Here is a 288,358-nt window from a genome sequence, read left to right as displayed (position 1 = left end):
AAAATACCACAAAAGGGGTCAAGCACCATTTTGAGGTTAGGTTCCTTCCACAATTCTACACTACAGTCATTATCGTTGTTCTATTCCAAGTCACTAAATCCAAGCCTGAACCTCACACTAAAATTATTATTTTCGAACGGTTCCCACCACTGTTGAAAAAAAAACTGAAAATTAATTATACCGGATAGAAGTATAAAACTGGCACAATAAGCGGCAAGCGAAACAACGTCTCATAGCAATGCTAACCTCAAACTGGAACAACTGTTTTTAAAGGTGCTTTGACAATTATACTCGTTATGCGGCGAAGAACTGCTAGCAGAGACGAGCAGTAAACATGTTACCTAACCTAACAGTAACTTGAAATTGTATTCATAAACATTGCCTGATGTTCTAGTCCTGACACGATCCTAATTTATACAATTGGAATTTAACAAAAAAATATTGAACAATCAACCAAACATAATTTATTCTACTTTGTAATAAAAAAAAATGTAAGAACTAAGCAAGTAGCCTAAGATTTGAGGATGTACTTTTTGAACCTACATTTAACGTCTACCTGTTTGTATGTCTCAGTGAGATTAACTTTGTAAAACTTGATGTTTAATATACAGACAGGATTTTTAACTGTATGTAACTAGAGTTTAGTGAACATGCGTGTCTAACTTTCTGTAGGTGTCACCAAACTTTGAAGCTGGTCTTCGAAGGGTATTTTTGTAGACAAATAATAGCAACGAAACTATCAGTATTATTGTCATCTTGCCATTTTATAAATTTTGGTGGGTTTTTAAAGGAAAAAATCATTCTCTTATCTTATTAGGTAGAAATTATAGTAAATTTGTCAATTGTACAAACTAAGGATTCGTTTATGAAATACTTTGCGTTAGGAATTTACAGTCCTTTAAAATGTCATCATAATGCGAGATTTTTTGAAAGCTTTATCATGGTCACAAACACCTTGGTAATTAAAACTGTGTTTTTGATTTCTGAATCCAGTACCCTAAAAAAAGTACAGTTGTTTGGCACCTAGGTCTTACCATAAGCACCACAATATTTATATTTTTTATGTCTAAATGAATACAACTGGATAACTTTGGTAAAACTATATTTAACGGTAATTGTAAATCTGAGATTATTTATAAAAAAACATTTTTATATTTTCTGTTAACGTTAGTACTTGGAGTTTAACAAGAATTTATCTAAAAATGTTAAATAATTTTATGTATGTTTAACTCGCCAACTACCTTTGATTTAGTTAGGTTACTGATTAGTGTACTTAGCGGTATGTGTTTTAAAGTCGAATTTGAATAGTTAATTTGTTACATGTATATATTTTCTTAGTTGTATTTTTTGTTCTATTTAACTAATTTACTGATTGTTATTCATATTTTTGTACTTATAACATTTACTCTATTTGTCATTTACAAAAATATCTACTTTAATTAACTCATGTGTCATATAGATTGCTAGTTAACTGAATTCCTCACAAGTGATTGGAATGCTTATTTAATAGTTTATGGTCCCGTTTTTAGATAAGTACCACTTTGTTTTAATGGTAGAGGGTGACAACTCAACTATTTTTTATCAATTTTAATTGTTTACCATTTATAATGTTAAACATTGTGAAAATATTTTAAGAATGTCTAAAAACACTTCATTATGTGATATTCCTGGAACCTGGTGATTCAGAACTAAGTTAAAAACTTTAAATCGTCCATCCAGGAAACTTTAAAGTACCGGTACTCATTTATCAATTGGTGAAAAAAAAACTTTTCATCAACTACTCATTGTTACCACTCTATACTAAGTTAACTGATATTTACACTAAGATTTTCATTGTCATTTATTCAGTCTTTCAACAGTACTATATTTCAATAGATTTTTTAAAATATTAAAATCATTACCCTGTTTTGATTTTGGCTGCGCTAAAACAAGTCAAGTAGGGTTTATATTATAAATTAGAATTTCAAAGCAACAAATATTCTTTTAGGTTATTTCGTTATTTGAATTATAGAGTGTTGGTTATCTGATCTTCCGCTGTCCGACCCTTCTTGTAGACAATCAAGTACCAAAATTCCGATGATATTTCAATGTGGAATGTACACCATAGTGGGTACATGAGAGACCCCTTCGTACTATCTTTAGTCCCAAGACTTTGGTCACCTTTACTTTCTGATTATTTATACACACAGTTCATCAACACCACACACCTGCTACTCCTTGCGTATTACCATAGACACAAAGAATTAAATATAGACCGACAGCAGTGCTGCGGTTAGCATAAGTTCTGGCGTCCACCGCTAGGAGTGCCGTGTAGTTACGTAGTGTGTGCGTCGTAACTACTCGGTGGTGGACGCCAGAACGTATGCTAACCGCAGCACTGCGTCTATATTTAATACAGTCACATTATTTTATCACTGTTTATTAAGACGATTATTTTTTGTTATCTATAATAGTGGTTTCATAAAAGGAAAGAAGTTTGTGGCTGCAATGAAATACTAACTTAAAGTAATGATTTTCAACATTTAAAATATATTTTTATTATTTTCTGTGCTATCCAACCTTTCTGCTTATCTGACCTTGCTATGGACAGTTTAGGTCAAATAATTTGATACCCTACTATATTATAGGTTAAATACTCAATACATTAAAAGAAAAGGTACTTAAGGGGGTTCTACCCGGCAGCCTGAATTTCAATTCAAGCTGGTGGATTATATGGATTTAAATATAGTTCAGGTTTGAACATGCCTCTATTGTAAAAGCTCTCAACATTCAAAAACTAATTTTTTTCCAATGATTGTGTGCTTTTTGTGCTATTGACACTTCAGAGCCTGCAATGGATGGGGAAAAATGAGTTTTTAGCTATTATTTCGAAGATAAAATCACATGTAAAAAAGACTTATTTACGTATTTTAAAAAATATTAGGTAAATTCCTAAAGAAACAACTACAAATTTCCAGTTCATCGAGTGCATAGTTTGGATTTTTGAATATTTTACAGTTTATTTCAACTCGATAAACACTTTAATAATGCCACGAGGGTCTTTTTTGTAGGACCATGTTTACGCGGTAACCAGCCGGCGGATGGAACCCTCTTAGTACTTTAAGTACAAATTAAATTTTTCTACCTACCCAAAAAACATTTAGGCCCTATAACAGAATAAAACCAAAAATTTACAGATATAAAACATAACAATCTTTTATATTTTTTATATAATTTTTAAGTCACCTTACTTACCAAAATCAAAGCGTAAAAGAGATGCTACTAAATGCCATCCTTTTTGTAGCTTTTAATTATCCAAAGTTGTTTCCCTATCATTTAGTAACAATCAAACAACAGTACAAACTCACAACAATACTCAAGATCTCTACTCAACGATTGTTTATTGTCAATGTATGTACTTACGGCTCTAAATTTGTAATTAGCCTGTACTCATGGATGTGATTGCGGCAATAAATATATATTTTTGTTACAAACTTGTTTTCCTCAAGCCTTTTACTTTGAACGATCACTTGTGGTTGTTATGCTGTTAACAATCACTAACAGACCAAAATGAAACAAGGTGTTTCAAGCCACAGATTACAAAATATTAGATAAATTTAACCTACATTTGGATTGTTACATTCACATTTTATTACAGTTTTTAATATTGAGGAATGGTTCTTATTATTAAAAATGAAATAAAATACATTTGAACAGTTGCCAAGCAGCCATGGGAAGCTGAGTGGGTTACTAGCTTGTCTAGACTGGTTTCACCCTGAGAAAAGACAGTCGCTTATTCATGATTTTAAACTGGGCCAATGTGACCTTGGCCATTTCCCCTTTACAAAAAATGCTAATAAACACAAAAAAAACTCAAAAATTTTTTGATTTTAAAACATCTTTAGTTTTCAGTATATTTGTTGTCATATCCTTGTATTTATCTTCACTATCCCATGACTTACATGTGACTCAGACTGCTACTAATTCAATTATGATTATTGAATTTGGAGTTTATACGGTTTCCTCAGTAGTTGACCGACTGGAGTGAAGAGAGAAACATTCACATTAAACGTAAGTATTTTGTTTATTTACTTACTTCATTATGCTGCAATTATAAATCAATAAATAGTTCTCAAAGTGAAAATATCTGTTGCAGCAAACCTGCAAACACAGCGGGTTTCAGCTGTGTGTTAATTTTTTTAGGATACGGTTAATGTTTCATAGAAAATGTAGTTTGAACTATTACCAGCATCTAAATAACATTGCCTAGTACTTTACTTTAATTATTATTTTAATTTTGTAATACATTTTTAAATCTAAAAAATATAAAATAATTTTTTTAAGAACTGCTCTTAGTGTTCTAAAACTTCTCAACACGTTGGGGCATCTGAAATAAATACAAACTTTTCTTTAACTTATGTCATAACAAACATAAACCATCAGGTTAAGTAAATACCCCCGCCGCATCAAACCTGCAGACTACGCGAATTTCCATTTACCTGACTGGATTTCTTCTAAAATATTCCCTTCAAACTGTCAGATTTATTTCCTATTTAATTAACATTAATTTTAGTGAGTACTTAGGTTTGCTGCTACAGGGAAGGTACTGAGATGTGTTTTTTTTTATTGAAATGTCGATAGCTTAGTATGAAATAAATTAAATTGTCAAATTTGATTAAAATATACTGTATATATAAACAAGCAAACAGCAACAGTTTATTTATTCTCCATAAGAATAACATGGGAATCTATAATATTAAAACGAAACAGTGTTTTTTTATTTCACGATTCTGAATCAACCACTCAACGGATTTTCATGATTTTTGTGTTGAAAGAAAGATAATTTTGAGAACTAGGGAATGTCGAAGCCATAATTTTAGTTTAGGGTCCCAGTTTTTTAGAAATTAGTTTTTAATTTTTAAAAAGTCTAGCAGCCGACGCTAAGATTCTAAACTAGCTTTTGGCATAAAATAGTTTGCTTAACATAAGAATAACATGGGAATTTTAAATTTAAAATTTTTTGAATTACCTCCGTAATTGTTAGGCATACAACAACACAATTTTTAGTTTTTAGGGTAAAAAAGGAGAAAACAAATTTTTACCCCATCAGCCCCCGTTCCCAAAGTCCGATCATGCTGGTTCGCAAAATCGTTCAAATAAACGTAGGTTTACACGTTTGTACCAAAGTTCATCAAAATCAGACCAATTTTGCTCGAGTTATCGTGCTAACGGACACATACATAAATATATATGTATATGAATTTGAACAGATGGTGTTTTTGGCCTCTGGGGACTTCAAAATAATAAAGAAAATTGATCCTGGGTCTAAGTCTTAGCAATAGACCCACGGTAATAGCTTATTTCTTTTATGGGAAATCCGCTAAAAGATAATTAGTTTCTCGGTATTAACAGTTTTTAAAACCAAAGTTTTAAGCTAAACTAAAACCAATCTTTTAAAACTGAGATTACAAAGTTTGAAACTGCGAAGATTTTAATTATATTGTCTTCCACAATAATAGGAACTGAAACAAAGTAACTTGTTCAGTAAGGTAATTATTAAGTTTGAGTGGTTCAAACCAAACGTCTTTCTCACAATTCAGATTCTCTTGTCAAAGATTGTTATCTTAGATTTTAAAGTAAATTTATTTTTCAAAATAATTAATTTTGGATAGCTTACTTGTTTTATTTGTTTATCATTGACATATTTAATTTTAATTTTAAATTGCAACATTTAGCTTCGATTTGAGTCCCCAAAAAGAGGTTTTTACTGTATTGTTGTATTGTATTATCCCATGTTTACGGAAAATTAAAAGAATACCTTAGAAATAATGTCTGTGGATAGGACTGGAACAACACTGTTTTCTAATTATTTTACAATTAATGTTGAACCTCTTTGTAAAAATAATCCAGATAGTACAATTCAGTACGAATCACTCATTTATATTTACATAAATTTTCACGCTCAATTGATCTATTTTTTACGTAATATATTTGTGTGTTTTTTCCTAAAGGAAAAGAACAATATTTTTGGTAAGAAAGGATAAAAATACAAGGAAGAAAAGATGTAGGGGTGGTGATTTATTTGAAATGTATTCAATTTGACAAGGACAGCGTAAGCTCAGAAACATCTGTCAGAATATTCTAAGGAATATCTTATGAAGTAGAACACTTCTGACATCCAATATTCCGAAGTGTTTTCCGAAAACCAACATTATTTGACAACAGAAATTCTTTTGACGTAAAATCTAAGGTATACATTTTTGAGTAGATACAATTCTCTTAAAATTTAGAACTTAAATTTGAAATAATTTAATAAAATGAAAATATATACAGTTTTTTTCTAAATACATTTAAATAGACTAAATAATTTTCAATTGCATTTTTTCATAGATTGCTGTACAAACATTTTGCAAGGATTTTAGTGGGGAGTATTTTTTTGATAAAGGGTAAGATCTCGGGCCTGGGGGAATTATTCTTTTGTTTGTAAGTTGACATACGGTTTATGATGGGTTTCAAACTACAGGGTAGTCACATTGTCTCATAACTACAGGGGATTTTCAGACGGAAGTCCCATGCTATAACTAGACTAGCCGTACCTTATAGATTAGGTCATTACGATCATACAACATTGACATAGTTTTGACATTTTAATCCAATTTAAATATTTAAATAGGGCTGTTGACATTTTAATCCAATTAAAAATTTTAAATAGGGTTGAAAATCCATTGGGGATATTAAATAAAACTTAAGTAAATAGGGTTTCTTGGTAATTAAATCTTGTTTTTATGCCTAGTTTTTTTCTTTGACTAAAACAATCAAGACATAATTCTTCTACACAGTGATCACCGACTTTCTATTTTCTTTTTTTCCCAATACAAGTTTCCAACAACCCCCAAAAAAACCCCCGTTCCTATAGTCCGATCATTCTGGTTCACGAAGTCGTTTGGATAAATGTAGGTTAACACATTTTTGCCAAATTTAATTAAAAACGGATCAAGTTATATGGATGGATATACTTATATGAATTTAAACGGATGGTGTTTTAGGCCTCTGGGGACATCAAAACGAAAAAGTAAATCGGTCTCGGGTCTAGGTTTTACCATGAGACCCACAGTAGATAGCTACCTATTTGGGAAATTTGCTAAAAATATTTTTTTTATTGATTAAACAAGCTAATTGCTGAAACGTCTTCATATTAGAACAGTGGTATTGGCAAATTGCAGTACAAGCCTTTTGCGTTGCAACAACAAAGGGCGCAATAAGGTGTTTTATGTCCAAATCAGACTTTTGTGGGAGTGGGATTTTAATGAGAATTCTCATTACTCTTTCTAAAAGGAAGCCAGAAATATAAGACAGCCTGCAGCCACAACTGTTTGGTGTTTACCTAGCATTTGTTTATATTGAGTTTAGTGAGAGTTTAATGTATTTTTGGATAACGGAACACTTGTGCGTTTCATTAGTATGACAAGTGTTTGTTTTTGGTGTAAAAACTGTACGTCACGTGTGTTATGTCGTATGCAATTGGCTTTCAATGCCTGTTTTAATTTGTTATTTACAATTATTGGATAGTTTATGATTTGTTGCTGTGAAGTTTTTAGAAATTGGTAAGTATAAAGGCAATATTTCAAAGTAAAATAAATTATTAATTTGTGTACAAGTAAGAAATTTTGTTTTGTAATTGATTGAAGTGTAAAATAAAATATTAAGTGTAAGCAAAATGTTCAGAGTTTTAGAGAGGCAGTTTTTCAAATAATCCATAAGTTACAGTGTATATTTTTATTTTAGATTTTTTTAATGGAGGCTGAAAGTGGCAAAGATTAATTTGAATCGTAAACAACAGAAAAAGTCTGGTAATGGTTCAAATGTACTAGCCAAAAGTTAAAAAAAAATAGCAATGCATATGTTTTATTTACTCACAAGTAACTTTTTATTGGAAAATATTGGAGTAACTTTTTATACACTGTAGGTAGAGTGAATATTAAAACATGAAGTCAAATTTAACACCAGCTTCTTTCACACCTGCCTCTAATACAGCAATTCTTAAGTCAAAATTTTGTATCTTATAATTTTATATGCACAAATAAACTAAATGGAATAAAAAATAACCAAGAGTTTTGCGAGTGCTAATATTTTAAAACTCAACTAACAAATATGTTGATTTGATTCATAAGTAAAAAAACTAACAAAATGTATCAAAATTGTTTACACACAGATTTCGACAATGTTAAAACCAAATCTCAATTTTACTTCATGAAATGTTCACTTTAGAGACAATCGCAGTGATAATGCCGTGACATTGGGAATGATAAAGTCCCCTATGGGTTTCTACTGTTTCTATGGAGACCCACCCTTCCCTCTCCCACCACTAGGTGTTATATGAGAGTTAGTAGTAAATCTCCAGCTCACATGAGTTTCAGCTCTGTACAATCTCTTGTTTACTTCACGTTAGACAGCTGTAAATATCACTTACTGTAATAGCATCACTTGGGAACTATGAAGCTAACTTTATTTGTCTGTAATCCAGAAGCATTTTTAAATTTAGGGATTATTACAAACGTTGGTCTATTTAACTAGTCTTTTTGTTAGTTGGGTTACTTTGTTTCCCAAGGTCCTGAGTTCAAATCCTGCTTATTGCTCGGTAACTGAAGTCTCAAGACCTCTAGACCAATTAATTTGGTCCTCTGTGTTATAATGATGGGTACTTTCTAACAAAAGTATTTGTAACCTAACTAACCAAAAGACTACTGTCTGCAAGCGCCCATAGTGTCCAAGGATGAGAAAGTGTGTGACATTTATACAAATCAGTAACACAATGTAGCTCAAAACAATAATGCTTGCCTAGCAATCAGAGGGTCGATAGTTCGATCCTGCTGAAAAGCCAGTAGCTTTTAGAAGGTGCAAACTGGACCCACTTCTCTTTTGTCATTGGGTCAATGAAGTTACACAGATCATCTCGCTCCGTTGCCATTTACTCATCCTGTATTTATATTTGATATTTACTATTTAGCTTGAAGCACACACTCAAAGTAATCGCTGTCTTAGTGGACTGGTTAAGATGACAGATTTACAACATATGAATTGAAAAACCTTAAGGATTGAAAGAAGTGCTTAAGTACTAGACAACTGTTACTCAGTAAATTTACAGTACATTAAAAATAAACAATTTTCAAATATCTACAAATCAGTTTTAGAAATTTAATTTAGTACTCTTTATATAAGATTTTTTTTTATTAAAAGAATTACATTAAATCTCTTAGTTTCAACTAGTTTTGTTGCTTTAAATACTTGATAATTTAAATTTTTATGACTTATCGAGAACATGACATATAATACGTCAATATTATTGTATGATGAACTTAATCATTAATTTACAATGCCAATATGTTGATTACGCACACCAATATTGCCAACATTGCAACATGTAGTTATTTGGCACCCTCACAGGACACTTCACAATATCAATATTTATGTTCCGTTACATTTGTCAACATCATGAGTAGGATGAACCAATAACACATTGACAAACTAACAGGGAGCAAGCAGTTATGTTTTTGAGTTGCAATTAGTAACTCTAGTAACAATTACTTAATTGAGTGCTTAGGTTACACCATTGACTTTTGATACTCCATGTAGACCCCTTCTATTGTAAAATCTAAATTCTGTTTTGGTGAGTTTTTTCTACAATTTAGGGTACCCATGTAGAATAAACATTTTTGTATGGTGATTTTTATGGTGCGAGCTTTAATTTTTGGTAACAATACCTGAGAGACAGCAAAACCCTATTTGACATCAGCACATTCATCAAGTGTTATTAGACAGTAAAAATCCACCAAAACAAAGAATCAAATTTTGAAAAAGGATTAAATTTAATTGCAGTATCCAAATTGAATGGTTCCAAAGTATCAAAAATATTTCAAATGCACCACAAGACTCCTTTTTACCTACCATATACAAGTTAAAGTTTCTAAATCAGTTTATTGTACTGTGTGAGGTCCTGAATTACACCAAAGTTTTTAGCAATAAAAGTCTGTGTTTTGGGTAAGTTTGAATAATTGTGGGCTCAAAGTTCTAAGAAAATGGCTAGAACAAATTACCAATTGCTTGTCAACAACCAGCAACTTGTCATTGGCTACAACTTGGCTGGTTTGTGAAGTAACTTATCTCATTATAAACTCCTTATCATCTTATCACCTGTCCCAGCCAAACCAAACCAAACCCACAGTTACACTCCTCGGTTGGCGACTGTTTTCTCTTTGTAAGTTTTGTGTTTCACGTTAATGATTAAGAATAGAGTGTAGTTTGCTAAACTTTCAATAAAACAGAAACAAAGATACATAGGTACGGTATTTAATAACAAGTATGAAGCTATGTAGTTGAAGGTTGGGACTACATTTAGAAAAATTAATCCGTTTGGTTTTCTTCTTGGTTTTTGGAAGTTTTGTGAAAAATATCATTGTCTTGTAGAATTATTGGCTATAGAAGTGCTTAAAAAACAAAAATTTAGCATATTGTTATACTATACTAAATTTTTTTATACTATACTTCAATAAATACCAATGGTGTAAATTACATCCCCACAAACCCCACAGTGCACCGATATCGCAGAAAAAGATTAAGTTGTTTCCGTGACCGCGATAGACGATAATGATGTCTTCAAGATCGCGGAAGATCTACAAGATTTTGCCACGATGACGATGTTTCCATGACAGCGGAAGACGACACAAAAAACGACCATGAGAGTGTGTCTTTTATTTTGCTGTTTTTGACAACAATTCTTTATGTTTCATGGTTTTTTTTTATTCTTTCTGTAAGTGGTTCAAATAATTGGTGATACCTATGATTGGAGTTCTAGTACTGATCGTTTATACTCTCTAACGTGTTTCCCTACGAAGCTGTGTTACACATATATTTTAGAGGGTCTCTTTGATTATGTTTTGTAAGCTACAGGATCTTTTTCCTAGCTCGTTGAAAGAGAACAGGGTTAGCTAGCAACTAAGATTTTCCAACAGAAGAAAAGAAGCATTATTTTAATCATACCGTAACTCAATTCATAACATTCTGTTCATTCTGTTTATATTGTTGAAAAATAATTGTAATTCTATGCAGATTTTCCTGACCAAATGAGTTAAACGAATATAACAGATTTGGTGATTTTTTATTAGGGGGAGGGTGTCATCTGTGTACTGCGGGGGTCGCTGTTAAATGTACTTACACTACACAAAAACACACTTTATCATCTTCCCTGTAGCAGCAAATCTATATGTATCCCATGCAAATTGAATGTCATTTTAAGGGATTTTTTTTCTTTGAAATAGTTTAGGGAAAGTCAAATCAAAAATGGAAATTCGCTTAGTCTACTACTATACAGGCTATTTGATACAGCAGGAGCATTGATCTCGGGTGTTTTCATCAGATCGTTATGGATCTTTTCAGAAATTTGTAAACCATGCTTCTCTCCTGGTTAAAAAACTTACATTAGGTTTGACTGTAGGAGATATGTACTAACTATATCCAAATTCAATGTTAACTGCATATACATAATCGTGACATACTTTTGTTTTTTTAAAGCACTTCTATTAATACATTACATAAACATTACTTGTGGTAAACATTTTAATTAAGATGCCAAAATCATTCAGAAGCTTAACAAATTTATCAACGGTTTTAAATGCTTTCAGTAATCTTTTAATAAATATTATTTCAGCCATTAGTGACAAATTATAGGTTTAACTTTCTTCAATCTAGGCTACATGAATTATTTGGGGAGCTCAATTCCAGAGTTGAGCCCGAAATAGTTGCGGTAACATAGTTTATCACCACAGTAAAGTGAGTTTACGGATTAACCCACATGGCTTTGTATTAGTTTGCCAAAGTTTGGCAGGAACATGCTGGTAATCACATGGCTCTATTCAGAACCCTAACTTGTTTAGAACTCAATAAATATTAAATTACTTTACTACATCCCTTTAAAGAATATACTTATATCAAATAGTATTTTTTATCAATCTTCTATCACATCCATTTCAAAAAGAAAGTTAGATATTATTTTCCTGAATTGTAGCTATGCATAAAGGTTTAAGATAATTGTTTTAATCCTCAGGACTTAAGCTGTCCTCAAAGTTTGTTTTAGGCAAAATAATAACTGTAGGAGCAAAAATTGTATTACTTAAATTAAACTTAATTAAATTTATCAGAATGCCAATAAATGTAAAAAGTGTAAACTCACGTTTCACTATTGTAAACCTGATTTAGCTAGTGGGAACAAAAGAAAATCTTGTATAGAAAAAAATATTTGTTTCACTTAATTTTGTAGTACAATAGTTGTTAGTAGTTGATATTTATAACTCCTATTAGCTCCTTGAACTCAAAATATTACAGTACTACATTATTTCTCTATTTCGGTAATAATTAAATGGTTGATTATTTTTTAAATGTAGGCCTACACTGTAAATTATTATCATTTAAACATTCTATACTTTTGGTGAAATAATTAAAGTTGCAAGGAAAAAATTAACTGGAGAGCAGAAAAGATCACTACGATTAAAGAAAATAAGATTTGAGAAAAGACCAACATATATGAGGGTGATGGAAAGAGAGATCATATGTAGTTTTATGTCCCAATAAAACTTGTGCTCTGAGAGCTTGGCTTATAAAAGGTCAAAGGCTACACGCAGAAGCCAATAATGTGGTAAGCTTTGAAAATAATTAAATTTCTGGAAGTCATCACCCCTTTAACCCAAAAGTTTTGTATGTTATAAATAGGCAAAAAAATTGGAAAAATGAAAGTTAAAGTCGAAATCAGCTAGTGAGTAATGTAAGATTCAGCAAACAAAAGCATAATTTTTATTTCAATTAGTAAATTCTTATTTGGTTAATAATTATTCAAAGGAATAACTATAAACTAGTTTATCCAACAGTTTGTGAACTAGGCTACACTAATGTTAGTTTATACTTCTTAAAGTGACAAAACGTAAAATAGACCCACCACCTTGAATATTTTTTAATTAATTCAACTTTATTATAACAATATAAATACATATTTTTGAGAGTTTATTGAAACTTAGATGCAGCAAAATAATATGCAGGAGGATCCAAAACAATTAAATTATCAAAAATGTCTAACTCAAAACATTGAAAGATCAAATCAAAATCAATGTGCCTCGTTTCTTGCCCCTCGAATAAACACAAAACCTCTCGAAAACCGCTACAACTAGTAATTAACTCAAGCAATATAGGTACAGGAAGAGTAACCCAATGAGAGCAAGAGAGATGGGATAGATTTCCCTGCGAGGATGAGAGAGACAGAAAATCTCACAATAATAGCCCTACTAGAGAGTATTGACTAAACTGGTGCGCACCTTTTTTGCGCAGGTTCGTGAGTTTGCGTAGACTGCCCAATGGATCCCAGTGTACTCTCAGCCATGGACAAAGACGCATTGAAGAAACAAATCGAGAACATGAAATACCAAGCAACCATGGAACGCTGGCCCTTATCGAAAAGTATCGCAGCGTAAGTACAACAATATGTTTTACAGCTGTTAAAACACAATTTTTTTGACCGATCAGCTGTTTTAGTGACATATGATTTATTTATATAAACTTGCCCTCTCGCTCGCTCGGAGAGAGGCATAGGCCCAAACCTATTCTGTCACAGTCGCTGTTTATTGATTTGTATTTCGGTTAATTAATTTCGTTTTTATTGTTAGTTTTGGAACATTTAATCCTTTTATTTTTCAACTTCCACTTAAGTTTTTATGCTGAAAATAGGCCGAACTTAAATGAGGTTTTAGGCTATGTTTATGTACAATGCAAATTATGATATATACAGTAACTTAAGCTTATTACAGAAACATCTTACCAATTAATTTAATCTCTTTTATTTCAATCTAATCTATCACAAATTTAAAAAATCAGTCCTTTAACAAAGTGAGTCTATTATAAAAAATTAGGTTCTTATTCTCTTGAAAAGAAAAAAAAGTTACAGTACTTAAAATAAGTAACCTAGGTTAACCTTAGTTTATTTTATTAATATTTAGGGTAATTGAATTGTTTTGTTTTGGCCTCAGGCCTAATAAAATTCACTACCGGTTGTGTAAAATTATCAGTTGATTTTCCTTAGCCTCTTAAATGTAGGCCTACCGGTAGTAGTTTTTTCATCGGAGATCTGTGTGTAGGTAATTTATTTTTGTAGGGGGATAGGCCTAGGCTACAGGCTAAATTAAGTTAATAACTTAGCCTATTATAATGAATACTAACTTACAGGATTGCTTCAGGTTCACAAAATCAACTGTTAAAATTAGAATGGCAAAAGCTGCTGTTCCAAAATAAGTAGGCCTATGTGAAAAAATCAGAGAGACTAAGTTAATCATTAGGCCCCCTAATCTTATTACTTACAGATCTGTTAACTGTCAGAATTCAGAACCGCTAATGGCTGCCCCTGCTAGATACTAGGCTACACAGTAGAGTCTCAGCGACCTTATCTTTGGTAACGACTTTCTGTCTTATCCGACCCTTCCTGCTGAGAACCTAGTACAGTACCAGAAAATCTTTTGTTATTTCTTTGTAGGCCTAGTATGACTTTAGAGGTGCATCTGTTTCTGTAGCAGGTACATAAAAAAACGTTTTGCCGCACCTATCTGTAACTTATTCTGAAGATCTTCAATTCCGGTAGGCCTACAGAGAGACACAGCTTTAGTTGTGTGCTCCAGTGACTCGAATAAACTTGGATGACTCCTACTTGCATATAGTTGCTCTTGGGCGGTTTTTCACATTGTATTCATACAGTGTTGCCAGGGCTAAACACATGAGCGCAAAACAAGTGGGAGGCCTAGGTGCGTTCGGAAGCAGTATCTTGCTGGTACCGGTAGCCCTGCTGTGACCTGTCAGATCTGTTGTAGGGGTTAGCGAAAGATTTTTGTCACTCTGAGGTGATGTTTTTATTAAGTCGTATTAGGGAGAGATGTCATTTAAGAGGTAGAGGAACTTTCCTGGTCGTGTTAGCAAATTTAGATTGGGATTGTTTGGTTATGCGTGTGTTATTGAGATTGTTTATTTGTTGTGTGTTGTCTCTGTCTACTTGAACTGCTAAGCCTCTTGAAGGCACCAATCTAGGTTGGTTTTATAGTGAATTTCCCATATAGAGAATAAGCTATTACTGTAAGTTTCGTGGTTAAGATCTGGACCCGGGACCGATTTACTTTTTTGTTTTGATGTCCCCAGAGGCCAAAAACGCTATCCGTTCAAATTCATACATGAATCCATAAGCGCGATTACTCAAGTAAAAATTATCCGATTTTGATGAAATTTGGTATAAACGTGTTTAAACTTTTATTTATTTAAACGAGTTTGTGAATCAGCATAATCGGACTATGGGAACAGAGGCTTATGGGGGGTTGTAGGCTATGGGGTAAAAATTGGTTTTACCCATTTTTCACCTAAAAACACAATATTTTGCAATTTATTTCTAAACCAATTTTTATAAAGCTTCAAAAAAGAAATAATTTAGTAACTTATAGGCCTAAGCGTTGTTATGCCTAAAATTTTCGGAAAAAATTCTAATAAAGTAAATTTAAAATTTCTATGTTAATTTGGTGAATAAATAAACTGTTGTAGTTTGCTTGATTATTGGCATATTTTAATGAAATTTGGCTAATTAGTTTATTTCATTCTAAGCTATAAATAATTCAATAAAAAACGCACCTAATTATCTTATCTGTAGCAGCAAAGCTAAGTAGGCAACTGTTAAAATTAATTACCTAACACCTCTGAGGGACCAACTTTAGAAATTACAGCTATATCCTCAGTGTTAGCGTCTTGGACTGCGGTGAGTGAGGGATGGGATCGACCCCTATCACATCCAAAGAACATATATGGGTTTGAACTGTTAGAACTAAAAGCATTTGATTACACTGTAAAATACCTCATGTAAAAAAAAATGCCACTGGCGTGGACAAAAAAAGACGTCTGCAACTACTGCAGACTGTCTAGACGATTGACCCCAGATATGACTCGTCGACAGGTTGTACGTGAACACCGGGATTTCAAATCAAAGAGGTCCATTCTGAAAACTTTGTGGCATAGAGGTTTTAAAACTTCGAGTTGTGGGGGTAAAGCTCAAATTAAATGTATGGCTTATCCAATGAAATGGGAGTTATAGAGGTAAAATTTAACCAGAAAACAGATTATGTTTTGTTTTCGTATCATAATTTCTTCAAGTTAAGGCAGGTTTTTATCAAGGGGGTTGGAAATAACTTAATTTGTGATATGGAGGATTTCGAGGTTCGTGATAGCGAGAGTCGACTGTAGGTAGAAATACCTCAATTCCCACGTTGAAGCTGTAGCAAGTTTTAGATCCAAAATTAAAGTTGAGTTGTACAACTGACAGTGTGCGCTGACATCAATTCTGATGTACGTCAAATATTATTTTAGTATGTTCTGCAAACTCTAGTATGTTTTACGTCACAACTATCATAAACTTGTGGAAAAATGTAATTTTGACAATAAGGTACCCCACCCTGTGAGAGAACCATCAACTATGTTTAATTTAAATAAATTATTGACTACAGCAGCTGGTCCGTATAGGTGGGATGTCTACTCGAGTATGTACCAATTAAACTCAAATGTTCCTTTTCAAAGGTTTCTCGTTCAATGAAACTTACTTGATAAAACCAGATATGACAAATATGTTTGGATTCCATTGAGTTATAGTCTGTTGGTGTAGTGAAGAGGAGGGGAGTAATTTAACAGATATGGTATCAACTGGTTTACTGGGACAAGACAAGGAAGTTTACTCTGTTTATTTATTGTATGAAGCTAGGAATAGATTTGTTGCTCTCATGTTTATAAACAACCGCTCCCAACAGGTTCTCATATTACACCTGACTTCAAAATATAAACAATGCTAGTTTAATAATACTGTACACAATTAACGAGTCTTCTTCACCCCTGTGAAAACAATAAAAACATGCCTTGGATGTCCCTCGCTCCGGATGGAATATGTAAAGATATTATTGTTAACACTTTTTCCCCTTACAGATTAATGTTGGTTCTAGGGCCCTCATACATGATATATCCACGACAAGACAATCATAGTAAAAGTACAAAAATAAAGTAACGTAAATTGAGTCACTTTTAAACACTGATAAAACTAATTATTTTTTTTCATTTTCAACTTTTTTTAGGAATAAGAACTCTAATATAACTATTTGACTACATTGATACCAAATTTCAAGAAAATCTGTTAAAAAGCGGCCTCCAAAACGGGGGACGAAATTAACATGTTTTGTCGGAGGCTACTGCGCTACTAGCCTTTTACAAAACTTGGCTCAGGTGGCAGATGAATCACCGACGTGTTGATTTAGTAGTCTTGTGTTTACGATGTTTTCAGAATGGCTCTTGGAATTAGTCATTCATTGAATGAAGCCATTGAATCGTCAGATAATATTAATATTTCTGATAATTTTTCCTTTTGAGATGAAGTGAATCATAAATATTACTGTTAAGTTATAATTGCTGATCAGTCAGCCAATACTTTTTATGTTTGTGTTTTTCCACACAGTTGTCATTTTTGTTAAGGAACCGTCCAAACGCTGGTCTTGCTACTGTTAAACATTGACTTTTTGTCATAAAACATCAATAATTGGTTACCCAATAATATATAGTATCTGACTGTTTTTAATTTGCCTTATTTATTAGCTAGTCAGCTTTTAGCTCATCAGTTCATTTGCTTATTGTAAGTTGTTAACTCAGAAATTTAGGTTATGTTTGCGTTGTGCAGCCGAAGCCGACCACATTTTGCCAAACTTCGCTGTCGAGTTGTTCTTTCAAATGAGAAGGGGATGTAATTTTTTCCCCTCAAATCACCTAAATTTGTGAACAGAGAATAAAATATTTCACACTTAGAAGTCATCTTCTATCACTCACTTTGTGACTTCAAAATCTGTGATATATTTGAATTTATTTACAATTTTCTATTGTAAATCCCATCAAAACACAAAATCTATTGTAATTAATATTATTCTTTACATTTTATACAAATAACATTACAATATTTTTCTTGAATTCACTAAAACATCATCAACTATAACTCTTAATTCACAGATTTGTTTATTTTATTATATAAAAACTGTTTTCCTCTAAGAAGGACTTATACATGACGTATTAGTATTTAAAACTTAAAGCGCTTACACCAAAACTGTCAGACTGGAATCAATTGGGTGAATAGATTACATGAAGTCATCCCGGGATGAGTCTCTTAATCCAATGATTTTCATTTACATTCCAATTGCAGGTTCATTTAGATCCCTTTTGATCCTTGTAACACATGTTATTATACAACGTTACTAATAAATAACCAAGTATAATTTGTTTTATGCTGAAGAACATATGTATACTTTTTATAATAGATACCACATTGTAAATGATGTTTTTTGGTATATTTTAATCAATCTTTACTTTTACACTTTTTTACTATGTGACGGCCATAATAATTTAAAAGTAAAATATTACTTACCGCCCTTACTAAGGAAGGAAACATTTTACTGGATTTGTCTGCCATTTAGGAAGGTCGAGCGTAAATTGAGTTACTAAATTGCCCTTGGTGAAATCTTGATTTCTTGTTCTTTTATTGAAACCTCTCTTCAGTATTTACAACTTACTACAAGGTAAAATACCCCCGCCGCAGCAAACCTGCAGACTGAGCGAATTTCCATTTGTCTGAGTGGATTTACACTATAATATCTCCTCAAAAATATCACATTTATTCCCTATTTAAATAGCGTTAGTTTATCAAGTACTTAGGTTTGCTGCAACAGGAGGGTCAAAGTGTGTTTTTTTACGCTAATAGTTTAGTAGGAAATAAATGCATTTTCCAAATTTAATTAAAATATGTTCATAAACAAGCAAACTACAACAGTTTACTTATTCTCCATAAGAATAACATGGGAATTTTATATTTACTTTTTTTTTAATTTTCTCCGTAACTATTAGGCGCATAACAACTCCTCAGATACTAAATTTACTTGTTTTTTGTACTCTACAAAATGGTTTGGAAATAAATTGCAAAATTTTATGTTTTTGGGGTAAAAAATGGGAAAACCCAATTTTTACCCCATAAATCATCGATCATGCTAGTTCTTGAACTCATTCTAATAAATGTAGGTTTACACTTTTTTACTAAATTTCATCAAAATCGGATCATTTTTACTCGAGTTATCGTGCTCAGACATACACACACACACACATATATATATGAATTCAAACGGATGGTGTTTATGGCCTCTAGGGACCTCAAAACAAAAAAGTAAATTGGTCCTGGGTCCAGGTCTTAACATGAGTACTATGGTAAGCTTATTCCCTATGAGAAATTCGCTAAAATGTTCACAACAATTTGGAATCTGAACAGTGATGGATGCAGATTTAATTAAGTTACCCTTTGTCCTGTCCTTGTGGTGAATCAATCAGAATTTCCACCTCACAATAGGACTCTCTTTTTTGTCAGGTTCGCAACTAATTGTTTTTGCTTTACAGTGTTTATTAATGAATATTTTGTGGATCAGTACTTGGTTTTATTCATCTACTAGAAGTAAAAAATGTGGCAATGTTTTAATCTGAATTTTATTTTAAAAATAATCTAATTATACAAACCACTCGTGGAGTTTTTACGGAGAATATGTGCTTGAATTTAAGTGTCATTCGGCAGGCAAATTTACCTTAATGTGGAAACAGCTGTGGGAAATGGGTTGAAATTGCAATTTCATGGAGATGTTCATAATGAACTAGCTTGACTGAAATTCTACAGACCACTCATTACTGCCAACTGTCTTTAGGCTAGAACCGAGTCACTTTGTGAATCATTCAAACGCAGGACATTTGGCCTGGTACTTGTAAGATGGGTGAAATAACTTGTTTATTTAATATGTAATGTAGCAACCGATATTTTTTACTGAATGGATTTAAAATAGATAGACGTGACAGTTAAATATAACAACTTTAACATTACAAACAACCATGGGAACAAGTTTTCAAGTGGACTTAACGAGATCGGAAATAAAATATTTTCTTACTATTTTTACTTTTTTTTGTTATTGTTACAAACAACAACAAAGGAGATTCTTAGGTACAACTATAACTAAGGAGTTGCTGGTATTTTTTAACACGTAGATGAATAAAACTAGTGATAAAACACAGTTTGTGAAGTTTTGAAAATAAATTGAAGTAAACTTGACTTTGTATAAAATATCACTATTAATTTATCCAAAAATAATCATAACTCTCATACTATGGAGCTCCTAGTTCATTATTACTTTCTATACAAGGGTTGATATTCTCCATGTCTCAATATGAGGTCGGGTTTCAATATATTGATTTGGATTTATCTCTGTGAAGGGAGATCTATTTCTACAATAAATTGTAAAAAATCTTTTGATAATGTACTTTTTCACGTCAGCACAAGGAGTAGGTACTAGTTTACTGCAGTGCTAAGAATGTAATGCAATTAATTAAGAAATATATTTTATTTAATCAGTATTTATTAAAAGCACATTGAGTTCAATGTTTCTGCGTCAATATTTAATTTTCTGATAGCTTACAAATTATATTCGGCCACATGTGTGTCTTTTTAAATAAAATTGATAAATACAAGCAGACTTTTTCTCGACAAGTTATTTGCTCTACTGTCATTGTGTTGGTATTGTTTTAAATATAAATAAACAAACTATGACACAATTTCCCTGTACAAGTAGTTTATACTGTCAGGTAACTTGCTCGACACAGTGAGAAATGGTGGAAAAGGGGTTTGTGGTAAAATTTAGTTATTAGCGAATTTCCCTATAGGGAAGTAGCTATTACCGTAGGTGGCACGGTAAGACCTAGACCCGGGACCGATTTACTTTTTCATTTTGATGTCCCCAGAGGCCAAAAACACCATTCGTTCAAATTTTTATATATGTATATATATATATATATATATATATATATATATATAGACTTATATATATATATATATACGTCCGTGAACGCGATAACTTGAGTAATTTTTGTCCGATTTTGATGAAATTTGGTTTGAAGGTGTAAAGCGGGATAAACTTGAATGAGTTCGCGAACCAGCACGATCGGACCATGGGAACGGGGCTTTACCGGGGGTTTTATGGGGTAAAAATTGTTTTTTCTCACTTTTGACCCTCAAAACACAAAATTTCCTGATTTCTCTTTAGACCTTTTTAAAGAGCTTAAAAAAACAAATAATTTAGTATATAAAAGTATTTTTGTTCGATTATTAGTAACGGAGAAAATTTAAAAGAATTGTAAATTTAAAATTCCCATGTTATTCTTATGGAGAATATTGTCAAATGTTGTGGTTTGCTTGTTTATGGATATATTTCGATCAAACTTGGCAAATTTATTTATTTTGTACTAAGCTATCAATATTTTACTCAAAAACACACTTTATTAGTTTCCTTGTAGCAGCAAACCTAGGTACTCGTTAAACCTAATGTTATTAAAATATATTTAACTGAAAATCAATTCAGACAAATGGAAATTCGCTTAGTCGGCAGGTTTGCTGCGGCGGGGGTATTTTTATATTAAGACCAATGCAACTGCCAGGCAAATACAACTCCCGGACAAAGTGGGTTTCACTTTTATCTATTTCATGGAAAAAGACAGTAAATTTGGCCCCACGACAAAGTAAATTTATTGAGCAAATGGAATAGCTTAAGTAATCTTAGACAGTGTGAAAATAGTTTTACCAACTATATGAAAAGAACGTAAGCTAAAAAATAAGGGTGGTGAATTAAAAATATAAAGAACAATATCGCAAGACTGAAACAGTTAGAAATAGCATGAAGGATCTCTAGGCTCTTTACTGTCTTATCTGACTCTCTCTCTCTCTCCCACCCCCCTCTGCCACCCCTATCAACCTCTCACCTCCCCATTTCCCTCCCTTGTACTCCCTAATAGTGATAAATCTTTCACAGATTTATCTTCCATTGAGAACGTTGTGGAAGACTTCTCTCAGGTACATTTATAGGGCTTATTTTGAGTGATTTTTTTACCTTATAGGCCTACATGGAGTTAATTCTTTTGGACCATTTTCATTTATCAAAAGACTTAGATTTATCAATGTTTTACTCTATGTGAAACATCAATTTGTGGACCTTTAAACTGGAAGATACAGCAATAACTTTTGAAACGTATTTTAACCTCTGCGTCAATGAGTCATTTCAAGAACTTCTGAACATGTAGTTTCAATAATTAATTAATTATTACTGTAACACAGACACAATTTGTTAGCTAAAGAGTATTTGTATATGTTATGAGCTTTGGAGAGTGGTCGCGATAGTAGTTAGGATCAAAACAATCCCTCAGATATGCTTTACAATTTGTAAAAATTAATATTGGTGTTGTGGAAACCATTAACTTATTTTGATAATTTATTAAGTAAATTGTGTTCAATGACATATCTTTGTGGTCCTAGGACTAGCTCAGAATAGTTTTTTACATTACTTCAATCCAGACCTAGGGGTTGCGGCATTTTCACTTAGATAAAATCCATTGGTGATTTGGCGGGATTTGAACCCGGGATCTCAGCAATCATAGTCCCACGCTCTACCACTAGACCAGCTCGCTCCCTGTTCTATGACTACTAATTTATAATGTCTTGCTAATCTAAATTTTTCAAATAACACACCACTTTTTGAAGTTGGTTGAAACATTTGTTAATCCATCTTGAGTACAATTCTCGATGATTTGACATTAACAGCAATAAGTTCACAATTAAAGTGTTAAATCAAATTATACACTTGTACTTGTACCATTCCCATGTAGTGAGGCTATGTATTCCACTGATGTATCAGCACCAATGCATCATCCGTGATTGAACTGAACAATCAGGGAGTGACGTACTCGTATGTCATTCTATGCAAATAGTTTCTCAGCATAAATTGATTTCTCTGGGTGCATAATATGACGGTTGTATCTATTTCAACTTCATTATTTTGGTAGGTTTTCAGTTGTTCAAATATGCAGGTGATGTCCGTGATGTTTAGTTAAAAAAAAACATAACTTAGGCAATACATTTATAACTTAACAATTAATTTATAGTGTAACTTGGTGTAGACAAATAAATTATAACCAAATCCTTTTGAGATTCTAGCATTTAATGATTAGATGAGTTTTTAAAAAATACGAAATTATTTTCATTGGCTATTTATTTAATGAAATAATTTGCTACGCTTTCAACTGCCCGTGAAAACTCTAGTGAATGATTGCTTAAGCTTGAGTTTCCACTTATATCCAACAGGGGAAATCGGCTATGGAGCTAAAGTGGAAAGAATAGTTTAAACATCTTGTCTGTATTCTCCTGCACGTCCTAATGATAAAATTTAATGTATAGGTATTATGTTTCAAAGAGAGTTGAAAAAGATAATTTTTTGCCCTTAAATTATTGCACATATAAAAAATTTTAAAACTTCTAATCCCCTTCTTTTTCCCCAAATGACCCGTTCAAGATTCTCACGTTGAATCTGGACACCCTGTACATATAATACATACATATTACATATTATAAAACGGTTACACTGTACCCAAAGCTGGGGTCAAGTAACTACCAGCCCTTGGTTAGGATTTTGATCTTAAAATTATCTGAATTGTACCTCAACATCTTTACTGTGAGCTAAATAAAATATATGGTATTACAGATTCCATCAACGGTCAAAGAACCATAGCAAAATATAACCAACCTATAGTTTGTAGCTAGATGGTAGCTTAATTGAAGATGAACTGGTCGGAACACTTTATTTTGTTTGTGTTGTCAAGACACAGGAAAGACTCTTTCTTTTTCATCCAGGGTAGATAACAAGCAGGCCCCAAACCCAAAGTTACTTAAAGATTATTTGTGACAGACTAGGCAAAATAAAATGCTTGATTTTGATGGTTTTATACAAAATGGTCATTCACTACACCCTGCATGTGTTATTGTAGGCCTTTGTAAAACATCACAGACAGGGTTAGCCTTTAAAAAAAATAATTAGTATAAATAGCAACTGCGAAGTCTCAAGCTAAAACGGCCATTCACTGATGTCCTCACCCTAGTTCTAGTCTCTCAAAAACATTTTCTGTTATAAAAATTTACAATACAGTAGTTGTGTAATTTTTTGTTATATGAAATTCTTGATCATTTAATCCCAACTTATAAAATGCACTACAGTAGAGAAGGTATTGATACATGTTGAAACCAGTGATAGTTTTGAGACAACTGTTAGGTCCAAATGTTACATTGACTATTTGATCACCCACCACTAATATTCTCAAAGCTAGCATTATTGATTGTTTCAGGATGCGAGAATATGTAGAAGAGAATGAGAAGAACGACCCGTTAATTCACGCGCCAGATAAGAAGAACAATCCTTGGGCAGAGAAGGGGAAGTGTGTGATCATGTAGAGTCTCGGAGAGGCTTAGACACCCGTGGGTGACCAAGATCACTAGACACCCGTGGGTGACTGGCTACTAGTCACCCATGGGTGTTGGACTTCCTCAGTTTGTTCCAGACTGGATTTTTACCACTTTGTTCTTCATGTGTTTTACTCCACGCTTGTGCGCCCAGTTTCGGGCAAGTTCGCCATTTGCGTCTCAGGATGCCAGCTCATTATCGGGAAGAGAATTGTTATTGCGAATAGTTACTTAAATTATTAAAATACCAAAAACGTTAGTGTAGTCCTACTTTTTAAATTCAAGACGGTAAACTAATCCTAGAATAAAACATAACCAATTTTAAGGTAAAAATATTGTTAATTAAAAAAATTAAAGTTCCGTCATATTTTCAAGATACTTTTCGTTAGATTTTAGTGTCTTTAATTTTAGTCCCTAAACCAAACTAGTCGTAGATTAAGCTAGGGGTAGGATAAGGTCAATTTTGTTTTACCAGCCGACCAAGCAAACTCTTTATTCTAAAACAATCTGCTTTTGTGACTTTATCGTCTCTTATAAATAGAGATATATTAAGAGTTAACAGTAGGTATTAATCGCTGCTCACCTTGATAATGCAGTTTCAAAATATTCTTTGAACTAGGAAAGTGTTTACAGTACAAAAGTTGTGAGCCTGGTACGTGTAAAACAAATAAGTTTTTTTTTGTCAATCTGTTCTTAATTTAAGTGTGACCCAGATATTTGTTCACGTGTTTAAGTGTTTTGTTTTAAACTAACTCGGTGTTTTAAACTTTAACTTTTATATTGATGTCTTAAATTGTTACTTTTAGTGGGATTCATGTGTTTATCACTGTCAGTTTGTGTTATAAAAAATCTAAATATGCAGCACTGCCACATAAAAAGATTCAAAGGTTGACAGAAAGTATATTTATGGTTCCAACCAATCTAATTTACTTGCAATACAATTTGGTATAATTATATAATTTAAATAGTGAGTAATTTTATAAAAAAAGTAGGATTTATAATATATTGTTAAAGTTTAAATTCTAAATTCTTAGTACAGGGCATAATGCAAGGTATCCTATGCTACCTAACTATATTTTGTACCGATTCATTTGTTCTGTTAGTACTTAAGATGGTGGTATTTTGTAGAATACACAAGTATGACACATGTAGAGGAGAAGTAATAATTGTCTTAAAAGAAATTAAATCATCAAATTAATGAACAAAAATTACAGATTGCACATTTTATTTTTTATTATTTAAAGGCTTTCCACTATTTTTAAACTAATTAATATATTTTGTGTGTTTTTGCATCTGCATGTGCTTTAAATATTTAACCTGTGAAACCTTGAATTTACCTTAAATTATTTTATTTATGTCATATTGCTTTACGAAACTGCATATCAGTGCAAGACTTAATTTTATATTGTATTTATTTCATTGCATTTTAATTATGTTACCTTATAAAGTTTTTATAATAATTATTAAATTACAACTAAAGGTGGGTGTTTTATTGAAATCCTCGCGTAATTAATTTATTAGAGATTTATAATTGATTGATTTTGAGCATTAAACAGTCATAGCTTTAGGAAGAAAGGGATATCACTTCATTGATACAATTTTCATAACTAAATTTAAAAAAAAAAATCTTTTAAATATTGTATGCCAACATAGAAATAGCTAATACATAATTTATTCTGACAAATAATAGTTGATACAAGTTTTTTTACCACTAATTATTTTGCTCTTAAAATATTATTCCAGTTTTTGGTAGATTTTTTGATTAACGATTTACTATACACCTCTCTGAAGTTAATACATTAAGTAGGGCATGTATACTCAAGACTACAGATTTAGCAAAAATATTGTTTATTTACCTGTATTTTGGCCCGCATTATTTGTCAACCTCAAGTTATATGGATAGACTCGGTGAAAAGAAAAAAAAACAGTAAAAAAATATTAGGTAAAGCTTTTTTTATACTTTGAATATTATTTAGATAATTCCTACACAAAAAATAGTTCAAAACTTCCATTTAGGCTGCGGCCACATGGGCGTTTTTTCACGCACAAACACAGCGTGAAAACACTCGAAAAATTAGAGTAGCATTGAAACAAATGGGCCCTCGCTACTGCGGGAAAACACACTGCGTGTGGCATACCTCATTACATTTAATGCTGCTTGTATTTCTCGTGTTTTTTCAAGCTGCGTTCTTGCGTGAAAAAACGCCCGTGTGGCCGCAGCCTAAGAGTGAATTTGAACTCAAAACTAATAGTCGTGATACTATAGTGATAGTGTGTATATATTTCTGTAAAATATAGACTATGAAATGCCTAGAGTGACACAATCATCTTAACAGCTCAATAACAAAGGTAATCCAGCATCAAAACACAACTACCGGTACGATATTATTATTTCAATAAAGGCGATTGTGTTAAAATCTCAATAGAATATTTTACTTTAAAAAGCTTGTTTTTAAAGAAATCCCTTATTCCATGACATGTTATATAACTGCTTATTACAAATTCTAGGCACGTTTTCAGACAGGAAATCACCAAACTTAAGGTGTCATAAGGGAAGTAAGCAATCTCACTATGAATGACAATAAGATTTGGCTGCACATCGTGTTTACAGGCTATTCCTCAATAGTTCAATCATATTTCCTCACCAGTTTCATTATAGTTTTATCTTTATTATTTACTAATAAAAGTGTTTGCTATATAAGAGTGGTTCTAAAAAAACCTGATATTTTACTTCATTATCTAAAGGAGTACCTAAACAATTTAATACAAGATGTGAATACAGGGTGTCTGATAAATTTAAAAGAGGCCGCCAACCTCTTTAAAAAACAGCCAAACTCTGGGAAATGGTTCTACGGGTAAAAATTAAGATAAAAACCAAGCATGTTTTTCCAAAATCACTTTGTTAATCAAATACCCGCCAATTTGTATTTTTACATTTAAACATTTTTATTCTTGAATTGCCCAACCCATCATTTCAAACTTTGTATGTATGTTAATATTGAATGTTATAAAAAAATTTGTAAAATTCAAAGTTTAAATTTGTGGCCAGCATTTTAATCTTTTATCTGACAAACGTAATAAGGTGTTGGGCTATTCTGAAATTAAGTGGAACTTTTCTTTCTTAAAAGAATATGTAGTCATATTCTTTTAAAATCAGTTGACTTTTATGAAAATATATATTTAATGTCCTTGCCGCACCAGTTTAATTCAGCCTTAGAGGGTTTTCCTTTGCCAATCATCATAAAGTTATGTCCATGTTTCCTACAAAATAGTAGCACTTTGGCTAACACCCTTGTTCATTGTTTGTGGGAATCTTCGTATTGTAGATGTTCTTCATTATATAGGTAGATATAACAATAGTACATTTTTTTTAATCTCCATTTCTTCTACTTGGTGGCCTTCTATGACTTTCCTATGTTTCCATGGTTTAAAAATCGGTTCTTTCAATGACTGTTCAAGAAATACAGTACTATGTCAATTCATTTTTTTTATCTGGTAAAATATATATAATCGTCCAGACTTTCTGGATTTTTTACATTGTAATATGTGTGAATGTAAATTAAAATAGTAAATATTTAATTTCAACAAAATCAGTAAAATGTACCCAATGCATTTCATTGAATTGAAAAATAAATAACAGCAATTAAATTACACAGCTGATCAGTAATCAAAATGTAAGCAATTATGTTCGTCATAAGGATAACATGGGAACTTTAAAAGCCACTTAAATCGATAAGAAATGGAGGAGGAGTTCAACCGACAAATTTCGTGTTGGTGTATTAATTACCGGGTATATGGAGATATATGAATTTGAACAAATGGTGTTTTTGGCCTCTGGGGACCGCAGAAAAAAAAAAAAAAAAAAAAAAAAAACGGTCTTTGGTCCAGGTCTTACCATGAGACCTATGGTAATGGCTTATTCCCTATATGGGAAATTTGCTAAAACCACCAAAGATATTGCATTACAAAGGATATTTTATAAAACTTCAAATGTCAATAACAATAAAAAAATTAAAAACGTTAGGAAAAAAATTATATATTGCGAGTCCCATGCCTCACTTTAAGTTTAAGTTTCCTAAAATGATACACTCGCTTAGCTTAGTCAAGAGGTGTTAGGTTAATGAGACATAAGACTGCTTAAGGGTGTTACTCAACATGTAATGAACAAAAATTTCAATTTAGAAAAACAACAAAAGTAACAAAGTGTTACTACAGCAAAAGAAAACTTAGAAAAGGCAAAAATCAACAATAATAAGATAAATTAATTTACAACGTTAAATTTACAAGAAAAGAAAATCAATTGAAAATTTAAAAGAATTAGTTACTGACAAATTACATGACTTGTATGTTTGACAAAACTTTAGTTATGTATTTTATTCTTTTTACATACTGTTAATTGTCCCAGAAGCACACGCACCGATACACGCACTCCCAAACTCCCGATCTTCTTTCTCCGGTGGCCCGTGGTGATCTCCTCGATTGTCCTCTCCAGGTCCTCCAGCTCCAAGACTCGTCACCCCTCCATCTTCTTCATTAGCCCTGCTCATTGGCTGATTACCGATAGGGTGTGTGGCTTATAGGTTAACGATGTTTCTTGGAAGTCAGCCCTACCGGTCATCGCCTAGCTCACATCAGCTGGGAAAGGAATTTGTAAATCGATGCTCATGCTACTGTTCAACTCTGTTCACAACAACTGGTCGACTAAGTGTAATGTGAACAGAGTGTCTGCATAGATGAGCACCGTGGGTACGGGGTTAATCCCCTTTCTTACAATATATAGTGCTTTTTCCTTGAAAACATGCGTTTTTAAATTTTCACTCTGGTACCAATATGTGACTACAATTGGAGATATCAGTTATATAAAGCTACTGTTATATAAAGGTGGTGATATTTCAATTGAAATGATAAAAACTGTCAGTCCTTATGCTATCAAATCAATTACCCATCTGATAAAGACTTGGACAATTTCTAAAGTCCTGGAAAATGAGTATCATCCGGCTGCCACCCAAACTTACTGCTTCAAGAAAAGTAGAAGACCTAAGGCCAATCTCAGTATTACCAGCTATTACTATGTCAAAGATATTGGACAAGATAGCTATTCGACAAATAGTGAGCTACATAAATTTGCAAAATATATTTCCCAAACTTCAGTCCCCCCTCTTCCCCCCCCTCATGAGGTCAGCTCAAAATGTATGGCCGGAATGTTTACCCCCGGCCAGATATAGAAATTAGTGAGAGTAATTGATTTTCTTCTTTTCAATTTCAATATTATAGCAAACATTTTATTATTAAGTAGCCTATCTTGATTTGTTTGTAACCTCAACTATTGAAACAGGTTTTGCGTGTTAACTTCGAGAATTGAGTTTCAATTTTTGGGGCAAGTGTTTGTTAATATTTATGTAAACAAACTGAGTAGCCCATATAAATGATAATTGTTTCGATTTGTTTAACAATTTATTATACTGAAAATTAAATGGCTACTTAAAAATAAAATGTTTTTTCAATTGAATAGTCAAAACTGAAATAAGAAAATTATTTGTTTTCACCAATTTTTATATCTGGGGGGTAAAATTCTGGAGGTAAAAATCTGGGCGTACATCTACATAGTTGCCTAACCACTAGTAAAATGGACAGGGGGTAAAATTCCGGACAATCTCAACTATTAGGTTAAAAATGCGCTCTAACACTTCCCCAAAACGACTTTTCGTTCTCAATCGGCCCTCTATCAAAGACCTGTGTTGCCTGTACAGCGAGACATTTTGAGGAGAAAACCAGCCGGAATGCTTTAGGTTTATCAACAACGAAGATAAACATGGTCTGAGTTACACACTGGAAATCTTTGAGTTGACTCTTTTAAACACATTGTACATATGACTGTTATTCGTTTTGAAATAACTCTTGTAATACTTTACAATTATTGCTCGAATTCGAGCAACATGTACACTAGTTCATATTTAAAAGGAATTAAAGGCATTTTGTCAGCTTTTTCAACTGCACAAGTTGATTCTATGATATTAAATAGCATTAAAAAGTTGTAAGGTTTACCAACAGGGTGCAGCACTATTAACTTTTTTGCATTTATGACAACAGCTGACTTGAACCAACTAGCAACAAAACGCTGTGATATACAATGAGACATTTTTTTATTGTTTAGATGCAGTGGTAAAACATTATGGCCATGGTAGATGTGCTATATTATAGCATACCGTAAAACGGGGTAACTTGAGACAATTTGCAGATGTTTTTTTTTACATTTTTTGTTGGCATACCTGATAAGTTATTGGGAGTTTCCTTAGTGTATAAACATGTCATGGAAGTTGATCCCTTAACTACTGCATATTAAAACATATTGTGATATTCAAGGTAAGATACTTTATTTATTTATTTATTTTGAGTTACAGATGTTCAAAAATTATAGGCTGTATAACTTACCTTGTAGCATCAAGTCTATTATTAGGAATTCAATGATTGTTATTACTTAACTAACCTCAAAAGCTGAGTTGTCAATAATAATCTTCTCACTAAGCTATTGCCAACCTAAAATTTAAAAAAAAATAAAATACCCTGTTCTGTCCTTGGTGGGGTAACTTGAGACAACTGATTTGACGAAGACTGGAAATGGCCGGAAAAAAGGATGAACTTGACTATCATTGGGAAGACATTGTTGGTGGTATTAACCCCCCTAAAATGCTCAATAAGAGGGGGTTTTTTTCTGTGCCAGAATTGAACGAAATTTACTAAGTTATGTCTGTCATTGGGGGAAAAAAATTGTTTCCTCTTTTTTAAATACATTTTTTTTAAGTTTGTTAGTTTATATGTGTATTCCTTTGCTTTCCTAAATATTTTATTATGTCTCAAGTTACCATTGCATTATCTAATTTGAGACAACTGTTGTTTTAACATCTGTGTCTCAAGTTACCCCATTTATATGGGTAACTTGAGACACTAATAAAAATAAATAAATAAATAAAATTTCTATATTTACACCAATTATTAAGTGTAGAAACCATAGTAACCAGGGTAACTAATGTTTTATTCTAGTTTTTGCAGATTTCCCTATAAAATTATGGTAGGGGTTTCTTTTAAGTTGAAAAATGTCTCAAGTTACCCCGTTTTACTCGGTACTGTATATTAAAAGAACCAAATTTTCATAAAATGTGTCCCTCCCATTGCAAACACAAAGCCAAGTATAACTGCAATAAGCATTTTATACCTTTACGCCAACCCCTTACGAAGGAGGGGTACTCTGCTAGTTAGGGAATAAAGCTGACATTTTACATAAATCCTTTTACTGAAAACCTTTATCAGGCAAATGAAAATTCGCTTAGACTGAAGGTTTTCTGAGGCGGGACAATTATTTTATAATATAAAGGTAATATTTCACCATAACTATACTTTCCACAAACACTTGCAGCTTAAATGCTATAGGAGGAATAAAAAACAAATAATCAGGAACCAACATTTTATTGAATGAAAAAGGTAGTACAGTACTATATTTCAAAACAACTTTACCCTACCTACAGCTTAAATCATTGAAGTTAAAGCCAAACTTTAGGGCTGGTCTTCTACTGGTGAGGTCTGCTTATGTTAAATCTAAACCCTTTTTGATAACAAATATACCATACTTTACTTTAGTAGCTAACTAACCCTCTTAGCAGCAAGGATGTGGGGGAGGAATTTTATAATGAAGACATACATATGAACGATTTATGCAATTTTAGAAAGCTATAATTAAATAGCCTAAATTAAGAAATATGTACAACATCCAACTTAATAGTTAAAAGGCTATTTAAATATTTCATCACACAATACATAAAGACAAATCCTATACTTTAATACTAGCTATGTCCCTACAGCCCAAATCTGGAAATCCGGAAACTGACTTTCGGTGGGCTTTTGATGAGTGGCAGACGTGCCAAATTAAGTGTATTGAAGCAGGAGGAAGGTATTTTGAGTATTAAGCAAGTATAATGATACCTTCCAACTCCAACCAGTCCCAACACTCATTGAATTTGACCCTGTAGATTATTTTATTTGATTTGTTTTGAAAAGTGTTGTTATTATTAATTTGAACTCTATAATATTACAGTAGAAAAAAAACACAAAGTAAAAATTAAAATTAATTGTTTTCAATTCATTGTTGTAGCCCCGGAACTGTAAAATATAAAATATTTGGTTTTACATTACCTTTATCAGTTCCAAAAGTAACTTTCGTCAATGAGTTGCACGTTACAATGGCAGCTCGCCGAAACTAAAGTTACTTTTGGAACTGATAAAGGTAATGTAAAACCAAATATTTTATATTTTTAATTTTTTTCATTATGTTTCATAAAATCATGGGTTAAAAGAAAGTGTATTGTATTCACTTTTGCAATTTAAAACTTCCATAATTCAACATTTTTAAATTTCACCATCTTCAGAACCCTTTGCTATTTGAACATTACAAGTTGTTTGTACCGTACCAGTTCTATACTAAATACAATAGATAATTAAATAATACAATTAATTACAACATACATTTATAAACATTAACATACTGTCACTATAACATAATCAAAAGTAATTATTGAGGAGAAAGGAAGGATACACAACTAACTCACCTGAATAAAGAGTCCCAGGAGATTAATAGAACACATAGAAAGTACACATTAAACACTGATAGTTTACTCCTTTCAGGGGCTTCTTTAGAGGTAGATGGAAGAAATCTACCTTTAATGTGTATCAACCTTAGTTTAATGTGATCTTTTTTGTTTTCTATTGACCTCCTGGGTGAGTCAGTTGTGTATCCTTCCTTTCTCTTCAATATTTATTTCAAAGCCAAGTTGCTTTTTTTATTTATGAAATTACCAAAAGTAAGTGACTATGAATGTGTTCTCTTCTTCCAAGTTTGTATCACAACTTGTTATAACCTTTGTGAAGGCGCGATTTACATCTGTACACCGAGGCAAAAGTACACCAGTTTTAAAAGAGGAGAATTGATTTAACCTCCAAACTTGGGTTGAAGAATTTGAAATTATTTCTACAAGTCCCTTCCCAACCACACGAAAATTATTGACTTCACAACCTGTAGTATCTTCCAAAATAGCTCCAGACGGACAGAAAACAGAGCACAACACAGTTTTATCATCTTTTGGCATTTTAAACAGAAAACATGAATCATTTATGATCTGAATTGTCCCTTTAGAGGGTAACTTATGTAATAGATGTCCAGATCTGTAGTTGTAAACTCTGACACCAGAAACCTCTTCTGGATTATTCACATCACAGTCTGAAAGAGCCAAAAAATTGTCAGTTATTGCACAGTAATGTAAGGAATCTAGTTCAAAACCAATTAAAAACTGGGAAAAAACTGAAAAAGTTTGCTCGAAGGGTAAGAAACATAGTTGATGTACATTATAAACTCGACATGTCACTGTCACTATTCCGGGAGGATCGGGCAACATTGTATTGGGAAGGAGTACTAGTATATCTTCACATGTTTCTGATCCAACAATACTCAACCCTACATCTGGCAATCTTGTAGGACAACATTCCTTTCTTAGTTTCACTCCAGTTTCCAAATCATATACGTAGAAAGAGTCATTTTCTTCACAAAACCAAAAACGGCCAATACACTTTCCTCCAGGAGTAAATATTATATCAAAGTTGAACATAGAATCAAAATAATTAAATACTTCTTGATTGCTGGACACAAGTTGAAATGAATAATCATAGTTTAATTCTACCTGCCATTTATAATTGATAGTGCCTTGGGCTACATCTACCTTAACAATTTTAATAAAATCTCCTTCAGAATAACCCTCTAAAATAATGATTCCATTATTTAAGGCCCTGGGTGTATAATGACATATTTTATCAAGCAGTAGTATATCCTTTCGAGTAGGAGGGTTGGTTTTCAAGTCCCACAGTTCTATTGATGTTTCATAAAACACCATTATCAAGTCATTAGTGACAAACAGCCCTGGGTAATGTTTATCTATGTCCATTTTGTGTTCCATAGTTTTACAGTTGCCAGTTCTCCAGTTCTTCCACAGATGTTGTTCCCGCAGGTAAGCTGTTCGCCACTGACTGAGAGGAGCTAGAGAGCAGTGTTGTTCAGGGAGAGAGAACTGCGGCTCTACGACACACGGCGTAGTCCTCAGATGCTCTTCTAACTCGGAATCACACAGTGCTTTCCAAACCTACAGATAATTTTAGTTAAATATTTGTGTAAACAAGATAAGCAATGCTAGTTAGCCCAAGTCAAGAACTTGAACTGATTTCCAAGGAAAGAAAATGTCATTTGAATCCAGTAAAATTTCTAACAATCCAATAGAGGTAACATAGGATAGCAGAGTTGAAATAGTTTTACCATAGATAAAACATACTCCCTTAGTAGATTTTTCATCCTTATGGAAGCCAATTCTATTGCTAGTTCTGTACGGTGTACTGTAGAGGTCGTGTATTTATTACAATTTGTTTCTTTTTATTTCAGTCATTTGTCTTGTCTTTCAGTGATTTAATGAAACCATTACCTTTCTGCCACTTTATGGTAATTAGTAATTATGCAATTTTTTTTAGTCACGTACCCCCTAGAGTTGTTTAATTTTCTGTCTACTTATGAATGTTTTATTAATAATACATAGCTTAAATTTTTCTTTGAAAACTGAAAAGTTGTTTTGCATGTGATCACATTCATTCATTATTTGCTGACATAGCGACATAGCCTAACAGTTTGAGAGCATAATGAAAACAATTTATACAGTATAAAAGTTGAATGATAATATTTTGCATGAACCATCACAAAGAGAAAGAATAATTTGGAGACTGTTTGAAGTTTTAGACGTAATTATTAAGAACTTAAATAAATCAAGACCTAGTATATCTAATATTGAATAATGCGCCAGATGTTCAATGGATTTTTAACTTACTCTAAAATATAACTCACTGAGACATAGAATAAAAAAATACATCCTTGCAATAACTGCTTAAGAGTCGGCCGTCTTGGTTTTCAGCCCATTTGGTTTTCAGCCCATATTGGCAATATTAATGGTAGAAGCATATTATAACATTGTTTATTAGGATAAAAGTTGTACAGTCGTACCTTTACGCTGAGGGGTATGGAAGACCTCCCCGGTTAGCGTTATTAAAATTAATGCCTGGCAATCATATATTATCAGTTCAATGACCCGGGTCAAGCATTTTTAAAAGACGGCTCTGTGTTCATTAAAAAATGCATTAATAAAGCCAACTGAAAATAAAGGTAAATACTTGTCTGTGCTGACAACAAATTTTATTTCTTGTAAAAGGTATATTTTTACAGTCATCACTAAAATTATTGTATTTTGCATTTTATATTTCTGGTCAGTCAGAAAATCGGTTCCAGAGTGAGTGGTTGATTGTGTTCAGAGGAGATTTTATAAAAAAAAAACATTGCATTGTCTGCAGTCCAAGGCTAGGAAACTTACAGATCGCAAGGATAGACTCCCAGTCCCAAATAATAAAAAAAAACGTTTCATCAAAGACTCGAATCAGTAGTCGGTCAGCCCCTTTGAATTGAACATATCAGTAGTACTTTATAAGTCTGCTGGCAAATAAGCCCCTTTTTGCACATTTAACACAACTGGCCGGCTGTAAATGATAAACTTGGGGAGTCTGGTGATATAAAAAATAAATTCAATAACTCAGTTTTCTTCAATTTCCCAGGACATTGTATATTTTTGGAGTTGATAGGTGTCATGTGTTACTGTTTTAATTTAACCATATTATAATAGTTGTTTTCTTGTTGCTATGTTTTTGTTTTTAAGTTCACCTTATTAAAGTTTTGTTCTAAAATAAAATGAATACTATTAATATAATTGATGAAGTAAATACATTTCATTGGCGCAGTACAAGCTTGAACCTACTAAGAAGCTTGTTTTAACTGTTTTGTAAGTATTATTCTTTGTTTGATTTTTATAATTTGAAGAATACCAAGACATGGACAACCAAAATCTACCATCTACATCAGAACTAAGTCAAAATATTGATGTCCTAACCCTAATACAATTGTTGAAAGGAATTCAAGGTACTACACAAGTTCATAATGAAATTAGTACAGTTAATTTAAACTTTGACAATTTTGATGCCAAAATAGAGACTATCACAGCTTACATTCAACGCCTTGAAAATTACATGGACTTAAAAGGCATTAACAGACCTGAGTTTACAGCGAAGAAAGTTCAAGTACTTATAAATTGCCTCGGAGCTAAATGATTTAACATCACCTAGCCTACCAAATTCTAAGACATACGATGAACTTGTACACCTACTAAAATGCCATCTAGACCCACAACCGAATGAAATAGCAGAACAACACAAGTTTGTACAGAGAACCCAAAAAGATGGTGAAAGCATTGCAGATTATGTTAAGGAACTCAAACATCTGACGAATCACTGCAACTTTGTGTGTTCTGAGTGTAAAAGACCTACCACGACTTCACATTCACGCTCACAATTCATACGGGGTCTGCAAAGTTGTGAAATAAGAGAAAGACTTCTACAACAATCCAAGGAATCAACTTTTGAGAAAGCAGTTGAAATAGCAATAAACATTGAATCATCAAAATTAGAGAGCTATATACTATACAAAAAAGCTTTTCTAATGGTACAGGTTTAGAAATTCACAAAATAAAACCCAACTCATCCTCTATAAGCTGTAGTAAAAATAGCTAATTTCCAATCTCTTAAAGGTCGTTGCTACAAGTGTGGAGATTCTGATCACAGGGCCAACAAATGCGTCTCATGTTTGGAGTCAAGACCGCCCCTAATATTTGGCAAGGATTCATGGACAAGTTACTTGGAAATCTAGATGGAGTCTCATGTTTCTTTGATAATATTATAATTCAAGGTTCTACTATTGAGGAAGCTTATACTAGAACTAAAGAGGTTTTGGAAATACTAAGAAGTAATGAAATGCATTTAAATGTAGAGAAATGCACATTTTTTTTAAAGCTCCGTGAACTACTTCTAGACCATACCATTGATTGCAATGCACAAAACACAAACAGCACAAAACAGAAGATAAGATTAAAGCAATCTTAAACTCCCCTAGACCTAAAAACGTTTCAGAACTTAGACAACTTCTCGGTCTTGTCAATTATTACAATAAATGTATACCTGATCTAGCAAGTTTAATTCATCCACTGAATAAACTTCTTCAGAAAGACAAAAAGTATGAATGGTCCAGAATTTGTGAAAATGCTTTCAGTGCAATTAAGAAAGACATTACGAGCAACAAAGTATTAGTACCTTATGACCCGAAAAAGAAACTTATTCTTGCTACAGATGCATCACCTTTTGGGTTGTCTGGAGTACTGTCTCATCAAATGGAAGATGGGACAGAGAGACCTATTGCTTTTATTTCTCGAACTGTAACTAAGTCTGAGCGCAACTACAGTCAGATTGTCAGGGAAGCTACAGCGATTCACTGGGCTCTACACAATTTTTCCAGTACTTTTACGGTAGACGCTTTACACTCATAACTGATAACAAACCTCTTACGACAATATTCAACCCAAATAGAAATTTACCGGCATTGACAACCATAAGGATGCTTCACTACGCTCAATTCTTATCTGGGTTTGACTACCATATTCAATACAAAAGTACCAAGGAAAATCAAAATGCAGATTACTTTTTGAGATGTCCAATCGAGAGTAATGAAGTTTTTGAAGACAGAACTGAACAATCCATTCTTCAACTTCAATTCGAACAAATGCCAGTAACTGCCGATGTAATAAGTAAGGAGACACGAAATGATCGAGAATTTAAATCTTTATACAATGCACTACAGTCAGGTAGGAGTATTCATTCACTTATGAGTATTCATATTTAAAAGGAATTAAAGCATTTTGTCAGCTGTTTCAACTACACAAGTTGGTTCTATGATATAAAATACTGTAGCATTAAAAAGTTATAAGGTTTACCAACAGGGTGCAGCGCTATTAACTTTTTTGCATTTATGACAACAGCTGATTTGCATTTATGACAAACCGCTGTGATATACAATGAGACATTTTTGTATTGTTTAGGTGCAGTGGTAAAACATTATGGCCATGGTAGATGTACTATATTATAGCATATCGTAAATTAAAAGAACAAAATTTTCATAAAACGAGTCCCTCCCATTGCAAACACAAAGCCAAGTATAGCTGCAATAAGCATTTTATACCTTTACGCCAACCCCGTACGAAGGACGGGTACTCTGCTAGTTAGGGAATAAAGCTGACATTTTACAGAAATCCTTTTACTGATAACCTTTATCAGGCAAATGAAAATTCGCTTAGACTGAAGGTTTTCTGAGGCGGGAAAATTATTTTATAATATAAAGGTAGGTAATATTTCACCATAACTTTACTTTCCACAAACACTTGCAGCTTAAATGTTATAGGAGCAATAAAAAACAAATAATCTGGAACCAACATTTTATTCAATGAAAAAGGTAGTACAGTACTATATTTCAAAACAACTTTACCCTACCTACAGCTTAAAATCATTGAAGTTAAAGCCAAACTTTAGGGCTGGTCTTCTACTGGTGAGGTCTGCTTATGTTAAATCTAAACCCTTTTTGATAACAAATATACCATACTTTACTTTAGTAGCTAACTAAGTTAACCCTTAGCAGCAAGGATGTGGGGGAGGAATTTTATAATGAAGACATACATATGAACGATTTATGCAATTTTAGAAAGCTATAATTAAATAGCCTAAATTAAGGAATATGTACAACATCCAACTTAATAGTTAAAAGGCTATTTAAATATTTCATCACACAATACATAAAGACAAATCCTATACTTTAATACTAGCTATGTCCCTACAGCCCAAATCTGGCTCCACTTGACTTTTTCTTATTTCCGTGAGTAAAAAGTATTTCCGTGAGTAAAAAAGGGCATCTGAAAGATCGACAGTTTGACTCTATCGAGGCGGTTCAAGCGGCGACGAGAGCGGCTTTCATCAGCATTCCGGAAACTGACTTTCAGTGGGCTTTTAGACGCACCGAATTAAGTGTATCGAAGCAGGAGGAAGGTATTTTGAGTATTAAGCAAGTGTAATGATACCTTCCAACCAGTCCCAACACTCATTGAATTTGACCCTGTAGATTATTTTATTTGATTTGTTTTGAAAAGTGTTGTTATTATTAATTTGAACTCTATAATATTACAACAGAAAAACACAAAGTAAAAATTATAATTAATTGTTTTCAATTCATTGTTGTAGCCCCGGAACTGTAATATATAAAATATTTGGTTTTACATTACCTTTATCAGTTCCAAAAGTAACTTTCGTCAATGAGTTACACGTTACAATGGCAGCTCGCCGAAACATGTAAAACGTTGACGAAAGTTACTTTTGGAACTGATAAAGGTAATGTAAAACCAAATACTTTAAATTTTTAATTGTTTTCATTATGTTTCATAAAATCATGGGTTAAAAGAAAGTGTATTGTATTCACTTTTGCAATTTAAAACTTCCATAATTCAACATTTTTAAATCCCACCATCTTCAGAACCCTTTGCTATTTGAACATTACAAGTTGTTTGTACCAGTTCTACACAAAATACAATAAATAATTAAATAATACAATTACAACATATATTTATAAACATTAACATACTGTCACTATAACATAATCAAAAGTAATAATTGAGAAGAAAGGATGGATATACAACTAGCTCACCTGAATAGAGAGTCCCAGGAGGTTAATAGAACGCATAGAAAGTACACATTAAACACTGAGAGTAACTCCTTTCAGGGGCTTCTTCAGAGTTGGATGGAAGAAATCTACCTTAGTTTAATGTGTTCTTTTTATGTATACTATTGACCTCCTGGGTGAGTTAAGTTAGTTAGTCAGTTAAGTTAGTTGTGTATCCTTCCTTTCTCCTCAATATTTATTCCAAAGCCAAGTTGCTTTTTTCATTTAAGAAATTACCAAAAGTTAGTGACTCTGAATGTGTTCTCTTCTTCCATGATTGTATCAAAACTTGTTATAACCTTTGTGAAGGCGCGATTTACATCTGTACACTCAGGCAAAAGTACACCAGTTTTAAAAGAGGAGAATTGATTTAACCTCCAAACTTGGGTTGAGGAATTTGAAAATATTTTTACAAGTCCCTTCCCAACCACACGAAAACCATTGACTTCACAACCTGTAGTATCTTCCAAAATATCTCCAGACGGACAGAAAACAGAGCACAACACAGTTTTATCATCTTTTGGCATTTTAAACAGAAAACACGAATCATTTATGATATGAATCGTCCCTTTAGAGGGTAACTTATGTAATAGATGTCCAGATCTGTAGTTGTAAACTCTGACACCAGAAACCTCTTCTGGATTATTTACATCACAGTCTGAAAGAGCCAAAAAGTTGTCAGTTATTGCACAGTAGTCGAAGGAATCTAGTTCATAATCAAAACCAATTAAAACCCGGGAAAAAACAGAAAAAGTTTGCTCGAAGGGTAAGAAACATAGTTGATGTACATTATAAACTCGACATGTCACTGACACTATTCCAGGAGGATCGGGTAACATTGTATTGGGAAGGAGTACTAGGATATCTTCACATGTTTTGGATCCTATAATACTCAACCCTACTTCTGGCAAGGTTGTAGAACAACATTCCTTTCTTAGTTCCACTCCAGTTTCCAAATCATATACGTAGAAAGAGTCATTTCCTTCACAAAACCAAAAATGGCCAATACACTTTCCTCCAGGAGTAATTATTATATCAAAGTAGAACATACGAGTAGAATCAAAATCATTAAATACTTCTTGATTGCTGGACACAAGTTGAAATGAATAATCAAAGTTTAATTCTACCTGCCATTTATAATTGATAGTGCCTTGGGCTACATCTACCTTAAGAATTTTGAGAAAGTCTCCTTCAGAATAACCCTTTAAAATAATGATTCCATTATTTAAGACCCTTTGTGTATAAAAACATCTTTCACCAAACAGTAGTGAATCCTTTTGAGTAGGAGGGTTGGTTTTCAAGTCCCATAGTTCTATTGATTCATAATAAAAAACCATTATCAAGTCATTAGTGACAAACAGCTCTGGGTCATATTTATTACTGTGCAGCATGTGTTCTACAGTTTTACAGTTGCCAGTTCTCCAGTTCTTCCACAGATGTTGTTCCCGCAGGTAAGCTATTCGCCACTGACTGAGAGGAGCTAGGGAGCAGTGTTGTTCAGGGGGAGAGAACTGCGGCTCTACGACACACGGCGTAGTCCTCAGATGCTCATCTAACTCAGAATCACACAGTCCTTTCCAAACCTACAGATAATTTTCGTTAAATATTTGTTTAAACAAGGTATGAGCAATACTAGTTAGCCCAAATCAAGAACTTGTACTGATTTCCAAGGAAAGAAAATGTCATTTGAATCCAGTAAAATTTCTAACAATCCAATAGAGGTAACATAGGATAGCAGAGTTGAAATAGTTTTACCATAGATAAAACATATTCCCTTAGTAGATTTTTCATCCTTATGGAAGCCAATTCTATTGCTAGTTCTGTACGGTGTACTGTAGAGGCCGTGTATTTATTACAATTTGTTTCTTGTTATTTCAGTCATTTAAAACCTCGTTTAACCAAATAATATGATCTAAGCATTAACAATAACTCATACACTAGTTATATAACCAAACAGTAAAGCTCAAATCAAGAAATCACCAGTAACTCTAAATTAATAGAAACAAAATTTTGTCAACACTAGCGCTCAGTGTCACCTTATACGAACTAGACACAAAAAAACAAGCTTCAAAATTTACAATGGGATGAGAAGTCTACTTGTGTTGGTTATTCTATGGTTTTACTCTGGCACAAGGAATATTTTGGGGTATTATTCCCCCAAATCACTGAGAAAGGTCATTCCTCATATTTGTGGATGCTATCAGTTGTCTTTCTGTCTTTCAGTGGATTTAATTCAGAGAATGAAACCATTACCTTTCTGTCACTTTATGGTAATTAGTAATTATGTTATTTTTTTTAGTCAGGTGCCCGCTAGAGTTGTTAAATTTTCTGTCTACTTTGAATTTGATTAATAATACATAGTTAAAATTTTCTTTGACAACTGACAAGTTGTTTTGCATGCGATCACATTCATTCGTTATTTGCTGACCTAACAGTTTGAGAGCATAATGAAAACAATTTATACAGGGTGAGTTTTAAATGAGTTCCCCTCCTACTTTTTTCTACATTTCTTAAGAAATCAACTCCGGATCACGTCATTATAGAGTAGTAAGTACTTAATTTTGAATGGGTATAAATTTTTGGCCGCCATCTTGGATCCGTCATATTGGATAGAAAGATGTAAGTACAAAAGATGTACAAAGATGTTTTCAAACCAGGATTGAACAGTCGGTCGTCAGTTTTCAAGCCGTGCACGCCCTCTAAATGTTTTCGTGTGTCCGTCCTGTGCTTATGTGTATTATTTATTCAACCCCTGACGCAATGCAAATGAAGACAATTCGTGTTAAATGTGACAAGACAAGTTTAGTGTACCACTACGCACCTGACGATGGAGTCATCTTCAAAACGGCCGTAGTGGAATATCACCCCTGATTGCGTTGACGGTAAGAACCATAGATATTATTATTATAATTTTTAATTGTTAATGTTATTATTATCATACGCAAAACACAGTTCTGCTGTGACGGTCAGATGCAAGGCGAAACAGTGTGGTTGTCTGAGCGCCGATTGACAAAAACAGGCATTCTCATTGAAGCACATTAATCATGCACTGTAAGCTTAATTACCAAGCAGAAAATATTATGTGATTCTAAAATCTATGTTATGTGTGAAATGCTCTTCAGATTTTTAGATACCGTACTTTGTTTAAGAGGTTAAAAAAAATCAAAGTTAAAGTCAACATATTTAGTAGATTGACAAAATAATAATAATTACAATTAAATACCCCCGCCGCAGCAAACCTGCAGACTAAGCGAATTTTAACTTGTCTGATTACTTTTAATAAATTATTTCCATAAATAAGACATATTTAAGTATTCCCTATTGAAATAACATTAGATTTAACGAGTGCTTAGGTTTGCTGCTATGGGGAAGGTAAAAGGTGTTTTTTGACCATACGTCAATAGTATAGGATGAAATAAATAAATTTGCCAAATTTTATCAATATATATCCATAAACAAGTAAACTACAACAATTTTCATTTTCTCCATAAGAATAACATGGGAATTTTAAATTAAACTATTTTTGAATTTTCTCCGTGACCGTTAGGCATACAACAGCGCTTCGATATACTAAATTATTTCTTTTTTTAAGCTCTACAAAACGGTTTAAAAATAAATTGTAAATTTTTTTGTTTTTAGGGTCAAAAATGGGAAAACCCCATTTTTACCCCATAAACCCTCGTTCCCATGGTTCGATTAAGCTGGATCGCGAACTCGTTCGAATAAACGTAGGTTTACACGTTTGTACCAAATTTCATCAAAATCTGATCATTTTTGCTCGAGTTATCGCGCTAACGGACATATATAGGCTACCTATATATATATATATATATATATATATATATATATATATATATATATATATATATATATATGAATTTGAACGGATGGTGTTTTTGGCCTCTAGGGACCTCAAAATGAAAAATTAAATCGGTCCCGGGTCTAGGTCTTACCATGAGTACTACGGTAATAGCTTATTCCCTATATGGGAAATTCGCTAAAAGTAAATAGCAAATTACATCTGTGGTTTCAGAAGCTTTAAAATGAGAAGTTTTTCAACTTTTTACCTCAATAAACAATGCCGTAATATTCCTCAACCATTAACATTGCCGTTATGGGCAAAAATTCCAAGACAACTGGTGGTCCTGCCGACTTTAAGTTCTAAAATTGTTAACAATTAACTACCTTAGTTGAACTAAGCCTCTTCTTAAAGGTCAAGATTAGTGTATTATTGTTTTTCCCCATGCCAATTTAAATTTTAAGTTACTGCATATAGATTTGTTTAACAGAGTACTTAAAGTCAGAGTACCTATGTCTCTTGGACATAAACTATGACATTTAAAGATACTGTACCAATAACTACCAATTTCTAGAATAATTATTTTAACTTCTTGTTAAATTCTTTTACTAAACTTTTGGTCAGCAAACCATCAGAATAACAGTTAATTATTGGGGTACAACTAGTGTTTAACTTGTTTTCGGTTTATTATAAACTTGTTTATTATTACAGTCCTTGCTATAAACTAGCTTAACATCTCCTAATAAACTAAGGATAATTACCTGATTGGTACCGAATACTTCTCGCCAGTGAAGAGATACTGCACAACAGGAAGATATATCACGAGGCGAGAGGTACTTGGCTACTTCTATAGCAATTTCTAGCAGAATATTCTCCATCTGTAAACATAGTAAGCCTAAGTAAGTTATTAAGTACTGTATATAACATTAAGTAAAGTATGATTTATAAAACAAGATACAGTAAACCAAAACTATGGGACAGGTAAAAAAATTGTTTTAAGAAGTACCAAACTAACAAGCACAACTTGAAGTTGTTGGTGTGGAAATTTTAGTTCTTGGGTGTATTGTTTTCTTTTTGGGAAAACAAGAAGCCACCACAATTTTGACGGAGATGACTCCTGCAACCACCCGGATGACACTTTTGGACATTGCTCGATAGGCAGATTGATGCTACCACATGCTGTATACCTCCTTATTGAGATCGTCTGCCTACACCTCCAGGAGTACAGACGGGATCGAAGGCATCAACAACCATCTGCGAGTGGACCTCAGACCCTCAATATAACTTAAACTTTAACTTACTTAATCTAACCTATCTTAAAAGGACTTAATACAATCACAAACACGTATGAAGTCCAACCTGTCTTCCTTACATACATGTCTTTTCTGTCATCAAATGGATTTTGAAAATTAAGAGTGAGGTTGGGTTAGGGTACGTTAGATTAGTTTAAATTGAGTGTGATTATACGCGATCCATCCAGCGCCGCACGGAGTTCACCAGAGATTGTCTCTTCAAGTTCATTAGATTAGTTTAGCTGAGCTTAATCTGTTTGTTTATGTTTAAAGTTCAATCATGCGTTACCGTACTGGATGGATTGGGCTCACATTCGCGATTAACCTATAGACATATTCTTATCTCAAAAATCCTTTTCGGCTCCGCCCTAGTGGCTCTGTAGTTTCCCTTGTTAACTTATGAGTAGGCCCTATCCATCTATCTTCTATAGGCCTATAACTTATATAGGCTATAAGTTATAATTAATTCGCTAGGCCTACATGAAACTTTGTGAACAATAAGGCTTTTTTGTTTAAAGATTTAACCCTACAATATTATTTACCAAAATGTCAGTCTAGCTAGGTGAGTAGATTTGCAAACTAATATTAAGTTACACTTTTGAAAAAGTCCCTTGGGCTTTAAAAGTTACAAGCGTCTAGGCATCCAGTGCAATTCGAGAATCGTGGACTTACTTAGTTTTAGGCCTAGGTTTGTTTTAAAGAAGAAACCTTATTAAGTTATTACCTTATTACCAATGCTGCGTTGTTGACCAGCATAGCTGGATTTACTGCGTCAATTTTTAAATTAAATAATTTATATTTAGGCTAAGTTACATAAAAAAATAAAACTTGTATCTTTCAAGGAAATAAATTTGAAAGTTTCAAAAAATAAAATAAAAACTTGGCGTGTGACTACGGAGGTGATGTGCACTCTACCATTTGTCTTCAAAATACTCTCTCATGGAGTATTAGTAGGCTCTTTGAAGAAGCCTATCTCGTACAACCCTGGCAAACGTTTTTTCCGGAAGACTGCTGATCTCTGGGGGGAGCTTGTTGAACAACCTTCATAATAGGCCTAACTTACACCATAAGTTATTATGTCTTACCTATATTTTGTAGGCTTACTTAGGTATTCATTGAATATGTGACGCATAGGCTACAATTGTATGAAAACAACTTGCTTGTCCATGCATGTAAAAAATGACAAATAACTTAATCGTCTCAAGTTATGTCTACAGTTGTGTTACAGCACATCCCAGTGTAACTTAGATATAGTAGGCCTGAGTAAATAATTAGCAAATAAAGAATGTTTCTTTGAAGCATCAGTTAGCCTACTGGTACAACATTTCTAGCATAAAAAGGGTTTCAAAGTGTGAGTAAGTTAACTTACCATGCTCTGAATGTGGGATTGATTGGAGCTAAGTTATCGTTCTAGCATTTAAGTTGTTCAAGAAGCAATGTTGACATATAAGATTTGAGAGAAAATCAATAGTACTGTAGGTAAATAATAGATTCTTCTTACCTTGCTTGGCCTAAATTACCAAGTCTCCAGCTCCAGCTAGGCCTACAAGCCTAGCCTAATCATAACAATACCCTAAAACTTATATTTCTTGCCCACATCAAGATCACGATCACACAAGAAACAGGAGTATTTTTCCTTCCACCATGCAAGATTTTTGTTTAGACTTGTTCTGTCCTCGTACTAATCTTACTTATCTCATTCTGTTTTAGGCTTAGGCTACTAAATGAAAGAAAAGAATGAGAGAAATGATTGAAATGAAACCGAAACCGAAACCATGAACGAAGAAACAATAAAAGATTTTTACTTTTACTTCTTATTCCTCCCTCCGGTTCTCCTGTTGGAGTCATGGAACACTGGAGTCCTGTCCTCCCACGGCCACCTTTAAAAGGCGGCCGTGGTCCTCCTGTTCCTGTTGCCTGTTGCAATATACCTGTTAGGTTATTAGTTGAGACTTAACTTCGGTATTTACTCAGGGGAGGTATAGATGAGGCTTACGATGACAGCTGTGGGCTTCTTATTAGCTGAGATAACGCCATTACCGTAACAAAACGGTCAGTAGCCATCGGCCTCGGTGGTCTAATGGTTAGCGTGCCGGGCTGATAGACTGTAGGTCCCGGGTTCGGATCCTGCTGGTAGCATAAACTTTTTGTCCTAGATTTTTTTTTATCAGCAAGTTTGGTTGGTTTGGTCCAGTTATTACAGTTTAATTTTATTATTAAGTCATTACAAAATTTTAATTGAGCAAATTCTAGTTTTATTTAATAAACAGAATTATTTTTCCGATTACTAAATTTTTGTTATATTATTTCTTTATCAGCAAGTTTGGTTAGTTCGGTTAGGTTATGATAGTTTAATTTTATAATTAAAAATAATAAAATTGAATTTGAGACATTTATAATTTTATTTTATGAACAGAACTATTTTTGCGATTAGTAAACCTTCATTGCCAAAGTGCTCTCTACTACAGCGCTGTTCACGGAGGAATTTTGAACTAAATGCCTCATTCGTACCTCCCCTAAGTCAGACCCCTTAACTTCAGTCCGTGATTTTTTTTTGAGGCGTTTGACTTTGACCGTTTCAGGGTTGCACAATTTTTATTTCAGCTGCAGTTATTTTAATAAGAACAAAATGAGAGCATCCTATTGGCTGAGGGAACACCATTAGCGCAGTGAAACACGACCTTCTCACCGCAGTATTTCACCTTCCTTTTTTTGAACTTTTGGAACAGTTACACGGAACTGTTTGGAATAGATTTGTTAAAACCGTTACATTACAAACAAAGAGTTCCATTCCATTTCCTTTTTAGGTGTTCATTTTGTTTTTCGTGGATCTCTGTTGCTATACCAGCTGATCATTATTTTAATATGATTGTTTATGTTTTGATTTTACAGTTTTGTTTTTTCTGTTTACATCTTAATAAAATGAGTTCATTAAGTTATTCAAATCTATTCTTTATTTAAAACACAACAAATGGCGACGAGTGATGAAAGAAATGATATCAGAAGACTGAAACATAAAAGAGGAGCACTAAAAGGCCAGATTACAAGAACTCTACACCTATTAAAAAGCAAGGGTTCATCAGTCAATGATGCTCCTGGCAGATTAAATGTAGCAGAGGAAGCTTGGCATAAATTCATCTCACTACACGAAGATATTTTACAAATAGAAGATGAAGATGATTTTGAACAAGAAGAAGATTACAGGGCTGATGTAGAAGAGGTATATTTAGAGATAAGAGCATTGTTACAGCCATTCTTTATACCGAACAAATCTACAGATGAACACACAACTTCTATATCAGTTGCACACGATAGCCATGTACCTAACATTAACTTTACACCTTACACAGAGAACGAGACATTTAAAAACTTTTTGATGAGACTTGAAAACTATTTTCAGTTAAAGAAAATTACAGATGAAAAGACCAAGACATGTTTGTTTGTCAGTACACTTTCTCCAGAGATGCACCAAACATTGTGTGATACATTAGCTCCTGAGTTACCAGGTGACAAAACCTTCAATGAACTCACAGAATCTTTGAAAAATTGTCTTGAGCCTTCACCTAGCATACTAGCTAACCAACATAAATTTGTTTGCAAGGTTCAAGAACCTGGAGAGAACATAGCCGTATATGCCAGAGAACTTAAACGTTTAGCAACGGACTGTGATTTTTATTGTTATAACTGTGAAAGTACGGTAAGTGATATGTTCTTAAAAATGCAGTTCATACGGGGGTTAAAAGACAATGAAATTAGAATTAGACTTCTTCAAGAAAAAGATGGTAAAATTTCTTACAACGAAGTGGTACAAACTGCGATTTCCATAGAACAATCTAAATCTGAAAGTTATGAGATTAACCGGAGAGATGGAAATACAATGCTAAAAGAAACTGCAAACATTAACCGCCTACAATCTGGATACAAAGACAAACAAAGTCAATTTAAGGGAAACAAACCCATAGTTTCATTTGAAGATTTAAGAGGCAAGTGTTACAGGTGTGGCAGTGAACAGCACAAGGCTAATTTATGCAGATTTAAGAACGAATTCTGTAGGAAATGTAATAAGATTGGACATATTTCAAGGGTTTGCTTATCTAGAAGTGGAACTGAATGATGTAAGAACTGGGAAAAACAAGGAATTGAAATCAAACTTAATTGATATTGAGGACAACCATTCATCGATCCACGAGGTTTATACAATGGGATCAACTTCATCTGGAAGTGATAAGTTTTTAATAGATGTGGACATTGAGGGAAAGAAGCTGAAGATGGAACTTGATACAGGAGCAGCGTTAAGCTCAATATCTTACAGCGATTTTCAATCACTACATGTAAATAAACGTCTTTTCAAAACCGCTGTTGAAATGAAAACATATACTGGTGAAATCATCAAGCCTCTTGGAGTTTGTTTTGTCGATTGTAAATACAGAGATTTTAATTTCTATGGAAAGTTGTATGTCCTGAGACAAAAGGTTGAGCCAATATTTGGAAGAGAGTGGCTGAGAGAAGTAAAAATGGATTGGGCAGATATCAAAGTGGTTGAAAGTGATTGTTCAGAAAAATTGGACAAACTATTGACAGAGTTTCAAGAAATTTTCACTCCCGGAATCGGAAAAATTACATCAGAACAAGGTCACATAGAGTTAAAAGAAGGAGCTAGACCTATTTTTATCAAACCTCGACAAGTTCCTTACGCATTGAAGAAATCAGTTGAAGAAGAACTAAATAGACTGGAGAGTAATGGAATAATATCAAAAGTTGAAAATTCAAAATGGGGAACTCCTATTGTTCCAGTAAGAAAGGCAAATGGAAACGTAAGAATTTGTGCTGACTACAAAGTGACGGCAAACAAACTTATATGTGACGACAAATACCCAATCCCGCGAATTGAAGATATTTTTTCTAACATGAATAAAGGTCGATATTTCTGCACATTAGACATAAGTAATGCTTATCTACACCTTCCGATGGACGAAGAATCTAGAGAAATACAGACCATAAGTACACATCTGGGACTTTATAGAGTAAATCGAATGATGTTTGGCATAAAAGTTGCACCAAGTATTTGGCAACGGTTTATGGATAAGGTTCTCCACGGTCTGGAAGGTACAGTTTGTTTTTTTGACGATATTTTGATACAGGGGAGCACTATTTCAGAGACATTAGATCGCCTACAGAAAGTTTTTGGAAGAATCAAACAGTTTAACTTGCGCTTGAATCGTGACAAATGTAAATTTTTCCAGAAGAGTGTCAAATATTTAGGACATGTCATAGACGAAAATGGCTTACACAAATCTGCTGATAATATCGAAGCTATAATTAAAGCCAAACGACCAAGTGATGTACACTAGCTAAGAGTATTTTTGGGTCTTGCCAACTATTACACACGTTTTGTACCAAACATGTCCAGCTTACTGGAACCACTGAATGGTTTGTTACGGCAAGGAAAACAATTTACGTGGACTCAAGAATGTGAAGATGCATTTCTGAAAGTAAAAGCAGAAAAAACAAGTGATCAAACTCTAGCTCACTATGACCCAAATGAAACGTTAATCCTAGCAACAGATGCAAGTCCTACAGGGCTAGGAGCTTGTTTATCACATAGATACAAGGATGGATCTGAGAGGCCCATTGCATTTGCATCAAGATCGCTTACGAAAACAGAACGCAAATACAGTCAGATAGATAAAGAAGCTGTGGGAATTTACTGGGGCTTAAAGAAATTCTTTGCATACTGTTATGGAAGGAAGTTTGTTTTAATAACTGATCACAAACCCCTTGTAGCCATCTTCAACCCGACAAAGACCTTACCATCTATGACTGCATCAAGGATTTTTAATTATGCTCATTTCTTATCGGGTTTTGACTATACGATTGAATACCGAAGTACGACACAACATGCTAATGTGGATTATTTATCAAGATTTCCTGTTACAGAAGTATCAAATGTATGTGACGACCATGAACGGTATCTGAATGGTATTGAATGGATGTTTTGAGGTTAACTTGACTCAACACTGAGTTTTACCAGTCCACATTTACAGTTACTTTTTTATAAAATTAAGGAAATTTAAGCAAAATAGTTTTTTGTGAATGAAAGAAGCAGTGTTTCCTTACAAAACTAACAAATAAGTATGTATTTTTATTGTACCCTTTAGTTAAAAAATTACAAATATTTTATTCATAACCTGCAAGAATTTATACTGTAAATACTGTAAATATTACCTGATTTTTTACAAAAACTATGTTGTATATATCAAGATTGTAAACACTGCACATCAATCAAAACCTAATTGAAGATCATAAATGAAGATTATATCAACTGGAATCAAAATTGGTCAATGTCACTAACTTGGCCTTGGCCAAGGACAAACTGCTACCTTACCGGTACTTATCTCTTATCAGTTTGTTGTGTTTACTAACTCAATCATTGCTATTTATCAGAATCCTAGTTTTGTGCTAAATATACATTGGTTATTTTTTACTACTGAATAAATTGCAGACAATTTCAATTAGTTTAGGCGTTGTCTGTGCATAACCCTTTTGCTGCCTACATTAAGCCAAGAATAAATATATAATTTATATAAATTAACTGAGGGAAGAAAACCAAAATACTTATTTTGGGAACAGAAGATCAAAATTACATTAAATGAAAAAACTGGAGGAAATTGTGTTTGAGTCTTGTGGCTCACAAGACTCTATGCAGGAGTATATAGCCGACATCTGTCTAGAATTGAACTTGATTAAAACTAACATCCCAGAACTACACATAGATAATCTTGTCTCTAAACTCGAATTGCTTATCAAACATTTTGACAATGTCCTTTTGGACAGTGAGGAAAATAAAAATAGACTAAATTCATCTCTACGAGAGTCTGCCATTCTGGAGACAAAATTAATTTTGGAGAAAAAACATAGAGAACAAGACTTAGACCGTTCTTTTCACCACCAAGAAATGGAAAGAGAAGAAAAGATTACTATGATGGAACAAATAAAAGAGACAAAGGAGAAGCTTAGGTCTAACATAGATAGACATAACCTAATTCTGGAGGAAAACAAAACTTTGGTTCAAAGTATGTCTAAGCTTAAAGCCCTTAATGACTCATTAGAAAAACAAATTAATGACAAAAACTCTAACCAAGCAAAGCTTGAATATAAGCTGCAGTCATTAACTAATGAGTTAGTAAGCATACAAAGCAAAAGCTGGAGTAAAGACAAATGGACCGACGATTCTGTCCTAAATGACTATTTCTCTGCTATGGAAAGTAACATGGTAAATAAGGAAATTTTATTTTTAGGCCCATCTGCTACTTCTCTAATCAAATTTGGTTCCTCAGAGACAGTATTGGAGAGTCTTAAATTAACCTCCTACCACACATGTAAATATGCATTTCTATGCGTCAGTAATAGCACTGACTGTGAAAACGATGACTCTGGCTCCCATTGGAGCTTGTTATTCTTAGACAAGACTAATAGTAAGGCTTATCATCTTGACTCTTTGAGCCCAGTAAATAATTACCCAGCTCAAAATGTGGCCAATAATCTAGGTATTAACAAAACTAGTTTCATGGAAATGCCTAGTTTACAACAGAAACATTCATTTGAATGCGGAATACATGTATTAGCAAATGCTAAATATGTAGCATATCACTACTGTGCAGGCACCGGATCGAGCATTCCCTTTGAAGATTGGTATGCAGGAACACCGGCTATCAAGAAAAACAGTGAATTAGTTTCCAATAAACAGCTTAAGACGGCACCTTGTATCAACGGTAAACAGACCACCTCTTCCAGTAAGAAAAGTGTAAATAATCAAAAGAAAGTCAGACAAGTCAAAGGAAAAAAGGCCTATAAGCTCACTAATTTGCCAATAACAACTAAAAATAGATTTGAAGTCCTAGATCAAATAACTCAAAAGGAGAACAGCAAAGAACCTTCAAACTTTACCAGCACATCCTCCATAGCCTACAAGAGCTTTACTAAGCCTCTAAGTAAGAACTCCCATGGAAACAGCTCAGTAAATGCTCCAAGAAAGCAGCCACTCAACAAACATAATATCATGATTGCAAGTGACAGTCATGGGAAAGATATAGCTTACTTCCTAGATCAAGCAAGTGGCAGCTGTTATAATATTACAAACCATTGCCAACCCGGTGCTCCATTAGAATTCATAACTAAACCTATCAGACAATCAGCAAAGGTAAAAGAATTAACGACCAATGACTTTGTTATCTTGATTGGAGGGACAAATAACATCACAAAGCAGTCTGCAGCAATTCCAACACAATTCTTGAGATTGTTGGAAGAGAAACTTAATGAAATACAAATGTCATTCAAACATACCAACCTCATCCTGTCTACACTGCCATACCGATACGATCTGAGTGCATCTAGCATAGAAAATCAATTAATCAAAGAGGCTAATTTTATTATCAGACAAATCACCTACAGCAATCAGTCACACATTAAACTTCTAGATCTTTGGACACTTGAAAGGCGTTACCATACAAGACATGGGTTACATTTAAACCGGAAAGGAAAAAAGGCCATCTCCAAGGTAGTAGTCAAAATTATCAGAAGCCACCATGGTGATTATGTGGAACCTACTCCTCTACAGTTGACTCCTACGTTGTAGCCAGGTAATACTCAAGTTAACATCTATCACACATTACCGATACCCACATCTTCAACACTGAGTGAAAACCAAACAGAGACCCCAAAGACCCAAGGAACAACTCAACCTCTCCAAGAGTTGAACATTCCTTCAACTTTATCAAGCCAAACGATGCTCTGTGACACCCCATATGAAATTGACTCTCCATCAGTAAATGACACTACACCCTTTTCAGGATTTAGCACCCCTAAAATAAGTAAAATAAATTCTTTGCAGAAAGTCATATCCCATCTCGAAAATAAAAATGAAAGCGAGATTAAAGTAGCAGAAGGATCAAACATGAATAATGGATCTTCAGGGACTATCAAATCCTGTAATAGTAGTTATGAGCCCTCTGAAAAATCTAGATATTTTTTACGGAAGAAGCCAGTAGCTCAAACAAAAAAGTAGCTAATAAATGCCTGAGTACATCAACATGTAGTGTTAACAACAGTTTTCTGACTCAGTGCAATAGTGGGTTGAACCCAGTTGAAGTAAATGTCCTCAAATTATTGTACATTAATCTTCAGGGACTGAGGGGCAAAGAAAATATATTGAGCTTTCAAGCCCAAGAGCACAAATATGATATATTATGTGTTAGTGAACATTGGCTACATGAAGAAGAGGTCAGATACAATTGTATACAAGAGGTTAAGTTACCTTGATTCTGTCCAAGTAATCCTTAAGTCGTCATTAGTGCGACCGGTTTCGATGTCTATGGCATCATTGTCAAGCTGAACGTAAAAATCGCTCCTAGGAGGTCGTCATGAGTCTTGAAACACACGTAACACGTAACATATAACACGTACACAAACAAAAAACGATAAAATGCATGGCCACACAACTAATTTACAACACAGCGGCGGGTACAGGGTGTAGGTCTAGACTGACGCCGTGTCTTCCTCTCCCCAACCTTCCCCCTCGAGTTATCAGCTGTTGATAATATTTCGTCGATGTTTAAAGCTGTCTCATAAATTATATTGGATTCAAATGAGGATTTATCATTTAGGATGTGTTGGGGGTGTTTTTTGCTGGCCTTGTAAATTTCGTATTCCTCAATAGTATCTAGTAACCTTCCTCTTCCTTTATGGGATCGTAGAACTTCTAGATTGGTGTTAAAATCTGTATATTCATGGTTGTTATTAATTAAATGTTCAGCAAATGCGGAGTTAGGTTGGTTAACAGATGGTTTCGGGAGATGTTCTTTAAAACGTGTTTTAAATGACCGTGAAGTCTGACCAATATAAAAGCTTGGACAACTGTCACAATTCAGTTTGTATACACCTGAATTTTCTGTTTGGTCGTCACGTTTTGTTTTCTTATCTTTTAATACTGATGAAAGTTTATTTGAAGTTTTAAATGAGACGATAACTTGGTTTTTAGACATTTCTCTGCTTAATGTATGGTTGAGATAGCTGCCAAATTCGGTGGAAACGTATTTCGGTCTGTCTAAGGTTGTTTTTATGCGGCTATTTTTGTTCTTATGTTTCAAGATTAGTTTGTCGATGATATTGCTCCTGTAACCGTTAGCTATTGCAATATATTTAATGGTATTGACCTCTTCGTTGTAGTTTTCTTCAGACATCGGGATTGATAGTAATCTATTAACAAAACTGTGATAAGCTGCCAATTTCTGGTTTTGTGGATGATGTGAACTGTTATGGATGGTCTGGTGTGTGGTTGTAGGTTTTCTATAGATTTTAAAAACGAGTTTGTTTTTATCAGAACATCTTGAGATACTAAGGTCTAGAAAATTCAGTGTTTTATTGCTTTCGGTTTCGAGAGTAAACTTTATGTTTTTATGTAAGCTGTTCATGTAAGTTAGTAGCATTCCCAACTGTCGCTTTGTGCCATTAAACAGGACAATAGTGTCGTCTACATAACGATGATAAAATACCATTTTTTCTCTCAGGCGGTTTTTATCAGACCATAAATGTTTATTCTCAAGGTCGTTTAAATATATCTCTGCTAATATGGATGATAGTGGAGAACCCATCGCTAACCCTTCTTTTTGTAAAAATATTTTGTCCTCAAACTGGAAATAATTCTGTTTCATAATAGTTTCGGTGAGTCTTATGAGGTTGGTTACTGCTTCTTTGCATAAAGATGAGTTTGTTAATAAGTTCTTTTCGAGTATTGAAAGGGATTCATTTACTGGTACATTTGTGTACAGATTAACTACATCGAATGATGCTAGAATGTAACTATCTTTTAGTGTGACATGATTTATCATATTTACAAGATCAATACTATTTTTTAGACTAGAACTTTTGTCAAACTTGACCTCGCGTCGTATTATGGAGTCCAATTTCTTTGCAACTTTGTATCCTGGGGATGGAATGAAATTTACAAGTGGCCTTATGGGTATGTCCGGCTTATGAATTTTTGGCAACCCTCTAAAAATAGGTGCCTGTGGGTTGGTTACTTTTAGACTTTTCATCTCAGTTTTTGTCAATAGCTTTGTGCTAGCATTAATTTGTTTATTAATTTCTTTAGAATATTTAGCTGTCGGGTCTTTGCTCATTTGGTTTATGTCGTTAGCCTCGAAAAATGCGTAAACTTTGTTTAAGTAGTCACGCTTGGGAAGAATAACTATCGAGTTTCCTTTATCAGCCTTGCAAATCACGGCATGGTTCTCCGCGACCTTATCTCTAATGCGTGTAGCTACTTTCCTCAGTGACCTATGTTTGACATGTTCAGCCCTGTCAAATTGACTACCTGCTACATTCCTGGCTTTTTTAACAATTGTGGCTCGAGCTAATGTAATGAAATTTGTGGAATGTAATCACAAATTTCACCCTGTAGTATTGAACCATACAAACATCGAATTTAATGATGACGAAATTGCTCTACTAAATAAAGGACTTAATTTTAATTTTTCTAATGGCAGAAAAAAGTCCCTGGTTTCTGAAATTTTACATTCTGAATCCGCTATGAAAATGTTAAAAGACGAAAATTCCAGAACATTAGCTCGAGCCACAATTGTTAAAAAAGCCAGGAATGTAGCAGGTAGTCAATTTGACAGGGCTGAACATGTCAAACATAGGTCACTGAGGAAAGTAGCTACACGCATTAGAGATAAGGTCGCGGAGAACCATGCCGTGATTTGCAAGGCTGATAAAGGAAACTCGATAGTTATTCTTCCCAAGCGTGACTACTTAAACAAAGTTTACGCATTTTTTGAGGCTAACGACATAAACCAAATGAGCAAAGACCCGACAGCTAAATATTCTAAAGAAATTAATAAACAAATTAATGCTAGCACAAAGCTATTGACAAAAACTGAGATGAAAAGTCTAAAAGTAACCAACCCACAGGCACCTATTTTTAGAGGGTTGCCAAAAATTCATAAGCCGGACATACCCATAAGGCCACTTGTAAATTTCATTCCATCCCCAGGATACAAAGTTGCAAAGAAATTGGACTCCATAATACGACGCGAGGTCAAGTTTGACAAAAGTTCTAGTCTAAAAAATAGTATTGATCTTGTAAATATGATAAATCATGTCACACTAAAAGATAGTTACATTCTAGCATCATTCGATGTAGTTAATCTGTACACAAATGTACCAGTAAATGAATCCCTTTCAATACTCGAAAAGAACTTATTAACAAACTCATCTTTATGCAAAGAAGCAGTAACCAACCTCATAAGACTCACCGAAACTATTATGAAACAGAATTATTTCCAGTTTGAGGACAAAATATTTTTACAAAAAGAAGGGTTAGCGATGGGTTCTCCACTATCATCCATATTAGCAGAGATATATTTAAACGACCTTGAGAATAAACATTTATGGTCTGATAAAAACCGCCTGAGAGAAAAAATGGTATTTTATCATCGTTATGTAGACGACACTATTGTCCTGTTTAATGGCACAAAGCGACAGTTGGGAATGCTACTAACTTACATGAACAGCTTACATAAAAACATAAAGTTTACTCTCGAAACCGAAAGCAATAAAACACTGAATTTTCTAGACCTTAGTATCTCAAGATGTTCTGATAAAAACAAACTCGTTTTTAAAATCTATAGAAAACCTACAACCACACACCAGACCATCCATAACAGTTCACATCATCCACAAAACCAGAAATTGGCAGCTTATCACAGTTTTGTTAATAGATTACTATCAATCCCGATGTCTGAAGAAAACTACAACGAAGAGGTCAATACCATTAAATATATTGCAATAGCTAACGGTTACAGGAGCAATATCATCGACAAACTAATCTTGAAACATAAGAACAAAAATAGCCGCATAAAAACAACCTTAGACAGACCGAAATACGTTTCCACCGAATTTGGCAGCTATCTCAACCATACATTAAGCAGAGAAATGTCTAAAAACCAAGTTATCGTCTCATTTAAAACTTCAAATAAACTTTCATCAGTATTAAAAGATAAGAAAACAAAACGTGACGACCAAACAGAAAATTCAGGTGTATACAAACTGAATTGTGACAGTTGTCCAAGCTTTTATATTGGTCAGACTTCACGGTCATTTAAAACACGTTTTAAAGAACATCTCCCGAAACCATCTGTTAACCAACCTAACTCCGCATTTGCTGAACATTTAATTAATAACAACCATGAATATACAGATTTTAACACCAATCTAGAAGTTCTACGATCCCATAAAGGAAGAGGAAGGTTACTAGATACTATTGAGGAATACGAAATTTACAAGGCCAGCAAAAAACACCCCCAACACATCCTAAATGATAAATCCTCATTTGAATCCAATATAATTTATGAGACAGCTTTAAACATCGACGAAATATTATCAACAGCTGATAACTCGAGGGGGAAGGTGGGGAGAGGAAGACACGGCGTCAGTCTAGACCTACACCCTGTACCCGCCGCTGTGTTGTAAATTAGTTGTGTGGCCATGCATTTTATCGTTTTTTGTTTGTGTACGTGTTATATGTTACGTGTTACGTGTGTTTCAAGACTCATGACGACCTCCTAGGAGCGATTTTTACGTTCAGCTTGACAATGATGCCATAGACATCGAAACCGGTCGCACTAATGACGACTTAAGGATTACTTGGACAGAATCAAGGTAACTTAACCTCTTGTATACAATTCATGAAGTAATCCGGAAGGCAATACACAAGATGAAGTCAGATACAAGTTGAAGGTTACACACCTCTATCAGTGTACTGCCGTAAACATCATATACGAGGTGGTGTTGGAATATTAGTTTCAAACAACAGGAATATTATACACAAAGTACTGGATATAGACTGGCTGTGCACTGAAATTAGCTTTGAATGTTCTGCCGTCATGATAGAAACCCCTAAAATAATAGTTGTAAGCATCTACCATTCTCCAGCAGGTGATGAAAACTTGTTCTTAAAGGACTTAGAACTATTGCTAATCCATCTTAGTCGCTTCAAGACCAACATTGTTATTGGGGGTGATGTTAACTCCAAGTTTGATGTAACAAAAGACAAATCCACTGTGAAAAGGCTGTTAAATACTCTGAGACAGTTTAACTGTAAATTTCTCAACAATATGCCCACACGTTTAAATTCTTGTTTGGATAATATATTTACAAACATCCCAGAAGAACTTTGCAAGACTCAAGTTGTTCCCCTTGATATTGCTGACCACAGCGGGTTGGAGTCCGTCATACAGCTTCAATCATTCTTCAACTGTGATCATCCTAAAAGCTTTATTTTCCGAAATCTGTCTCTACGATGTTTGGACAACTTCTTTGAACTTTTGTACAATATTGACTGGGTTAACCTGTTGTGTCAAAACAATTTATCTGCTGAAGACCGGTTCGACCTATTCTTTTCTAAAATAATTGGGATTTTTAATCAAGCTTGCCCACTTAAAACTTCAAAAAAAAAGAAGAAACCATCGAGCTCCACAAAAACCAAGGAATGGTATTCTCCAGAGTTAACTCGGTTGAAGGAGGAAGTCATGGCTTACCGTACAATTTACATGAACATTAAAACTCAAGCTTCTTTTGAGGCTTACAAACGCATTAGGAGCCAATACAAAATTCATGTAAATCAAGCTAAGCGGAACGCTAATGCTGCATATATTGAAAACTCAAGCAACAAATGCCAAGCCGCCTGGACATTAATTCGGAGGGTATCAGCACAGAAGAAACCGGAGTGTGATGCTTCAATCACTGCCGAAGATTTCAACAACTTCTTCATTCAATCTGTCAAGGAGGCGAGGAACAACATACAGGCATCGCCTGTGGCACCAGCAGTTTTTCTTCAACATGCGAGAAGGCCCAGCTCCGACTTCAAGTGGGAAATGGTGACCAGTGAAAGTGTGCTCAGAGTTGTTTCGGAAATGAAAGTTTCGAAAAGTAAAGATGTGTACGGGCTTTCAACAAGTGTTATAAAGCATGTAATACAAGCAATCTTGACCCCACTTGCTATTTGCATCAATTGTTGTCTTGCTGAGGGTAGCTTTCCAAATTCCCAAAAAATTTCTAGAGTTGTCCCAATTTTCAAGAAAGGTGATAAGTCTCAAATGAAAAATTACCGCCCAATATCTTTAGTCCCTGTCATAGGAAAAATTATGGAGGCGGTAGTGAAAACTCAGATATGTAAATTTTTAGATATCCATAGTTTATTGTCTGATTCCCAATTTGGTTTCCGTAAAGGGTTGTCTACTACTGATGCCCTAGAAGAAATGATCTCAGAGATCCTTTTGGCTTTTGAAGGCGGAAGTCTTGCCCAGATCACTGCCTGTGATCTGAGCAAGGCTTTCGATTGTGTTGATCACCAAATTCTTTTAAATAAGCTTAATCACTATGGCATCGGTGGTGTTCAACTCAAGTTCTTTGAATCATATCTGAGTGGGAGAAGTCAATATGTTGATGCAGGTGGTAATGTGTCAAATTGTTCTGAAGTGAACACCGGAGTGCCACAGGGTTCAGTGATTGGACCACTACTTTTTATTCTGGTAATTAATGATATAGCTAGCAATATAACCAACTCATCAACTATTATATTTGCTGATGATACTAGTTTTTTAAGTGTCCATTCAGATTATGACCATCTCAAATCAACAATTGAACAAACTCTAGATAAAGCTAAGATGTGGTTCAGCTCAAATAACCTCCTTTTAAACCTAGAAAAAACTCAAAATCTTCTTTGTACTCTAAGGGCCAACAACCAGGATCAGAAAACAAATATTAAAATTCTAGGAGTTGTAATTGATAGTACTTTATCTTGGGAAAAACATGTTGAGTTAGTATGTTGTAAACTATCTAGAGTCACTTTCTTGCTCAAATCACTGATGGATATTGTACCTGAGTCATATGTTAGAACAGCTTATTTCACATTTTTCCAGTCAGTCATAAATTATGGCCTAATTCTTTGGGGAAATAGTGCCCATATAGATCAAGTTTTGTTAATCCAAAAAAAAGCACTTCGTATTTTGAATAAGGTTTCTCTTGAAAAAAATGGAAAGCTTAGGCATAAACCTTTGTTTAAAAAATGTAAAATTCAAACTGTGATAAATTTGTATATATTTGTTTGCTTGGTGAAGGTGAAAAAAGATTTTAATTTAGGTTTATTAGTTTTAAGATCAGATATCCATAGCCATAATACAAGAAACCAATCTATGCTAGACCTGCCATATACTAGGTTAAGCAAATGTCAAGATAGTTTTAATATAGTTAGTTTGAAATTATTTAATACGTTAAGTGATAGCTGTAAATTTCTGGAGCTTAAAGTGTTTAAAAAAAGGTTGTATGACTGGCTGATCCAAAATCCTTTTTACAGCCTAGAAGAATTTTATAAAGAGCATTCTGTTAATTTTTAAATCAGTATTATAGTTATAAGCCTATCTGTTACAAATTGTATGTTATGTATTTTTTATTTATTTTGCATGTAAAATGACACTGTCTATTGCATGTATGTAATGCTGAAAGACAATAAATGATGATTCTGATTCTGATTCTGATTCTGATCTAATAAATCAAGTAGAGATGATGCCTGTATCAAGAAGACAAATTGAAGAAGAAACACAAAAGGACGAGGAACTTAAAAAGGTATACGATCATCTTATATCAGGAAAAAGCTTAAAAGAACTCAGTTTGAATGATAATGAGTTTTGTCTACAAGACGGTTGCATATTCAGAGGGCATAGAATTTGTGTACCTTCCACTTTACACAAACAAGTCTTGGAAGAATTACATGCTGGTCATATGGGCATGACAAAAATGAAATTGCTAGCTAGAAGCTACTGTTATTGGAGGAATATGGATCAAGAAATTGAAGCTATGGTGAAACATTGTCATTCATGTCAACAAAAATTGAAAAATCCACCTAAGGAGACAACTCACCCATGGGAGCTCCCGAACGGACCTTGGGAACGCATACACATTGATTTTGCTGGTCCACTGCGGGGTTGGTGGTACTTAATCGTCGTTGACGCTTACAGTAAGTGGGTAGAAATTATACCTACAAAATCTACAACCACAGCTTGGTGTGTTAAGCAATTGGATAGATTATTTACAACCTTCGGGTTTCCTCATGTCCTGGTATCAGACAATGGAACTCAGCTAACTTCAAAACCTTTCAAAGATTTTCTCACAAGGTATGGAATAATACAAAAAACCATAGCTCCATTTTGTCCTAAGTCAAATGGACAAGCTGAAAGGGTGGTCCAAACTGTGAAGAGCCTTATAATTGCAAATGGATGTGTCGAGAGCAAGATTAACACTATACTAAAACAGTTGAGAAAAACACAGCATTCCACGACTGGGAAGTCTCCCTATAGCCTCATGTTTGGGAGAAATATAAGAACAGAACTTGATCTATTAGTAGAGAAGCCTAGTTTGAAAGTGACAGAGATGCAAGTAACAAAGCGACACTTTAATATAGGAGAGGGAGTGCTGGTGAGGAACTACTCCCTTTATTCAAATGACAAATGGACAGTTGGAAAAATTGAAAAACAAATAGGAAATATTATTTATCTTGTTAAAATGGAAGAAGGAATTGTGTGTAAAAGACATGTGGACCAAATAAGAAGATTGTAAGTATATGAAGAAAAATAAGGGAGGAGGATTGCTATACCAGCTGATCATTATTTTAATATGATTGTTTATGTTTTGATTTTACAGTTTTGTTTTTTCTGTTTACATCTTAATAAAATGAGTTCATTAAGTTATTCAAATCTATTCTTTATTTAAAACACAACATCTGTCTTCAACCTCCATTTTGTCTAGTGATTGGAAACTTTCTCTTAAATCGATGGTTTAAAGGGTTTTAAAGGGGTAAATGGTTTAAACATCTTAAACGACAAGCTTTCCTTCCAATCAAATTATATTTATGATACGGCTATCAAAGTACTAGAGAAAGAGTCAGGAATGAATGGGATGGGACCTACAACAGCTGACTGATAACAAGACAAAAGGAGTGACGTCATCGCACCGACCGACCACGTTGACCGGTAGTCTAGACCTTGCATCCATCCCGGTCGTGTCACATCATTCCTTTACAGTTACCGTTGTTCGTTTAATCTTGTTAAATGTACCTTTTTTTTACGTGTTAATGTCCGTGTTCGTGTTCGTGTTTTTATGTACATTTATGTGTAATGACGACCTTCATATGAAGTGACCACCATTTGACATCCTTGACGCCTTCGCCTGAAGATGACTTTGTAAAAAGTCGAAACTAGTTGCGACACTAGCAACATTAGGATTACCACGAAGCAGGTATTTACACCATTTTAATATATTCAACGTAATCCGGAGGCTAAATTCTAAAATGAAACCAGTAAACTAACTTACAGGTTATGTCTATAAAAGACTTGTTATTATTATGAGGAGGAGCAAAAAAGTTATATCATAATAATTAAATTTTTATGCAGGAAAAATAATCAAGTTGAGAAGGAACGGAGCTATTTGTAATATAACTGTTTCGCCAAACCTATTCTATACTTTTTGTCACAGTTGCATTGAACATTATCCCAAACAGTTCCGTGTAGCTGTTCCAAAGGTTCAAAAAAAAGGAAGGTGAAATACTGCGGTGAGAAGGTCGTAATGAACGGGGTTGAAGCCATCGGCCTCGGTGGTCTAGTGGATAGCGTGCTGGTCTACTGAACTTTTGGTACCGGGTTCGAAACCCGTCAGGTGCACAAACTTTTTGTCTAAGATTTTTGCATTATCAGCAAGTTTGGTTAGTTTTGTTAGGTTATAACAGTTAAATTTTATAATTAAAACCTTATAAAATTGAATTTGAGCTATTTGTAGTTTTATTTTATGAACAGAACTATTTTTTCGATTAGTAAACCTTCATTCAATTTTTTCATTATCAGCAAGTTTGGTTAGTTTGGTTAGGTTATGACAGTTTAATTTAAAAAAATTAAAAAATATAAAATTTAATTTGAGGCGTTTATAGTTTTATTTTATGAACAGAACTATTTTTTCGATTAGTAAACCATTATTCAATTTTTTCATTATCAGCAAGTTTGGTTAGTTAGGTTAGGTTATGACAGTTTAATTAAAAATTAATTAAATATTTTTTTAGTTTTAGGCCTATAATAATTTTTTTTTAATTTCTAATTTTTAAACTCTTATTTTGTCCGTATTAAAAAACTGCAGCTGAAATAAAAATCGTGCTTCAGGGTTAGCGGTGATGGTGGTGGCGGCATGGAGTATAATAATAGAGATCGATGATACACACATACCATTAGCTGCTGCCAAACTAAACAGCTGTTACAACACCACTTGCGACGTTGCCAATTCGAAGGCCGCGGAGTTAAAGGCGGCCGTGGTTGAATACGATCGCAAATAAGATAAATAATTTAAAATAAAAAAATTCCTGACGTTTATATATCTTGTTTAAATAAACTGAAAATTTTGTTTTTAAATGTTTGTTTTCATTGTTAACTGCATCAGCTATGCGCTGAAATGAAACATACATCCTTCAGTAGGAAATGAAATTAAATTAAATGAAATGATTTATTGTCGTTAAAACTATGTACAAAGTTCATGACAATCGTCAAAATAAAAACAAAACAACCAAGATAGCTCTGGCAACTAAAATATCTAAAACTCTAAACTAAAGTACTCTTCATGTTTATACAGGCAAGCCTGGGTTAGAGTAGTTTTTAAAACATGTTTGAATTTTAAAACACACAGGTTTTTGATGGATGCAGGCAAGAAATTGTACATTTTAACACAGGTCTAAAGTCCATGTTGTTAGACAGTCATTTTACAGCGTCCGTGAATACCTACTTTAGTGGTCGCATTCACAAAGTCGCATGTGCGCATGTTTAGTTATTTAGTTATAGAATTTTTACAGTAAGGAATTTTTGTTATTAAGATGTAATACATTTATTTTTCTTGTACTGACTTGGCTAATGCAAAGTATTGTCAATTTGGCCCAATGACTTATTGACTTATTCAGTAGATTAGTCTTAAAAATATCATCCTCCTGCAATTCTTTTTGTCTATGCTCCTGCGAATCCTGTGGATCAGCTGAGGAATTATATTTTCTAGTTCAGGACCACTAGGATCGTCTTTTTTGTTTACAACTAGTTTCTTGTTATTTCAGTAGTTCCAAACCTTGTATTTTTACGCCAGTGGCATTTTACAAGAGGTCAACTTGAGAATAAAGTTTTGTGGACGTGCCGGGAATTGAATCCGTACCGAAGTCTGAGATGCTAACTACTAGGATAGCAACAACCCATGTTTAACCAAATAAAACTGTGATCGTAAATTTCGTAAACCACACACACACTAGTGCCCAGTGTCACGACCAACATGAACTAGACAGGTAAAACGAGCTTAAATTTTACAATGGATGAGAAGTCTACTTGTGTTGGTTTTGTTAATCTATGACCAATTCTTTGCCTGTTTGTCTTGTCTCTTATGGCCAGCACAATTTTAAAGACCAATAAAAATTGTATCGGGGTAGTTCGCATGATTAAAATTGGAGATAAAAAAACGGTACTTAGGTATTATACGGAGGCCACCCTTATACAGCGCGCTGGGGCGGTTATGTTAGGTTGGGTTATCATAATAGAAAGTATGACTCGTCTGATATCGTTTTATTCATAACAAAACGAGGAAAGTCCTACAAACATAGTTGGGTCATTTATGATAACCCAACCTAACATAGCCGCCGCAGCGCGCTGAAAAAAATGTGGCCTCCGTATAATACCTAAGTACCAAAAAAACTATTTAATTGAAAATAAATTTGGATTGTAACTTAACTTAGTGTTTTGTAAGGTCATACATTTTATAATACTATATAAGGTTCTATCCACTGAGCTATAATTATAATAATCATAGTTAATAATTATATAATATAGTTAATAAAAATAATTATAATTCTATAGCTCAGTGGTTCTATTAAAAGCTGGTGAAAAAGTGAAAAAACAAAAACACACTTTGTGCTGTCTGCTAGTCCGCTGCTGCTGCTCATCTGTCGAGTCTGTCTGTCAGTTTTTAGTGTTGTCAATAATGTCTATTGAACTAAGTTCGGGTTAGCTTAGCTCAGCTTAGCTAGCTCAAGTCTTTCGATATTGAGATATTCGTATGCAATAAAGTTTATTATTAGTAGTATCGAAACGACGAAACGTCTGACTAAAACAAAATAAATAAAAAGTGCATGTAATGGGCTTTGACAATCGTTGTTTCCGTCCTCGCCTCATTGATTCAGACTATTTAAAGAATATAATGATATTATTCAAGTTGCCGGTATTTCGACTATTGAGTGTTCAAAAATATTATTAGGTATAGTCGTAGAGTTGTAGTTCGTACTTCGTAGTCGGGACAGTCGGATACTCGGTTAGTCGGTTAGTCGCAGTGACAGTGGTCCAGTGGTCAGTATCAGTACCATTACCTCATGTTTTTCTTTTGTTTACTTTGTATCAATTAGGCCTAACTAAATTTGGACTCTTCTGATGTAGGTACCTTTTAAAATTTTAGTGACAGTGACTGACATGGAAAATTAGTTTATGGATGCATCAATGGTTGTTTCAACTTAATAAACTCGTTATTTACTTAACACTGTAGAATCCAACAGAGTTATTACAAGCTTTTTATCCAAGCTTTTTAATTTCATAAAAATGTAATCTCTTGACTTGGCCAATGCAATGTATTGTTAATCTGGTTGAATAAAGGACTTTGACTTTTTGACTTTAACAAATTATCCTATGGCTAAGTTAACTCACCATTTGTACATTTTTGTGATTGGGTAGGACCGTCTGTATGATAACCCAATAGGTGAGTCTACCTACATGCCAATTAGATTAACATATTGCTATTTTAGGCCTAACTATATAACTTAAGTGTAAGATTCAAAAGAATGGTTTAAGTTAGTTCACGGATGTCATTAAGTCAGTAAAATAAGAAGCTAGTATAGAACTAACTGTCTATTGTCCAAGGTATCTAAAAATATGTAGAACAATTTTATACACAATTTTATAACAATTTTATGATTTCATTTCATTTATAGTTGAAATAGGCCTAGCCTATGTCAGCAGGCATCTTGTAAACCAGTGCTTAATGTGTTATCATAATTGCTGTTGCACTGATGTAGAAAATAGAAGCAACAAATATCTATTGTTTAAGAATCATCGAAGGAAATAATTCCAGCTAAGAAGTTTATGAGCTTGGTCTTGATTTTTTGGAAAGGTTTGAATACTCTAAGAAAATCATTGCCTACATTTAGCCTACAAGCGGAGGATTGAAGATGTCTGAAGATGACAGCAATATTCAATATGCCGGCGAACACTTAGCCTAGGCATCCAAACATCATGCATACAGAAATCCAAAAATTCATTGCCAAAGGTAAAATGAAGATAGGTAGAAACATTGTTCGATTTCATACATGATTGTTACATGATTACATGGGTTAAAATTTCAAATAAAGCATCTCTCTCTCTCTCCCTCCCACTCTCTCTCTCTCTCTTTCATTGTTACGTACTAACACTAAATCTTCTACCACATATCCACATCAATAATTAAATGACCGGTACTCATAGAACCCACGTCTTACATCAACACATCCCACAACATAGGCCTCTAGAGCAAGTGTGAATTTTTGAATACAGTACCTGTAGGCCTAGAACCTCACTTAAAACCACACCCAGAAGTGGTCGAGTTTGGGGGTTGTATCCAGAAACTTGAAATTTGTAATGCGGTAATTTAATTTTTTTCTTATAAATTGATCACTTAAAAAAATGATTATTCAAAGAAATGTAGGATATTCAACACTTAACTTATAACTTAAATGTTCTGAAAACATTGCTTCTTATTATGTGCACCAGCCTGTCAAACTGTTACTGTTGACTGTCGACACAGAAAACATACTACTATAACCCAGAATGCCAACCGCATGGTAAAAAGTATTAAGTGTTTTGAGAGAGCTTTGCCTGTCAATTTGCTGAGTGCATGGCAGCGCTGGTGGCGCTGCCTACGGATTGACAGGCAAAGCTCTCTCAAAACACTTAATGTTTTTTACCATGCGGTTAGCATTCTGGGTTATAGTAGTATGTTTTCTGTGCTGTCGAGTTGTTTGAAAATTGTTTAACAGTTTTAAACTATTGGTTCAATTTAGCATTTAGCATATGATATAGACAGATGGTAAAGATTATGACTACAAGTGATATCCATTTGGAAAGACAAGATACAGTTAGCTAGGACCTATTTAGTTTTAGCATAGATAAAACATAGTCCCTTAGTAGATTTCCTATCCTAATGGAACAGCTGAAGCCAATTTTATTGTTAGTTCCGTCCGGTTTTCTGTAGATGTCGTGTTTTGTTTACAATTTGTTTCTATTACTTTAGGGTTAGTTTCTCACCATTTGTGTCTCACCGTTTGGTTATATTACTAGTGGGGACAAGTTTATGATTAGATAGTATTATTTGGTTAAACGAGGTTTTAAATTAATGTAATAACAAGAAACAAATTGTAAACAAAACACGACATCTACAGAAAACCGGACTGAACTAACAATAAAATTAGCTTCAGCTGTTCCATAAGGATCGGAAATCTACTAAGGGACTATGTTTATCTATGGTTTTAGTTTAAACTTAACAACTGTCCTTAGATTACAATGCCATTCCACTAAACAATATGGAGGAAGAAGAATTTGAAGATGCAAGTAGTGAAGAGCCAGAGTGGGTGTTGGCGAGAAGAGGAATACAACTTGTGTTGAACAACCAGTACGAAGAGGCGCAGAAGCTGTTTGCTAATCGTAAAGACTCAATACAACTAGCTGCCGGCCATTGTTTTGTTGTGTTTATGGTGAGTCGACTATAGTATTTTATTTTACAAACTGTTCAATATTATAATGCGCTAAAGTTATTTTTGAGTTTGATGCCAGTAACACTTGGTGTGAATCACAAACTCTTTGAACACGTTCGCTGCGGCCCATCAACGGCAAGGGTAGCCCCATTGTCGAGCAACCCGTTTGGCTTTAAAATATTTTGGTCTGACGAATAGCAGATGACGTAATGTGATGTTCTGCGTTGAAACTGAAACACTCACAGATAGCAGCACTTTTTGGAACTAGCCGGTCCCATTGTATTGCCGATTGGAGGGAGAAAGACGGGATAACAAGTTGACTTCTAAGCTTGCCAGAAAGGGATTTTACGGGGAAATTTACTACCAACTTACACCAAAAGCATCCATTCCTAGCTTTACGCAGACATAAAAATACCCGTTCTCCCCGGTGTGCTGCCTGGCTGAAATTGAATGGGATATAGGCGATGCCGCCACTCACGGGTGAGCGTTTAGGGTGGCAGAAAGGAACTAGAGCACTCACCGGTGAGTAGCCCGCAGCGAACGGGAAGTGGAGGCTCCCCTAAAATATTTGTGGGGATCGCACCCCTATCCATTGAACAAGTCCAATACGTAGCGGAGAGTTGTTCTATTGTATTTGAATGACCATTGACAAAAAAATCAAATTGATGTTATTTTGTATTAATAAATTGTAAGCAAATACGAGGGCTGTCCAGGAAGCATAAGAAGTTTCAAAATGGTGCTTCTTGGGGCAGTTCTATCCCCGCCATCCTAGCATCAGAGCTTTCCTACATTCAGTACCTACGCATCCAGCTGCTAATGGAGTTTGCACATCATATCTCTCACTACTTTGTCATAGTGGAGTGTTGAAAATAATTAAGATATATTACCCATTACAAACCCCGCCAGTTGGAAACAAAAAATCACAAGAGAACTGAAATTTATTACTAGATTTGTGATGTTTTTGGTAAAGGAGTGCTGAGTGGAGGCTGTGTGGGACAGTGGTGCATTAACGTTAAAAATGATAGACGAAGGCTTCATTTTGAAAGTTGCAGCCGATGATGGCTTTTTACAGTAAGATCCATTTCTTTAAAGTAATGCTGTTAATGCTAAAATGATCACAGCCTCTAGCAGCACTAAGGTGAAGCGTCTGATGTTTCTTTCTGGATGGCCCTCATATTTTTCTGTCTTCTAATATCACCTATAATCATAAGGACAAAACCATGGAGGCTTTTCACTCTTACTTTCTTTTAAATTTGTTAACGTGCATATTACTTTATGCCCTTAGAACGCCTTGATGTCTTTCGAGGAAGATATGCTCACAGAAGCTACAAATACCTTGAGAGACCTAGAGAAAAAATGTGCTCAAGATATTGGCTGGCTGAAGTCCATGAAGAACAAGGTGTTTGGAGCGATGAAGGTGATGTATGTTTGGTTTCTGTGTTTCTTGCTACCAAGTATGTTGTCACTAGTTGTTGTTGAGTTTTCATTTTTGTCATACATCAGTGTATTTATTAAATTCCAAGCTTTTCATCTTACAATGTGCTTTTTGTAGGACAAGAATGAAGGGGAAAGACTAGAAGAGCAGGTCGTGTTGGCTGACACACAGGTAAGAACATTATTAAGATTTGATTTTTTTAAATTCAAGACTAAACTGGGATGAGAGAAATGTCGAAACAATACATTATTACTGCTATACCATTCAATTACATAATTTTTTGTTTCTCTGTCATACACCTATGTCATGTCACAAGATAGGGCCCGTTAGTTAGCCAGCAACATGTGCGGAACGGTTCTTATTCCAACCCATTAATGCAGGAATTTTTTATAATTTTTTACCAAAGTAACTTGTTTAGATCATTTACAAGGTGGTCAATGACCGGAAATTCGTGTAAAACCGAGAATTATGTGCGAGATTAAAAATTTTACTGGGAAAACCTGATTGAATTTAAGACTAGCCTAATTTAAAAGTTAGTTTGGGTTAGTTTAGGACCCATATATGGGTCTTATTCTATACTAATGTAAAAGAAGCAAAACAGGTAGTGTGTGCAATCCCTTTTAATTCACTAATGTAGTCCACTTCCACCCAAGCTGGACACAGTTTATTTAATCTAGCCACTCCCATCGCATTAGCCACACATTAGTAATACTAATATGGATTGTGTACGGGCCAAAAACTGTGTATGGTAAACAACCTCAGAACTACAACAGAACAATCTCAGAAGTGTACAAATGTTGACACTAGTGCAATTGACCAGAGCAAATCATAAATAAGCGTACGAAGAATTTATTGTCTCTGTGGGCTATAAATTTCGTAGGTGAGATTCGACAAACAATTAAAGCTCCTGTGTGTTAGCAGTACGGCTTCCTCATTGCTAAACGCTGTGACGAGCTAAACTCATGACACAGCATCAATGGGTTTAAAGAAATTGATAGACAATTTTTCACAAATATGTACCCAATTCAAACGTATAATAGCCAGGAAATGAGAGCCTAGGTTTCAAGCATTGTCGTGAAAAGAGCACGTCCCCTCGATGAAAGAAGACTCTTTCTTGGCCCAAGAAATTAAAAAAAATTGCACTATACCCAATAATTAGAATATTTCACTAACAGATTTTTCAACCTAAAGCTTGATTTGCATCTGAAGACATCTTCCTTCCCTGACGGTTAAATATTCTAATTTTGATTTCTAGTGTAAAGAATTACAGTAGAACTCCAATTATCCGAACTCCAATTAACCGAATCTCCAATTATCCGAATCGCTTATTTCAACAATTTTAAAAACGTAAAGCTACAGTAATAAGTTTTGCAAAATATCAAAGAATTGTTATTAAACACATTTAGCCAATTTTGGACTTTGATGGAACACTATTGACTTAATAACATGTATAGAACACTTTTACTATGAGCATTTTAAACTGTAAAAATGTTCTGATTTAAATTATTATTAATTAAAAGTTTACTTAGTACCGAAAATGAGGATTTTTCTTTAAAATTCCCGGAATTCCGGTAAAACTCCGATTATCCGAATTTTTGATTATCCGAATGGGGTCTGGTCCCTATTGATTCGGATAATCAGAGTTCTACTGTAGTGGTTGTGCATGGATGGACTCCTTCCCGTTCTGGTAAGTCTGTTATCCCAACAAAAATCCTTTTAGCAAAACTTATCCTAGGTTGGATTTTGAATCTATTTTGGTTAGTCAAAAAAGTGATTTCCTGGCATCTATATATGGTTCCAGGTGTGCCTAGCGCTGCTGACATTTCTACAGCACGACGTGACGGGGTGTGTAAGAGGAGGGTGGGTGCTGCGGAAAGCGTGGAAGGTTTACCAACACACGTATAATCAGATCCTAGCATTATACAGACAGACCTTTGGGGATGAAAAACCTGTACCAGGTATGTTTGAGGCCAATCAGAAATTGTAGATAGGCAAACATTGCTGTATTTAGCCAATACTTAGAGGCATAAATGTGTAGTTTATTTTGATGTTTTAATGTAGAGTTGGACAATTATGTTCTTAAGTCCATTGAACTTCAGGCACTTGATAAAATGCAGTATCCTTCCCATGAGCTCTGCAGGAGGTAGGAGTTTGCCATGCTTCTAAGGGTGTTTCAGGTGGATCTGTACTGCCAAACAGCTGATAATCTGTCTCCTCAGACCATCTACATGATATACCACATTTATGTATCCTTAAGCAATACAGACACTTCCTTAGGCGACCATGACCTGTGCCCTTCCATCTGATTTGCTTGAGCTGCCTCCTGTCCAAAGGCAGAATTAAAACATTTTGGAGTTATAAACGCTTTAAGAGACATGGAGTAAAGATTGAGCTTGCTTACCCTGAGGTGGGGAAGCTCTACCTTACTTCTCCCGTATCCCTTCTGTGTTCATGGCATGACTAAAGAGTAGGTGGGAAACTGTTTAAGTGTTTAACCAAACTATTAGGTCAGTAATTGGTTTACTACTTTTTTCTTGTGAGTTGCATTGTGTGAAAGGGGTTTTGAATAATTTGTTATTAAGTCTTATTTTTTTCAAAATGTCAGTATTCAGGTTTAAATAAATGTTTTCATCTTAAGATCAAATGTTACCTTTAACTTTCATTTCATCGTCTTTCTTCACAGGTTCAGACTTCCCGCCCTGGCGTGTTGTGACGGGCAGCCCAAGCCTGCTCTCGCCTCTGCCTCAGTCCCCAAGCTGTGATTGGTCGACGCCGGGTTCCCCCACTCCACTCTCTCCCAGTACTCCAACCTCGCCCTCTGGCTATCTCAACGGTTACCGCAACTCGTTCACATCTCTGCTCAACTCTTTTAGTCCCACTCCACAGTAAGTACACAGTGAACTCTCCTTCACCTATCTTATCGCATGAATAAACCACAGTAGACTTGCCATTCAGTGATTTAAGACTGTTCTGTCATACCCGAGCTGATGCATCTTTGTTTCTGTTTCTATCTCGTCTTGTTTTTTACTCTGAAATCCTCAGGAGTTTTATTTCTTAAGATTGTATTAATATTTTGATTGAGTGTACATGTCTTTCTTTAGGCTATATTATGACAAAAGTATAAGGATTAGTGAGGATATCGGGTCTCCTGTATTGAAAAAAATACTAAACCTTTACCTATTTACAAAATTTATAATATTTTATTGGCAGCATATTTACTATTCATAAGGCATAACTTATACAGGGTGTTTCAGTAAAGCATAGCGGGCTATGCAGATTCAGATTCTACATGCAAAAATAAGACGAAAATGAAGAATAACTTTTTTTTGATTTCGGCTTAGTTTGGCCGTAATCCGCCATTTTGTATTTTTTTTAAATAGTTAATTACTCAAAAACTCTTGGAGATATGTTTATGAAACTTGGTATAAACTTTAAGTCTACAGGTACAAAACATTCACTGAAAATATCTTTGATCAGGCTCATCAAATTTCAAAATGGCGGCCATTTAAATTTTTTTAAGTAAAACTCAATGAAAAGCGGCCTTTACAAAAAAATTTTAAATGGTCGCCATTTTGAAACTAGATGAGCCTGATCGAAGATATTTTTGGAGAATGTTAATACCTGTAGACTTAAAGTTTATACCAAGTTTCATATAAATATCTCCAAGGGTTTTTGAGTAATTAATTATAAAAAAAAATACAAAATGGCGGATTACGACCAAACTAAGCCGAAATCGAAAAAAAGTTATTCTTCATTTTCGACTTATTTTGGCATGTAGAATCTGAATCTGCATAGCCCGCTACGCTTTACTGAAACACCCTGTATAAATAATGTAAACTCTTAACTTGCAAATTTCCATCAGTCTAGCTGGATTATCTTTACTACAACATGGATATTTAATTAGCGACCCACTAATATTGCTGTTGTGACCAGGTGTCATCTAGACCCAGAGGAAGTCTCCAGACTGATGTGTGCCGTCAGTTTCGGTTACGGAGTGTTTCAACTGTGTCTGTCTCTACTGCCCGCCTCACTGCTGCGGCTTATACAGCTGCTGGGCTTTGGAGGTGACAGGAACGTTGGGCTGGAAGCATTGATGTTTGCCAGGAAAGGAACCGAGATGAGAGCTCCTTTAGCCACGTGAGTGCAATGTTTCGGGCTATAGTAGGGATGGGAAATACGGTTACTTTTCAGTTATAGTTCAGTAACTTTGTTTTTTGGTAATAGGTGATATAACACTATCATTTTTGTGGCCTATTATTTCCCCTTCCAGCGTTATTTCACTTATTCGGGCACTACGATGTTATAAAAATAATATGATTCTCAGTAAACTATTACCAAGCGGTTATTATTAATTAGGATAATAGGACGACACGATCAGCGTTATTTCACTTGTTCGTACTACGAGGTTACAGAAATAATATGATTCTCACTAAACTATTACCAAGCGGTTACTATTATTGAATAGGACGACACAATCAGTGTTATTTCACTAGCTCGTTCTAAGGCTTCAGAAAACATTACAAAAATAATAGGGTATTCTAAGTAACATATTACCAAGGTAATAGGTGATTCATCAGTAATAGTGTTATTCATCCTATTAGGCTATTAGGTTATATAACGCCCACTCCAAGGCCATAGAATACAGGGGCAGGCTCACGTTGGTAAGCAGAGTGGTTCTTATTCATACTTGGCTTAAAATACCTGCTTTGTATGGTTGCCATTTCATTGAAAAGTATTAAAGTACTAAAGTATTCCACTGCCGTGTGGCTGTGATGTCACAGTGAGTACTCATCGGTTAGACCAGCATGCTACCATATTCATACCACTTCCCTACATTTGCATAGTTTAATTGTTCCTATAAAACTTATCTTTGTAATTTGCATTAACCACTGAGTCTGATGATGATCAAATAATACTTAAGTTATGGCTAATGAAAACTTTTTAAAAGTTAAAACAATAAGTTAGATAGAAGGAATAAAAACCTAAAATTTCATTAATGAGAATTTTTTGTTTTTTAGATAAGAACAAACTATCATCGAGAAAATGTGTAGGCTAATAACAGTCCTACTTCAATAATTATTTTTTAAATGTTTGATAAAACCAACAAGTTGTTTTTATTCGTCACAAAATGGCAAGTGATACAACTTGGCTTTCATGTCCATCTTTCTTTCTCATACACTGTGCTGTTTGTGTCAATGATATGACCTTAAATATTAGGATACATTGTTTGTAAAATAAAATAATTAGTCGTAAAATTGAATACACTTTTGGGGAAGTTGAACTTCTTGGAACATCAAGGCTTAATGCTCAACAACTAGGTTTAGTTAGATTTTTCTTTTGGGCCTTTTTGTGTTTGAATTAGGCCTACCAGTGAGGATTATATGAATAATTTAGTAGTCTTCTACAATATTTTTTACCTTTTTTTGCCATATGCCTACTGGTACTCCTTGATATGTTTTCTAAATACTCTTGGTTCAGCTTATCATTTCCATTGTGTAGGTTAGCACTGCTGTGGTACCACACTATCGTCCGTCCGTTCCTAGCTCTAGACGGCACTAACGTCCAGGCAGGGCTGGAAACTGCTGAGATATTAATCACGGAAAGTCAGCCCGAGTTTTCCAACTCGGCACTCTTCATATTTTTTACTGGCCGGATCCATAGGCTTAAGGTAATGTAGTTTCGATCACTCTCTCAATCCATTTATAAAGTTGTTTCCAATTGCAAGTCCAATCATTTGTTTAATTTTAACTGGACTAAAACTGAAACACCCTGTTATTTTAACGTTTTTTGTTGGAACGGTCCAAACCCTGGTCTTGTTACTATCTCAGCTTATCTTAAAGGAGTGGGCCGAATCTTTTTTACCGTGTAACACAGATATATTGTTAGAAATTATAATTACTGTTACTGTTATTGAGATCCCAATGAAAAATAGCACCTCTCCTGTGATCAGATCAGCTAATAGTTATCGTAAAATAATTTCCATGTCTTTACCATTGCTCGCAATCACCTTATCCTGGTCCAAATTCTGAGACTAAGAAACGTTGTGGTGTTAGCCTCTGTATCAACATATGCTATTCAAAAATATTTCACCAAAATTTAAAAACATTAAAGTAAATTTCATTGCATGTAAATTCATGACATAATCAGTCCGTAATAAGTATTTCAGGACAAATGTGCCAGATGATACCTGTCCAAAAAAGTTTAAAAGCTTTTTTACTTACAAGGTTATTTTTTGCTTTAAAATTTCCAGCTACATTAAGACTGAAACTGCAGACAGAAAAAAAATTTAGTTGATGTGGCCCTTGACATAAAAAAATACTTCTGCTCTTCCCTGTTTGTTCAACCAAATTTTGTTCTTCTTTACAGAGTAACATCCCAGCTGCTTTAGAAGCTTATCTATCAGCTGTTGACAAATCTCCACAAAGAGAGGTTCAATTGTTGTGTCTTCATGAGGTTTGTACACAATATGTTTACTGATACAAAATTGACCTAGCCATAGTATAAAATTACTCATTGTCCTAGTATAACAGAGCAAAACATTGTGGTTGGATAAAGAAAGATGTACAAAATTTTTCAGGGGTCATTTGGTATGTATGTACAGGGTGCAGCAAATAAACCGATCTGTTTTCTTCAGTGCACTGTTCAGCGACAATTTGTCTGAGGTTAGTGGGGTTTGGTTCGTTGAAAAGACTACACTATGCCATTTTCTGTAGTCACAGGAGAGTGGTCGTCTGAGCAACGTGTGTTTGTCATCAAGTCGTTTAAAAAAAGTAATGATTCAGTCATTGCAACGCAGTGGCAGTTCCGTGCATTCTTCCAATTAGGTTGACATGGAGAGGTTCCGTCTCGTAGCAAAATCATACGATGGGTTACTAACTTTACAAAAATGGCTTCTGCGTTGAAAAAGAAGCTAACTGGACGTCCAAAGTAAGATCGGATACCAGAAAAATAAACATTTGACAGCGTTTGTGATGCTGTGGAAAACAGTCCTTGTAGGACCACACGAAAACAAGCAGCTGCTTTCAACATGTTTGACCGTTTGAATACACAAATTTTGAGGTGATCTTAATAGTTCTAATCCCCACAGATAAATTTCAGTTAATCTATTTAAATCTTTGATTATCCATACATGTAGTTGCGGCGGAACTTCTCCATGACTACCTAATTTAAAGAATGCATGGAATTGCCGCTGAGTTGCAATGACTGAATCATTACTTTAAAAAAATGACTTGACAAACACACTTTGATCACACAACCACTCTTCTATGACTAAAGATAATGACATTGTGTAGGCTTTCCAACGAGACTACCCACACCACCCACAGAGGACCTATCGCTGAACAGTGCAATGAAGATAATAGATCGGGTTTTTGTCACAACGCTGTATTTTCATGCTATGCAGAATCACAAAGCTACTTTACTCATAAAATAAACTTTCAAATTTGATATCCTTGAAACATTACTTGCCATAGTTCCAAGTTGGTTGAGAACAAGCCATGAGCTCATGCTATTTATGGTCATGCACTAATCCCTGCTTTAACATTATTCATGCAAGATTTGTAAAAGAATTGGTTTCATATGGTAATGAAAGGATATTGAGTTTAATTTTCCTGTTTTTCTAGGTTAGTTGGTGCTACTTGATACAGCTGGAGTGGGGGAAAGCGTACCAGTCTTTTATGATGTTGAAAAGACGCTCAAGATGGTCTAAAATATTTTACACATATTTAGCTGCTGGTGAGTTGTCTTTACATTTCTCTACCAAATCTAAAGATATGTCCCTTAGTACAGGTAAAATAATACAAAAACACTCCATATTATAAACAACAAAATTTGTACATTCACAAAGTTTCACCTGTGAGTTACTAATAATATGAGAAATGAAGATCCGATGAGTCCCCAAAATTTTGGGCGTCCTAAGGCCCTTTTTGGGGCCCTTTTTGTTCCGAAGGGCCCTTGTTCCTGAATAATTTTGTTTTTACGTTTAAGGTCGAGTGAGGTGTGGTTTTTGATGGGACGCGTTGCTGAAAGTCAACAGTCCCGGAAGATCAAATAATTTATACCTGTGCCGCTAGGTCAAAAACTACAATGTTTGCAGTGTCTGTAGATCAAAAATCCCCGTAAGTCAAATAATACAGTCCGTGCTAAAAACGTAGTCTATGCCAAAGCGATTGACTTATTGGGAATTTGACCTAATGCAACAGCAGTTTTAATATAACGAAATAATATAAAATAAGTTCAGTTTCGCTGAGTCAACAGTGTCGGAAGGTCAAAAGTATAATCTGTTAAAAACAATGATAGTCCTCTCGACGCATGACTTCAATAATTTCGTGTTTTGTTGTACTTAAAGTTATGCTAAAATTTTGAAAATTGGCAAAGAGCTTCTTGGTTAGTCCTACTCGATGACAATTTTGTTGGAACTTTAAACTATTTACCGATCTAATTAATAAAAATTGATATGTATGGTGAAATAGTTTTAAATCGTGATTTCTAACATGAAAAAGTTAGCATGCAAGATTTTTGTTTGTTTTGGGGTCAGAGATGTTTTGTCTGTGGCAAAGTTGTAGCCAAAAGTGTGATGCGTAAAATATATTTTTTGAATTTTTTACAATCAGTGGTTCAGTAGATAACTTGGGTTGAAGAGGATGGCAAATTTAGCATTTCGCAACGCATGGAAAGAACTACATCGTACGATGTGACTGCTGAGTGGACTTTTAAATTATAGTTCTAAGGACAAGAAAAAGATGAATATACAGATCACCAGTACATTCATATTATTTATAAAACATCTTTCTTTATTACCACCTTACATTTTTCACTTATAAGAATACATCATAAACAGGGTGTTAAAAATAAGCGGGGAGATACTTTACCTAGTAATTCCTTGGGTCAAAATAAACAGAAAATCAAGGATAACATTTTTTCCAAAATCGTTTCGTTAACCAGATATCCACCATTTTGTATTTTTTACATACACATATTTATCTTTGCACTTTTCCAACCGATGTTTATGAAACTTGGTATGTATGTTAAGGTAGGAGAGACCCATGTTATAAAAAAAGATTCATCTCGATTCATCCTAAAATTTAAAAATTTAACACTTAACTACAATATAATATACTTTACTACACCACAATATTTACGTATCACCATAAATCTTTAACAAAATAAAACGTTAACATTTTTAAAATCCAAAGTAAATCAATATAATATTTCTTTTTTGAAAAATATATTTAAAAAAAAGGCGATGGTAAAATAACGACAGGCGAATTTCGATCCGGGTGTTTCAGGTTTGAATCTAGGAGGATTTAACATTAATTAACATTAATGTTTAATCCTCCTAGGTTTGAAATGATTGAGAGGAATATGATAGTTTTGTATATAAAATATGAATTTTTTATGAATTTATCAAAAATTTTTTTTGATATGAATTTTGTCTTAGCCTTTGTGGTCCACCCCCCTTAAGGGATAAAAAAAAGATAATAGCTTAAGACAGTAGATGTTTATGGCTATTATTGATATACCAAGTCTCACTACTTTATCTATATTGTTAAAAAAATATAGCAAATCCAGGACTTTTCAACTATACTGTATAACGCCAACACGAAATTTTTCCGTTGAACTCCTCCGCATTTCTTAGGCAATTTTGATCATTCATGTCTCAAAGAAAGAGCGTGTCACGTACATTAGCAAACCAACCTTACATTTTTAAATCCCTTGGGCTCAGCCCCAGCGGCTCATGATATGAACCCATGTTATGCCTATGAAGAACATATTGATTTTTTTATATTAGGATCAGCCCAATTAATTGCTGTTATGCAATTCAAGGAAATAATGTAGGTTACATTATTAACATGTTACTGATTTGTTTCAAATACTATATTTACTATTTCAATTTGGGTTTGCTGGATAATTTAATCCATTTTACCAAACAATAAAAATTAATGGACAAAGTACTATATTTCATGAGCAATCATTGAAAGGACCGATTGAAGTCCTCATCAACCAAAAGAATGCCTACTAAAGCAAATAAAATTGAGACGAACATGTAATGCACGAAATCAGGTGGTTCTTAAGTATGTGAAAAAATGTATCGCTATTCAAAAACAGACGAAAAACTTGTAAACATATTCTTGACAACGGGTGTAACCATGTAACATGGCTACATTATCAATGACAAACGTGGACAACCTTATACGAGTGTGAGTAAGTACGAAAACAGAGTAAGTCCGAAAACAACTCTTAAAAAACAATAAGCAATAAATTGCAAGAACCGTTGCTTATATCATTGGGTATACACGTATCCACTGACGTGTATACTCAATGCTTATATCGAACTGTTATATGTACATCGTGAGTTGTTCCATTAGTTGTTCCATTTAGTTGTGTCCATTAGTATAATATTTTAGTTGACTCTTTTAAAGTCGGCGGAAATTGTGACTGTTATTACCCTTGAAATAATGTTTGTGTAGTACTTTGCAATCCTACCAATGCTTATATAATCATACGATTACAATTTTCTGGTTAGAATATGTCGCATAGAGCGGTGACTAATGTATCTTTTTGGTTTGCTTGTAAAACAGAATCAACAGAGATTTTCCATCGACTTAAACAATACGATACTCCCAAATTGTTCATTGCAATAACAAAATATCACACAGTTTGATGAATATTTGTGTTTAAACCACATACAGTACACCTTTATTCTATGTATTTTACCTTTTATTTTTCCAAGACTTTATAGAAAATCACGCATTACGTGATCAGTGAAGAAAGGCTGTATCCCATGTGTTTTATAGGTAAAGAAGACAAGGGCGGTCCTAGACATATATTTTGGGGGGGGTCACCGGGGGCCTGGGGGGTATGGAATACCCCCCAAAAAGGAGCGGGGTCCTGGGGTTCCCCCCGGGAAAAATATATAAATAAATAAATATAGGCTATACAGGGTGATCAACTCAAGGAGGCCACCATTGTGATATCGGAAACTGTAAGAATTAGAGAAAACTTAAAATGGAAGACATACCTTTACTTTTTGTGGCAGTTAAAAATATGATTTTAGTTTGTTTTGAAATTCAGCCGCCATTTTCCAAAATGGCGGCCAAATTTGAAATTTCTTATCGAACACCCTATATTTTATCATATTTTCGGACATAATAGGCAATTTTAAAACTTTTTTATCCTTGACATTTTTTCGATAAACCCACTCGTTTAGGAGTTACAGCCTATGAAAAAATGACTTCCGGTGTACATATTACATCATGTAGCTCCTAAACAAGTAAGTTTATAGCAAAATGTGAAGAGTAAAAAAGTCTTACAATTGCATCCACATTCCAAAAAGACCATAAAATTCATTAAAAATATGAATTATATTATTTAAAAAATGGCGGCAAACTTGAAAAGTGGAAAACTTTTCATTTTATAGTCTTTAAAGAATGTAGATGCAATTTTAAGGCTAATTTACTTTTTGCAATTTTGCTCTAAACTTACTCGTTTAGGAGCTACATGATGTAAAATGTACACCGGAAGTAATTTTTCCATAGGCTGTACTCCTAAACGAGTGGGTTTATCGAAAAAGTTGTTTATTGAAAAAGGCTACAAAAGTTGTTAAATTGCATATTCTATCCGATAACATGATAAAAAAACTAAAATCATATTTTTAACTGCCACAAAAAATAAAGGAATGTCCCCCATTTAATGTTTTCTCTATCTCTAATTCTTACCGTTTCCAATTTCCCAATGGTGGTCCTCCTTGAGTTGATCACCCTGTATATATGAATTAGAACGGATGGTGTTTTTGGCCTCTAGGGACCTCAAAACGAAAAATTAAATCTGTCCCGGGTCCAGGTGTTACCATAAGTACTACGGTAATAGCTTATTCCCTATATGGGAAATTCGCCAAAAACCTAATAGTTATATGGAACAATATTACATTCAACCATCTGTTAGTTAAAACAAATTATATGGGACTAAAACAAATCGATGATTACAAAGATTCCTTTAAAAAATAATTTGAACATCCTACTATTTTACTATGCAAATTTAATTAATTTGCCATCCTCATACCTAAGAATTGAATGCATCAATGGTCAGCATTACACATAGTATAAATAAGTCAACTCTAAATATGTCTTTAAATTTGTTTCCAAATGCTGAATTTGTGTCACAAATGCTGAATGTTTACAGCTGTTAAGTTAATTAACTTAATAATGTTAAGCAAATTATATTGTACTAAAAGCTGGCTTAGAAGGTTAGCGTCGGCTGCTAGACTTTTTAAAAATTAAAACTTAATTTCTAAAAAACTGGGACCCTTAATTATAATTATGGCTTTGACATTCCCTAGTTCTCAAAATTATCTTTCTTTCAACACAAAAATAATGAAAGTCCGTCGACTGGTTGATTCAGAATGTGAAAAAACCCCATTTAGTTTTAATAATATATATGATAGTTTGGACAGGTTTCAACCCTTCCGAGGCGTAATTTACACATAAACATAAATTTTTATAAACATAAACATTTACACAGTTTATGTTTAGACTACATAATAACTCATAAAATAGTTCTAAAATTAAATGGATCTTCTTTTACAAACGTATATAATAACCAGAAATTTTCAGATCGTCCTTGCGTGTATTTCATGCCACAAATTTTGACGAAAGGCTTTTTATTACATAAACTATCCCTATTTACAGTGTTGACCAAACAGTTGACAAGAAGCATTAATAGATAAGCTATGTACCAAATATGATAATTTTAGCTCTATTCTAATTATGACAAAACACGAAGTAACTAAAAGCGAGTTTTGTTGGTGTAGTAAGCGTTGCAGGAGGTCTACTTTACACTGAATCGACGTTCACTTTTATTGCTTTTGATCTTCTGGCACTGTTGACTCAGCGAAACTGAACTTGTATTTTACCGTATTTCGTTATATTAAAACTGCTGTTGCATTAGGTCAAATTCCCAATAAGTCAATTGCTTTAACATAGACCACGTTTTTAGCTCGGACTGTACTATTTGACTTACTGGGACTTTTGATCTACAGACACTGCAAACATTGTAGTTTTTGACCTAGCGGCACAGGTATAAATTATTTGATCTTCCGGGACTGTTGACTTTCAGCAACATTCCCTTTTTGATGGTTTTAGTTATTTTAAATCGATTGGGACTAGTTTTAAGTGTATTAAACCACACCATACAGGGTGTTTCGAAATATTATTACTTTTTATGATATTTAACATTTATTCATAAAGTAAAAAAAATTAGTTACCTCCATGCTCTATATAAAAGGGGATTATTGAAAATAATTGTAATTCTTTACTATATAAGAGGGAAGGATCACAAGGAGTTAGAGAAAATATTAAATACCCCCGTCACAGCAAACCTGCAGACTAAGCGAATTTTCATTTGTCCGATTTTCAATTAAATCTAAAATAGCATTGAGTTTAATGAATACTTAGGTTTGCTGCTACAAGGAGGCTAATAAAGTGTGTTTATAGTAAAATATTCATAGCCTAGAATAAAACAAATAAATTTGACAAGTTTTATTAAGACATATCTATAAACAAACAAACAAAATCATTTTACACTATTCTCCTTAAGAATAACAAGGAATTTTAAATTTACAATTTTTGAATTTTATTCATAACTAATACACTTACAAAACACGTTAATATACTAAATTATTTGTTTTCTTTAAGCTCTTTAAAATGCTCTAGAGAAAAATTGGGAAACTTTGTCTTTTGAGGGTCAAAGATTACAAATCTTTACTACATAAAACCCTGTTCCATGGACCGATTATGCCGGTTTCGTTAAAATTAAACCAAATATATATATGTATGTATATAAACACATAAATAATATTTAGAGTGGATGGTGATTTAGGCTTCTGGGGGCATCGAAATGAAAACGTAAATCGGTTTCGGGTCTATGTTTTACCATATGACCTTCGGTAATGGCTTATCACCTATATGGGATGTTCGCTAAAAGGGGATGGATTAAGTTTTACACTATAACATAATAACATAGGTTACTAAGCAAAAATTTTAACTTTTGAGGTGGTGTGAATAATCTTTCAACGTGTTTTATATTCAATCTATTAAGACCAATTTCAAATTGATATGTATTTTTTTAGGTAGTCATTTAAGTTATATTTTTTACATTTATAAGAAATTAAAACAATTTTATTTGTTTAAAACCTTACATTACATATTAAAATGAAGTACTTAAACTAAAGCTATTTTTCTACAATTTCCGTAGCATCTCTCTTTACAATTCATCATCAGAATAATTATTCTCACACGACTCATTAACAATTTTATTAATCTTAGCAACTTGTCCATCTTTACTGATTTTGCCCAAGTTGGTGTTCAAGCAGGATTCCCCTTTACAAACCTATTTTATTTTCTCATCTCTAGACCTTTCTTATCCAAGACTTCTTCCAGTTCTCTCCTATTTGTCTCCTGAAATGAACTATTTATAAATACGTGACTCGTGATTTTTATTTCTCCACATCTACATACTTCCTCTTCCAACAGGTGAAATCTCCACAAATTCGCCTTGATATTTTCCATGTCCTGTGACAAACTGCGTTTCATAATGGCCCATCTCCTATTCTTGTTCCAGTCTCTTTCTGATGTTAGGTATATATCCTAAAGTTTACCTTTAAAACGTTAACATAGTATTCGGTTATCAACGACAATAGTATTATTTGTATTTCGTTCGCGTCTACCAGTTAAAGTTCGTCGACCTCCTCTTATTGACCGTCCTCCTGGTCGACATCTTATAGTCTCCATTATGTCGAACGTTTTTTTGGTTATGTTTTGATTTTGTGCAAATAAAAACTGGTTTAAAACAGTGAAACATCAATTCAACTAATCTAATAAATCCTCATAGCACATGTCTCGAATTTTTATAACCAGATGTTTTCAAATATTAGTGTTAATTTCAAAATATTCATATGTTTAAATGTAAACAAACCTTTTCTCCCTAAGAACAGCATGGGAACTTTGAAGGCCACTGGGGCTTTTTTTGTTTGATGGCAAAACTACATGCTAAGACCTTTCTAACGACACCTTGGACATGGTGATCGGTAGCACCCCCCCTCTTAAACAATTGAACAAAAATATGCCTAGCATATTAAATATAGATTATTATTATTGGATCTAAGTAAAAATATGTCATAAAAGTTTAAAATAAACAAAGAGGATTTCGTTTTCCTAAAACAATAAACATAAGGTATTTACCATCAGATTTCTTCCTTCCCCATATAAAAAAATAACAAGAATTGTATTAATACATTAATGTATAAAAAGGTACTAGTATATTTATAAAAAGTACATCTTAATCCAGTGTCAAGTAAATTCTATTAATATGACAAAGTAGTGGTACATAATAATTTTATCTGGTCGTTTAGTTTTATTTGGTTTTCTTTATTTACAAACTTAAAAAACTTGGTGACCTCATCCATAGTTGTTGTTGTGATTGGCTGCAGTTGGGGAGCGATCTTGTTCAATCCACAATGAATATTGTCTCCTTGTTAGGTAGCTGCAGTTGTATCTTTACAGTCTCTTGGGATTGGGTGCTAGCTTTCTGTTCACTGCCCTTGGGTAAAGGAATTTGTCACCGCAACTTTTCCTTTGCTTGGAATATGAAGACCCTCATGTTCTACAAATCAACCAGGATACAATGATGTTTTGCTCTCTTGCATACCAACAAATCTTGGCTGCAGACTTCATCTGTTCTCCACCTCTTAGGACAAATTTGGAAAACCGATGTAGCCTTCTATGTTGAGTCCAAGCCGTATCGACAGTTCCTCCTCTATTTAAACACTCAGTCATCTCCTTCGCAGTGGACTATTGGTAAGCATTTTCTAGCCATAAGCTGAAACAATACAAAAACCGTTAGCTCTTTATACATAGGTATCGAAAGGCTGGATAACAGCCACATAATGCAGATTTTAAACTACGACTAAAACTATAGAATGACTGCTACCGCGTAATGTTGCCTGGCTGCCTGTCATCGCCCGAGACTGGTCCCAGCAACTTGAAGACGACTCCGCTACTCACGGGACAACACCCACATTGGGGCAGTTGTCATACGACGATTATTAGGTACTGAAGAACGACTGCTACCGCGAAATGTTGCCTGGCTGCCTGTCATCGCCCGAGACTGGTCCCAGCAACTTGAAGACGACTCTGCTACACACGGGACAACACCCACATTGGGGCAGTTGTCATACGACGATTATTAGGTACTGAAGAACGACTGCTGCCGCGCAATGTTGCCTGGCTGCCTGTCATCGCCCGAGACTGGTCCCAGCAACTTGAAGACGACTCTGCTACTCACGGGACAACACCCACATTGGGGCAGTTGTCATACGACGATTATTAGGTACTGAAGAACGACTGCTGCCGCGCAATGTTGCCTGGCTGCCTGTCATCGCCCGAGACTGGTCCCAGCAACTTGAAGACGACTCTGCTACTCACGGGACAACACCCACATTGGGGCAGTTGTCATACGACGATTATTAGGTACTGAAGAACGACTGCTGCCGCGCAATGTTGCCTGGCTGCCTGTCATCGCCCGAGACTGGTCCCAGCAACTTGAAGACGACTCTGCTACACACGGGACAACACCCACATTGGGGCAGTTGTCATACGACGATTATTAGGTACTGAAGAACGACTGCTGCCGCGCAATGTTGCCTGGCTGCCTGTCATCGCCCGAGACTGGTCCCAGCAACTTGAAGACGACTCTGCTACTCACGGGACAACACCCACATTGGGGCAGTTGTCATACGACGATTATTAGGTACTGAAGAACGACTGCTGCCGCGTAATGTTGCCTGGCTGCCTGTCATCGCCCGAGACTGGTCCCAGCAACTTGAAGACGACTCTGCTACTCACGGGACAACACCCACATTGGGGCAGTTGTCATACGACGATTATTAGGTACTGAAGAACGACTGCTGCCGCGCAATGTTGCCTGGCTGCCTGTCATCGCCCGAGACTGGTCCCAGCAACTTGAAGACGACTCTGCTACACACGGGACAACACCCACATTGGGGCAGTTGTCATACGACGATTATTAGGTACTGAAGAACGACTGCTACCGCGCAATGTTGCCTGGCTGCCTGTCATCGCCCGAGACTGGTCCCAGCAACTTGAAGACGACTCTGCTACACACGGGACAACACCCACATTGGGGCAGTTGTCATACGACGATTATTAGGTACTGAAGAACGACTGCTGCCGCGCAATGTTGCCTGGCTGCCTGTCATCGCCCGAGACTGGTCCCAGCAACTTGAAGACGACTCTGCTACACACGGGACAACACCCACATTGGGGCAGTTGTCATACGACGATTATTAGGTACTGAAGAACGACTGCTGCCGCGCAATGTTGCCTGGCTGCCTGTCATCGCCCGAGACTGGTCCCAGCAACTTGAAGACGACTCTGCTACACACGGGACAACACCCACATTGGGGCAGTTGTCATACGACGATTATTATGATGTTCTGCTCTATGATCAGGGGCTTACAACTAAAATGTTATTCGAAAAACTATGATTTAAAATACAGCAAGGAGGTACTTATCTTTTGTTTCCCAGGTCTTTTCGTTCGATATTAACAATCCTCCTGAGCAGCAATAGTGGGATCTTGCAAGAGTTGGGACCAGCTCGATGAATAGTGTGGTTGTAGGGCTATCAGCTGAGGTCTCCTAAATTGTCCTTTAGCAGTCCAATAGTAGTCTAAACATAAAAATATTGTTGCAATGTTTTAAACGATATTAAATTTAGCACCTTAAACAATTAGAAGTATGCATGGTATTAATTGATGAACATAAATTACGAGCAAAAAGATTTTGTACAAACATATTTAGCAAAGAATCAATTTTTCAATCTTTTAAATTTTACAATAAATTAATGTAACGATTATTTAAAAGTTTTACACCAAATTAAATAAAACTACAACAACACGAACATATTTAAATGGTAAACTTACACACATTATACTGCTGAATAAATACAAACTTACCCAAGGCCTGACTTGGTGTTTCGCATCCGTGGCAGGTTACCAGATTGTGCAGGAGGCTGTTTCTGAGTCAAGGTTTCTGATTTCAGCTAACTTTGTCCATGTATGTGAAGTTTGCTCAGCCCCTTCTGTATACCTTCTTTTGGATGATTGCTTACGCTTACAGTTGACAATTTTATTTTTCATGTATGAATTTTTGTTCTTCCTTTACTTTGGGTTAAGTGTATTGTAATAAAAAATATATGTTTCTATGGACACGCATATTAAGTTAGTTTTATCAATGGTTTTATTAATACTTGGACTTGTGTTGGATTGAACACATTGCTGTATAAGCATTATGAATAATTTTATCTTGCCTATTGTCCTTTAAGTTTCAATATTCAATTTCTAAATCAACAAACAGTGTTATAATTTGTTCAACACATCAATTAATTGTTGATTTATCTATCCTGCATCACTTCAAACCGACTTCCAGTGTTATGTGTTGTGTTCTTGTGTTTCAGATTTACTTTGGACACTTCCGTGAAATTCAATATAAATCGATCAGCTGTCACCAGTTAGACAAAATAACCATCTATTGTCGAAATAATAATTACCTACCTGTAATCTGTAGGGGCTTAAGAGAGGCTGCATGTTACAATGGGTTGACCTCTCGGTTTAAGTGATCTCAAAAGAAAAGTGAAGTGTAAAGTTAATGTAAAAGAATGAAAACTGCATTTTGTTAGCACAACCTATCAGCAACTCAATCAAAACACGAAAGTATTGTTTCTAAAACCAGCAACTGAACTAGGTATGCTAATTTTCCCAAACATGGCAATTAATGCCCATCTCATATCTATCTATAAAAGTTCAATACCGCTATAACCCTTATACATGTTATTAAATTATTATGGTCGGATAAAAACCCAAAGATTTACCGAATACATTCTTCTTTGGCTGTCAGTTTCTGTAGGAACGAAACATTATGGCTATTCATTAAACTAGTGGCTTGTTCTAGTAATTATTTTGTACAAATTATTAGTCTCATGGGTTACACTACTTATTACTTTATTACGGGTTACCCTAATTATCGTTTCACATTTTTGTATATTCCCCTATAATAATAGTTATTACATAACTGCATAATGCATTTTGATGTCTGCTCTGTTAAAATTAAAATTCCAAAGGACTGTTAATGCGGTGTGTTTATAATAAAAACTTTCTAATCATAATACAACTAAGGAACTTTTTCAATAATAATCTTCATTACTTATTAATTAAATGCATATCAATTTCTTTGAATATAGGCACAAATTCACTTAAAACACATGGAGATATTTTAGCTTAAAAACAAAATAATTTAGTATATTAACGTGTAAATTGTAAATTAAAAATTCCCATGTTATTCTTATGTAGAATAGTGAAAAATGATTTTGTTTGTTTGTTAATAGATATATTTTGATCAAACTTGTCAAATTTATTTGCTTTATACTAGGCTATTAATATTTTACCATAAACACACTTTATTAGCCTCCTTGTAGCAGCAAACCTAGGTAATCATTAAACACAACGCTATTTTAGATTTAATTGAAAATCAAGTAAGTAAAACGGAAATTCGCGAGGTCTGCAGGTTTTCTGTGACGGGGGTATTTAATATTTTCTCTTACTCCTTATAATCATTTCCCCTTACGTAGTAAAGAATTACAATCATTTTCATTAATCCCCTTTTATATAGAGCATGGAGGTAACTAATTTTATTACTTTATGAATAAATGTTTAAATATCATAAAAAGTAATAATATTTCCAGGGCCGGATTTCCCAATAGGCCCGGTAGGCCCGGGCCTATGGGCGCAAGGTCCCAGAGGGCGCACGCCCGAGAGGATTTTTTTTATATCTAAAAATGAAAATAAATTGTCTTAGTTGATAAAAAAAACTGCCTGTTTAAGCGTTGTGATTCTGAGGTTCATAAGAAGAAACAATTGTTAGGAAACTTAAACTATTTTCAGAACTACGCATCAATTTCGTTACAAAATTGGTAGCGAACACCGGTTATACGGGAGTAGGCTGTAGGGATGTTGACGTTGACGAGCGCGCTAGCAGTACGCATCGTATTGCCACTGCACTGCCACTATGCTGGCTCGGGCTCGGTACTATCTGATCAGAGTGATTAGGGGCGCATGCATGGTAGACATTGTTACCACCCTCACTTCACAAAACAAAATTTATTAACTAATAAAAATATATAATACGTTGTGTTGAATATCAAAACAACGATGAATTTACAAAAAAAATATTGATTTCAGTTTGCATTCGATTTTAGAAAAATTCAATACCCTCCAAAGCACCATTAATGCTGTAATTTTCTCCTCAGACCTAAGGATCGGTATGGTTGGACGGAATATTGCTCTGTTTTGCTTTGGAAATATAACCTAGATCATTGAATAGTCAAAGCCTAGATGCAGTCACAACCATAGATTAAATATAACTCACTCAAGTCGACTTCTTATGACATTGTTTATTCAAAATTTGTCAATGTCTAGTTTATGTTGGTGACACTTGACGTTAGTTATACGTAATTTTGTTTCTATTATTTTAGGGTTAGTTCTATGATGTGGGTTTTAATTTCTTGTAATATAAACAGGAGACGACCTATTTTTAATGATTAGATTGTTTTATTTTGGATAAACTAGGTTTAAACATAGATAAAACATACTCCTTAAATAAAAAGAATTGCTTTCAGCTAGGCTAATCCAAAACGATGACAAACCTACTAAAGGAGTATGTTTAATCTATGGTATCACGTACTGTATGGAGTTCATGTTTTAAAACCTTAATTGGAATCAAAAGGCCATGTTTTTTTGCATGAATGCTCGATGAGTTGAGTTGTTTGGTTTCAGTCCCACGGCCACAAACGTGAGCATTTAGTAAAGGCATAAATTTGCTAAAAGTGTTTCAAGACGACATTTTGTTAATGCTAAACAAGTCAATTCTTAAAAAAACTTGCAATGCAACGATTCCGACGAAGAGTGGTATTCAAGAAATTAACTTAAGCCTATGGGCGTGATATAGTTTTTAATAAAGGTTTGAAGGAAAGTAACTGTGACCAGACTAGGGGCGGAAAATTGTTTTGGGCCTAGGGGCGCAAAAATGATAAATCCGGCCCTGAATATTTCGAAACACCCTGTATGGTGTGGTTTAATACACTTAAAACTACTCCCAATCGATTTAAAATAACTAAAACCATCGAAAACCATACCTCACACGACCTTAAACGTAAAAACAAAATTATTCAGGAACAAGGGCCCTTCGGAACAAAAAGGGCTCCAAGAAGAGCCTTAGGACGCCCAAAATTTTGGGGACTCATCGGATCTTCATTTCTCATATTATTAGTAACTCACAGGTGAAATTTCACAAATGTACAAATTTTGTTGTTTATAAACCCCTATTTTACCTGTACTACCTATGATGAATGGTTTTGGTCTACCTAGTACCTATGATGTATGGTTTGGTGTGATTTAGTTTTCTTCTTTATTAGGTAGATAAAAAATTTGGCCTAGCCATGAGGGAAAGCTGTGATTTTCTCAAAAATTTTCTATTTTACCATTAGTTTAAAATTGGTAGATTTGAGCGAATTTCCCATAATAGGTAACTTAATAAGCTAATACCTTAAGCCTCATGGTAAGACCTAGCCTGAGATTAATTTTCCTTTTCTTTTTGAGGTACCCAGAAGCCAAAAACGCCATGTGTTCAAATGTATATTTATTTGTGTCAGTTAGTGGGATTTTTTAAGTAAAAATAATCAGATTTTGATTAAATTTGGTACAAACAAGTAAACCCACATTTATTCAAATGAGTTTGCGATCCAACATGATCAGACTTTGGGAAAAGGGATTTTACCCATTTTTGACCCTCAAAATATAAAACTTTGTAATTTGTTTCCAAGCCTTCTTTGGATCTTTGAATTTGTAGAACTTTCAAATTCAAATGATTCAGTAAATTGAAGCTTTTTAGGTTAAATAAATAAGGATGAAACTTAAAACAACTGTAAATTTAAAATTGTTATGTTATTCTTGTGTAGCATAAGTAATTTGTTGTAGTTAGCTCATTTATGGGTATATTTTCATCTAATTTGGCACATTATTTCCTTTTATACCGAGCTATTGGCATTTTACTAAAAAATTACCATCCCCCCAGCAGCAAAGCATAAGTAGGCCTATGTATTAAAGCGAATGTTATTTAAATATGAAATAAATCTAACAATTGTAAGGACAAATTTGATGAAAATCAGATCAGGTAAATGGAAATTGGCTTGGTCTGCAGGTTTGCTGCGGCGGGGGTATTTGTTATCGGAGAGTAAAACAAATCAAATTTTTCTATGCCTTTAGTAAAGAAAATTCTACGATACAGGGAAAGTTATTGGTGTCAAAGAGATCCATCTTGAGATCCATAATTCCTTGAATATACGATTGAATTCCAACCATTGGTTACCCCATTGTTAACCATTGGTGGTCCAACCATATTGTTTTGTAGCGGTAATCGGCAATTGGTGGGATTAGAGCCTGCGACTTCAGGACATAAGTCCTGTGCTATAACTACCAGACCCAAGAATTAATCCCTAGCACTCTGTTCAAATAATTACTGTGGTCAATAGTAACAAACATTTACAATTACAATATAAGATCAAATTTTAAACAAATTGGTGTTTTCCAACAGTGTGTGCAGGAGCTAACGAACAACCTCAGGAATCTTCGTCACTGGCAGGTGAAATCGTAGAATTTCTGGATGAAAGTACGACGTCCCGGACACAACTGGAGGACTTCATTGGTCGTCGTGCGTCCATGCTAGCCTCTCCGTCTTCACCAGTGTCGCCCGCCTACTGTCGTCTGTTGGCGTACGAGATGCTGTTCTTGTGGAATGCCCTACCCAGCACACAGTACAATTGTGTCATTAGTAGAGGTCAGTGCATTTACACTTTATAGTTTAATATATGGATTCCACTATAAACTGTAGGTCCCTTAGTTGCCATTAATGTATAGGCAATTAACATCTGTGTCTAAGGAACATGTCGGCCATAGTCACTAACAAGACTACAAGACTACGCACTCATTCTACACTCCTTAAATGGGGGTTAAAATACACACCTAGTGGCGTCTTCGTCTTAAAATTGATTGAGTGGTTTACACTTTATATCGTCATCTTCATGATAGATTTGGTAGTTCGTAGTCAGTAAGGAAAGGCTCCTGCAATTTTGGTAGCGGAGGACCCTTGGTTGAGTGTAAAAATAATTATAAATTTGGAGATGGTAGAGTTTATAAACATTTCACATTTCAATTTTCAAGGCACAATTTGCGCTGTACAAGTGCAGGCCGTCCAGTTTTTTAGCAGTCCATGGAAGAAACTGTAAACTTAGAATAATTACCAAAAGTCTATGACAGAGGGACCATCAAAGTGTCAGCATTCTGTTGGTTCTCTTGTGTAGTTTGATTAACACAATTGCAGGTACTATCTTGGGCAGTAAAGAATCACTATCACGGAAGACGATACAAGAGCAATATAAGGCCATTTGAAGTCATTAAAATACATTTTATATTAATCATAATCATAATCATAATAATCATAATATTGTTTTATTTCTTATGCAATTTTACTCTATTTCAAGGCGGAATAATGAATCGTAAATTTATATTTTTGGGTTAATTTTATAATAATTTATTTTGGTTTGAGTTGGCAAAATTATATTCCAATTCCTACGTAGCAAACACACACTCTACTAAACAAACTTCAAGTGTCCATTCTTCTTTGTTACTTAACAAAGTATTTCTATAAAAAGTGGCTTTTTCCTGTTCCATAAAAACGGCACAATGATATTAGTTTATTACCCAATACGTTCTTAAGTTATTCATAAAAAAAAACTGTGTTGGTTTTTATAATCTCGACTGTCATAAAATCAATAAATCTTTTTGAAAAGGTATTATCAATATTTTGACCAGTTTTTAGACTATTAAAATTGCTTGGACTGATAAAAATCCAAGGATTAAGATGGGCTAAAATTAAATATCAAATCAGCAGTATGATTACGGTGATTACTTATGTTATATTTAAGAAATAATTGTAAAGACTTCAGCAAAACTAATATGTATTGCTACAAATTCAACTAATATTAAATTCAACATACACAACAACTTCATCGCTCTGTGTCATGTCTAATCTGCATGTTGACAAAACAAATGTTTATCCAAAGTTGGTTGCTCAAAAATGTGATATTGGCAGTTAATTTAATATTTTACTTTACTAAATAAAACTGATTTGGATACTCTATTGTTCCAAATTTATACCGTCTTATTTTTTGTCTATTAATTTTATCTCACTTCTACACTGAAAAACTCTGTTTGGATTAAAATTTTGCGACAGTTGGAATATTTTCCAGTAGTATGTGCTTGGTTTAACCCTTAGAATGCCAGGCGAGAAATAAAAGTAACGCTCAAAAAATGCCGATGATTTTTCCCGAAGGTCGCGCTAAAAATGCCGAGCGCGATCTGGCGATTTTTAGATTAAAATTTCGTAAAAATCGAATTTTCGATATTTCGACCAACGAAAATCGATGTATCGCATCTAGTAACTTTCGACTCAATGGTAATATATGGGTTAAAAGAATCCGAGTATCCATTCGGTTGTAATGACAACTGTTCGATCATTACGAAACGTCCGGTCAGCCGGACGTTGGCACTTTTGGCTCGTTCTAAAACGTCCGGTCGGCCGGACGTCGGCACTTTTGGCTCGTTTTAAAAACGTCCGGTTCCCCGGACGTTGGCACTCAAAGGGTTAATTTTGCTAATTCAAAATTAAATACTTGATTGTCAATATAAAGCATACTTATGATCAAAATAATATGCAGAGTATTAAACAAATAGAATTAAACACAAAAATAAAATGGTGACTCTGAATTTAAAAAAATACTAAAAATAGCTTCCAAAAAGTATTTATTTACATTGGAGTTAAAAAATAAAAGTATTGATAATTTTACCTGTCTAAGCCCAATTGATACACTGTTGTGCATTTCTCCTCAGGACCCGATTTCCTAATAGGTCCGGTAGGCTTAAGCGTGTGGGTGCCGAGGAGAAAACATTTGTAATAATTGATTTCAAATCAAACCTCATTTGTGAAAACCAGTAAGTACAAGGGTTGGAAAAGGGGTGTTTCAGTGAAAACCTGTTTTGAATATAGGTTATAAACCTAAACAGTCTACATCTATTCTTTTGATTCTTTAGGTGCTGGTCAACTTGTTATAACTTCTAAACCATTCTTTTTCTCTCAGCTTACATTTTGATTTTAGTTACAGTTAACTGAATTGCTTGATATAGTTGTTACAATACTTACAACAATCTTAATGTTTAGGCTATACTTAATGATTATTTTTTATTTATCATTTATTCGTTATTTTTTATTTATGACTTTGAAGAATCGACAAAATTTACTAGAATATATTTTTTGTATCAGGAAATTATTTTTGAAGACCCTGTTTACTCAAGGGTATTTTGTATTTCTCATGGTGGGTTTTTCATGATATGTTATATATTCTGGTATTATAGTTATATATACATGTCATATATTGACTTCATATAATGTACTATAACATAATGTACTATAGCATTATTTTTATAATTAAAATAAATAATACTATTTTATACTAGATGATTTAATACATGACCTCATCTTTTATTCAAGAAAGTGATTTGTTAAAAAATGTATTCCCACAAATGTTCTCTCAATGAATAACATAATAGTGTCCTGTTAATAAAGAAAGTTGTATTAATTTGTAGATGTTCAAACAACACGTGAACAGTTTTTGCTTAGCAGCTATACCAGGAAAGGCAGGTGCAGGTGCAGACTTGCTAGCTCAGCACTGCTATTTCACTCGCGACTGTGTGACTCATTCAGTGTCAGCTATTCAGTGGTCGCAGTCAGTCGCGAGTTTGTTCTCAAGCAACATGATCACCACAGTAGCTAGCCAGCTACTCTCGTTGTATAATTCGTTTGTTCCAAATGTTTATTTTGGTTTGTTTCACGCTATCTATGTTAAACTACCATATGTGTTTCTATTGTTAAGTACTGTACCTTTCGCCACCGATGGCATGGACCCGCCGATACTCTGCATCTCAGATATGACTGAAAGGTCCGTAAAGGCAGTGGAAAACTTTTGCTACATCCAAGGAAAGTTCACTTTTCTAACATCAGAGTCAGAGTTCTACCGGCACAGGGGAGTCCAGAATGAAGAGGACGGAGAAAAGAATCTTCACACTTACTATGTATGGGTCAGTTTCATTATGCTGGGGGTTTTCCTTTTTAGCTTCACTGGTCAGATTGTTTACAACTTCTTGTATGGACAGTTTCTGGACGAGACTATAAAAAGTGTGAAATGGGTCGAGGAATTAATGAAAGAGAAGGGACAGACGGAAATTAATCGATCTGTAAGACACAATGTGAACAAATTGTTGTCTCTGCAACGATTAAAGGTAGAAGCTTGTCCGTGGGCTTGCAGTTTTATATTGTGTGAAATATTAAACTTTTGTATTCCATATGCAATGTTCAAAATGCTGGATTTCATCATGGAGGGTAAATTTGAGAAACTGGGATACAACTGGTGGAATGGGGATATAGAGTTGAAGAAGATTTTCCCGTTGATGGCTAAGTGTCATTTCCATAACTTTGGTCCATCAGGATCGCAACAACTTCACGACCTTTTGTGTCTCCTCCCGAGAAACTTGATGAACAAGTTCATATTTCCGTTGGCTTGGCTGTGCTTGGTACTCTTAATGATCATCTCCGGGGTAGCCCTCTTACACAGGATCATTTCTCGTTTTTTATACAAAATTGAATCTTTCAACTCAATTTGGTGGAAGCTGTCTCCGAGAACCACTTCGAAAGAAAGCAAAATGCTTTTTATGTTACTGTTGAAACATCTCTCATATCCTCAATGGGTTTACTTGGTTTATTTAAAATACAACTTGGACCCAGCAGTTTTTCAATGGTGGTTAAAAAATTTGAATGAAAGCTTTCAACGAAGAAGTCGTGTTGAGAACGAGATAGAAATGACACCGATGAACCGTTATGAAAGCGATGGTACCAATCCTTAAAATGTTTAAGGAACCTTGGATCACAGCTTCAAATATTGTAGCTCTGCACCTTCTAAAACAGCTCTCACATTCTCCACAACATCTATCCAGTGACGTTTTAATATATTGCATTGAATAAAACATCAGTGTGTTAGTGAACAAAACCAAGTGGGCCTACTGTATTTTGTGCTGCACTTAGTCACATTCCATCGTAAGTGAGATTTTTAATACTTCGTTTGTAGACATGCAATAATTTTATCCAACCTATAATTTAATTTATATAGTATAATAACGTTGTGTAATAGTGTATCTATTTTTATCACAGACCTATTACGACATTACATTAATTTTAAGGCTTTTAGCTATGTTTTTCTTGATTTGGTTAATACTTATGTATTATTTTTTGTGTTAAAAATGATTGAGAACTAAAAAAAACTATCTATTCAATTCTAAAACATGCAGTCTGCCTGAAACCGCAAAGGCTTATTAAGCATAGATGACAGATGCTGTATCATGTAGCCTATCATACATTTTATGATTTTGTTTTATATAAAATTACTTTAAACAATATTTTAGAGTATTTGACATACTAAATTTTAAGTGGTTTCTATTTGAAATACTGAACGAATATCTCGCCACTGTAATTATTCAGATTGAACCAGGGCCGTATTTCTCACTAGGCGCTGTATAGGCGGACTAGGCGTTCGCCTAGGGCGGGAAATTTTAGGGGGTGGCAAAATTTTGGAAGATAAATAATCAAAAAGGAGGTTTCAATAAAAAAAAAAATACTAAATGTTGAGCAATTATTTTTGAGAACTGAAAAAATGCTATTTAAAGTCGATAATTTATTATACGGCCGTGCCATGTTTTCCGTGCTGCCCTGCAGTGACATGTCGCAGGCGTGGACTGCCGGACGCTGCTTTAACAGAATAGCGTTTGCATGAAAACAGCAAAACAAAAATATCTTGATGAAATTTGTTTGATGCAGCATGCAATTGCCGATTACTTTCCTACAAAAACAGATGGCTGGGCATGTATTGGGGTAATCTTAGTATGGTCGGTGAGCGCGCTGATGAAGGTGGGGAGAGGGGCGGCTAACTTAGCTGCCTATAAGCGGCAGATAGTGAAATACGCCCCTGGATTGATCTGGATTACGTTAGGGCATCGTGAAAGTTTTATGATTGGTCTGAATTTTTTATACTTTTTAATTCCTTTGACTATTTAACAACCTTGTTAGGCTCAGCATAAAATCCATGTTAAGATTTAACAAATTTCTCACATCAATAGTTCCCTGTTTTCATTTTTTTATAGAAGGTACAACTGTGAGCGTGATATTTATGAAGTTGTGATTTATGGTTAGTGTGCAAATCTACACACACACTCGTATATACTTTTAATCTTTTTCTTTTCTTATTTTTGCATAGCTATGTCTTTAGAATTTGTATCTTGTTTATTCATCGATGAATAATGCTATTTTCAATAGTTTATAGTTTACTTATTTGAGTTTTGTGTTAGACTATTGTGTTAAATGCTTACCGAATATGAGCTGAATATGATGTTACTAGTTTTTTTTGGACTGATTGTAAAAGGAGCATTTTCCATGGTTCCCCTACCATACATCACAGGTAATTCACTTTTAACCATTGTGTAAGAACTTGGACATCACATAAAACCAATAAACCTTTGTTTAGCTTTAAACTTGAACCTTTCCATTTTATCAAATTAACAATGGGTTAAAAACCCAAACTGTAAGTTTTGAAACTATAAATATAGACTGGAATAATGAGTTATTTTTAGTATAAAAACATTATTTCAAAGTTGTTGTCATTTCCTAAAACTTAAAGTTAAAGTTTTTGATTTTTATTATGTATTTCAAAGGTATAAACGTGTTTATTTTGTATTGCTTTAAATATTTTTTTTCACCAATAAATCTTATTAAAATCTCAAAATTGTAATACATAAATATCCTCTTCTGCTCTGGTTATTACAGAGTCTAGCCTTCTCCATATTCTCCACATACCTCACCAAGTTCTTCCTCTCTTATCACAATCAACTTCAATTTCCTAGGAATTATCATTTTTGGCATTCTTCGCAGTTGTTGAAACAGCTCAGTCTTGATTTTTCTTCTCTCCCTTTGAACATTCAACATCTTATTAGATCCGTAAAATAAAAGAATATAAGGAACATTTAGCTGTACAAAATATTTATACATGTGGGATGTGTTGATTAATTTAATTGCGTTAACACAATGTTACCAGTACTCAACAGAAAACTCTTACTTATAAACAAAAAACTCTTTTTTGTAAAGTAATACATACTGCAGATCAAAATTACAAAGATTTATTTACAAGGTATGAGTCTGAAAGATCTGTTTTTGGTCCTTATTAATTTTTGGAATTGTTAATGTACCGTACCTCTACAAAAAACTATTAATTTTTCATCAAAGATTGTATTATCCAAGTACCAACTCCAGGAGCTGTGTAAAGCCTTTATAGCATTTGCTCAATGAGTTGCTCCGGTGTGAACGCCCCAGCGATAACGCTGCAGTGGTGAAAACACACCAATATCGTCACCATTCTCAACGGTCCAGTGTGTGCAGGCCTTAAAGCAGTCCAGCTTCACTCAACGTAGTCAATCCTCAAGGAGGACCTTATCATAGGCTAAGGCCTGGCGCACACGGTCGATTTTTCGATCGGCCGATTAAAAAATCTGCCAAAAATAAATCCCTTGATATATGTCTAGGCGCACACGTGGCGATTTTTCAGTCAAGAAATGGATTTTTTTAGTGTGTTTAAGCTATCCTAAAATGGACTTTGTTGAAATAAACCTGTGTTTGTGCTCTTCTAATTAGATCAAAGAAAAAAAGAAGACAACTTAAATATTGGATTCATCCGATAGTAAGTCAGAGACTTTTAAATCGACAGTTTTATAAACTATACACTTTACGTGATGACAGTAAAAAGTTCTTTAATTACTATAGAATGTATGTTGAAAGTTTCAGTTTTTATTATAACAGCTTTGGCCTTTTTAGCAAAGAAAACAACAAAACTCACACTGAAGTTCACTGACTCCTGTGGAGAAAACAAGCGACTGGCCGATTTTTTAGTCGACCGTGTGCGCGGACTGATAACAATCTGTACGTTACAGATTTTCGGGCGACAATCGCCTCGCCTACGAATCTGTGGCAAAACCTAGATTTTAAAATCGGCGCAATTTTTGCTCGCCTGTGTGCGCGCTTCCATTCAAATGCATGATGCACAGATCGGCCGATGAAATAGTCGCCTCAAAATAATCGCTCGTGTGCGCCTAGCCTAACCATTGACTCTGCTATGATTTGTCACTTAACCCAAAAGCTTTAAGTTTGGTGTTATAATCCTAAACAATAATTTTAATCCACACTTCAGCAAGTAAGGGATTAAAAAATGAAGTGACCTTTTCTGTAATTGGTTACTACTGTACTCTGAAGTTAGGCTGGGCTGAAAAGCATTCTAGGCCGAGAATATCATTTAACAACCAGTCTTTATACTGGGATGCAGTTTGTAATATTTTTTAAATTAAAATTACTTTTAGATAAAGGGAAAGGAGTGTCAAAAGAATTAATCTCAGTGGGAAGAAGTTTAGTAGTACTACTTTGTGTCCAATCGTAGCTATAAAAATTTTGCTTTTAGATAAGCTAGTGTGTCATTAGAGAAAAACATAAATCTGTAGTTTTTGCTAGATTAGAATTTTGTTCTAAAGTATTCTGTATCGTCAGTGATATCCTTGATTCAATAATGATAAATTTGTGTTTCTACAAAGATGAACAATGAAATAACAGTTTGAGGCTCAGTAACAACAATACCGTATACTTTTAAAGCTAACACATTGTGAATAAAATAAGTCTATCGGAACAATTTAACAGCTGAACGCAAAGCTATACAGAACTCTGTGACAGTTACCTTATCAATTATTATAAATTATCAATTATTTAAGATGGGGACGCTACTATGTGCTTATTTTAACCCAAATATGAGTGAAGGATGAGTGTAGGATGAGTGGCGCGATCTTGTCGTCTTGTTAGTGACTAAGGCCGACATGTTCCTTAGACACAGCTGTTAATTAATAGCCCATACAGCTAATGGCAACTAAGGGACCTACAGTTTATTGTGGAATCCGAACCACATTTTTTCCTCGTAATTAACGAATTGGTCTAATTATTAGGATAGTACTGCGGATAGTGGGGGTACTCACTACTGTGGACGTTAATCCACACCAGGGAGCATTGCATCCACAGTGCATCCCTATAATTATCCACAATTCATAACCTCCTAGTAGCTGGATTACAGGACGACGCCACCCGTCCCAGTATTAGGACAGAATACCTCATATGCTTGGTCTACTTACTCTACAAGAAGGTTTTTGGCTTCACTAGGAGTCAATCATTTTGTCAAATGAGACATCAGAATAACGTATGATTATTGATTGATTATCCAAACGAAATGAAAATGTGTAAACAAAGTTTTAAAATAAGTAAAGATGTAGGTAAGCTATAGAAAATTATCAAAATTAAAAAAGTTAAACTTGTAGAATATGAAAATATTGAATAGCCTAATCTAGCCCAGTTGATGCTGAAACCGAGGAAATCGCTGCACTTGGAATTGCTACAACAGGGACAGGTAGGGTTGGTCAAATTATCATTTACAATGCTGATGAAGAAGTTATCAAATTATGAATCATTCACAGATTATATTGATTGTTTGACACAGCTTATTGAAAATTATCACCGAAAGATGGAAATTACATTGGTGTTAGATTGTGTAATCATGTAGAATATTATGAACAAGATTAGGGACTGCGCAGTCAGGTAAAATTAAACTAATTCTTTAAAACCTCTTTTTTACCCACTGGACAGTGCATCGTTTTGATGCAGGTGCATCAATGTTTTGGAATAAAACTAATACTTTAATTGAACAATAAATATAAAAACAATTAGTGGCCTGCATACAAATTAGTATGATAACAAACTGACTGAAAATAAAATGGGATTGGTAAGTACAATAACTTGCACTATTTGTAATGCTACGTGAGAGGGAGCTGCCAATGTGATCGCAACTATTCACTCCTACTGCCTAAAGACACCTTCTTCTCCCTGCTGCCTAAAGTAACAAATTCCAATGATCAGTCGGGTAGGTTGGGTTTATTGATGTATGCTTTAGAATGAATGTGCTAAAAATGACCAGTGGCCCTAGGTGTAAAAACTCACAACATCAGTATAGAAACAGAATGTTACATATAAAAACAATTATCATTTTAAATCCTGATTGTATGCAGAAAACAAACAAAACCATTGTTAATTGCTATAAAATGTAATGTAAAAATCCCTTTATAAGTAATATAAGAAGTCTAGCAACATTTAAATATGATCTGAATTCCGAGTTTTGTCCCATAGACATTCATTAGTAACATTCAATACTATCCGTACGTGAGACTTTAATCCCCAAAACGTGAGTTTTAGACCCCGCACAGGACTGAAACGGGATACACATTAAAAAGGAGTTTTTAATTTTTCTGCTCTCCACCAAACAAATACCAAAAAACCAATCATATATATAAACATTATGTAACAAGCTCAACAAAATAGTACAGGATATTACATGATAGTCATCCAGGATAAGACATGATTTTTTCGGCCTGGTGAGTGAGTTTTTTTTTTAACATGTGGGAAGATTGAGTTAGACTAAATACTTTTCCCACAGTCACCTGACGAATTGGGCTTCCTTGCACTGATTAGTACACAAAGTTGCTAATTGCAGCATTTACTTACTTTTGCCGCACTCCAGTATTCAAACAAAACAACACAAAACAGCATGCTTTTATTAGGCACTTAATACATTTACGCTTGAAAATAAGCTGGCAACACTTAAATATGCCATGACTACGATCAGCCGTTGCAGTGTTTCTCATTTTGTTCAACGCTTGGATTTAACCTGACCTAAAAATGTGTTGGATGTAGAGTGTTTTAAAGACTAATTATTGATATGCTTTATAGTTAATCTAGAAAAAATATAATGTGTAACGCGAGTACAAAGTGCCTTTGCTGCACTCGAGAAACTTTCCACACTCTCGTAAACATTTCTTTCGTGTGCAGCAAAGTGCCACTTCGCACACTAATTACACAACTCACTATTTCCTTCTCCAATATTTCCTTTGCATGACGTGTTTTGTTTTTAACATGTTTTAAATGTATATGTTACCGCACAAACCCAATTTTAGGGGAAACTAGTTCGGACTAGGATGATCTAGTTTATCCTGATCGCAGTAGGATAAACTAGTTTGGCCTTGTAGATTACATGCTGAACTAGTTTGGCCTTGTAGATTACATGCTGAACTGTTTTGGCCTTGTAGATTACATGCTGAACTAGTTTGGCCTTGTAGATTACATGCTGAACTAGTTTGGCCTTGTAGATTAAATGCTGAACTAGTTTGGCCTTGTAGATTAAATGCTGAACTAGTTTGGCCTTGTAGATTACATGCTGAACTAGTTTGGTCTTGTAGATTACATGCTGAACTAGTTTGGCCTTGTAGATTACATGCTGAACTGTTTTGGCCTTGTAGATTACATGCTGAACTAGTTTGGCCTTGTAGATTACATGCTGAACTAGTTTGGCCTTGTAGATTACATGCTGAACTAGTTTGGCCTTGTAGATTACATGCTGAACTAGTTTGGCCTTGTAGATTACATGCTGAACTGTTTTGGCCTTGTAGATTAAATGCTGAACTAGTTTGGCCTTGTAGATTAAATGCTGAACTAGTTTGGCCTTGTAGATTACATGCTGAACTGTTTTGGCCTTGTAGATTACATGCTGAACTAGTTTGGCCTTGTAGATTACATGCTGAACTAGTTTGGCCTTGTAGATTACATGCTGAACTAGTTTGGCCTTGTAGATTAAATGCTGAACTAGTTTGGCCTTGTAGATTAAATGCTGAACTAGTTTGGCCTTGTAGATTACATGCTGAACTAGTTTGGCCTTGTAGATTACATGCTGAACTAGTTTGGCCTTGTAGATTACATGCTGAACTAGTTTGGCCTTGTAGATTACATGCTGAACTAGTTTGGCCTTGTAGATTACATGCTGGAACTGTTTTGGCCGGGTCGCGTTAGGATGAACCAGATTGGCCTGCTTTATACCAGAACATACTATTACTCATAAAAAGCTTAAGGGTAATGAATAATTAACATCTCAAACTTAGGTTAGGTTAGGTAATCTTATGTTCGATGTCGACCTTGAACCCAACAAAACTAGTTTATCCATACTCTACTCGTTGGCCTAACAATTCAGCCAGTCTATACTAGTTCATTCAAACTTTATTAGGCACAACAAGTTTAGCCTACGGTGATCAGAAAAAAAAACTAGATCATCCTAGTCCAAACTAGTTCATCCTAAAATCAGGTTTGTCCGATAACATATACAAATCACTTCAAAATACTAAAAAATTTCTTGTATGAAAGGTTATTTGGTAGTTATAGGAAAAGCAACTGCTTATTAAACATACAATTATAAAGTGGGCAACAATTATTGGTGTTGAAATCCAGTGCATTGACCATGAATTGTATTAACATATTTATGAAACCCATGAAATCTGTATGCACATCTGTGGGGTTAGCAAACCCTGTGGCAGTCCTGAGATACCCTGGAGTGACCAACCTGGTAGGGAACTTATAAGGCTTTATTTTTAGGAACATTGTTTTACTTTACTGATTGTAGATTATTTTGTTTAAAATATGAGAATGAAGTTCCTTTAAAATCTGCCATAAAAAAAAACTCTTCAATAAATAAAACGTAACTTGGTCGAAATATTTTTTGTGTTTTCTACATCAGGATTAGGTAGAACAAAATCTTCAGAGTTGTCCAATAGCAATAAATTCCAATTAAGTTTATATTATAGAATAAATGTATGACAGAAGACAAAAATATTTTGAAAATAATAATATATCTATGCAAGAATGTTTCTTTAAAACCTTTTTTCTCAGCTTGTGTACATTGCAGGGAAAATCTACGCATATTGTTAGAAAGATATTTTCCTTTAGATGTGCAGAATCCCTTTATAAATTTAAAATAGGCTAAAAAATAAGCACACAAAATTAATTTAAAATAAAAAAATTAACATGGGCCTTATGGGTTGACATACTAGTGATGAAATAACAACAAAACACAACAAAACGGAAAATAAAAACTAATAGAATATTCCAATAACATATTTTATTTACAGTGTGGGGTGAAAATAGAGAAGTCTGTACATTACATACTATTGGTCAAGTTTCGAACACTGGACGACCTCTAGTTGTTATTTTATACTTATACGACTCACTTATTTTATACTTCAATAACTTAAATGTAGACTACAAACTAAAGATTTGCTATAATAACCCTCTCATTCACATTGGAAGTATTTTTTTGTAACACTTAGAAATTGGTTAGATAAAATGTACAATAAAATACACAAAGATGCATAAAAAACATATCATGAAAAAAAGGGAGACATCATAGTAAAAAATAACTACCAAAAAGTCAGTTTTGACATTTTATTAAATATTTGATTCAATCAACGTTTATTACACAACAATAGTTTGGGTTTCACAAAAACAACAATTTCTTTTTCTTCTGTCTCCTGGCTACACAATCCCCTTTGAGGAGTTTGGCGCGGCAACGGGGCTGGTTTCCGCAGTCATCCACACACTCAACTCCTCAGCGGGGACCCACAAGTATTTAGTCTATCTGAGATGAACGAGTCTTTACGTAACGCGTTGCCAACAAAATTAATGCTCAAATAATATTTTGCAATGTGCTGAAAAAAATTACAGTTATAAACGTTGGTATGTTGTCCGAATCAAAAAGCGTTAAATCCTCGATATTCAGAAACACCCTGATAAACATTTTCCTATCGTCACTTACATCTCGATGTAAACAGATTGTGAGACGGCCGCAGATTGTGAGCCTATGGTGGGTCTGCGCAGTCTGATCCTAGGCAGTGTACAGTCGTGTCTGGGTCTGCGCACAGAGGCTGTGTCTAGCCTGCGTGCTGCTCTGTCTGCGCGTCAGCATCTGCCCAACACCGCGCAGGACAGCCATGTCAGCGCCTTCGCTCTGTATGAGCTGGCTAGACTGCTGCTTCAGGAGACTTACGAGGTAAAGACAACAGTGAAAATGTGTAGTGCGCATCTCATTTACACAGTTTTTAGAAGTTATGTCAAATCAACAACGATTTTGCTAAAGAACAATTTTTAAATAATTAATTTACATTGCCTAAGGTCTGGACTGAATACTGTTTGCCAACACACAACAATTCCAATTTTTAATCAACGAATCGAATTATCACTGCAATACATGAAATAAAATTAGTTTTTTAATTGAAATTAACAACATTTTGAAAAAAGCTGATATTAAAAACAACAATAGAAACATTTTAATAGACTTCTTCTCATACTATTTGGGTTATTTTAAAGGAGTTAGAACGTAGTTTTGGCTTTATTTTTAGTGCATACAACACTATTGATGTACACTCATGAATACCGGTACGAATAAATTGAAATTTCTTGTTATCCCTATTACAATTCTCATGGATCAGTGTGCACACAATTAACTTTTGGTATTCAATTTTAGGTTGTATTAAAGTTACATTTTGAAATGAATTTTCTTATGCCTACTCCCTTATTCTTATGCATTACTATTTTGTGACCAAGAGTTTTGCATCCATCACATACTGTGGTTTAAAACGAGCATATATTTTTAGTTTTGTATAGGACAGCTTTATTCAAAAACCTACATAGGCAATATGTGTTTTTCCTGCTACAATGATGAGTGTCTCCTGCATTGGAAAATTCAATGATTACATTACTGTAATTCTTTTACAACGATTGTCCAATTTGTTAGGATGTACCTTTTTTTGATAGCCTCCTACTCATTTCCATGTAATATCTTGAGCACATAGGCTATGTTGTAATTATAAGTAGTGTATGGGTCAGTAAATATTTTGTTTTTACTTTTTTAGTTTACATGTTTTTGTGTAATTGGAGTAGTTTTCTACTACAATCGATTATTTTTATTACTGTCAATATTTATATTTTCAGTACAAGGAAGAAGCTAAAGCCCTCTTGGAAAGAGCCCAACGTGATTTTAAAGGGTATGATTTTGAAAGTCGGCTAAATGTGAGAATACATGCAGCCCTTCGAGCCCTTGGTCAATAAAGGTAAGTGAGATAGGGTTTAATTTTGAAATTTCTAATTAATTTGTTATACAAATATTTTTAGTTCTTGGCCAATAAAGGTAGGTGAGATGTAATAGGGTTTAATTTTAAAATTCCTAATTAATTTGTTAAATATTTTTAGTAGCAACCCAGCAGTATGTAGCTGTGAGGTGTTTAGTTCGGGTAGGGTCACCTAGCCTAAACTTACCTCCGTTCCCTCGGACAGCTCGAGTAGTCCAGGGTTCTCACGCTAACAGTCTCCATCGCTCGCTACTGCTAAGATGTTACCTTTGTCGTCCTACACGCACGAGTAAACTATGGTTGTACGCCAGCACAACAACGCACTGACCAAAAGCAGTTCAGCTATAACTAACAACCATGTGTGACCTAGGCTCGATAAAATAATACGCTCCGTAAAGAAATAAAATGATTCTGCCATGCACTTGGATCGCACGGCCACAATGTCAGTACAACAACACACTGACGAGGAATAAATCGGCACTAAATACGATGCTTACTATATGAACTAAAATACGTGACCAGCTTCTAGGCCTAACAAAAGGAATCGCTTCTCAAATAAAAACTAAAAATAATACTCTCGTAGTGAACAGAAATGTCGTAACTTGCAAAAATAAAATATCGAAATAAAATTAATCTGAGCTAATATGCCAATGAACTTCTTGGCTTCGAGATAACTAAATAATATACTTTTAGATCAAATAAAATAAAATGATGTTGCCGGCCGGGGAAATATAATACACAAATCTCTTACAACTAAGATGACTTGTCTAATAAATAACTTTTATTTGCCAAAGTAAAACGGGAAAATAAGATTAATACTGTAAGGATATACTGCAGTACTTACGTCTGTCGATACTTATTTCGTTTAATATTATTGTTTCTTTTTTTTATCTCGCTCGTTGTAAATCGCATCTACGACTTAGGCTCGCAGAAGGTCCGCTGTATGGTCTCGGGAGAACGTGTTTCAACTGCCCAAGAATTGTCCAGTGTCCAGCGGTCTCGGCTACTCCCCACCACCGCTACGTTAGCACTCCGAGGTGGTGGTGGCCGAGTCCCGAACTAGGACACTTGACATGCCTGATCATTGTTGTCGAGTGCGCTCGAGCAATTCGCGGCCTTAAAATAATTAAAACGTACCCCTAACAAAATTTTACCATTACGTAGCTCTAAACATAAACATAATTATTTGTTGGACCATTCACTATAAAATACCAAGTATTATACCCTTTGTTGTTAAGTCAGCATTCGGTGTGTAGATTTAATTTTTTTAAGTATTTAATATCATTGACTATAGTCAATGGTAATATACTGTGCTGCAGCAGCTGGGCTTATTTGTAATTTTTGTTACCACATTCTAGTATTTCTGTTGTTGCGCTTCCCTGCCCCGGTCCACGGTGGTCGCCCTACACGATGGCACTGTTTGGCTACAGCTACCTAAATAACATAACAAGCCACAGTAGAAACCTACTAGAGTATTCACTCTGAAGTGATGGCACAAAAAATGTAGCAATACTAGATAGCCAGACAAAATGTCACTTCCTTAATGTTAATTCATTACAAACTTTAAATTCAATTTAAAGATTTGTTTGCCTCGATTTAACTTGTTATCAAGTAGCCTCTTTCAAAATTAATTTTTAGGTAATGCCAAAATTGATATCCCTTTTTTATGTTATTCATCTTTTACAGGAGCTTCCTCAGCCGTTGAGGCATCTCTTCACTTCTTAGTTCCTGTTAGCATTTCACTGCAGTAAGTTATGTGTACTTATATAGTTGTATTTAAAAATAATTTAAGTTTTTTCAAAGTTTTATTATAAAACCGTCCGACATTATGTGATATATTCAAATGCAGTTTGTTTACTGTAGTTATGCTTAAATCAGGGGCGATTTGGAAATGGAATCTTCTCTTGGATGATGTTAAATAGATTGTTTAAAAGAATTATTATATATTTCTATATGTATAAAACTGCAATCCTAAAAAAGTCTTGGATTTTCCCTTGGCTTTAATAGATTCAGCTTGTGCTAATGACACAGCCTTCTATACAATAATACTCACATGATTTAGTGTTACAGGACATATGATTTTAATTACTGCCATATACAGTTTTTCTAGTCATAAATGATATTAAAATTGCAATAAAACTAGGAAGTAACAAAGAACAAATATTTATAACCCTACACATTAAGATATAACACCAGGTATTAGAAAGTTAAAGTTTCCAGTATTAGGTTATAATTTAATTCGAAATAGCATAACCTAGATAAGAAAGGCTTTGAGCTTCATTTATATTTACAGTGTTATGTTATACTTTAAATTTATCAAACTACGAACTTGTTGAAAATATCTGATACATTTAAAATAGGATGTGATAGAATTAATAATATTTTTTCAAATACTGCAAACTATATTTAGTTGTAATTAAAAATATTAAAAAACTAATAAATGTAGTACATATGACCTTACGTATGAGCTTTTTCAAAGAAAATGTACAAAATTTATTATATTTCCTTCCCCTGTTGTTTTCTTATTGATGTTAACATTTTTGTAAATGTTAGTGTACTATTTGTTTAGTGTTTGACTCTAATTTGTGGGGTCAAGGTATACCCTAGACTACTATGCCTTATGACTGCTAATTTGTTTCAAAGTTAAGAGTACAATTCACACAAGAATATATAAACAAGTAAAATGTAAATTAACTATTTTCTGTGCATTTGTGTCAGAATTACAGTTTTAAATATTTTTAACTTCGAGCAGGGGTATGTTTAGGGATATATCCTCCCTTTTGAAATGTGAAAAACTTAAATTGAGATCAAATTCATTAACAAAAGTTTCTAAATGTTATTGATAATAATCTACAATAGCCAAAGAGCCAATCAAGTACCAAATATTGATGTTTACTCTTACTTCTTTGATTTAAAATAGTTGTAATCTATTCTCCTTCCTTTTCAGTATTAGACAAAATGTAGAATTTATCATTAGTTACCAATCTCCAAAAAGCATTTATTTTGTTTATTTTATATTTATTTATTTATTAAGTACAATATTATTTTATTACATTGTCTTTTAGACACAATACCAAGTTTGGGTTGTGTTTTGTGCTAAATCTCTAGTCTTATTTTACCACGTGTTTATTTTTTTACCAAATAATTAAGTTTTTGTATGGTTTATAACTTATGTGTGTGCAGTAGTTTTATATTTTGTTGATGTATTAGTTTTAAGTCTAAAGCTTTAAGAACAATCTGTAGATTGTCTTATATACATTAACTTCAATGAAACATTATCTAGTTGTACAGAATATCATTATATGTTTTTTTATACACTACGCAGTGTGCATGTATTATAAGATCTAATTAAATAACTCTGTTCAACACTTATCATAAAAGAATATTAAAAAACTTATTATTCATAGCTAATTTTAAAATGAAGTACCGTAGGTGTTTGCATTAAATTCCAAATGTAAATAAAAAAATTGTTGCCCCTTGAATTGACAAACATCTTATTTGATTGACATGTAAGCTTCTGGTTTTTTTATTCCAAATCTCAAAAACCTACATTTTTAATCAGGTTTGTCGAGAAGGAATGAAAACTTGTAATATCAACGTCCATTGTTGTTAGTGATATTAGAATATATTTTCACGTTAGATTTTATAATACACCTTTAGCTTTATCACTGTAATCGTGAATGTAAAATACTAGCACCAAGTAATAAATGTTATTGTTCATAATTAAATAAGGTTAGAGCCTTATATGCCGTTAAAAAGGTTGTTAGTTTATGGAAAAGTAATACTTAACCGATTTTTCTTAGCATTAGGCTTTGGTTTAGCCAAACATTATGATTGAATTTTTTATTTAAATTGGATTGATTTAATTGATCTCTTTAAGATTTGTTTGCACAGTTATGCTAAATTAAATAATCGTATCTTGCTAATGATCTAGGACGTTTTGTTAAATGAAACAAAATATTTCAAAAGAGTTAAATAAATTAATAAATAAAGTTAAAGAAATAGTTAAATATTTGTGAAAACTACTATAAGTTTTCAGTTAGTGCAATTTAATGGTTGTGTCTTAAGAAAAAAATTGGTTTTGAGTTTTACAAATTAGTTTTCATCAGGTATCGTTGTGTTATGGATTAAATAAATAAAAATCATTACATTTTTATAAATTTGTATCTAATATCTAATACAACTAATAAAAGTTATGGTTGTGTTTAAAAATCTAATTATAAAGCACATGACTCACTAAAGGAAAAAAAGTGTTTTTAAAAACATTTCTCATGAGTTTATTTAACATTTATTTCTCATGAGTTATTTGATATGAGAATATTTAAATGTTAAAATAGAGTTTGACAGTGAAAAAACTTCTTTGTGTTTTACAAATAAACATATTATGTATTTTGGAAGTTCCTTATTTTTTATATAGTAGAGAAACCATGTTTGTAACCTACATTAAACTTTATTTAAGAGGGTTCTACCTGGTTAATTCAAGATATCGGCTAAACATGCTCTACGGTACACGCTTTCAACATCCTAAAATTAATTTGTTCCCAATGATTGTGTGCTTGTTGTGCTCTTAACATATCAGAGCTTGCAGTGGTAAGCAAAAATCATTTTTAACAATTACCTATTTAGAAGTTAAAACCGCATGTGAAAAAGATTAATGTACAGATTTTCAAAATTGTTTTGTAAATACTTAAAAGAAACAATTAAGAAGTTTCAGTTCATCCAGTGCATAGTTTAGATCTTTGTGAATATTTTACAGTTTATTTCAACTTGATAAAAACTTTAATAATGCCATGAGGTACTTTTTTGTAGGACCATGTTTACGTGGTAAACACTTGTGGGTGGAACCCTCTTAAGAACTACAAAATCAAGTAATGTTTTCATTATCAAATACATTTACAAAATATATTTTACTAATTCAAAATGTGAATTAAATATCATTGTTTTATGGTTCCAAGTGTTTTTTCTCTTTTTTGTTGATTTGCTGTTTCACGTTTAACCTCAGAAGTGGTTAGGTTAAGTTGTTAATTGTGTTTTTAGATAGCAATCCTTTAAACATTGCCTGTTACAGATAAAAATCAGCTGTTTTAATTGTTGTATTGTTGTATTTTAACAATATGGTACGCTCAGGTAGTAAGTAGATGGTGTACTACCCTTCAATTAATTCCTTTGTGAAACAGAGATTTAAGTTAAGTTTTTTGTTGTGTGTACAATATGTATTTTATACGTTACTCATTGAAAACCAAGCTCTCTATATACTTTTAACATTTGTAATAATTACCATCCAAGGTTGTGTCTTTGACTATAAATATCATATTATGATAAGGTCTACACTTATACAATAAAGTAGTTTTAAAATCAGTTGCTTATTTTCTTTCACCTTCTGTTTGAATTTTTGTACTTTATTATACATACACAACATTTAAAATCTGCGTAACTTCAATATTCACACATGACATTTGAGATGTGTAGACAACTCGTTACTGTTTGAAAGTGTATGATATGATAATCCACCTTTATAAAACTGTCTTAGGACCGAAGCAATAAGGATAACCCCTGGAAACTGAATGAGACTTTATGTGAGAAAAATGTTTGTTGAAGAGATATTTTTTGGTCATATTAATGTTTTATTTACTAAATTGTGTCTAAACAACTTTAGCCTTCTGTTGTAGTGTTTAAACTGCTTTTGAGAAAAGTACTTACCGTTTTTTTTTTAACATCAGAACTAATCCATCATCATCAAAATGAAGAAAATATAATTTGTTATAAGAGCAAAAGTTAACAGTCAAAATAGAAATGTATATTTAATTTTAAAGTAGAACAAAAGGAAAAAAATCAATGACAAAAATTAGAAAAGTATATTTATTTAGATTATCAATCATTTCAATACAGCTAAATCTGGTTTTTTAACAAAATACAACAATTCAGATATATTTTTTCTACTATTACATTCTGTACATGAACAAAATAAAAAAAACTTACTCTACATAAAAAGATGGATAAATAACCTAAATGTAAAAATACTGATCTTTCAACGTGAGCAAATCGGTCGTAAAAATTACAGACTCGCAACAAAATGCACAACTTGACTGGTCAAACGAGAAACATTATATCAATCAAGTAATGACATATTGATACAAATAGAATCAAATGCTGCTGAAATATAAAACTTATGTACAACTAGACATTACTAAACTAGTCTAACCTAGGAAATAGGCTATAATATGGTACAAAATAAATAGATTACACTTTAAAATTGGACGTATAAAACCATAACAGACATGTGTACACATTATATTTTTGACATATATAATTCATCAGTTCGGAACTTACCAAAGCACATTATACATTTTTTCTCTTGTGATTTTGCAATAAAAAAAATCATCAAAATAACTAAATAGGATCCACTATTTTACATAAATTCAAAATGGCCTATAATCAATAAAGCATCCATAATAGAATTAGCCTACTTTGAGAAAATCCTTCGTACAAATTCAGTTTTTAAATACATTATAATATTTCAAATTAATATTTATCAAGACCAAAAACTTCCTCGATCAAAGATTTACGTATTCAAAATTACAATCAATACGATTACACACAGTAAAAAAAGATAATAATTGGTTAAAGCATTACAGTATAATCAAATTTACTATTGGCCTATATAGTATTACAGTCAAACTTCTTATTAAATTTCACTTTCTCCACACATTCATTGTAATCACAGAGAATTTGATATACAATTCAATTTTCACATCACAATATTATTACTCTAAATTGTAAGGCCTAACAAATGACAATGATCACTAGCTTGTCATGGAGTCTATTGTGTGAATCAGCTGTTTTCTGCATCAGCTGTTTGTCAAATCAGGTATTCCTAGGTATCAGCTGATCAGTAATTGTATGGTCCGTATTGTGAGCCGTGATAGTAGGGTCCTGGATACGCAGTGGGGGCTGGGTACCCAGCGTATGCATACTGCTGCTTCTGGGGGTACACTGGAATAAAAGATTTGGTTAATTTACGTGTAATCAAAATTGTTAACACTTAGGCCGGTGGGCGGTGACACACTATCTGGTTTCGCCGGTCGGTTTAAACGGGACCCGTTTGGCGGGATGATTCAAACTCATGGGTTTTAATGGAAGCTGTCACATTGATGCGGTTGCGGCGCGTGAACGGGATCCACTGCAACGTGCTGCGGCGTGGCGGGACGACGGGATGAAAAGATAAATACATGCAGTTAAATGAGAGCTGTCACACTGTCCTGTTCTGCCGCACGCGTTTAGCATGTTCGACACGAAAAGTTTTATACAATTTAAATTAATCTACCAACTGTTATACAAGCTTTTTTATTTACTGTTCTTTTGACTTGAACGCACTTCTTCAACCGAAAAAAAATTAAATGGGTAGTCTAAAACAAATACAAATTTAACAAAATCGTAAAAGAATAAAACTATTGTCCTATAACCTTATTGTTATCGTTAATCTTTCTTCAGCACTGATTGAACTCCTGAATTGTGTACTGATATTCATTAAATGTGGACTCAAAACGCGCAGCAGCTCATTGAAAGATGTGATGGACATTCTAAAATAATTAAAAAACTAGCGAGGATATTGCCTTATACTTTGATAAACTCTTAAACTGTTCATCTCTATCATTTTCGCAATGAAAATGGTGTACCCAATAACGCCTACATAAGGTTTTGCACCGACAAATTTCACTTTAGACAACATGTTGTCGCTATCAACAGTGCACTGCATGTGATGCTCACGCTCTTAACTTGAAATATGTTGCGGTAGAACGGGACAAGTGTGACAGGGCAATGTCAATGCGGTAAAAACGCATCCCGCTAAACCGCATCCTGCTAAACCAGATAGTCTGTCACCGGCCTTAGCGTTTCTGTAAAGACTTCTGTAATGAAGAGACTCAGAGAAAAGGAATCCAAAGGACAAAGGTTGCCCAATCAAATTCCCCCCACTTTTACTCCTTTCATCCATAAAACTTTTATTTTTATGTTGTTAAAAATCCCACTATTTTGCCTGAGTTTCTAGGATACATAAGGTTTTCAGAACAACTATCGCAAACCCACTTATGTTATCCTAATTCTTATAAGAGAGATTTTCTTCAGAGCAACAAGATTTATCTCAAGTGATTTAGCCCTTTGCAATCAGGTTGTCACAAATCAAGTCTTTTGCACAGCAGTTCAGATAAATTTCACCTAAATTGTCTTTACTGTTCAGATGGCCTGCCCGAAAACTACACATTAAAGCTGTAGAACCAATTCCCACAATGAAGAAGACACCTCTCTTACATCTATTTTTTCTACTTCCATGTGGTTAGAAGCAACAACTAGTTACGGATATCTTACCAGGCATCAGATACTGCATGTTGATAGTTTCCTCTTGTTCTTTTTCTCCTCGCAAACAAATAGCGGCCCCAGAAAACAAGATAGCCGACACGAGTGAGAATCCCACTCCCGTCCAGGCCAGGAAGAAGGACCAATCATATCCTTGGTAGGTCGAGTCTCTAAGTACCTACACCGGACAGAGGGGGAAGAATGTTAACCGGGAAGGTTAACGGAGCAGTAACCAGGTTACAAATAGACTTAAGAAGCTTACAAACCAAGCCACATGTGAGGGGGTGAGGGTACTTTGGGGTTGGTCATAGTCATTGTTCACTATTTGGGTAAAGATATAAATTTGAAAGACTCAAACAAGTAAAGCTGTGATTTTCATTCAGCGTTTAGTAGCTAACTTTTTGCGTTTATTGTTTCAACTGGACGTTACCTAGCTCTACCATCTTTTAAACATTTGAAAATTTCAATCAAGCAATAATTGTCTTTACAATGTTTCCCTGAGGGTATGCCACGTAAGAAATAAGATTTGATAGTGAGGCAAATCAAATTTAATAAGAAAGGTTTACTTACAACAAACCCAGCAACAACAACAGCAACAACAACAGGTTTACTTTAGTTTGGGGGTTTACTTAAGATAGGTTAGGTTGTGAACTTGGGTCTTCAGGAAATTTCTAGGTGTCATAGAATAGAATCAGCAAAAATACTGGCTAGCAACAAGTCAACCAATTTTCAGTTGAACTGAAAAAGCCTCTAGTATTATGTTAAAACTTGTTTTATAGTAAATGCCTTACTATAAAAAACTGTTTTCAATAGTGTATAAAACGTTTAAAAATTAAATGATTGCCAATTAAGAATTCTACGAAAAACCAAGCAAGAAAACCCAAAAGATCGGGCAGCAAAATAAATTTTAGCAGTTACATATGATATGAAACGCCAAAGTACCCCTTCTGTGAGGAATTACCAAGGTTAAGCCTGAATTTAATTTTTTATATACAAAATAGTAAATCGTTAGTTCTATCTACTGTCACATTTATGTTTGTACTTGATCTAAAACTTTTAAAAATAATCTAAACTAATTGTCAATGTAAATTTGTGATTCTGTCAAACAACTTCACTGTTGTAGCCAAGTTTACATTTACAATTAATTATTGACCAAGTAAGAATAATTGTCCATATAAAAAATGTAACAGATGTGAAGGGTGTTGGATTAAGTCAAACATAACTTGTGAACAATTTATAAATTTCAAATTACTCTACACAATAGGTGCTGAATTTCTAACGATGCTGTGTTGAGGTTAGGTTTTCTTCCATGGTTTCTTACATAAAAAAAAACATACATAACCTCAAAACAGCAATGTTAAATTCCTCACCTAAGAGTAGCAACATTTTCAAGCCACTACTAAATAACCTTGGAGTGAGAGAAGCATTAGGGCAAGTCATGCGGCAGATTTGTAAGCGTGAAACTTAAGTCTAGAGACAACCTGGCATGATATATTGCACATTCTTGGCTTCTTCTTCATCCTTCTCCGACCTCATGCAGTAGGCCGCGCAGAAGAACGTGACAGAGGAGATGAACGTTAACGCCACACTAGTCCACGCCATCATGTACGACCAGTCGTGTGTTGAACGGGTCTCAGTTCGTAAAACCTGTGAACACCTTGTTAACGATGGCAAGACAATATAGCCCTCAAGATTTGGATGGAATTGTAATGACAAGGTATCATCAGATTCAAATGAGAAGAGGGTTAAAATTTTGTCTGACAAAACAAATTGAATGATAACAATTCAATGGCGGATCCAGGGCATGATTGTAAAGGTGAACTTCCAAGTTGGGGGGGGGGGGGGGGGGGGGTCTAGGGGGTATGGTGTAAAGGAAGTGTCCGGATTTTGGAAAATTTCAACTGATAACTCTTGTTTTTAGACAATCTAGAGACAAAAACATGATCACTTTTTGCATTTTAAAACTATACTGTATTTTAACTAGGTTTATTTGGTACCAAAGTCTTGAGGAAGGCAATAGCCCCTTTGCCCCCCCCCCTTGAACCCGCCACTGTTAAAATTTCTTATAGTGTAGTAAGGCATATACTGTTAACATTACTCAGTAGTAGGCTATCTGTTTATAGGCCTGTAAATATTTGTTAGCTAGCTGTTGAAAATCGTCAACAATTAAAAACAAAGACTACGGAAGTAAATGACACATCTAGGTAAGACAAAAAAACAGAAGGATACTTTTCTCTGTTTCCTCAGACAATATTTGCTTTGAATTATCCAGGCTATCATTTGGTTTACTATGCTACTATAGTGCCTGTGGTATTTTGTATAACAAAATCTCAAAGACTTGCCATTTTTTTAATTAAATTCAGGACACTTTTGAATTGTCAATATAAATTGTTCTTTCATTAATTCTCAAATGTTTAAACTAGATTTCTACCAGTTCAAACAAAATATTTGTTTCTAAAGTAGTTAATACTCATTGGTGAACAGATATCTCAACAGAAAGAGAACCGGTAAACTCACATTGTTCCATTGCTGGTAAAACTCTTCTCCGACAACTCTTTCTTTCTCATAATATTCCACACCATGCCACAGCCCCATGGCTCCTGCGCTCAGAAGACCTAAAACAATGGTATTGTCAGGTATAAAAAAAAAATAGTTTTAACTACAAAATTATCTATGATAAATCAAGCACGGCAGCGCTTCGGGGCTGCCCTAGCTGTTGTGATCAAACATGAAAAGTTAAAAGTACATTTATTATAAATGTTTCTACTAGCAACTCGTCCCATTCATCCAACAATTTTCTACTTTCTCAAATAATTTGATAGTTATTTTAAAAAGCATACAAGTTGAGAAGTATTGTGGTTTACTTACATGCCAATAATATCAGTATTGCAGTTGCAGTGATGTTCCCTGGACTTCTCCTCCAGCAGCCAGCAATGCCTGTCCAGAACGCTACGAAGATGGAGAAGAATGCCACAATGAAGAGGGCGATGGCTGCCCGACCCATGTCTGTAACACATCAGAACAGTTAGGATGGATTACTCAAATCTAAAACTGAGATGTGAGATGTGATGGTTTTGGATGAAGAAAAACATCTTTGTTTTTCCTTTGGACAAATAATAGCAAAATTGAACTTGGTGCATAGACCCATATAAGTTTTCAAAAAACATTTAAAATTTGGATCCCTTCAAGAACCTAAGGATAAGTGATTGTTTCGCATTTCAATTATCATGAATAGTCTACCTAACTCCTTGATATTGTCTTATTACAACATTGTTAAGAAGGTTACAAAAGTGTTAGAAAATTCAAAATGGTTTTCTTAAAGCCTTCCAGGAGGTTTGGAAAATTTGTTAAAAGTCAGGAATACTAACTACTTCATTCAATGGCTACTCTCACTAGCGAAAAAAACTACGTAATTTTATTGGTTTATATTGAGTATCGGTTGAACAAATATATTTCAACAGCTTTTGACTAACATTTACAGTCAATTATACAGATTTTATTTATTAGAATAACACTTTTCTCAACCATTATCAAACAATACATTAAATTCTTTTTTTACAATTTTGGATTTTACAGAATTTTTTATTCCTGAAAACTCAATACAATGGTTTGATTTCCATCCGAAAACTATTTTATTGCCAAATTTAAATTAAGAAACAATAGCTGAGGAGAATCTTAAGTATACCAATAGCATTTTCCCCCACCAACAATAATGTTGAATTAAATTCATGCATCCTGCCATAGTCTTCCATGGACTATAGTATCCAGCCTGGTTTCAAGGACACAATTCCAGCAAAGTGACCTTTAAACATCTGGAGGATAATGAAGGTTCATCCTGATGCAACTCAGTTCATCACGACCTTTTTGTGACCTTTACACTTGCTAGCCAAACACGAACAATACTCATCATTCTCAGCAAAAAAATTGTATTTTATGACACTGAAGCTTCAGCATAGGATAAAAACAATGAAACATACTTTTAAAATCTCTAGATTTGAGGAGTTTGTAGATAAGAGGTTTGTAAACAGATTTAGAATGATGTAGTCAAATGCAGGTTTCTTCTAGTGAAGAGTTCTAACAGTTTTGCAAACAAATTTGAAAGTGGAACAGTCCAAACCCCGTTGAGCTGGTTATTAATGATAGAGGCCAACCACTTAGAAAGCATCATCAATAAATCACTCTGAATTGGCTGCTGGGCCCAATCAGACATTTGGAGTCATTAATAATAGTTTGTCATCAAATATTATAATTTAACAGCCAGATAAAAGGAATAATTTTATTGCACCAGGTCTTGCCCAGGACCGGGGAAAGGTGAGTAACTTCTAATTGCAGGGAGTAACTTCAACTAAATCAACTTTATTGAAAAGTTTCACAAGAGAACCGTAGTTTAATCATTTTCAGTTTCTGTACTTACGTAGTCTAGTCATGGCGTCTTCTGAGAATCCTTTGGTCTGGTTGTCTACATCAGGGAGGAAATACTCTATGTTGATGCAGTGGGTCTCTACAGGACTCAGGTAGGTCTCGACTAGAAACAAACATTACAAGGTTAGCCAATTAAATAACTGAAATATAGCATAACCAGTACCACACAGAAGTGTAGGCCTAACCAAGTTCAGTTGTATATCTTGAATTGGTTGATTGCAATTTGTCCAAGCAAACTTTCCACTTTAAGATGAATTCCGGACTAAGGGAAGGGAAAATTTTTGAGTGCTAGTGGCTCACATTAATTGATAAAATTATCAGGTAAATGAGTTTATACAAGTTTTATTTTGTGTGCATTTTTATTTAGAAACTTAAATTAGAATATATTTAAATTCACCCTCTTTTTGGCTGAAATTCCAAATGTAGGAAAAAATTCACAAATAATAACATTTCCATAGTCTGACAGCTATTTCCTGTCTGTTACTGCATTCCTTATAACCTCTGATTTTTTTTTAAATGTAGAGAGTTTCGTAAGTGTTAAATATGTCTGCATTCTTAATTCAAAACTTTGAATTCACCCTCTCTTAAGCTGAAATCCGGAAGGTGAGGAATAAAATTCACAAATACTAACATTTCCATAATGTGACAGGGGCAAGAAATCTGGTAGCTATTTTCTCATTTCCTGCTTGCTACTGCTGCATTCCTTAACTTCAGAATTTCTGAGTCAGAAACCGTTATTCCACTAAAACCAGCTGACTAGCCAAACGAAAACAGCTGATAACAGAAGATTCCACAGACCCTCAAGGTAAACTCTTTCACTGTGAAATTTTCTCCTGATGTCTATATATCATACAGGTATAAAGTAAAACCGATAAACTTTAAGTTTATAACATACTCCCCATAGATTCGTCGAAAAGCCAAATGCAATCATTTTTTTTATTTATTGCTTTATCAAAAACCATGAAACGTGATCGCTCCAATCAATTGGCTTTCACTGCTATGAAAGCAGTTCTAGTAATATTTTTCTTCCATCATTCCACAAATCTAAAATTTATTATTATTTTCTCTACGTTTCTTGTTAGGGTACAAAATGCGCATTTTTTACTGTATTTAAAAATTTCTAAACCTTCTGCTCCTCTATAATGTAAAATCTAATGATATTGTTTTGTTATTTATATTTAGACCATAACGTAATCATTTAGGCTACATGACATTTATTCAAGCCAGCTTAAAAAGAAACTAGAAAATGGAGATTTAATCAATTACCTTGGAATAACTCAAAAACAAAACTTTCGATACTTAGGTTTTCCAAAGAACAAAACAAAGAGACGTTTGATACACAATCCTTAACATGATGTATAGACTGAACATTAAGTTTCAAGAAGGCCTCCTGTAGGCCGCGTCCCGCAGGCAGTCCCCGGGCGGAGCCCTACAAGGAATGTCGTTTCGCGGGTGTTGTGTTAGTATGCATAGCGGTCCTTCGGCGTCCTGGCGGCGTTGAAGAGGATAACTGTTAATCTTCCGTCACGGCCAACGGCGTTAGACACCTACCGTGATACCGTGATGGTAACATTCATAAGAGATCAAAGAACTGACGTTATAGAGCCGTAATTCATGTTTTTGCTCGCTTCACAAAGAATAGTGCAAACTGATATAGGTCTGTAGTTAATTTGCTCGTTTTTGTCTCATCTCAGAAATGCTATATCATCTAGATGTAGCCTTAAGTTTATCGTGGATATTATTCTGGTTTATAGGCATGCCGTTAATGAATTCGTTACTTTGCTTTACATTTCAATAAATAGTGCAGAAATGTTATAGATTAGGTATACAATGTGTACTTGATGGATTCGTTTCTGGAGCTTAAGCTAGTGGGCTTTTAAAGAATGGTGGCATAGCTAATTTGAGTTAGTTACAAAGCTGCACAAGACATCTAACTCTATGCTACATCCATCATCACTCATATTTGGTTGAAAATAAGCACCTAGGTGGTGTCCCCATCTCCATTGGACATACTATATAATGTACAGACATAATTTCGAAATTCTTCAGAAACCTTGCTATGAATTTGCGTTACTACACGTTGGAACACGTCCACAGTGACTTTTTAACGCGCTGTTTCTACTAATCATTTGTTTGACACAGTTGACTGTATAACAGTCAAGCAGGATATCTGAGAAAAATCGTTATTCCAAGAATTAAATGAGTTGGGGATTCAAGATTTTGTTCTAATGCCTTTAAGTATTAGATTATAAAAGCCAATAACAAAATCATTTCTCGTATTAGGTTTTGAAATCGTGGTAGGTCTAGATATATAATGATGTGTAGTGTTGGGAAATGAGATAAACGTTGACAAAGTTTCTGTCGACTAGAGTGTGTGGTTTGTGTTACATACATTCAAGTTTATTTGTACATTACTGTCTAAAATATAAAATCGTCTTCTCAGTATTGTCTCCTTTAATTGTTGTGATGAAGTAAAAGGTTCCAGACAAACATATTCTTGAAAGGACCCTTGAAGTTGGAAGGTTAGGTATGTGTTGCCCTTTATGAATATGAAAACATACGTAGATACTTTACATAACACTTATTTACAATATTAGACAAGACAAAACAGTCTTGCACTTGTGCAATTTATAATCCTGCAAATTCTAGTACTATTCATTTATTAAAAAACGTACGAAGCCACATCAAGCAAAGTTCAACGAAATCACGATAATTTCAGGCTTCTGACAAAGATCCACCGAAGTCAAGATTGTTTTTATTTTACGCGAAGATAGGCTTCATGTTAATTCAATGGGCGTGGTACGTCGCAAAACAATGCTTCCTTCTAATTACATGTTACAACCGTTGAGCAACGATCATACAAGGTCGCCCGCCGGTGAAACCGTTACATGTCTAGGCTTTAATACAATTCATAAAAACTTGAAGGAATGTTGTTTTCATGTCTACTTCAGTGGTATTTTGTTGAGGAGACACTAATCTATTTAAAAGCAGTTCAATCTAAAATTGTTGAGGATATTCTGTAATCGAACCTTTTCCCATTGCTGGTCCTTGCCGTCTAAGAAGCTAACCACGAAACCACCTGACTAGCAACACACAGTTCTTGGTGAAAACACTTGCACTTGATATACGTTTTACTGGACAAAGCGGTTTCATGTTTTGAAATTTTAACTCCTTCACATTTGAATTGAAGGACTGTACAATTGAATATTCAAGCAGAAAACTTTGACGTTATATAAGGAGAAAAGTGTTAAAGTTGTATGAGCTTTGACAGGCTTGTTTTTTTTTCATTTCCTTATCGAACATTTGTTAAGACTAGTTCCATCCAGACTAGTTTCTTGCATTTTCATCTCATCCATGCTACCATGTAGGCCACAACAAGTATGGGGTTTATAGGTTTTGGGAGGTTTTAATTTGCGTTTAACTGAGAGAATTAGAGTTATTGTAACCGTGGGAAAGTAATTCGGATAGTTGTCTACGTAAGCATTGTGTTTACACAAACAATACATGAGTGTTTATCTCAGAATAACGTTTCAAAATTTCCAATATTTACGTTTCTCCTATTAGGTAAAAACCAACTACTTTTACATATTAGACTTTGTCAACTATTAGCAATAATAAACGTCCTCAGCGTCATGGGAATGTTCTGAAAACTTAATTAAGAGATTCTTTTGGATCATTGTGCTTTGAGGATCATGTAAATATGTTTTTAGTCGTAGACCGACAGCAGTCCTGTAGTTAGCATATGTTCCGGCGTCCACCACTAGGAGTGTCGTGTAGTTACTGTACGGCGCACACCGCTGCAGGAGCCGTATGCTACCAGCAGACAATACACGGCACTCTTAGCGGCACATCGCGGAACCTTCCTTTGACATAATTCAATATTTAATATTTATTCTATTTGTCTATGGTCGTAGGAAACTAGACAAGTATTAAAATCACACAAAGAATCACAAAGAAGTTGACAAACAGTGATCAAAAGCTATTTTGTTTCTATTGTATAACCATCAAATAGGCATGGAGAAAATTGTTTGACTTGTAAAGACTCCTCCTCAGCCCATGTATGCACACAGAGGCAGGCCCACTCCTCTCTCATGACACCATGCAACACAATAGAGTGATATCATCATCACATCATGTCCTTCCTGGGATTTGTCCTATTTCCTTCAACTTTCTCTGCGAATTCCTGCAATCTTCGCAGAAAAAACTAGAATAATCACGCCTCTAGCCGATCATCCCCTTAAAATAAATAGTGCCAGTGCCGACAAATCATCCCAATCGCAAATTCATACCTTAGGAACTTCAGCAGCATTTTGACTGTGCGAATCTGAATCCAACTATTCTTGATCTTAGGCTTTTAATAAAACTGTTCTATGAAATAGCTGGTATTTGTCAGCAACTAAAGCAACAAAAATCATCTCGCTCTATTCTATACTCATTGTTCGTTCACTTTCAATTTTAAATGAGCATTTAGGTTTAGGTTTGCGTTGCTGTTTTAAAGTAATGATGATAATTATGGTAAGTTGAAGTGTTTTTAACATGGAACAAAATAGTAACTGTATTGTATTTTTTAGTATCTCAAATACAAAATACTAGTTTTGAAAACAAGCCCATACAAATGGCCTAACCATCATAAAAAGATTTGAAAATGGGGTTATAACCCCGAAACTATAGTCATCAAAGACAATAGAGGACTGATTGACGACAGGTTAGTAACCTCATTTTATGTCAATAGATCAATCCTGGAGGCAAATTATGTATAAACTAACCATCATGTTTAATCCAATCAGAATAAATATGAATTGAACTATGCTGTGTTGGTTAGGATTGCCATAATATTATCTCCTTGCCAGTGTTGTAAAAACAACCCAGTAAGAAACATGTTACAGGACAAGTAGAGCCTTGAGGCAGAGGCGATACATGTATTGGATTGGTGTGGGAAAGTATGCAGCAATTATTCGTTTGGTAACAGCAGGGAACTGAAGCACCTTTCGCCTTTTGCATAACCCGCACTCCGCACACGCTCCATCCAGAGCTAGACTGGGAGGAAGAAGAACTGTAGAATGGAGAAGAAGAAGAGTCGTGCTCAATGCCCACTGCAATCTCGAGCGACGCCGCGGCTTGGTGAAATAGAGTTTCATAACTTAAATGAGTAACAGTTAACGTAATTAAACAGGTCTTTCAGGTCCATAATTAATTTAATTGGGAAACATAAGTTGGTGGCAAAACTACGTCGGTTACTTCCTGGGAAGATGATTGAGTTAAATGGGATCTTAAGCCTACTTTAAGCCAAATATTGAAAAATGGATGCTGTGCTTTGGCCTCAAAATTTTTGTTAATGACTAAGACCAGCTGGATTTCTGAAGTTCCCGATGGATAAAAGTCCAAAGATGAAGCTGGTAGACAGCGGACAGCCTAACTTGATCCAGTTTCGAACAGGCAAAGATCTTAAGGTCAACAAGGTGGTGTAAAATTAACATTTCTATAAGGCAATAGAAGATATTCTGATAGTTGATGATCGAATTTTCAGCATCCAAGGTTTTACTGTATTCATATTTACAATTTAAATACAAATGAAGATACAGTATACATAACTCAATCTTTATAACTAGACTAGTAAGTAAAAATGTTATTAACTTCCAGGGCCATTAAAGTTTGAGGTATCAAAGCTGCAAAATTCATCAAAACCCTTGGGTGAAATGCAGTGTGAAATATAGCATTTTTGATTCATCATCTGGAAATACAACACGTAGAAGTCAAGTCGAAAATGAGGGTAGAAAGAGAGTAGAGCTCGAACCAACGAGTAGGTCACGAACGTTGAAACTCGTGGGCTTCGTTCATTGTTTCAGGAGCAACTCCGTGGGTTTTATCGTGCCATTGTCTTCACCGGTGAAGAAACAAGATAGCGGGTTGCTTAGGCTGATCTCTCAGGGGTAAATCAACATCTGTGGTTTCGCTGGAGGTTGTAGGGTCATTGGTCAAACGACGTAACTGCCGATTCTGATAGTAAAACAATCTTAGCTGTTGATGCTCTGGAGGATTCTGCGAAACAGTAAACCTTGCCAGACAAATCACGAGTTTTGTCTACATGACAAGCTCAAGTTATGAGATCCATGTTAGCGATAATGGAGAAAACTGAAGTTGATGGGATTGAATTGAGAGAAAGTCACGGATGAAAAGGCACAGACTGTTGAGTAACGAATCTGTCACGGAGACGAACAAACATTGACAACAAACAAACACTTCACAGGTCGTGATGAAATTCACTTTCTTATTTCCGGATTAAGACTTTGATAAGCGTTCAAATTGTCTTAAAATTACCGGTACCCACAAAACTGTAAAAATGTCAAATGATACAACTGTTTGAATTCAATTAGCTGGCAATCTAATTTATTTACAACAGGATAAACAATGTACCAAGCTACTTTTGAAACATCTACAGCACTTTTACCGAAAACTATCACTTCAACTTTCCAAGGGAGATTGTGATTTACCAAATAAGGCGGTATAGGCCTACTTCAATGGTGTGGTATTTTATTGCCGTTTTCTCACTAAGGCTAGGTTAGGTTCCGGTGCACTTAGCTACTTCCTCTGAGTATTTGCGCTTTCTCTTTTCCTCCGTTCTCGGATTCTGGTTCTTGCTCGTCCCACTGACCTTCCCAACCCCCTCCAGCGACGGAAAACTTGTTGTGACGAGATTCTCTTAAAATGCCTCAATGGCATGTTTAGGAGTCGTTTTGGTCAAAAGTGGAATGGCCAGTTACACCGAAATTGTTCAATATCCTGTTGGTAGAATGAGGTAAAATCTACTAACAATGCTCATGGCTCTCACCATGAGTTTATGGATATTGGTTACAATGTGATCAAAGAGAAAACTTCAAATAAGACGTGCTTTACGAATTTACTCATAAAATGTAGCTTCATTTTGACTTTAAAGACAAACTGACAGTAGAGGCACAGAAGACAGTATTGTGTGACACAGTAGAAGCACGCTCTTGCCTTGGTTTGCTGCCTACAATTGCCCCATTCTCTGTGGTAGGGAGATACATAGGCACGCGGACTATGTTGGTCAATAAAGGTCAAAGGTCGAAGATCTGAGACGCGGATCGTAATGTCTGTCATAAGTAGGACTCAATGACCCACCAGTCCCAATAATGTAGACATATGTAATAAAATTAGAAAATCTGTATAGTGTGGTATATCTTATAACCCCTACTGCCCGCCAATATAAATAGAATTATACTGCATCACAAATTATTGAATACAACAATGATGTAATTAAAACATTAAACTAATAGCATCTTTATAGCATACAAAATTCTGTGCTAGTTTTTACCACCGCCGACGCCCAAAAGAGAGATCTAAGATTACAGACAGAAAAAAACTGCACTATAAACAAAGACTAATAGCTAATGGTATTGTTATGAGGACTAGAAAGTAATGTGATGCAACGATCATGTTCACCTTGCTGTGACAAATCGCACAAAAAGGACACCAAGAAAAGTACAGCGATCAGAGTAAACAAAAAATACTGTAAGTGTGTTGCTAAATTTGATTAGTAGGCCTACTACAGACTTGTAAAAAAATAGTTTTAGGTACTATAATATTATTTAAATTAATATTTTTATAAACATTTTATTACTGAAAATCGGTCAATATAATAATGGGTATGAAAAAATTATCAACAAAATTGAAAAAAGCCTACTTTGTTAAATAAGCAATTTTGTATCAAATCAAATATAATTAAAAACTTAAAAACAAAAAAGTCGGTAAACATAATGGATATAAAAGAATTTATTATTGTATATTTTTTAAAAATTGTTGATTTTATGATAAAATTTAAAAAGTAAACACCTTAAACCATCATGTGACCCTGTTCTATTGGATAAAACGTTTCTACGTTTTTTCGTAATGTAGTCAGTGAAAGTTTCTATTGTTTTAATAGGATGAAATTAGATCACTATTGTCAGATTTGGGTATTGCGATCTCTAATTCATTTAGGCCAGCATAACTATGCGGAGGTTATGCTAGGTAGAGCACAGACTACTCTATACACACTAATACAATAATAATATACCCAAATAATACCTAATAATATACCTAAATAAAAAGAGTGCAAAGGGTAGTAGTTTACTCACTGGAGGCGGGTCGCTCCTTCGGGAAGCAAGTCCTGAACAATCCCTTCGTCCTGGTGTAGTAGTAGTACTTGTTGTTCATGGCCTCCAGCAGCGCCTCCTGGCCGCCTCGCTTTGCCGCGTACGCCTGCAAAAATGTAAACAGAGTTTAAAGTAAGGAAAAAAAGTTTAAATTGAAAAACATTTTACAATATCGTAAAGGAGAAGGGTAGACATAAGTTAGTTCACTGTTGCTCGTGTAAGCTTTCAACTATACTCATCCCTCAGTTACAGAGGCGTGTAACGGTCGGTAGGGAACGTGTCTATGGTATTATGTGTATTAACATACAAATGAGTTATGGGACTGAGTTAAGTTTGTGCGTTGATTCAACAGTGTTGGTTGATATATTAAAATTCTTCTTTTCTTACATCGTGTGGCCCATTGTATCCCGGATAGAGTAATTATCTTGTTATAAGTTATATACTTGTATGTGAAGACAAAATAATAAATCTAGATCCAGAAACATCGCGAATCTTGTGATCTTACTAATAACTGACAACAACAAAACAATCTAAAAAAATACTAATTTGTTTTTTGACAAATAGGCTATACTAATTGTATGAGTTTTAGTTGCACAGTTGTGGATTTTCAAGTTTTTGGGTAAGAAGTGTCAACAATAGTAAGTACAAGTAGTCTTGCGGTTTTAAGCCTGCAACTATACGACCGTTACAAAAACAACGGAGGTGCGCAACCGTTATTCGCGTCCATACGCTTCCTCGGGAGGTCTTCATAGATGATCCTACAGGCTAGTAGAAACATTAGTTTAGGCATCTTTGTTTTATACATCTTGTAAATATGTAAACTTAATGGGTGGCTAAGCATGTGTGTAGTGTCAATCTTAAAATGTGTACATTGTACACACAACACACAAACAAATAATATTACGAATCCTGCAGGTTGGATGATTAATTATATCACACTACGGAGCAAAGGTTTATTTTTTTCGATATCATTTTATGCTAACAATATGTATCGGATAGTTACACTTAAAATGTTCGTAAATGTTGGGATAAAAAATATTTTGCAAAATAAACGTTTATAATATAACATCATACTGTTAATAATAGGAAACGAAGAATATCTAATGTCCGAATGATTAATGCATAAAGTCCATGCACGATCAAAACATCCTAAAATTGATGCAACTACACGACTCATAGAGCAGAAAAGTCATAGAGTATTAGAGGTATGATATCATATTCCATAGAGAAATGAGTTACAATGATTGGTGAGTTGCACGTGTAGAGGACAAATGAAGGACGAAGAATTACGTATCCTGAATAAAAATACATGTTACTTCTAGAATGTTATCATATAGCCTCAATCGGTTGTTTTTTCAAAATAACGAGAAACAACTTTAAGTCCCACAATTCTTAACCAACCCAATAATTAAAGTTGATTGAAAATTTACTCTAGGACATATTTAATATTGTTGTAAAGTTTAATAATAAAATATTGCATATAAATAAGCTCACAATGATAAATATATCAAAAATGATTTGATTTGATGGTTTAAACGTGTTTGCAATTGTAGAATGATTAAAGATTCTCAGAGTTAAAAAGTCTATTAAAACATATCATTGCAATCAAGTGTTCTTATATATCTTTCATGTTGCGATTGTGGGTAGTTTATATCTGGGCATACATTTTTCAATTTTTAATTAGATTTTACAGGTACATTTTAAATTGTACTATACTTCTACATCACGCTTACATTATAGAAAGGTGGTAAATCATTTTGGTGCAAACTGCAAACCCAATAATAATCGACAGGTCCTTAAGGAGTTAAGGAAACTTTGAGACGGTTCGACAGTTGCGAAACATGTTAATTGCAGGACTTTGAAAGTTCAGGACTCGAGTCAAGGTCCTAGGTCGAAGTCCATCCTTCATCCTTTCTCTTTAATTGACCAACTTGATCAAAGGTTAGTTGATCGATCTCATGGCTTCCTTGTCATTTGATCGAACATTTAAGCAACTAGTTTAACCTCCTGTAGATTGGCGTTTTGCTGAATCCAATAACACGAATCATACTATTTTATTTAAAGATCAGACGATTGGAAAGGATTTAAAATAGTTCTCAAGAGTAGTAGTTAAGCGGATTATTTATTTCTTGCTTTTAGAAATGTGTTTGGAATTTTAGATTGATTAAAAGTCTATTAAATTTATTCAAGTGTTTTTATATTTAGCCATTTTATTGTCTAAACTATTTCATACAGTTAGTTTAACAGTAACACAAGTGTGTACCCAATATTTAAAACAAATAATGATTCATTCGAATTCGAGCAGAAAATTATGTACAGTATCCGCGTTGTGCCACAACTACAAATATTCCATTCAATCAACTAATAAAAGTATCATATATAAATTTTCAATGTGAAAAAATGTAGATCAATACGAATATAAAATCCTATGTGATGGGAAATATTGCAATAAAAAATCCTTTCTTCAAGGCGTAACAATTAACGTTCTAATAGAAATAATCAACAATTTTAATATTGTCAACTTGTTTAAACGTGCTTTGTAACAGACTCACTTTGTAAAAAGGTTAGGAAGATAAGAAGATTTTACTATACTACAACAGTCATTTCATGACACGTCTGTTGCAAAAAAAAGTCACTGACACTCATCTCACTTAATAGTATGCTTTTAAAAATTTAAAATTTACCGAGTCTTCCTCCGGTACATAAACCTAAAACGGTAGTCACTCCTATGTTTTTATATAATTCCAAAGTGTCTCTTTCAAACTAGTACAAACAATCGACTTTCGAATCTCCCGCGTTTCAACACGCATGCGCGGTGTCCAGTATGCTCCGCGCCTGCGCAGCCGCGGAGTTACCCGCGCTTTCTACCGCCGGCGTCACGTATCGCGGGAAAGTGACGTTTCTCTGTCACATCGCCAGATAGTGCTGCAGTACTGGACAAACAGGCGGACGAGCTGATAAAGACGACACTTTCTTTCACTCAGAGGTATATAAATTGTCATAAATGGATCGAAGAAAGAGTCTAATATGTTAGTCATCACCTACACATAATTATATTTATTGAAAACATATGATACACCACCATTCCACATTATACTATATGCTATACAGGGGTTTCTATATTAATATGATGGGTTCAACCATAGATAAAACATCGTGTGCTCCCACTATCTCCGCGTTCCGATATCTCCGAACCCAAATCTGTCCCGCTATCTCCGAATTCTTGAGTGACCCTTATAATCCAGTCACTGACTGCGTTGTTAGCTGTCATTGCATCCATGGCTGCGAAGCCCCGTGGATGGAAGATTTGATGAAAATTTAACCCGTGGGTTAGGTTAGGTTAGGTCAGGTTAGGTTAGGTTAGGTTAGGTTAGGTTAAGTTAAGTTAAGTTAGGTTAGGTTAGGTTTGGAAAGTCTAAAAGCAGGAAGTAACCGAGGATTATAGGGGTCACTCTGAAATTCGGAGATAGTGGTACACGGAGATATGGGGACGCGGAGATAGCGGGAGGTAACCATAAAACATAGCCCCTTACCTAACTCATATGTCCTAAGGGACTATGTTTTATCTATGGTTCAACTTATGAAACATGTCTTAGTCTTAGGCTAAATTTAAATGACAAATCATACATTCAATGAAAGAGGAACTCATCAAGCTTTGTCTATAAGCTTACTTCAGTGTAGGTGCAATTCAAACATTAATGTACGGTGTTAAAAATATTGTAATAATTCAACAATCTTTGGATCAAAACGTTGAATTTCAATTTTTAAGTGGCAGTCGAGTATTTTATGGCTTGTAAAATATGTAATAGAAATTCTAGATTTTCAAAAGAATGTAATTCAACTAAGATTAATGTTCAAAGTTCGATATGATTTTGTAAAGCCCGTTGTGTGAGCGAGTTGTTTACAGTACTTTCAGGCTGTAAAGAGAACGTTTTGGAAAACTCGAGTTTCGAGGCGATATTCCAAACTAAATCAATATTTATTGGACATAGTCATAAATAATAACATGAATTACCTCAAACTGATCTTCTATCCATCTTAATTATCAAAATCTATCTCTCCATCTCCTAGGTTCATTTTGGCATCCAATTAGAAAGGAGTATACCAAACTTTCTATACTTAATTACTGCGTGTAATCTATTATTCTATCAGGGTGCGATTGAGTGGTGCACGATAGTTAAAACACATGTTAATGACCCTGCCAAAAAAAGTAAAAGTGGAAGGTCAAACATACTCCCTCTATTTAACAACATACTCGTCATACATCAACTGAATTTTAAAGCATGCCTCATTCGGCATATGTAAAACAAAGTGACAATTTTCAAGCATTTCCTATAATTTTTCAAATATTAAAAGTATTTTAAACAAGTGAAACGCTATATTAATTGTAGACTGTTGACTACACTCTAGTACCTAACTAAAGAGGAAGCACTACTGATGTAAATTGACCGCCAATTAATTAAGAGAAATATTTCTCCGACATCGCCTCCTCAAACCTAACCAACCTTGAACACACATTAAAACGTGTCTAATATAATGTAAGTATTTTATTTATTTTTTGTTTTGATTTATATTTTTATTTGGACCTGTAGAATGGGTTATTAGCACATTTACATATACACATTTTTTGGAGTTTTGGTTTAGGAAAAATCGAAGGTCAAGGTTGGGTTTTAGCCATAATGGTACACACAAATCTAAAAAAAACGGGAAATGCGAAAAAATATATTATACTTTACTAGTAACAACAAAACCCTTCACATATAAAAAAATGAAAATACAAACAAAATTAATATTACAAGATGAGAAGTCCATTTGCAGCACCCAAAGTCATTAACAATGGGTTGAATAAAATAATCAGCTGTCTATATATATCAAACGTATATACTGTATATATAATTGTATATATAACTGTATATATCAAACGTTTAGGACAAAAATGCAGCTTGAAATTTAGCCTACACACGCACGCCAGAACGAAAGTTTTTGTAAAAAACCTTAGAACAAAAACAAATTACAGTAGCTCTCCAACGTTTAATGTGTCTGACCTAGTGAGATAATTAGCCAACCGTGAAACGACCATGTCACCATGACTGTGTGAAGTGGTAACTCTAGCACAATGAGTAGTTATAGGACGAACATTAGAATTATAAGAGGGGGGATTAAATAAGCTTTATTTTGCTGCGCAAAGAAACTTAAGAAGTTTGCAGTTGTGAATTTTAGCACTCGAACTTTAATTCTGTTTTTAGCTGATTTTCCCGTCAGGGAAAAAACTGTAATTTGGTTATTTTTATAGATTTTACTTAGCTTTAGAATTTGGTAACATAGTGTCTAGTGTGGATACAACAAAAAAATTGTATGCATGTATTATTTACAGAATATAAATAAGTTTTAGATTTTAGTTTTATCACAATTACAAAATTTTCTTTGTGATGACAGGTTTGTTATTTTTAGTGGTCGTCCATGTTTTTATCAATAAGGTACCTCTTAGAGGGGTTTATATCAATACATTGCCTTTGGATACTGAAGTAAATATAAATTGACTAGGTTTTGTAAAAGGCCTGTGTTTTACTGAGAGAAAAAAATTCAAATGTGATTCACATACAGATTATGCTTCTATGTAAGTTAGGCTATATTATTATCATTTATTTTCGTACTTATAATTAGTTATGCATAAACATTTATATAGTTCACAAAAGCTGTGATTTCTATGAAAATAAAGATATGAAATGGACTTTAACAGAAAACAATCTCTAGTTGGTAATTTTTCTTACAGATTTAACGTAATAATGGACGTTTGACAAAAACATAAAAAAGGAATATACTACACAGTAATGTACTCGTATACATAAAATAAAAGATAAATGAAGACAACAGTTCACAATGTAATCAGAAAAGAAAGATACAGTATCTTTAATGAACAAGGGGACTACGTTTTACAGACACCTCATTTGAAAAAGAATTAAGCTTGAGCACTACAGAATTGCGCAACTAAAAATATCTTATTCTATAGTACATTTCTAAAACGTAAAAGAATAAGTTAGAAGACATCAGCATTCTTCAACACAAGACAGATGTGTTCAAGCATTAATTGTTAGTCAATATTGAAAGTATCTTGACAATATGTGACCTTGATCCAGCTAATTATAGGGTTCCGATCTGTCCTAAAAAGAAGTTCAAGCGGAAAGATTGAATCTCGTCGTAAGTCTTGTAATCACCAAACAATTCACCTCAGGCGATGTCTACCCAAATCCTAGGTTGCCAAACTAGTCAATAGATTACCAACAGTCTGGCCACTACAGATTATGGCTCGGGATGTTTATGACTTGTAATCATGGCATTCCTGCTTGCAGGTTGGCAACACCGCCTGCCACATCTGGCAACATCGCAGGTCCTTGAACTCTTGTTCTTCTTCTTTTCCAGATCCTGCCTCCGGTGGGCCGTGTCCGCCTTAGACAGGTTGTTTTGGTCAGGTGTTTTCTTTTTTGCACTAGTGGGCTTGTTTTCCCAGAGGGTTTGTAGAGGTAGAAGAAATGAATAAAGAAGAATTCGGGATTTGGTAAAAAAAAGGCATGATTGAAGAAGTATTCTAGGAGTGATGTACCTGGGCTGAGTATATTATAGCATGGTATAGTTTGTTTGGGATAACATAAAGCCATAAAACCATTATAAGAATATCACTAAAATGCAGAGAACCATGGCCATAGTCATAAATTGCGAAAGATAAAATGATTCCTTAAAAAGAAAGTTTATTTCACGCGTGTTAGATCTACTCTGTGTCCAAAAGGTTAGCAAGAAGAAGTGGCAAGAATGAGAAATATATAAAGGCAAAATATTTTAGCCCATTTCCCGAAAAAGAAAAAGGTAATTTAAAATCGTTTGATACCTTCACACACTTTTTACCTTGGGCTGAGGAATTAGATTGGACAACTGGATGTGTTATCTAATCCAGCCATATAAACTGAATTTGCATGTGAAATCAAATGATTATAATCAATTAATGCGTGGTCGTAAACGCAGCAGGACTATTGTCAGTAACTTAATCATTTCCGCTTGATAGCTTTCATTTTGATTGCGTGTTCCAATGCTTCAAATGTGTTCAAAAACTTCAAGAATATACTCATGCTCATTTAGAAAAACTTTAATTAACTTTGAACCAGTATGCTAACTAGCCTGACATTGAACTAATTTGGCAGCATGTGTTAAAGACTAAACAAGTGAGGTATCTTTGATTCCAAGTAGATTTAGTCTTGCGTTGAAAAGATCAATTTCAATCCAGTTTGCACCTGTCCCAAGGAAACTTTCTTCTAATGCATCATTGAAGAAGTATATGGCGTCTTGGTTATGCTGAGGAGCGATGAAGTGGGATGGACAGATAATTATTATTACCTACCTTAAAACTTTTAATTCCATTTGTCCTTGATCCGTTGTTTGATCATTAATGTTTGTAAGATAAAAAAAACTAGATAAGCATCTTCTCAAATAATGATCATCTTTGGGGAAAGACTTTTCAATAACGTTGTTCTCAATGTTAAATGTTGTCTTGCAGTTCAAACAGTTGTATTGTTAAAACAAATGTGTGACTAAATGCAACACAAGAGATAACTATAAGCGGGTGATTGCACAATTTCTATTATTTCATTTGGAGGCTACAATAGCATACTAATGGAGTTTTAACGTTAATAATATGGATCGGCTTTAAAATGAGGTTTCAACAAATGCTGCCAGGTCAACCTCAATTTTAGTCTACAAAGAAAATTAGGTAGATAGATCTATATTTTTCTAACTAATTCCAATAATGGTTCATACTTGCTGGATTAGCAATCGGAGAATTTAGCCACAGTCTTACAGCTTTATCATTTTTACAGGTTTGAAATGTCCTCTGTATCAGCTTGGCGGTCAGAACTGTTTCTAACAGGAAGTATAACAAGCAGGAACGACTTTCACGCAAATTGCCCTCAAGAAGAAAGCGAATCCTTGCCGATCGAAGAGGCGGTGGACAAGCCAACACTATTAGACCGATTAGACCATCATGGAACCGTCTATATGAAAGACAACCTCTACACAGAGCCAATATTATGGAAGTGCCAAATTTAGAATTTTACTGGTTCGTCGTTGTGAAGGAATTAATAAATTGCTATTGAAGTAGCCGATGGTAAAGAAAATTTCCAAATATGGTTGATGCAGTAATGAATCACAAAAGAAAGAACTCAAAATGATAAAAGTCAAATGTCTCATTTCTCTTCCTTCATTCGTCAACCTTGTCAAACGTGAGAGCGTTCCTATGTATGTCATGTGTTCATAGCTCACAATAGATGGACTCATAACATTACATAATAAGCACGAGTCACATAATATGTGTTCTAAAACATTTTACAGGGTACTGAACACGTAAACATAGAAGGTTCTGCACATGATAAAAGAATGAAGGCAGTTGATGTCATTTGATCTGCATTTGAAAAGGAATGCAATTCGTTCATTTCGTGACATGAATGTACAAACAAAAATTCAAATATTGACCCGATTGTCACCTGCAGAGCTACATCCCAGTCGGTGTGGTCTTTCATGTGATAATATCACTTTTCACATAACGTTCCGCTTTGGTAGTCAGGATAATGTCAGTTCACTTTCTTCTCCCAAGCTGGGAAACGTTGATCATTTAGACGGGTCTGAGAGTCAAAGTGATAGATGGGAGTGTGAGAGACCAAGCAAGAAATGTCAGAAATGATGAGTCAACTGGGTACTTTTTACAGGGAAGGAAAAGCGAATGTTCATAATTTCCGGAGAGGAAACATACTTGATTTTTTGATATTTCATCATCACAATCTCACTGCACTCGTATAGTTGACAGTATTCTAAGGAGGACTCAAGAGTCATATGGAGAGAAAGATACAATTTGTTGCGAAAAGAAAAGACTTTTAATTCAAAAAGTTGAGAAGCTTTAAAGATGAACTTTACTCTCTGAATTCTTTATCGTGATGACGCTAGTATAGTTTAAAACTATTGAACTGTTATGAATATTGAAGAATTGGTCTGTGTTGCTGGTTTTTGTACAAAAGCAATAACTTTTAGTAGTTGAAAGATTTTCCGTATTTAATCTTTTAAATATTAATGTCATGATGTTCTTAATTCTGTATCTGTATTCTTAACATTGTATCGTTTGAGTATGTTGACCATATACAATAAAAATACCAAGTCCTTTTTATTGTACATGACGCAGATGCTACTGCGGTAGGTAAAGTTTTCTGGAATGGTCTTAGCATTGGTTTTAGCACGAAAAGTCTTGTTATTATGCAAAATTTGAACGAACACCCATAAATGAAACCATGAAATCTAAAGAACGCCGAATGAAATCGTGGAGCCGAAAACCCTCGCAAAAAACATCTGCGGTTTAAAACCAGCGATTTAAAACCCCCTCATTCCGCATTCAAATCAAAGCCGTCTTGCAGGTTTGAGGTTATGTTCGTGGGACGCGGGAAGGTCAGATGACGTCACAGCTCGCCACCGCCTCGCAGATCACGTGGATACTTCACGGTCGTTGTTATACTATATCGCATACAGTTACACTATATTACCTGTCACTTCGCTACCGTATCATTAGCTAGATTGTGGGGCCTTGTTGTGATCGACGCTACACAGGTGAGAACAAGGAAAGAATACAGCGAGTTCTAGATATAGTTGGCAGTGATGTTTAAAAGGAGCTTCGGTTGGAAAGCTGTAATGTTTTAACACATCTATTATTGTAAATGACGGGTTTATCTTAGTGTATCCAAAAGATACTATGGCTTTTGTAATACCCAGCTACACCCCAAAGGGTTTCTGCCAATTAGATGATATTTTATGTATCATGAAAACAATATGACGGACTGTGTTTAGGATCGAATTACGAATTATCAAATTACGATTGGGCAAAACCTTTGAATTTCTAAATTATTCAAGTAGCAATACAATCTATTAGGTCCTTATACTGTACACAGTTTTTTTCAAAAGAAAAACTAGCTATAGCTGCGTAACTCAGCAAAGTCTTCTTAAGCTTGATAAGCTGGTTCAAAACCGGATGTTAGTACTATCTTATCACTGAACTGACCACTGGCTTGCCATGTGACTTGTGCCGTGACAACTGACAATTCTTGCCTTTAGCCACACGTAGCAGTAGGCCTATATGGTTTGTATAGTTGAAGTCAAAAATAAATTGATTCACAAATTATCCTTGATACAAATTCGAATCTCCTTACATCACCGTCTAACTCGAATGACAAATAAATTCCAAGAGAAAGGAGTAGAACTTACGTCACGAGGTTTCGCTGTTTGATGTTATCTTCGTATCTTGAAATAGAAAATTACCTCGGGCGATCTCGACATGATCGTAGCGATATGTCTGTGCTAAGTACTGCATTACTAAGTACTGACAGTTTCTAAGTAGTCTATTCGTACGTAGTTTATCTAAATCTGGGTGGGCATTAATTGCGCCAACTGACCCGAGTCAGGTAGTCGGATACTCCTGAATTCCGCCAACTACTCCAGGGAGCCACCTGATACGTTCCTTAACCAAGCCAAGTTGCGGCCGTCTTTGACTGTATAATTGAGTAGGTTAGGTTAGGATAGGTTAGGTTAGGATGACACGTAAACAAGGTCATTCCTTCTGCCGGAAACTTACCCATACCTCGCTTGAAATGGCGCAACTAAGGAACTCTTTTGCGCAATTAATGTACGGCCAGTCTATCTAATGAAAAGTAAAGTACATTCGGTCATATAAAGTACATGGGGTGTTTTAAGATAGCTTTAATTTTTAAAACTACATTTTACTTACGGACTCTTGACATCTTTAGGATCACTGACCTAAAATTAAACAGAGCTTATTAGTTCATTGGTACACAAAACGAAACAAAATTTAAAATGTGAAAAGTATAAATGCATAGTATATAGTTACAGTATTTGTGTAACCAGTGGGCAAAGGCAATTTGCACTCGTGTAACACATTATATTTTTCCTACAGTTATTATTAAGGATAGAAATAATTAGTTTTTCAAACACTAAACAGCACGTTTTAGGTTAGGTTAAATCCAAGCGTTGAACGAAATGGGAAACATTGGATTTAACTTAAACGTACTATTTCCTATACGTACTATATTCACATACTAAATAGTAATGCCTAGTACTTACATAGTTTTTTAAATTAGCTACGAAAGTCCATTGGCATAAAATAGGCCTAAACCGAATGTTTATAAATTAAAACTGAATGTTTCTGCTAGTTTTTAGAACCATCAGTAGACCTTAGACTTATCAGTAAAATTGGTATAATAATTTGATGATAACGCTATATCAAAGTAATAAATATGCTTAAAGGTTATCTAAGCAGCAAATGTTTTTTACCGTTGTAAGCAATATCATATCACGTATTAATATAAATTTTGTTTTAATATCGCAAAATATTTAGGGCACCAATTAACAGATTGGTTTGATAGCGTGATCTTTAAATAATCATTTGCGGACACCTTTCAATGGAAATTCTTTAGATAATAAATTATATACCAGTAAATATGTTTTCAACTCACATTATGCCTTTTTTATGTAAAAGATTAAGAAGTGAATTTGAGAATAAAGTTTACAAACACATAAATCATATTTACTAATCATTCTCTTCACTCTGGAATTAGTTCTCTAAACTCACACAAAAAGTAAATAAAATACGTTGATTTTTTTTCGGCACAGTAACAATTTTCTTTGTAACCCTTTTCCACTACAATAGTACATGAACTAATGAAAAGGGAAACGGAGAACTGGCCACCTCTGGCACTAATTCGCATATAGAAGTTTCGAAGTTTGGTTAGGTTAGGTTAGGTTAAAGGGCCACTTGTTATCGAGGGTCTTCTTATCAAGGTTCCACTGTATAAATATGACCCCTGATTTTTACGACCAGTGGCCGGGACCACTACACTCAATGAATAAATAAGGTCTTTGTTCATGGACGAATTTCAGTTACACAAAACTATTTACAAATTGACTCAAGTCAGGACTTAAACTAAACTAATCAATTTCTATCAAATGTGCAATTATTATGTAAATAGAAAGCCTTTGTAAAATTTTGTAAGTTTTAAAAAGATTGAAATGTTAAAATCTTTCTTCAATATATTAATTAAATCTTGTTTATATTGTAGCTAACATCGTAACGTGTACAGCGACACATTTTAATATGGTGATTAATAATTAATTATGCTAGGGATTAAATAATTGTTATTCATTGAAATAAAAGCTAAACCAGTTATTATTAGCGAATTTCCCTATAGGGAAGTAGCTATTACCGTAGGTCTCATGGTAACACTTAGGCCCGGGACCGATTAACTTTTTCATTTTGATGTCCCCAGAGGCTAAAAACACCATTCGTTCAAATTTTTATATATGTATATATATATATATATATATATGTGTCCGTGAACACGATAACTTGAGTAATTTTTATCCGATTTTGATGAAATTTGGTTTTAAGGTGTAAGGCGGGATAAACTTGAATGAGTTCGCGATCCAGCATGATCGGACCATGGGAACAGGGTTTTATGGGGTAAAAATTGGTTTTTCTCACTTTTGACCCTCAAAACACAAAATTTCCCAATTTTCCTCTAAACCTTCTTAAAGAGCTTAAAAAAACAAACAATTCAGTATATCAAAGTGTTTTTGTACGGTTATTGGTTACGGAGAAAACTAAAAAAAATTGTCAATTTAAAATTCCCATGTTATTCTTATGGAGAATATTGTAAAATGTTGTAGTTTGCTTGTTTATAGATATCTTTTGATCAAACTTGGCAAATATATTCATTTTATACTAAGCAATAATTATTTTACTTAAAACACACACTTTATTAGTTTCCTTGTAGCAGCAAACCTAGGTACTCGTTAAACCTAATGTTATTTAAATAGATCAATTGAAAATCAATTCAGCCAAATGGAAATTCGCTAAGACAGCAGGTTTGCTGCGGCGGGGGTATTTTTTTTTATGTTACAACTTTCAAAATGTAAAGAATTATTAATACTTCTTGATATCGGTATTTAACATATTATTCTAAATTAAATCGACTTGTATTTTTAGGTGAAGAGGGGTTAAATAAAGGACAAATCAGTAAGTAATAAATTTACAACATAAACATTCACATGGCCAATATATATACAATCACAATCTCTGGACCTAAAAAATCCAGATGTTTAAATATTCAATTGCCATTGAACAATGAATAATAAAGCGTAATTTATAATTGACTATTATATTTAATATAATATAAAATATTCACAGGCATTATATGAATCCTTTCACGGTAAACTCGTTATACAATATTTATACATAACATATTAATCGGATGTAGTTTTATTTCAATTCACAAACCAACAAAAATTTTTTGTGGAAATGAAAAATCGGTGTCATTTTTAACATAGCATTAAATTCCATTTGTACATCTTTAATCTTTGTTCGTGTTCAACGTGAAGTGTACAATGCAAAATTTTAGTTTTCAACACCATGCGTAAAGCAAATTCTACGTAGGGTAATTTATAATTTAATTTACGTAGTCAATTCTTTACTCGAATCATTCACTCAATCAACTTCTTCGTCACTTTTGTCTATCATCGCTTTAATATTTTTTATACAGTTGGCAGCGGTGGTGATCAAAATCATTATACTAGCAATGGTACAAGCAACAAGCACTTTACAGGATGTGCTGTAAAAAGCCCCCATCGGTTCTGGTGGGGCGATAGGAGGTGGTTCCAGCCTTTTTTGAGTCCACGTTTGACCATCATGTACATCTGGAACAATTAATTGTTTAATATAAAATGCAAAACAGTCAATAAACAAACTTACCACACAACATTTTACTTTCTAGTTTTATGTCTAAGACGCGAAAAATAAAGAAAAATTTAACAAAACACATTTTTGTTTCGGAAAAAGGTCCTTTCAAGCTCATAGAAACAGTTAACCAACAAAGTTGGTCACATAAACGCAGTTAGGTCCTCATCCTACTACTTGTAAAATCGGAATGATGGAAACCACTGAAGAAAGTAACTAACCCTAAAAAATGTACACAATTAAAAATGAGTGTAAACATTTCGGAATTTTCTTTATTTCCTGGGGACCAAAGCTTACCATAAATGCTTCTCTTAGAAGTGTTAGAACCTGGGACTAAACCTTGTCAGAATTTCAAAACCACAATATTCCCTTAAAATTCTATTCCCTCTCGAGGAAATAGACAAGGTATGAATGAGCTTTTAATTCATACATTCGGACCATCACATCGTTGAGAAACGCCTATAAAATATCTGCAAGTTATTTATAATCCCTAATTTTCATACATGGTGATAGCTAGATTATTGTCTCAAAACTGGCAAAGGATGATGGTGTCCAATGCAATTTTACACTTTCAAACAAAACATTGTCAACAATTACAAACTAACATCAATTTGATCTGTTCCGATTAATGATTTTAACCCCTCATAGGACACACTTTAACTTGATCTCCAGGATGAGACAGAATTTTTGAACCGAGGAAAATAATCGAACTGTGGGTTTTCCCAATGGATTAATGCGAACCTGCAATGTATCCAACACGGCGGCTAGTGTTTTCATCAATTTATTGACGTAGTTATATCCCGAAGAACGAAATTCTAATTTTACCTCACACTGACAACATGAGTTATTAATAGATTTACCACTCATCCCTCCTGTGTGCCCAGGGGCTCCAGCGTGTCTAGGGGATGGTTGATACACATGTCTATGAAATCTCCGCTTTTCTCTGTAGTCGTCCACCGGCTCTGACGTAGTCTCTCCTCCTCCCGACCCAAAGAGGAACTTGAGGATCTTCACAGTCACCCCTTCCTTGTTCTTCTTCGGCGTTTCTTCTTCTTCTTTCCCTTGGAAGAGAGCCCATATCATCTCATACTCGCGGGCCGGGTCTGCAAAGAGAATACTCGAGAATTGTCCATATGTATAAAAATAAAATGCATCCTCCTGTATAAATGTATATACCCCAAGTACAGATTTTCATCCTCATGGATCAGCTGAGGGCAAGTGATAATACTTTTCCTACAGTCACCCGACAAAGTAGGCTTCCTTGCACTACTTAGCAGACAAATTAGCTGATTACTTACTTTTGCACTATTTTTTGCCGCATTCCAGTGTTCCAAACAAGCGACACAAAACAGTGTACTGTTATTGGACACGTAATACGTGTACGGTTGAAAATTAGTTTGGCAACACTTAAAGATAATACGACTACGATCAGCTGGTGCAGTGTTTCCCATTTTGCTCAACACTTGGATTTAACCTAACCTAAAAACGTGTTGCATCATGTTTGAAAGACTAATTATTTATATGGAACTGTAGGAAAAACCTAATGTTTAACACGAGTGCAAAGTGCCTTTGCTGCTCTCGAGAAGATTTAATTACACAAATAACTATTCCAGTCTCTTTATTAACTAGAGTGCGTTATGATTTTTAATGGTTTACGGATTATTTATTCATTATTACATGTCCTTTGGGATTATAACCTAAAAGTAGCGTTTATAGCGTAATTGTAAGCGTGCTGGACTTCAGTGCGGGGGACGGGTTAGATTCCCGGCACATCCATAATATAGGATTGGACAGCTTTCCCTAAAGGTGTTTGAATACTTTCTCCTTTGAATCATCCTGTAGTGGACAACAAAAATGAAAAATATAGCTCAAGTTATAAGTTACGCTAAAATAGTAAAACAAAGTTTAATAGTCATCAGCTGACACAAATGTGAACCGATCATAAAATCCTCATCACAGGAGTTACTATATTTACAACGGAACTAGAAATCTACTTCCAGTAAGTCAATCATAATAAATACGTTTTGGGTCGTAATTAAAATTTTATGTCATATATGAATGTTTCATATAACTCTTTAAATACAGTTGGTTCCTGGTCAGAAGTACACTTATTGCACGCACTAAAATGTCTCTAACACCAAATAAGAACTTAAATTTAGTTTTGGCAAGAGAGAACATTTTATACTAGGCGAAACTTAAGAAATTGTTCATTGTCCTTTTTCTCTGTGGTAACTATTTTAAAACAGTCATCCAGTTATTTATTAGTAGATCAATTCAATTTCAGTCAGTTCATAGGTATACATTTTAAACCAACAATTAAGTAAAATGCAATATGTTTATATTTTCTAATTACTTATTAGTTACTTTTAAATTCAAATACAAATTTTAAGGTATGATCAATCTTTGTAGGTTAATTTGAATTTGTATCTGCATAGATTAAAAACAATTGTTAGTTGAATGAAAACATGTTTTAAATAATTCAAGGACGAGCTAAATATTGTTATCTGTCAGTCCTATATTACATATTTATTAAATTCCAATTTGACTTTTTGACCATATTAAATTAATTGGTTATCACAATCAACATGATAACATACATTCCTGTCTTGTTAGCTTTTAGTTTATATTATACGGTAGTCAAAATGGAAAACCTTTTAAAGAATCAATTATGTCGTTTTTCATATAGAAAATAATACTCATGTAAAAATTTTTTTCTAGTACTAGAAATATTTCAATTTTCTATCTCATTAAAAATCACATTACTCTGTTGCTAATTTTCATTACTCTTTTAACTGTTTTTTTAATAAGATATTTTAATTGTACGTGATAACATTGGACTGTTAGGTATTAATTTAATTACAGTACTCTTTAAACTGGTTTTCTTATGATTCATTATTTTTGCCGATCTTAATACACGTTTTTTTGTGTAGTTAACTCCTTGAACTGATCCTGTCACAGAAGGACTACATAATTTATTAGTCCAACTGTTATAGAATTATGTTACATTTGTACCCTCAACTGACATATTATAACCATTATTTTTACCAACCACACCTGATCATACCTAATAAAAATGTTTAGCAAACTAATATTTAAAATGTTTTTTGTTTTCATTTTAATACTTAATAGAGCACAAACATTTCAAAAATTACGTTGGTATTTGTCCATAAAAAAGGTAGGTAAATTCGTGATTTAATTAAACGGTGAAATCAGAAGTGCAAAAAAACATCGTAGGACTTTAAAGTAGTTGACTTTTAAATTACAACTAAAAACAAAAATACTCACCTTCTTCTCGCTCATAGTTCATCGTGACCAGGGTCAAATTTTGTCAAAACTTGTAAAACTTTGTAAAACTTAGCTTCGAAGAACATTCAGGCTAGATGAAAAATCAAATGATAAAAACTACATTTCTGATACTGTTATCACTTAAATACCAAATGGAACATTGTTTGAGATAAGAGTATAAAATACGCCAGTAGCGCAGGGCTTAGTTGATAACGTTATAGTTAATGAAAATGTAAACACCAATGGCAAAAATGTGTAAACATCAGGGAATAATAGGGTATTTGATAAATGTAAAATCTGTTGGAATTTCGCTTCAAAACCATGTTATTGATAGCGCACTTAAAAATTATCGGATGGCACTTAGGAGGGACCTTTTCAATAAAAATAAGGTTCTCCTAGCATATCTTTTCTATGTAGGGGGACATTCCAAATAATTTCTTTTCCTACAACTCAGTCACGGCGTTATAACGTGGCTAGGAGTTGTTAGAGATTTGCGGGTTTCGAACCCGTGACCTTCAGGACAGAAGTCTCGTGCTTATACCAGCTAAAAGATTTAATTATCTTTCTCAGTATCTTGCTTTTGACACTCGTAATTAGTTATATGAGGTTAATTATGAATTACCCTGTAAGTTTAGATTTTATTACATAAGGTAAAGCACCAGGTATGAGCATAGGGTAGCATAAGGTATAACATTATCCACTTTTTTTAGAACAAAGTTAATCCATCAGTCTGAAAATAAATCGTTAAAAATAACGATATTAACTTTCACTTGGCATAGGAAAATGAACTACAGGGTGTCCCATAAATCTCTACCAATATTTTAGGGCATTGTTCCTGAGTAAAAAACATATCTAAATATCATATTTAAATTGTCCGGAAGTCCTTACTGTAGTTACTCACACAGCCACCATTGTGTTTTTTTCACTTATTATTTTTTCTAAAAAGTTGCTAAAGATACAAAATTGATACTTTGCAAAAACATTTATTTAAACTAGACGAAATTACAAAAAAAATTATGATAATTTTCAAATTCATATAAAAAAAATGGTGGCCAATCAAAACTTTTTTGTAAAATCAACGGTTTTTGTGTTATTTAAGAAACATAATTTTAAATAGCGGCCATTTTGTTTTATCAATTTGAAGAATTGTGTTATAATTTTTGTGCAGCTTTTCCTAGTTGTCATAAATGTTTGTGCACAGTTTCAGTTTCGTACCATAAACCACTTTTTAGAAAAAAAAAACAATGTAAAAAACAAAATGGAGGCTGTGTGAGTAACTAGGGAACTCTGGACAATTTAAATGTGCTATTTAGATCAGGAACAATGCTCTAAAATATTGGTAGAGAGTTCCAGGGCACCCTGTACAGATTTTACAAAACTGAATAAAAGCATTACATTATTGATCAGTTTTGACCTAAGTTGTTTAGATCCAACATCTACATTTGAACATAGACAGCAAATAATTTGAATACAATTAAATACAAACTTGCTTACATAACAAATCAAAAAGTTTAAACAAATCAACAAATCGTAATTAACGCAATCAAGATTAAAAATCTTGATTGCCAACAACGATGTAATGTAAGTAATTTCCAACCAGAAGGAAAGGTGAAAGTAAAAGTCTATAAATTAATGACACTAATAATTGATATAATAATAAGTACTAATTTAGGGTCTTAGGGAGGAGGTTGATAATAGTGTGTACACAATAATGGTAAGAAATCGGCAATCATTGATGTACAAATTACGATTACAGAATGTATACTGTAGATATTTTTATGGTCTTTTTTTGACACAGCAGATGCTTATTATGTTTCCTAACCTAATTTCCCATTTTAATTTGCAAATAACGATTCTATAATATACGGTAGAGTTACGTAACATACCGTTCCGATAATAGTGACATTATATTACCGTTACACAAAAATACTATACTAATTCCCAACTATTACAGCAAAGTTTCCAATAGTAAACAGAACTTAAGACATATTTGCTACTACTATACATAGCGTAACTTTACACAACGTAATATAGAGGTTTGCAAGAGTGACCGTCACGAACTCAAATGCGACCATCACGTAGAAGACGAAAAGATCTGGTTCTTTTGAGCTTCGTTTGTTCGAAAGTCAGAAATGACAATTTAATTTGTTGTGTAATGTTGAATTTAAGAATATAATCATAGATTAAAGAGTAAAAAAGGTCTACTATGATATAATCTAACCGGTTACTGTTTATAAGACGCCAACATTTAAACAATTATTATATTTATATATCATATTTTATTGGACAAAATTATAAAATTGTACTAAACAGTCCCAAACAGTTGTAAAAAATACTAGTGAAGCCCTATTATATTTTGTTGCTTAAATCCACTAACAATTGTATCATCATGTATCGTGTTTTGTTCATTATAAGACAATTTATCCAAATATAACCTGCAAATTTATTACTTTCCCAAATTTCCTTCCTTAGATCTTCGTCGATCGATGTAAAAATCAACCACGACATTGTTAGATCGGTTTAAACTATTAACAGTTTAAAATGATGTACTTACCTGTCTTTAAGCTCATTACCCACTTTTATAAAGCAATTCACTGTTAAAATAATTCCGAAAGAACCAGTTTAAGCTAAATAGTTACAGCTTGCACTCAAAACGAATCAGGCCAAAACACGGATCCTCTTTGGGACTTTAGACTGACAAAGATAAGTTGATAAGAAGAGTAATGTAGTCCTATCATCGGTTATCTTCAAGGTCAAGTAACGGGAACCAAATATAACCTTTACCTTGGGCCTTAAATGTCCTCTTGAAGGACAACTACTATCAGAAGCTCAACTTGCAACGCGCCACCTGCCTTCCGTGGTCGAACTTGGAACTAAAGCAATCTTTAGATTCGATTTCTATTTAACGTCCTCAGGGTTTCCTTCAAAGTTATATAGGTACTGATACGTTTCTCCAAAATTTTCTGATTGAGTTTGAGTTGCAAAGTCATACAGGATCTGAGTATTACGATATAATTGACTATTTTGCTGTTTGAGATCCAAACTAGCTTGAGGTTCTTAGATTAATGGTGTTAAAGAACGTGTTTTTGAAATATTGGTTGGATTATTACAATTTCCTGAAAGATCTGAACCCCAAATTTTGTCCCGAGTGCTATTCGAAATACCATACCATACATTAGGAAAAGGTTATTCGTTAGATTTAAAGTAATCTCACTTTGATTTTAAAATAAAAAACTACTATCTACAAAACTAATAAAAAGATAATAACTGATTCACAACACCAATGGTTGACCAATTATAAAACAAACTGCTAAAAAATTACTGGTTCCCTCTAAAAACTGACTTAGGGAAGACGTTATCCAGAAACAACAATTCGAGCAACTTGTACTTTCGGAGGCGGATCGAAATCGATTAAAACTGGCGATCCACTTTCTCTAGGCGGAAGAGAAAGGTTGCAATGTGTACAAGTATGTAGTACGGTGGTAATATGCAGGTGTATAATAACAAGTCCGGAAACATATTCCGGAACATCGGTATTACGTAATTCTTGTGCTTTCGTTGAAGAACTCAAAATTATTTTGAAAGTCATGAAATTAAAAAATCCTCTATTAGTAACATGAAAGATTTTCACAACATTGCTACGCAAGCAAAATTTTCAAATTAGTCACTTTTCAAAATTACAATCTAACTGCATTGTTTGAATTGTGTATTTAAAAAAGTTAATTAAAATGTGAAATCTTGCTTTGCCAAAAGTCGATTGCAGAGCATAATTTTAGAATATCAATATTGTATCAATTAACTAATTAACTAGTAATTTTAAACTCAAATTCCCAATTGAAAGGTGAAAGGAAATGTGAAGCAACATAAGCCTACTTCAAAAGTAACAACTATCAAAAAAACGTTTAATAAGTTAAACCAATAGTAAAAAAAAATAGTCAGCCATCATTATGACTAGTAACACCAATGAAATTTGGAAATTACAGTTCCTTAAGTACCACACAACTTTCTCACGACGGTTTCAGGGTAAAATAAAAATACAATACTGTTCTAAATACGGTAGTAACTCCGACGAAAGTTAGTGTACAAAACATAACAAAAAACTAGTCGCGACGATTCAAAATTTCAATTCCAAATTACAACTAAACGTGGAATTGACAGTATTCGTTGACATATACTCGTACGAACGTTACCACTTGCACGCTTTCTAACAAGTTCCGTTAACTCCGGTGAAACCACAAACCAGTTCTAGCTATTATTGGTTTAAGTAATTGACACAAGGTTAATTGTGGTGTCCAAACTTTAAACTGTTCTTATGGCCCAGTTAGAAGTGTGTAATTTTGATCCGGAACTGTACTTTGGAATGGAACGTTTCCGATCAAAACAAGAAGGTATTGGCATAAAATTATTTACTTATAAGATTTTTTTTTAAGAAAAGGAACCGGATCAACAATCATCTACAAAAATTAAAAAACCGTAGTTTGCACAGTGACATTGTTTTAATTTAAGTGAATCAGAACATTATTTTTCCATTACATTTATAGACTATGTTTACAAAGATGCAGTTTATTCTAAAAAGTCTCCACACTTAAAATACTTGAAATAAAATAAACGTCTGGAAAATTTACGTAAACTGAAACTACGTCTATAGTTAGTTACAAAACTGCAACTAGTGTTTTATAAGGAACATATGTTTAAAAAAAGGTGGATATCCTTGGAAATTAGAGTTTAATTTGTAAATGGCCTGATAAGACTATCAAATTCTAACATGAAATTCACAATATACACAAGTATCTATTTACTTACGTAAAGACGTAAAATGCTTGAAAGTTCACATTACCAACCTGAAAAAAAACAAATACATTATTGTTATGCAGGGAACTAAATAAATTAGCACTAATTTCGCTCGATTACAAAAATTATTGGTTTCAGTAAATATTATATTTTGTCCCAATACAAAATGTTGACAGTTATATGGATCACAAATTATGAAATAAATAGACAAGCCTATTCAATAAATTAAATTTGGGGCCGTAAATATCAGTAATACGACACTGAATTTTGTATAGGAAGTTTTCAAGCTGATCACTGGTTATGCAAGAGGTTATTAAATTTGATGGCTGGATACACTGACTACTAGCATTGACTATATAACACTACTATTAGTGTTATATAGTCAATGCTACTAGTAGTCTACTAGTAGTCTCCGTATACTCCGTAGTCCGTGTTATTGTTTGGCTCCTCCCTGTTGCTCGAATCCGAAAATTAACTTTAGTTCACTATCTGCACCACTATTTCATAGCTATAAAAATAATAATTTACTTATATTAAAACGTTTATTTTATGAAAACAAATTAGATATTCATTTTTGGTTCATTATTCAAAGGTTCTTTTGTTATTTGCAAAAAGCTTATACAAACCATAACTTCCCTGTTTTGTAATCTAAAAATAGTCAAAAATGTTTAATGTTTTTTTTTTATAAATGCCACGTCTACTAAACGTACTCACAATTCTATCCCGCACAAAATCAAAGACGACTAAACGCGTGTCGAACATGTAACGTCAACCAAACATAACCTATACAAAGTCAAAGACAACCGAACACAGCTGACTGAACAGCTGTCAACACAAGTCACATTGTTGTATGTTTATGGCAGTTTCGGTCTGTTTGACAGTCTTGTTGTCGACCAACGACGAACCAACAGATTGCCGAGCAAGTAGCACACTCTCTACCAACTGACCGACAAGAGGTTTTTGAGGTGTGGTGATTGTTCTGCCAGAAAATCGTTTACGTTTTTAGGAGTGTCCAGTTATTTTTGTTGGTTTTGTCGCTTACAGGGCGACCTTGTAAAAAGTGATCTCCGTTGTAGAAAGTTATAACATAGGCGCTGCGACAAAGAGTAACCAAATTTGCTGCCATGTATAGGCCTGGACGGTTAAAATGACATTTAACGAACCAGTTTATATTGTTTCAGTTAGCTATACACTTTCATCTTTAATACACAATCAAAATAGTTTGGAAATATATAATTTATTTATGAAGGGAGGGAACGGGTTCAAAATATTTCGAAGCTTATCGACTGATTTACTTAGGTCAACAGACATATTTCGTACAAAATTAAGTTTTTATTAATAGTCAGTTAAACACTTTTTATGTATTAACGGAAACCTAATATTTTTCCAATTCGCTAAACAACATAAAAACTATCACAAGTATTTGTACAACGTACTCTTGGGTAGAAACAGACCATGAACACAATCCAAAACATACTATAGAGCATATTTATAGAGCAAAAACATACTAAACAGCTAAGTCGAAATTGTGAAGAATCGGGAGAAATATAGAAACGTCTTGGCAAATTTATCTTGGACCATCAAAACATGTTGCCTACAATATGTCAATATTTGATGTTAAACGATGTGTTAAATAGTTTCCACTTGTTGTTCGAACTTTGGATATTTACTCCAATAGTCACTCAGATTCTAAGATAATGAATAATGGCTTACTTTCCTTTGAGTCCCACGGTTATTTTAAGATGAGAAACTCATTGATGAATCATTGTTTGGACCTGGAATATCTGTGTAGAATCGGATTACCATTTGAAGGCTTCCGACTAACAATTATAATAAAGGCTTCAACAAGAACTCAAACAACTCAAGCAAGATTGTTTTGTAATTATTTTATTGCAACAGAAACTACATAAAATCTCTTAACAAATTTAAGTCAAAAGTTAGTTAATTTCATATTGAGATATCTATAAATTCTGGGGAAGGAATACTTTATTAGTCTACAAGTCATTTTCAGCATTGACTTATAAGACACCTCAACTTATCCCTTTTAAAATTAGAATCCTGTTTTGGTTTTCATTACAAAAAAGTTTATGATTGAGTATACTGATGACGACTAACTATGAATACGTGGGTTGTTTGTTAAAAGAGGTTTCTTAGGATGACATATGTACAGGGAAGTATTTTAATATTTAGAAGGTTAAGAATTACACTCTAGATCTTGTTGAGTTATAAATTTATAATAATAATAATGGCACATACAACTACAGTGACAGGATAAAAACAGCGTGTAACTTTTTTAGCTTTTCACAGTTCCCATATTTTTACATAGCTACAGCTCAAACCAATTAACAGACTTTAATGCGAACATTGAAATATTAGCTTTTTCCACAAAAAATAAAATTCACATATTTATTGAGCATAAACTTAAAGTTCAATGACATAATGCAATAATCTTCTGAACAACCACTGCATTTTTCGAAAGCAAATTGGACTTTCGAGAAAGTATTGTTAAGCAAAGACGAATGGACCTTGTTTCCTTTGGAATCGTCTAATGATCTAGAAGAATCGTGCTCGTCATGGTAATTCACTTGTCTTTGAGAAGAGTTGTTCGTCTTTGTTCTACGGTCTTTGAAAAAAAAAACATACTACAGAGGCAAAAGTGATTATGGTCACGTGACGAAATTAAGCTTGGAAACTTGACTATCATAACCCAAGTTTACATTCTTACTGTCTGTAACTATTCAGTTGTCAATCTTTCCCAGGAGTACGTAGCGTAGATTGCCTGACGTTATGGTCGAGGAGAGTAATGGCTGAGACTCCAAATTGCTCCTGCGGCAGGGCTCCAACAGAGAATAAAAAGAGAGGCTATTGTCCTTTTCATCTTCATCATCCTTTGTCTCCCTCCGTCCCATTCTTCAACCTTTGCAGGATCCTCTGATCCTTTGAAGGAGATTTTCTCTCTTTTGGTGATCAAAACAGGCCCTCAGGCAATGTCATTTTCCTCAATGATTTTGAGGAATGTCTTTTGTTGCAAAGAGCTACAAAGTTGGCATTTTTGTAGGTGTATTCAATTTTGGAGCATAGAAGTTTTGGTAATCGATATTTTTAGTTGACGTTACCCTAATTCTAGATGTTCTGACGTGCAAGAAAATGTTAAACAAAATAACTGGCAAAATAATTTCAATTTGTTTCGTTTATAAATTTATATTCATCTCGTTCTTATCAGAAAAATTAATGTAGTTTTTTTCAACATGTTATAAAAATAAATATTAAAGAAAAACTGTTTATTTCTGTAACAGTTATAGTCAGATGCTTAGTACTAAATCGTTTATTTTAAAGACTTAGAGCGGCAATTTAAATATGTCCATTCCGCTTTATTTATATATTTGACAGGGTCCTTCAAACATCCTGAATAGAAAACGTTTTCCTGAATGCACAAAAATAAAAAAAAACCTCAAAACAAGTGTTTTTTTAGAAACGAAACGAGATCTTTAACTCACAAATGAACGATCTGATGCATTTAACAGATAACGTAGAATAAGAATTCAAACTATCTTTCTCCTAAAGAATTTAACCACTTCAAATTTTGATATGGCTTGCAATATGAATTATTTTAATTTTCAGACGATGCAGTGCGGGGATTTTAACGCTGGGAAAACTGAAGTCGGCCAGGTAAAACCCATACAGTATTACATTAACTTTTATTTACCTTATCTTGGATCCTTCGATATTTATACTGTCTTTTGTGCTACAAGTTAAGAGAAATATATCTTTGCTTTGTCTGGATAAATAAATAGCATTCACTTTAATTCCTTACTCGCCTGAGCAAAAAACGTCTTAATAATACATACAAAAAGTTTCAAGGAGTCTCCTGAAATTTATTTAAATATAGGACTCTTACAGTTTTAGAGAAATTTGAAACCGACCGCACCAAAAAACGACTTGGGATCTTTCTGAAACAGTTACTACATTGCTGGATTATTTTACAAAGATAAAACACATTAACTGGTTAAATTGGTTGACATAAAGTTCAGTAATTGAGGAAGTGTACAAACATTGTTCTGGCATTTCATACGGGTGTAAAGGAATTTCACGGGATCACTTTCACCGTGAAATTCTCTTACTGAGTTGACCGTTGCCGTTATAGTTTTGTGGACGATTAAATTCCACGGGCGCTACAGCATTTTAGAAAGTCTCCCTTCGGGGGGAACACGTTGGCCATGTACTAACTTCGTTTGTAAATAACCAAGTCTCTTTTAGACTGTGAAAATCTAAAATATTTTTCTACCAATATTTGTATGGAATTCGGTTTACAGATTTAAAATCTTTTTATAATTAGATCCAACCAATAAATATTTCTTATGATAAGTGTTATGAAAAATAAGGGGGTTGTCTTATTAAAAAACAGAATATTTTGATAACTACTTATTGATATTTAATGTTTTTAAAAAATGAAATGATTTTACGAGAAACCTATTTGAGGTGAGTTGTATTACCTAAGATTAACTTGAATATGTGAATAAATCATCGAAAGGATTTCCTCGGACGTGTTAAATTTGGGCGGGCATTAATTGCGTTAACTGACCTGAGTCAGGTATTCCTGAATTGCGCCAACTACTCCAGAAAGCCACCCGATACGTTCATTAACTGCACCAAGTGGCGGCCCTCTTTGACTGTATAATTGAGTAGGTTAGGTTAGGATGACACGTTAAACAAGGACTTAGGTGAAAATTAACAATTATCAACAACAATTATCTTTTATGTAATAAAGATTTATGGTGTGTTTATATTGGTCAAATAACAATTGTAGATATTTACTAACAGGTGGTACGAATTCCTTCTGATGGCAAATCAACACTACCAAACTTGGGCTTGGCGCAACTAAGTAACATTTTTGGACCCTTTGAGGGCTTGGCGCAATTAAGGAACGGCTTGGCGCAATTAAGGAACTCTTTGGCGCAATTAAGGAACTCTTTGGCACAATTAAGGAACTCTGGTGCAACTGATGCACGACCTTAAATTTCACAGGCAAAAAGCAGTTTTTGTAATACAACAGTACACTTCTTTACGACTGAAGTAAAGGTCCCGAAAACCATATTTTTATTGATAGTTGCTTTCATAAAATAAATTCTAATGTTGCCTCTACTTAGGGTAATTTAACCAAGACAACCTTTGATATACATGTATGCTAATTCACAGTATTTTATATTCACTCTCACATATCTCCTGGTTCTCTTCCCATGTAAAATCGGATGTTACAGAACCTTAATGTCCTTAATTGTCAACCATCTCGGATATTTTCATTACCTCTTACGCCAAGCGGAAATTGGTTAGGATGTCCTAACTTCCATCGCGCAATGCCCTAATTGACCATAAAATTTAACAACTTTTACTTGTTATAGTTTCCTTAGCAAGCTGTTAAAATGTAGCATTTTCGAGGGAAGCCAAAAAGTTGAAGATTTTACACAATGTGTAAAATGGTTGCTGAAAAGAATTTATATGTCATATTCGTGTTTCCTTACCGTACAAGCATCCTAAAATAAAATTGATGCATCTATACATGGTATATTTAGTAATTCGTGATATCGCCTGAAAGGCCAAGAGCAGTCACATATCACATCCTACACATCAAATAAATGGCAACCTTTCGACACTTTGTGGAGGGGTTTAAAATAATATAAATACTGTGCGTGGTACATCTAGGATTGTATGTATTAAATAAACTTACCGTTGAATAACTACAAGTCCATAAAAAAATATATGTGGATGCTTGACATTTATTTACATTTTTACTGAAATTTTTTGTTATGTCGTAAATATGAAAAAATACAGAATTATCAACCATGGAGCAAATCATGGCGTTTTTTTCATTAAATGCTGTTAAAATTAGTCAGTTAATAAAATGGGATTTAGATAAGTTTTCATTTAGGCTACAGTATCGTTTTTTCTAATAGGTTTTCATTTGTTGTATAGTTTTTCTAGCATAGTTTGATTTATCAGATAACATCGGCTACTATTACAGGAGAAATTCAATATAATTGAGAAGAAATTTGTTATAAAATCAGGATTAACACAGATAATTAGTTTAAAAACACTTGTTATCGTATTATAAGAAACCGGAGATAGCCCAAAAGCCCAACCATTGTACAATAGCCTTTCTAAAATAAAATATTTTTTTAAAACACAGAATTCAAAATAACGGTTCAAAAAGAAATATATCAAAAAGTCACAGGAAATTAGACTTGTAAATAAATCGTAGAGAGCTGAAAGTTGTTTCATTAGTCTTATCTTTGTATTGTAGTTTCAAAAGAATCGCCGGACGGACAGCAGTTTCACCACAAACGCTAACTCCATTAGCCAGAGAGTGATAATGGATATGTAAGTACATGGGGAGTTACACAGTCTTATCTGTTGGCAGATCTTGGCTTGATGAGGAGTTGTTGAAAACAGGAGTAAATTTCAAATTATTTTGCATTTATTTTTGAACTACTTGGACACAGAAGTATACATCCACGCTATAAGTGAAATGGGCCAGCTGTTAAAGCCAGCAGAAAAGAGTTCAATATAGTTACTGGGTTTATTTTCTTTTAAGTGTTTGGTACTGTAATAGTTGTACAAATATTACCAATTATACTACCAAAATATCTAATTTCAAACCATACAATTTAAAAAATTTTAAAGCAAAAATTAAGTTTGGGGTGGTTAAATATCGGAGCCACAGAAAACATACTACAGTAGTATGTTTTCTGTGTTGGAGCGTACGAAGAAAAACGGTACATGTATATTAAATATACATGTATATCAATATACATGTAATATACATATAATATACATGTATATTAAAGCAACACTGTGTAAACGGCTCAATTGAGTTATGTTTGTAGCTATGTTTTTTAACCTATTTTATGAAAGCATTTTAGCACTAAACAAACCAATAAGTATATAATTTAATTTAGTAGGCAAAATACCATTAAGTCGCATCATCAAAATATCCTTGAAGCCATACTATTGTAAACAATTATGCAACCCCTCTTAAGGTAAAAATATGTTACATGAAAGTTTAAAACAAAACGCGATTTGTACATACAATGATTTTACGAGATATTTCTATCGTACGAAATTCCTAAACCCCAATAACGCCATTGTATGTTTTTTATTTCAGTATAAACCCACATTCTTCGAGTCCAGTCAAGCTAAGGGTTTCTGCGGTTTCCTCCTACCCCCCCCCCTTAGACACCACCCCTAAAAGAACAGGTCAGGGCTGCGGCTACACAGGTGCTCGGAGACAACAAAACAACCTGTGACAAAAAACATCCCCTTCAAATTCCAACCCCTGAAAACGTCCTTGTGCCTCTATGTTCCTTTAGTTGTAAATGATTACTGATTTATTGTAGACGTTTTATTGAATATCGTCTTTGTGCTTACTACTAGCATAAACAATGTTTAAATAGTAAACTTTAAAATTAACCTCAGTATATGGGCTACAGCTTTCACCCACTTGTTCAGTAGCCCCCTCCTTGGTTGTTGATTCATTCTTCCCCTTCTTACACATCCCACCTGTTTTCAACAATGGACAAAGACTTCTTGTTGAAAGTCCAAAAGTGCTAGTGCGGTCAAAACTACTGTAGGTTAAAGTGATTTTTGATGGCCTAACTTAATTTGTACAACAATAAAATTCTTGTTGATAACCAAAATCGCTCATTTCAATAAGGATTTTGATTGGTGTTTCATTCTCATTACACTCTATGTATGTCGATTACATGAGTATTAAAATGTATCTAATATGAACGAGAACTAATGCTTGGTTTTCCAGTAACGCCGATAAGTGGGTGAAGGCCTTGAAGCAACCATGCTACAATGATTATTGTTTATTGTTTGTTATGTCGTAAATTGTAAAAAATAAATATATCTTTTAATTGGTGGTGTCTTAGTGTGACTGATATGGAGTACAATTTATACAGAAGTTCAAACAAACTGGTAGGCCTACATAATTAAACGTAAAGAAGACGGGCAGCTGCTGAAGGAAAAGTTATGATACCTCTATTGAAATGTCGAGATTCGGAATTTTGAAAGCCACGGTTGGGAATTAATATTTCAGGAAATATTTTGATTTACTCTCAGAGAAGTTGTGTTTATATTACTTCTCCGTGATTTACTCACAAACGTGAGACGTATTATGGGAGTTTCCCAGTCGGTTTAGAAATTGATTAGAGGAAACATGTATGTTTTTAAACAAGTAATCGTTTCTAAGGCTTGGGAATCCCACAGACGTTGGCACTGTAACTTCTACAACTTAATCAGGAATCAGGGTTTCCCGAAATCCATATTCAGATTGATGTTCTTGATGAATCCCGCGATATTCTTCCAAGAATAGTCAGGCATCAAAGTAAAATTCACGCTACCAAAAGTAATGCGGTTCATACCGCTCCAACATGAAATCCTGGCTTACCTTGATATTGGATCTCTTGACTTCAATGTGCATCCAGTTATCCGTGCTGAAGGCTATAGCCAACATAGCGGTGGCTATGATAGCCGTGATGGTGGCTAAAGATAATGTTACTGCGGAGCACGGCATTTCGAGGCACAAACGAACAAGAACAAACAAATACACTGTCAAATCACTGTCCCATGTCGGTCCTTCCACTACGGAATTCCACTGAGAACTCTTGGTCTTGGACGGCTCTCTCTTTCCTCCCCTCCAGCGAAGAACCTGTTGGAATTCAGCAGTTGGAGGGGGAGTACGAGTTAAGACAGGTATCGTATCGCCTGGAAATTGGAAAAGGTTCACGCAATACATCAGTGTGTAGATGCTGGCATCGTTATGTTGAAGGCGCTGTCTATATATTATTATTAAAAGGCAAACACGATTTTTGTCCACAGGACTCCACCCTGGTTTTTCAACCGATTTTGTTAGTTTACGGCTCATTTGAAAGATATTGAGTAGATGTCATATAAGAAAGTTCCAATGTTATCATTTTTTGTTTACATAGTTTTAAGCTATTTCTTTAACAAAATTTTTATTGTTCATGTTCTAATGAAAACAAATAATATTTTCCTACAGTCAACCGACGAAGTGGGCTTCCTTGTACAGATTATAGTACAGAAAGCCCAACTTTGGCGCACACCAGTATTCCAACCAAACAACACAAAACAGCGTGCTTTTATTATGCCGGTAATCCGCGTGCGATTGAAAATAAGTTTAACACTATGATCAGCTGGTGCAGCGTTTCCCATTTCGTTCAATCTTTGGATTTAACCTGACCTAAATACGTGTTGTACAATATGCTTGAAAGACTAATTATTTATTTGATTTAGTAACTGTAGGAAAATAATGTGTAACACAAGCGTAACAAACTGCTTTTGCTGCACTCACTTTGGACACAGCAAGTAGTAGGCCTTCAATCCTGTATGAATCGCAGCATATTTTGAAATCAGAGCATATTTCCAGTGGGCGACAGTGGCGCCGGACTTACTGGGGGGCCTGGGGGTTATTCATACCCCCATCAAAAAGGGGGGTCTGAGCCCCCCCCGGAAATTTTTGGATAAATTTAAGTGAAAATCACACATTTCTACGTATATTTTAGTGAATTTTTAGATCAGGCTATATTTGCTTGTAAATAGTCTCTTGGGCCAAAATCATACATAGCTCAATACTCTAAAATATTTACATAATGTTATTTTAAATTCCTATAGATTTAAAATGTGAATCATAAAAAAAAAATGCCGGCACCACCCATAGTCACTGGGCGACACTTTTGTCGCCCAGTTAACATGTTATTTTATGCCCTGATTTTGATTAGTATTTCATAAACCCTCACATCTGGGTGCTCTGATGTCGACTAATTTTTTCCTCTTATCTTAGGGTTAAAATGTGGTCTAGGCGTTTTTAGTGATAACAGTGGACAAGCAATAAATACCTTGTTTTAAAGTTGGTTTGATTAAATTAAATGAACTATTTAGGTAGCATCAAATAACCATGCTCTCCATACAAAAAAACAACCTAAAATTGTCTTAAGCAAATTTCTATGGGTGGTAGATGATAACTCCAAAAAAAAAGCAAAAATTCCTAGCTAATCTTTCTTCCTAGCTAAAGAAAGATTATTTTTAAGGTAGGCTACGTATTGATGTTCAGTGTGTGTATAATGAACATACATGTCTATTATAATTTCTTGCTACTTAACAAAATTTTAATGTCATGGTTTAATATATTCCATTGCAATCAATGAAATGCAGTTTTCTTCTTATTACATATGGTTTACCAGGTGAATACCACCACCACCATGGTAAAACGGTTACCAGCTATTTCACCTTCACTAGTTTTTCCCAGCCATACGTTTCTCCGCATTTACCTACTACAATGACAAAGTTAAATGTAAAATTTTATCTGAAAATTCAGGAAAATTAAAAATCAAGATGGCTGTACACATTTGCAAAACAAGGCCAAGTCCAAAAAAATTACTTAATTCACGTCTGACAACTATCGATAGACTTTAATTTAATAGCGATTGACCCCTTAGACTACAGAAATCAAATCACAGAATGGAATTTCTACTTGGCACAATGTTAAATTTTCTTTAGCATAGTTTTTGGTTAATATGATGAGGCTAACAGTCACATATAGGTGCAAACCAGCTGAAATACTAGTATATGAGTTAGAGAACAGTGGGCTTGTCTTAGATTTGAACTAGTTTGATTGGCCGAGACGGAAACCAGATGGAGACTTTAATTTACAGACAACCCATGGACATCACACTTATTCGCTGCTCCAACTTCAATGTTTCCCGTTTTTACATTCTCTTTCTTTTACGTACCATCTATAATTTCCTGTAGGACTATACCTTCTGCAAAGATTCGTGGCGGCTGAAGGATTAGGACGGTCGGGTGGTGTCCCAGCCCCTAAATTAGCCCTCACTCGGCTGCTCTGGGGATTGACAATGAGTCACCCACTGGGCTTAATGCTTAATTGGTCAAATGTTTGTATATCACCATAATGTGTATTAAATAACGTCATTTTTGTATCCTGCATAAAATAACGAGAACATTGAGCCCAAACACGGAATAATTGCGATGATATCAAGCATACCACGACACGAAAACTGTCTATTATTTTAAAACCAAATGTATACTTAATATCGTCGCAATTATTTCGTGTTTGGGCTCAATGTTCTTGTTATTTGACGCAGGTTACAAAACTGGCGTTATTTAATACACTTTATGGTGATATACAAAAATTCTTCCAACAATGCATTGAGCCTAGTGCGTGACTCATGGTCAAAACCCAGAGCAGTAGAGCGAGGGCTAATTTAGGGGCTGGGACACCACCCGACCGTCCTAATCCCTCAGCCGCCACGAATCTTTGCAGAAGGTATAGATACCATAGTTAGCTGTGATAGTCATTACTTCGGGACATTAATTCAAAGCATAGAGCTAAATCTGGCCCTAGATTTGTACGTTGGCAGAGAGATTTAATCAAATTTAAAACCGAGATTTGAAACCATTAGGTCAGTGATTACATTAAGAAGACTATTTTGTGGCGATTTGAAAATGTGTAATACTAAAATATATAATAAAAAGTAGCTTAGCCAAGTTGAAGTATTAGAGTTTACATGGGATCATTCAGGACAAAGTGCTAACAGGAAAGAACAGAATTAGGAAACATTGTTTATTGAATCTCAAAAGACTCCTAACGAGACAATCTAGTAAATACTCAGCACAAGTTAAATAATGTAGTATCTATTATCTTAAGTATATTACAACTTTGCTCTCCTCGTGAGAAGAAGTTTTATAGAGGAGGTTCTCTTCTATTGGCCTTGATAACGGATTTACTTCTCTTTTCAATCAGGCGAACTTGATTGGCTTTCTCTTTCCTGAAAAAAAGAAAATTGGCTTTCATAAACTATACAAAAAAATTTGAATTCTTTTAAATTAAAAAAAAATTTTAACTTTTAACACAGTCATAGACTTGTTATATAGAGTATTTTTAGTGAATATTTTGCTTTTTTTTAATTAACATTTTTTTAAATTTTCGTCCCAGGTTCCAATCCCGCCTAATCACAAATGGATTTAATTTAAGTGATAATGCTGCAGCCCCTAGGTCTAGCCTAAAGTAATGTGAAAAACAATCCCGGGCTTGTGTCTAGCGTCCTACGACAAAATTTTTTTATTAAAAAAAAAAAGAAAAAAAAGTTTAATCCGAAATATTTGGTAATCCGAAATGGGTCCGGTCCCAACCATTTCGGACTAACGGGACTCTACTGTATATCATTATCAATGTAGATGGGGATGCAATCTGGGTGCGTATAATCATAGACAAACCAATTAAATATAGACTGTCAGCTGTGATGCGGTTACCATAGGTTATGGCGCACACCACTGGGAGCACCGTGTAGTTACGTAGCACTGAAGCGGAAACTACAAGGCGCTCCCAGCGGTGTGCGCCAGAACCTATGATTATCGCAGCACAGCTAACGGTCTATATTTAATTATTTTTGTCTATTGTATTATAACCCAAATATGAGTGAAAGATGAGAGTAGAATAGAGTGAGATGACCTGTGTAGCTTTATTACTGATTAAGACCAGCTGTTTGATTAGCCAGGACCATTTATTGAAAGCCCAATAAACAAGGACAGCTAGGTCCAGTTTTGAACCATAAAAAAGCTACATACTTTTCTCAGAATTGTACCGGCGACCTTTTGATTACTAGGCTAGCACTATTATTTTGGAACGAGCAAAAATGTTTTAAATAAATCAAAAGATCAAATATGTACTAAGTAAAAAAGACAGAGAAATTGGAACAGATTGCCACGCATAAAGTCTCGTCGCGGCGCGGGGCATTGAATTAAATGGGAGCCTTAAGACAAAGCCAATAGTGGCCGCCACTGCGGATGTGCGCGCATCTACTATCCGGATAAACAGTCAGATCACGTGCAGACACAAACGCACTTGTTCTAGTTGTGAAGTGTTTTCTTGTTGAACTGTTTGTTTGTGTTAAGAAATGAGTGATCAGAAGAAAAACGGAACAGGAAAAAAGAACATAATAAGAGCCTAAACAAAATAATAAAAGACAAAATTAATTGTGAGGACCTATAATAATTTGTCAAACAACTTGTAATATAAAAGCCATTGTCCTTTATGGAGGTTGGTATTGGATGTACATGGAACATACTCATACCTCTTTGCCTTCTTTTCTTTATTAGTAACGCGAGAAGAAGGAGATGTGCTTTGCTCGTCAGCATTTTCTCAACTATTGTTCGGTGGCTGTTGGTGGAGAGGCGTGTCAGTTGCCTGTACCATCCACTGCAATTGCCTGTCTGGTAACTGGTGGCGGCCACCGGTGTCGTGTCTGCCTCGCAGTAACTGCAGTGGTCACCGCCAGTGGTTCTCGTGTGAAAGTGCCCAAAAGATCTATTCCCTCCCATATTTTTGGTTTCTGAGATAATTAATATGCAATAAAAGATGCTAGCTAAGGATAAGTAATTTAATCTTAGAAAATATGGTGTGGCGTATTTTAGCTACATTTTGGAGATTTGGACGTTCGATACATTATCATGATCAAACCGTTCGTGTTGGAAACGACAATGGACTCGATTATTTGACAAGAGGAGACAATTTACTGCAAATCACAGGCCCAAAGAGCCTGCTTTGATAATTATTATTATTAATTGAACAATTTTAACAACACAAATACCATGATCTTTGAATATATGCAATAATTACTATCAGATAACTGGACACAACGTGAACTAAGAATTGAACCAACCTTTAATATTAAAATGCGACAGTGAGGGGGCCTTACCCCGTGCCCCACGTAACTACGAAGCCTGTTGGTCCTTCGAGAGCAGAGGCATGACAACCGGTGTTTCCTCGTCCTCGCCTGCTATCATTGCTGCGCATGCGCGACCATATTGTCCTGGATTGTTCCATGGCTTGACTTTACATGTATGTGGCGGGACATTTAAATATATTGTGTGGGCTGAGCTCCACAATCGATACGGATCACAAACCTAAACAAATTATGTCACTGGCCCGAATGTTTATACTAGTATCTGTAGCAGCTGGTTTGGACTTCCATTTAAGTACCGTAGTGTTTACTTTTGGGCCAGTGACAATTTGTTTATGTTTTGATCCATACCTTTTCTGTTATAATATTTGTTGTGGTTAGCCTCCGTTAAAAAGGAGGCCTATTCTATGGAAATCAGCACACTCTATCCGTGACTCGATTTAACTTTGTCCACTTGGATTATAAAACTGGTTACAGTAGAGTCCCGCAAACTCGGAACTGGATAACCCAGAAGTCTGGATAACTCGGCCATCACCTGGCTAAAAAATTAGTGATATTTTGAGTCCGAGTTAAACATGGACACAAGCCAGCTCAAGTATTTGCATTTGCAACTAATACTAAGGATTTGTTGTACAGTAGGGCCTAGAGAGTAAAAAAATCCGAACCAAATTGGGACTGTAGGTAGTTCAGATTACCGATTTGTTCGGATTTTAAAACATAGCCTAGAAATGCCTTAGACACATAACTAGGCCTACAGTATTAAAAATACAGTTCTAGGATACAGTGAATGAAATAAAATAATGATTTTTGTACTTATTTCACTCATTTCCCTGCCAAAATTGTAAAACATCTGTTGTCTCCGTGCTAATCCAATATTTTAAACCCTCAGGAGCGGTTCAGATTTTTGACGTTTCAGATTTTTGACGTTTCAGATTTTTGACGTTCAGATTTTTTATTCTCTACTGTACTATATCTGATGACTTAATACTGACTTGTAATATAAATCTAATCGAAAAAGGCGGTTAAAAAGCTTAAAAATGTTATTGCTCTTATTTTTACTCTAGTTCCCGATAACCCGGAATTTCACAAACTCGGCACCCTTCCAGTCCACATTACGCCGAGTTTGCGGGGCTCTACTGTACAACTTTAACATGGGGATGGGAATGTCTTGTTCTAACAATAGTCAAAACAACAACTCACCTTCTCCTTATCTGTTCCTGTGTCTCAGGGGACGGTTCAGCCCTGACATACTCCACTTCACGTATCAAAGCTCTCAATATTTCCATGCAGTCAGCCAGATTCAACTGTTGCGACCTTGTCTTATCTGAGCGAATAATTAGGAATCCTTCCTTAGAAATTTTTGTCTTGTACTGTAAACAGTCAAACTCTAAGATGGAAATTGAATCAACACTATTCTATTCTAATACTGGGTTAACAGTTATGAACTTAATATTTAAAATGAGTGGGCATTTAAAACACTATAGGCCTACATCTGCCAATCATACCTGATATCCTGAAGACTCTACCTGACCTAAGGTGGTTGTTTCTAGAATGTTGTGATTTTTTTACAAGTTATGTTTAAGGTAACAATAAGCAAAGGCTGAGATTATTTCCTGAAATTAGAAACAAGTAAGTTAGATCTACTACAGTGATGGGCTGATTAAGTTAACAAAAAGGTGATATAACATTTTGTTATACACCCTATCAACTACTACTGCATGTGCCTATTAGAAATCAGATGAGATATATTTGACAAAGTGCTACCTGTCTTACGGTGAAAGAGTTATAAGTAAGATCCTTAGTTATTTTACTTGTGTGTTTTTCATACATTAAGCTCTTGGAATTGATTAGGTTGTTTTGTAACAAAATTGTCGGAACACTCACAATAACCACAAAACTTAGAGGGATTAAACCAATTTAGGTTTAAAGTCCTATTAGATTATAGTTAAGCTGGTGGTATAGCCTAGTTACCTTTTCCGCCATCCTGCTGCGTAGGTCTGGGTGTAGCCAATCAGCTGTTTCAAGATGAAACCTGAGGTCGACCTTGGTGTTGACAGTGTTAACATGTTGTCCTCCTGGGCCTGAGCTGCGACTGTACGTTATCTTGAGAGCTTCTGTACAGTAATCACAATCACGTAAACAATCATAATAAACAAACTTGTAAATCCTAGAAGGCATAACATGAAATAGTATTACAGCAGCAGCACACTTATTATTTTTTCTTATTTTGGCTCTTGGCTCAATCTATATTAAAATAAAGAAATAGTTTCTGTCAGTATTTTTTCCGAAAGTGACAAAACTGCTGAAGCTACCGTGTTGAACATACTACACAAAGATAGCTCATGAAATCGGCCAACATAGGCTATAGGCAGACATTATTCAATGTGTGTTAAATATTTACGGGCTTCACCTCTGTGGATATCAACAGGATGTAGGTGGAGCAATTGTGGATGTAGGCCTAAACATGGATTGTTCTCCATACAATAAGCAAAACAACAAAGTTTACAATTAATTCTTCTATGTTTTCCCCAAAACTTTAATTTTAAAATTCCCATGTACGTATTCTATGGAGATGAATAATAATTACGGTAACAGTTGTAGTTTTCTTGTTTAGGAATATAACTTATTTTGATCAAATTTGGTAAATTTGTTTATTCATACTACCTGTAGCAGCAGACCTAGTAGTAGAATGTAGTAGGCTACCTACTCATTAAAATTAATGTTAGCTATAGAGAAAATAAATTTGAAATGTTTAAAGAAAATAATTTTTAGGTAAAGCCCAACCATAGAGGCTTTAAATTAAAATTCCCTTAGTGTGCAGGCTTGCTGTGGCAGGAGTATTTTGGAAAGTCTGTGTGATATTTTACTGAAAATTCAATTTGTTACTCACCAGTGGCGCACGTCGGAGAAACCTTCTTCTACCAATCTTGTAATTAATTATTGATCGCGAAAGTTAAAACCGAAACAAATATTTAAAATCCACTTACCGATTGGTATAAAGCCATTGAACTTCTCCCCTGGTTTTTCTGGTACCTTAAAAAGAAAAAAATATACATGTTTTCTGGGTGGTTTAGGGATGAGAAAATAGATCTAACTTATCTAAAGAGATTTTAATCAATCCCCTTTTTCATTTTCACCACAGGGGGACCACAACATGTTAATTTAGACAAATATCTGGTTTTCTAGTAACCTCAACTTTTGATAAAATAACACCTCATTAACTTAGACTGTTTATGTTTCAAATTCTGTGAACACTGTGGGTTTAAAATAATAACTTATAACCTATCCGGTTAGCTGATTAATACATTTTTTTTTTAAATTAGATATTAGTATTGATTCAAATATTTAATTAAATATAGACCTAAATACTGAATGTAAATAAATAGCCTATGGATTCTCTATTGGTACTCATTGGTATTTTCTAGAAGAGTGCCATCCGCTACTCTTTTACAGTGTGCTGCAGCATTTATCTTAGGATAGTTTAGTTTAGCTCATGATAGAGACATACAAGGTAGCCTACCATTTTGTCATGGGTGTCGACGATGATATCTCCATTGTTATCACCAACCGATGTTCACGATTTTGCCGTGGTCACTGGTGTCAAAGATGATGTCGTCCCCGTGATCGCAGCCTACAGAAGATGTTCACAATTTTACCGCGGTTGCGGGTGTCGACAATGATATCCCAGTGATTTTGACCAACAGGAGATGTTCACGATTTTTCTGCAGTCACTTTCGATGATGATGTCCCCGTGATCGCGACACATGGAATGTTCACTATTTTGGGCCGCTCGAGTAATTGGGCCTAGGGCCTCAGGTATCTAAATCTGGCACTGTATAAAAGCTCAACCAGGGTATTGGCTCACCATCATCACCAGTACCTAGTAAATTTCTACTCCCTTCACCAGCACCAACTTTAATTTTCAAGCTAGGCCTACATGTCCAGTCCAGTCTATAGTAGGCCTATTGCCTACTTGGTTGTTGGTTGGACGTAATGGAACCCAATAAGTTAAGTAGGTTTAATTAACATTATTCATCTTAGGAGTAACTTAAGGCCTAGCCTATTAGAAAATCCTCTAGTGACCTCTAGAATGTTTGCATTGAAAAGTTTCACCATCTAAAATTAATTAAGAAACTAAGCTTAGGTAGGAGAAGATAAAAATGTTACCTTATTCGGAGATGATAAGCGCAGTGAACTTGCCGGATACAGTTGTTTTAAGCTTATTGAGCTTTGATAGTTGGACTCTAGACGATAGCATAGTGTTTTGTTAGTGGGTAACCTCAAAATTGGTCGAGACGCCTTACTCAAGAGCAAACTTATTTGCCTGGGAAGATTAGAGTTCATCGTAGTTTCTAAAATATAGAATACACGAGGATTAAAATACACTCTTAATTTTTTGACATACTTAGTTCTATTTAATAAATATTTACGACTGACTGACAATGTTTGTGTTGTAATGGTTTGGAAATAGGTTATGATGAGCCTAGGCTGCCTAGGTTTTTTTATCCAATAAGAAAACATCAAGCAGAAGATGTAACAGCTGTCAACTCAGCTGAGCTGGGCAAAGACCACTATCCAGCATGCAACCACTGAGCTATAATTCTAACTGGAGGTAGCACTGAATGTCAAAGATGCGTGTCGCCAGCCGCCATGTTTGCGTGAGTCTGGTGTCATAAGAAGCCATATTATTGCTATAACTATTATTATACTTGGCTTAAAATACCTACTTTGTATGGTCGCCATTTCAAAGAAAATTATTTAAGTATTAAAAGTATTCAAGTATGACAAAAATACTCACTGCTATACCAACCTAGTTATAAGAAGCCATGTCATTGCTATGATAAGAAAACTTACTGCTATACCAACCTAACAAAATCAGCGACACGCTTTTGACAGACTTCTGCCATGGCAGTGCTACCTCCAGTTATAATTTTAGCTCAGTGCATGCAACAGATACAGCTAGTAAAATATGAAATTCAACCATTGGTTTTATTTCTCAGACTTCTTAGTCAACTCTAAAATCCGAGGCCTGTTATTAATGTGTGTTACATGTCCAGCTAGGGTTAATCATGCAAACGTTAGCTCTGTAAACAATGTTTGTTTGTGACTCCACCCATTTAGAAAATGTTGACCAATAATAAAACTACCTAGTAATCAGTAATAGCTTGCCCTCTAGTACAACTAATTATTATTATAATAATTATGTATTATAACTAAACCCTGTATTATAACTAAACGTAGAAGATTATGTAAAATTGGTCCTAAAATAAAAGAAAAATATATGTTATAGTGCACTCTAAACTTTATCAATAAAAACACACAAAACAGATTTCAAATTTTTCAATATTGCCATATTAAACGAGTTAGTTGTTATAGTATGTGATACTAATTACTATAGTTCGGCCGCTTAGAAAACGACCTGACCTGCGCGCTAATGCTAAACCAATGCTGGAGGAGGTCGCTTTCTATAGCATAGATAAAACATAGTCCCTAAGGGGCTATGTTTTATTTATGCTACTAGTATAAACTGTCACTGTACTGCACTATATAGAGTAAATGGTTTTAGTGAAGGTATTCCAGATATTCTCTTATTGAATGAATACAGAATCCATACGATTCTCAATGAGAACTGTCAAAGTAGGATTGTTTACAGAGTTATGTTTATGTTTTTCGTTTCATGAATAATTTGTAATATTTTGCGAATTGTTGATAATTTATTTTTCTCTATTGTTTAGGTGAATTGGTAGAACATTATGGCTATGGTAGATGTGTAATACTATAGAATACTGTAAATTTAAAAAGCAAATTTTATTAAACTGTGTCCTCCCTTATTGCAAACACAAAGCTTGAGTATAACTGCAATTACCAATTTATACTTATATTCCAACCCCGTACGAAGGACGGGTACTCTTGCTAGTCCTACTAATATTATAAATGAGAAAGTTTGGATGTATGGATGTATGTTTGTGACAAGTAAACGCGAAAAATACTGGTCGAATTGGGCTGAAATTTGGTATGATGATAGCTCACATTCCCGATTAACATATAGACGCATTCTTATCTTAAAAGTCCTATCGGGCTCCGCCCCAGTGGCTCTGGAGTTTCCTATGTTAACCTTATGAGTAATCTTATTTAAAAGGAATAAAAGAATTTTGTCAGCTGTTTCAACTACACAAGTTGGTTCTATGATATTGAATAGCATTAAAAAGTTACAAGGTTTACCAACAGGGTGCAGTACTATTATTTTTTTACATTTATGACAACATGTATCCTATAAAGGCCATAAAGGTTAAATTATGTTTATTAAAGGCTTATGTGTAACTATTTCATCAACAGATGTATAGATCAAAAATGTTTCTATTTCGTGTTCTCTTCCCGTTGCAAAGCACGGGTACAACAGCTAGTCTTTAATATTTTAAACAACTATTAATAAGGCACAACAATATTTATAAAGTTTATAACAGCTGATGTCAGTGTTGCTAATGATTTATTGTAAGTAAAGTTTGATGGATATGTTTTTTGTGATTTATTTGAAAATAGTTCATTTAAATTTAATAATTAGTAGTTTTGCAATTTCAAAATTGAAATTTAAAATATGTCAACAATAAAGTAAAAGTTATGTAAATAAGGGAGTTAGTGGCAAATCATGTATGTGCAAATGTTATTTGAAAATTTGCTAAGATTTTCACATATCAGCCTACACAAGATTAAAATTGGCGGATTCCACTAATTACCAGATTAAAAACCATACACGTTTCTATAAAGGCCATAAAGGTAAAATTTTGTTTCTAAAAGTGTTGGTGGATGAGTCACTATTTTATATAACAGATGTACCGATCAAAATGTTTGTACTTCGTGTCCTTTCCCCGTTGCAAAGCACGGGTACAGCTAGCTTTTATTAAGAATATCATTATTTGTTTAGTTCAAAATTAATGGTAATAATACATAAAAAAATAATATTACAGTCTTTTTAAACATAAATGTAATTAATAAACGATGGATTAGTTTTACTACGGTACCTGTATATCATAACTAAATACTTAGAGCTCAACTATTCAATTGGAGGATTTTTATGCTATGGAGAAAATATACCAAGTAATCTTCAAATGTCAAATTCAATTACCTGTATAAAATTAAAATTTCTGTAATTTTATTATTAAGTCAGTTAAGTAGTCTAAGAGCCGTTTCGCTTGAACATCGACAACATACTGTGTTTGACGACTACACTAGCGCTACTAACATGTGTCACCCTAACCTATCTGTGCCCTAACTAACTGCGCAACAGTTCGTCTAGTCACCACTAGGTGTCTCTGAGCCTACATCTAGAGAGGCGTATTTAATAATCATTAATATCAAACTATCAAGGAATTTAAAACAAATTTAGCTTTAGTTAAAGGAAAGTATCATTTATGAATTATAAACTAATGGAAGGTTTCGCGATTCAAAGCCGGGTTTGTTTACCATGAGTCGTCTGTATCAGTTGACACTCGCAATGATTTTTGGGTAGCTACACGACTACACCGCTTTTTGTCATGCTGAGTGGGTAATAGGATAAAGCAATACAATCTAAATATTATTTAATAAGCCGAGAGTCGTGTCTCAGAACAGAGACTGATGATTCGCTTTATACAATCTAAATATTATTTAATAAGCCGAGAGTCGCGTCTCAGAACAGAGACTGATGATTGGCTTATAATAAAATAACTGTTAACACTCGTCGATGCTGATTAGACCGATACCAGTCATTCCATAAGGTTTACCCAGCCTAAAATCGAATAGTGTCAGTGTCTGTTTTGTTTATATAAAAGTTCATCATACACAATACTGAACCGACTTATATTGTTACAGTGTTGCCACACAGCTCATGAAAGATTCTCTCAAATGCATACAAATAAAAATAAAATTCCCGGATGTTGTCACGAATATTAAGAGCATCAAGCACAGAATGAAGAGAACACAATATATTTAAGATTATTAGTGGCCAATCTCAGATGGGGTCTTGCACACTGCACAGACACGGCTCCAGGCCGGGGGTATTTTGAGCTGCCCCCAAAATTACCCATTTTGCCCGGTCAAAATGGCCATACTGATAAAATACCCCCGCCGCAGCAAACCTGCAGACTAAGCGAATTTCCATTAGCCTGATAGGATTTACACTAAAATATCTCCTTAAAAATATCATATTTATTCCCTATTTAAATAGAATTAGTTTAACGAGTACTTAGGTTTGCTGCTACAGGGAGGGTAAAAATGAGGGGTTTTTATGTTAATAGTTTAGTAAGAAATTATTGTATTTTCCAAATGCAATCGTAATCTATCTATATATTTATAGGCAAGCATGTTTCTTTAAAACCTTTTTCCTCAGCTCGTGTGTATCGTAGGGAAAATCTACGCATACCGTTAGAAAGCTATTTTCCTGTAGGTGTGCAGAATCCCTTTATAAATTAAAATAGGCTCAAAAATAAGCACAAAAAATGAATTTGAAATTTAAAAAAATTAACATGGGTCTCATGGGTTGCTATGGTGATGACGAAATAACAACAAAATATAAACAGAAAATCAAAACAAATGGAAGACATTCCAATCACATGTTTTATTTACAGTGTGGGGTGAAAATAGAGAAGTTTGCACAAAACATACTTTTGGTCGATTTTTCGACCACGGGGCGTGCTCTCGTATGTTCATAAACAAGCAAACTACAACAGTTGACTTATTCTCCATAAGAATAACATAGGGATTTTAAATTTTAAGTTTTTTGGAATTTTCTCCGTAACCATTAGGCGCACAAAAACACTTCAATATACTAAATTATTTGTTTTTTTATGCTCTACAAAATGGTGTGAAAAGAAATTATAAAGTTTTGTGTTTTTAGGGTCAAAAATGGGAAAAAAATATTTTTACCCTATAAAACCCCCCATAAACCCCCGTTCCCATAGTCCGATCATGCTGGTTCGCGAACTCGTTCAAATAAATGTAGGTTTACACGTTTGTACCAAATTTAATCAAAATCGGATCACTTTTGCTCAAGTTATCGTGCTAACGGACACATATATATATATATGAACTAGGGGCTTGTAGGGGCAAAAGCCCCTAAAAAACCAAAATGCATAAATTTTTTATCAACCTTCATTGGTCATTTATAAATAAGCACTGATTTTCTAGCATTATACTATAGTTTACAACACAAAATGTATACAATATATTATATACAGTAGATACATTTACATTTAAATGGTGGTTTGTAGGGACAATAGCCTCTAAAACAGTAAACTTTTTTATTTTGAAAATAATAAGCATAAAAAACATTTAAAATTTGGTTTAATTCAAGTTTTATTTACATGAATAGAAATCACTACTTACTTATTGCATTTGATAATTAGTCAGAGTATCTTCGACGTCATGATGTGGTTGTTAATTCCTTTCCTCATTATAAATTTCTCGCCTACGCTGTCGTCTGTCATGCTGATTTCGAAAGCCAACACCTCGGCGACGCGGCCTTCCTCCGTTGTTCATTACTATATTTAGGTAGAAAAGAAGAAATACGATAAGATAACTATAGATCACCATAACCAAAGATTACATATGCTAACGCAAAATATTTTGCGCTAGCATATGTAATCTTTGCCATAACTAAAAATTATACATTGCTGTAGTAAACAAACTGAAATTCATAAAAAGTACAGCTGGTATCTATATCAAAGGCTATGAGTACACAGATTTTCAGAAATACAACTAATACAAATCTGTGGCACAGCTGTTTTAATTTCAAAAGATGTAAACAAATTAAACCCCATGTTGTTTTAATGGGAAAAGTTTTATTCTGTTGCGAATTTATGGCAAAAGAATAAGAAAAATGAATAGTTTTCCCTCAAAATTCACGTCAAGACCTTTAAAATAAGACCCCTCCCATCCTTCTACGGCCATCCAGTCACTCACAATTTCTTTACAAAAATTTGACTTACGGAATTATATATATAGATTTGAACGGATGGTGTTTTTGGCCTCTAGGGACCTCAAAACGAAAAAATAAATCGGTCCCGGGTCCAGGTCTTACCATGAGTACTACGGCAATAGCTTATTCCCTATATGGGAAATTCGCTAAAAGTAGTTTTTACTTTCTTCTTACAATAATAATGAGTTAAGTGTCCCTGTTACAACCCACAAAAACGCTAATAATAGGGGAGACTTGTGTAATATACCCACAAAAACGCTATAATAGGGGAGACTTGTGTGTAATACACAAGTCTCCCCTATTATAACAGGGGGCGTTGTATTGGGTTGTAACAGGGACACTAAACTCATTATTATTGTAAGAAGAAAGTAAAAACTACTTTTCTTATCAGTATGACCATTTTGACCGGGCAAAATGGGTAATTTGGGGGCAGGTCAAAATACCCCACGGCCTGGAGCCGTGCCTGTGCAGTGTGCAAGACCCCATCTGAGATTGGCCATTACAATTACATTCTATATTACATGGGCTCTCCCAGGATGATGAAAAATAAAAAAAATTGCCGCCATTCTGTAATAGGTTGAGATAGAGACATCTGGTTTTTACCAATATTTTTTAACTAATTACCTTTAAAATTATATGCTACTTGATAGGGGTTTGCTATTAAAAAAAAGTTACTCTCAACAACCCCTATTTGAGGGGTGGGGGTGAATTTCAAAATACCCCCAAAAATACTTTACATTACCCTATAGAACGTGTATCGAAACGGTTTGAATAAATGCAGCCGTATAAAAGCTAACAAGGGGGGACTATTATGTGACACCCGGTATACTAATTGTGCACTGTACAACAAATTAAATTAGTCAATGGTATCTTAAAAAACATTCGTTTTCAAATAAGAATTAACAGATTTGGTTTAAGTTTATTAGAAAAAAATGTATACAACTTCAATTGATTGAGACAAAAAATAAATTGCTCAGTCTAAGTCTATTAATTTAGAAAGTTTAAAGTGAAATGGGAGAGAACTAAGTTAGCTAAAGCTACGACAGCCGGGAAACTTTGTTGTGGTCTTAAATATAACTGGCAGTGGTAAGTAAATTAATGCTGGATTCTTAAAAACAGTGTTTCTCCGAAGAACTCATCTAGAAGTGTTTAAATGCTTTGAAGTATTTAATTCATCTCTCACTCACATTTTTAAAGTTGCAGTTGCAACAAACTTAATGACTACAAATTATTAATAAACAGTTCAATGAAAGTATTGACAAAGAATTAACCAGATTGTATCTATGTAGAAATATAGAAAGGTAGAACACAAATAAGTAAATAATTATTGATATTGAAGTTAGTTGAAACAAATATTAATGACCTAAGGTATGTGTGTGTTTATGAAATTCACTTGCTTACAAAATTAGTTTTGAAAGGTGTAGTTAAAGTTTGATTTAATTTTTTAAATATACTAGTATTCATGTACACTAGTACCTCCTTATGTCGAAAAAAGCAGTTGTAACTGTGAACTAATGTTCCAGTATAAAGCCTTTTAAATGATTTAGGGTAGGATAAGGTATCCAACCCATGCTAGTTTAATCTTAATATTTTTTTAATAAAACAATTATTATAATGAAAAACAAATTTCAATGTAATATACTCGTATTTTTATAAGATCGATTACAAAAAATATTGATAAGACTAAAAAAGGTTTACAAGGAGTAATAGCTCTTATTGTATCTGTATCTGTAACAAAAAACACAAAATCTAATAATTAGCTTATTCCGTTGGCTAGAAATTGCTGGTAATAAAGAAGGAAGTTTGGTGAAGAATCCTTCCAAGTATTTAAATATTGCAAAGTTTTCCTGCGAAATGAAAGAGAACTAAGTTGAACAAAGCTACCAAAGTTTGTTTCTGAGTCAAATTGAGAAGGCTGGAGTGAACGAGCTGAGCAATGGACTTTAGTTTACTTGTGAGTGATTTTAAATTCACTTACAAAATAAGTCAGCATTAGTAATTAAAAAGTAATTTGATTTGAATACATATAATCATTTAAAATGTTAAATGTATATATTGTATGCATTATATGTAGCCTAAGCCTCCCTCCATGTTGCTTAAGATAGAATGAGTACGTAAGTAATACCTGCGTCGATTCAGGTAAAATTATACAAAAAATAAAATGGAATGCACCTTCACAGATTCAAATCAAGACCTTGAGCCATTTAAGTTATACTCCACTAGTGGTGTGCCAGACAGTCCTTCAGGGAAAACTACAAGATGGTAATCATTGATTATGTTATCTATAGTTTGATACTACGCTTTAACCCCTACAAGGCTAAACATTGCCAATTTAAACTTCTAAAAAGATGTGTCTTCTGCTTCAAAGGTTTTTTGGGTATAACGTTATTTCGACCCTAGTAAAACATATCAGTACAACAATTTAGTATAAGCTGAGATAAGCGGAGATAACAAAAGAGCTGAAAAGTGGCGGTTGGCAGGGAACTCAATCGAACTCAACCACCCATGTAGCTGCGAAGTGCGAACGGTAGCACATCTTCGAATAACTTCGTGTTGAGTGTTTTTCCACGAAGTGGAAGATAAGGTTAGTACTTCAGGTCTAAACACTTAGTTCAGTGGAGCTTATCATTGAACCGGGAGTCAAAGGAGATTGGTTGCCATGACAGTGCCACTAATTAATAATTGTTCTCGAAGTAGGCCTACTGTTTGGTTGGAGGTCAATTTTATATTAGCACTTTCAAAACAGTAGGCCTATTAAGTTTTAACATGGCCAGAATGTAATACTGAAATCGTGGAGTTTCATCTGAGCTTTGATTTCCTGGTTGCTAGAACAGTATAATAATAATTGCCTGTTTCAGTTCACCATAATTGATAAACCTGGATAAACCTGATAAACTTGGAATGGTGCTTGCCAACAGTTTAACATGTTTTTTTTTATTTGTTAATTATTTTCATATATATTTTAAATTTGCATAGGCACGTAAGAATAATTCTAAATTATATTTTGTAAGGAAAATTATTTGTTTGTTTGTTTGAATAACATATATTAAAATCACAGAATTTGTATTATAGATATTTTGTCAATAATTGTTATTTTACAACTGTGACAATCTATTAACTAAAATCATGTTGTACAACCACACTTACAAATATGTACAAACTAAGCTTTGAAGAGTGGACCGTACGGTAGTTCATTCCATTCCACGTCCTAAAAAGATATAAATGTCAGTAGCTTTCTCAAGTGTCTCAGCCCAAAGTAGTACTGTAGATCTTGATTTTACTTTGGGACTGTATTTTATTTTAACCTTAAACTATGATTCAAAACATCAAAATCCAAGAAAAAACTATTTGAAGAAATATGTGCATAGAAATAGCAGATATTAATGTCGTTTTAAATAACAAGGGGTTTTAAAATAATCAAGTACAGTAGTCGTAAAATTTTAACTAAAACACTACTAATTACGTTTTCTTTAATATACTTAATGATTTTGAGTTGGGTGATTCACAGCCAGTAATAATGAAGATATGTTGATAGGTTGGTAGTGGTAAGCAGAAAGCATGTCTTCAATGAAACGTTAGCCATCAGTTAAATTTCTAAAAATCCAACTTAAGTGATTACGTGTCTTAAGACGACATAAACTAAGTGAATTGCACCACTTGGTACGGGCAACGTCTCTTTGTGAACCAATTATAGAACACAACATAGGACATAGAATTTCTTCGAATCCATACAAATGTTTACTGTAGTAAATAGTGTTCAACACATTGTTAAGTATTCCGGCCATGGTTTCAAAGTTTTAAGGAAAATAAGTAGGCCTATTATAAATCAGAAAATGACACCAGAATGTCCAGAAACAAAGTAGATTGTTGTTAAATCAATTACATACAACATTCCAGTAATTTCACCTGGTATACACTCGTAATTTTGGAGACACAATGAGAACACCTGTTTAGAATGTACAATGCCAATGTGACGAAGGTTTGGCTGTGAGCCCAGCTGACTTGTACGTTGATCTTGCTTGCCTCAACATGTACACGATGCATGCCAAAACATGTCAGGGCTTGTCCCACCAACAATAGCGGCATGCTGACACACGGGAATATATGGGAATTTCAAGGTAACGTATTGAAAATGTATGAATAGTTGAAACAAGTTTTTGGTTTGACATCAGTGTTTGTGAACTGTTGGAAAACGTTTGCTTGTAGCCTACTAGAACTAATTTCTATCAGAGAAGAGACGACATTGTACCCTTATTTCACCCCATTGGAAATAAGATTATCACACAAAATACAAAATCATGAAATTTTGGTACAGGATACCAATCATCAATTATCAATTACTGTATTTAAGATGGGGACGCCACTATGTGCGTATTTTAACCCAAATATGAGTGAAGGATGAGTGTAGGATGAGTGGCGCGATCTTGTAGTCTTGTTAGTGACTAAGGCCGACATGTTCCTTAGACACATGCTGGATGCATATTGCCTTTGGGTAAAGTCTGTATAAGCTGAGCCAGTGCTTGGCTCTTAAATCTGATACAAAATCGTCATTGTGGAATTAAAATGTACAACTTTGGTATTTAAAACTCATTTCGACATCAAACAGTTTACGAGTAGAATCAGTTTAAAGTAAAAACTGTGAAAATTGACTTTACAAACACACATGTCTAAAAGATAAGGAAATAAACAAAATTATTGTAAAAACTCGTTGTAAGTGTGGCAGTTCTCAGCAGTTCTCATTTCACTTGGAAAGGTGTTCACTGTACTCTCATGGAATACCTTGCTCGTTCCGTAAACACATAATTTCCGGCCATGTATCGATGTATATATTCCAGCAATATGTACTTTATTAACACTGCTGGTGAACTAATTTCTTAAGTAAAAATTGCAAAACGGATGCTTGGACAGTTTTCATTTCAGTAACAAACACACCTCAACAATGCAAACCTAAGTACTAATTAAGATTAATGTTATTTAAATAGGAAATAAATCTGACAATTTTAAGGGAATATTTTAGTAGAAATACAGCCCGGTAAATGGAAATTCGCTTAGTCAGCAGGTTTGCTGCGACGGGGGTATTTATATCTGAGTACGTGAATCGCAATACATATTGACTATATACACATCTATAGTCAATGATATAGCGTACACCACTGTATAAATCAAGACCTGTCTCATATAAACTTATAACTGTTACAATTTTAGTCTTAAATTGTATTTTAAACTTATCACTGTGATAACGATTGAAACATTTAAGATAACTTCTATTTGTGTAGTTCTCGTGGGATAATCTGTACATCTTAAAGTTGAAGTGTATACTTTAGAACTAATCCTTGCTGTTACTTATAGTATAAATGTTTTTATTACTACTGTAATTACTTCATATTCATTACTTTTATTATAATTATTGCACGTTGTCATAATATTTCAACAATTTAAATTACAAATGGCTTGATAGATGATATTGATTAGTCAAGGAATAATTTGAAATCCTGAAACTACAAAGGATAAATATGTTAAATGTGAATATACCAACGATTAAGTTCAAACAGATTTCGAAGAGCCCTATATTTTTGGACAAGGGGTAACAACTCCTACTTGTGAAAATTTGATATTGACGAAATAGTAAGTACAGTTAATATGAGTAAATTAATCAAAAATTGACTATATATAAACGTTTTTTAAACTATAGTATGTTAGCTTTGAGTTTACAATAGTCAGATTATAGTAAGTTAAAACAGGAAAAATATGTTGTAGTTTAAAAACATTCAAAACAACATAACCTCAACTCTTTGCAATATTTTAGCGAACCTGTGTTCATTAATTTAGGGATTTTTGTATGGATTAAAATTAAGGTAAATAATTTGAAAAAAAAAATAATATAAAGATCTACATTTTGATTGGTAGGTGTTTAGCAATCTGATTACGAACACTTGGTGGTGCAAATCAAGACATATTATGTGATTGATAAGACTTATCTATCCAAGCCAAGATCATCAGTGATCTCATAGTGAGCGGTCTTCAAACCACAACAATGGGCCAAGTACTCAGGCACCCTGAAAAAATGACACTTGGTAGGGAAATGCATGTTTAATGCAATATAAATATAGTACTTTATACTTTACTTAACTAACTTAAGATATATTTTGTTTATTTATTATTGGTCTTGTGTTTAGATACACTTAATCGCCCTTTTTACGTTTTTAAGGGATAAACCCTTATTGTTAGTTTACAATGTCAACCTTTTGTCAGATAGCATAAATAATTGGTAAACAAATAATGATTTATTTTTTTCTATTCTCGTACAGGAAGCAGTTAGTATTTGCTCGTCCTAGAGACTATTGAGGCTACTGTATATCCAAATAAAAAATTAATGTAGTTTTACATACATTTTGATAGTAATTAGTAACTTTAAATATTCTGTGACACTAGATAAAGTCACAAGGGGTAAAGATTAGTTTTACAGTTTATATAAAAGTGCCTCACTATAGGGTGGCTATGAGATCATGAAAGGTAAAATAAACTTTCAATATAAAGTACCTTTAACGAATGATCCAAGAGGGGGCACTGAATACGTAAAAATATGCCTAAGCCTGGAACCAGCTTGAACAGCTGGGATGCAAGGAATGAGGAAGAGCGTTAGCCTTGAATATATTGTTTGTTATGATTAGCTTACAGCTTATAGCACTTTTAGAACATCTTGAAAGCTTTTAAAACTATCTACAATCTATTTAGAACTTTGTAACGAGTACCACAGGTTAAAAGAGTAGACTGTCTATTCCCATACTCCTTTAATCTATGCTAGTACCAGTTAAATGTAAAGACCCGGAAAAATTCCGTATAATACGACTGATTTTTCTTTAATGGATGGCGATGTTTTAATTCAATTGTGAAACTGCATGTAGCTGTTATTTGACTCATTTGTCTCGGTAAAAAATAATTTTCAATTTTGACAAAGCAAAAAATATTTAGACAGGAAATTTTACATCTTACCATTGACTATTGGATACTGAAGTAGACGTCCCATCTATATGGACCAGCTGTAGTAAAATTTTTTTTAATAATGTAGTTGTGTTAGCCAGTTACAGAATGCGCTAGTATCTAAAGTTCTATTTTATACCTTATTTTTTTGCTGACCAGGTTGATGGGTCATAACAGTTGCTATAACTCATCATAAGTTATTCCCTATGTTTGTCTTGGTTAAAAAGATTGTCTATTAAGCAGAATTTTGTAATTTAGATCAGCGCAATCTGTAGGTGTCTCAAATCAACTACGACGATTTTGATAAAAAAAGCTGGCTACAAATTTAACATGGGGATGGAATGTCTATCTTACATAAAAAAATTATATCTCCTTCCTTCCCACAGAGGAGATTATGATGGCCATCGTGGTATGGGTGATCTGTCTGTTCATGCCTTGGATTATCAAACCAGCTGTGAAGGACATCCGTGACTGGAGAGCTAAGCACAAAGAAGAGAGGGGTGGCTGGAGGATAGAGTATCGAGTCATGCCACCGAAGTATCACGACAGACTCAACCGCTGGGGCCTCACTGACGGCGATGAATTCACTGACAAGTTTTACCTGACATTAAAGTAATTCAACAGATTATCATCAAAACTTTGATTCAATACCCTATCAAGTGTACATTCGTTTTTGTAAAATACACAATATGTGATTGCAATATTGTAGCTATGCATACACATGCACTATATAGAAGGTTAGTTAAATTGGTGTAGTGATTGCCTATTACCTACTGTTGGATATTTTTACTAAAATCGATTGATGTATGGTGGACTAAGTATAGTGATCATGTGACCATACTATTTTAATTTTGAACTTAAAAACCAACAAACTGTCATAATTGACAGACAAAAGCTACATTGAAATTTTACCTTAATAGAAACGCAATTTCCAAATACAACTCAACTAAGTTTTTATTAAATAAGTGCTTCCAAATTCCAAATCAAAGATATCGCTTTTAAAAATAATTAACTTGCCGAGACAAAACTAAAACATTGTAGCTTGTAAAATTAATTTAGCCCGGTCAAAATATATAAATAAAAAATCTAAAATATAAATACGAAAGGTCAAATCAAACACTCTTTTTTTAAATCATCGTATTATTATGAAAGAGATGATAGGAGGTTAACGTAAGGGTTATGACAGAAATAGGAATTATAATTCTCCCGTTTCTCCCCGTCTACCTGAGGAATCCGCTGTGGCAGTTCCTATATTTCTACCCCAATCAAAACACCCTTATAGTCCTTCCTGATTGATGTGGCAGTTTCGGAATCGATTATGATCAAAACGCCGTGGCAGTTTCGGTGTCCCCGTCGCCAGGTGGAGCCCTACAAGGAATGTCGTTTCGCGGGTGTTGTGTTAGTATGCATAGCGGTCCTTCGGCGTCCTGGCGGCGTTGAAGAGGATAACTGTTAATCTTCCGTCACGGTCAACGTCGTTAGACACCTACCAAGATACCGTGATGGTAACATTCGTAAGAGCCGGAAGAACTGACGTTATAGAGCCGTAATTAATATTTTGCCCTCTTCACAAAGAATAGTGCAAAAGTGATATAGTTCTGTAGTTAATTGGTTTGTTTTTGTCGCATTACAGAAATGCTATATCGGCTAGATGTAGCCTTAGTCCAGTCAAGAAACGTTTAGAATTTACCTCCAAAAAAAATCCGAAAGTTTTGAAACTTTGCACACTTATTCAGATGGTACCTAGGGAAGATTATACCAAAAGTTCCCATAAATGAGGCGAGCTCTAGAGGCAATTGTACTCATTTTATGGTGAATCTGATTTTTCCTGGCTTTACCACTAGTCTAGAACTTATTTTTGCACAGAACTTAGTTATACCGTAAGTATATGCGTGTTTATATGTGCCGATTCCCAGATCGAAGTAACAAGTAAACTTTAATCATATTATATATAGGATAATTCCATTACTCTTTTCCGACTAAAAATATGCTGCGAAACAGGATATGAACCTGATATCAAAAGTCATTTAAATCTGGTACTTTTATCTATGCTGGTACATAAATGTTTTATATATTATTATGTGTGAAATGAAATTACTATAATACCACCACCGGCAACGCATACAAAACAAACATTTATAGATACATTTAACTTTAAGTATATTGTATATTATATAAATAAAATTTTCAATAATTAAGTTAAAATTAATTCACAGATTAATTTATTCAATCAACTATTAAAGAACACCAGGTTGGAAAATCGTGTTCAAAGAATATTTCCAAAGAAACCAAAGACCGATAATTTATTAGCCCTAATGAGCAGTGGTATAAAATGGAACTTCATTGGTGAGGTCGGAAATAAACGGTTGAGTGGAAGTTAAAGTAGTTTGAATAATCTTTAGCTCACAATGCTTTGGTTGGGTTTTTCATTTGGAATTAAATGATTCTTTAGCTGCATTTGAAATCACTTCAATACCAGTAAATTGATTTTATTCAACATTTTTGTACGAACACAAAAATTAAGATTTCTAGGCCTAATTAAAAAATTCCAAGAACTTAAAGAATTTGTTAATTTTTGGCATAATATGAAATAGGAACAACCAAACATAAAATTATTTTTTTGAAACTTAAAAAAAAAACATTTTTCTTGCTAAGATAATGGGTTTTGTTTACATCTTTTGTTTACAGTATTAACTTTATTGCATCTGCCTGTTAATTATGAATTAATCTATCTATATATATAATACGCTAAGCCGATTTTTGTGAACAGAACTCCTCCCTCATTTTTGGACCGATTTTTATGATTAAAGTGTCAAAATAATTGCCCTGATCCGTAGTTTTGCAAAGTCTTTTTCGTTTTTTTATATCTTTATTAGTTTGGACAAGATCATCCATCAAAGTTGGATTTTCTCCCATAAGATTAACATGGGGGAATCTAAATATTTGATTGAAAACTTTGTCTCCAATAATTTGAGAGAACGGCTGGGCGTAGAAACTTGGTAGAGGTGTCCAAAGAAAGGTCTTGGTCTGTAGATGAGTTATCAAAAGAAAAACGAAGTAAATTCTATTAGGTCTCTCTCCCAGAAGCCTTTAAAGATCCCTCCACAGATTTGTTTACATTTTGGTCATGTGAATAATACTTTTTAATAAAACAGCTGTTAATTTTAAAATTGTATTTTAAACAACACACATTTATTGGGAGTTACTGAATAGTCCAAAAGAAGTATTTGCAATGTTATTTTCTGATTTTAAACTGGATTTTCTTCTGTATCATGCCATGTGATAAAATATAACGTCCCATTACGAAATCAGTGGAAAATCCTTTTTCACAATAGACAATTATTTCTCATTGAACTATCTTATATCTAATTCACGGGTTGGTGTCTGACTTTTTTACACCTTTTCCCTATAGTTTGTCATAATATTCTAAACATATCATCATGGGTTCATGAGATTATTGTCATACATGCTTTCAATCGTTGGAAAAATCTTCGATGGTGTAATACAATACAAAATAATACAAGCGCAGAAGAGCACGCTGCCCATTTGAGCCGTGTCCATATTTTGTTAAATTAATAGTGGTTTACAGCAACTGGATAAAACATTTTACAATATTTATGTAGAAATATGTGCATGATTTAGAAAGTCATTAAGCTGGAAAACTGCAATAGCCTATACTGCAGACTTTTCAGAGAGGTTACTTCGATGTATTCATTCAGCTTAGGTAAAACATAATAATGTATAGATATGTATATAAATAAGAACTTGAACTCTTAGAGAGCCTTTGAATGTTATTAGACTAACGAGAAGGGTTGTGCATGTTTACTAGCGCTACTCGGCAACAAAAACCATTTCATTTATCTCTAAACTATTTATTCTTAAAGTGCACTGAGCAGCCTAAAAATCTACGTAACTTACCCATATAATATAGTTACAAAATGCTCATCCGCAGTAGAATTTTATTGTGCTCTTACCGTTTCTAATAACATCCAAACACAGAAACCTTGCCTAAAATGGTACCTATGTTGACAAATTATTTACTGTTGCCTATATTACGGACCGTGGCCCACTGGTTTGGTAACATTATTGAAAATAACACGACATTTTGGCTGTAAAAATGGCACAATGAGTAAATACTATTTAATCAGCTACTGTGATGACGGAAAGTCGTATTTATTTCAAACTAGATCACATCATACTTTATAAGATACGTTGATTCACAATGTATGCATCAATATTTACGTAACAGACAATTTACATTATTTTTTGCTTTTTGGAAATGCTTCATTACTATGTAATTCGCATTATTTTTTGCCAATGAAGCTGCACGTCATATAAATTAGGAGGCCAATAACAGTTCAAGAATAAAAGCCAACATTACTTCAAGTTTATTCCACTACACCTAACATTCCGTAGAAAGATTATATTGACAACTTTATGTAATTGATAAGTCTGAGACAACTAACTGACATCCCCCATTTCTAGGAATTCCAGCTTTAACAGTAACCCCAAAACCAATTTCTCAAAACTTCAAAATTTTAAAAACGCAATTAATATTATTATTGTTTTTACGCTTATTAATCTTTAAACAATGCTAAATGCTCAAAATATGTACAATTTCACTCAATTTATCGCAGTTAGATGAATTAGCGTAAGCCTTGAAAGTAACCGTCGATTTCGACGGGTTTCACCTAGTAATATGATATTTATTTCTTTTCATGTATTAAAATAGCTCATTGCTGATCGGCCTGTTAAATTATGAATTAATCATATGATATATATTTTCATGTATTAAAACTACAAATTGCTGATCGGCCTGTTAAATTATGAATGAGAATGAATGATATTATATTTCTTTTCATGTATTATATCTCTTTAAAACTGCTCATTGCTGTGTTTAGTTAACAACTTATTAATTTAAGGCGAACTTAAGATCCTAAGAAATTACTTAATCAAAATCAAACTAAAGTTCCTAATTTATATATTTATATTTATATAAATAGATTTATTTTATTTTATGTTGAATACCAGTTTGATTTTTCTTAATCATGTAAACTTGAAAGTTGGAATAACTGCAAATTGATTGCACTACTTTATGAAAGAAGTCTTTACAAACGTTCGAATCTACTCAACATCCTTCAGCCCGCTTTTATATGAAGTGACTTATAAGCTTTTAAAAAGTTCAATGGAGGTCGAAGAGAACTCTGGGTAATACGATTTGCAGCCATATTCTCGCAATATTTGAGCTGAACTTTTACTTTGAAAGGAAGTGCAATCGTAAACGAATTTTTATTTAATCGTAATATGATCCAAACCTCCGTTATGAAATTGGTCTGACACTTACATAAGAGGGAAAGCCATTTTATTTTAAATATTTTATGTAGGGCAACGAAGCTATATTTCCTCCTCATTAATACATCTTCAAATTCCTATACACTACACTTTTTCTGATAGAATATTTAATGCAGACAAAAACTCATTGAAAAGGTCATCATGTTGGTGAAAAGCTGAAAAATGAGATTTTGATAGACAATGTAAAAAAATGGAAAATCTGAAAATTACTGTTTCCGGAATGAGGAATGAGATTTAGCTATCAGAATTGCGTATTTTTATCGCAATCTTCGTGCATAATAATACCTTAAAATCTTTGACACGAATATCAAACATCCTGTATATAAATAATTAGTAAACCTTAGGCAATAGGTCGTCCAAGCAACTATATTACCTAATAGGAGATCCGAGTAACCCAAAATCGGTCGATTATAAAGTCGTCAAGGCTTTAGTCAAAGAGTTGTTGATTATTAACTTGAGACTAACTTGGATCAACTGTCGAACCGTCCTCAGAGTAAGGCTGTTAAGATAACGACGTTAATGGTTAAACTTGATGGATCACGGGTTTGTACCAGCATTGACTTTGGATAAAACGTGTATATTTTCTAGCCTATTATAAAATACGAGAGCTATAATATCTGATTTTGTAAGCGTTATTCGAGTACAAAATGCTGTTTGGCTGTTCCTCCCTTATTTTATGGTAATTCCTCAATAAGTTTTATTTCTTTTCAATTTTTTTTTTAGTGAGAGGAGGGAAACAATTTTTACGCACACACCAGCCTGTAGTGTGAGACTCCTAAATTTATCACAGACTACTCACTAAAAAACCCCTCTAATCTGTTGGACACAGACCTGGAATTGTTTGTCACATTAAGTTAGGCCAACATGTGACCTAAGCCCTCAGGGCTCTCACCGTTTCTGGCTTTTAGATTCTTTATGACCTACACCGCATCAAGGTCAAGGTCGAGCTTCTTGGTACGGAGAATACCCTGGATGTAATCATTGACTATAGGGGTGTATAGTCAATGATGTAATGTGACACACAGGTCCGATTGTCCTCACCCTCCATCATCATCGGTATGACCGTGTCCAAAGACAGCAGTCCTACTCTTTTCAAGTGGAAGAGAAGAAACAATAGTTTATGAATATATCTTTACATTTAGCCGTAATTAAAATTAGAAAATTATCCTTAGATAAAGAGAAAAAGCGTAAATTAATGCACTCAAGTTCATCGGACATAATAATATCTTGAAATTGGCTTAATTTATGCGATGCTTTTAAAGGTGTCATAGAGGGCTTCTTTAAGCGACAGAACTAAAAATATGAATTTTACTTGACACTGTATTGAAACTTCCTTGATACATCCTATTACATTCTTCTATAGCTAGAAAACCCATTAAAAATAGAGTAAACGTAATCATTTTATAGTTATTACATTTGTCGTCATTCTTAAAAAAAACCCTTAGATAAATTGATGGCGACATGTAACGTTTTTCACAAAATCCACCACATTTGACAATGTCAGCATAACGAAATCGTCATGAATTTCATCTTGAATTCTGAACTTAATAAGTGTCAAGATGTCAGAGAAGAATGCGGTTATTATTCCATGTAATTCTGTGGTCTGTCGTAGTTTTACCAATATTGCGTGCAAATGCTGACGTTCAATAATAATCCTGAACCAAGAATGTGGGTTGTATAATCTATGTTGAAATCCAGTAGAAGGATTTTGTCTAAAAGTTTGGAATTAAGGACAATACCTCAAAAGAACTGATATTTCGCTGTGCAACTCATAAAAAATTACATATTCCTTATGGGTTAACAAGTAGTCATGATGATTTTACAAAACAATAAGGAAACCGTAAACAAAAGAATTGCAACACATGTTTATAACAAGTCATCCAAATTAGGAAATTACGAAATACAGTACAAAGTGGAAAATCATAAAGTGTACTTGTAACCATCGAGAAAGATTACACAGAAGTGTACTCGACATTGGGAAAACTAGTTGTGATAAAAATACTGATTATTTTACTTGACTCTTTCCCACAAAAACTTTAACCCCACAAGTACTAAGAATATTGTTTGTAGTTTTTAGTTTAACAGTGAAACAAATATCAATATTGATATTTATCTCATTTAATTTATATTAGAATCAGCAGTAAACCCCGGTGTTTCCAAAGTCAAAGTATAATGCACAATAATGGTTATAATACCCCTGCAGCAAACCTGGAAGGTCATAAAGTGTGTTTTTAGTAAAATGTCAATAGAGTAGTATGAAATAAAAATGCCAAATTTGGTCAAAGTATACGCATAATTAAGCAAATTACAATAATTTTATTTTATGAAGTTATAAAAAAATAAACATACACTAACAGTGCATTATAATACTTTACAAAACTTCTGAGCTATAAACCCTTTAAATCTAGGACGAACGCAAGTTGTCGAAACTCAAGAATCATCCAATGGAAAGAAGAAAACATACATCAGAGAGGAGTACCACAAGGGTCTGATTTTGGCCCTGTCTTGTATATTTTATTTACAAATGACTTCCCTAGCATGATCAAGGAAAACAGTACATCTGAGTATCATGTATGCAGACGATACTACTCTCCTCTCACACGACAAAAGTGCAGAGCAACTATAGATAAAAAGAATATTTTAATTTGATTTGATTTAAATTAAATTATGTATAGCCGGTAAAAACTACAACGTTTACATATCAAAGAGAATATTACCAAATCAGTAACCACGCTACACGAAAATGTCGCTTTAAAGATAAGTGGAAAGGCATTTGAAGTAAACAATGAATATTCCAGCCGTTAATTCACATATGTTTTAAACATTAGGCTAAAATGTGCTGGGAGTGAAAAATGTTCATTTAAAATTCAAATGCAATCTATGAAATATAGTGTTGGCACTTAATGGGGAGTTTTTTTTCAGAAAATACAATATTAATGCACTCAGTTACTTTACTAACGAGGTTTGCTTCCTCTGTTTGAATATTTATCTAGAGTTTTCAGTTCTCCAGTATACCAGGTAAGGATTTGTGTAGTTTCAGTTGAAATAATTATTTCTCTTCTAAACTAAGCAGTTCTTTTGTAGAAATGTTTATTAGGTGATCATCGGTGCCTGTGTGAGTGTGTAGTTGAATAAGTGTGTGTAAACAAGTATACATTATTATTATTATTATTATTATGAGGGGAGCGTAAATGTAGAATGGTGTGAGAAAATCTGCCAAGTTTTGTTACAGGCTAAGATCAGCTGTTACATTACCCAGGATCAATAAATTGAAAACCAATTATAAGGAACAGCTGTGTCCAATTCGACTCAAACCAAGGCCCCAGTAGAAAAACAGGCCATGCTGCAGGATCCATGACGTCACACTTGTGGATAGATTTACTGCAATATCCCATGTATTAGATAAATAAGCTGGCTGTTTGTCAGATTTTAACGGCAAGATTTTAGTAGAAGTAGCCACCACTGTGACGTAGTGTTGAGCTGCCCACGCTATAGCATGGCCTGTTTTCTAGTGGGGCCCCAGACCATCATGCGTTTGTAAATAATCTACAATATTTTACAATCTACTTTCTACGTGATTAAGGAGAACCACCCTTATTCACCACACTTATTCATATAATAACAACCGAATACAACTCGCGACTTGTTTCAAACTGAATCATTCTCAGTCTTGAATCAGCATTCATGAATTATTTTAGAAGATATTTTTTCTAATATAAATTATTCAATACAAACCAATTTCCAAATCTTATAAAAATCTTAATATCTTTAAAAGTAAATAATTTATACATTAATTGACATAAATTCCCCTAAACAAAATTGTATTACCTGAGACCTCAGGAAAAACATATTCTAACTTCAAAACCCAAGCTTACTGTAAAACATTTTCAAGCTTCAACCCCCCTTCTAAAAATATGTCAAGTTGTCATATAAAGACAGGTTAAAGTAATTGCACCATTTAAATTACAATCATTTAACTGTAACAAGTTTCTATAAATCAGTCTTTTAAAATGGTATACATTTAAAAAGCATGACAAATACCGGCAGTAGTTATTTACTCAAGTGTTTTATAACGGAGTAAAGAATAGTAAGAGTAGGAAACATATTTCAATTTACATACCAATTGTATGAAATACGCTTCAAAATGATACCTTTGAATAAAAAAAATGAATATGAATAAATAAAGCACAATCTTTTCCCCTGTTTCGAGACTTAACTCAAGTGTTGTGAAAAGATAGAATCAATCCTATTACAGTTCCAAGGGTTCTACTCAACCGTTACTAAGCTTACGTTTTATCAAGTCTCTCCGGTCTTGTTAAAATATCGGTCACCGACTTACTACAATAGCGGTTGGAAATTCGTATAGAGTCTTCCCCACACAGAGTTGATAAGATTATTCAAAGGTTTATTTGCGACCTCACCTTTGTAAACATAGTAGGTGGTTGGACAAGCCAAATTAATACTTTAATACTTGTCATTGAAATGGCAACCATACAAAGTACAAAGTAGGTATTTTAAGCCAAGTATGAATGGAATTCTACGTTCAAACAGTAAAGAAAGGTAAATGTTGAATGCATACAGTTATAAGCTATAAACATAAAGTCGAATAAAGGTAAACGAGACGAACAGTACAACGATGAACAAAAAACACGGGTAGGTGATTGTGTGCGAATAATAGAAGGATCTTAAAATTGAAAGGATTGAGTAACGTAATATATAATGGATGATGTATTCAACTAACAGACATTGGTGACCACACTACTAAAACCTCACCTAACCTAACCTAACTTAACCTAACCCAACCTAACCTAACCTAACTTACCTAACCTAATCACATAAAAACTTAAAAGGGGGAGAGGGATGATATTCAGTTAACATATGATGTCTGGAAAAAATCAAATTATCAAATAATCAAGAAAATAACAATAACAAAATTATGTTAGTTTTTGCTTTTACATGGGTTTGTTTTCCTGAACGTACTGTGGCAGTTAAAAAATATGTCTATTTGAACGTTATTAATTGTGTTGAACAGCCATTGAGTTGAGCGGCGAACACATTCCAAGGTTCGTTCTAGAGAAGTGGGAGGAGAAGCAGGACTACTAAAAAGTCCTGGGGTAGAAGAGGAAACGCGAACGTGACGTGAATTGAGTGAATTGTGTCTGGGCAACGTGAACCGCACACGGGACAACAGCTCTGCGTCGTCTAGCTCACCACACACCAACCGCCTCAGATACAACATCATTGACACTTTACGTAAAGTATTAAACTGGACGATTTCAAACAGTGTGAGAAGTTGTGAGTATGGGACCAGTGTCATATAGTGACCAAATGTCCTGAAATAAAGAAATCTCAAGACCCTTCTTTGGACATCCTCTATTAGATCGGATAAATAGTTCACACTAGGATACCATACCACAGAAGCATATTCTAATATTGACCTGACCAGTGAACAATATAATAGTTTAATACTTCTCTGATTAGTAAAAATGTTGCCTAACCTGTGGATTAGACCAAAAGTTGAGAAGCAATACAAATGGAATATAGTTGTCTTACAAATGGAAGTCACGTGTACATTATATGTAAATCTGGAATCAAATGTCACACCCAAGTCTTTAATTGAAGTTTTCCTCGAAAGAAGATTACCTCCAATATTATAACTACGCATAATGAGGTTACTTGCATTTTTCTTTGAATATGCTACAACAGAACATTTATCCACATGAAATTTTAGATTGTCACGACTCCAAAGAAACAATCGATCGAGATAATCTTGTAGCAGAACACAATCTTGTTTGTTGTTAAAAATAGAAAATATTTTCAGATCGTCAGCATATAGAAGAAACTCGCAGTGTATTATAAAATCTTTTAAGCTATCAATGTACAAAATGAACAGCAAAGGTCCCAAATGACAGTGAGGGGGGTGCCTTGGGGCACCCCTGAGTCTACTCCATATTTTTCTGATAGGTGTCCCTCAAAAGATACAGATTGTTTTCGACCTCTGAGATATGAACAGAAGAGTTTAATGAGTCATTCAGAAAAACCGAAGTAGTTCAATCTCGAAAGCAAAGACAGGCGATCAACTTTGTCGAAGGCTTTTTCAAAGTCTGTGTAAATTACATCAACTTGATTACCACTATCAATAACAGGAATACAAAACTCAGCTAAAATTAACAGATTTAAATTAATGGATCTGCTGGGAAAAATCCGTGCTGCGTTGAAGAGATAAATTTATTGACATGGCTGAACACTTTATGATGAAGAATTGATTCAAATACTTTATCAGGAGCAGGAAAAATTGATATTGGACGATAATATATGATGTCTCTTCGGCCCTTTTTGAAGATGGGAATTATTTTTGCTTGCTTCCATTTCGTTGGGAAAACACTGCTGGTAATCGCGAGATTAAAAGTAGCTAGAAGCGGTTCAACAAATAAATCTGCACAGGCTTTGAGAATATATGGCGGTATTCCATCTGGACCAAGAGATATTTTAGGTTTAAGGTTTTTGAGTGCATAGAGGACATCGTGAGACGAGACACAGGAGACAGTGAGGCACGGGACGCCAGGCAGGGTCGGTGAGTGGAGATCGCGATCGAAACACGTCGTCAAACCCCCTTACAATCAAAACTGATAACCATAGGTGGGTAGAAAAAAATGACAAGTGTGGCCCCGGCCTAAAATTCCTCACATCGCTCCATAGCTGACGCGTCTCTCTGCCGAGCGACACGCTGACTTAGATAGACCCCTCGCTGTGATATCCGAGATCCTCCGAAGCGATAGCTTTCTTCACCGTGGTCCTTCATGTCAAAGCGACGAAAGAACTTCACTATGATACAACGCGGGAGATTGGGCTTGTTGTCGTTCTTGGACAGTCTGTGCACGGTGTCGATCATGTCAAAATTACTCAATCAAAAGTCATAAATTTGATTATTTCTCGGATTTCAACACTGCTGAGCAGCATGGGTCCTCTAGTTTATAATGAATGCTCATATTCAGGGCTATTTACCGTATTTCCGAAATAATTTTGAAAAGTTGTAATTCTTTATTTCACAAAATACTATCCAGTATAATATTTACGATTTTTGAACCCACCCAGGATAAAACAGTAGACTATTGTTTATTTACATTTAAATTACAAAACAATGTACAAAACCTAACAATGACACGTTACATTGAGGTTTTATCATTTGGCCAAACAAAGACACGATATGCAAAGGCATTCAACTAGATGAACAATATTCAACGTTTTGTTTGTAAATGATTACTCCCTTTACCAAGTTTTCGTATGAAATTCATGAATTTTAAGTTTGGTTGTCTGTGGTTTTGATAAATAGATTGTTGGTAAAATCAACAAATACTTAGGTATATTTGATTTGATTTACTATATATTAATTAAATAGTACTCTGTTGTTTTGTAGTTGAGTATGAGTTAAGGTTTGAATTGACGAAAGCAAAGACCAATGGTTTGGTGCACACTAAAATAATAATGATTTGGACACGAAGAAACTTTATAATAAATAACTGAATCTTTTGGAATTACTTTTTAATTTCAAGTAAAGTTTCTGGAGAAAGCAACCGTTTTTGTTTGTTTTACTCAATCTTTCTACATATACAATTAAAATGTTATACCTACACAAAATAGTTTTCCTACAGTCACCTGACTATAAAAAGTGTAAAGTGGGCTTCCTTGCACTGATTATTGTACAGAAAGTTGCTAATTGCTGCATTTACTTACTTTTGCGGCACTCTTTTTTTTCCTCGCACCAGAATTCTAACCAAACAACACAAAACAGTGTGCTTTTATTAGGCACGTATACGTGTACGCTTTAAATTAAGTAGGCAACACTTAAAGATACTACGATACGATCAACTAACTGGTGCAGCGTTTCCCATTCCGTTGAACGCCTGGATTTAACCTAACCTAAAATGTGTTCTATGGTGTTTGAAAGATTAATTATTTATATGCTTTATAGTAACTGTAGGCAAAACAATGTGTAAAGTGAGTGCAAAGTGCCTTTGCTGCACATGAGAGAAATGATTACGCACGAGCCGCAGGCGAGTGGGGAAAGTTTCTCGAGTGCACAAATTGTTACTCAAATAAATAACTACTTTTTGCCATTATTTTTACCTTGTGTTTTGACACTGTTCGATATAAAACGTGTGCAGAACATGAAAAAGTGCTAAAAATAAACTTTAAATAATAATCTATTATTAGCATATGCCACAAACGTATGAAATCCCAGCCAATCAACGGTACTTGAAACCAATCGTATCTTTAACTATCACTCAAAACGAAGTAGATAACTGTGATTGCTAAAGTGAGTTGGGCAATAAGTGGCGATTTTGTTCCAATAGTTAGTGTGTTCCTGACGTTCCACCAGCAACATGATCTGGATTTTTAGTGTCTTTATAGTTTTGGGACTATCGTCAAAATGTAACAGGTATGCTTGTGGAAATAATCTATTTTAGACCTACGTTTTTAGTTCTGCTTAAGTGATTTTACCATACGAACGAGCATTGGTAAATAAACAAAAAGTAGGAATTTAAAAAAAATGGTCCACTACATGTTTAATATTAACGTTGCATTTTAGTTACAACCTGCCCTGCATTATTAAGTGAGTTTTTTAGTAGTGTTAGTTATCTTCACAAAACAAAATATGGGAGCGGTTGGTTATCCGTTTCAGTTCAAATTTGCGGCATTGTAATCTACTAGTAAAGACCTTTGATTTTATGTGAAGATCAATCCATGCTTACATTTAAGACTCCTAGCGGGCCGTCCCCCTTGAGGAGGTTGCACACCCCTAAATAACGTAGAAAACGATTTTACTGTAATACCTTAGCTGTGCACAAAGTTTTAAAGCGCTACCTTTATTAGTTTTTGAAATATTTAACTGTCCTGGGACTTTTTTCCTCCCTGAGAGCTTCGATGAGACTGATTAGCTCACGATTTTTTCTACAGTCAGGCCGTGGACATAACAGTGACCACATCTAAAGGGCAGGTCGTGGGCAAGCAGTGGACTCCGAAACCATCCAGTCAAGCGTCCTACGATGCTTTCCTGGGAATACCTTATGGCAAAATCTCCGGACGATTTCAGGTAAGTAAAAAGTATTTAGAACCTTAATTGCATATTTTTACTGGTGGAAGCAACTCGATTGCTTTGAATTCATACATAGTTTTACTATTGTAAATTAATCAAACTCCCTCATAAATTTGTCATCTTTAAGCATCTGTTGGTGATAATAAATTTTAAAGTTTCCGAAACGTTTGTTTTTCACTAACTTTAAATCTACCTGTAGAAAGATAACTTGCAACAAATAAATCTAGCTACTTGCTGCGGCAAAGGAAGTAAAGGAAAATTTTCAAATTTGACCTAAATAAAGATAGGGACATAACATTTCTTTTAGGTCTTGCCCAAAAATGTATGCTAATTAATTTAATGTAATGGGCTGACTTGTGTATTGATTAAATCGTGGTGGAAAATAACAACTGTTTCCGCTTAAGTACAAGTTGGATATATTGAATCCTGTTATCAATTAATGATTGACAGAATCATTACCAAAATATACGAATGCCCACTCTATACTATACAAAGTGTTTTCAGACAGCTTGAGAAAGAAACAATTCTAGATTAGCTTTTCATACTATCTAATCATGTTTAGTCACTTAGCTATTCACTGATTTAAAGTACTTGTAACCATTCTGAATGGAATGGAGTTATGTAATCTAAAAGATGTACGTAGCTGAAAAAAATAACAAAATAAAAAGAAAGTAAAGTCCTTATGCTACCACATCACTTAAAAATGTTTGTCTTCGTCGTCTCCTTACATTTGAAATGGACTGTCTAGCCAGCGATCTAGGCTGGTCCTTTGGGAATATATTAAAATGCACATACCACCACAGGACTTAGATTTAGTTTAACTTAAGCTGGTTCTCATATTTATGATTGTTTTGCGTGCGAACAACACAACTGACCAGAAAATACCTTGTCAACAAAGTGGTTTCTCATATTTATTTATTGATTAATACAGTAATGTCTGATAAAGAAATTTGTCAAGCAAGTTTTGTTTAGCTATGTATTGACTAGTAAGTCTCATTTTAACAAAGCAAAACAAAAATTGTTGTAAAATTAATCATTTTTGCCACCATAAATATCTTAAAATATTGGCAAAGAGGAATATAGACTCTAACACACTCTTTGTGTCAATCATTTCAACTATACTCTTTTTGAAAAAAATTAGCTGCATCTGGTCTATATAGATGGTGTACTTTAGGATACACAAGTTGCTTGTTAGTTTCTTCTATAGCATCCAACAATGTGGCAACGCCGGGCCACCGGCCTATTCCCATACTTAACAAACGTGTAAACATCAGCATTGCGCAGGCTACCCAAGGCTGCGACGTTGCCACTTTTCTCTCGCCGCAGCCTTGTATTAGAGGCTATTACTACATAATACAAGTCTTTGAACAAAAATCAAAGACCGATACTATATTATGTAGTTGGCTGGAAGTAACAGCTGTTTGTTGTTTCAGCCAGCTGTTGAGCGAGATCCTTGGTCCTCTCCACTCGCTGTTCAAGCTGATGGTCCTGTCTGTCCTCAACCCAACGCCGTCTTCAGCGAGGACTGCCTCTACCTCAACGTCTTCACTCCTGTGGTAAGCTAACTGTGGTCGGATCTTATTCTATCGAATTACATACAAACTATGAACTTTTTACATTATTACAGATTTCATTATTTCAGATTAAATTTCGTTGGTTAGAATTGTTGATGCTTTGAAATACTTTTGAAAATCGAATTAATTTACATTCGCAACAACAGAACATTTATAGTAATGTAAAAAAACAATTCATAAATTGTTTATTTTCTCGATTATTTTGGAAAAAAATATGTTAACAAATTTCTTATTTCAACCAAATCCTATAAAAAAATACGAAAAAATGAAATAAATAGAGTTCATTTGCTAACTCACCAAAACTGTTGTTAAATATGGTCATAAGAGGTAAAGTTTGGAAAAATATCTTAGATCCTTAAACTGAAGATCCAAACAGTGGTTAAAATAGTAAAAAATAGCAAAAACTACCTTGTGTAAAAGCTGTTCTAACTTAACCTTATCAAGTATTAAACGGCGGGAGTTTTTCCAGGAGGCAGGGATTGAAGAATTTTACCCTTTAGGTTAGAAAATGTGCTTTAAACAATTCAAAATGTCTCTGTAATAGGAATATACATTGAAATAGGAAAAATAAACATTTTTATTATATTCTCTCATTTACAGGATGCATATAAAACTCCAGGAACGTATCCTGTGATTGCTTACATCCACGGGAGCGCCTTCACTGCTGGGTCAAGCGACTCCAGGTTCTATGGTCCCGACTTTATAGTTCCCGAAGGAGTAATTCTGGTTACTATGAACTACCGTATGGGAGCGACAGGTATTTACTTTACTTAGTTACTAAAAACTACTAGAATAATGAGAAACCCTTCACAATGTTTCAATAGAAAAATATTATCAATGAATTCACTCTCCACCAACGCCTAAAGTTTCGTAATAATCGTCACTTTCAGCTAAAACAATACTAGTAGATGTACCTGTGCTTTGGGGTATGGCTAGAGTTTTTTAGAAGCTTCAAAAAATCATTGGCCAAACCCTATATCAATACCAAGAGTTTTTGGTTCAGTAGTTTTTGCTCGATGGAAGGGCACGCAGAAACCATATTTTTATAACTGAAAAGATAAGCGACATCGTAAATTTATGAAAAATACTTACTGCGTCATGTTTGAAAACATAAGTATGTATTTGAATGAGTTTATTCATCAGATTTTTGTTTCCTAACTAGATTTAAAAAATATAAACACGAAGAACAATGCTTTTTATTTCCCTGAGGTGTATAAACAACAAGAATTAAACTGAAATAAGGAAACTTGACACAACACACAATATAAACGCTTATTAAGCTTTATTTTCCATTTAAGCATCACAAACCATTGTCTAAGCTTGGAAAACACCTCTACAATAATAGAGCAGCAATAAAAATCTTCATGTAACCAAGCAAATAAAATAGTTTAGATTTTTAAAGTACAAATACAACTGAAAAGGAACACAAAAATGGAAAGATGAAATTGTAAGATAGGAAATATTTAGCTTTTCCTTATGTTCTTGTCATTTATGCTGCAACTGTACCGTCCAGGGTTCCTCTCGCTCGGCTCCTCCGTAGCTCCTGGCAATCTTGGTCTGACGGATACTCAGTTGGCCCTTGAGTGGGTCCAAAAGGAAATCTCCGCTTTCGGAGGAAACCCGCAGCAAGTGACCTTGGCTGGACAGAGTGCTGGAAGTGTCATGACCATGTTCCACTACTTGTCCAACACCTCATCAGGTAGGAGAGGAATTTATTTTTAGGATCGTGAGAAAAGTTAAAGTTCAATGATTTTCAGGGCTTGTGGCTGCATGTTATTGGAGATACAAGCCTTGCATGGAAGTTAGATAGTAAAGAAAATGCCAACTAAAATACCTCCGTCCAAATATCTCTGGGTACACCTACGTACGAGAAAGATTGCTGAAATACGGTAAAAATGCACAAAGAATTTTAGAGATTAGGGTCTTTGACTCTATGATCTCTTCTTGTATGCTTCAATAAATTTTTTTTGCCATATTTAAATGTATATGGAAAATTATGTTTTTAATTAGTAAAAAAAAATAATCAAAAGTCTGATTGCGATTTTCAAACTATCAGTTTACCAGACCAGACGTCTTGAAATCTGTAGGGTTATTCTTCTCACCATGTCCGAACTATTTTCCAGAGAGACATGGTTTACTGTGGGAACGAAACTCAGTTGCAATGAAATCGTGCCTCATTCAGAAATGAATTATCCATTGCTTGTTTAGTAATTAGAGTGTCCAACGCTACGAATGCTTCCTCACCAGTTTCCTGATAGCTTAAGATGGTATACTGATAGCCTTGGATATGATGAAGAGCAGAAGAGGTTAAGTTGTGGAAATCCAACACCAACAATATTTCTAGTGCCACTGAGGGGGTTGCTGACTGACGCTGTAGGTTGTGACTCGAAGACAATTATTGACTCTCCCACTCACTGGTCTATTGTGCAGGCATGTTCGAACGTGCCATAGCTCACAGTGGATCAGCGTTGTCTACGTGGGGTCACGTGACAGCTGCTAAGATGGTGAGACGTGCCAAGATGCGGACTGACTCTGTAGGCAGTGACTCGAAGACAATTATTGACTCTCCCACTCAATGGTCTATTGTGCAGGCATGTTCGAACGTGCCATAGCTCACAGTGGATCAGCGTTGTCTACGTGGGGTCACGTGACAGCTGCTGAGGCGGTGAGACGTGCCAAGTTGCTGACTGACGCTGTAGGCTGTGACTCGAAGACGAATGACACCGAGATACTGAAGTGTCTACAGACTGTCGATATCAAAGCAATCGTCAACAATCAAAACATCACTCTTCCTGTAGAAGTAAGTGCTGTATGTTTATATTGGCTGAATTATGATAGTATGTCGAAGCTAAATTTACACAATTAATTAATAAAAAAAATTAAACCCATCTTTTAGAGATAGTGTTGTTTTTTTTTTAATTACGAATCTTAACGTATGTTCATAAATAATAGCAACAATGTTTTCCTAAGCTTATTTGTTGAAGAGATGTACATATCTTAGCAGCATTATTATATGGGCTTTGTATTTACACAAAAGAATCATGCCACTGATATTTCGTCCTGGGATGGGTATTCTTTAGAGATAAGTGCAATGAGAGATTTCTGTATCTATAAAGCATTTGGACATTCAATTTCTCAGATAATCTAGGTAAAATTGTATCCCCTGAAAACCAACCTCTTGTTTTTATGTTATGGAGTAATGTGGCATATAATTGATATAACATTTGCCATTTCAGAACGTTGCATCTGGAAACCAACTTCCTTTCGTCCCTGTTATCGACACTAGCTATGGGAAGCCAGCATTCTTTACAGATAGTTTGGAAAACCTCGTGAAGAACGCAGTGGCGAGAGCAAAGCCATTGGTCACGGGATTCACTACAGAAGAGGGAATATTTTTAATCGGTAAGGTGGAGAACTCATTTTATAAGTATAAAAATTGTGACATTAGGAACCACATTTGTTCCATACCTTGATTGTTTTGGTTCCGTTGCTAAAATATACTTTAACAATTAATTGTGGAACAACTATTTTTTGCATAATTAAAACCGTATGCCGAGAATGTTACGTGTTGCTAGAGACAGAAGTATGTGTACAAAACCATATATCTGTCTAATAATTAATAATGTTGCCTGAATAATAAACAAAGGTGAAAAGACTGAGCCTGATCTAGAGATTAGAAGTTGGAGTTACACCCTAGAGTGTCGGGATCGAATCTTTTTTATTCTGTGCTCGCTGATCTCTCCATCCACTGATGGCTCTTGGCTGTGTGAAAATGCCGTCAATCAATTATCAATTATCAATTATTTAAGATGGGGACGCAACTATGTGCGTATTTTAACCCAAATATGAGTGAAGGATGAGTGTAGGATGAGTGGCGCGATCTTGTAGTCTTGTTAGTCACTTGGTGATACGAAGCCAACACAAAGCAATACGGCTTCTCTCCACCAAAAATCACAACGATTTGTTAGTTATTAGATGAAATTAAGTATTGATAGATAAAGAGAAACATCTCAACGCCTTAGTCTGTTTAAAGACTTAGGAACCCCCAAAAACATCACTATAGTTCGGCTAGTGGTGTAAAAGACAAGACAAAATCGATTTTTGGTTGGGGAATGGTTTCATTGTAACGCACTCCTTTTTTATCACAATGTTTCAGTAGACAGCTCTTCAAAAAGTACATGAAATCTTATAAAACTTATTAGGCCTACTATTAGTACGGCCACTTCAAAGAAATACGTTATAGTGATGGTTAAGTTCTAACAAAATCAATGTTTTGGATTCAAAAAGTCATTACATGAGGTTTTTCAGGCATGGAGGGATGGAAATCAGCGGAGGCAAATCTCAAAGGGTTTATTCCAAGAAAGATCCAAGACTCGCTCAACGACCAGCAAAAAACTGCATTGGGAAAAGAAATTAAAAGTAAATACTTTTCTGACACTTTCGACCAGAACAAAATTTGGGACATTGTCAAGCTTTACACGGACTACTTGTTTGCCTATCCATCGATTGAAGTAAGTCTTATAATTTTAGTACTATAAAAACACAATGTTAGTACAGTATGTAAGTTGAAGTTTTTTTTTGCTAAATGCATTATGAATTCAAGCTTTAGCTTTATATAAACTCTAAATCAGCCAAATTTACCTATTTAACAGCACAATGACTAATTACAATAACTACCTTCTTTCTCTTCAAACTTCTGAGAAGCCTACGTCACCCATTCCATATCGAAACTCCACGACTTTATCCTACCCAACACAAAATACATTGACCGTGTCTCTTAAACCCCTACTTTACCAACCACCTAAAATTCCAACATATAAAGGCCTTACCAACAAACCAAACCAACCCATAACATCCACATCCAGCAACTACACCCTACAGATTGAGCAATTACAGTACCATATTATTATTATTCACACCACCTACTCATCGTGACCTACAGCCTTACCCACAGATGGCTGCCACAGATATCCAGCATCCGTCTCATAAATACACCCAGCATCTTTCAAAGCCACTTCCCTATCCCAGGCTAAAGAGGACTAGAATGGGCCCCGGGAATAGCCCAGAGGGGTTCGTCACCAAATCTTGTGTATTTTCAGGGAGTATATTCTAATATTCTAGTCTTGAACTAGTTGTTAGATTAGAGAACGATTGGGGTCTTCCAAATGTCAATGTATTTATCTTCTACAATTAACCGATTTCTATAGATCGACACCTTTCTATTCGTTGGCAGAAGTTGCCATTCCATTATTGTGTTGAATCAGTAGTCAGTTTTATTTAAACATGAAAATAGTTGGAATGAGTTACCGACTACTTATATTTGTCATGATGCTCCAACGAAACTAAATAAAAAAGAAACTATTCCAAACCCTTCCAAAAAAACCCAAAACAGATTATTATTTTGTAGCAGATTTATGAAGATGATAATTAAATTTGGTTACTTTTGCAAACAAAATGACTACAGTTAGTAAAGTTTTCTAGTATTCTGGCTTGGTTAAAGAGTGCCAATCCCAAGAGGAGACCTTTTCTCTACCCAAAGGCACACTTCCACTTCGATAGTTCCTCCAAATGGATGTGACAAACGCATCGGATTGTCTCATACTTCCTGGCCCGAATATTGCCAACGACAAAGGGCTTCGGGGTAGAAGAGATCCCTTTTCCCTCCCACTCTAGACCTTACTCTACCTTTCCCTTTTCCCAAAAAAAGAGGAGTGACTCCACCCCTTTTACACTGTGAAGCTTCGGCTGGCCTGTTGTGACCTCATAAATTCATGTTCTTGTATGAACAGAAGACATTAACATTGGAGGACTTTGTCATATTTTCAATGGACCCTCTAGTCTAGTGTACAAAGGCGACGAGTCACTTGTCGAACATCTTTCCTGTCAACTTCAATGGCTAAAGTACTTTATACTCATCCACAACCAAGTTTCTAGATTCCAGATGGTCAATTTCCTGTAAATTAAATCAACTGTAGTACATTAAAACCTTAACCACAGTTTTCCATTCCAGATGATCAATTCATTGTCCAATATAACGTACGCATATGTGTTCGGCTACGACGGCACCTGGTCAGCAATGCCTAACTTCATCTCCAAGTACCACTTCCAAGGGGTCTACCATGGCGCAGACATGGCTTACTTGTTCTACTCCTCTCAAGACATTGGCTCCTGTACGACGAACAGCCCCAACTTGGTTGTCAAGGACTACATGGTCAAATGGTGGACCAACTTTGCGAAGAACGGGTAAATATGGTTTTGAAGTAGCTGAAACTAGAAACTAACCTAGGCTTATAAGGTCAGTGTAGATTCATGAATCTTTAGGGGAAGACCATGTCGTTAAAAACGCATGGAAAAATACTAGCCAAAGTGGCAAGCTACAATCCAACTGAATAGGGAGGTTTTAGGGGAAATTTCCGCTTTTACACAAGACGGATTACTGCAAAGCATCCCAATCGTCATTCCGGTTCAACGTCTCGGTTGACCGAAGACATTTTACAACTATAAATACAGTTAAATCCATGTATGCATTGCTGATAATTGTTGAATGTCCTGTTTCAGTATTCCCGATGCCACTGGCCAATGGGGTACAGCGTCTAACGGCTTCTTCCGCGTCTTCAACACAACGATATCATCTACGAACTCGTCTATCGTGCAAGATATTTACTACAACTTCTGGGATAACTTGACTCCCGCCAGCTTAAGCTCTGCGTCCAGTTTTAAGACGAATTTGGTTTTAATTTCATTACTTTGTATCATACTAAAACGATTTTTGTAAACATTGTAAATATTGTAAACCGGGAAAATACAAGTAATGTTGAGCTGGTATAAACTTGTAAATATCTATCGAGATTTGAAATTTCTATTGAACAATGTGTTAATCAAAAAGACCATACGTGTAATGTTTCATTTTATGGTACACCATAAAAATATTTATTACAGTGTACCTTAACTGAAAATTTATATTAATTTGTTTTTAATTTTTCACAATATAGAGTAGAAAATTTTGTTCCTTGAGTTTTAAACAACGACGTGGTTCTCGCAGGAGAAAAAAAACGAATAAAGTATATTTTAAAATAAAACCAGTCCAATATCGAACGGATTTTTCTTTGTATTTAACCAAACAACCTCAGCTACTTCTTGCCAATTACCGTAGAGGTTTGTATAGATGCAGAAATACCTTACACTTTTCAAAAGATATATACATTTTTGTCATCAAGCCATTAGTAAAAAAAACAAAAAAAAACAAAAAACCAAATAGAAATGCAGGTTAATAATTACGCAAAACAACAAATATAGAACCACCTTACGAGACGGCTAGGCTAATTAAAAACATATTAAGCCCTATTTACACTTTTACCAAGTTGGTTTGAAAGTGAAATTCCATCGTACTCTTGTAAATCGACCCAAGCATTATGCAAACATTAGCCAGCTTATTTGAGACACAAACAAGGTTTTTGGGATGCAAATTTGCGTTTTACCGAAACCTACATTAGGTGAAAAGGACGAGTAGCTCACAGATCTGGTTATATTACAACTTGGTTTAGTTTATACAATGTTTTGTACTTTTTAGTATCTTTACGATAAAATAAATAAATGAACTAAAAAGTATAAAACAATGAAGTAATTTATTTTCAACCTCACATTACAGGCTAAAACAACACTAATAATAGCCTCAACGGTTTTCAAAATCAACTGTAATATGTTAAGAGATGCAAATGAGTAGCTTGAAATGTAAATATTTCAAAATAAATTTAACATATAAAAATTATAGAATCTAAGCAAAGCACTTATTTTCTAAAGGGAAAAATTAAATTCTGTAAAAATGTTTGTTGGTGTAGTCCGATAAACAAACGGTTGTTTTGTACTGCAATGCATCTGAAAAAGATGTAATACTTTCAAAATATATATGTCAGAGGAAAAGAGAGGAAATAAGGCTAGGAGCTAATACAGCAATTCCGCCCCGTTAGGTTGGTATCAATGTTTCAACAATTGGATTCTCAGCCAATCAGCGCCGTGAAAACATTGTACGTGGCAAATTTGTTTCCTTTCCTGAATACAAATGAAACTTTTATCCCTCCTGCACGCATGTATAAGAGATAAATATTATATTTTAAAAACTGTTGTAAGAGCTTATGGTTGAGTTTATACATGATTGGCATATTTTATTTTTTTGTAAGGGACTCTACTGATTCGGTTACACCATTAAGTCGACCTATGCTCCTAGGGATAACAATCTATAATAGCTTAAAAGAATAAATATTTATGGCTATTATTGATATACCAAATCTCAATACTTTATCTAAAATGGTAAAAAAATATATTACACCATTCCGGGACTTTTCAAACATACGTTATAACCGAACATGCTATATTCACACAATACTAGATTTGAAACAACTCTAAAATAGTGGTAGACGATGAAATCAACGAGTTGATTTTATTGTAAGATAATTAAAATTTATCAACGCAAAATGTTTTTAGCGAAACTCTGTTTTGCAACTACAAAAGACACATTTTTTACTTAATTATGTTGGGAGAAGATACTTTGGTTGATAAAATGGTTGCAATGACGTCTAAAAAAATCATAGCTTTAAAAGGAAATAGAGCTTTTTTATTAACCAAGCATAATACATGTAGCGTAATACATATTTCTCATGGTTGTATCTAGACAAAGCCTAAATGTAAACATTCTTCACGTTTCTGTACATAGTCAAGGATTTCTTAGAACTTGAATTTCGAATCAAGTCAAGTCATATTATGGTTAAATCAAAAGAGAGATTTTCAGCATCCGCAACCTTTCATCATAGCTGGATAGGCTGAAGATAAAATTAAAAGTAGACTTCTCATTTTTCGTGTCTAGTTCATGCACTGCACGATAGTGTCGACGCAATTTTGTTTCTATTATTTTAGGGTTAATTTCTTGATTTGTACTTTACTAGGGGACGAGTTATTGTTTAGGATTAGATCGTATTTAAATCAGCGGAGAGTAATTTACAAAGTAATAGAAAAAAGACAGAACCCTAAGGTTAAGGAAAACTAAGGTGGCCAATACAACTGTTCAAAGGAGATCTCACAAACAGTAAATACATGGGAGAAGACAGAAGGGGATTCTGGGAAGGCACCAAAGGAATGATAAAACAAGTCAAACATCAGCTTGCAAAAACCCACAAACTATTAGAGTCCAGTTCCCCTAAGGCATCTTACTTGCAGATATTCTCCCCTCTCGAAAATACAAATGTAAGCCAACAAGACACATTTTCAATGGTGGATATAGCTCAAACGGGTAAAAGGATCAAACTAAGGAGAAAACGGTCGAATTTGATATTATCAAAGACTAAGGAAACGTACTAAGGAAAAGCTTTGTTTTCTTAGTCTATGATATTATGTAGAAGTTGTAAAATGTGAAAGGGTCAAAATATTTTATAAAATATAATGTATTTATTTGATGCCACAGAAATAAACGGTATTAGTGAACTGGGAATCTTATTCCTTTAGCTTGTTGAAAATTCTTATCATGGGTAAGTGGTGGGAGTGACTATGATATTTCATGGGGAAAATCACAAAAGTTGCATCACTTTTTGAACCAAATTTTGCACAGTAATTGGGTTATTTTGTAAAACTTTATTTTGAGGTAAATAAATTAAAGCAATATTTATAAATAGTAGTAGCAGCATTACAATATAGGAATATAACAAGGGGGCTAAAAACAAACTAAAATATAAAAAAAACATTCGGGCCATGTTTAAAAAAAATCAAAGTGTCCCGTTATTTTATTGGTTTTTATTGAAAAATCACTATGTATGTAAAACGGATATATCCACCCAAGACTCGAACTCGAAAAATTTGACGAAATTACTACGTTCTTCATAAGCTATGTATATGGGGAAAAAGTAAAAACAAATCAGGTTTAACTGGTTTGTATCGAAGCGTTTTTTTTATCTTGGTAAACAGGGTAATGTATAAGTTTATTTCAAAATATAATAAGAATGATGTGTATAAACAATTATATTAAATTTTAAATGATTTTTAGTATGTATGAAACAAATATTAGAGAAATACAAATAAATTAACTAGATACGACAATACACTTCATTTACAAATCTGTAAAGTTAAACACAATAATCACGGATTCGCTTACGATTTGTTAGCTCAAGACGAGAATAACATGAGGAGATTCTTGGAGAGTGTTATTTTATATTCTGTAAAGATAGCGGATAAACCTTCCACGTACAAAGGTACTCTTATCTCTGATTGGTTCGAGATCCAATTGTAAAAGCAGTGATACCAACCTAACAAGCTGAATGGCCAAGCGGTTAGTCTTTAAGTCGTTTATTTTATCACTAAAACGGTTCTTTATAAATTTTTTGGTTGTAAAAATGATTTTATTAATACGAAGGATAATTTTATTTACGAGAAAGCAGATTTGTTTGGATTACAAGTTTGAAATACGCTCAAAGCAAAATATCCCATTCACTTTTTTTGAATCCGCTTACACATTTTATCGTTGATTAGCTTGACCACGTTTAGAATGAATAAATGCGGGTAAGTCCTTACTCCCTGGATTGCTGCCGATTCCACTAGTTGTTTTCTAACCACTTATAAACTATTCAAACTCAACTTATGGAAGTGTACTTTTACGACTAAGCGATTCAACAACAATTGACTCATTGCGATGAGAGATTTTGAAATATAATAGCAAATCTTTATCTGATCGGAGTTGATGGAAAGAAGAGGTTCTCTTCCATTTCCCTTTCTAAAGTTGGTGCTGGTATGCTTGTATGTGAGTACTGAGCACACCCACAGTCCTTCACATCTAAGGTGGTTTGTACTTTTTCTCGCCGCTGTAATGACAAACACTTCAAGCGGTGAAATCTTAGTACCAGTCTAGAGAGGCAATCGAAGAAACTCGAAGACACTTCATAGTTATTGTCAATGATAGGCAAGCCTCTATACAAACGCAAATCCTTTAGCAGCATTGTAGACAGTCTTTGGGCCACCAGACCAACGAACTATAGGTTAGGATCAAAAATTACATTAATGGATATAAGACATAAGATCAATTTATTTCCTTTAGAACTCACAATACACAAGTCATTTTTTTTTCATTGAAAAAAACCAAAAAAATACAATAGCGTTTTATAGATATAAAAGCGAGTTTTGTTTGTTAAAAGGTAATGTTGTTATTTCTTATTGTCATTTGCTTCAAATGACTCAAACTTTGCGTTTTTGATTTTAGACACCTTAGTTCCCACCTCAGCCAAAATATTTACTAACTGGTCTAATAAGTCCTGATCTTCTTTATCATTAGTGTTAAGCAAAAAGTAGCCTTTATTGTTTATTTTTTGCCAATAACATTTCTCGCTACGATAAGACTTAAGGTCTTTTGTGTCAGTGATTTCAATTTTTATAAGATGGTTGCACTTTTCTCCCGGAGTTGTAATTTACCTTCTTAAATTCCCGGTGTTATATTGAAACAGTTGGCTGATTTTTAACGAATTGCTCTGTTTTTTCTTAAAAAATTAAGCAAAATTATCCTCAGTGTCTGAATCATCATCCTCGGATGAGGAATCTGAGGATCTTGAATTATGCTTATCATCATTACTCTTGATTTCTTTTTGTTTTTTTCCTAAAAATAAATTTCTAATTGTGTGCGTTTTATCAAGTTTTGAGTGGTCCCAGTAACTGCTTTGTGTTGGTAATTTAAAACTTTACGAATTAGTGAAGCTATATTTTGCACTGTGTTAAAATAAAATGTTTTTTCGTTGAACTTTTTTTTAAATTCTGGTTTGAATATTTTTATCAAGTCTTCGAAATATAAGTGGGTAAAACGTATCTGTTCAACTTGATTTTGGGACAATGAACCTTCACAATTGACATGTGCATATATTTTTTTAATGTTTCAAACAAAAGAACAATTGTACAAGAACGGGGTCGTTCAATAGTTCCTGAGAGTTTTGCAATTCCTCAATAATCCACTTCCAATTTTGACTAGCCAATCCAATAATGTGTATGTTCTCCAAGATTTGTAAGATTGTAAAAAAGGTTATACCCAAATTAGCTGTTGAAGGCTGAAACGGTGATGGTTGTTCAGAGAAGGGTACTGTAATTTCTACTGTGTCATCGTCTTCTTGCGTGAGTACCCCGGAAGAGTCCATTGCTACAAAAAAAGAGGATAGTGTGTAAAACAAAGCATATTTTTTAAATAAAAATAAGTATAAATTAAAAGAAAGTAAATCGCAAATTATTATTTAATTGTTTAGTAAAATGTAATTAAAAAATGACTTTCTTATGAGAGAAATTACTTAAGTCAAGGATATATCTAAAAATTTTCAATAGAAATAAAAAAAAAAATAATTGCAAATAAAAAAAAATATTTATTCTTGTCACACAGCAAATTAGTTAACTCACTTTGTGTCGACGGATGGACTCTCAAACAGGCTGATGGATTCCACAGCAGGTGGAGAGACTCGTGAGATAGTTGTTGACGGTTGTTGGAGCTGTTGTTGGAGCTGTGAACAACGCCTGTTGGTGGAGAGACTTGTAGGGTGTGTTGTTAGGACTGCGCCCGTTCGCTGTTCACAAACTGATGCTAAAAATAAAATACAAAAAGCTATATTTAATTTTAATAAATAAAACTAACACTGGAGTGCCGTTTTGATATAACCAGTTAATATACTGTTATCTGTTAATTTAAAATAAATAAAACTAACATTGGAGTGCAGTCTTGTTGATAACCAATTAATAAACAGTTTTCAGTTAATTAAAATAAATAAAACTAATAATGGAGTGCAGTCTTGTTTATATAACCAGTTAATATACTGTTATCAGTTAATTTAAAATAAATCAAACTAACATTGGAGTGCAGTCTTGATGATATAACCAGTTAATATACCGTTATCAGTTAATTTAAAATAAATAAAACTAACATTGGAGTGCAGTCTTGATGATATAACCAGTTAATAGACTGTTATCAGTTAATTTAAAATAAATAAAACTAACAATGGAGTGCAGTCTTGTTGATATAACCAGTTAATATACCGTTATCAGTTAATTTAAAATAAATAAAACTAACATTGGAGTGCAGTCTTGATGATATAACCAGTTAATAGACTGTTATAAGTTAATTTAAAATGAATAAAACTAACAATGGAGTGTAGTCTTGTTGATATAACCAGTTAATATACCGTTATCAGTTAATTTAAAATAAATAAAACTAACATTGGAGTGCAGTCTTGTTTATATAACCAGTTAATATACTGTTATCAGTTAATTTAAAATAAATCAAACTAACATTGGAGTGCAGTCTTGATGATATAACCAGTTAATATACCGTTATCAGTTAATTTAAAATAAATAAAACTAACATTGGAGTGCAGTCTTGATGATATAACCAGTTAATATACCGTTATCAGTTAATTTAAAATAAATAAAACTAACATTGGAGTGCAGTCTTGATGATATAACCAGTTAATATACTGTTATCAGTTAATTTAAAATAAATAAAACTAGCAATGGAGTGCAGTCTTGTTGATATAACCAGTAAATATACTGTTATCAGTTAATTTAAAATAAATAAAACTAACACTGGAGTGCAGTCTTGTTGATATAACCAGTTAATATACTGTTATCAGTTAATTTAAAATAAATAAAACTAACACTGGAGTGCAGTCTTGTTGATATAACCAGTTAATATACTGTTATCAGTTAATTTAAAATAAATAAAACTAACAATAGAGCGCAGTTTTGTTGATAACCAGTTAATATACTGTTATCAGTTAATTTAAAATAAATAAAACTAGCAATGGAGTGCAGTCTTGTTGATATAACCAGTTAATATACTGTTATCAGTTAATTTAAAATAAATAAAACTAACATCGGAGTGTAGTCTTGTTGATATAACCAGTTAATATACCGTTATCAGTTAATTTAAAACAAATAAAACTAACAATGCAATGCAGTCTTGTTGATATAACCAGTTAATATACTGTAATCAGTTAATTATATACCTACTGTACAATGAACTATGGAATTCCTTACTACTTCTGAGACATGACACCAGACCACATGTGTAACAAAATTCACGTTATGATATCTTATTGTGGGATGCATTAAATATTATACAATATATTGATTAGTGTAGTGTAAATTTATATCCTACTGTATGTATTCGGTTTGCAAAAGAAGTCGGCATGTAAAAAACTAAGACAAATATACAAGGTGAATGAACTAACGTTTAAGCGAAGGTGTTCTCTTACCAATGTATATTGTCAGTTATAAAAAAGGTCAGATCTGTTAAGAATAATATTAATATTTTAATTAATGTTTACAATATTACTGTATTAGCCAAAACTTTAAAATATTTCCTCAATGTAACAGAATTCGTCTACAAATAATGTTTTAAAGTGAGTGCGTACGTTACTTATAGAATAAAAGATTAATAATGCAAGCTTAAAATACAACCAGTACCTGAACAGTTATAAAGAAAATGTTTGGTATTCTACGAAGGAATCTTGTAATTTGACTTGACAGTAAACTCTTTCGTACCAACATGAGGTTACAGGAACTTAATTTCCTATGCTAAAGCATACAAAACGTGGTAAACAATCAATATTAGGAACAATGTTGCCTAACATTGAACACTGAACATGTTTGTAGGTTTGTTGAATGTACTTGCTGTATGTATGTTCACTAACTGGGCTTAACTGTTCTTTAGACGTTGTGTACTATTCGTTCAAAAGTTTGTTTATACCTGTGAACACGATAACTCAAGCAATTTCGGTCCGATTTTTATTTGGCATGAATGTGTAAAATAGGATAAACTTGAGTTTGCGTAACAGCAAAAACGGATAGTAGGAACGGGGTTTTATAGGGTTATGAAAATAGACTTTTTAGATTCCTTGTTTTAAAACATGAAAATGCCTAATTTTTATTATAGTCATCTTGTGTAGCTTAGAAAAATAGATAATTTTGTTTGTTGAAGCATTGTTTAAAGGCTAAAAATTACAACCGGTCATCATCAGACCTAATCGAAGACTAATATGATCATATTAGTTTCTGAATTGTCAAGTGAGAACTGGTTGAAAGGGACCGTAATAGAATCATGTTTTATATGTTTACAGTATTGCAAAGTTTTATACTCTAAGTGTAAGAAATTTAAGCAGTGTTAGAAGGCATACTTGATTGTATCCATCCATCTATAGCCTACTATTATAACATTGAGGTGGTGTCTATCTATCTGTCGGTTTGGGCAGCTGTCATGACTGAAATACCTAACCGATACGGCCAAAATAAGCACAAAAATGGTCCACATATCGAGGAATGTCATAGGCCTATTCACTTTTCTGAGTTCCTCTCGGGCTACACCCATTGGATTTCCACAGTTCATGGTGAGGTTTTCAAAAGTAAATATTAATTGGTCTCCATGGAAGCATGAGAAAATTCACAATGTTTACCTTTGCTTTGACATGCAAACAATAAGAACTGCCAAATGCTCATTTCACAATTTCAGACAGCTGATCCAAAGAATTTAAGTAATTATATTTTAAAGAACTATGTGGTAGGATTATTTAACCTAAATCTTTATGATTGATTATTTATTATAAATATATTTCAATGATTATGAAACTGACTTTTCTCCCTGTTGCGAAGTACGGATACATCCACTAGTAAATCTAGCGCATTTGTACACCAGCTAGTGTATCTGTACAAAATTAATAGTTTGACAGAAATTAGCATTAATACTGACCTAGATAACTTACCTTTGGTTACATCAACATTTTTATTTCCTAAAGAGCAAGCCAAGCATCAAGTTACCATTAGCCACTATATTAGGGACGCAAACACCGTCTGTGGGATGCAAATTTTGTGTTTTACCAAGAGAGCATTAGTGTACTAGCTTGTGGCCTGTCGAGTCCATGTTGTATCACTTGCTTTACTTAAACAGGATTTATATCTTGTTTAGCATTAATTATTGAACTTAATAGAACTTATATATTTAGTGTAAAAAAAGTAGTTTGACATTTTACATATATACTTTATACTTATTTTTTTACATAATCTTAAAACCACATTTAAATATATTGTTATCTTTTAGTTTTGTATGAAGTCATTCTTGAAGAGGAAAAATATAAAACCAAACATTTTTAAAGCGGAAAAGAAAAAAAGTTATGCAACACTACATATTAAAAAATATATCTTATTTTAACATCCTCTCAAAGAATAATACCATAGCAATACGAGCGAATGAGGTGTGATATACATAGGCCTAACTAACAAAGCAACAAAAAAGTCGAATAATAAATGAATATTACCAAGGATGGAAAGAGTATTGCGGCTATTGTCTCAACATTGTCTGGTGACATTTTATATAGACAATGTATTCGTCAAATAAATCAGTTCTTGATTAGATGTTGACTGTCACATGTAGATTTTGAGAGATATTCTAGAATTAAAACTCGGTAGATACAGGAAAAAAAACAAATAATTGAACAATTATATGGGTGTGAAATTAAAATAAAATAGCTCTTAAAGTCAAACTAAACAAAAACTAAATACGAACAGCTAATAGGATGCTTTTAAGGAAATTCAAAACATTAAACGTAATTATAAAATAGTACTAACGATTCTAACTAGTCGTGAAAGCAATAATAAGAACACGCCGAGTGAATTAACATCTTCATAAAGAATATGCATTATTATAAACAAAAATCAAGCCAATAATCTAACCATAATAGAATATTATATTTAAAGACGTGTATTTTAAATGTTCCCTTAAAATGTGCTTTAGCTGTCTCATATAGATCTGTCTGCTACATATCACTTAAAGGTATTCAGTTAATTTATTACAAAGGACCTTTTAAAATAACTACACTGATTTAGCCATACAATTTTCTAAGGTAACTGTACACAATCTCTAGTTCAGATTGTGCATCTAACATCCCATTGTGCATTCTCAACAGTCAACGCTATTTTCCCATACAAATACAAACAACCACATAGTACTAATATTGGTCTAGCCTGGGTCTATAAAGCTGCTACTGTGTGTAGCCTTGGAATACATTCGACTTGCAAACATAGGTGGTTTGATGTTAGCGAATTTCCCAAACAGAGAATAAGGTATTACAGTAGGTTTTATGGTAAGACCTGAACCCGGGACCGATTTACTTTTTCGTTTTGAGGTCACCAGAAGACAAAAATACCCTCAGATAAAATTCATGGTTATGTCCGTTAGCGCAAAAAAATGATCCGAATTCGATTAAATTTGGCACAAACGTGTAAACCTATTTCATTCGAACAAGTTTACAATCAAGCATGATCGGACTATGAGAACGGGGGTTAATGGTTAAACATAAAACCTCAAAATTTCTTTGTAAAACATTTTGTAGAGCTTAAACAGATAATTTAGTATATTGAAGCGTTATTGTATGCTTATCGATTATGGAGAAATACAAAAAAAATAATTAAACATTCCCTTGTTATCCTTTTGGAGTTAAATAAACTGTTACAGTTTGCTTCTGTATGAATATATTTTAATGCATTTTGGAAATCTAATGGAAATTCACTTAGTCTGCAGGTTTGCTGTGGCGGGGGTATTTCAACTACAACTTTGTTAACATTTTCAGTATCAATGAAACCTTTTACTCCGAATGTGTTTTGTGTTTATATACGCCTACCTACATTTTTTGCATTTATTCTAAGGGAACAGATCATGGTTTGGTCTTGTGACTATTTCCGCCTACCTTTTGTTAGAAAACACTAACTATTGACAGACAAACATAAAATTGCATATGGGCCCAGAACCGATCTTGGAATCGAACCAGCGACCTTCTGATTCGAAGGCGAGAACTATAACCACTAGGATGCCCAGATATCTGCCATTTGATTTTAAAACACCCTTAGACCATTCCAGGAAAAAACATTTTGTCAAACAGTCCGTTTGAGCTGCATGCAAACCCCCCACAGCAGAAATAGTAATGAGATTATCACAGAGCACTATACAATGTTAGTCTAATAAGCTGCTTTATTATTGTGTATCTATCAATTGGCCTTTTAGCAGATTAAATATAACATAAACGGTAAAATGGTAAATACCTTTTGGCAGACTCATTACCATAAGCCTGAATTCATCAAAAGGCAAATATAAAACTGTTAAAGCCATTCTATGATCTAGTGTGTTTGGAAGATCTTTCCTTGCAATGCTCCTTACAAAGAAAAATTTGTAGCATTATAATTTCCTCATTAACATTGTAATTTATTATCTGGTAATGTGTTCAAAATACTAACACCTCCATCATTCCACTGAACGGTAAATTGAACCATATAGCCTACCATAGTCGTACGATATCTATGGCATATAATTTCAATGATAATTAATTGGTATGTATAAGAATCTTTCTTAGCGACGGTCTAAATTTCAGAGCAGTTTTAATTAAAACTTTCGGTCCTAATTTGTTGCTTAGCTTTGAAACTTTTTACTTACTTAGTTTCAGAATTGGAGGGACAAAAACTTCTTCTTTTTCAAGATTTCACTTGGATTTTAATTTCCCGAGTGAGTTTTAATCAGTTGATAAGTTTATACTCTGGTTGTAACTTTAAACTAGTAAAACTTTAGTTGAATAAGACCTGAGTTTATTTAAATGTCCAGAAGTTCCTGTTAATATACATTTAGTAAGAAACATTTACAGTAGTCTATAAAAAGTCTCAGGAAAAACTTTAACAAAATGTAATAGGCCTAACAAACAAACGATTTAGTAACATACATATATGCATTTAAATTGATGTCGGATATTTTAGGAAATTTATTGCATTAGATTTACTAAACCAGGCTTATTCGTTTAGCTAATTTAGTAAATTAATATTTTTAATGCATACCTAAAATTAAATACAAACCAAAAAAGGTAACACTAAGAAATAATGTATTTACTTTTAAATTTTCAAAGGATACTGTATGTAGTATGCGTGCTTTGCCAAGGGATGAAAAACATCGATTGTAGAACTTGCCGTAAAAGTTGCACGGTTGCAGACTTTATTCAACGGTTCAATAATTTTCAACTATTGTAAATAACAGTTCCAAAACAAACAATGTAACGTTGCAACGTGAAAACCAGATGTCTACAAATTAGACATGTTCTTTGGTCAAATTTCATTATCAAACCATGTTTTGGTGTTCTTCTTCTAATTATAGCGCTGCCAGTTCAATCATTAATCAGTAAATGGACAACTCAAGATAAGAATGGAAGAATAAGGTCCTTCCAGTACTTCCAGACTGCACTGTATTATTATTAGTATCGATTTGATCGTCAATTACTCGACCCATGTGCTTGATAATTGGGTTTTCAAAACATGTCCTTGGCTAAAAAGAACTGATCATATTCAGTAACAAAGCTACACAGCTCATGCAAGCCCAACTACACTCATCATGCATTTAGCATAAAATACGTGCAAAACGTAGTGAAGGGATTAACGTAATAAGTGATAGAACGAATTAATAATATGTTATAACTAAATAGAACATGTTCATATAATAATTTCGGTATAGTATGCAGACGGATGAAGATCGTTTACAATTTGCATTATGGATTTTTATTCGTGAATAATTTACTTTTATTAAATTTACAGCGAGTTATAAGCTCTAAAAATGTCAGTGATGGAAAGTATACATAATTTCATTTGTGAGTTTTATTCCAACTGTTTATAATCTACAAAACTTTGACTGTACAACTGAGATCCTAAAGCCTGTCATAACTTCGGGCCTGGAAATGTTGAAGTCAACTTTGCTGCTAAGTAGAGATTACGAAGGCGGTCTTGAGTCGTTTTTACTTCAAAACAGTTAACAGATTGACTTTTCCCTTAAGAATATTAATTAAATAAACTTTTTAACGATTCTTTAGGCAGGTTTATGATTTTTAATTTGTTACGATTAAGGTAAGTAATCCATAAGTGAAATTTGTTATTACAATAACCAATTTTGACCTACAAGTGAAGGATATTGTTCTTTAGATTATTTTAGTGATAAAAATAATAATTAAAAACATTTAGAAGAGAAGAGCACATTTTCTAGATCTTAGGAAATATTGTTTTCAACAAAGGCAGCAGCTGGTACCGTTATGAGCAGAAACGAAATCTCATTTTCAGTAATTGAAAAAATACGTTTCTTAATACAATCCTGACGAGTTAATAAAATAAGAGAAAGCTTTCTGAAGCACCAGGTGTTACCCACAGATCATATCAAAATGGTTGATTCTCAAGTTTTGCATTTTGAAAATCTTTTAAGCAATATGCCATTGGTGAATATGATGGAATATTCAATATTTAAATATTCAATATAAAATTATTGGTCTATATTTTTATGAGGACTTAATATGTAATAGACTACTTATGAGCTTATGTCAAACAAAAACTCTATATTAAAAATATATATTTTGGTACTGTAAAAAGGTTATGGTTATTAAAATTATAATTCCTTTTGAAATTCGTGGGTTTCTTGGTACTAAAAGTATTTTATGTTTCACCCAATAACAATCGAAGACAATTCATTGAGTTGTTAAAACAAAATTGAATATATTATTACAAACTAATTGAAGCAAACACGTTTACAAAGTGATTCAATGCAAACATCAAACAACAACCAGCAGAACCTTGTTTAATCACTAAATATTTACTTTCAATTAGACTTGGAAACAGCTGACTACGATTAGGCTTTATGACTATAATGGAATAGTAGACTGATTTAAGCTTTTACTATCATACATATTTTTTCAGTTGTTTACACAAAAATAATAAAAATTCCCCTTGAATACTGTTTAAGATGAAATACGTTTTTTTTTCTTAACTAAAGGTTAAAGCCCCTACTTGAACATTTATCGTAGAATACAATACCCCACCGCAGCAAGCCTGCTGAGTGGAAGAATTTACATTACCTGGTTGCACTTTCACTAAAATATTTCCACATAAAACATTTAGACTTATTATTTGTTCTTTTAAATGTATAAATTCTAAGAGTAAACAATCTCAGCCAAAAGCGAGGTCTTGACAGTCCAAACAAAAGTGTCAGTCGAAGAAAACTCTCCGTTCTTCGAGTTTCAGCCAACGGTTTATTTATAAAATATTTCTTTCTATGGGATATTTAATTATTTAAATGTCGTGTTTATTTATGAAAATATCATACAATTTTAGCTGGTGCTGTATTAATATGTATATTGTAATTAAACATTTTATCACATGTATGGTAGTGTAGTATGTATATTATTGGGCTACCATCATAGATTAAATAAGTAGACATAGATTAAAGGAGTGTCTACTCCTTTAATCTATGCTACCACGTATGTCTTTTGACTATATAGGCCTAAGTGCATACCTATAGTTTACTGTACATGTATATAACAGTATATATATTTTTTAATAGTATGAAAGCCAAACAAATAGAATATATTATGTATTTATTATTATATATTATTTATATATTATAATATATTTTTCATCGTTCATTAAGAATTATATGTTTAGGTGTAAACATTCTTTAACAAGTGTATAGTTAAACAATTAAATATCAATCACCATACTTTGTTGAATTTACCTTATATTTTGAAACTGTGATTTTCATCCGAATACAATATATAAAACTAAATTTTCCTAGAATGATAAATGTATAAATGTTTGGTGTAGACAATTACAGTTGGTTATGTTATATTTACATAAAACTAGGTAACAAATTAAAAAATAATATACAAACTTTGTCTATTTCCAAAAGAGCTAAATTTTTATGAAAATAAATTGAAGAACTTTGGTCGTACACATATTAACTGATTTCAAACTCTGAGAAATTTTATTTGAGCTTTACTGTTCAATTTCCAGTTTATTCATTCATTTATTTGCCATTTATTCATAAAATAAAAAGTATTAAGTATATGTACCTACTGGAATTACTTATTTATTAATACTAGATGTAGTCCAGTGGTCGAAAACTCGAAAAAATCTGTAATGTGCATACTTCTCTATTTTCACCCCACACTGTAAATACAACATGTGATTGGAATTTCTTCCATTTCTTTTTATTATTTCGTTGATATTTTGTCACCAGCATGGCAACCCATAAGACCCATGTTTTTCAATTTTAAATTCATTTTTGTGATTATATTTCAGCCTATTTTAATTTATAAAGGTATTCTGCACATCGACAGGCAAATATCTTTCTAATAGTATTCGTAGATTTTTACTGCGATGTACACGAGCTGAGAAAAAAGGTTTTCAAGAAACGTGCTCGTCTATTAATATATAGATTATCCACGCTGTTGTTCTAGTTATTGCTGTGCTAAAAATCACTTGACAGTTAACAATAAATCTTAAAACTACACTAGGGAAACTGGACAAGCAAAATCAGAATTAGTTTGACAAAATGGGGGTTTGATGAGTTTTAGTGTGCTATATTTCCTAATTAGGCCTATATTAAATATAGAATTCTGATTATCTTTACAATGGCAAAGAATAAGTAGTGAGGAAAGTGAGTATTTCACAAAGGTGTTATTTTTTTTAGTTTGGACTTCATTTGTGTAGAAATGTTTATATGCAATGCAAAATATTTTTAATAAAAAATAATTGTATGTTTACATGGTGGATATTGATATTGGCTACACCACTTTGTGTAACACTGTATGTATGTTGTTAACAAGTAAAAACAAAAATCTATGAAAAATCTGTTCAACCCAAGAGGAATTACTTGCCCTTCGGCATAAATTAATTACCTTCGTCATAAATCTTTTCAATAAAGACCAAGCAAAATTCAAGATAAATGGTAGGGATCAACGTTTAAACAGCAGACAAAAACCTTTTGTAAACGTGTAGTAAACATTTGCAGTGTTAGAAATGTTTGTATGGTGTTGAGAAAAGTCCCGACAAAATATGTTCACAGTAAACCTAAACACGTCTTTATCACCGGGAGGTCTATTGTTAAGTCGGCGTAGCCAACAACACAGCAATAAATTTCCCAAATCTCTCCTGAAATGTCCCTTTTTCTTGACTGACTCTATCTCCCAAAGCTAAGGCAAATATATGGCAACTTGGTTTACGTTTTAGTATCTCAGTTACATTTGAAGGGTACACGAGAAAAAGGGGCTCATCAACATTTTATAGATTTTTCAGGAACAGCTGTTTTCTGTTTACAAGTTGAATAATTTTATTAAATTTGGTCTTTAAAAAATTAGTAGATGACTTACTAAATACATAATTGTTATTTTGTGCAATAGAGTGTTAAAAATATTAATTTATACATTGTATTTAATTAAAATTTTAAAAAAGTTGCTTTTAGTACACAAATTGCACGGGAAGAAAGGGCTCATTTTAGCAATGAACTCTTATTTCCCCAGTTTTTTTAGGTTAGATAGGGTAATGGTAGGTTAAAATAACATGCACTCATTTGACACATCAAGAAATACAGTTTTATTTAAATAAAATTAACAAAACTATCCAAAGAACTCAAGAAAACATCTAGTACTGTAAATCCTGAATAGGGTTAAAATGTGTCTTCATCATTCATGCAATAGTTTCTCGAAGTATTCGGCTGCAGATGGGCTACAAAATTTCTTCAAGTCTTGAAGGTCTTTGTACTTTGCTTCTTTTAAGGGCAAACAATCTGAAAAGATCCAATATATCATAGTGGTTAAGCCACTTAAATTTATAAAATTAATAAACCCTCCAACTGCTAACGTTCGCGATCGTGACTCTTAGTTTTGGGTTTTTGTTGTTAAAACGTGTCTTGATGTTTATTACCTATAATAATGTATATTTTCTAACCCCCCATTAAATTCTGGACAAACTATTTATCTTGATTTTTTATTTATTGTACCAAAATCACGTAACAGGCTTCATAAACTAAAATAATGTATCTTTTTTGTATTTCTGAAATTGAGCCTATAGCCTACTCACACTAAACCTATTGAAAAAATTGTGATTTTCATATTGCTCTATCGCTCATTTTATTTTCTTTCATAAACTATATAGTTTTATACATTTAAGCTACAAAATGAGTTTTTTATATCCATTTATGTAAATGTCTGCGCCAAGTGTCAAACATACCTATAGCAGTTAATCGAGCACTCAGAAGGTTAATAGGTTTGAACAATTAGACATTTTTATTTATTTATAATAATAATTATGCATACAAAGCATTTTTATTTATTCATTTACTCTTTGGGATGGGTTATATTAGCCTATGTAAGGTTAGGTTAGATTAAGTTAGGGTAGGCCTATGCTTGTAATCGATAGATTAGATTAGGTTACCTAGGTTAGGTTTGGTTAGATCAGGCGAAAATTAAATTAAGTGATTGGCATAAACTTAATAGCTTACCTTTATAGCACGAATCAGGAAGGTTGAATTCATCCGACCTTCCAACATTGACTGGTGGCAATGGCTGGTTTTTTTTCTTACGACCTCTGTTTGGGACAGTTTTGTAGATAGAAGCACTTTCCAATGCCCCAAAATAACTCTTCCGGAATTGGACATGTTGACCACGAACAATATGAAGCTCTCGGATTGGACGAGATTTAAACGGGCACTTTGTAGCATATTTTTCATCCAAGAATTTGGTCCATCCTTTAATTTGTTCATGATCTACAACCTCTACCTCAAAATGTGATGGGTTTCTTCTAGATTCTTTAACTATATTGACCCAATCTTCAGGAACTTCAGCTCTGGATTTGGTGTTTATTAGTCCCATATTCTTGTCATTTTCCATATAGGAATGACCCCGAATGGGGAACGTCACTGTTACCGATTCTAACTTGTTTTCATAGTTCACTAAATTGAACAAAAATCTGAAGAAAGTAAAGTTCTTTTGTTGCCCAGCACAAGAGTCAGCAAAAATGCGTAAATGTTTGACATTTTCATCCAAATAGTTGTAAACAAAATGGTGTACGAATGTACAAACCTCGTCACTGCCTTTGCCTCCTTCTGTTTGAGGATACATGTAAAATACACTTCTGGCATCGGACAAAACATGTACATTGAATGCATAAACGGACAATTGTCTTTTGTAGTATATGTCGTTTGTAGGGATGTTAGGAACCTGTAAGTTCTTTCCATAATCAATACAAATGGCCTCTAGACTATCATCTACCTTGCTTTGTCGTTTTGCTTGTCTTTTCCTAGAATAAAACTGTTCAGCTTTTCGCTTGTGAACTTCATTTTCAACGTTCAACTTCCTAATATTTAATGTAATATTCGCTTTTTCAAATTCAGGAGCATTTTTTAACTCTAATTCTAATGATCTGACCTTTACCGTAAACTGATCACAAATGCTGCATGTGTCCGTCCTAGGGTATCCAAACGCAATGTTGAAGCTTTCACAAAAGATTTTTCTGTAAGATTCGTACGATACTTTGTACGTAGGAAATTTTTCCTTAAACATCATGTGCATCTTTACAACGTTTAACTCTTCGGGCAGATAGAGTTTGTTCGAGTCATGTAAGCCATAATGACTGCTACGCCCTTTAAAAGACGATATGTGACTTTTTACACAGTTTATTTCGTCATCTGTCAGTTTATGTGGCCTATTATTATGTTTACCTCGTTTATCTTTTGGGGACACTCCAACGAGTTTTAACGATCTGACTAGATATTCAATTTTTTTCTTGCTGATGCCATGTATAGCAATAAATGCTTTCTTACACACGATTTGTTCTGTCATCTTGCCATTAATTAAACCACGGATCTTATACTTATACACTGCATCACATTTTCGAGCATTTTCATTTTTTGTAGGACGGCGTACTGGAAGGACAGTAATTAGGCCGCAAAGATAAGAATTTTGTAAATCATGGGTCTCAAGAAGGTTGAAATTTTTAAGTATTTCAACCCTTGTTTCTTTCGGCACTGATTCAAAACATTTTAGACGGCATAGGCAGTTTGGGCCTGACTCATGACTCATAAGTTTAATTTTCTTACTTACTTCTTTCATTCTTCCGAACGACTTTCGCTTTTTGCTGTCATTTCCAAACTTTTTCACAAGCTCATCACTACTATCTTCGTTTTCATCCATAGTTTTTAACTTACGCAAATATTAGTTTGTAAAATGTTGCTAAAACACTCTTCACAACACTATTAGGAACAAAAACATAACCTCAAACTAGTTACAGTAAATGATATTGGGAGTAGTACAAGTTGTCGCCACCAGGAGAAACTGCAATGAGCCCCTTCTTCTCGCTTATTGCTTGAAAGGACTGCAATGAACTCCTTTTTCCCACGAATTGCTTGAAATGAGCTCCTTCTTCCCGAGTGTATTGATTTAAAACCGTGTATTTCCCGCTTAACCTATGAGACATATCAACACAATAATACGCTACATGGACTTGGTTGCTATGGCTACGTTTGTTTGTGTACCAATCTCAAAATCTAAAAAAATGCAATGAGCCCCTTTTTCCCGTGTGCCCTTCATTTATTAAACATAGAATACTGTAGTACTGTAGAATGAAACAAATGCTAAAAAATACAACACTGAAAAAAATTGTTATAAGCAAAATGTATAAGCACTTTTTGATAATTTAATTTGTATAACTAATGTAAGTTTAATATAAGTTTAATCCACAGTGTAGTTGACTAGTTTCTTGAATCCAGGAAGCAAGATGGTCTTAATGGCAATATGCGGGACTTCGGTCCCTCAGGCCCGGGTTCAACTTCTGCCAATCACTAATGTATTTTATAAGTTATAATTCCGTTAGCTTCTAGTCATACCCTGAAATAATGAGGAAAACTGTTCGTGACAGAGCATTGTGTCCAAAGATGTGAATCGTGACATAAAAAGTATAGTTTGCCCCTTATAATATAAAATACAGTGTGAGAAGGTCAACACTACGATAAATAATCCTGCGTATATATCCTAAATATATTGTAGCATTAAAAACAAACTTGTTGGACACTATACCATTTTACAAAGAAATGTATCTCGAAATGAAAAAAATATATTCACTGAATTTAGATCAATTTAGGTGTTTCGAACCCATAAATAAAAACAAAATATAACCTTTGCATAAAATAAGAATAGCATTCGAGGTATCTCTTGGTTTGGTTTGAGTTAATATTACCAAAGTTTTGCCATTTATGTCAAGAAACACGGTGCGTTACGCTTTCTTATATGGTAATAGTCCTGGTTTTCAGGAGCTAGAAGCGATTCTGGTGTGTGGAAAGTTAATTCAACAGATAGTAAAATTCTGTTATAGTATTCAAAAATCACTATGTATTTGCTAGATGCATATTGCAAATTACCATCAAATGGATGCATTTGATCTTACATGTAGAGTTTCCATGAAAAACTCTAGTTTGAACTAAGAAATTGAGTCCATCATTCACCTCAACTAAAGTAAACACTTCTACTGAAGAAGTAGCAATTACAACTAAGGTTGGTTTTAAAAAGACATTAGGTCCAGACTAACATGGTTTACATTCACCAGAACAGGAGGTTTAGACCAATCAGGTTTAGATACATTAGGTTTAAACTAAGAAGCTTCGGATCAAGGTGTAACAAATAAAAATTCTTAAAAGTTCAATGAATGAAACGTTTAATTTATAAAATGCATACATACAACATTGGAAGTAATATGCTGCGATTTCGTTTAAGTTAAAAGTAAATATACTTCACTTTACTTTTAATACTTTAGTTTTAATTGCAACCATGCGAAAGTAGGTATTTTATGCTAAGTATGAATGGAGCTGAGTGTAGTATGAGTAGCACGATCATATACCTAGAGGAAGTTGTAAAAATGGTGCAAGTTAAGACGAATCCAGAATATTTAGTTTTTATTCAATACCATATACCAGGCTCTAGGAAATATAAGGTTATGTCACTCAAGATGAACAGAATTCCATACATAAAAAATGTATAGTTCTTGGATTAGGTGGAAAAGCACAATACATGTACATTGAAATAGTAGAAAGGGGTAATCATTCGAAACTATCGCCCAAACGACAACAATATAAGGCATTTAATATAACTATCTTCAGATTTAACAATGTTTTAAGACGTACAAGTACTGTCCAAATTCAATGATAATAATAGTTTAATTATAATAAATTAACTATGGTAACTATAATAAATAGCTTATTCCCTATGGGAAATTCGCTAAAATAAACTAGATTGCATTATAGGGTAAGTGTTCACCGTGGCAGCAGAATTAATTTGTTTAATTAATTAGAGCTGCTTTTGATATTCAGTTAGAGATGCAATTTCCCAAGCTGCGGTGTTCTAATCAAGGAGATTAACGGAGCGGTTCAACTAAGGGATTAAATTTCCTCTAAATAATAATCACATTGCCGGTATTTATCTCTTTAGTAAAAGCAAACATTAAAGTACGAGGGAAGTGTTGCTATCATAGATTAAACCTACTCCCTTGTCGATGATGTTGTATGGCGTATTTTATATAAGAAGCATGTTCGTGTTCATGTTCACTTAACTTTTCACCATCTGACAATAAACCGACCTAACGTTAAACACAATAAACAATAAGAAAATGTCACAATAAAACCATAAAACGATCTATTAAAAAATGTCTGATTGTCATCTGGCACTATAACCAAAGAATTAAGTGCGAAAAAAATAACAGTAAACTGTCACATACATTCTCCCATTAGCTTGTCAACAATCACTACAATATGTAAGTAACTATGTTTTTATAGATGAGATCACAAACGAATTCAATAACCTTTTTTCCGTTCAACAGCCTTGGGGGTTCCACAATTTTATTTCGAATGAAAAGAACCATAAAATACTAAATTTTAATCTAAATCGGTATGGCCACGTTTGTGAAAAAGGGAAATCTGCATTAAAATCAATACAAAAAATTAGAAACCCCTCTTGTAGATCCCATGTATTAGTACCCTACATACAAAAAATTGGACCACAGGTGTGGTCTATAGTTAGTTCAGTACACATAAATTATTTCGAATACTACTTTTTGGGGTTCATGTGGAACCGAAACTGATATATATCCACCCAAAACTCTAACTCGAAATTTTTGAAGAAAATAATACACTCCTTCTAGGGGAAGAAAGTAAAAAAGTTAGCGTCGATTTTCGTAAACGAAACCGGCATTAATTGCTAACGATTAATTTAAGTTTATCTTACGGTGAAAAGTCTACTTTAAAGTCTCAAATATCCTGAAATGATAATTTATAATTATTATAAGTAATTACAGTATCTTGAGATTATACTTTTATAAGATAGCATATAGGAAAAACTATTCGCAGCATTTAAAGACCTATATAATTAAATTATTAACATTGTCGAATCAAAAGTTGCAACAATACAAATCTTGACTTATGCACGAATCTAGGATAGTACGATTCCTATAATACTCGTTAAAGTGTGCATTTATTTCACCCCCATTATAATCAGTTGTTGTAATAAGTTGTAAATCAAACAACAATACACTTAGGTACTTAAACGCCCTCTGCGAGTTAGCAGGTGTTGGGGCCTGGAGAATTTGCAGATTGTGGTATCAAAACGACTTAGTCCTACTACAGTATGCTGCGACTTTAGCATGAATTTATGGAATCAAACAAGCTGAAACATCTGGTTAACCAAGAGTAATCAAGCATTCTTGGAGCCTTGCTGTTTTAACTCATAAAACAATTATAAAACTAAAAAAGAATATTTCTAATCTCACATTTCTAATCCATTTGGTATTTGAAACGATATTTTGAGATCGTCAGTGACTGTGTCAAATTAGTATTGTTCTTATGGCGGGAAAATCAAAGATGGCTTCCAGCTTTCAAAGCCTCTATTGGAAAAACGATTATTAAACCACATAGTTAATTTCTAATTCCTCAGTGCCCTAGAAAAATTCAATTACTCTAGTATTAAAAAAAATAAATTTTGTATGGTAAATAGCTCTTCAGCGGCTGTTTGAAATTCATCCAAAACGTCCACCTGCCTCCAAGGACTCTTAGGGAGAATTCTGACAACTATGGTTTTAGTAAAAAATCAAATGGTGTAGAAGTATTTCACTATAGAATGTGCGATGACAGCAACTGTTATGACCCATCAACCTGGTCACCAAAAAAATCTAAAAAATAATTATACAGGGTGTCCCGGAACTCTCTACCAATATTTTAGGGCATTGATCCTGGGTAAGAAACGTACCTAAATATCATATATAAATTGTCCGGAAGTCCTTAGTTACTCACACAGCCGCCATTTTGTTTTTTCAGTTATTAATTTTTTTCTAAAGAATGGTTAAACATACGAAATGGAAGCTTTGCACAAACATTAATGACAACTAGACAAAGCTACAAAATAATTATGAAGATTTTTCAAATTCATAAAACAAAATGGCGGCCATTTAAAATTTTCTTTCTGAAATAACTCAAAAACCATTGATTTTGAAAAAAATTTAAATGGCCACCATTTTGTTTTATGAATTTGAATAATCGTGATAATTTTTTGGTAGCTTTGTCTAGTTGTCATAAATGTGTGTGTGAAGTTTCCATTTCGTATGTTTAACCATTCTTTAGAAAAAAATTAATACATGAAAAAAACAAAATGGTGGCTGTGTGAGTAACTAAGGACTTCCGGACAATTTAAATATGATATTTAGGTACGTTTCTTACCCAGGAGCAATGCCCTAAAATATTGGTAAAGAGTTCCGGGACACCCTGTATATAAAATAGAGTTTTAGGCACTAGCACATTCTGCGACTGGCTCACATAACAACGTTAAAAAAAAATACCCCCGTCGCAGCAAACCTGCATACTAAGCGAATTTCCATTTACCCGGCTTGATTTCTACTAAAATATTCCCTATAAATTTTCAGATTTATTTCCTATTTAAATAACATTAATTTTAGTGAGTAGTTAGGTTTGCTGCTACGGGGAAGATGTTGAGGTGTGTTTTTTTGAATTGAAATATTGATAGCTTAGTATGAAATAAGCCAAATTGCCAAATTTGATTAAAATATATCCATAAACAAGCAAACTAGAACAGTTTATTTATTCTCCATAAGAATAACATGGGAATTTTAAATTTACAATTTTTTTAATTTTCTCCGTAGTCAATGAACATTAAAAAAAACTTCAATATACTAAATTATTTGTTTTTTTAAGCTCTTCAAAATGGTCTAGAGAGAAATTTAGAAATTTAAAGTTTTTAGGGTCAAAAATGAGAAAACCCCATTTTTACCCCATAAAACCCCCCATAAACCCCTGATCCCATGGTCCGATTATGCTGGTTCGCGAACTCGTTCGAATAAATGTAGGTTTACACGTTTGTACCAAATTTCATCAAAATCGGATCAATTTTGCTCGAGTTATCGCGCTAACGGACACATATATAAATAAATAAATATATATATATATATATATATATATATATAATATGAATTTGAACGGATGGTGTTTTTGGCCTCTGGGGACCTCAAAACGAAAAAGTAAATCGGTCCCAGGTCTAGGTCTTACCATGAGACCTACGGTAATAGCTTATTCCCTATATGGGAAATTCGCTAAAAATGGCGAATGTTCGTTTATTTTAAGCTAATTTGAAATATGGTAATAAAATAGTTATTTTTATCAAGGAGTAAAAAAATAGTAAGATGAAATTTGTCAGGTCTTATCTAAGGAGTAGGGACTACATGTGTGTTCCAATGTAGTAATACTTGCAACTGAACTGTCATTAGTTACTCACACAGCAAAGTCCCTGAAAGTGAACTGTGTCCAATATGGTGGTATCCACCAATCAACTTACCTATATGCAGTAAAGTTCCCATTTCAAGTAGGTAGCCTACAAATTTTCTTAGAAATAATGGCAAACATTACAATACTTCCTCATTTCGGAGCTTTGAAACCACAGTGCACAGTCCTACGATTTTCATGTTCACTTTGTGATTTAAAGAAATAGTAAAGCGTTATTAGTATTGTTATTTATATTGAAAGAAATAGTATTATATATAAAAAAATGTTATTGAATAGTCATTGTATACCTCAAATACTATTTTTAATTGTGAAAATAAGTTTAATCCTCAACCGAAGTCCAAACTGCTAACAAACTACGGTTTCAAAATAAATAGGCTTTGTGATTAACAAATAATTAACAATATAATAAATTATTCTTATAGTTAATAATAATAAAGAAAGCGATTTACTATTGATAAATTGATTGTTTCTTATTTACGAGAAAACTATCCCTTCAATGTCTATTAATCTCCAATTGTAAAAGGTTGTAAATGTGGAGGAGTGTAGTCCGTTTGGAGCCTACACGTTCTAACTCACAAGACAATTAAAAGCTACAAACCAAAATAATAATATCATACTATACTAGATATTTAAATTACAATCACTTGGAAATACACGCAAAACAACAAACAAAATTTCTAATCTCACAGTCTACTAGATATTTACATTATGACCACTTTTGTGTTTGAAAACTACCTGTTGATGTTAATTAACTCTTCAGCAGTAGTTTGAAATTATCCAAGATGATCGCTAGCCTCCAAGGAATCTTAAGTGTCCTTCAAGGTTAGCGGCCATCTTGTTCGTTTCGAACAGCTGCCAAAGAGTTATTTGTGGTTCAAAAATATGTTTTCAAACACCTAAAGCGGTTATAATTTAAATACCTAGTATACAGTGAGATTAGAAATTTTATTTGTAGTAGTTTTTAAATTGTTTAACGAGCTATATCGTCTAGGATCTAATGACTAAACCAATAGCCGTATGTTTGTATCATCGATTCCTATTATTACTACATAGAGATCGATGGTTTGTATAGCTGGTTTTCTTTTCAGCTACAGTTTTACTACAAAATAAAGATTTGTCCAGCCCTTTGTCCCACTACGTCTACATAATTTGCTTCAACTACCCTTTAGGTACATCACTCTTTTCAATACGATGTTTGCCTTTTGGAGTGACATTGTTACAATTAGTTTTTATTTAGTCCTTGCAAAGATTGGACATAATCAGGTTGTAATTTTACTACGTATTCAATTCAATTATTTATTTATTAAATGTTACAAAACATGTTGACACGCAATAAAAAAACAGTTTTGATATGTTACAAAAAATTATTTTGACATGCATAGTAAAATAAATAATAAATATAATCAAAGTCCATCTTGCTGAAGAAAAACTTCCAGTATTTTAACATACACACAAAATACAATAAATAGCCATGAATAATGTACAGTACAAATAATGACATATTTAAAGTAAATTTTAGCAATGAATTAAATATATATAGGATGACAATTAAGTCTTAGGACGACTCTATAAATATAAAACGTAAAGAGGTAACACAACAGAATTTGGCACTTCATCACTGGTAATAGCTAATTTTCTGTGTACATGATGATCGGATTAACCTATGAGGGACGGCCCATAGGGAGTAAAGGTTAGCGTAAGCCTATGTCGATATGTACATCAAATTAAATGTCTTGTTGAACTAGAAACAATATCGCAAACCAGACTTTAAATAGGCAAATAGTCATAAATGGCAGCCGTTCAAAGATTTCTTGAATCTGCTATTTTGAATCTTTAAACGGCTGCCATTTTATTCTTAATTGTTTTTTTTTAGCTAAAATGTGCGGCATTGTATTCTACGAATGAAGACCTTTAATTTGATGTGCTTATACCATCCTATGTTAAAGTTTATGATTTTCTCCTGTCTTCTGGCACACGCCCCTCAGGAGGTAGTGCCATTGCAAATTCAATTAATTTTTGAACAGCTGTCATTTTTTGTTCGATTGTCCTTTTGAGGTCCGATTTGCGGTATTGATTTCTGTTTAACAGGGCTCTCTCTTTTTTTACAAAGTCATACATTAGTCCTAAAACTTAATTGTCACCCTGTATATGTATATAACAACAAGAACGAATAAAATAAATACACCTAAATCAAGAATGTTATAGAGAAGATCGGATTAGTACAAAGAACAGATTAGATATATGATTTAATGCATCATATTCAAAAGTCCTATACGGATCTCATGTTCTATTTGTGTTTGGAGCAATGTGATGACAAATGCCGCTCTAACGACCACTTTCGTGTGAACGTTTGAGAACACTTTGGACATTTTTCATGCTGTTGACGTGGTGTGTGCGTTGACGTATCAGACGAATGCGTTAACATATGCTTCTTTAATTGGTACTTTTGATTGAATGTTTTAGGACATGTTGGGCATTTTTCAGCAAGTTTATTTGTATGAGTCAACATATGACGCTTCAAAGCATCTGACCTTAAAAAGGTTCTATTACATGTTAAACATTTCCAAGGTCGTTCCCCGGTATGCCTCAGCATATGCCGCTTCAAATTTGTTAGGTCTACTTTTTCAAACGTTTGTTTACAAATAACACATATTTCATGTCGTCCCTGTTTAGAACGAGCTTTTGTGTGAGATTTACTGGATACAGCACTTTCATTAGTTTGTTTGCCTGCGTGCCACAATGACATATGCGTCCTTAAATTACATTTTTGAGCAAAAGTCTTATCACACATTAGACACTTGTTGGGACGTTCTCCAGTATGTGTCATCATATGTTCCCTTAAATAGGCCTTCCTTGTGAATGATTGAAAACATAAAGTACATTTCTCAGGTCGAATGTTTTTATGCATCATTATATGCCCCTTCATATTGTGTTTATATGCAAAACGTTTTTCACAAAACGGACATTTTTCAGGAAGTACACCTGTATGCTTTGACATGTGAACCTTTAATTTTGTTTTAGACTTGAATGTTTCGCTACATAATGCACATTTTAGAGGTCGTTCATCAGAATGGTTAAACATATGGAACTTCAGAGAAAGGAATTTTAATGTTTTGTTACATATTGAACATTTTACAAAAGGCCCTTCAGGATGCCTTAACGTAATATGCTTTTCCAGACTGACTTTTGTCATTAATGTTTTGTAACATATCTGACATTGATTCGATGTTTTGTTTCCAAGCCTAACGCTCTTAGTTTGGCCCTCTGAAAGCGCTCTTGCAGGTAAATCTTTGTCACACATTTTTGCTTTTGTTCTGATAGACTTAGATTATACTTTGATTCGCCAGAGCTCTGACTCACATGGATTTGCCAACTTGATGTTAGTCGTTTGGATTTTGCTTCACCACTTTTTAGTTAATATTCCAACAGTAGGCTCAGATGTATTTTCAGGCGTGTTTTATTTAGCATATTCTATTGAAATTCCATTCAGTTGATATCCTATTTAGTATATTATTGGCTGATCTTTGGACAGTAGCTATTTTGAAACAAGGTGTTTAAGGCATGTACTAATTGATATTCTGCTCTTATTTCATGGTATGTATCCATTGGTCAAAGTTTTGTGTATTTCATGGTTTTAAACATTATTTGAAAATCTTCTTTTCTGTAAAATAGAAATTAGGATTAGGATACGATCGGTGTGGACCTAGAATAGTTCCTAGAATGCACAATTTAAATCTTCAGTTGCTACATTAGTTTCACTGACAGCTTCTAATAGACTACAGTACATTATTTATGACTTTAAAAGTAAGGACATGTTTGTTATAAACAAACTTGTATTTAATGGCCTGGGTGGCTTCCTTTAAGTGTTTGGCTTTAAATTTTTTTGGGTACACTGGTGTATATACCGATTAAAAATGTGATGATGGTATATTTCACCTAGGATGTAAAGCGAATTTTTTCGACTCGAGTTAAAGTTTAACGTTTTCGATCAAGAAATGAGTAGTGGTTGGAAAACACTTTTGCCCGTGTGACCGGGACGTAAAGTTGTAAGAGGGTGGACTCATGGTCCAAGCACGTCAACCGAAGCTTATTGTGCATCGACCGGGACGTCGCAAGGCATTGGCAGCAGAGGCCCCCGTATATATTTCTTTATTCTTATTTTTAATGGAATTGTCGTAACCTACTTACTAGAAGAGTAAGAGATTAAATATATTTTCTGGCGCTTCTACATCCCCACTTCGTCATGAAGAATAATATAATCATGGGAGAGAGCGTAGCGCATTAATTTGTATGTTGTACGTCGAACTACCGCCCTACTTTAGTGTGAACTGCAAGGCGGGGATTTTTTCTTGGACAGTTGGCAGCGCCGCTGGGCTTTTGTATTTTGTCTGATCAAAAGTGAGAAGTAGTAAATTGTTTATATAGTCGATGGTAGTGGTGGCAATAAGGCTTAACATAACCTGGTCACAGACTGCTTTATTGTTTATGTTTACATTAACACTGTTTTTAAATGTCTTTTAAAATTGAATTGCTTATGATGTTTTTATTCATTTTCGGTTGTTATTGATCTTAATAGTCAATAGACCTACAGGTAGTGCACTCTCACGGGTCACCCTCTTCGCTCCACTACGGGAAAACGGACAATCAGTTAAAAAAATTATTAAACATCGTTGTACCGGTTCAAACTAGACATACTATTATGTCCAGACTGATCAGCATCGATTAAAATTGTTTGAAAAGAAAACAACCTATAATGGATCAAAATTTTTGAAATACATACCAAGTTACAAATCTATATCGTCTAGCATCTAATGACTAAACCAAAAGACGTATGTTTGTATCATCGATTTCTATTATTACTACATAGCGATCGATGGTCTGTATCGCTGGTTTTCTTTTCAGCTACAATTTTACTACAAAATAAAGATTTGTCCAGCCCTTTGTCCCACTACGTCTACGTATTTTCTTCAACTACCCTTTAGGTACATCACTATTTTCAATACGATGTTTGCCTTTTGGAGTGACATTGTTACAATTATTTTTTTTTGGCTTTGCAAAGATTGGACATAAGTAGGTTGTAATTTTACTACGTATTTACAATTCAATTAGTTATTTATTAAATGCTACAAAACATGTTGACATGCAATAACAAAGCAGTTTTGATATGTTACAAAAAGTTATTTTGACATGCATAGTAAAATAAATAATAAATATAATCAAAGTCCATCTTGCTGAAGAAAAACTTCCAGTATTTTAACATACACACAAAATAAAATAAATAGCCATGAATAATGTACAGTACAAATAATGACACATTTAAATTGACCTTTAGCAATGACTTAAATATATATAGGATGACAATTAAGTCTTAGGACGACTCTATAAATTTAAAACGTAAAGAGGTAACACAACAAAATTTGGCACGTCATCACTTGTAATTTTCTGTGTACATGATGATCGGATTAACCTATGTGGGACGGCCCATAGGGAGTAAAGGTTAGACTAAGCCTATGTCGATATGTACATCAAATTAAATGTCTTGTTGAACTAGAAACAATGTCGCAAACCAGACTTTAAATAGGCAAAAAGTCATAAATGGCAGCCGTTCAAAGATTTCTTGAATCTGCTATTTTGAATCTTTAAACGGCTGCCATTTTATTCTTAATTGTTTTTTTTAGCTCAAATGTGCGGCATTGTATCTTACGAATGAAGACCTTTAATTTGAGGTGCTTATACCATCCTATGTTTACGTTTATGATTTTCTCCTAGCTTCTGGCACACGCCCCTGAGGAGGTAGTGCCATTGCAAATTCAATTAATCTTTGAACAGCTGTCATTTTTGGCTCAATTGTACATTTGTGTTCTGATTTGCGGCATTGCTTTCCGTTTAACAGGACCTTTCATTTTGTGTAATTTTTTAGTAGATTATTATTACTAGTAATGATATGCCAAATTTGGTTGAGATATCTCTTTTCGTTACAAAGTTATACATTCGTCCTAAAACTTAATTGTCACCTTGTATATGTATATAACAACAAGAACGAATAAAATAAATACACCTAAATCAAGAATGTTATAGAGAAGATGGGATTAGTACAAAGAACAGATTAGATATATGATTTAATGCATCATATTCAAAAGTCCTATACGGATCTCATGTTCTATTTGTGTTTGGAGCTATGTGATGACAAATGCCGCTTTAACGACCACTTTCGTGTGAACGTTTGAGAACACTTTGGACATTTTTCATGCTGTTGACGTGTGTGTGTTGACGTATCAGACGAATGCGTTAACATATGCTTCTTTAATTGGTACTTGTGAATGAATGTTTTAGGACATGTTGGGCATTTTTCAGCGCGTTCATTAGTATGAGTCAATATGAAGCTTCAAAACATCTGACCTTGAAAATGTTCTATTACATGTTAAACATTTCCAAGGTCGTTCCCCGGTATGCCTCAGCATATGCCGCCTCAAATATCTAAATTTTTTAAACGTTTGTTTACAAATCACACATATTTCACTTCGTTGCTGTGAAGTAGGAGCCTTTGCGTGAGATTTTTTGGCGACACTCTTATTAGTCTGTTCATCTGGGTGCCACAATGACATATGCGTCCTTAAATTAAATTTTTTAGCGAAAGTTTTCTCACACATTAGACACTTGTAGGGACGTTCGCCAGTATGTGTCATCATATGGTCCCTTAAATAGGTCTTCTTTGTGAATGATTTACTGCATAAAGCACATTTCTCAGGTCGAATGTCTTTATGCATCACAATATGCTCCTTCAATGTATGTTTATATGCATAACGTTTTTCACAAAACGGACATTTTTCAGGAAGTACACCTGTATGCTTTGGCATGTGAACCTTTAATTTTGTTTTAGACTTGAACGTTTCGCTACATACTGCACATTTTAGAGGTCGTTCATCAGAATGGTTAAACATATGGAACTTCAGAGAAAGGAATTTTAATGTTTTGTTACATATTGAACATTTTACAAAAGGCCCTTCAGGATGCCTTAACGTAATATGCTTTTTCAGACTGACTTTTGTCATTAATGTTTTGTAACATATCGGACATTGATTCGATGTTTTGTTTCCAAGCCTAACGCTCTTAGTTTGGCCATCTGAAAGCGCTTTTGCTGGTAAATCTTTGTCACACATTTTTGCAATTGCTCTGATAGACTTTGATTATACTTTGATTCGCCAGAGCTCTGACTCACATGGATTTGCCAACTTGATGTTAGTCGTTTGGATTTTGCTTCACCACTTTTTAGTTAATATTCCAACAGTAGGCTGAGATGTATTTTTAGGTGTGTTTTATTTAGCATATTCCATTGAAATTCTATTCAGTTGATATCCTATTTAGTATATTATTGGCTGATCTTTGGACAGTAGCTACTTTCAAACAAGGTGTTTAGGCATATACTAATTAATATTCTGCACTAATTTCATGCCATGTATCCATTGGTCAAAATTTCATGAATTTCATGGTTTTAATCATTTTTTGAAAATCTTCTTTTCTGTAAAATAGAAATTAGGATTAGGATACGGTCGGTGTGGACCTAGAATAGTTCCAAGAATGCACAATTGAAATCTACAGTTGATACATTAGTTTCACTGACAGCTTCTAATAGACTACAGTCAATTTTTTATGACTTTAAAAATAAGGACATGTTTGTTATAAACTTGTATTTAATGGCCTGGGTGGCTTCCTTTAAGTGTTTGGCTTTAAATTTATTTGGGTACACTGGTGTATATACCGATTAAAAATGTGATGATGGTATATTTCACCTAGGGTGTAAAGCGAATTTTTCCGACCCGAGTTAAAGTTTAACGTTTTCGATCAAGAAATGAGTAATGGTTGAAAAACACAATTTTTGCCCGTGAGACGTAGCAAGGCATTGGCGGCAGAGGCCCAGCCAATGGCGCAGAAGCATTGGGGCCCAAAATTGGCTTATGAATAAGTGTTAGAATAATTTAATTCGTAGTTTTAATGGAATTGTGGTAAGCTACTTACTAGAAGAGTAAGAGATTAAATATATTTTCTGGCGCTTCTACATCCCCACTTCGTCACGTAAAATAATATAATCATGGGAGAAAGCGGAGCGCATTTGTATGTTGTACGTCGAACTACCACCCTACTTCAGTGTGAACTGCAAGGCGGGTATTTTTTCTTGGACGGTTGGCAGCGCCGCAGCGCTTTTGTATTTTGTCTGATCGAAAGTGAGAAGTAAAGTGTTTATATAGTCGATGGTAGTGGTGACAATAAGGCTTAACATAACCTGGTCACAGACTGGATTATTGTTTATGTTTACATTAACACTGTTTTTAAATGTCTTTTTAAAATTAAATTGCGTATGAAGTTTTTATTCATTTTCGGTTTGTACCGACGGTAGTTAGTTTTAAATTGAAATAAACAAAACAAAATCAAATTATTTAACCATTGGCTAGATTAAGATTAAGAAAGAGTGTCCAGCAGTTTAAAAGATTTAGTTTGTAGGGTTGGTAGTGGTGATTGATAACCCATTTCAAGTTTTGTCAGTTAAGTTCACTGGAAATATGGTCTACAAATATGTGGTTGCTGTAGAAATTACAGATATCAACCACTTCTTGTTCACCTTCTTATGATTGGTCCAGTAGCTTTTGTACCACTTCTAGTTGCTGTGCACGGTATCTGCTAGTGCCAGTTCTGACCATTAAACCAGTGTCTCTGTTTAAAGTAAGATCTTTCCAGTATTTTTATTATTTAGTACAAGTTTTGGAAGTAATAAGAGTATATTTGATTTTGTTGGGAAAGTGTATTTTGTGATATTTGAGAAACATAAAATATATATACAGGGTGTCTCAGACCACCCGGCCGGCTTGTATAGCTCCAATATGAAAGCAAATGGAAACCTAATTGCAACTGGAACCCCCTATTTTGACCCCAAGGAATTCAGCTAAATTATTTTCAACCCCAAAAAAGCACCCCAAAGGGCAGATTTTGGGGGGTGGGGGTGGTTTTTGGGAAATATTCAAATGTAAAGGGGGGTCGTGTTATACCTCATTTTAAAGGTCCTTTAGTCCTGAGTATTTTAGTGGAAAAAGATTTAAATTATCTTCATCCCTATTTACAGGGTGTTCAAAAACGTACAAAAAATAGACCTTTGAACTACTTTTCACTGTAAAGAGGTGGAATTTCGTGGGGGGTTCAAATTTTTATAACAGTTTAATTGCTAAATGAGCTTTCAAAAAACTCCGGTTTCAACCCTTTTGCTATCTTTTTACTTATGTTACGCATTTTCAAACTTTTCGAAGTTTCAAAAGCTGTTATCTCAAAAATTCCAAATGGAAACATGGGTTTCATTACAAACCACATTGTAGCCCTTAAAATTAGCTACAAATTTTGTATTTAATGTTTTTTGGTATCTTCATTGGTTAAAGAGATATAGCGAAATTAGTGTATTTTAATGTTTTATTAAATGGTATTCAAAGTGTTTGCTGTTGTAAATGTACACCTCTAGGTCTCAATTAAAACTAATTTTGTCTAAAAAAATAAAATAGTACTCAGATTGTTGATCTTGGAAGATTGATAGAGAAAAGAACACAACTGCAAATATTCTTAGTTATTTTACAATTCCATGGCTCTAATAGTGCTTGAATTGAATAATTTGTTTGAATCAGCATTAATAGCCTACATACCGCTGGACTTCTACAAATGCTTAAATTGCCTTCCATTTTGTTCCATGCAAACCCCAACTCTGTTTATAGGCACGTAGTACTTCTTCTCCACTATGCTATTTACGTACTGTATTGGTATTTTACTACCGCAGATGCATTCACCTCTCGTACAGGTCCAGTAAGTTCCTTAAAATTTGTTTTATTTGATCAAACATGATCAGTTTCACACACACGCTCATTGATTTCATGATGATTTTTTAATATTTACAAGTAGCATTTATAGACAGTATTCATTCAAAGCACTATTAGAGCCATGGAATTGTAAAATAACTAAGAATATTTGCAGTTGTGTTATTTCCTTTATCAATCTTCCAAGATCAACAATCTGGGTAGTATTTTTATTTTTTAACATAATTAGTTTTAATTGAGACCTAGACGTGTACATTTACAACAGCAAACACTTTGAATACCATTTAATAAAACATTAAAATACACTAATTTCGCTATATGTCTTTAACCAATGAATATACCAAAAAACATTAAATACAAAATTTGTAGCAAATTTTAAGGACTACAATGTGGTTTGTAATGAAACCCATGTTGCCATTTGAAATTTTTGAGATAACAGCTTTTGAAACTTCGAAAAGTTTGAAAATGCGTAACATAAGTAAAAAGATAGCAAAAGGGTTGAAACCGGAGTTTTTTGAAACCTCATTAGCAATTAAACTGTTATAAAAATTTGAACCCCCCACGAAATTCCACCTCTTTACAGTAAAAAGTAGTTCAATGGTCTATTTTTTGTACGTTTTTGAACACCCTGTAAATAGGGATGAAGATAATTTAAATCTTTTTCCACTAAAATACTCAGGACTAAAGGACCTTTAAAATGAGGTATAACACGACCCCCCTTTACATTTGAAAATTTCCCAAAAACCACCCCCACCCCCCAAAATCTGCCCTTTGGGGTGCTTTTTTGGGGTTGAAAATAATTTAGCTGAATTCCTTGGGGTCAAAATAGGGGGTTCCAGTTGCAATTAGGTTTCCATTTGCTTTCATTTTGGAGCTATACAAGCCGGCCGGGTGGTCTGAGACACCCTGTATATTTTTGGGCTATTTAGTCTTTTAATTTATCTCACTTCTACTACCAGCATAAATTAGATTCATCCTAAATTGAAGTATACTACCTAATTGGCTAAAGTTTGGGGTATAGGTTGTTATTGATCTTAATAGTCAATAGACCTACAGGTAGTGCGCTCTCACGGGTCACTCTCTTCGCTCCACTACGGGAAAACAGACAATCAGTAAAAAAAATGTTTAAACACCGTTGTACCGGCTAAAACTAGACAGACTATTATGTATATCATGCTGTAGCTGTAGATGATGCCACAAACAACTTTCAGTTATGGACCTATGTCTATTTTTTTATATTAAATTATTTGTTTGTGAGAGTAAATAAATTATCATTCAGTAGTTTGCTTCTTTATATTTTGATCAAATTCAGCAAAAAAACAACCTTTTATAATAATACCCCCGCTGCAGCAATCCTGCAGGCTAAGCAAAAATTCCATTTACCTGGCTGAAATTCCAATTAATTATTTCCTTAAAATTGTCAGATATATTTCCTATTTAAATATCATTAATTAAAACTTATTTTCATTGAAATATTGATAACATAGTATGAAGTAAACACATTTTCCAAATTTCATTTAAATGTGTCTATTCACAAGCAAGCTACAGTTTATTTATTCTTCATAAGAATAACATGGTAATTTTAAAATTGCACTTTTATGGAATTTAGTTTGTAACCCTTAGACATACAACAAAACTTCAATTTTCTAAATTATTTGTTTTTTTATGTGTACAAAATGGCTCTGAAAGAAATTACAAAATGATATGTATTTTAGGTGAAAAATGGGAGAAACCAATTTATACACCATAAAACACCCATTCCCATAGTCCGATCATGCTGGTTCGCGAACTCTTCGAATAATTGACATAGATTTGTTTATGCCACCTGGCATGAATTAGCAGAGATGTAACAAAACGAAATGTTAGCGGATATTATCGACCACCTGTTATATACAGAAATAGGCTATGTCACATTTAAATTAAAAAAATACATCATCAAATTGTCAGTTTATCTTTATTCACAACTACATCATGCATCATCATTACGGTATAAGTACAGTAGGAGGAAATAGCACGTCATGCACATTAGCTCAGTCAATGAAAGCAATGAAACACCCTTTTTGCATTTAAATGGTGGAAAGCTGGATTTGTATTAGTGATAGAACCACATAACATGTGTATTTTCCTAAAAGTTCTCCTTGATCTTCTCCGGGTCCAGGTGTTACCATAAGTACTACGGTAATAGCTTATATGGGAATCGCTAAAAAAGTCACGCCGAGATCGCTACCGCGGCGGGAGCGAATTTTGAAAAATCGCTCACTATGTTATCAAAAAATGTGTGGGTGTTATAAAAGTCACACCTTACTACAGCGTGACCGCGGGTTTGTGGTAGTGTCCAAAACGCTCGCTTGCCAAGCAATTTTTTGAGACTGCCGAGGCAGGTTTTTTTTTTACTAGCGCATGTGCAAAGGTGCACCTCGAATGGCCAAGCTATTATAAAGTTGTAAAGTAACAGTTAAATACAGTTTCAAATTAAATTTAGCTCGTTTCTTTTGTTTGATGATGTATGTTGCTTTGTACTATCGCTTCACTACTATGTAATAATTTTTTTCGTAATATGTTTATCACCAGAAACAAATCATATTGTTCACACTGCTAAAATAATGTTTAAGTTAAAAATTTAATGTTCCCTAATAGGCTAAATATAGCTAAAAATGCTAAAAAGAGTAGTTGTTCACCTCAGCAAAAAAAACCAGCTTTCCACCACTTGGCGATAAAAAACCTTTGATTTACTGGTCTACTGTATACCATGGTAGGTTAAAAAGAATAAATATAAAAAAAACCTAGCTAAAACAAAAAGAATAACTTTCCAAGCAGACAGATCATACCAAACAACACAGTGCAAAACATTATATTACCTATATAGAGCATGTACCTCAGAAATTAACTTGATCGTATCAATGGTTATCAATCATCCAGTCATTTAATATTGTCTTGAACCTGAAACAGATAAATATTTTTGGTCTTACTCAGTCTGAGTCTATCTGTAAAAGTACTATAGTCCTAAACAATTTCTTAACGGATATAGAGACGCAGTACTAGACCGCTGTACTACATCCAACCTCGAACAAATGAACGTAAATGTTAACATTGTGGTGGCTTACATTTTAAGCAAGAAAAGACTGGCCGAGGCAGTTAAATTTGTACTCTATGTTGCCATAAAGGAAAGGGGTTCGTTTTTCTAATTTGCAGAATTCGCCATACTTTCAGGAACTGATTGGAAACTCCAGATCTGAAAACATGGCTGCGAGTCTTAGATTCAGAAATTATTTGGATGACATTTATCAATTCAATTCCAACTTTGCTATGGTCAGCTTCTAAGCTGTATTTTAGATGAGAGAATCACGCATGGGATCTATAAATTCTAGATCAACGACACGTTTTACCACCTAGTAGGACCTTTCATTCCTTAAGGGGAGCACGCTGTGAGTTAGGCCCCAATGCTAATTATATGGGGTAACAAGCTTCTATATCGGTACCAATATCTCAAAAAATATATGAGATATTGATCTGAAATTTTTTTTGATGCTCCTATACATATAAAACAGTATAACCATGCAAAATAATTAATTTATGGCAAATAGTTAGAAAAATATATTATTAAAAAAAATTATATACATTTTTTTATTATTTTTTTATGAAAATAAAAATATTTATACTATTTATAATGAAGATAATATTACATAGTTGCATCATTCTACTCAACAATCTAGCAGAAACAACTGGTGAAAATTTCAAGTCTCTACTCATGACGGTTTCCATAGAAACGGTACCTAAACACTAAAAAACAGAAGTTTCGGGAAATTGAACTTAAACACGAACACGAATAGGCCTACTGTCACTAGTGCACTAGAAAACCTCCTGGCAAGAATTCAACACAGAGACTGTCTTCTAGTTTCCTTTTTGTTAACCTTCTTCTTATTCTTTGCTTTTTATTTTCTTCCTGCACTTCTCTGTCAGCTTTTTTATTCTGATTTGGTCGATTTTTGTAAGCCTAAACTATATAATAATAGTAAACTTTCCTGGTTTGATTCCTACCCGTTCCAAAACATTTGCATTAGCAATTTATTTCCTCTAAACTTGTGTTTCCCAAACTTTCTAATCATAGGAATTTTGATGAAAAACTAGGCCTAATTTACTTGAAAGTAACGACAAAACTCTAAACTAAACACCAAATGAATAAAATCCCAACAACAACAACAATCAACAATCACTGGGATAGACGACAGATGTAATTTGATGTAAACATTAGGTAAACAAATAAAGTAGAAGGCCAGCAGATAATCTGTAAATATTCAGTGCTACCAACAGCACAAATGAAATACTCCTTAGTGTTTACTAGTTATACTATATACTAAATTTACTTAGATAGATGGTTACTATTTGTGTGAAAACAATGAGCATCTCAGGAGAGCACGCTAGTAGGCCTAGCGCCATACATGTGTAAACATTATTTAATTGTTTTATTTAGCTGAAAATATACAAGTTATGTATATAGTGTTTTATATTTTCTTAAACAGCAGAAAACGGGCAATAAGTTTAAAGCATTTTAAAAATCATATAGTGAGATTCTTAATGCGACTCTTTGATTTAGGTCTAACTGTTTATGTTATCGTTCTTTAAACTTAGTTTTAACACAGTTTTGCTCTATTTCGAGCAACGGGTCATCTAGTTCACATAAACATGACATTTCAATTCGGGAGAGTGCCTTCCTTCCTCTTCCTTCAGCACAACTGTGTTTTGAGAATGTTGTATCATATTTGGACATCGAGTTTAAACTTGGTAAGTTATTGGTTGTTTTTGAGTTAAAGTAATCATAGCTTGGACCTTCCACTATTAAGAAGTATAACAATAAATGACAACCAGATTTACGTGTTAAATCAAAAGGGCCTGTATAACTAACTCAACTTGTGTGAACCTGGCAATAACTCAGCAATAAGTAGTGCGCGCGAATGATAAAATCTATTGCTGGCCGTTTTGCGGAAAATACGGTCACGTAGGTTATTACTAATAATGTCACCAGTTAGAGAACACATTAACAGACACGACAGTATCAATATCAAGTACCTGGGGACTAAGTTAGGGGAGGTAATATCAGCAATAAGTAGTGCGCGCACCTAATGAAATCTATTGCTGGCCGTTGTGCAGAAAAATATGGTCGCGTAGGTTATTACCGATAATGTGACCTGATGGAGGAAACTTTAACGGACATGGCAGTATGAATAAAATGTTCCCGGGGACTAAGTTAAGGGGGTAAAGTTAGAAATAAGTAGTGCGCAAGCCTTATAAAATCTATTGCTGGCCGTTTTGCGGAAAAATACGGCCGCGTAAGTTATTACCGATATGGTCACCTGAAAGAGGACACAATAACGGACACGACAGTATCAATATCATTGTACCTGAGGACTAAGATAGGGGGGGGGGATAAAGTCAGCAATGAGTAGTGCGTGCGCCTTATAAAATCAATTGCTGGCCGTTTTGCGGAATGATATGGCCGCATAGCATATTGCCGTTAATGTAACCAGATAGAGGACACTCACTGGATGCACTGTGTGTTTCATACGTGTGCACCAAGTTCGTCATGTCCAAGTTCGTCACATCTACGAAAATCAATGAGCCGTTCTAATTAGGGTCGACAGTCTACCTGCCCCTCCAGGTGGTATGACATGCCTCACTCCACCCGAACGGGAACAATAGATCCTAGTCACAGATCACAAGAGAACGGTCAAATGTCATTCTGAATCTTTAGTTCTTTACCCTCCAAAGTTTACTTGTGTTAGTTCTTCATGTAGCTGCAAATTATACAAACTAACTCGTGCTGTATTAATGACAAATTTGAAGTCATACGACTACATATCGCACTGAAATGACTAATTAAGCCAATTGGTGTTGTTTTATTGTGTCCGAAAAACAGCCTTAGTACATAAGGATTCGTGTTACAAAATTGAAATTTGTCATACAAAAGGATATCGCACTTTAGGGGTGAATTCGTTAAATTATACTAAGATACCTCCGCCGCAGCAAACCCTCAGACTTAGCGAATTTCCATTTGCCTGATTGGATTTAAACTAAAATGTCTCCTTAAAAATATCACATTTATTCCCTATTTAAAAAGAATTAGTTTAATGAGCACTTAGGTTTGCTGCAACAGGGAGAGTAAAAAAGTGTTTTTATGTAAAATGTTAAAAGGTACTGTGGTTTAGTAAGAAATTAATGTATTTTCCAAATTTGATCAAAATATGTTCATAAACAAGCAAACTACAACAGTTGACTTATTCTCCATAAGAATAACATGGGAATTTTAAAATTACAATTTTTTTTAATTTTCTCCGTAACAATTAGGCGCGTAATAACGCTTCAATATACTAAATTATTTGTTTTTTAAGCCCTACAAAATGACTTAAAAAGAAATTGTGAAATTTTGAGTTTTTAGGGTCAAAAATGGGGAAAACCTATTTTTACACCATAAAACCCCCCATAAACCACCATTCCCATAGTCCGATCATGCTGGTTCGCGAACTCATTCAAGTTTAACCCGCCTTACACATTCAAGCCAAATCTGATCAAAATCTGACAAAAATTACTCAATTTATAGTGCGGATGGAAACAAATATATATATAGGTATTTAAAAATTTGAACGAATTGTATTTTTGGCCTCTGGGGACAGCAAAATGAAAAAGTAAATCGGTCCCGGGCCTAGGTCTTACCATGAGACCTACGGTAATAGCTACTTCCCTATAGGGAAATTCGCTAATAACAAGGTTATTTTAAAGAAGATTAGTTATATTTTTAAGCCCAATTTTTCATTTAGTACAAAAAGTACATAGTATAATGAGCTCTAGGAATAAATTGCCTATTTGGTTAGGCCTATTCAACTTAAAAATTGCAAAGTAGAAAATATACCCCAAATAGACCTAATCTAACTTAGTTAAAAACTTACATAATATTCCTAAAGTTACTTAATGAGGTTCAATACATACATTTCCTTTATAGGCTTCGCTTCAGTTGTAGAACTTAGTCTCTTCGTTCTTGAATAATTAATATAAAGGTGTATATGCTCCCAATACTACAGATAATAGTTCTATGAAGTCGACTTGTTATAACCTGGTCAATGACTGGACAGACTAATAATATTATTAGTTGACTAACACTACTGCACAGCCGAGCCTCTGTCACTGTTACTGTTGCCGGTTTGCCGCCAATCCACCATCTCACTCAAACGAAACAACACTGACCTGAGACTGACACTGACTGAACGACTGAGAACTGCCCCAGCCCAACTGAGAAGAGGAACTGAACTGACACGAGGCCGTCCATGGAGGACCCAGACCCCCCACCACCGAGCCCGGGACAGCAGAATTGGTATCGGAATCGGAACGGAACACGGAACGTCCGAACTGCACTCGTCAAATTGTTTTATCACTGTCGTCTTCTATCAAAACGTCAACGTCCTGTGTCCGTGTGTCGTTGTAGGGATGTAAAAATGGTCATATGTCACAAGTACTGTACTTACTATCTAGTACTTACTATCTATATATAATTAATACGCCAACAGGAATTTTTTTTTATTCCTCCGCCATTTCTTAACCGATTTTGACCATTTGCGTCTCATTAGAAAAAGAGCGTGTCGCGTAGATTTGCAATTTGTTTACATTATCATAGATACAAGGACTACAAGGCTAAGTAAAATTTGTACAACAAGGAAATTAAAAATATGTTTTCTTTTCAACAAAGTCAGGTGGTTTTAGAAGTATATTACTACACCCAAGAAAATTTTCCTTTTTTGATAAAACTTTCATTGAAGCAATCAATCACTATTCACAGATAAGGGAAACAAAAAATCATCTGAACAACATCAGGCCTTTTAACTCTGCATTTTCTCAGGTAAATACAATTGACGTTATTACAAACAACTTAATTGTGGCAGACAGGTTATGCAGGAATTTAGGTAGTTGTTTAGTAATAATGTGAACAAATTAGGCATATATCGTTATTTAAGTAAAAATAAAATGATTATTTGTAAAGATATACTTGCAACAATGACAAATATACTCATGAGCAATCTAATAATCTAATTCGACTGATTGGAAAATATTTGTAGAAAACTCAAAATAAATAAGATATCAGCCTTTGAAAAATGATAATTTAGTGAGTATTTCCATTAGTACCGTAACATAATCCTTGAGTTCGGAAATGTGACTGTTATTCTATTTTAACTAACCAAAGTGTTTTTTCAGGAGTTATTTAAATAACTCCTGAAAAATACTTTGGTTTAATGAGCAACTTTAGTTTAACATTATTAAATAAACGACTTTTCCTATAGACTATTCGTTCTAATGAGGAGGCTTAGGATTTGAAGAAGAAGAAGCCGCATCGATGTACCGTTCCGATACCTATTCCGCTGTCCCACGGTGCTGGGGTGGGGGGGTCGTTCCTCCATGGACGGTCTCGTCAACTGACTGATAGGTTTTTGTTTATATTTTCAAAGAAGTCTTCTTCTTCTCCTTTTTAACATAGGGGTGGAATGTCTAGTTGTAAGTCAAAGGTACAGGCTTTTCTGTTTTCACCCCACACTGTAAATAAAACATGTGATTGAATAATTTCTTCCATTTTTTTTTATATTTTCTGTTCATATTTCGTTGTTATTTCGTCCCCAGCATGGCAACACATGAAGCCCATGTTAATTTTTTTTATTTCAAAATCATTTTTATGTTTATATTTGAGCCTATTTTAATTTTTAAAGAGATTCTGCACATCTACATGAAACTATCTTTCTAACAGTATGCGTAGATTTTTCCTGCGATGCACACGAGCTGAGAAAAAAAGGTTTTAAAGAAACATGCATTAATATATAGATTTTACAGTATTATCAAATAAAAAAAGGTTATAAACAGTGGTTGAATGTATTCAAAACGTTTAACGAGTTGTAAACAGCAGGAAAGTGAGGAAAGATGAACCTAGTTCAAACAGAGTATAACAAAGATATTGTTTACACTTAAGATTATACAGACAAGTGGGTGGAGGTGCTTTTATTGGGCAAAACCTTGCAGAACTCTCTGAACTTTATGTTGACTTTTGATAATATTTTTACTCTTGTTCAAACACCGTTGTATGTATTTATTATTATTTTTATTTGTTTTGTATATTTATATGTTTTTTATACTTAATTAGATCACATCCTATATCTGTGCTCACTGAAGAGAGACTACAGGATTCGGAATAACTCCTACGAGGTGATGCTGGGCTGCTCGACCCTATTAAGAAATTTTAATTGTTGCAGATGCGGTGATAATATAAAAATTTTACATAATAAAATAATAGTCAAAAACATTAAGGCCAACAACAATAATTCTCATCATATTTATATTCACTTATTTAGGTTAAAAAATATGGTATACGCTTAATCATTCCATAACATCTAGAGGACCATAGGGATATATACGCTTAGTGCGCACCTCAACCTAAGATTAATAAGTAAAATCCGGTTTGTTTCTCTGTTTATTTTACTGTTTCGATTCCTTGAAAAGACATTGAACGATTAGGGATGCAAACGCAAGATAATTATTGGATTCAGGGATGTTATCTAAAAGTATTTTAGAACTGGAGATGTGTTGATAGCTTTAAACACTAGGTACATGTCATGTTATTTTGGGAGGGAAGCACGCGACGGCAGCATGGTCATTTGCGTTTTCTTGCTAAATAAAATTGCTGAGGTGGGTATTCCCATTTGAAACGTATATTTTGCCGAGATGAAACAGTTGTGCATTATTGACAATACTTGTCATTCCAAAGTTTTCTCAATCAGACTTAGTGGAGTTAAAAGTGGGCTAAATCATCTTCTATAGTTAGACGGAATTCTGGATTATTTCATGAAATTAACACAATTTCTCTTCTTTCTCTGTTCTGTAACGCTTTCGCCAACATTGGGTTGTGATGCCACGATGCGCATGTTCACAGTCTTTCCATCTTTTTAGAGAGTTGTGCCAGAGAATAAATGGAGTATTTTTAATTCATCGCTCTGTTGTTAACAATAATAACACTATTTAGGTACAGTCTATCGGAAATAAACGAAAAAATACAATTCATAAATAAGCAACTTTCTTTATTATTTAACATTAGGTAAAGGAAAGATCCCTCTAAAAAGGAATCAAAAAGGGCAATGTTAAAAAATAACGTTTTCCACAAATTGTCTCTCGTCAAGACGAACATCAAGTTAAGGTTTGAGGGGATGTGACTGGTAGTGTTATAAATAAAATCATGTGTAGTGTGGATTCATATGTAGGGGACTACTATTATACTATTAGGTGTCCAAAAAGTAGTAAGATTCAGTCATATTATGTATTAAAAATAAACTTATGACAGCTAGCCCGAGTGTTGCCTGGCCTGACCATACTACTGGACCGAATTACACGTGGGTTGTACCAAAAGAAAGGTTATCGGTCCTATATGAGCAGGTTTTATTTGTATTTGGAAAATATTTATGATAATTGGGTCAAACATGGAAATTAAACTTTTCTTATGGGAATTAAACATGGGGCTAGTTCTATTAATAGACAAACATATTTATTGAAAATCTTTTGTATCACCTCCTGTGCATCGCAGGCAAATCCTATGCATACTGTTAGAAATATATTTTCATGTAGATGTACAGAATCCCCTTACAAATTAAAATAGGCTAAAAGATAATCACAAAAAATGATTTTAAATAAAAAAAATTACATGGGCCTTATGGGTTGCCATGTTCGTGACGAAATAACCAAAAAATATACCTAAACAGCAAGTCAAACCAAATGGAAGAAATTCCAATCACAAATTATATTTACAGCGTGGGGTAAAAATAGAAAAGTTTCCACAATACCTTCATACTTTTGGTTGAGCTCTAGTTTTCAAAATTTGAAGCAGTTAAATTTCTACCTTATATACTAGTAACAATAATCTCACCTAACGAAGTTTTCTCAATCACACTTGGATACACCGAATGTTAGGTGTTATGTTCATTCAGTTCGAATGTCTTGAACACAATGAGTAGTAGCCAAAGGTCACTCCTATCGCACCACCTGTCAGGGCAGGTGGGGTGAATTAATTGAGTTTAAAGCCCATCAGGCGGAAATGGTTGCTTCCGGTGCTACGTCACTTTGTGACGTCATAGGTGATGGAATACGTCATGAGAGGGTGACGTATGTGGTATGACGTAGGATTGGGATTATAAGTCAAAACTGCAGTTGGGTTTTATGCGGGTGTTTCCGGTGATACGTCACTTGTGACGTATGTGGGTAGTGACGTAGGTTGTTGAGGTAATTTGTGTGTGTTTAAAAGAATGGGAAACTACTTTACACTTATAGTGTAGGATAGCTTCTTTCTTTTGTTTATTCTTTATTTGTAGAAAACAGAAGGAATGAGAGTAAGTTGTACAGTGTGGAAGTCAACAAGATTTCGTTGTCAGCTCATGACGACAAAAGATTCGTTTGTAATGATGGCATTACAAAACAGCTGAGAATTAAAAGATGGAGAACGAGGTTAAGTTTGACTAAACTCGAGTGTAAATGGAATAAGTCAGAAATAGAGACTCGAGTGTAAGATTGGAAATAGCTGAAAAATTGATTGCCAAACCAAACTTTATAGATCGAACAGTGTACAATGAGATCTTGGGAAGGTCATCTTTTCTTTTTTTTTACAGAACAACTGGCAGCTGTACATGTGAGTAAGACGAAACTTCTATTCAACAAAGCAATCTACTCTACATCGAGTTTATTTGATTCATCCACCGTTGGTGTTAATGGTTGTTTATATCTAAAATTTGGTACTTTTAAACAATGTCCAAATTCAAACTATCCCCCTTAACTGACGTGTCTAGTCTACGTACCGTACAGAGAAGTACTTGACCATCTGTCTGTATGATGTACAAACGGTTGTATTCAGTCTGTGTGATAATCAGAAAGAAAACCTGAGCTCACTGACTGTGCAACAAGTCGGTAGAGCAGTACACTACTGTTGAATGCAAAATAAAAAAAGGAAGCTAGCCTACAGTTGTAATGATGGCATTAGGACTTTGACAATGGAAATAGCTGCATCGACCGAACCATTTACAATGAAAACTTAGTAGGCATTCATATGAGTAAAACCACAGTGATGTTAAACAAACCATTGAGCTTAATAAGATTGCATTATCAACTCATGATGATAAAAGATACATCTTATCCAATGGGATAAGTTCCTTACCATGGGGACACTCAAAAATTCCACAAGAAGAATTCGTCGAGATGGAAGAAGAACACTCGCTTTTGACAGACTAAGCTTGAAGTAATTTGCATAAGGGGGGTCTCCATAGCACAGGGTTATTTGGTCTAGACCTGTGTGAACCTCTTTCCCCCTGATTTTAAACAAACCAATCTATATTGGTATGTCCATATTAGATTTGAGCAAAGTACGAATGTATGACTTTTACTACGATATTATGAAGTCCCAACCGTTTGGTGTTCATATATAAAATTTGGTACTTTTAAACAATTTCCCAGTTGAAATTACCCCCATTAGCTTATCTGCTACGTGCCGTACAGAGTATAACTGTCCACCTGCCTGTATGATGTACAAAAAGGTTGTATTCAGTAGAGCAGTACACTACTGTTGAATGCAAAAAACTTGAACCCGCATTAATCGTTCCGTTGGTGGACACACACACACACACACACACACACACACACACACACACCTGCGGGCGGTGTGGGAAAAGCAGTACGCTACTTTGAATTTGAACTATCTAAGTCGGTAATGTAGCACTGTATGAAAAAATATTTCCAACTCTAAACATTCTTGATCACAGTTTAGTATTACTTTTAATTCTGTAGGTTAATGCTGCTCTGTAAGCGGTAGTTGTTTAATACCGGAGATCTGGAAATACAATGACGGAGACAATATTTATTCAAAGAAGCTCTCTCCCTCCTTGTATCGTAGTGGGAGTAGCGTGAGTCCTTGATCTAAGAGGTTTGCGGGTTCGATCCCTACCAATCATAAAAAAACGTTATATTTTTATTTTATTTTATACATATCTACTTGCTGTAGTTCATAACAAATGCAAAACAAATGATAATTCATGTATCGAATGTTAAAAACAGTTAAAAGAAGGCTTAATTGGAACTTTACAGTTGAGTATAAAAAATGGCCTTTGTAAAGGCCACCAATGTTAAATGTTAAATTTACATTTCGTAGGTGTTTTGTACTCTTGGGATGAGAGGTAATCTAAATGATGTTTGTTTCTAGCGGTTGGTAGTTTATGAAGCTATGTATGAACTAGAGGTTCACGGGTTCGATCCTTACCAATCACCAAAACGCTTAATTTACTGTTGATGTAATATGTTGATTTTTGGTATGGTATCGTATCGTATCGTAGTGGTAGTAGTGTGAGTCCTTGATCTCAGAGGTTTGCGGGTTCGATTCCCATCAATCACAAACAAAACATTATATATTTTTATTTTATTTTATACATATCTACTTGCTGTAGTCCATAACAAATGCAAAACAAAAATGATAATTCATGTATCCAATGTTAAAAACAACTGAAAGAAGGCTTAAGTGGAACTTTACCGTTGAGCATAAAAAATGGTCTTTGTAAAGGCCACCAAATGTTGGATGTTAAATTTACATTTCGTAGGTGTTATGTACTCTTGGGATGATGGGTGGTCTGAATTTATGTTTCATCCTAGTAGTTGGCTGTGTATGAGCCAGAAGTTCACGGGTTCGAGCCTTACCAATTACCAAACGTTTAATTTACAGTTGGAGTAATATGTTGATTTTTGGAGAAACTAATTTTAAGTATCTCTATTTGCACCGAGAATTGAAAAAATAACTGCTGCCTTACTGATAACCTATGTTAAGTAATATAGGCCTAAGTTGGCTTATTTTATTTCTTTGATTTGAGGCATCCCCCTGTGGGATAAATTTTAATTCCTTTTACTTACATATAAAATAAACACTTTAAAACAATTTCCAGGTTTTCGAGAATGATTTAAAGGCACGGCAAATGTTTTAGCTAATTTTACTGGTCTAAGTGGTCAGCAAACTGGTTTTTAGTGGACGGTAAACACTAAAACAAATGCATTTCGCTAATGCAAGTGTTTCATACAAGCACAAGATGCTAAAAGCTCTAGTAAAAATTAATAAAAATTCCACGATCGAATAAACAAAATCTTGAATAAAATCCCTACAGAGCTGTCGGGGTTTACTTAATATAATCGAACGGAGAATTTATCACGATACGGTTTAAAACAAATTTTATATTAATATTCGTAGCTGATTGTTCGAATCAACCTACTCCCAAGACTTGGTTCTTTCACCCGCCAAGAAAAAACAAAAAAAAACGGGGTTTAGAACTCAGATGACGAGTCTCGGGGTATTTAAACAACGAATTAACTCAAATAAATGTACGCAACACTTATTCGTTAAGCGAACGGAACAAATGTACTTTCGTAGCTAATTGATCCAAACAAACCGAAATATATCAACCGCTATTCACTGGCAGGTAGGAACTGGTGGGGATTTATACGAGTCGGCAAAACTAAGTTACTAAAATTTAGATATTGAAAATCTAATTTGGAGCTGGTAAAATAAGTGGCAGATGAGTATGCGTAAGTTATAACGGGAAATAAACGTAGCTAACCTTCGTAATAAAATCGTAGCGTTATGTTGCGCGTTGTCGTATACTTCGTGTGAGAGGCTTGTTCGGAGCTAGTAGGCGGTCTGGATGAAAGTATGTGTCAGATTGCTGTTTATTTGAATTTTGTTAACAATACTATTTTTGAGACGGTTAAGGAAGTGGTATTTAACATGTCGCGTGACTAATTGATTATGCTGATTACTTGATTACTTGACTACGCTATTAAAGTTGGGAAAAGCCCTTTCGAATTAGGCTAGAATGGTCTTGATAAGACACTATGGTAGAGTTCTGTAGCTGTCGATAATCTAGAATATTAGAACCAAAAATTAATTTTAATTATATTAGATATTATATAATTTTTATTGAATTTGAGCTTATTTTAATTTTATTTTAAAACAGCTGTACTCCCACGATTGGCGAATGGATCATACTGTAGTAAGCGACTAAGCGTTGGCCGGTCCATCTCCCGGCTGTTTGGCTTTAGAACTGAATAAATTGTAGTACAGTGAATGAATTAATTAAATATTATGCAAGTTATATTCCTAATAATGAACGACAGCAAGAATAAATAAAATACATTTCTGATAAACTACAAACAATTATTCAATAGGCTATACAATTATCCTAGACATTTATCCATACCGTGGTTAAAAGTGGACTTCTATAAGCCTATGTAATTAATTATCCTATATATTAAAAACGTGACAGGGTTTCTTTATTTCACGATTCTGAATCAACCACTTGACGGATTTTCATGATTTTTTTGTGTTGAACGAAAGATCATTTTGAGAACTAGGGAATGTCGAAGCCACAATTTTAGATTAGGGTTTCAGTTTTTTAGAAATTAAGTATAAATTTTCAAAAAATCTAGCAGCCGACGGGCGAGTTTTAAGTCGTTTTAATGGTGGTTTAACTAACAGCTGGTTTCTAACTGTCATTGAAATGTTTATGTTACAAGTTATTTGTATACAAAAATATTGGATCGTCTGAGTTCGCCTACACACTATTTCACTTTAGAATGTAATTTCTTTGCTACCGTAAAAGATCTATGTTATCAGGGGATTGTTTAGTTATGAACTAAACATTTAATCGTATAATCAAGTTTTGTCATAAATGCAATCCGCCTAAATGCTTAATACTTTAAAATATAAGTGGTTTACGTGTTGATACATCTTTTTCTAAATGTTTGAATATAAGTATACATACATACAGTATTCATAAGTAGTAGTAGTAGTATGCATACAGTACACATTGTATTCGTAATGAAAATGTCAACTGGCGTAGTAGGTCTCCAGAAAACTGACCAGTAAGCTGCGGGATGTCAGTGGAAACCAAAATCTATTCATACCATATCATAACTATCCCAGTACAGTAGTACTGTATGATTCAGAAACTTTATAAAGGGGTATATTCCAAAAGTAGACCAAAAGGCTCGGATCTCAGATGGGCTGGGCAGGCTTTGCATGGCGAAGATAAGATACTTCAACTTATAAAAGTGTATTCAAGGTATAAAAGTACTACAAGGTAGACGACTACTTGGAAGACCAAGTAATGAAAGACATCCTCAGACTGGTATCTTTCTTAGAAATGGCATAAGATGGAAGAGAACGGGAGGCCAGGATCATTTTAGAGGTTTCAGTGGTCAAGGTAAAAATAAGGTATGGTAAGTGATAGTATGCAGTGGAAGGTGGTATGTAGCTACTGTACTCAAAGCCAGGGTGTGTGTGTGTGTGTGTGTGAATCGGCCACCAAGTTGTGAACTAGCTGTTCTGAATCATATTCAGTTTTAATTGACTACTCGATTCCCGGACTTAGGACGGGCCAACAGCTCGTTTACTTATTATTATGGTTGTAACTGGACGTATGTATAGTCCGTGGCTTGGCAATCAAATAAAAGTATTTATATGGGATAGGGTACTGTTATCAACATTTTAAATTACTGAATTGTTACCAAATTACTGTTTCAAAAAATGCAGATTCCATATTCAGCCGAGCCATTAAAATGAGGATTTTCCGAACAATTATTAATATTACAGAATAGTATTTAATGACATACAACTTTTCACATTTCATCAATTATATGTTAGAGTTTTGCTATGGTCAAATCCAAATCGTTTCCCCGTTTAACCAACTATTCCAAAAGAAAAAATAATATGGTGCAACACAAATAAACAACCGATCACCTACCTATAACTTACACTTTACCTTCTTAATGCAACCTTACTTCAAAACACAATGTAGTCACGAATACACTCATAAACCTTGACCTACCTTCCCCACATGCCTAAATTGGATCAGTGTTCAATATGCGTTTTATTAAGTGTTAATAACTTACTGTATCGGCGATGTATTCAACATAATATGAGGTATTATCGGATTAAATACCGATTTCGATGCAGATCAATATATCGCTTATTAAATCCTTACTAGTGTCCCTGTTGCTCGAATTCGAACAATTTCTAAGCATTAGAGGCGTTATTTTAAAAGGAATAACGTGCATAGTTTCTGATGACTTTAAAACATTCGACCCAAAGATTATGGAAATATTCAAGATGTACGTAACAGAATATATCAAACTATCCAGGCTCTCTTGCTTTTTTCATTGGAATATTTACGCCAACCCGAATTCAAATAGTAAATATTTTATTTCAACCAAGTCAGTAAATGTTTGTAGCAAACTGTAAAAGAAGCAAACTTATTGACTGCTTAAAATTAACATATGTTCTTCTTCTCACTTAATTTCTGACAACAGCTGGGGTTGCATAATAATTTTTTGTTTCCCATGTTAATCTTATGGAGAAATACGAAACTTAAAAGGGTCCCAGGGCCTCACTCTCTGATTATTTCTCTTAAAAAAATATTTCCTGCACAACTTCACGTTACGCTCTTTCCAATAAAACCAAAAACATGTCAATCGGTTCAGTAGTTTCGGAGGAGTAATTGTCAAAAAACATGCTTTGCGTATTAAATTGCGTTTCTAATCAGCTGGCAACATAAATAGGTGCCCAAGAGTAAACAGTCACTGCAATATGCTCCGCGCATTGAGAAAGTAGTTCCGTATATTTTCTAAATCTGCAGTGAATTCCGCGCTTTAAAAAGGTTTTAACGGTATTTTCTTGTTTTTTTCAGATTATAGGACTGGTTTAAAAGAAAAGTCTAGAAAGTTCAGAAATGTCTTAATGATTCTATTGTTTACATTTTTCTTGTAAACAAAAAAACTGTCATGGCTACTTTAGTTCCCATAAGCCACGCCATAAAAATTGGAAATTTTAAGTTCGTTTTAAATTGAATTAGCATTATCTAATTGAAATTTGTTTGTTTTGAAACCCATCTCACTAATAGTCTAAGTAATTTTGTTAAGTTGGCTGAAATGCGTTCACCCGTTATTGAGTGATGTTCCTTTATTTGTTGCATTGAAATTGATCCCAAAGAGCTACGCTCAATAAACATTATTAAGGAAGCCAACTTTGTCGATTGACTGTAGGAAAAAACTATTTTATTGAATTGTAACAAGTTTAAAACTAGCAATAAGAGTATCTTTATTAGATCCTACTTTTTAACAACTTAAGGAGGTATCCTTTAAAATCCTTTAAAATAAAAGAAAATTGTTATAGAAATCACATTATAAATATAAAAAGTCAAATAATTATATGTAAATATTGCATTAACATTTTTTACCCTTAGTTACATTCTAACTTAAATATTTCATCACTTTAGTCATGTCTGATCAATGGGTTTTGATGATGTGTTGATATTTTTGATATTAAATCTGTATGGTAAATGTGCAACAAGGGTAGTTGATGATTCTGGTTTGACGTTTCACCTGTGTTTTTTATTATCATATTTTCACACTCAATATAAATAACAAAAAGTATGTTGATCGAGCAGACACATCACCCTTTTATATTAAAACACCCCGACTCAAAAGTCTAATTACGCTGAACACCTAGTCAGTAGCAACCACAACTATTCAAAGATCGAAGAAAATTTGACAGTAATAAACACATGCAACAATAAAGCCAAAACAACAGCTCTCAAAAATTTTGAAATATATAAAGCCTTCAAATTAGAAACTAAACATATTTTAAATGACAAAATCAATAGTCAGGCGAACGAGTTGTTTGAAACTATCATCAAATTAGACAAAGAAAGGAAACTAGAAACCACCGATCAGCTGATTGCAGATGACGTCACCTTGACCTTCGACGGAACTCCAGTCGCGGCCGGCTCGACATAAGCGTGCATGCATCGCAATGGTTTCTGTGTGTAAATATTTTGTAAATATGTGGTTTCGTCTTGTGTTCGGTAAAAACTTTATGTATTTTTTATTATACCGAATCGTTCCACGAGGATTGACCCGATGATGTGATTGTCGTCACGAAACCGGTCGTCATCTAATAGCACTAAATGATATTGAACAAGGTAAGTGTTAAAATGGTCATATGTTTTTATTTAAAAAGTAAATAGTCTTTGTAGTGTAGCGAAAAATAACGTTCAAAAGCTGAAGGTGGATAATTTATATACAACTATATTTAAAATGCTTCGAACACAAGGTCTAAATTAAATTTAAAACAATTGTTATTCACTTTTTTAAAGTAGCCCTACACTAACAAATTAATAAACATTCAATTGCTTCTTAAACACTTTACTTAATACCTACAAATTTACATGGCATACTTAACAGGTAAGATGAGTTTCCTAAGTAAAACGAATTGTAATGAACTCATCTCAAAACTCCCGCCGCGGACGCGAACTTTTGGTGTGACATGGCTCGAGGAAAAAAAACGTCCGCGCGCGGTACTCCCGCGGCGGGAGCGACGGATGTCGGTGTGACATGGCCTTAAAGTAGGGGAACTTCCCCCTCCCTGTACTTCTTCCTCTCCCTTTCACGAGTTTTGCAAAGCTGCAAGAGGTAAGTCAGTCTCATATGACCACTCAAAAGGAATGGTCGATGAGACTGAATGTGATATTTTCTTTAAGTTGGAATCGGTACCATTCTAACTTAAAGATATATCACCCATTGCATGTGGAGCATGTGTAGTACGTTGCTTGTAGTTTAGATGGTGTTAAGTCTTCTTAGTGTATTGTATTTTTGGTATTGGTGTAAGAGTGTTATATTTCTTAATAATTGATGTTCCATTTCAGGTATAAAGTTTAAACTTGAGTTGATCATTATATGTTACAAAGTTCTTACGTTCACACAAAACAGAAGCATAAAAACCAATAATAAGTTTATAGCCTAGGCATACACTCACACACATTTCTATGGGGATTGACCGTTGGAAGAACAACCCCGGCCTCAGCTGATGTGTCCGAAAGACAAATCTATTAGTACAGCCCGTAGGAAGAACTGACTATTGTCAAAGTAGGACTGTAACATTAGTCTTTGGCCAATTCAGACTTACACACAAACACAAAAATAAAACAAACATTAGCTCCCCTACCAAAACAAAAGGAGGGATAGACCCTATTTTGGTCTATCCCTTTTTTTGGCATTATTTTTAAATGACCTTGACCTACTTACAGGACTTAATTAAAATTCAGCTCACTCAATACTTGGATATTATTGTCTCACATTCAAACATTTTAGCCTTCGCCAGTGTATATATCTGAAGTAGTACAATACAAACGGGCACTTTACCCTACGTATATTTAAAACACTTTTAAATATAGTTGAGCATAAACTACTACAAAATGAATAACAAATCAGGCTCATTCTAAAAACAGGTTGGTTTGTCTAAAAAGTTATATGCAATTATCCCTCAGTAAAGATTCCAAAAATATTACTGAGTTCAGTCATGGAATGTCCCTATTTCAACTTAATACAATAAATTATGGACTATATTATGGGTCAAAGCTACTTAACGCTTATTTATAGGTACAATGTTTTTGTAGATGTAAAATTGTCAGGTTTGAATAAACTCAAAACATCCTCAGAGCAAATGCTTTCTCTGAATATGTTTCGTCGATTCCTTTAGGGAACATTATAGCAAAAACCATTATTAAAAAGTTAGAAAATGTAATATTTTAATGATTTTAACTTAAGAAACTTGTGTCATATTATGGTTCTCGTTTTTAAGTAACAAGTCTAGAATAACCTGACAACACCAATTATGTGAAGTAGCACTGATAACTTTTAGATTATTGTACCGCAATTAATTGTAGCTTGCTGTGTTGACTTGTTCAACTTATATCAATTTTGAGACTAGTGTACTTGCTACTCGTGCTATTTGCTGTGGGGACACTGGTGTTAACAAGTAGTTATTGAAACTAGGTATATTAGAATGCTAGGAGAATCTTCAGGTGTGGTGTGAGTTTTGGGTAAAGTTAGTATTATTCCATCCACTGGCAAAAACCCGTTTTGAACGATCAAGGTCCCGGGGTGAAAGTCATTATCTAATGCTCTGAAATAATAAGCTGTAGTATTTTCCTAGTTCAGAATCGCTACTTACGCCACTGTAATCCTTATAGCATATTGACATGCTAGTTCCAACAACAATAGTTCAAGTCGAAGAATAAAGCATTAACAACACATAACGTGCAAATAAAGCACACACACACGTGCAAAGTCTCAGTTGAATAAACCTTGATTCTAGGGTTTAAATAAAAAAACAACGTCAATCTACCGTGCGTGAAGACTTAATGAATATCACTCAGAAGTGTCTAAAATTCAGCCAGAAAACCAGTTTACTCAACTGGTTCCGGTTGGGTCACATAATTATGCAAAGCTCGAGACAAAATTGAGTAGTATCATTTGTTGCAATTTTGGTCCATTCTAGTCGTGTGGGTTATTTACTTCTATTACGAAATTTTCTATCAGGACTCTTTAATTAATTACTTATTTTATTCAATATTTTACATTTTAAAAGAACTAATCACGAATAAAACTTAATGTTTTTTTTAATTCGAGGTAAACTCTTGAAAAAGGTCACTGTAAACATACAATGGTTTTACATTTAAACTCTTACAATATCAGCATTTGTAAGTAAAATACTATATTAGTGGCCGGTCGCTTACTCGCTTACTGCGATGTAGAATTAAAGCACGCGTTGTTATGGGTACGCACACAGTCACGCCTAGCAGGTAGCCGACACGGTAGCAGTAACGGTTAGCTAGGTGGCAAGCTAGAGGATTCGCTAGTCGATTGTTTGGGAGCTACAAGCAGGAAGGCTCGACGCATGTCCAACATGCGCAAATAGCAGAACTTCACAGCCACGTGTTCGCAAGTTCCACGCAGGATCTTTCACTGCCCATTCTGCGTATGTCAAGTGTTGTTTGTTTTAGTTGATTTATTTGGTTGTTGTTTACTTTACATGAAATAGAATAAAAAATAATGGACCTAGAAAAATTAATATCAGACGTTTTTATCCGTGTGCCTTTGTGGAACCATTCGTCTTGTAGAGAGGTTTTGTGCTAAGAATATTCGTTGTATAGAGGTTAATCAGTCCTAGCCCATGTCACAAACAAATTCGTCTTATGGAGGCTTTTAACTTAATTACTACGTTGTATAGAGGTGTTTTTAGCATTGACCTATATGAAAGTGTCAAGGGGATTAAAAAAAATCGTCTTATCGAGGAATTCGTTTTATCGAGGTTCGTACAAACGAGGTTCAACATACTGAGCGCCACTGTGTGTATGTCCCAGCTACCCTCCAGGTAACCAGCCGTAATTCGGGGACCAGCGTATATGCGAGTATGCGACCTGCCCGGCTCCACTGTGTTTTTACCCTTACTCATACTTACATTAGGTTGTTCATAATAACACACAGTATTGTTATAGAAAAAATTAGAACTCTGTCTTAACTGAACCCCGCATCCTGTGTTGTGGTGTGTAGAAAAAAGGTCAGTAAAGCAGCATTCGTACACAGCAAGTCGGAAATGTAGTATACAACCCCGCAGGAAATTGTATTTTTTTAGCGGTGAGATAATATATCAAATAGCTGAGAGCCCCGCATCAGTTGTGTGTAGAAAACAGCAAGCGGTAATTTAGGCCTATTATTAAATTTATTAGCTAAACCTGACCCCGCATATATCCCTTTGATTACGGTTTAGTATTAATTTAAATTTTTTAGGTTATTCCTACTGCAATAGGAATAATCCTAATGCAGGTAGTTTTGTTAAAAAACCTGAGATCTGAATGTACAACAAAATTTTACAAATAATTTACAATATTTAAATATAGATCTGCAATTTTAACATGCAATACCGATTCGGTTCATTTGTCCAATGTGTAGAACGTGGTGTTCTATAACTTCTCTATGTTTCCATAGTTTGTAAATCGGCTCTTTTCAATGATTACTAAGAAATGAAGCACAGTGATGATTCAGTTTTCTTTTTAGTACATATATCAAATTATCCTGACTCTTTCTCGCGTTTATCCATTGTAGTATTTACGTCAACCCATATTCAAAAAGTAAATGTTTGTAGCAAACTGTAAAAGAAGCAAACTTATTGACTGCTTAAAATTAACATATGTTCTTCTTCTCACTTAATTTCTGACAACATCTGCAGTTGCATAACAATTTTTGTTTCCCATGTTAATCATGTAAAAAGAAGGTTTCCTGCACAACTTCACGTTATTCTCTTTCCAATGACATCTAAAACATGTCAATCGGTCCAGTAGTTTCAGAGGAGTAATCATCACAAAAAACCTGCTTGCGTATTAAATAAGTAAGATATCTACTTTTTTGACATTTTATTAATTTAACTATTTTTGCCCACCATCGCGGGAAAGAAATGATTCACATCTTTACAGCTGCACAGTGCCCACCTGCCTGGCACCTGCCTGTTTTGATGAAAGTCAGACATCGGACGCGTAGAGCGGGTAATCGTTTGTAACCATTGTAACTCGCTGTCGACCACGGGTCACTGTGACTGTCACTATCACTATAATATAGTGACAGTGATATAGCCCTCTCACACTGATATTATCAGTGTGAGAGGGGTTGCCAAAGCGACTGCATGTGGCTCCCAACACACAGTGAATTTCTTTCTTCTTTTCTTATTATTATTCTGTTTTCACTTAAATCAGCTGAATGGGATGTTTACTTATTACTTAAGTTTAGACCTGCATTTGACACAACTGAAATACATGATTGATAATTCAGTTCATTTTTGTCTTTTTAGAGAGATGTTTCCCATTTGAATCTTACTTTAAAAAAAGCCCTAAATTTTTCGTAGGTCTATTTTTTATAAAGGCTGGTATTAAAATGCCGCTTCTGAATCGTCCTAAACATTCCAGTTACATTACAATCATATCTTCCATCAAGAATAATTGGTATTAACAATCATAAATTATTTCCACCAAAGAAAGCTGAGTTTAACCGATTGCAAGGGTTGAAATAAAGTCAAATTCGTTTTTTATGTAGCACAGTTTAATTTAAATGTCAAATTTCCCCTACTGTTTTTATATTTAAATACTCAATGTGTACATACGATTTAAAATTACTGCTTAACTTCCAATGAATGTTAAGCTATCTGTGTCAATTCGAGTTAACATATGAACATTGAAGTCTATGATTATCAGTACTCACAGTTGATGTATCGATATAAAAAAACCTAACCATATATATCACGTATCACCTTATCAAGGTCTACTTTTATCACGAAAAAAGTAGAAAAGTTCACCAAAAGCTGGTTTACCTTATTGCATACAATATATCTTTCTTTTTAAAGAACTCGACATTTTGTGGATTTATCATTGTAAATCTATAATCCTAATATTTTGTCTCAAGAAAAATTAAAAACTATTTATAGATTGCAAGGTGTAATTTTTAATTCACCCAAACCTAGTGGAAGTTGAATACACAAAAGTTTTACCTTATGTGTAGCTTTGTTACCGACCATGATTAGATGTTTCGCTAGTCAAGACCATAAATTTTAAAGTTCAATCATCAAGAACAGCTGAGTCCAGTTCCAGATTATCGAAAGCTACAGAACTCTATCATAGTGTCTTATTAAGGCCATTCTACCTTAATTCGAACTATGCATTTTAAGTTTCTTTGAAAGCCTTTCTTCTTAGTAGACAAAATCAGTCTCTTCTTTAGTTTTTAAACCATTTCTAGCTGATCAATGCATACTGTAGCATTGACTAGCCTTTTGAGAACATAAAATGTTTAAGATAAGTCAACTACTCTGCTGAAATTAGTTTCCAAACCTGTCTTTCCTCTTGCCTAGTTATACAAAAACTCAACTGTGATCTTTTAAGATATTGTATAAGTGACAATTGGCAACTGACAATCATCTTTTACGTATAACTTACTACAGCAACAATACAACACATCTGTGCACAATACTAACTGTTGCATTGTGTGCAATACAGCAATACAAAGATGCACCACGTTGATATCAGTGTGTACGTTTTAATCTGATTCGATTACATTTATATCACTGAAAGAACATTTTGTGTGATGTTCTCGAGTGACAATTAAGCAAGGGGTTACAAAATAAGCAGTGTTCATAAGGAGAGAGAGAGAGACGCGGCTGTTGGTTTCCCTGGTGACGTCACTAGTGGACACCAGCGACTTGTACCTACAGACACCGCAGCCTTCTAGATCGTCTGCTTATACAACAAGGCGTTCAGTGTGGATCGATGTATGTGGCTGTGGCTCTGACTACCACCTACCGCGCCGAGCAGAGCGAAGCGAAGCTCTTATACTACACTCCTGCTTTTGTTTTACAAATACTCCTCCTGAACGGTTGAAGCGATCTGCACCAAATTTAGCACAATCATAGTAACCGACCAGGGGAAGGTATAAATCTGAAATGGTACAAATCGGTCCACAGGGCTTTTCCTTACGCGAATTTAAAACTTTGGAAATTTAACATGGACCTTATGGGGGATAATTTGAAGTAAGGTTGCATTAAGAAGGTAAAGTGTAAGTTATAGGTAGGTGATCGGTTGTTTATTTGTGTTGCACCATATTATTTTTTCTTTTGGAATAGTTGGTTAAACGGGGAAACGATTTGGATTTGACCATAGCAAAACTCTAACATATAATTGATGAAATGTGAAAAGTTGTATGTCATTAAATACTATTCTGTAATATTAATAATTGTTCGGAAAATCCTCATTTTAATGGCTCGGCTGAATATGGAATCTGCATTTTTTGAAACAGTAATTTGGTAACAATTCAGTAATTTAAAATGTTGATAACAGTACCCTATCCCATATAAATACTTTTATTTGATTGCCAAGCCACGGACTATACATACGTCCAGTTACAACCATAATAATAAGTAAACGAGCTGTTGGCCCGTCCTAAGTCCGGGAATCGAGTAGTCAATTAAAACTGAATATGATTCAGAACAGCTAGTTCACAACTTGGTGGCCGATTCACACACACACACACACACACCCTGGCTTTGAGTACAGTAGCTACATACCACCTTCCACTGCATACTATCACTTACCATACCTTATTTTTACCTTGACCACTGAAACCTCTAAAATGATCCTGGCCTCCCGTTCTCTTCCATCTTATGCCATTTCTAAGAAAGATACCAGTCTGAGGATGTCTTTCATTACTTGGTCTTCCAAGTAGTCGTCTACCTTGTAGTACTTTTATACCTTGAATACACTTTTATAAGTTGAAGTATCTTATCTTCGCCATGCAAAGCCTGCCCAGCCCATCTGAGATCCGAGCCTTTTGGTCTACTTTTGGAATATACCCCTTTATAAAGTTTCTGAATCATACAGTACTACTGTACTGGGATAGTTATGATATGGTATGAATAGATTTTGGTTTCCACTGACATCCCGCAGCTTACTGGTCAGTTTTCTGGAGACCTACTACGCCAGTTGACATTTTCATTACGAATACAATGTGTACTGTATGCATACTACTACTACTACTTATGAATACTGTATGTATGTATACTTATATTCAAACATTTAGAAAAAGATGTATCAACACGTAAACCACTTATATTTTAAAGTATTAAGCATTTAGGCGGATTGCATTTATGACAAAACTTGATTATACGATTAAATGTTTAGTTCATAACTAAACAATCCCCTGATAACATAGATCTTTTACGGTAGCAAAGAAATTACATTCTAAAGTGAAATAGTGTGTAGGCGAACTCAGACGATCCAATATTTTTGTATACAAACAACTTGTAACATAAACATTTCAATGACAGTTAGAAACCAGCTGTTAGTTAAACCACCATTAAAACGACTTAAAACTCGCCCGTCGGCTGCTAGATTTTTTGAAAATTTATACTTAATTTCTAAAAAACTGAAACCCTAATCTAAAATTGTGGCTTCGACATTCCCTAGTTCTCAAAATGATCTTTCGTTCAACACAAAAAAATCATGAAAATCCGTCAAGTGGTTGATTCAGAATCGTGAAATAAAGAAACCCTGTCACGTTTTTAATATATAGGATAATTAATTACATAGGCTTATAGAAGTCCACTTTTAACCACGGTATGGATAAATGTCTAGGATAATTGTATAGCCTATTGAATAATTGTTTGTAGTTTATCAGAAATGTATTTTATTTATTCTTGCTGTCGTTCATTATTAGGAATATAACTTGCATAATATTTAATTAATTCATTCACTGTACTACAATTTATTCAGTTCTAAAGCCAAACAGCCGGGAGATGGACCGGCCAACGCTTAGTCGCTTACTACAGTATGATCCATTCGCCAATCGTGGGAGTACAGCTGTTTTAAAATAAAATTAAAATAAGCTCAAATTCAATAAAAATTATATAATATCTAATATAATTAAAATTAATTTTTGGTTCTAATATTCTAGATTATCGACAGCTACAGAACTCTACCATAGTGTCTTATCAAGACCATTCTAGCCTAATTCGAAAGGGCTTTTCCCAACTTTAATAGCGTAGTCAAGTAATCAAGTAATCAGCATAATCAATTAGTCACGCGACATGTTAAATACCACTTCCTTAACCGTCTCAAAAATAGTATTGTTAACAAAATTCAAATAAACAGCAATCTGACACATACTTTCATCCAGACCGCCTACTAGCTCCGAACAAGCCTCTCACACGAAGTATACGACAACGCGCAACATAACGCTACGATTTTATTACGAAGGTTAGCTACGTTTATTTCCCGTTATAACTTACGCATACTCATCTGCCACTTATTTTACCAGCTCCAAATTAGATTTTCAATATCTAAATTTTAGTAACTTAGTTTTGCCGACTCGTATAAATCCCCACCAGTTCCTACCTGCCAGTGAATAGCGGTTGATATATTTCGGTTTGTTTGGATCAATTAGCTACGAAAGTACATTTGTTCCGTTCGCTTAACGAATAAGTGTTGCGTACATTTATTTGAGTTAATTCGTTGTTTAAATACCCCGAGACTCGTCATCTGAGTTCTAAACCCCGTTTTTTTTTGTTTTTTCTTGGCGGGTGAAAGAACCAAGTCTTGGGAGTAGGTTGATTCGAACAATCAGCTACGAATATTAATATAAAATTTGTTTTAAACCGTATCGTGATAAATTCTCCGTTCGATTATATTAAGTAAACCCCGACAGCTCTGTAGGGATTTTATTCAAGATTTTGTTTATTCGATCGTGGAATTTTTATTAATTTTTACTAGAGCTTTTAGCATCTTGTGCTTGTATGAAACACTTGCATTAGCGAAATGCATTTGTTTTAGTGTTTACCGTCCACTAAAAACCAGTTTGCTGACCACTTAGACCAGTAAAATTAGCTAAAACATTTGCCGTGCCTTTAAATCATTCTCGAAAACCTGGAAATTGTTTTAAAGTGTTTATTTTATATGTAAGTAAAAGGAATTAAAATTTATCCCACAGGGGGATGCCTCAAATCAAAGAAATAAAATAAGCCAACTTAGGCCTATATTACTTAACATAGGTTATCAGTAAGGCAGCAGTTATTTTTTCAATTCTCGGTGCAAATAGAGATACTTAAAATTAGTTTCTCCAAAAATCAACATATTACTCCAACTGTAAATTAAACGTTTGGTAATTGGTAAGGCTCGAACCCGTGAACTTCTGGCTCATACACAGCCAACTACTAGGATGAAACATAAATTCAGACCACCCATCATCCCAAGAGTACATAACACCTACGAAATGTAAATTTAACATCCAACATTTGGTGGCCTTTACAAAGACCATTTTTTATGCTCAACGGTAAAGTTCCACTTAAGCCTTCTTTCAGTTGTTTTTAACATTGGATACATGAATTATCATTTTTGTTTTGCATTTGTTATGGACTACAGCAAGTAGATATGTATAAAATAAAATAAAAATATATAATGTTTTGTTTGTGATTGATGGGAATCGAACCCGCAAACCTCTGAGATCAAGGACTCACACTACTACCACTACGATACGATACGATACCATACCAAAAATCAACATATTACATCAACAGTAAATTAAGCGTTTTGGTGATTGGTAAGGATCGAACCCGTGAACCTCTAGTTCATACATAGCTTCATAAACTACCAACCGCTAGAAACAAACATCATTTAGATTACCTCTCATCCCAAGAGTACAAAACACCTACGAAATGTAAATTTAACATTTAACATTGGTGGCCTTTACAAAGGCCATTTTTTATACTCAACTGTAAAGTTCCAATTAAGCCTTCTTTTAACTGTTTTTAACATTCGATACATGAATTATCATTTGTTTTGCATTTGTTATGAACTACAGCAAGTAGATATGTATAAAATAAAATAAAAATATAACGTTTTTTTATGATTGGTAGGGATCGAACCCGCAAACCTCTTAGATCAAGGACTCACGCTACTCCCACTACGATACAAGGAGGGAGAGAGCTTCTTTGAATAAATATTGTCTCCGTCATTGTATTTCCAGATCTCCGGTATTAAACAACTACCGCTTACAGAGCAGCATTAACCTACAGAATTAAAAGTAATACTAAACTGTGATCAAGAATGTTTAGAGTTGGAAATATTTTTTCATACAGTGCTACATTACCGACTTAGATAGTTCAAATTCAAAGTAGCGTACTGCTTTTCCCACACCGCCCGCAGGTGTGTGTGTGTGTGTGTGTGTGTGTGTGTGTGTGTGTCCACCAACGGAACGATTAATGCGGGTTCAAGTTTTTTGCATTCAACAGTAGTGTACTGCTCTACTGAATACAACCTTTTTGTACATCATACAGGCAGGTGGACAGTTATACTCTGTACGGCACGTAGCAGATAAGCTAATGGGGGTAATTTCAACTGGGAAATTGTTTAAAAGTACCAAATTTTATATATGAACACCAAACGGTTGGGACTTCATAATATCGTAGTAAAAGTCATACATTCGTACTTTGCTCAAATCTAATATGGACATACCAATATAGATTGGTTTGTTTAAAATCAGGGGGAAAGAGGTTCACACAGGTCTAGACCAAATAACCCTGTGCTATGGAGACCCCCCTTATGCAAATTACTTCAAGCTTAGTCTGTCAAAAGCGAGTGTTCTTCTTCCATCTCGACGAATTCTTCTTGTGGAATTTTTGAGTGTCCCCATGGTAAGGAACTTATCCCATTGGATAAGATGTATCTTTTATCATCATGAGTTGATAATGCAATCTTATTAAGCTCAATGGTTTGTTTAACATCACTGTGGTTTTACTCATATGAATGCCTACTAAGTTTTCATTGTAAATGGTTCGGTCGATGCAGCTATTTCCATTGTCAAAGTCCTAATGCCATCATTACAACTGTAGGCTAGCTTCCTTTTTTTATTTTGCATTCAACAGTAGTGTACTGCTCTACCGACTTGTTGCACAGTCAGTGAGCTCAGGTTTTCTTTCTGATTATCACACAGACTGAATACAACCGTTTGTACATCATACAGACAGATGGTCAAGTACTTCTCTGTACGGTACGTAGACTAGACACGTCAGTTAAGGGGGATAGTTTGAATTTGGACATTGTTTAAAAGTACCAAATTTTAGATATAAACAACCATTAACACCAACGGTGGATGAATCAAATAAACTCGATGTAGAGTAGATTGCTTTGTTGAATAGAAGTTTCGTCTTACTCACATGTACAGCTGCCAGTTGTTCTGTAAAAAAAAAGAAAAGATGACCTTCCCAAGATCTCATTGTACACTGTTCGATCTATAAAGTTTGGTTTGGCAATCAATTTTTCAGCTATTTCCAATCTTACACTCGAGTCTCTATTTCTGACTTATTCCATTTACACTCGAGTTTAGTCAAACTTAACCTCGTTCTCCATCTTTTAATTCTCAGCTGTTTTGTAATGCCATCATTACAAACGAATCTTTTGTCGTCATGAGCTGACAACGAAATCTTGTTGACTTCCACACTGTACAACTTACTCTCATTCCTTCTGTTTTCTACAAATAAAGAATAAACAAAAGAAAGAAGCTATCCTACACTATAAGTGTAAAGTAGTTTCCCATTCTTTTAAACACACACAAATTACCTCAACAACCTACGTCACTACCCACATACGTCACAAGTGACGTATCACCGGAAACACCCGCATAAAACCCAACTGCAGTTTTGACTTATAATCCCAATCCTACGTCATACCACATACGTCACCCTCTCATGACGTATTCCATCACCTATGACGTCACAAAGTGACGTAGCACCGGAAGCAACCATTTCCGCCTGATGGGCTTTAAACTCAATTAATTCACCCCACCTGCCCTGACAGGTGGTGCGATAGGAGTGACCTTAGGCTACTACTACAATGAAACTGAAACTTTAGTCGTGTCGGGATTTAGTCCTTATCACCCTGTCAGCTCGTTAAACCCAACACCAAACGTAGAATGTAATGGTTCCTTATGTAACCAATCGAGATCGTATGCAATACATTGGCTTTTACTATCGGTTTATATTTTTAAGTGATAGCTTTGAAATTATTTATTCTTCACAAATACTGGGTGATTGGTACTCAGTGTGACAAAAATATTTTGGTGTAAGTACAAATTAAATGAAGTGTGATGATGCATATCAAATGTTCCAAGTCTAAAAATTAGCTTCTCAAAAATTATTTTATGTTTTTCAAAAATAACCATGCTTTTAAACTTAATACAGCGATTTCTCAATTACCTGTAAAACCTGGATTTGAGTAGATAATGTCATTAAATCAAATGTTTGATAAAAATTAAAAAAACAATGGTCTATTGCATTTTTCACACCCTGTATACAAGAAAGTGTCGGAATATGTTAAAAACTGCGGCATTTTATAAGCATTCCAACCAAATGCTACATTATTGAGCTTTATGTCTGCTTATGTACGCTTTGGTGGTTTGAAGACTACAAACCATGGTATTTTTTACATTTAAAACATAGAAAGTCGGTATTAAGCAAAAGTTGTATTTTTGTTTCAGCTTGAACAGTAAAAACAGTAAAAAAGTTCCTTGTTTTCTGGTATTCAAACCACTAAAACAAAAAAAGAATATATAAACCTCAAAAGTGTAGCATATGGTTGGAAAGCTTATAAAATGGCGCAGTTTTTAACATATTCCGACACTTTCTTGTATACTGGGCGTGAAAAATGCAACAAATCATTGTTTTTTAATTTTTATCATACATCTTAATTTTTATCTTTGAATCTATTTACAATGGAGTTTTTACAATTTGATCCTCCGTCATTTTCTATTATTCTTGTTCAAAATAATCGTTGTATTAATGTAGTTTTTTAAGTACAGTTTTCGTACTTACTTTTACTTTAAGATAAGCACTTTGTTCTTAGGCAGTATCTACCACGAATGGACTTAAACTAGTCGTAGTCTAAGTATACAATTTTGAATTTTAGGTTTAACTTTTTTAGAGACGGGTTTAGTTTGGTATTTTGCTGTTTACACATCTTTACGAGTCAAAACATTCTGTTTATAATATGTTTACTAAATATGATCTACTTACAGGATTGTTACGTGGGCCACTTCACGTACTAGTTACAAAAATAACTATTATATAGTATTTATTTATTCACCATGTAGCTCGAGAAACCCTAAAGCACTTTGAATTTATCATTGCCGTAAAAATCTCACTTTTACTCTTGTAACACTAGTTTGAGAAGTTTACATTGTAGGTCTATTATCAATAGACATATTAAATAAATACTAAGCCTCAACTACGGTGCCTTCAGCTGTTTCTGACTCTAATTGAAAGCAAATATTTGTAGATTAAACAAGATTCTGACGCCGGTTGCTATTTGATGTTTGCCTTGAATCACTTTGTACACGTTTGTGTTTCAATTATTGTCACAACATTATATTTTTATTATTGAAAACTTGGAACGTTTTATACTATGAAAAGTATGTTTAGTAGTGAACAATTATTAACGTGTAGAAAATTGCTGTAATTTTAATTTAAGCACAATAGAATTGAAAAAAAAAACTTGTCAAGGTAAACGTCAAAACGAAAAATAAATGATCGATTCTTAGAATTCATAACTGTACATACATTTTCTCTTTGCTTAAAAAAAAACACATCTATGAAAAATATCTTTAGGCCTTGGTTTCAAATTAAAAAAATCATTGAAAACATGTAGCCTAGTAATAAAAACCTACGGTAATTATGTTTAGTTAATTAACCAAACATTGTAATTATTCATCAGTTTTCATGAAAATCGATCGATACTATATTTTGCTTAAGCCTAATTTTCAAAACTCATTAGCAGAACATTTTGATACAACAAAGGTTTTATAATTAAAATTATCTTCCATAATAATGAAACATCTATATATATAATACGCTAAGCCGATTTTTGTAAACAGAACTCCTCCCTCATTTTTGGACCGATTTTGATGATTGAAGTGTCAAAAGAATGGCCCTGATCTGTAGTTTTGCAAAGTGTTTTTATTTTTTTGAAATATTTATTAGTTCGAGCTGGATCTTCCATCAAAGTTGGGTTTTCTCCCATAAGATTAACATGGAGGAATCTAAATATTTAATTGGAAACTTTGTCTCGACTAATTTAAGAGAACAACTGTGCGTAGAATCTTGGTAGAGGTGTGCAAAGAAAGGTCTTGGTCTGTAGATGAGTTATTAAAAGAAAAACGAAGTAAATTTCCTTAGGGCTCTGTCCAAGAAGCCTTTAAAAGATATATCCACAGATTTGTTTACATTTTGGTCATGTGGATAATACCTTTTAATAAAACAGCTGGTCATTTTTAAATTGTATTTAAATTAACACACATTTATTGAGAGTTACTGAATTGTCCAAAGGAAGTATTTGCAATGTTATTAACTTGAACTCTTAGAGAGCCTTTAAATGGTATTAGGCTGACGAAAAAGGGTTGTGCATGTTTACTAGCGCTACTCAGCAACAAAAACAATTTAATTCATCTCTAAAAAATATATTCTTAAAGTGCACTGAGCAGCAGCTCAAAAATACTATGTAACTTCCTCATATAACTTTTAAAATACGTTTGTTTATTGTTTTTGTTCTATGTTATTGTTTTGATTGTAACCAATTCAGTTTTAATATAAGGTGAGTTTACATTGTGGCAGTGCGGACATGCCACGAAGAATACAAAGTGTCAATTTTGAAGATATGGAAGAACAGAAAGTAGTTACAACGCTGGGAAGAAATTAAATTTTGACCGATTTAATTCAGACGAAGAAGAATGTGAATACTGGCCCTGACTGTAGTTCGCATAATCGCCGCTAGATGCCACCACCCGGTGTAGCTAGTTCACCTATTCTCCGCTAGATGTCAGTGAAACAAATACATCTAAATCCTCTAAAGTTTATTAATTATTTTATAATATTAAGGTTTGAAAACAATTTATCTCTAAGCTAAAAGAAAAAATAACATTCGAGTTATATAAACTATAGGACAATATCGTGATTTAAAGCCGCGGTAGTTTACTATGAGTCCTCTGTATCCGTTGACACTCGCAGGGAGTTTTGAGTAGCTGGAACATGACTAGCCACTAACATCACAGTTACACGCTTATCTGTTCTTTATTTGAGAAATTTGATCAAAACTTATTATTTGTAAAGCCGAGAGTCGTGGCTCTTACCTGAGACCGATGATTGGCTTATATACCTGAATCATCTCCTACCGACCACTCACCCACACGGCCTACCTTGAATTTGGATTGGAACATCACGAAGATCAGATCAGAAATATAACTAGAGGTCGTCCAGTGGTCGAAAACTCGACCAAAACATGTATTATACGCGTACATTTATTGACTATTGGATACTGAAGTGGACATCCCATCTATATGGGCCAGATGTCCAATTTTTTTTATTAAAAAACATGTAGTTGTGTGAGCCATTCACCGAATGTGTGTCTTCAATTCTATTTTATACCTAATTTTTTGTTGCTCACAAAGTTGATGGGTCATAACAGTTGCTACAGCTCATAAATAAGTCATTCCATAAGTTTGACTTGGTAGAAAACATGGTGTATTCGACAGAAATTAATCATTTAGATCAGCGCAATCTGTATGGGGCTCACATCAACTACGACGAATTTAATTGAAAAACTGGTGACGACTTTAACATGGGGATGGAATATAAGGCTACAGGTACAGGCTTCTCTATTTTCACCCTACGCTGTAAATAAAACATGTGATTGGAATTTCTTCCATTTGTTTTGATTTTCTGTTTGTATTTCGTTGTTATTTCGTAACATGTCAACCCATAAAGAACCATGTTAATTTTTTTAATTTCGAATTCAATTTTTGTGCTTATTTTTGAGCCTATTTTAATTTATAAAGGGATTCTGCACACCTACAGAAAAATATCTTTCTAACAGTATGCGTAGATTTTCCCTACGATGCACACGAGCTTAGAAAAAAGGTTTTAAAGAAACGAGCTTGCCTATTAATATATTATAGATATAGATTGCAGTATATCTATCTGCATTATGGAGAGCGTTAATCACGTTAAGTTAACGTATCCGAATTCACCCTAACCGTGATCTATGGGGTTAAAATTGGGTTTCCTGTTTTAGCGAATTTTCCTTATCCCTTTCCACTCCAATTACGGAGGCATATTTTCCCAACAACTCAATTTTCATTTGTTAAAAAAACAAAAACAAAACATCGTAAACAGGAAATTAAAGAAATTTCAATCACATTTTCTTATTTACACGTGAGGTGAAAATAGAGAGGTTTGTACATAAAATAATTTGGTCGAGTTTTCGACCATTGAATGGCCTCTAGTTTATTATAATAACCAAGCCACCACGAGATCGTACAAAATATTATTTCTGAATATTTTTTTAAAATAATCTGCCTGGAAATATGAAATAAATACATTTTATATTTTGTCAATGCAAATGCAAGCATTGTGAGTTTCCACATGATTAGCTTGAAACCCAATCAGTATTTACCTTTATCAATATCGAAACGGTAATAAAACAGACAATATTTTTTCCCAATCTTACTTCTGAGTAAGACATCAACAGTCTTCTACCACTAAAATCACAAGTAGTGACAGAGAATGGCCATCGAGAAAAAACTGGACATACGCCACACAATACTTCCCCATTTAGCTTATTTCAATTTAGGGATTGAACTAAGCATAAGCAAAAAAATCCGATTTCGATGACATTAGTAAAAACGAGTAAACCTACGTTTATTTGATAGAGTTTGCAAGCCAGCATGATCAGACTATGGAAACAGGGGTTTAAGAGGAGGTTTATGGGGTGAGAATTGGGTTTCCCAATTTTTACTTTAAAACATAACATTTCTCAACGTCTTTCCAAACGGTTTGGTAGAGCTGGAAAAATAAATAATTTTGTATATTGAAGTGTTTTATGCCTAATGGATTTGGAGGTAACTAAACAAAATTTAAATTTAAAATTCCCTCGTTATTCTTACGATTAATAAACTTTTGTAGTTTGCTTGATTATGGATATAGTACCTGGGGACCGAGCTTTGCTCAGGTAAAATCATTAGTTTAATATTAAAGCAGTCTTAGTATTGCAGATACATTAATCCATTCCCGAACTCCACACTGCTCACCTTTACTACTTCGTTCATCACTTCCTACGTCGTGGGTCTGTTTCCTTCCCTTCCCATAGCATTTTAAGATTGTAGATACCTTAATCCAATCGTCATAAACTGTTCCCGCACTCCGGACTGCTCGCCTTTACTACTTCCTTCACCACTTCCTACGTCGCAGACCTGTTTCCCTCCCTTTTCATAGCATTTTAGGATTGTAGATACCTTAATCCAATCGTCATAAACAGTTCCCGAACTCCGGACTGTTCACCTCTACTACTTCCTTCCTTCACCACTTCCTACGTCGCGGACCTTTTTCCCTCCCTTCTCATAGCATTTTAAGATTGCAGAAACCTTAATCTAAGTGAACTTGTTTCCCCCATCCCCATAGCATTTTAAGATTGCAGATACCTTAATATAATCTTCAAAAACAGTTCCCACACTCCGGACTACTCACCTTGACTACTTCCTTCACCACTTCCTACGTCGCGGACCTGTTTCCCTTCCATCCCATAGAATTTTAAGATTGCAAATACCTTAATCTTATCTTCAAAAACAGTTCACACACTCCGGACTACTCGCTATGACTACTTCCTTCACCACTTCCTACGTCGCCGACCTGTTTCCCTCCCTCCCGATATCATTTTAAGATTGCTGATACCTCAATCTAATCGTCATAAACAGTTCCCACACGCCAGACTACTCGCATTGACTACTTCCTTCACCACTTCCTACGTCGCCGACCTGTTTCCCTCCCTCCCGATATCATTTTAAGATTGCTGATACCTCAATCTAATCGTCATAAACAGTTCCCACACGCCAGACTACTCGCATTGACTACTTCCTTCACCACTTCCTACGTCACGGACCTGTTTCCCTCCCTTCCCATAGCATTTTAGGATTGCAGATATCTTAATCTAATCGTCGTAAACAGTTCCCACACTCCAGACTGCTCACCTTTAACTACTTCCTTCACCACTTCCTACGTCACGGACCTGTTTCCCTCCCTTCCCATAGCATTTTAGGATTGCAGATATCTTAATCTAATCGTCATAAACAGTTCCCACACTCCGGACTGCTCGCCTTTACTACTTCCTTCACCACTTCCTACGTCGCGGACCTGTTTTCCTGCCTTTACATCGCATTTTAAAAATTCAGATACCGTAATCTAATCGTCATAAACAGATCCCACACTCCACACTGCTACCCTTGACTACTATGTATCGAGTTCAGTTTAATCTTTGCTTAATTAACAACTAACTGATGTTTTTCCTTTTGTACTGTATTTTGTTTTGCTAGTATACTGTGGATAGAGAACTTCTGCGCATGCGCAAGCTAAGGTGCCAGTGGGTACAGAACGTCAAGTTATGTCTTAAAATGTAAACAAAATGACAACAATGGCGGAATGTTTTTATAAGGCCCATGTTAAATTTTCAAAAGTTTGTACTCATATTATGGTGAAAATAGATTTTTCCTGGCTATACCACTGGTCTAGAACTTATTTTTGACCCAGAACTTAGTTATTCCGTAAATATAAACGTTTTTGTTAGAGCCGATTCCCAGATCGAGTTGACAAGTATTCAAACTTTACTCGTATTATATATAGGATTTGAATATATTTTGGCAATTTTGTTAATTTTATACTAAAGTTTCAAGTTTAAAACTATAACAAGCAAAACTGTGTTAGTAAAATAATTAATACATACATTATGTCTCTAGAACTTATATTGGGATTTAACCATAGCAAAACCTCTCTCGAAAGCTTCTTGACATAATCCGTACTTAGCAACAAAGTTTTAATGCTGCGCTATTTCCAGGCTCGAAGTTTGAGAATCTTAGTTTTGTTTGGAAATCAAAGTTTCGAGGATAAATAACAACTTTTCAGGCCACAATTGATAAAACAAATAAGTCTTCAATAAATTATAAAGTTATTTGCTCTACAACTTTATTGTAAAACTATGCAGAAAATGTTCTCTACAGAAATGTTTATGTTAAAGCAACAAAATACGCTTGGATTTTAATAACTTGTTTATAATTTTAATATCTAGCATACTATTAGAGATTAGAAATTTTCGTTGTTGTTTTGGATTGATTTGCTCCTGATTTTGCTCGCCATAAGAGCAATGTTAAATTCGTTATTTTCAAACAGCCGCTGAAGAGTTATTTACCATCTCAAAATATTTTTTCGAATACCAAAGTGATTGTGGTTTAAATATCTAGTATACTATGAGATTAAAAGTTTTCTTTGTAGTTTTTAACGGATTTCCAATTTCTTTCCAAACCATTTTGTGGAGAAAAACAAATAATTTACTATATTGAACCGTTATTATGCGCCTAATGGTTGCGGAGAAAATTCCAAAAAATGTTTAATTTAAAATTCCCATGTTATTTTTATGGAGAAAAAGTAAACTGTTGCAGTTTGCTTGTTTATGAACATATTATGATCAAATTTAGAAAATACATTCATTTCTTACTAAACTACAGTATTATTATTTTACAACAAAAAACACTTTTTACCCTCCCTGTTGCAGCAAACCTAAGTACTCGTTAAACGAATGTTATTTAAATAGGGAATAAATGTAATATTTTTAAGGAGACATTTTTTTGTGTAAATCCAATCAGGCAAATGGAAATTCGCTAAGACTGCAGGTTTGCTGCGGTGGGGGTATTTGAATTGTTTTATGAGTTAAAACGTCTAGGCTCTAAGGACTCTTAAGTCAAGTTCTTAGTAAATGTACTGCGAATTGTAAGGCGAAATTACAAGTAGTTAAACCCATTAATTCGTTGAACTGTTTAAACTTCTATTAAATGTTAGTTTATCCAAACGAGCGTTAATCCCTCAAAATCAAATGATTTACCGAATTTTCATTTTCATTTTCCCTATAGTTACAATATTTGTTTGGATTTTAATTAGTAGAAAATATTTGGCCTAGGCACATGTTACAATGTTTTTTTTTTTAATTACTGAGTTAAAACGACAATTTTACACATTTAGCTTCGGAGTGACTGCCGTATTTTGTGATGAAAACTGTTATTTTTTGAAGCTCTCATCACGTTTTAAAACGTAAAAACGGTTGATATAGGTATTATGGGGAAGTGGGTATAAACTTAACAGGAAAAAAACTAAAACAAAAGTAGATGGTAAGTTAGTATGATAATATTTAGTTTGGTAGTTAAGTTTGAGTTGTTTGTTTGACTAAGTTGAACAACCTCGCAAGTTGGCTGAATAGTATAAATCAAATTTATATCAGTGCTGTTTACAGGCCAAGCAGTGAAAACTGCCACCGCATCAATGCCAACTTGCTCAGTGAGATTGCCTTTAGTTTGTAAGTTTTTGCACCCCTTTTGACACTTTTACAACTCATTGGGTTCTTTATGGAAGTAAACAAAAAGTTTCATTCAAACTATTTGGGTAGCGTGGTTGTGAAAAAGTTCACATGTTAAATCCTAAGGTTAATGGCTGAATCCTAAGAAATTACAGAAGCATTTTTGACGGATTGAAACTGGGCTTATCCATTATTGTTGGGACAGCTGAAGAACCAGCTGACAAGCTAATCCAATTTCAAAATTCCAAATAGTCATAAAATGTCCATACGATATTATCATTGACTGTTGATGTGTATCTATATGAGTAACGTTTGTGCACACTGATTTCAAAACCGGCTCCTATGATTTCCTCAAAATTGTTAGAAATATCTGAGTTTTAGGATAAAAACAATATCCATGCTAGGCTCTGTTCTGGGAAAATTCGTTTTTCGTTAAAAACTCAAATAAATTATAATATTTTTAACATTAGTCTTATGGACTATCCTATGTCTCAAGTAGTAATGGAGGTTTTACTAAAACATAAACAATGAATTGTAACATAATATACTTGTAACAAATCATCTAATAGTAGAAAATTACAAAATTCAATTTTAGTAAACATTGTGCTATGGGGTTTTGAACACTGTGATTTTGCTGTGGAAACCTATTTAAAAAATTGTGATTCTTGTGCAAACACCCAGAGGTTGTCTTCACCACTTTTCATCCACATGACACTGTTCCATATTGGAAAATGATAAGGAACTAGGTAAAAGTATTGAGGATAACAGATTAAAATAGATTAACTAGTCATCCTTTAAGTTATCCAGATTAAAGTAGTAAATGTAGGTTCTTTCTTTATTGCATTATGAACATATTGAAAATTTTTTATTAAAACAGAAGTAGACCGAGAGACAAAAATTTAGAAACACTCGTTAAAACTACTTACAATATTAGTGGTCCTAGGTGTAAATTAAACTGATATTATTTCGTAGCAAAGGACTACCCTTTAAAACTCCTACACAAGTGAACAAACTATGTGTGTTTAAAATTATTTGTCTGAACTTTAATAATCTCAATAGGGAATAGAAGCATTGTAATGGCCTTCTTTATAATGGGGCTTAGGGGAGTGCTTCTACCGTCATAAGTCTGGAGACAAATTTGAGTTTTTAAAGGTTCATGTTAATAAAACATTCTTAAAACCCCTCTAAACAAAAAAACCCTAAACGGCTGACGTGTCCTAACAATGCTTTCAACACGATTATAACTACTCTTAAATTTTGAATCTACAAATATGCTTATGTATTATCAAATCTAAACAAAGGTTATAAACAGTTGAATGTATTCCAAACATATAACGAGTTGTAAACAGCAGGAAAGTGAGGAAAGATGAACCTAGATCAAACAGAGCATAACAGAGATATTGTTTACACTTAAGATTATACAGACAGTTGGGTGGAGGAGCTTTTATTGGGCAAAACCTTGCAGAACTCTCTGAACTTTATGTTGACTTTTTATAATATTTTTACTCTTGTTCTAGCACCGTTGTATATTCATACTTTTTATATTTATATTATTTTTATTTGCTTTGTATATTTATATGTTTTGTATGCTTAATTAGATTACATCCAATATCCGTTCTCACGTAACCGAGACTACACGATTCGGAATAACTCCGAGGTGATGCTGGGCTTCTCCACCCTATTATGAAATTTTAATTGTTGCAGATGCGGTGATAATATAAAAATTTACATAACCAAATAATAATCAAAAACATTTAAGCTAACAACAATAATTCTCATCATATTTATATTCACTTCTTTAGGTTAAAAAATATGATATACGCTTAAGTATCATTCCATAACATATAGAGGACATTAGGAATATATACGCTATAGTGCGCACCTCAACCTAAGATGAATAAGTAAAATCCAGTTTATTTCATACCGTTGCGATTCCTTGAAAAGACTTTGAACGGTTGGATATGCAAACGCAAGATAATTATTGGATTCACGGATGTTATCTAAAAGTTTTTTAGAACTGGAGATGTGTTGATAGCTTTAAAAACTAGGTACATGTCCTGTTATTTTGGGAGCGAAGCACGCGATGGCAGCATGGTCATTTGCGTTTTCCTTGCTAAATAAAATTTAGAGTGCTAAGATACAGTAGGAAATCACATTTTAAATGTATATTTTGCCGAGATGAAACAGTTGTGCATTGTTGACAGGACTTGTCATTCCAAAGTTTTCTCAATCAGACTTAGTGGAGTTAAAAGTGGGCTAAATAATCTTATATAGTTAGACGGAATTCTGGATCATTATTCCATGTAATTAATATAACTTGTCGTCTTTCTCTCTTCTGTAACGCTTCCGCCAACATTGGGTTGTGATGCCACTATGCGCATGTTCATAGTTTTTCCATCATTTTAGAGAGTTGTGCAAGAGAATAAATAGAGTATTTTTAATTCATTTGGCGTTAACAATAATAACACTATTTAGGTACAGTCCATCTGAAAAAACGAAACAAAACAATTAAGTAAATAGGCACGCCTGCTTCATTTTTTAGCATTAGGTCCATTAAAGATCCATCTAAGAAGCAACAAAAAAGGGAAAAAAAAAAAATACGTTTTCCACAAATTGTCTCTCGTTTAAGGTTTGTGGGGCTGTGACTAGTACTTTTCTAAAAAATCCTGTGTAGTTTGTATTGTTACGTTGTAGATTACTATTAGGTTTGAAAAAAAAAATCATCAAGGTTTCGTCATTTTCATCAAAATTTGAAGCAGCAAGATTTCTACCTTATATAGGCCTACTAACAAAAATCTTACCTACCAAAGTTTTCTCAATCACACTTGGATACACCAAATGTTAAGGTGTTATGTTCATTCAGTTCGAATGTCTTGAACACAATGAAACTGAAACTTTAGCCATGTCGGGATTCAGTCCTTATTACACTGTCAGCTCGTTAAACCCAACACCAAACGTAGAATGTTATGGTTCCTTATGTAACCAATCCAGATCGTATTCAATACATTGGCTTTTACTCTAGGTGAATATTTTTAAGTGATAGTTTTTGAAATTAGTTATACTTTGTAAATATAAATATTTAAGTGAAAAGTTGTACAAAATGAATGTTCGCTTCTAGATCCTACACTACATCAACCTGCTTCGTTCTAATCTTAAAATCTTTGACCACGAAAAAAACACAGCACCAACAACAGTAGTATAGTATTAATGTAGTGTTTTAAGTAAATTGTTCGTACTTACTTTTACTTTAAGATAAGCACTTTGTTCTTAGGCAGTATCTACCACGAATCGACTTAAACTAATTGTAGTCTAAGTATACAATTTAGAATTTTAGGTTTAACTTATTTAGAGACGGTTTTAGTTTGGTATTTTGCCTACACATCTATATGAGTCAAAACATTCTGTTTATAATACTCTTTACGAAATATGTTCTACTTACAGGATATGTTACGTGGGCCACTTCATCTACTAGTTACACAAATAACTATTATATAAAATTTATTTATTTCTTCATGTAGCTCGAGAAACCCTAAAGCATTTTGAATTTATTATTACAGTAAAAATCTCACTTTTACTCCTGTAACACTCTTTTGAGAAGTTTATATTCTAGGTGTATTATCAATAGACGTATTAAATAAATACTAAGCCTCAACAACGGTGCCTTCAGCTGTTTCCAACTCTAATTGAAAGCAAATATTTGTAGATTAAACAAGATTCTGACGCCGGTTGCTATTTGATGTTTGCCTTGAATCACTTTGTACACGTTTGTGTTTCAATTATTGTCACAACAATATTATATTTTTATTATTGAAAACTTGGAACGTTTTATACTTTGACAAGTATGTTTAGTACTGAAGATTTATTAACGCGGAGAGAACTGTTGTAATTTTAATTTAAGCATAATAGTATTGAAAAAAGTGTTTCAAGGTAAACGTTAAAACGAAAAATAAATCATCAATTCTTAGAATTCATAACTGTACAGTGTACATACATTTTCTCTTTGCTTAAAAAAACACATTTATGAAAAAAAAAACCTTAAGGCTTTGATTTCAAATTTTTAAAATCATTGAAAACATGTAGTAATAAAAACCTACAGTTATTATATTTAGTTAATTAACCAAACATTGTAATTATTCGTCAGTTTTCATGAAAATTGATCGATACTATATTTTGCTTAAACCTAATTTTCAAAACTCATTAGCAGAACATTTTGATACAACAAAGGTTTTATAATTTAAATTATCTTCCATAATAATGAAACATTTATTATAATAACTAAGCCACCACGAGATTGTACAAAATATTATTTCCTTGAATATTTTTTAAAATAATCTGCGTGGAAATATGAAATAAATACATTTTATATTTTTTCAATGCAAATGCATGCATTGTGAGTTCCCACATGATTAGCTTGAAACCCAATCCATATTTACCTAAATCAATATCGACACGGTAAAAAAAACAGAAAATATTTTTTTCCAATCATACTATTGAGTAAGACATCAACAGTCTTCTACCACTAAAATCACAAGTAGTGACAGGGAATGGCCATCGAGAAAAAACTGGACGTACACCACATAATACTTCCCCATTTAGCTAATTTCAATTTAGGGATTGAGCTATTACGGCAGGTCTCATAAGACCTATAAGCAAAAATTATCCGATTAATATGACATTAGTAAAAACGTGTAAACCTACGTGTGTACCTACTATTCGATCGATTTTGCGAACCAGCATGATCACTATGGGAACAGGGGTTTAATAGGAGGTTTATGGGGTGAGAATTGGGTTTCCTAATTTTTACTTCAAAAACATAACATTTCTCAATTTCTTTCCAAACGGTTTTGTAGAGCTGGAAAAAGAAATAATTTTGTATATTGAAGTGTTTTATGCCTAATATTTTGAGGTAACTAAACAAAATTTAAATTTAAAATTCCCATGTTATTCTTACGATCAATAAACTTTTGTAGTTTGCTTGATTATGGATGTATTTAAATAAATTTTGTCAATTTTGTTAATTTTATACTTAAGTTTTAAGTTAACTATCACAAGCAAAACTGTGTTAGTAAAATAATTAAAAATAATAATACATACATTATGTCTCTGGAACTTATATTGGGATTCAACCATAGCAAAACCTCTCTCGAAAGCTTCTTGACATAATCCGTACTTAGCAACAAAGTTTTAATGCTGCGCTATTTCCAGGCTCGAAGTTTGAGAATCTTAGTTTTGTTTGGAAATCAAAGTTTCGAGGATAAATAACAACTTTACAGGCCACAATTGATAAAACAAATAAGTCTTCAATACATTGTAAAGTTATTTGCTTTACAATTTTATTGGAAAACTATGCAGAAAGTCTTCTCTACAGGAATATTGATGTTAAAACATCAACATACGCTTGGATTTTTGTCCAAAACTAATTTTATCATAAAGAATGTTCTATTGATAAGTTTAAAATATGTAGAGTTTAAAGTACATTTAAATATTTGGAATAAAAATCCACTTTATTGAAGCTTTAAAAACATTATTATCCAACGGTTAAGAGTCCTTGGAGGCTAGCGGCCCTCTTGGATACTTTCAAACAGCTGCTGAAGAGTCAATTATCATCCAAAAATAGTTTTTCAAAAACCAACTTGTTTATAATTATTTTAATATCTAGTATATTATGAGATTATAAATTTTCGTTGTTGTTTCGGATTGATTTTCAAGGGACTCCATGGAAGCCAACGGTCATTTTGGATTTGCTCGCCATAAGAGCAATGTTGTTCGTTATTTTCAAACAGCCGCTGAAGAGTTATTTACCATTTAAAAATATTTTTTCGAATACCAAAGTGATTGTAATTGAAAATTTCTTTGTAGTTTTTTAAACTGTTTTATGAGTTAGAACGTCTAGGCTCTAAGGACTCTTAAGTCAAGTTCTTAGTAAATGTAATGCGAATTGTAAGGAGCAATTAACCAGAAGTTAAACCCACTAATTCGTTGAACTGTTTTAAACCTCTATTAAATGTTGGTTTATCCAGTTGAGCCTTAATCCCTTTTAATCAAATGATTTGCCGAATTTTCATTTAAATTTTCCCTATAGTTACAGTATTTGTTTGGATTTTAATTAGTGAAAAATATTTGGCCTAGGCACATGTTACAATGTTTTTTATTAAACTTAATTGACTGATTAAAAACGATCATTTTAACATTTAGCTTCAGAGAGACTGCTGTATTTTGTGATAAAAACTGTTTTAAAGCTCTCATCACATTTTTAAAAGTAAAAACGGTTGATATAGATATTATTGGGAAGTGGGTTTAACTGTGAGAATAACTAATACAAAACTAGATGGTAAACTAAGATTGTTATTCCAGTACAACCCAAGTACACAGTTGTTTGTTTGACTAAGTTGAACAACCTCGCAAGTTGGCTGAATTGTAATATATCAAATTTATATCAGTGCTGTTTACATTCCAAGTAGTGAAAACTGCCACCGCATCAATGCCAACTTGCTCACAGTGAGATTGCCTTTAGTTTGTAAGTTTTTTCACCCCTATTGAAACTTTTACAGCTCATTGGGTTCTTTATGGAAGTAAAGGAAAAGTTTCATTCAAACTATTTGGGTCGCGGGGTTGTGAAAAAGTTCACATGTTAAATTCGAAGGTTAATGGCAGAATCATAAGAATGCCAGAAGCATTTGTCACGGATTGAAACTGGGCTTATCTGATATTGATTGTTGGGACAGCTGAAGAACCAGCTGACGAGCTGATCCAATTTCAAAATTCCAAGTATTAAAAAAATTTCCATACAATATTATCAATGACTGTTTATGTTTATCTATACTATAATATGAGTAACGTTTGTGCACACTGATTTCAAAAACGGCTCCTATGATTTCCTCAAAATTGTTAGAAATATCTGAGTTTTAGGATAAAAACAATATCCATGCTAGGCTCTGTTCTGGGAAAATTCGTTTTTCGTTAAAAACTCAAATAAATTATAATATTTTTAACATTAGTCTAATGGACTGTCCTGTCTCAAGTAGCTATGGAGGTTTTACTAAAACATAAACAAATGAATTGTAACATGCTTGTAACAAATCATCTAAAGTACAGTAGCAAATTACAAAATTCAATTTTAGTAAACATTGTGCTATGGGGTTATGAACACTGTGATTTTGCTGTGGAAACCTATTTAAAAAAATTGTGCTTCTTGTGCAAACACCCAGAGGTTGTCTTTACCACATTTCATCCACATGACACTGTTCCATATCGGAAAACGATAAGGAACTAGGTAAAAGTATTGAGGATAACAGATCAAAATAAATTAACTAGTCATCCTTTAAGTTATCCAGATTAAAGTAGTAAATGTAGGTAATTTCTTTATTGCATTATGAACATTTTGAATATTTGTTTATTCAAACAGAAGTAGACCAAGAGACAACAATTTTGAAACACTCGTTCAATCTACTTACAATATTAGTGGTCCTAGGTGTAAATTAAACTGATATTTCGTAGCAAAGGACTACCCTTTAAAACTACTACACAAGTGAACAAACTATGTGTGTTTAAAATAATTTGTCTGAACTTTAATAATCTCAATAGGGAATAGAAACAATGTAATGACCTTCTTTATAATGGTGCTTAGGGGAGTGCTTCTACCGTCATAACTCTGGAGGCAAATTTGAGTTTCTAAAGGTTCATGTTAATAAAACATTCTTAAAACTCTTCTAAACAAAAAAAACCCTAAACGGCTGATGTGTCCTAACAATACTTCCAACACGATTATAACTACTCTTAAATTTTGAATCTACAAATATTATTCAAATACAAATCAAAATCGGAGCTGAAGTTCATAAATTATTTTATGTATATTCATGAACATTTCAAAATGTTACGGTCTTCGGAAATACTTAACAAGTGTTTATAGTATTTTGTATTATTCCTGTTTAAAGTCACGTAAAATTCTGGAGTTTTAGGTACAGTTGGCGTGCCATTGGGTATGGTACTCTACATTAATAATTGTGTTTTATGTTTTTTACTCGTGCTTAATGTATGTCCTTTTATCTATTTTAATCGTTTTTGTATTACCATCATAATACCAAAGAGTACCTTCTTCTTGAGGGGCATTTTTTACTGAAAACAATATCTACAGACGTCAAGAAAAAACTAAGATTTTACTTGAACTAATTAAAAGCTCAAATCCTATATTCAAATATTTTTCAAAGAAGTGAAAACAAAGATTTCCTTTCAGAAGGGTTTAATAAAGCCAAGATGTTTTCCAATATTGACTGAAGCCCAATCCAAGATTTCTCCCCATCATTCACGAAAATTCTCTCTTCATCAATATTCAACTTTTATTCATAAATTACAATTTATTTGTTTTTTTCAAGAATGTTCGAGTTCATCAAGAATATTAGTTTAAGTATTTCAATGATAAAATAAACGGTATCAGCAATCTGACACATACATTCTCCCATGAGTTTGTCAACAACCTTTATCATGTGTAAGCGGTGAGAGTAAATATACGGAAATGATTTTTGTAAAATTTTGTTCAGAATTTAAAGGACTATAACATGCTAAGTTTTTTTCAAAATCGTTCGGCCATTTTAGGGAAAATCCGATTTTTTGTTATTTTATGGAGGTTTTATGGGAAAATAACATAATTATAAGCATTGGTATCCTAAAGCGTATTTATATTAAGATAATGATTTATGATATTTTATTTATAAACTATAATTATTTAGCACCATTCAACAAAAAGGCTGTACGATGATATAAAAACGTCCACATCTATATCCAAAAAAGTTTGTGAAACAATATTCAAAAACAACAGAAGACTCTTTGCACAAATAGCTAGATTTCAGAATTTTACAAACTTTTCTGAGCTGTTTTTTATTGTGTTTGCTAACCATCGAACGAAAAACTTGAACTTGCAAATTATTTCATGGATGTTCAAAATAAAAAAATCACTTTTTCCTCACTCTGTATTGAAAAATGGCTCATTTCCATACATCCGAGATCTTGGAAAATTGCCAATTTCCATACACCAAAAACAAATAGTGATCAGCTGACTTTTCCTGACAAAACATTACCTTCGCTACACAAACATTATTTTGCTACACGAACAAAGCTACATTGATTGAAATCAACAAAGAAAAATGAATGGATTACGAAATATCAGATAATTTTTAAAGTTTGATAAAGTAGTTTCTTTCATCGTGATAAAAAGTATCGTTCAATACTTGTCAAGAAAGTCCCATTTCGTGACTAATGGTGAAATATGCTATAAAAATGTACAAAATACAGTTATTATCGATTTTGGCATCGCGTATTTTGTAAACTTCCTTTAATAATGTACATGCTGGAGGCAAGTATCCAGAAGTTGAGTCCAGCTTGATTTTATTATTGCATTATAAACACTGCCAAGGGCTGGAATATTGGTTTGAACTTAAAGCAATCTATAGCTGG

General features: G+C 33.9%; 8 protein-coding genes across 11 annotated transcripts; 3 read left to right on the top strand and 5 right to left on the bottom strand.

Annotated features, from left to right (window-relative positions):
• Window positions 1-3,936: 3,936 nt before the first annotated feature.
• LOC129001585 (guanine nucleotide-binding protein subunit gamma-e) lies at window positions 3,937-25,906 on the top strand. The gene is made up of 3 exons (XM_054428930.1): window positions 3,937-4,050; window positions 13,351-13,489; window positions 24,313-25,906. Exons 2-3 carry the CDS (start codon window positions 13,377-13,379, stop codon window positions 24,416-24,418), a joined length of 219 nt encoding a protein of 72 aa, XP_054284905.1. The 5' UTR covers window positions 3,937-4,050; window positions 13,351-13,376; the 3' UTR covers window positions 24,419-25,906.
• A 40,577-nt stretch (window positions 25,907-66,483) lies between these two features.
• Window positions 66,484-110,013, top strand: LOC129001772 (tetratricopeptide repeat protein 39C-like). 3 transcript variants are annotated; one of them, XM_054429210.1, is made up of 14 exons: window positions 66,484-66,611; window positions 68,933-69,129; window positions 70,415-70,546; window positions 70,682-70,735; window positions 72,366-72,522; window positions 73,248-73,449; window positions 74,498-74,701; window positions 76,064-76,232; window positions 76,931-77,017; window positions 78,187-78,298; window positions 93,283-93,525; window positions 106,632-106,849; window positions 107,791-107,909; window positions 109,614-110,013. In XM_054429210.1, the coding sequence occupies exons 2-13, from the start codon at window positions 68,959-68,961 to the stop codon at window positions 107,905-107,907; spliced, it is 1,866 nt and encodes a 621-aa protein (XP_054285185.1). In that variant the 5' UTR covers window positions 66,484-66,611; window positions 68,933-68,958; the 3' UTR covers window positions 107,908-107,909; window positions 109,614-110,013. The 3 variants fall into 3 exon arrangements, with proteins under 3 accessions (XP_054285185.1, XP_054285186.1, XP_054285187.1); XM_054429211.1 differs by lacking the exon at window positions 66,484-66,611 and adding an exon at window positions 67,019-67,103; XM_054429212.1 differs by lacking the exon at window positions 66,484-66,611 and having other exon boundaries at window positions 69,005-69,129; window positions 70,415-70,551.
• Window positions 110,014-113,772: 3,759 nt separating this feature from the next.
• LOC129001404 (uncharacterized) lies at window positions 113,773-159,427 on the bottom strand. 2 transcript variants are annotated; one of them, XM_054428661.1, is made up of 7 exons: window positions 159,205-159,427; window positions 128,837-128,960; window positions 120,694-120,804; window positions 119,148-119,285; window positions 118,797-118,894; window positions 117,761-117,926; window positions 113,773-114,920 (listed from the first exon to the last, which is right to left on the bottom strand). In XM_054428661.1, exons 1-7 carry the CDS (start codon window positions 159,328-159,330, stop codon window positions 114,817-114,819), a joined length of 867 nt encoding a protein of 288 aa, XP_054284636.1. In that variant the 5' UTR covers window positions 159,331-159,427; the 3' UTR covers window positions 113,773-114,816. The 2 variants fall into 2 exon arrangements, with proteins under 2 accessions (XP_054284636.1, XP_054284635.1); XM_054428660.1 differs by lacking the exon at window positions 117,761-117,926 and adding an exon at window positions 116,292-116,457 and having other exon boundaries at window positions 159,205-159,426.
• On the bottom strand, window positions 142,073-146,058 carry LOC129001405 (uncharacterized). Its single transcript, XM_054428662.1, has 3 exons — window positions 145,968-146,058; window positions 143,543-143,785; window positions 142,073-142,642 (listed from the first exon to the last, which is right to left on the bottom strand). Exons 1-3 carry the CDS (start codon window positions 145,987-145,989, stop codon window positions 142,434-142,436), a joined length of 474 nt encoding a protein of 157 aa, XP_054284637.1. The 5' UTR covers window positions 145,990-146,058; the 3' UTR covers window positions 142,073-142,433.
• A 2,976-nt stretch (window positions 159,428-162,403) lies between the features above and the next one.
• LOC129001004 (peptidyl-tRNA hydrolase ICT1, mitochondrial) lies at window positions 162,404-169,020 on the bottom strand. Its single transcript, XM_054428128.1, has 5 exons — window positions 168,704-169,020; window positions 167,524-167,569; window positions 166,508-166,650; window positions 165,737-165,906; window positions 162,404-162,622 (listed from the first exon to the last, which is right to left on the bottom strand). The coding sequence occupies exons 1-5, from the start codon at window positions 168,878-168,880 to the stop codon at window positions 162,538-162,540; spliced, it is 621 nt and encodes a 206-aa protein (XP_054284103.1). The 5' UTR covers window positions 168,881-169,020; the 3' UTR covers window positions 162,404-162,537.
• Window positions 169,021-195,038: 26,018 nt separating this feature from the next.
• On the top strand, window positions 195,039-204,414 carry LOC128999549 (cholinesterase 2-like). Its single transcript, XM_054426120.1, has 10 exons — window positions 195,039-195,073; window positions 195,780-195,915; window positions 197,352-197,474; window positions 198,093-198,249; window positions 199,006-199,191; window positions 200,084-200,292; window positions 200,729-200,894; window positions 201,801-202,003; window positions 203,503-203,735; window positions 204,051-204,414. Exons 1-10 carry the CDS (start codon window positions 195,039-195,041, stop codon window positions 204,265-204,267), a joined length of 1,665 nt encoding a protein of 554 aa, XP_054282095.1. The 3' UTR covers window positions 204,268-204,414.
• Window positions 204,415-220,908: 16,494 nt separating this feature from the next.
• On the bottom strand, window positions 220,909-223,446 carry LOC129001018 (uncharacterized). The gene is made up of 2 exons (XM_054428148.1): window positions 221,833-223,446; window positions 220,909-221,118 (listed from the first exon to the last, which is right to left on the bottom strand). Exons 1-2 carry the CDS (start codon window positions 223,439-223,441, stop codon window positions 221,015-221,017), a joined length of 1,713 nt encoding a protein of 570 aa, XP_054284123.1. The 5' UTR covers window positions 223,442-223,446; the 3' UTR covers window positions 220,909-221,014.
• An 8,002-nt stretch (window positions 223,447-231,448) lies between these two features.
• On the bottom strand, window positions 231,449-232,727 carry LOC128999547 (gastrula zinc finger protein xLCGF3.1-like). Its single transcript, XM_054426118.1, has one exon. The coding sequence runs from the start codon at window positions 232,460-232,462 to the stop codon at window positions 231,449-231,451; it is 1,014 nt and encodes a 337-aa protein (XP_054282093.1). The 5' UTR covers window positions 232,463-232,727.
• Window positions 232,728-288,358: the final 55,631 nt, after the last annotated feature.

Source organism: Macrosteles quadrilineatus, unplaced genomic scaffold, assembly GCF_028750875.1.
Source record: "Macrosteles quadrilineatus isolate MER2022 unplaced genomic scaffold, UCM_ALF_1.0 Scaffold_8__2_contigs__length_117827958, whole genome shotgun sequence".
In the NCBI taxonomy this organism is placed as follows: domain Eukaryota; kingdom Metazoa; phylum Arthropoda; class Insecta; order Hemiptera; family Cicadellidae; genus Macrosteles; species Macrosteles quadrilineatus.
This window is presented reverse-complemented; position numbering and strand designations above follow the sequence as displayed.

Bases quoted from the DNA above. Each gene is read 5' to 3' on its own strand.
- LOC129001405 (XM_054428662.1), bottom strand. From the start codon at position 145,989: ATGAACTATGAGCGAGAAGAAG. The intron at 143,786-145,967 runs GTGAGTATTTTT...TTCTCTTTGCAG, and splicing joins GAACTATGAGCGAGAAGAAG to ACCCGGCCCGCGAGTATGAG. The intron at 142,643-143,542 runs GTAAATCTATTA...TAATTGTTCCAG, and splicing joins GCACACAGGAGGGATGAGTG to ATGTACATGATGGTCAAACG.
- LOC129001772 (XM_054429210.1), top strand. From the start codon at position 68,959: ATGGAGGAAGAAGAATTTGAAGATGCAAGTAGTGAAGAGCCAGAGTGG. The intron at 74,702-76,063 runs GTGAGTGCAATG...TCCATTGTGTAG, and splicing joins ATGAGAGCTCCTTTAGCCAC to GTTAGCACTGCTGTGGTACC. The intron at 93,526-106,631 runs GTCAGTGCATTT...CGATGTAAACAG, and splicing joins CAATTGTGTCATTAGTAGAG to ATTGTGAGACGGCCGCAGAT.
- LOC129001018 (XM_054428148.1), bottom strand. From the start codon at position 223,441: ATGAAAGAAGTAAGTAAGAAAATTAAACTTATGAGTCATGAGTCAGGC. The intron at 221,119-221,832 runs GTAAGCTATTAA...GGATCTTTTCAG, and splicing joins TCCTGATTCGTGCTATAAAG to ATTGTTTGCCCTTAAAAGAA.
- LOC128999547 (XM_054426118.1), bottom strand. From the start codon at position 232,462: ATGTGTGACAAAGATTTACCTGCAAGAGCGCTTTCAGAGGGCCAAACT.
- LOC129001404 (XM_054428661.1), bottom strand. From the start codon at position 159,330: ATGCCGTGCTCCGCAGTAACATTATCTTTAGCCACCATCACGGCTATC. The intron at 120,805-128,836 runs GTGAGTAAACTA...GTTTGTTTCTAG, and splicing joins GAAGGAGCGACCCGCCTCCA to TCGAGACCTACCTGAGTCCT. The intron at 119,286-120,693 runs GTAAGTACAGAA...GATGTGTTACAG, and splicing joins AGACGCCATGACTAGACTAC to ACATGGGTCGGGCAGCCATC.
- LOC129001004 (XM_054428128.1), bottom strand. From the start codon at position 168,880: ATGAACTCTAATCTTCCCAGGCAAATAAGTTTGCTCTTGAGTAAGGCG. The intron at 167,570-168,703 runs GTAACATTTTTA...TTTCTTTTTAAG, and splicing joins GCTTATCATCTCCGAATAAG to GTACCAGAAAAACCAGGGGA. The intron at 165,907-166,507 runs GTAACTAGGCTA...GACTGTTTACAG, and splicing joins GCAGCAGGATGGCGGAAAAG to TACAAGACAAAAATTTCTAA.
- LOC129001585 (XM_054428930.1), top strand. From the start codon at position 13,377: ATGGATCCCAGTGTACTCTCAGCCATGGACAAAGACGCATTGAAGAAA. The intron at 13,490-24,312 runs GTAAGTACAACA...TGATTGTTTCAG, and splicing joins TTATCGAAAAGTATCGCAGC to GATGCGAGAATATGTAGAAG.
- LOC128999549 (XM_054426120.1), top strand. From the start codon at position 195,039: ATGCCACAAACGTATGAAATCCCAGCCAATCAACG. The intron at 197,475-198,092 runs GTAAGCTAACTG...TCTCATTTACAG, and splicing joins TCAACGTCTTCACTCCTGTG to GATGCATATAAAACTCCAGG. The intron at 199,192-200,083 runs GTAGGAGAGGAA...TCTATTGTGCAG, and splicing joins CTTGTCCAACACCTCATCAG to GCATGTTCGAACGTGCCATA.